Genomic DNA, 210,640 nt, shown 5'->3' on the forward strand with positions numbered 1-210,640 from the left:
TTTAGTGCCAAATAGACCTTATTCACAGCAGCGCCATCTTTGATTTTTGATGGAAGTCACAACGAGGCAGTGAGGGATAGACCTGCAGTCTCATCGGTGGGTTGGATGGTTATTTAAAGTGTTTTTGGATCGTTCCACTGACTGAAACACTGAAAAATATATTATCAATAGACCAAAAATTCCAGATAATTTGAGTTGTGGAATATTAGATGTGTTCTATGAGGTTTTTGCTACAGTGCTTGTCATTGAAAAGATGGTAAGCCTGTTTCACCAAGGTTCACCTACTGAGAGATTTTGGTCGTGTCTAGAAAGGATCCCCCCTCGTTAACTTCTCGCGCATGCGCATTCTGTTAACTTTTCTCGTGCTTTTTTGCTCACATCTCAGCGTATTAATGATGGAAAGCATTAGAATCGTCAATAATGTCAATTATATGCCATTATTATTATTATTATTATTATTATTATTATCATAATCATAGAGTGACTATGTGCAGTAGGTGAAAATACATGCCACATAATGCGCACTGAAATGGTCTGGTGGAAACAAACAAATTACAGACAAACTTCCCCTTGAGTGTCTCTGCAACAGCTTAGTGTGATAAAACGGTGTGAATGTGTTTTTCCATTTGGATGACCCGGGTTCTAATCCTCCTTCTGGCCCTGTTTTCTGTCGCCAATCTAAATATTTTTCTTTAATACTACTTATATTAAATCAAATGAATGTAAAGGCTGATTTCCTCACAGTTGTCATGATTCCCTTGTTGTCTGCCCTGGGTTTCACTTGTCTCTGTCCAAAACTACACTTCCCATGATCCCCGGCCCTCATCACTGCCAGCCCTGTGTCATTGTGCTCACCTGATTGTAGTTTGTCATCATCATGTCTCCAGTGTATATAAACCCTGTTTGTTCTCCATTCCCTTGTCTATCGTTGATGTTTGTGGATGCCTGTTTCCATGGTCTTTGTATGTTTATCCGTCTTGTTAAACTCCTCGTATGTTTTCCGTGTTTTTGGTTTATTTCCCCATTGCGGGTATTTCCTTTGTTTTGGTTTTGTCTGTTTAAGTTTTCTCCGTGTTAATAAAGTTACACTGCGTTTAGATCCTGTCTCCATGTCTGCCTTCATCTGTAAGCGTAACAACAGTGATAGGTTGTGTAGAGTGTCTGTGGGACTCTAAATAAACACACTGTAGTGATGCCCTGTTAGTATTTAATTAGGGGTGCAAATAGTATCTGTCTCGCACTATTTACACATAGTGCACATGCAAATCTTTGTGGAATCATGCCAACGAATGTGTCCCCACTCCAGATATACGTCCACTGAAGTGCGGATGCAATCTTTGTTTATTAATATATAAAGTAAACAATGTCTTAAACAATGGGCAAATATGTAACCACTAGACCACCCAGTCAATTTATTAACAACTGAGCTGATTGATGTACTTCTCCAGTGACCATCAAGTGTAAGTGATTTTTTTTTTGTGAAGAATCACAAAAAATCTGATAAGGTGCACGCAGGTGAAGGACTTTTTCTTATTCTGTTGTGCATGGCCATAGCTTTCGGTTGGCTGACTGTTTCAATGGCCCGCGTGCATACTTTCTCAAGAAAAATGCCCAAAGTTTCTAAGAGACATTTCAGTGATCCTTGCACTCAACTTTGGCTGTTTGCTTGAGTGCAAAGCCAATCCACTTTTAACCATGGACTGGAGATAGTAGACCAATGCCACATATCAGCCACAGAAGTGGCTTTGCACATTCATGACCTGAGAAAAGTCTTGCAGGCCAGGCTGGAGGAATCCTTCATACCCTCTGACATTCAAAAGCAGTTGGATGCCCTGGTTGAAGATGGTGACATGCAAAACTTTTATTCAGCATCGGTGGATTACCTCCAAAATTGGAGCCGTTGTTGGAGAACACAGAAAAACTTGAGTTGGCCCTACTGAGAGACATCCCTGAGTGGAAAGACATTCAGAGCAGCCTCAAACACTTCTATTTCAGAATCCCCGCACTCAGTTTGATTGACGAAACCACACTCTTTGATGAGTGGGCTTGCGTAAAAACATTGTCTCTCATTGCATCACTGAGTGGAACATGAACAAGATGGCCGTGTCTGAGATATGGACAGATGTTTTTGTGAACTGGAGAGCAAGACCATCAACTTCGGTGTCTTAGCCAAGGTTATGGAGTTTGTTTTATGCCTGTCTGTGACATGTTCTTATTAATGAACGCAGCATGGACACTGGATAAATCTCAAATGTCATGAAGGCAATGCTTTTCGTACGTCTTTATTTTGGACTGGACTGCTCTCTACATTTTATGATAAACTCTTGATAGACAAGCGCACACTGAGAAAATTGCTGCCAGCAGTTAGACGTACGCGGTGCAAGTTCTGACACACGTTAGAGTCGGTTTATCTGAAAATTGTACAGCTGCAATCGTATACGACACGACTTCACGACCTGGTGAATTCCAGAGCAATCGCATGAATTTTTGTGCAATTTATCATTATAAGACAAAGCCAGTGAAGGAGAAATAAAATGGCCAGGGACTGCATTAGCGGATTTAAAAAATAATAATAATAATAATATGGATAATTATTAGAAATGCTGTCCAACAATTGATGGATTCATATTTCAAAGGGAGGCTGTATGATGACTGCAGACATCATAACATCAGTGTGTTGCTTCTGCCTGTTACTGCATGATAATAAAGTTCACAAAAAGTACAAGATTAAAAAGTTTCTGACGGTTATACTTGGATTTTATTTAAGCGCAAACATAACATTTTGTACTTGCTTATATTGATTATTGGGGGTTACCTCCCTCCCATCCACCTGGGTAGAGCTGTCACGAACAACAGTTTTGTAAACCCCATTCTTTTTCTCCCAAAGTATAGACAGAGAATCAATCAAAAATAAATATATTTTTGCAGTTCGTGTTTACGACGAATTTCCAATCAGAAATAACTACAAGTGCAAAGCACGACTGAAGCCAATCTGGACGAGCAGATGTCTATTAGTTGACCTGCAGCGGCCACTTGTGGATGTCCGTAGAACTACATGCAAACTTACAAACTTAAAGGAATTTTGCCTCAAATGCTTTCGATTGAGCTTGTATCAAACTCGTAACATTAAAGATTATTTTTATAATAAATCACAGGAGACAGAACTCAGATGGTTTAAGATTTAATATAAAATGACACTGAAGAATCCATAGTACCAAAGCAGTTGACAGAAAAACATTTCTCCGATCAAATTTTTAAGCTTTTAAAATGTTCCACTTCTAACATCTGTTAAATTTAATGAAGTACTTGTAGTCCTTGTAATTTTCCCATTTGTGTTGCATCATAGCTTAACCAGTGGATGCCAACCTCCCCATGGTACCATCTGTACAAAAGATCACAGCATCAAATATCCTCACACAAACACGACAAACATCCACAATTAGAAAAGAAATTCACAATAAGCCAACATCCAAACAATAGTTTTCAGATATACTTTGAAAATTAGAAAGTTGCTGATTATTGGGAAACGTTTCTGAATGGTCCAGTTTGTCACATGCATCGTAAATCCATATAAAAAGGATTTTTATGCCACATTACAATGGACCAAATTATCTAAATCTTTGTGCAGATTTTTAAACCTAAATTTGATAACAAAAAAAAAAAAATAAAAAAAAAAAATAAAAAAAAAAATGGTAAAGCAATTTGGCAGAACTTTTGTCAATATGGACTGTGCCAAAAACCATTAACAATAATTCCTCACAATATCCTTTCATTCCTACCAATCCATCTGCAAGTTTAGACATGCAACATTCCCGCTCACACCGATATTCTGAACACTTCACAAAATCACGGTCAATCTAACCACTGCATTCATACATAATGGTCTCTTAAACCTCAGTATGTTTAATATACAGTGAAATAAAATAGACTTGACAGGTATCAAAACACCATCCCTTCAACAACTCCAAAACCAATCCCATCGTTGTTACATACACAAACCTTCTGAACCAAGTCCCCTGAGATACCCAGAACCCTTCAAATAAAACTTAAAAATGGTATTTATAAAGAAACATGGCTACTTCTCTCATTAAATGGAAATAATGGTTATGAAAACCATTGGGATGTATTTTTATACACACATTCTTGATTCACAGGTCAAATTACAGTGAAATGATCGGTCAGTTGTAAAGCATCAAAAGGCAACATCAGACTTCAGATGAATTATATTTGTCCTGTTGTTCACAAAATGGGCCTTGTACTGCTTTTAAACAACCGTTTCAATATCACATTTGAGTGGGACACAGTTAGTTACTACAATTCACATGCTCTTAACAGAGTTAAGACAAATATCTATCTGTAAACAAACACAAGGACAATTTATTGTATTCTTAGCTATACATTTCTGCAATTAAATGTACAGCCGTTACACTTTATGATGTTAGCTGCCTGTCCCATTGCCTTATGTCTGATTATAGCATAAATTGAGTGATTAATGCAAGTGAATATACACCCAGATATAACACCTTTATATATTTACACATATACACACACTGACCCATATTAACAATTGTTAATTAACTTTGCAGTTTAAAATGCCCAGTGTAACTGACTAGTGGTTTGCCCATACACACCTGCTGTAACAGTTTTAACCAATTTCTACTAGGTTAAAATATAGAATAATAATAATAAATAAAATAAAAACTCTTAAATGGCTCCAGTTGTCTAGATTGAAGTCTTCTATGTAGGCAGATGATGACAAAGCGCCCTGGAAAATAAGGAAAGAAGACTTTAACCATTTTTCTCCACATTTTCCCAAGAAAATGACTTGCAAAACTTGGCCACTATGCTACATTGTTGTGGGTGGCTGCCACGTCATTGCTTTGCAGTTGAAGGTTACTAGGGAATTCTGAGTGGTTGATAGTTGCTGGGTTTATCATCCATTAGCTGACAATACAAAGTCTGATTACTTGTGATCGAGACCATGTACGTGGCACAAACGGCATTAAGTCTTAGGTTTAGGAGCTTGTTCGAATCCCTAACGGTATGAGCAATAGCAAGCACCATAATAAAGGATAAACCTCAAATGTTATTTGACTTTTAATCAGATAAGCAACTGTAGGAATACACTAAACAGAAAAAATACATTCACAAACTCACACTTAAATCACATCAAATTTCCCACCTGAACACAGTCCTGATCACTTCAACTGGGGGCAGGGCTTCAGCTCAATGGCTCACAGTTGACGTTCTCCTTCCCTGGACCTGCAGTAACAGTCTGTGGAGACATGTGTCGACCTCTCCTGTCTGCAGTGGGCTGGTTCCCCAAAACCTTCCTCTGTGTTTGAAAACAGCCACATTGAGAATATATCTGATTCATGCACTTATAATGCAGCAGTTCTAAACCAAAGATGATTTTGATGGTTTAACCTTGCTCAAGTCAACAGATTTTATTTTTCATCTTATTTTTCACCCTTTAAGTGCACCAATAATGCTAGGCAAGATTTAGTAATTTAGATAATTTTCCCATTCACTCTTTCCAGATTTATTTATTTTTGCTCTTTTTGTAAACGCTGTCTTCAGATCTCAAATTATAAACAGCACTTGCACAGGAGTATTAAATTGCAACAGTCTGGGTTGCAGAATTCTCATAAATGTTTTCCTTAGGGGAATCCTTTTCCATGATAACTTGTAATACTTTAAATACCGTCATACTGTGGCATCAATGGTATATGCTTCTGTTGAAGCTGTTAGTCTGTGTAAACACGCATTTAAAGTGGAATTCCTGATACTGAAGAGGAACGATCCACCAATCAGAAAATCGCTGCCAACTAAGCACACCAAAAGAGCTGACGCACTGTAAATGATGCAATCGATATGGCAATCAATATGTCTCCTAGGGCCTTTTCCCACGTGGTCCGTTTCAGGGGTCTGAGAGCGGTTCATGGGATTTTTGGCCCATATGTGAACAAGCCCAGCCTCATTTTCTTTAATGGAGTGCTCTGAAATCAAACAGAAATGTAGAGGAAGCTACAGGCAGCCACAATCACAGTGTCAATTGAAATTTTAAATTGCAAACAATTTGCGGAAGAATAGATTACGTCTGTCGTGTTTCGACACTACTGCTCTGGCAGATGAATCTCATGATTTGAGGTTACCTGAACATCGCCTGTGTGTGATCATGACTGGAAGATATTCTGAGGCAGAGCTATAATGTGTCATTTTCATGTTGATATACGATTAAACGTTTATTTACATATTTTGAATGAATAAATTGTACACTTTTCTAACAATACACTCAAAGCGCTTCTACATAGAGCAGGAGACTCCTGAATCACCTCCAGTTACAACTATATTTTAATATTATTATTCTTCAAGTGTTTTTTAGACTATTAATGTTTGTATTGTATCAATTTAAGAGGCGAAACTCGTGATACTAATGATTCGAGTTCAATTTAAGACTTCATTATTTTTACATCATTAATCTAGTCAATTAAATCAATGAAAACGTTTGTTGACGAAAGGTTTTTGATTTTGTCAATGATAACAAAGACGAGATGAAAAATGCATCATGAAGATTATTTAATTTAAGCATACTGTTGATGAAAATGACTACATATTATTCTGAAAGATATAAACAGAAGAAACTTCTTGATAATCTGTAAATAGAAGATATTAGATATGGATTCATGTTCACGCCAACGCGTCAAAATGGGGTAAATACCTCATTCAAATGCATCCCATTTATACACAAGATTCATCAATATATCCACAACATTTATGGAACAATTTATATCTGCACAACGAAAAAACACGTGAAATTGAATTAAATGATGGGCTAGTCAGAATTTGCGTTGTGTAACTTGTATTGTGAATACACCGTTTCCATAAGAAACATGCTACATGCAATGTAATATCCATTCACGGAAAATAAATAAGTCTCTAAAGCATGAAGAATTCAGAGTACAGTAGGCTAACACTTCAGTCTATACATTATTCTTTCAGGAGCTCAGCTTTTTCAGGACAGTATGTACATTTATACTGCATGTTTGATACAGTACATGTTTACATTAGAACATTTTTAGAATTTGTTTTCAAAATATTTGATTAAAGGTTTGGTCTGTTACAGTTTGACACTGTCCATATTGCACATGATTATAAAGTAAAATATATTATTTTCAGAGACTAAAATGGTGTCATTTTTGTAAAAATGACTAAAAATTGTCTGTAATATTCATACATTTTAAAGAAAATTTGTCAAAAGGCTGCAACTAAAGTGAAAAACTGAAAAGCATAACATGGCAGTTGATAAAGCAAGTGAAACTGTAGGCCTAATAACACTGTAAACTACTGCTGCCTTCATGTGATGTCGGAATGATCCTACTTCCCAGTTGGTGAAGTGGTAATTACGAGTATGTCGCGTTCAAGTGCTTTGTTGTCAGAAAACAACATTCATTCATTCATATGAAATTTGTCAAATACAAGCCATTTATATGGTGTAAAAATGTAAAACATGCAAGTTGCTGATATACATATAGACACACAACAGTAATTTGCTGGTGTTTGAAAAGATGTCAAAATCTCATTTATTCACTAATGTCTACTCTACAGAATAAGATACAGGGTGAAGAGTCTCCCAGATTTTAGTTTAATGAAAGAGATAGAGCACCAACCTTGATAAGACCACCAAAGGAGCGAGAGCGAGCATGTTTTTTAGTAGGAGTCGTATTCTCATTGACAGGGGTCCCTGGGGTAGACTGCTTGCCAAGCTGAAATTAATAGTGACAAACTAGTTATAGCAATAAAGTACAACAGACATAAATCTTGTGTTTTGCAAAGTTTGCTGCTTCAGTATTTGTAGATTATTTTATTCACATGTTTCTATGGTATACTGGAAAACAATGATAACCATTTCATGAGTTTTAAAGGCTTTTATTGGCAAAAACATTCAATATATGCAAAGAGTCAATATTTACAGTGTTGACCCTTGTGCTTCATAACTTCTGCAATTCGCTCTGGCATGTTGGATATCAGCTTCTGGGCCAAATCCTGACTGATGGCGATCCATTCTTGCCTTATTAGTGCTCTGAGTTAATCACAATTTGTGGGCTTCTGTTTGTCCACTCACCTTTTGAGGATTGACCACATGTTCTCTATGGGATTAAGATCCGGGGAGTTGCCTGGCCATGGATCCAAAATTTCAATGTAATGATCTCCGAAGCCACTTCATTATCACTCTTGCCTTGTGACATGGTGCTCCATGCTGGAAAATCCACAGATCATCACCAAATTGCTCCTGGATCGTTGGGAGAAGTTGTCTTGCAGGAAGTTTTGATACCATTCTTTATTTACTGTAGTGTTTTTGGCAGAATTGTGAGATGCCCATTCCCTTGGATGAAAAGCAACCCCACACATGGATGATCTCAGGATGCATCACTTTTGGCACGACACAGGACTCATGATAGCGTTCACCTTTTCTTCTCCGGACTATCGATTTTCCAGATGTCCCAAACAGTCGGAAGGGGGCTTCAGAGAAAATATCTTTGCACCAGTCTTCTGCTGTCCAATCCTTGTACTTCCTGCAGAATTTCAGTCTGTCCTTGATGTTTTTCTTGGAAAGAAGTGGCTTTTCTGCCCTTCTTGACACCAGGCCATTGTCCAAAAGTCTTCGCCTCACTGTGTGTGCAGATGCACTCACACCAAACTGCTGCCAATATTGAGCAAGCTCTGCACTGGTGGTGACACGATTCCGTAACAGACTCCTCAGGAGGGGACGGTCCTGGCGCTTGCTGGACACTCTGGGACGTCCTGAAGCCTTCTTCAGTGCAGTTGAACCTCTCTTCTTGAAGTTCTTGATGATCCGGTAAATGGTTCTTTCAGGTGTAATATTCTTTGCATCAAAATGGCCTCACATGCAAGGAAATTGCTGCATGTCTTTCTTTAGATGTAACATTGCGAACAAGAACACAATGATTGGAAGCACTTCTTCCCTCCATGCATTCAGTCTGCTCTTATAATCCAATCAGAGTGATTTCACCTGACTAGTACTCATTTCACAATTTCTCAGGTGCTGCAGATATGATTAGTGAAATGTTAGCCGGTCATTTTGTGCCAGGGCCAAGTTAAATTTAGGTGTTTATGATAGTTTTATTTTTTTTGGCCAATTAAGCTTTTTGCAATGAATCTGATCACTCTGCACAATAATCTAGAAACAATGTGATGCAACACCACAACAACTGAAGCAGAAAACTTTGCTGAATAAATAAAATCAAACCAACTAAAAACCAAGGCTCAATATGCAAATACCTTTCTGATGAGTTTTTTCTTCTTGGCGGAGTTTGGCATGCCATCACTGACATGTCGATACAGCTCTTTGAGGGCATCTTCTGTGTGATTATCAGAGTCTAAACCCAATCGTGCTCCAGTCCTCTTACAGGCTGGCATAAAACGAGAACTGCTGACAGCCAAGAGCTCAAGATCATCCTTTAAAGAGTGAGAAAAGCACAGAAAAGACAGAATGTTATGTTTCCATCAAAGCAAAGCTTCCATCAGGGTTTGAGCACAATATATGACAAAAATAATCATGAATGGAATAGACCTTGGAGTGAATGATTTTGGTGTTTGTGAACTGAAGTCTTGCATGCTCCCTCAGATAGGCCGGTGCCTTCAAGTTAAGGACAGACAGAGATTTCATCAGACAACCAATGAGAAAACAACTATAAATCTTTCAGATGCTTGTGCCGGTTTTATGACATTGTTTGCTATTCAACAAACAGATCTTGAGTTTACTCTTAAGCCTTTTAACAAAATAAAAATGTATATAGGCTTTTTGGTGAATCGCAACTTAAATACAGGTCTGTTCCTCTCTCAAAGCAATCATATGGCTTCAGAATATTTGGAATAAAGTGCACCAGTCATATGGACTACTTTCATAATCCTTATTTTATAAGGAGCATTTTTTAAGTTTGACTTGACCTTGACCTGGTCTATGGAAAACAGTGGCTTGAATTTTCATCTAAAATTTCTGCTTTTGTGTTTCACAGACAGATATATAGGTTTGTAACAACTGAGTAACTGATGACCATTTTTATTTTTGTTTGAACCATCTCTTCAAAATTCACTATGGGCTTGTATCAATGAAGTAACTTGCATTTGGAACAAATCCAAGATAACAAGCAAGGAAGGTGGTAATGTATGGAATAGAGGGACTTAACTGTTTACAAAACAAAAACAGTCAAGAGTACCCGAAAGATCTTCTGTGAATGTTTGATGAGAAATGCCATTCCACTGTTCAGCTTCTTCAGGTTTTCTTGAAGGTCACTGGCATTCATCTGAAAGCAGGAAATAAATGGGAAAATTTGACCAACTAAGCTTGACCTTCCTATATTATCATTTTAATTCATTCATGTAAATATGCACTCAGTCTTTTTTCCTCATTAAAGAGTTTTAGCCATCAAGAACAGAATACTACTTTTGAAAAATATTTTTAAAGTCATGTACAAACATGACATGAAGACTCTTAATCAGTAACAGTCATTAAGAAATAATGATGCACCAATACCACTTTTTCTCTCCTGATACCAATTCCAAACAGGGTTGTTTTTTCTTAAAGGGATAGTACACCCAAAAAAATTTAATTCTCTCATCATTTACTCACTCTCATGCCATCCCAGATGTGCATGACTTACTTTCTTCCGCTGAACACAAATGAAGATTTTTAGAAGAATATTTCAGCTCTGCGGGTCCATACAATGAAAGTGAATGGTGGCAAAAACTTTATAGACCCAAAAAACACAAAGGCAGCACAAAAGTAATCTGCAAGACTCAAGTGGTTTAATTCATGTCTTCAGAATGGATCCAATCTGTTTTGGGAGCGAACAGACCAAAATATACCATATACAAATTTTTCACTGTGCGTCTTGCCATTGCAGTCTTTAGGTCACAATTATGATTACGTTTGATTACACTTCCTAGGGCTTGATGCATGCGCAGAGCGCTAGATGGTGCAAAGAAGTGTAATCAAGCTTGAAATCATGATTGCCAAGCAGACTTCCAATATCAAGATTTATAGTGAAAATGTTTTGGTCTGTTCGCACCCAAAACCAATTGGACTACTACAAAAGACAAGGATTAAACTACTGGAGTCTTACATTCTGCTTTTATGTGCTTTTTGAAGCTTCAAAGTTTTGGACCCCATTCACTTGCTTAACTTATAGACCTGCTGAAGAGATATTCTAAGAATCTTCATTTGTGTTCAGCTGAAGAGAGAATTTTCATTTCTGGGTGAACTATCCCTTTAATGGTGGTGATATGGTTTTTTTACAACATTTTCAGTGCTTGAAAGTTACAACCAAGACTAACACACCATATAGGATATGGATCAGTCTTGTCAGGCCAATGCCCGATCAGTCTAAAAATGTCAGTATGGGAGCAGTGCATCCTTACTAATAAAAGCAGTTTTTTTTTTTAACATACCGGTAGTATGGAACACATGACCAGCCAGACATTACTCACTTTATCTTGGTAATGCGCCTTCAGTGTTCCCACTAGGCAGGTCACAAAATATTGATACATTGATTAGCACGTTATTTTACCAATTTATTAACATTAGCCGACATTTAAATTAGAAGCCTTATTTGAATGCTTTCCAATTAACTCATTAGGCTTCAGTTGAATATCTAGCGAAATGGCATTGGGAGACCACAAGGTTATTTATAAATAAGCACATTTATTGAAGCAGGTCGCAAGGCACAGATATCACAACATAAGATGGGTATTTTAGAGCTCCTTGCACAGGATGCATACACACAAAAGTTACAAAAGTTTTTGTACTTCAAGAATGAAAGTGACATCGAGTTTGCAGGTTAGTGTATGAAACTGCACAAACTGAGCGCTAACAAATTATGCAATTTCTCTGTTTTTAGCTTTAAAGAGGTTTCATTCAAGCCATCAAACCACAAAAAAATAACAATACTTGTAACTGAAAATACATTGTGTAGGCTATGTGAATGATGCATAAACACAATACATCATCCACTGATGGCTACAGCCAATAATCTTTGTCCTTTGATAATGATTTGGGTTAATTTTTAAAGGAAAACTATGAGAGTTGCGTTGCAGATTTTTAAGCAGCCACGAGAGATGAGGAGCCTGCGCAGTGTATGTACCTTCATAGAGAAAAAAATATTTCTTATTTTATAACGTGCCATTTCAAGATATACTGCATTTCGATAATCATGGAGAAAATCTTCCATTTACCGATGCGTGAAAAAGGCGTCGATCACAACCCTAGCTCCCACCCTTTTTGGCCGATGCATTTCCATGACTTTTCCAGGAGTTTGCGATTACTCAATGCCAATTTTTTTTTTTTAAATCATTTTGATTCATATCAATTCACTAATGAATCACTCAATAATTATTTGAGCCGTTTTGACCCATCAATGACACAAAAGAATCATTCTCTCATAAAAAGGTCATTACTATGGCTTGCAAACAAGTTTTAGGGGCTTAAGTTTTAGTGAATACACAAAAGCAATATCAAGCTGATGAGATATTTTTTAAACTAGACAAAATGTACATTGATTACAGAAATGTCTTTTTAAATGATCTTTCCAGGCATAGAAATCACAACTTCAAAATTCCCTGATATGTCCAGATTTTCCATGACAGTGGGAACCCAGCCAATTTATTCTATTCAGTAATATTTTTATATATGCTGCGCTGGCACCTAGCAGTGTACATGTAGCATTACACAAAAAAGGGTTAGGGTGAAGTTCTCTGTTACCAATGTCATTGAAAAATGCGCTAGTCGCAGTACGCCATGATTAATACATTCCACAAGTGAAAGTGTCCAATTACATAGGATTATTGAGAATGAGAGTAATATTCAGCTGGTCATGTGATCTCAACGTGGCAGTGCTCATCAATGTGCGCCCAGCACCACACGAAGAATAAAGAAGCTTTTTCTCTAATACTGATATGACCAGATTTATGAGTGTAAATCATTTAATTTTTTTTTATAAAAACACCATTTTATTTCTGGTTAATAGATCAAAAATTTACAAAGTTGGTGAGAACATTCAATTATTAAAAATAAAATTAAAAGTGCATACGTTCTTGGGCCAGATGACGTGTGGTGCGAACATGAGTGCGAGGTTGTGTGCAGTCATCTTGTTCTTGTCCTGTTGTTTGGCGGTGTGGTAGAGCAGATCCAGCAGAAGTTTGAGCAGTGTGCGGTTCGCAGTGGGCAGCAACATCAGAATCAACTGTAACGCCTCGATTTGATGCTCTTTATCGGGCAAACTAGTCTTATTACCTTGGTCGTCAAACATGGTCAGTTCTGCCAAGATAAGAGGAAAAGTTGCAGTGACGTCAAGGAACTTAGTTGACAGAAGTGAATGCCGGAGGTTATCTCTATTTAGCAAAGAATCTCTTAGAAAGAAATCAACACATCACTTTAGTAGTGTAGACTCATCTGTAGCATCATGGCAAAATAAATGATAGTTCACCAGAGAATGTATCTGTGGTGATGTTTAGATAGTCAGATAAAACCAAAGCCCACTGTTGTTATAAACTAAATCGAATTGGGTTCAAAGATGAACCATACCAATTCACACAATTTCAGGATTGAACATATACCTGTAATTTTCAGGTGCGCGTGTAAGTGGCGGTGCGTCAGAAGGGGCTCAGGAAGCTCTCCCAGGAAGCTTTTAAGGAGGGTGGCAACATCATTGGGATGGAAGTCACCAGAGCTAAAGTCAATATCAGCTCCAGTGTTGAGCTGCTCTTTCAGTGTCTGCTGTCTCAGACTGTTCCCAGGAACCCGAAAAAGACCCTCCACATGCAGATCTACAAGGGAACAATCAGTCACACTATTGCAAAAATAAAAAGTAATTTCCCAACAAAAACATAAATTAAAAATATATGATTAACAGACATTAAAAAGGTGTTGTGTGCAATTTCTCCATCATTTACAAATGACTTACTCAAAACTAGTTGAGGTTTTGTTGTGTCGGGATCCTGTCACCTGTCTTTCTGCGTTTGTGCATCTAGTGTCAGGATCCTGACACTTTGGTTGGTCTTGTTTATAGATTTTGTGGCTGGATCCTGACACTAGTGTTGAGTGCACTTGGCTTTGCATTTTCTCATATGCCATGTGCACTCGTGTGCCGTCTTAAGTGAAACCCTGCCCCCTTATTTGCCTTTTAGTTTCACCTGCCCAGTCTCATTACCCTCCTTATTTTCTCTCCCATTTATTCTCACTTTGTTCTCTGTCTCTTGCCAGTTTGTTGTGGGATGTTTCTTGCGTTTATGTACCCTGTTAGGTGTTTGTTTGTCAGGTTCCCGGTTACATTTGGATTCTTGTCAGTTCCCTGCTCCAGCCCAGCATCTGGTTTATCGTCCTGGACTGTGTTTTTTCCATTTTGGATATTTTTTTGCTTATTTTTTGTATTAAATAAAGCCCATTGTTACACTCTGCGCTTGAGTCCTGCCCTTCCTTCTACTGCCTTGCCCACAGCATTGTTTTCATTTGAAACCACTTCTCTCCGTTTTGGCCTTCAGTCCACAATGATATGGCGTTTTTGTCCGTGAAATCGTAGCTTTTTGAAAATGCACTCCAGAGTGGATAAATTTGAAAACGCCATTTTCACATAGTGTGGACTGTGAAAACAGATACATATAAAAATTATGATTTATTTGTTGTCATGTGATGCAGTGATGTGATCTATCAAACTAAAACAAATCAAGATGGCGGCCTGTGTTATAACGGCACTGTTGTACTTGACTCACTTTGATAGAATTATTAAAAAACAAAATGTTATTTTGTACAACCATCACATTGAGTTACTTCAAAAGGCAAAGGGAAGTTTACTCTGAATTGGTGTCAGGCGACGGAACACGAGGACAATTGCATTTCATGCAACAGGGATTTTCCGCATGCGCAGTAACATGATTTAAGTGTGGACGAGCAACTGAAATAACTGACAGACGCTGAAATAATTCAGCATGAGCAAGTTTGAAACGTAGACCATGATATTAAACCGTGTAGATTGAAAATTTTACAATGGATAAAAAAATAATCTATTTGGAGTTCCATTTAGTGTTTATTAGGGATGTGCCACGATGCTCGACTAGCTGTCCAACAACTGAACGCATCATTGTGCGTTCAGTATGCGCATAAGTGGTTTTATGCCGCTATGTATTGTGCCGCTATGTATTGGAGCCTTTCTTATTTCTCTTACTTTGATAGTTATGTGCAAGATGTTAATTATTTTGCCTATATTTTTTTTTAATATCCATCAGTTACCATGTTGAAATGCTGTGCTTAGCGTCCATATTTCCCTCTGACACGTCTGATCAGGGTCACTTGAACATAACGGAGCCCAATTACACATTATTATACTTAACACTGACTAGTTGTTGAAAACCAAACGACTAGTCAATTATGAAAATTGGTCGTACTGCACAGTGTATATAATTTGTTCATTGCATTTGTGTATTTAGTTCACTCGTTCTACTTACCTTTTTGCTCTGCCGTTTCACAATTTGCACATTATAAAGTTTTCTCTGTTTGCATTGTGCACTAATAAAGATATCTTTTAACGTTAAATACTTTAGCATTTGTTGTCTGTACATACTATCTTTCCTACTCTACGCAGCATTGATTTACCATTAAAATGCTGGTTAAAATCTGTGTTAGAAAACTTTAAACACAATAGTTTTAAGTAATGTTTATTGGAATCACAAGTATAATCCTGCAAATTTATGAAAAAGTAGCAAACAAAATGTAATTAAAAAGAGAAAGCCAATTTAAGACAAAAAAAATAAATAATTAAAAATACACTGTGTCCATTAGAAAAATAACAAAATAAACATTGCTAAAAATCAAATGGATAAAAATCACTCACTTTTGCTGAGGTAAACGATGAGTTGATATATCTGGGCTATTCCTTCCTCTGTTAGGGGCATACCAAACACAATACCTTTATCTGGTAAATAAAGAAAAGATCATCAGAATCAAAGTCGAGTATTGGTCAATGGAAATTAATGAGCATCAACATGAACTCGCTTTGCTAAATACGTTCAACAGTGGTACGTATTGTGAAGGTATGAGGCAAGTAGATAAGTCAAACATTGATGTTGGTTTGACAAAGCCTTGTCTTAAAGTTTGAACTAGTTTTATATGATTGATGGTTATGCAGATATCGGAGTAAGACAAATAGCTAGCTAGTTAGACAATCAGATAAACTGTCAGACAGACAGAGAGAGAGAGAGAGAGAGAGAGAGAGAGAACATCTTAAGAGCAGATCAAAGACCTTTTGTGGGTTTGTTCACATTAAACAATTTTAACTATTTGAGTTAACAAGGTTTCCATTTGAACATTCCATCAATTTAAATCCTTGGGATTTTTCACATTCTTGATCTTCCACTGTGTGAAAACTCCACCTAAAGCAAGCGTATCCTGTAGCTACGAATTAGCCCTACACATTCAGAAGCAATTCTGGAACATTCTTCCTTACAGAACTGCTTCAGCTCAACCATATTCTCAGGTAATCTGGTGTGAACGGCTCTCGAGGTCCTTCCAAAGCATATATTTTGGGTCTGTGCGCTGACTGGGCCACTACAAAAGGTGGATTTTATTTTGAAACCATTCTGTAGTGGATTTACTTCTATGTTTAGGGTTATTGTCCTGCTGCATCACCCATCTTCTACTGAGCTTCAGGTGGCACACAGCCACCCTGACATAATCCTGTAGGATATCTTGATAAACTTACATTTATTTTTCCCCTCGATGATTCCATTATGCACAAGCTTTCCAGGCCCGAAGCAGCCCCAAAACACGATTCTCTCTCCAACATACTTCACTATTGGGATGATGTTTTCATGTTGGTATGCGGTGCCCTTTTAACACCATACATAGTCCTGCATGTTCTTCCCAAACAAAAATGTTTTTCCAGTAGAGTTGCAGTGTGACAAGATGGTCTTTGCAGATAATTCCAAAGGGTTTTCTTGAGACTGTACGTGCAGTATTAACAATGCCTTGGTGCTAGCCAGTTAACAGCAGAGAGAAATTACCCAAATAATCCTGTTAGGAAGTTTACATACACTTCATACTAAATATCATGTTGAATGAATGAACTTAACATATATACAGCAATTTTCTGACACTCAAAGCGCTTCACACAGTGAAAAGGGGAATCCTCAACCACCACATTACGCAGCATCAACCTGCAGTAACCACCATATTGCACCAGTATGCTCACCACACATCAGCAATTGGTGTAGAGGAGAGAGGAGAGTTATAGAAACAATTAATGGAGGGGGATTTTTAGAAGGCCAGGATTAAGAATCGGGGGAATTTGGCAAGGACACCAGGGTTACACCCCTACTCTTTATAAGAAGTGTCCTGGGATTTTTTTAATGATCACAGAGAGTCATATGTTTAACATCTCATCCAAAAGGACGGTGCCTTTTTACAGTATAGTGTCCCTGTCACTATACTGGGGCATTAGGACCCACACAGACCACAGGGTGAGCACTCCCTGCTGGCCTTCCGAATACCTCTTCCAGCAGCGACCTTAGTTTTCCCCAGCCACGTACTGCCCAGGCTCAACCCTGCTTCGCTTCAGTGGGCAACAAATCTTAAACTACAGGGTGATATGGCTACTGCCTATGAGCAACAATGACTGTTTGCAGCATTTTGTAATAGTTTTGTATGAATCTTCCTTATTATTTGGTCGTGTGGAATATATAAGCTTCATCTGAGCAGTACTAAATAAAAAAGCAACTTTTATGATTCTGATTTTTAAATATGATAAACCTATTGATTCTGCAAGTTTCTGTAAATGTATCTGCATAAATCAGCATAAGCAAAGGAAAAGGAATTCAGTCAATAAAAATAGGTAACAACCCCAAAAACCTTCTGACCTTTGCGTTTAAGGAAGTTGAAGGAACGAAAAAATCCTCCTGCCGCAGTGCCATTGGGAGTCTTGGGTTCCTCGTCCCCCAATAAAAGTGAGAATTCAGCACCAGGGAGGTCGATGAGTCGTGTGATGTTACTGAGCACCAGCTCAGTGAAGGCTTCAGGACGCTCATGACGCAGTTTCTCCACAAAGAAGTCTGGATTGAAGATAATGGGCAGCCGGCCATCACCACTGCTGCCTGACTCGGTGTCCTGACTGATTACAACATTGCACACGGTGCCCCTGTGAATATGCATATACAAGATATACACTGGTGGCCAAAATTTTGGAATAATGTTGGAATAATTTAGCTGTCTCCGAAGGAAATTGGTACTCCACCAAAGTGTCATTCAACTGAACACAAAGTATAGTCAGGACATAAGCCGCTTTCAGCTTGCTCACTGGGGTTATTAATACAATTACTATTTAATTATTTTTAAACACGATAAACAATCGTATTTCATCTAATTGTACAATGATGATTCATCGACATTATATACATTAGTTTTATCGTCTGTTAATGCTTAATCTTCTGTAAAGCTGCTTTGAAACGATGAGTGTTGTGAAAGGTGCTATACAAATAAAAATGTACTTGACATTACTGATGTAAAAAAAACAGCACCAGCACTATCAGTCAATCACTGAGGAATGAAGGCTATACAATGCTTGAAATTGCCATTTGCCAAGATTTCATACAAAAGGTGTACACTACAGTCAAAGAAAAAGGACAACTGGCTCTAACAAGGACAGAAAGAGATGTGGAAGGTCAGATGTACAACTAAACAAGAGGATAAGTACATCAGAGTCTCTAGTTTGAGAAATAGACACCTCACATGTCCTCAGCTGACAGCTTCATTGAATTCTACCCGCTCAACACCAGTTTCATGTACAACAGAAAAGAGAAGACTCAGAGGTGCAGGCCTTATGGGAATAATTGCAAAGAAAAAGACACTTTTGAAACAGAAAAACAAAAAGAAAAGGTTAGACTAGGCAAAGAAATACAGACTATGGACAACAGATAATTGGAAAAGAGTGTTATGGATCTTAACCCCATTGAGCTTTTGTGGGATCAGCTAGACTGTAAGGTGCCCGACAGCAACACAAGACCGTACAAGACAGTCACATCTATCGCAAGTGCTACAGGAAGTGTGGGGTGAAATGTCACCTGAATATCTGGACAAACTGACAGCTAGAATGCCAAGGATCTGCAAAGTTGTCATTGCTGCACGTGAAGGAGAATTACTTTTTCAAATTGTAATAGTAAATGTTCATGATATTTATGTCCTGACTATACATTGTGATCAGTTGAATGCCACTTTGGTGAATAAATGTACCAATTTCTTTCCAGAAGAGCAAAATCTGAATAAAATTCTCAAATTGTTTGCTAAATGTGATTTGTAACAAAAAGAAATTGTATTAGGCAAGATAAAAATGGAATATAGAAGTATTTTCATTTGCTGTCTAGAATATTTCTACAGATGTGATATCAAAGACTTAATATCTATAATCAGTTGAAATGTCCCTCTATAATTTATTTTGTTCTTTAGCTTTTGGAGTCTAACTAGATAAACTTTCCAGGTCACTTTTCTTTTCATGACAGTGGTAAAAAAAAATATATATATATATATATATATATATATATATATATATATATATATATATATTATAATAATAAAGCACCATGGCACAGTTGATACAATACCGTGGTACTTTAATATGTATATTTACTATGGCTTTGAAAAATTACCACATTCACGTACCATTGTATTTGCATGGCATTCTGAGGTACAGCAAAGCCATGGTGCTACCATGTTACATGTCCAACTACTTTTTGTTAGTTTAATAACTGTAGAAACTATGTTTTTGCGGTAACTACGGTTACCTTGATATGTGCATGAAGGCTAATCAACTTATTTGTTATTTGCACAACACATTCATGAATACGTAGAAACAGTTAACACACAACTGCAGCTCTCTCGGCAAGAATTTCACCCTGTGTAATTAACCAACAATTTCCTTCCAATTTTTCAAAATTGCAATGGCTGACACACTTTTTTCAGGCTATATATGTCGCGTAAATATCGTTGTTAATAAGTTTGTGTTACCTTCTGTCTCGTTTATTTTCATCGGTGTCTTTCTCCGCGGCCATCTTTCATCTTCCGTTTAAATCCGCCGCTGATGAGGCGTTAACCACTGCTTAATCATGATTGGCCAACGATTGAGAAGAGGGCGGAGCTAGAGGGCAAGACTTGTTTTTTGAGCGCTGATTGGTATATTTAAATGTTTCAGAGAGCTGTCTGCACCACTTGTGGAAACTCATTACAGTCTAAAAATTCGACTTAAGAAAATACGAATTGTTGCGTGTTTCTATCAACAATGCACAAATGATCATCAGGGGGCAGCTGAATGACCTCCCTGCTTTGGGGACAGTTTTTACAAGTTTGTAGCAAGTATCTCATTTTATTAAATGCATCCACGAGATACCGCAGAATAAGTGTAATATCTGATGTGTGTTGAGATAGCTGTGATGTCCACACACCGCCAGTCTCCGCATACCTGGGAGCGCACGCTCTCCAAACTGTTCTGGCCGATTGTGATGACTCACTTTGTGGGACAGCTGTGGGGTTGAACACTTAAGAATGACAGCACTATGTTAAATGAATTGTGTGCCAATGTCAGACTTTTAGGTGGGCTAGTCACATCAAAATATCCCACATTCATAACACATAATTGTTTTACAAATAACTGTTTCCAGCACCATTATGCGCATTTTAATTTTTAGTCGCATATAAGGGTTTCCATTCAGGATTTCTTATGTGCACTTTCAAAATGTGCATAAAATTAATTGGATGGAAACCCATCATATTTATCCATTTTAAATCCTCAGTAGGTGGGTTTTCATCCAACAATTTGTATGCACATTTTGAAATTGCACCCACATTTGATCAAACTCCAATCGACCCAGTACATTAAAGGTTAGTAATGAGACACCATTCTTTCATCAATATTTGTTGGTTTTTCAAGATTTATGGCTGGGCTCTGCATGCATCCCATGACTTGGTACCTACATGAGAATTACTTAACATACTTCATAAAGTACTTCTCAACACGCCGCAAGATTTGAGCTATTATTCATTTCCATGACGTTTCATACTTTTTTGTTCAAATCCCTAGCCTAGCCCTATCCTAAACCTAAATATGAGCAAAGATAATAGTGATGCAAATAGCACTAATTAAACACTGGAATTTAAAGAAACTGGCCAACACGGTGTGTGTTGTTCAAAATAAGATTTAATTAGGAAATACTCATAAGAATACTAAAGCAAAGGAAGCCAGATACTCATCTAGAACTAAAGCCAGCAAGAGTTTACTAAGAATGTCTTTGAACCATTTTTGTTTATTCAGTTATTCTCCATGTGCTGGTTTAAACTGACTAATTAGTAGATCTGGTTTGGATTTTGTAATGCTCAAATTACAAACCCGAACAAAAATTTAAACCAGCATAGACAGTGGGATCTCTTACAAATGAGGCTTCATTTTGTGTCAAATAAATTTTAGTTTGCACTTAATATACAGTCTACTTTGTCCACTACAACCCTGTACAATGCTTTCATGTTAATGTACTGAAACTTCTGGCAATACTGGGAAATACTGAGAGGAAAAGAAAATATCAAGAGACATCAGTTTTTAACATTAGTGCATTCACAAAGGTTAATCTCACAAAAGCTGTTAATAAATCTTCAGGTCATGTTTCTCTACAAAATAAATAGGAATAAATAAGATATTCTATTGTGCATAAAGAAACAAAGTAACATCATGGTAGTATTTGTAGTACTCAATTTAATATATGCTGATATTCATTTTCAAAAATGGTGTCTGGACATCTGGAAAGGACGATTACTATCATTACTATATACCAATGATGATATATATATATATATATATATATATATATATATATAATAATCTTTTTGCTTTGCCGTATGAAAATCATGCCAAAATTCTAAAAATCTTTATGGTTCTGAAATAGGATTCATTTTCTTTATGCAAAACATATTTACTTATTTCTTCCTATTGATTTTGTGTTAAATAGGGTAGACATTTCTTTGTGAATTTGTGATAAACTTTCATGTGCATATTGGGTCTCATCAGCTTGATACTAAGGCAGTGAGAACATGGCATACAGTATAAATCAACAGAAAAAGCACCAGGCCATCAAGAAAAGGAAAAAGACAGGAAAAAGAAATACTGGGTAGTCAAAATCAAAATTCTTTACACAATCATTTTGCAAAGTTTGGCTGATTGCTTTGTTGAGAGAATACAAGTCTGTTCTGAAATCACACACATACTTGCTCTATAATACAGCCTGTGGATCAAATCCAGTATAGTCCACTGTGAAGTCTGTTTAACATTGAAAAGTCTCAGATGTGTGGGGCATTATGCAGATGTGTCAGTATGGAAGAGTTCTATACACAGATGAGAGTTCCTGTTCTTTCAGGATATAGAGGAGAATTCCTTCAGCAGGACGTCCTGACTCACAGTATTTAGAGACACGTTCTTTCTCACATTCAGACTGATGGAGCGCACCTGGAAAAGATTAAACAAAAACATTTATCTAAACATCGGGCATTGCTGCATCTCAAAAATATGTTAATTTCCCCACTATTGCCACCATGAAAATAGAAGCGTGTGAAGCAGGTGTGTGTGCAGACGTAAACTCGCTTCTCATTCAAATTTAACACAGCTTTGAGTTATATAAGGGCAGAGTGAATTCAGTTGAAGAACATAGCTCACAGTTAAGCAAGTATGAAAGGAAAGATGGATGGAAACTATGCTCTATGGCAGCACAATTAATTGAATAAATTGTTTAAATAAATTGATTAACTAAAAGTCTTGATAAAAGCATTCCATTAATCATTGCCCTTTACCAGCTCCTTGAAGAAGGCGGCCTCTTTGGGCTGCTCAGAGTAACGCTCAAATTGATCTAGACCATCTTGCAACTTTAAAGTTAGCGTGTCGTAGTTTGACCGTACCACTTCCAGCACCTACGAGGAATGACAAAAACAACATATGTAAACTATGTGGACCCGAGCATGTATAATAAGTTTACACTTATTACTTTTACAAGAAATGTAAAAGAATCATGAAGTGATATATGATGTCTGTGAGACAAGAAAGACAAACGTCTCATGTGCACTTTGCTAGTTTTGCTTTTTGTGTCATAAACGAGTGAGATTCAATACACCCTGATCCATAACTGAATTCAAAATGGAAAAATTCAAAACTCTGGAGACGTTAAAAGATACTTATATAGCGGGGTCATAGCTCTTCTGATAATATTAGGCATTTCATCAATATCATGTGGTCAGTGGCTAATGATCAGACTCCGGTCGCTGCCATTTCACTTAATGCGAAAAAGCATTTGATATGGTAGAATGGGATTATCTTTTTAAGATTTTGGAAATGTACTGGTTCGGGAATACTTTTATTGGTTGCATTAAGTTACTTTATAGATACCCCGTAGTGATAAGTTGTTTGAGGACTATTTGTGAACAGTAATCTTTAAAATGGATTGATTTCTAGAAGTTTGTTTTCTCTGGTGAAGTGTATGAAATATCTGCTACAATCCGCCTTTGATTTACCACTCAACACGATGAGTCGTCATTTCCCTAAAGTTTCTTGCAGAAACCCATTTAAGGTTGCTGATATGACACTTTAATTCTCTTTTTAAGAATGTGTTACTTCTCGACAACAATATTTCATTGAAGGCAAACACATTCAGTTACCTGATCTTCTGAAAGCTGGGATATATGGTTCACAGCAGCATAGGACTCAATCTTAGGGTTGAAGTGATTAATAATTGCTCTGAAAGAACAAAAATAAAGAAAAAAATTAAATATATTTCAAACACAACTGTGTGTAACGCTGTTACAGGCCAGTACTGAAGACAGATAGGAAATTTGATAGTTACTGTGTTATCATACGTAGATTTTTTCAAAAAGAGCAGAAAAAGTTTATATTACAAAAAGGTTAACTAACGTGCTGTTCTTCTAAATACTCAGTATTCTGCTGTAATCCTTTGAATTATGTATGCTTTACATAATGCACTCAACTTCTTTTGTGTAGCACAAACACATGGTGAGATCTCTGAAAGCCTGGAGAACGCTTCTGCATTACCTTACAATTTATCCACTGTCCACCTTCAACGGCTTTGCACACAAGACTTAATATCTATAATCGGTATGTAGGGTTGGGAATCGAAAACCAGTTCTTGTTCAGAACCGGCACCATTTTGTTTTTTTAAATAAAAAAGCATTAGATTTTTGGTTCTGATTTCTTGCACATGCAAGTTTTTGCTGTTGCAAATGGAACACTGTTAGTGCAGTTAGTGAATTAATCTGTTACCAATGCATAAATTACGAATGTCCAACTTTAAATGAAATAAGAACTGTCTCACGAGCATGAATTACAACATGAGACTTCATAGCACAGTCTCTGAAATGGTTACTGTGTTTATTTAATGTTGTACTTGTGAGACTTCAATCAGGCAGTACAGTTACTCACTTCTTGTTCATATGACAATGTGCAGTTAAAGATACAAGTGAGTTTCGTTGTAATTATTGGAATTTTTATGTAAAATATAGTTTATAATACAAATGTTATCACATTTTTTTGGTTTGTTTAGAATTTGTATTTCATATATGTTTAGGATTAATTATTGGTTTGCACGTATGACTCTAACAAAGATTGCAAACCTGCCTTTTCCAATAATTGTATTCAATTAGAAATAGTCTCATCATTTGGCAACAGGCTGCTGATGGCAGTAAATGCAATAAGAATTGCATTTCTTATTTCCAAATATTTCTTCCACAAAAGTACCAAAAGAATCGTTCAGTGGAATCAGAACCAGAATCATTAAATTCCTTTAAGATTCCCACCCCTACTGGTATGCACATATTAGAAGAATATATTAAAGATTTACTTTATGTATTTATCTGTATCTCAGGTTTATTAGTATTCATATTTCTTTCAGTAGCCTAAATAATCAGGTTTATAATTATTAATAATTCATATTTACAACTATACAGGACTATATTCAGGATTAATAACCATATATATTCCACTCAACAATTATATTTTAAATTATTATATGCAGATTACAATTATATATTCATGTTATATATTAAATATTTAGATTCAAACTAAATATTTAGATTTAAAATAATATATTCAGATTTATAATTAGAAATTCAGATTTTATATAACAATTTCCTGTTATTAATATATATTTTCGTATTTCTACACTAGGCCTATACAATCAGGTTCATAATTATTCATTCAGATTTAAAATTATATATATTTTAGGATTAATACATATTTTCAATTTATCAATTATAAAATCTGATTTCTAACTAAATATTCATGTTTATACATTAAATATTAATTTAAGTACTTACTATTAACTATTTATTCCATTTCTAATTATATATTCAAATTCTAACTTAATATTCAGATTTACAATTATACAATCAGATTTCTAACTATATATTCAGATAATATATTAAATATTAATTTAAATATATACTATTATCTATTTATTCAGATTTCTTATTATATATTAATATTTCTAACTATATATTGAGATAATTAAATATTAATTTAAGGATTTACCATTTAATATTTATTCAGATTTACAATTATACATTCTGATATATATTTATATATTCAGGTTTTATAGAATAATTTACTCTTATTGGTATACATTTACATTTTTCCACGATATAACCAGATTTTAAATTATTATTTATTCAGATTTACAAAAATGCTGCATGTTTAGGATTAGTAAATCTATATTCAACTTAATTATATTTTCAGATTTCTAAAAATATATTCAGATTATATTCATATATTCATGTTATATATTAAATATTTAATTATGGACCTGTAACTACACATCGAAATGTTCAACTTTATAGTTTGATTTATAATTACACTATATTCAGAATGTATACAGAAATTATTAGTATATATTCATATTTTTCTATACAGTCAGATTTATAAATATATATTTAGCATTATAACTATATATTCAGATTTATAACCATTTATTCAGGCTCATTCTATATATTCAGGTTATCTATTAAATATTTAATTCAGGACGTGCAACTACACACTGCAATGTTCAACTATATATTCCTATTTATAATTATATATTCCAATTCATACTTAATATTTAGATTTACAATTATACATTCCAATTTATAACGATATATTCAGAGTTTATATAATAACTTCTTGTTGGTCCCCTCATTTATATGGCAAGATATGTTACATATAAATGTTATGAATACAGATGAGAGTTCTTTTTACCTAACATTGATGAGAGCATGAGTAACTTTATTTGCAGGCTCCTTCCACTGGCCTGTGTTGGTTGAGACCCTCAGCACTGTGATATCATCAAGATCAGGTTAATGCTTGAGTAATTAAGTTAACACATATGTAAATATATTCACAGCAGGACTGAAGTAGTATAGTCAGGTAACTCACCCATGCAGTAGAGGTTATCAAACACCTGATGCATGCGAATAATCTCATAATAAAGCTCATCATAACTACTGGGGGTGGGCAGAAATGTGTCTCCAAATGTGATGAACATGTTAAAGAGGTTCACAACCTACGAATAAATGAGAATATGTTAGGAAAATAAGAGAAGGCCAAGTAACATGAGGAAGTGGACTAACAGGAATGTAAATGTGCCCCAAGTACCTAAAACACTAGACAAAAACTGCCTCTCACAGTGTGTGTTTGGGGTTTTACCTGAAGTGCCAGCTGGAAGATATTGTGTTTTGCCAGAAGGCTGGTCTCATTAGACAGCAAGAACTTTAGAAGGTTAATGAGCGCTAGAGAAAAACAATCAACAAAGCCATCTGATGAAGCAGATTTCTTCACACAACAAAAATCACTCTTTTGACCTGTGACTCCATGCTGAGATTTATATGGTGATTATGAGATCCATTTTGGGGGTTGCAGAAAACAAAGAACTGCATTAACATTATAAAACAGAATAGACCAGAATAGAATGAAATTGACTAGAACAGAAATTAATTAAACTAAATATAATACAATCGAACAGAAGGGAACAAAACAGACCAGAATAAAATCAAACTAAAAAATTATACAATGGAATAGAATAGGACAGAACAGAACAGCATATAGTAGAACAGAATAGCATATAGTAGAACAGAATAAAACCGAACAAACATAATGAAAAAACGAAATAGAACAGAACAAAATACAATAGAACAGAATGGAACATTACAGAACGGCATATAACATAGGATAGAAACTATTGAACAGAAATAGAATAAAATAAAAAAGTGCAAAATAGAATAGAAAAACACATAAGAACAGAAAGGAGCACAAAACTAAAACAGAATGGAACGGAATAGAACAGAATAGATTTTAAGATGACTTTCAAGTAAGTGTCATACCTGCCCAGAGTTCTGTCCAGGTATAATGCAGTCTAACTCTGCACTTCTTCTGGTAGCAGATCAGTTTGTGAATAATCTGAACACAGCGCCTACAAGTAAATGAATCAATATATTTATCCTAATAGTGTCCCTAATTAATCTAAGCATTACAACAGTGCTTCAAACTGAATATTAGATGGAAGCTCACATGTAGAGATCTATGGGAAATTCCTTCATCATATGAGTGATGATGAACTCTACCATCAGATCTGCAAAGACAAATACAGGTTAAGCATTTTATGTGAATACAGGGTTTCCCATTAATTACCTAGACTGTGGTGGGCCATCTCATTCGTCCTGCCACAAACTGAAAATATTTTCACACTTTTCATAATAACATAAAAGATCTCTTCGGCAAAGCATTAATCCCAGTAAGTCAGCCCCTCCCCACTCCCCCTGCTGTACGCGCACATGCTCACACACACATCGTAACTATTTTCAGCATCTGAGGAGCCAGTTCAACAAAGGTAACCACTTTTGCTTCATTTCTTTGATTGCTCACAGGGCTTGACATTAACGCTTGTCCTCGACAAGTGGATTTTTGAAAGGGCAAGTGAAAAATTATTTGACTTGCCCAACCGGTCAAGCAGACGGATTAAAACGTCAATAACGAAAAAATAACCAGCTATATTTGTGATAGCCTATGCCTGTGTCACTTATTAGAAAGTTAATATTTTTATTCTGCTGTTGAAAGTAATCCAAGGTGCATCATTTTACAATTCCCTAGCGATCTAGTAACATCTGCACCGGTTTGATTGACAAGTGGTATATGTGTGTATGCTGAAAATGCACGTGCTAATGCACCTGAACGGTCAAATACATTTCAAAATTCCACCAGTCTTGGTGAGGCACTCATGTAAACACAGAGAGTTATGTCTAAAGTGAACGTAAACACTGGAGAACAAAGCAGATTTGTTTTAAAATGTCTGACTTGTAAGTATAAATGTAAGCTAATAGACATGCTGCTGTCTACTGTGTCATAGGGATCATGGGCGATACCACTTATTTTCTTTTCGCTACGATCCCAAGCACTTTTATGCCTGTATCACCGATATCAATAAAAAGATCCCTCTAATAATTGTTTTTTTTTTTACAAATTCTTTAGATAAAATTTGTAACTTAAATTATTACTTAATTTTTTATATATATTTATGGGCCTAAACTGGGAAAATATTAGGCTGCTTTGTTTACCTTTTAAAAATTAGTAAGTATAAGCAACATATAAAACCACAAAATTAACCATAGATATTATTATATGGTTACCATTACTAAAACCAAATTACAATATGGATACTACAGTAATGCTGTAGCAAAAACATGGTTACTGCCAAAAAAATAAAAACAAAAATAAAAAACATGGTTACTACAGTTGTGGTTAATACAATATTACTACAGTAAATCCATGGGTAGTTTTCATAAGGGTATCATTATTTATTAACGAGAATTAAAGATCATTATCAATGTTTTAACAAATCTGAATTTAAATAAACCTGTAAAAATGGTCACAAAATTCCATTATAATACATGTCATGTCTAGATTTGTCATTACTTAATGTGAATGACTCCAGATGCTGTTTTTCGGTCATTATCTCAGGAAAACACTGCTCCCTCTTTGAACGAGCGCTATGACTGAAAGAGCGCTGTCTGTCTGCTGGTGTATTTTAGCATTTCTGCACGTCAAGATGAGCGGAAGAAAAATAGTTCAGGTGTCATGCAACAATTCGCTAATATAATTATTATTTTCCACTTTGAAGCTTATGAGATGCAGTAATATTCATGTTATCTTAATAATGAGATAACTAGTTAAAAAAAATTCCCATTAATAATCAATATTCATGATACCACATCAGCATCGGACGTATCGATACTTTAGTATCCATCTGACTATGACAATAGTCTCCTCCTCTAGGCAGTGCAGTTTACATTTCTGTCGCAGAGAATTGAGCTGATTGCATAGATACACTATTAGGTTGGGCATCTGTCAAAATTTTAGAAACATATACAACATAAACTTTGACATGTTACTTGAGCATGTAACTTATATGTCATTTTTTGTCTCCGGAAAAGTGACTTTTTACTCTGACAAGTGAATGACTAATTCTGGATTAGCACATGACAATGCTTAATGTTGAGCCCTTCCTCAAATGCACGCTCAAGTCGATTTTTTGTTTTGACCATTCATGAACTGAGTTAAACTGTCTCGTTCACCATGCTTTGTGGATGTCACTTTTTCCCCCGTGTCATCACTATTTATGATTAAATTACTACTAGAGCACAAAATTGTTTACAAGAGCACAACATTCTTCGTAAATCTAGCCTCTTAATTTTGCTCTCAAAGTGCACCAGACTGTTGCATTTAACTTTAAAATGAACAACATTTTCTTAAAGGGGAGCATGCCCCTAGACCCCCCTTAGAGAGAGGTCCACCCACCACATTCTCACAAAATCCTGTGGGAAACACTGGACTATCCATAAAAAATACATCCATTTATCGACAATCTTACATTCACAAGGATGATTAAGTTGTAATGAAATTTTTAACTTACCCAGCACTGCACACACTAAAGGTCGAGAGGGGATGCTCTTATCTGCAGCTTTCTTGCGATGTCGCATGGGCTGAAAAACATGTGACGTCAATAAGACACCAGTGAAACCATGCAAACTGATCTTTCTTTTTCTTTTCTAAGCAATTGCTCAATTATTTAATATAAAACATTATTATTTGTGTTATATTACCATGGCATTAACTCAAAATGAAAAATAGAACGAGTCAAACACTGTCGCAATGCGGCAGAGAGAGTGACAGTAAATTTGGCATCTTTCTCTCTTCTGACTGCCATAATGCATCCGTTTCTTTTCTTCTCTATTTTGGAATTCGTGGAAATGCAATAGTGGATTTTGTATTTTTCGGTTACAGCATATGCACAGGCATGTAGTTCCCTACCACGTTCACGTCTGAGCATAGATTCTTACCATTCTGTGCAAGTTGACTCTGAAGTTCATGTTATCATCGTGAAGAAAGGCATCGGCATATTGATCCTGTTTAACAGCGAGAGGACAAACGTCAAAGGAGGGAACTAACGGAACAATTAGAAAAAGCAGTAAAAATGCATTACCTCGGCTATGCAGGTCAGAATGATGAGGCACAGTCGGGCACTGTTGAGTCTGTGCTCATCTGAAAACATTGAAGAAAAATATATGCTAAGATTAAAAGTGGTCAATGTAGTAAAAAAAAAAAAAAAAAAGAGAGTAGAAATCACTGATCTGTTCCAAAACATAGTGAGCTGCCAACGTGGCAGCATTTTAACCCTTTAAGTGAAGGTGTTTTTAAAGTTTTCCTGTTTCAGTGGCATAACCAAAATTCAAGGCTCTGAAAAACTGCTTCTGTTTTGTTCCCATTCATGTCAGCTGTAGATGAGAAATGTTGTGTCAATACAACAAAGCAATCAAAAGTTATAGCATTACAAAAATAGTGTATCCTAGTGTCCAGAAACGCCTCCTTGTTTTCAAAAGACTCTCCAAATAAATAAAACATAATAATTGTACATAAAAAACTACACATGCAAACACAACAATAACTAAAGGTTTGCATAGCATGCAGACATGATATTAGTCATGAGATTTCACAGAATGAGTTTCATTCTGTGCCATTTGAGTCATCATTGAGTCTGTGTTATTTACTTGTCGCCATCTCTTGGTGGCCATATTCAACATTGTGCTTTATGTGGATTATTTAAGGATCTTTGCATCCGATTACCTTGTGTGTGGGTTCGTTTGAAAGATAATCCCCTCCTCTAAATAATGGTATGTGTTATTTTAAATTCCGTTTATATTTTGTGAAGTTATAAGAGAAAAAGCGGCATATAAGCAACACCAACATAATTGTAAAAGACATATACTTAGCTATTACTCACTATATTTTTGCCTGCGAGTAAAACAAATAGTTTGTATTTTACTCTTTGAGAGATTTCTACCAACATATGTCACATGGATATTTGAGGAGTTTGATATTTTTACGGATTGCTATAATATGTAATTCTTTTATAAAACTAGAACACTTCGATTTGTCTGAATATTTCAAAGCACTTGTTCAGTTTTGGTCATAATATTTGCATGCATAGGAAAGTACAGCATCTAAGCTTTCAAACAAAATCTATTTCATGTTGGTCAATGCTGTAGTTATTAACATTTTGATAATTATATTTTAAGCTCCCATCTGAGCTTAAAGGGTTAACCTCCTGAGATTCCACGTCCACATTACGTTTTGGCTTTGCTATAGGCTAAGCATGATTTAATTTAAAACAACTGATCTCAGATCAGGAGAGTGTAGGCCGCCATTAAAGGGTAAAACTTTTGACACACTGAGTCATGTGACAAAACAACATGGCGCTGATCTCAGCTGAACAAAACTACATCTGGAAAAAAGCTCATTATGTTTTTACATTAAAACCTGTTTAAGTGAAAAGAGTACAGTCTGTAGTTTCATTCGATCTGCCATTTTAAGAATTTAATTGATTTATTGCGAAATGGTATGTTGTTAAACATAATGACCACGTATGTGGACAATAGGGTGATTTATTACACTGAGAATCAATGGATGAATCCAAAATTGGTAAATGTTGCTTTCAGAGGATTTTATTAAATTAGAATTAAAATAAAGTGCATTTCAAGCTGTTCTGAGATTAGTGCAGGCAGATTAAAATGATTTTGAACTCAGAAATTGAAAACATGTTTATTACAGCAGAGATGTATAAAAGTAATTGTTTTGCGTGAATAGCATTTTTTATGTATTTTGAATGTATCACAGAGCCGAACAAAAAAATAAACACGTCATTGACCCAAATATATTTAATCTAATTAAAAAGTTATTATTGTAACAGATATGTGTGCGCAATGCATTTGATTTTATGCTTATTAGATTATAGTTAGCTTAGCATCATGCTAACGGCAAACTTCATTTAAATAATTTGCAAGTCGAATCTCCCTTCAGCTTCGCATTAGGAGTGCTATTTGTATGATGCAAGGATTTGCCGTCAATCTAAAGTGTTCCAAATCAGTCATGTTTTGAAGTTCCATTTCAGTTAGGTTGCCACTTGAGAATATAGTTGCCTATGTAGGGAAGTAGAGAGAGAGAAGGTGGTTATGGAACAGAGCCACAGTAAGTAGATAAACAGAGATGTCTTGCCTTTGGTGTCCTGCATGATGATGGAGGAATATTTGAGGAAGGTTATAAGAAGATTACTCGTCTGCAAGTTCGGGTCCAGAGGAAGCTCAGGATTATTCATCACTGTGGAGAGAACCAATGAGTGTTGAATAGTTTCTGAGAATGAATCTGTATCAGGCTGTATCTCAGAAATGCTTTTTCCTATTGAAACAAAACTTGGTATCATGGCTGGGTCTGTGCCCCCTAGATTTGCCTTGAGCCATCCCAGAAACTTTTGATGGCCCCGCCCTGACTGACAGTGAAGTGATCAACGTTGCCCCCCCAATCAGACAAGTGCTCCACCAAAGATTGCATCCTAGTTCTGGCCCTGCTTTGTATGCATCATTACAACCATGATCTCAGCATACATGCTAAGTTTGGTGACCACCTACTGGTTAAGATTACATTTATATTTTTGCTCATAACTTTGAATAATTTGTCCAGAAATCATGATTCTTTGGGTCATAAGGATCATAATGACACTTTGTTTCATGATGACACTACCGCCCACATTTGCGATTTTTCATCAGAAAATCAGAATTTACCGTGCTATATGAACTCATAATGAAACTCACCAAGCATGTCATCAAAAGAAAGAAAGGAACTTGACGCCCGCTTTAATGTCCTTTACAGTAATACAAAAAATAAACGAATTAATTACTGTAATGCGATGAAAAAAACAACAATACTGTTTATTATATCAATTAAATAAATATTTATTAGAGCTGTCAAAATTAACGCATTAACATGTGATTAAGTAAAAAGTTTAACGCGTACATTTTTTGTAAATCGCAATTAACGCATCATAGATGTTTTTGTCTGCAAGCGCTTTTCATGTGGAGTTCAAAGCAACCTGACGTGAATCATGAACACGGCTTCACAGTTGCTAACAGAGTGGATAGCCACAGTCTGCCGCCATATTAATATTGTGGAGGATGAGAGTTTAAGAGATTTAATGCCTATTGAAATGAATATGAAACCAATGTGGGGAAACTAGTTCTTTCAATGAGTCAAACTCCCACTTAGACTTTGAGAAACGTTTAATATTACTTGAATTGGTGATATTTTAGTGCATTTCTATCTTTATACTGTGGAAGGCTTTGTTTGGAAAATGTTAATTAAGCATTATATTGTTATATATTGTTTGTTTTCTTAACTAAGTCTGAAATAAATGCATTTTGACAGGGAAAAAATATATATTGTGTCAGATTTCAGCATTTTAAAAATCTGCCATCAACTGCGATTAACTACAAAAATTATGCGATTAAAAAATGTCATCAACTGACAGCACTGCTATTTATACATTATGGCAGTATTTGTTATAATGTCATATATATGCTGATTGAAAAAAATTTCAGTATTTATTTACATTACATTTTACATAACAATTTTTTTACGTACTTTTTTTACATTAATGTCAATCTAATGAGAATCACCATTAAATACCAATGATAAAGACAACTACAAAAATACTTCCAAGTAAAACATTCAGATGCATGACGGTAATGAGATTTTGGGGGGAAAATGCGCATTGTTGTCATGACAATAATATAATCACTTTAATATAAATGTAATAATATCATAAATGCCACAATATTTTTAAAACAAAAAAGGCATTTTCTTTTCATTTTTCAAAAAATATAGAAACATAAAAAAGTCTAATTTTCTTTTCTTTTGATTTTGGTGTGTAATGTGATCTGGAAATGTTTTTGTGAGATTCATCCAAAAGTATATACACTTAACAGGTGTAAAATACATACTATTATATATGTAGGAAGACAAAACACTACAGTTATAAAATCTTCAGTTGAAAAGTTAGTATGAAAATAAAAGTCATTCTTCTGTTGGGCAAGGAGTTATTAGCAATATTCAGTCTAAAAAGCATGCATGGATGCACACTTTGAAAATCCCCCTTTAATAGTAAACTATACCATCAAATTACGCACACTAGTTAGTATTTATAACATGATTTAAGACCGTAATCTACACTTACAAGTTAGACTTGCAATCTTTACACCATAGATGATGACATACACATAGATGATGACGTCACGTTTGTAGAGCACTATTGGCACATTCATGCATGAGAGCACTCCACATCCAGCATGGGAATGGGTTTAATATTTCATACAGCTACTGGATTTCAAGTTTTAGGTAGGGAACGATGCAGAAAGAATTATAAAATGACTTATTTAAATACAAATGTAAGAGTGGAGTGAATGTATGAAAGAGAGGTGCTGGCTCAAGTGTATAACACTAATTGCTGAACAACAGCTGTCTAAAAAGCTCATTTATTTATTCCAAAAATGCCTAAAATACCTCCCTACTGCCATTTAATACTTTTAGTGCAGTTTTTTTTTTATTTAACTAAGTAAGGATGAAAAAATCCAAGCTAAAGTGAAATTTACATGCTACAGAAAAATACAAAAAAGCACCATAAAAAGTAGTCAACATGAGTTGTGTGCTATATTCTTTAAGCAGTTAAAGAATCTAATGTTTACTGAAGATCTAAAACAACCCACTGTCCAGAGAGGGTGGTGTAGTGCCTAGTGGAGTTGTAGGAGAGGCTGGGACAGGCATAACGGGTGTTGCTGTCATGTCAATATCTGGATGGCTCTGTGTTAAAGAAGAAAAGTTAACATTAGAAACATAAGAAAAGTAACATAATGTACATAATGTATGTTTGGGATCACGCAATCATACAATAATGGGAACAGAAAATATTTTGCAGGGCTGACCTGTGCAAGAACAGTGATGAAGTTTCTGTTGAGGTGTACGGCCTCATACAGAGCGAGCAGGATGGCTTCATTAGTCCTAAAGGACACTCAAGTCATCAGACACATTTGCCAAATACATGGATTGATTTCAACAAAACTCCATTATTAACCCACTGCTAAAATGTAGTGGTAAAGCAATATATCAGTCAGGCTGATGATATTTGGCCAGATCATCTGCATCAGTTTGACAAATTAACAGAAGTGTCACTTCCCAATTGTGTCATTTACAAAATCTAAATCTTCACACAGTCTTGTTAATAGCAAAACAATTAGTCGATTTATATAACATTTCAAATTGTCATTTATATATACAGGCAATTTCATGTCCCAGGAGTTTATTTTGATAAAAATGAACATGTTTCTACATTTGACTTACTGCACTGAGAGTTTTTCGTCTGCATCAGCAATAAACATGCTGCCCACCTGTGGACGAAAGCAGAATTATAATACAGACATTTACATTTCAAAATGCTATATTAAAGCAGACAAGTTCATACCATGCTGGTAAAAGTGGAGAAAAACCCTCCCTGGTTTTCCTCCTCTTTGTCTTTATACTGCCTGTGAAAATAAAAAGAAAGACATTAAAAGGACTGGTTCGCCCAAAAATACAAATATTATCACAACTATTTCTTTAAATCTGTTCTTTAAAATGTGTTTCTTAAAAACAATACGACACAAATCACACTTTACCTATTGTACTTTGTAAGTGCATGGTGGATGACCATTCCCATGCCCTATAAAAAGATGAAACATTAAACCTCCACATGAAAGTGTCTCAAAACATGAAAATTAATTAACTATTTAAATTAATTTAAATTAAATTCGAATTTAAAGACTTCTGCCTATTCACTTACATCTAGAGTGGGCTCGTCATCCACTATTGACAGTTTCACAATGTAAGGATTCACAGACTGCAGATAACAGATATAATACGTTTTACAGAAATATTACAATCAATGCTTCAGATATTTAATATTCAAGAGTGATATTAAAATATATAGAAAATAAAGTCTCTACCAGTGTTGGGTGTATGTTGTTTTCAAGGTAATTAGCTACTGTTATCTAATTACTTTAGTTAAAAAAGTAGTGTAACATATTACATTTTACATATTTGTAATCAGATTACAGTTACTTAGAAAGAAAACAGAAAAAAGAAAGGAAAGAAAAGAAAGAGAATAGATAATGATGGATGATTAAAAAGAAAGAAAAAGAGAAAGAGACTAATGGATGGATGATGGATGGATAGAAGGAAGGATAAAAAGCTAGATCGATAAAATAATTGATGGATGATAAAAAGAAAGAAAAGAAAGAGACTAATAGATAGATAGATAGATAGATAGATAGATAGATAGATGAATTGAAAAAAATGGATGGATAGGGAAGGAAGGGAGGATAAAAAGAAAGAAAAGAAAGAAAGAAAAAGAGACTAATGGAATGGATAGAGGGAAGGATAAAAAGAGATGATAGATTGATAGAAAGAGATAGATAGACAGATAGATAAAAAGAAAGAAAAAGAGAAAGAGACTAATATATAGAGAGAAGGATAAAAAGATAGATAGATAAAAGGATGGGTGGATGCATAAAAATAAAGGAATAGAGAAGGAGACTAATAGATAGATAGATAGATAGATGAATTGATAAAAATGGATGGATGGATGGATAGATAGGGAAGGAAGGGAGGATAAAAAGAAAGAAAGAAAAAGAGAAAGAGACTAATGGTTGGATGGATGGATAGAAGGAAGGATAAAAAGAGATGATAGACAGATAGATAGATAGACACAGACAGACAGACAGACAGACAGATAGATAGATAAAAGGATGGATGGACGGATAAAAAGAAAGAAAAAGAGACTAATGGATGGATAGATGAATTAATTTGGGATACACTGATTGGGTTGCACATATTTCTAAAATAATATTTAAATGCACCTGTTTGCGTTATAGAAAAATATTATTTTGAATTCATTCATTGGAAAAAAAAAACAATTATGTGAAAAGTACAAGAAACAAACTTAAAAGTAAAGTAATCAGTAAGGTGATTACTATTTGATTAAGTAATTAGATTACAATTTTAGAGAAGTCCTTAGTAGTTTGTAGCAGATAATTTTTTTAGTAACTTACCCGACACTTTCTACTAACACACCGGCACTCTCTTACCTCATACTTCCTGTAGTTGACCAGGAGGGCTAAAAGGACCACAGAATCATAACCATGCTGCGCTCGACTGGACACATCAGACATTATCTACACAAAAAAAGTTATAATATACATGACATTATAATACAGTAAAATTGAGCCCAAAGTAATTCACACGATGACAATCTGACCTGTAGAATGGCCTCAAATATACTGTTGATCATCACATACTCCAGTATGGTATTCTGACTGATATTATCTGTCACCTAAAAAACAAAGACACAATTTAACCACATCAGAAAACGTTCCTGAGTTTTTAAACACAAATAAAATGGTGTTTACACTAAAATTGAAGTCTATGGGGCAAGGCATTCCAAGGTTTAAAAGCAACAATGTACAAGTGCTTCTGTAATTCCCCCATATATCAATGTCTGTAATTTGAGGTGTAAAGCGGTCTAAATCGTAATTTTAGAGGTAGGACTACTTGCAAAGTCTTGCCCCATAGACTTCCATTGTGGAAATTTGCATCACATCCGAAATGCCAGAATGTTGTTCATGTAAAAAAAAAGTGCTCAGATGTTCATGCAAAAGAAGTATGACATGATGCAGAAATGAACGTGTTGATCTTACAGTGACCAGACACAGCAGCAGCTTCAAACATAAACTCTTCAGACTCTCCGATCCATCACCACACAACAGACTATCCAGACTCTCCATCAGCTCCTAAACACAGAACAATTTCAATGGAACTTAAACTTCTATACAATAGAACCATCATGATCGTGTGTGCCGACACATGACTGACCTTCATTCTGAGTTCAGCTTTGTCGAAGCCCATCAGCATGTTGATGATGTCAAAACCTGTGGCGGATTTGTTTTTTTGGTGAACTCCTCGAAACAGTGCACACAGAGTCTAAAGAAACAGAGCACAAGTCTTGGTTCAGTTTGTTGCATTGTGACATTATTTTCAATCAAGTCAGTCTCCCTACAGGCACAAACTACTTATATGTATTTGTATATGACCAAATATTTTGCAATAAACTTAATCAAATATATAGTTTCTATACTTCTAATCAACTTTAAATGAATAGTTTGTTACGTTTCTGTTGTTTTGAATTTGATTGTGTCATTCGCAATTAGGGATGTCCCGATACAATTTTTGAGAACAAGTACCAATACTTACTTTTCAGTAGTCGGCGAAACCTGATTTTTTTGTTTTATTTTTTTCTGAATTCCATATCAACAGTTCATTTCGATTTTATCATCAAAATGGTGTTTATGTAAATCAATTCATAAAAGCTTTAGTCAAATGAAAATAGAACAATACATTTTCAACATACAGTGGCAAGAATAAGTATGTGAACCCTTTAGAATTAGCTGGTTTTCTGCAATAATTGGTCATAAAATGTGATCACATCTTGAATGAATGTTGCATTTATGTAACACGCTACACTAAAAGTGCTTTCCACAGTGAATTTTGGACTCTCCTCAACCTCTACCAGTGTGCAGCATCTACCTGGATGATGCGATGGCAGTCATAGTGCGCCAGTACGCTCACTACACACTAGCTATTGGTGATGAGGAGAGAGTAGAGTTATAGAGCCAATATATGGATCTCATTTGAGTCATAAGTATACTGTAGACAAAGCACAATGTGCTTAAGCTAACAACACACAATAAAGACATAGAATATTATAACTGTTTGAACATATCCCATTAAGCACTTATAGTGCTGTGGAAAAAGTTAGTGAACCCCTCGGCTAATAACGCTAAAACATTTGTCAGGAGTTGGCAAACCTGGCATCCAATTAATGAAACAAGATTGGAGGCAAGGCTGGACGACAGATCGAATATTAGCGATGTTATATTAGCTGGTTGAATCATTCTCCTGTGGTGTGCCATATGCAAAAATAATAGTAAGAAGAGGGAAGAAATTACATTGGCGGTTACGTTTCACAAAGCCAAAGATATGATACCGGTCAGTACTGTGGAAAAAATCTAGTTCAAGCGGCTGCTAAAGACAATCGGCCCCCAAAATAATGCTGTGTCGTAGATACTCTGCTCAGGAAGCGCTCCAGAAACTGTATTTTAAAGTTCATGAAACAGCTGTCCCAAAGTTATCTTGGATAACACAATTCGCAACCACTTCCAACCTGTGGACGAGCCGAACATGCAAACCCTCAGTCCAACTATATATTTCATTGATTTCTGGGAGTTTAACCTCTTCCCAATCCTGTAAAATTAGCCTAAAACGCCTAATCAAGGCATACCCAAAGTAAATTTAAAGCTGTTCTTGAACCGTTTGGAGTACATGCATGGTTTTGGTCACATTTGAAAGGGGACACTCTGAAGTTTTTTCTCCAGCAGTCAGAATTACTGTAAGTGCTACTGATTTTGAGTAATAGAAGTTTGAACACAATGAAATAGAATTTTCTTTTTCCGCCTGAAATTTTTTTTTGCATACAGATGCCTGCAGATGACTGTAACTTGTAGCTATTAGCTTGAGAACACAATGGGATCACAGCATGAATCCTTACCTAGTCCAGGTTCAAATGTTATAACAATATCATAAAAAAATGAATATTTTACACATGTTTTTCTAAGGGTACACCCAGGTGTTTTACAAAAGTGCCTTTTGGATACTCCAAAAGGTCACTTTGGAAACCTAGGACAAAAAGGCTGCAACTTTTGAACGCTTCAACGTACAGTCATAATTGTGGTCTCTAATGAAAGATGACACTTAGAGCTATCATATTCCATATCCAGATCCACTATTAGTTTTGCTGACACAGAGTAACTGATGCATAAACACATTAGAGTGCCTTTTCCTTCTTGAAACTAAATGTTGTGCATATAAAAGAGTCAAAACTAGTGCTATGGTGGACAATTTGTTTATATAAAAAATACACAACAAACTATTTACATTAATTTTTACATAAAGTATTTACAAACCATTATAAAATTGTACATGTTTCTAGCAACATGCCAGTCATTGTAGCAGTCACATTTGTGTACAAAGCACATAGGCACAACACAGGAGAGTACTTCACTGGTGTCTTTGCATGACACTGCCTGCACTTCAGACGACCAGCGGTGCAAGATTTGGTGATGTGCAACAGCCTGTGATGTGCTCTTCGTGGAGCAGGAGATACGGGTCTGGCTGTGGATTGAGACCCCAACTCTGCCATGCTCCTCAGCAAGTGTCTCTCTGAAAGCCCTCCTCTCTTGATGAGGTGCTGTCCTGCTGCTCCACTTTATGTGGCCGCTTGCTGAGTGGGGGATAATAAATAAATGTAATTTACAAAGCTAGACACAACTTCTCCATCTTTTCTGTATTCTATATATATATATATATATATATATATATTAGTTTTTCTTTTCGAGTGTGTAAAAATGTATTATTGTATGTATATTTACTGTAAATACTGTATACTTTGCCAATGTACTATGGAACAAAGAGATGGGCCTACACCTCCCCCATGAATTCAGCACTGTAACAAATAGATGGCCCTACACCTCCCCACCTCCCCGCATTGTAACAAATAGACTCTCAAACACAACATATATTCTTATTTTCAACTTATATTTATTGATTTATTTACTATATATATATATATATATATATATATATATATATATATATATATTTACAGTAAATATACAAAACATCTATATAGCATGTCAATAGATCTGAAACAAACAATGAACTAAAAACACGCACAAACGGTTCAAACACTCACTGAGGAAACACAGGACAAAGGGTAATTACAAAATGTGTATTCATTATTCAAACTAAAGCTTATTTATGCGAATATACAGTAATATATGTTATAAACACAAGAAAACACTTACTTGTCCAGAGCCGTGTCTCATCTCTCCATCTGCCTCTGAATCATCTGTATTGTTTTCAGAAATTTCATCTCCAAACTCAGAATTTTGACAATGAATGCCTTCTTATATCACATCCTGGGGTGAAAATCCTGTTTTTCACGTCCGTTTCACCATATTTAAATCGCCAAATGTGTAAACAGTTCCAAAGCAGCTCTGCATGCATTTACGCACGGAGGCGCACAGCAGGGGTAAACTCGAGGAAACTTTGCGCACAGGAATAACAGAGCCGCCATCTAATAGTTCCACTAAAGCCGCGATATCACTGTTTTCAGAATTTCATTGGCTATACGATGCGTCAGTCATTTCCACTCTTCAATGTAACTGGTTTGATCAGTAAACAAAGGAAAGTGGGTATGCCCTTACACTCGACACAGATGGTGGTTGGGTATTGAAGGCTGTGGACAGGACATGGAAGCTCCTATTGGGTCAAATGAGGTGTCAATCGAAAGGCCAGAGTGCGTGCTTCCATTTTGATACCGGATATAGGAAATGTTTACATCTGAACTGAAGTTATTACCGGTAATATGTGAAAGATTAGGCACAGCTGCCAGGTGCTTTGAAATGATGCAACAAGAGTCTGTGGATATTTATTGATGTAATACTGTGATTTGGACTAAACATTTTACTTGATTTGATCATTTGGACATTTGACAATGAAACAACACCGCTTTTGTCGGGAAGTTATGGCTCAGTGTACAACTATGAGGCATCATAGGTGAGTTGCCTAAATTTTGTTATTGGTTGTTTATATGTTGGTGGTCTGACAAAGATATAGATTGTACCTGCTGTTGTGATTGTATCTTAAAATGGTTTATATCAATAGAAAATCAAGAAATGTAGCTTTCCAAAGATATGTGGCATGTGTACCAATGTAACACACAGCTGTTTTGTTTATCGCATACTTTTATTTTGTACATTTAAGGGCCCGTCCGCGGGCCTAGATTTCCATGGTGTTAAATCCGCTTGTCTGCAAACCATTTACTTTCCCGATGAACACACAGGAGAAGTCATCACAGATGGATTACGAGATGCACTTGCGAGCAGCAAGCATGCATCACAACTGACAATGGGAGCAATATTGTCAAAGAAGTTAAGCTGAACAAGTGGACAAGGCTGCAATGTTTCGGACATCGCTTCATCTTGCTGTTGGTAAGTGTTTCAAAATGAGTCATTTTGTTTCTTCTTGAGGGTTTCCCGCATTGAACGCAGTCTGCAAGAAAATTGTGGCCAGTTTCTCACACAGTTGGAAAAGGAGAAGAGAACTTGCCAATGTCCAGAAGGACCTCAGTCTAAGTCACCAGCTAATTACAGAGTCACCTACCAGGTGGGGGTCCAGGGAACAAATGAGTGCTCGAGTCCTGGAGCAAGAACCAGCCATAAGCAAAGTCCTTGCCTCTGATTAAAAGGCAAGACATTTGGTTCCTACCTGGTATGAGCTTGAGGTGCTGGAGTCGGTTCAGAAAGCTTTATGGTCACTTCTATATTTGACAAATGACAAATACTCTGATCCTGAGACCAACAGACTGTTGAACCTTTGCTCCCTCACTGATCCAAGGTTTAAAACACTTATATCGATGACCACAAAATAAAGGAGGTGAAATCCCAAGCTGCTGATGAGTTAGAGTCCTTACTTGCTAACACTTATTTTGAGCCTGACACTGTAGTGTCCACTACAACAGCAAGTGCAGAAGCTCCATCTGAGCCACCAGCCCATAAAAAGAAGTCAATGGAAAGCTTCTTTAAAGAGGCAGTATCGTCATCTTCTTGTAGGGCTATGTCCCAGAGAGAGTCCATTGAGAAGTAACTGGAAAGCTACTGCAAATGTTACGTCAGTGGTGGAGAATCCAAGAGGAAAAATTTCCCAAAATTTGCAAAACTAGCCAAGTGCTTATGTGTTCCAACAACATGTTCCCCATATGAGATATTTTTTTGTGCCAGTGGAAGCATAGTGTCATGTCACAGCGCATCTCTTAAACCAGAAACGTTAAAAACTTAGTACTTGAAGCACTATGCACTAAAAGAAACTGATAAATTGCACTTTTCATATTGTTATTTTGGTTCATTTGAATATGATTGAATATCAATCTTTGTGTTAATTTACATCAGTGTAAAATGTAGTACTGGTATTTAAAGTACTTTGCTCTAAAGAAGCAGGCAGACTGCACTTTGTTTTGTGACTGATTTGTGCCTTTTTCTTCATATTGTTCTCTTGGTACATTTAAACATGACTGAATATTATTCCTTGTGTTCTTTTATGTCAGTGTAAAATATAGTAAAAAAAAAAAGCAAAAGCAAAAGAGAGATCCCAGAAGCCCTACGATCAATATTTGCTTCGCATAAATCTATAAAGGGTTACAAAGTTATCTTGAACAGCTTAAATATTAATCTGTCCACAGTTAGATAAATTGTCTATAAATGGAGATGATTTAGTACTGTGGGTACTCTCTCTAGAAGTGGCCGTCCAGCCAAGATGACTCAAAGGGGACACCACAGAATGCTCAATGAGGTAAAAAGAACCCTAGAGTGACAGTTAGAGACTTAAAGGTATCATTGGAACTGGTTAACATCTCCATTCATGTTCAAGTTCTGTTTTAATATACGGAAAACATTAAACAGGCATTATGTCCATGGCAGGACACCATGAAGGAAGCTGCTGCTTTTCATCAAAAATATATTAATCTCATTAAATCACAGCCATAGCAGTTTAATAATCTCACTAGGACATAAAGTGGTTTTAATTTTTAAGCTGAATGTTACGGAATAGAGGTCGACCAATAGTGGCTTTTGCCGATATCAAGAACTAAGGTGACGGAAAGGGCCGATAACGATTACAGGGTTGCTGCAGAGTTTTTAAAATCAATTGAAAGACTTAAGACCTTTTTCAAGACATGAACAAATAAAATGAATACCGTATATACCTATACCAAAACAAACCCAAACAATCTAAAAAACAAATAATTTATCACAGACTCAGGCAGGGGCACACATTCAACATGGCCTTAACATTGCTTATCAGTAAAACAACATTAAAACCACCTACCTAATATTGGTATATAATTAGCCAACTGCACTACTGCCACGCGATTAGCTAATTATATATATATATATATATATATATATATATATATTAGAACAGGTTGTCGCTGTTTTCTTTTTCCAATAGCTCATTCAAACAGATAAGGAAAATAAAATGAGCACTCTTACAATAATCTGCAATGTATTACAATATTAAAAATTAAGAGTAAACATTGTCATATTTCATCAACACTATATCATCATCATCAACTGTTGATCATTAGTGATCGCTTGTCATACATTTCCGATATGGCCTAATGATTGCGAACTCCTTTGCAACAGCTGGAAACACTGTAAAGCCCCAGCGTGCTTGGACAAAATACAAAAGTGCCATGTTTTCACTCTGAAGAATTTTGAAGTTTAGGTAATATCACAATTCCTGTCTTTCCGCTCCCAAATGTAAGACCTCTTTAAATAAAAATGAAGAATTTTGTTGTATCTTTTAAAGTATTTAAGAATTTTTATGAGCTTAAATTTCAGAAAACTGAATTTAAGAAATATTTTATTTTTTTTATCCCCTTTTCTCCCAATTTGGAATGCCCAATTCCCACTACTTTAGTAGGTCTTTGTACTCACCTCAATCCGGGTGGCGGAGGACTAGTCTCAGTTGCCTCCGTTTCCGAGACCATCAATCCGCGGCTCACTGTGCACTGTGCACTGTTCCGAGACCATCTTATCACGTGGCTCACTGTGCATGACACCGCGGAGACTCACAGCATGTGGAGGCTCATGCTACTCTCCGCGATCCATGCACAACTCACCACATGCCCCACTGAGAGCGAGAGCCACTAATCGTAACCACGAGGAGGTTACCCCATGTGAATCTACCCTCCCTAGCAACCGGGCCAATTTGGTTTCTTAAGAGACCTGGCTGGAGTTACTCAGCACACCCTGGATTCAAACACGTGACTCCAGTAGTGGTAGTCAGCGTCAATATCATCCCTTTTTGCAGTGCTTCGTGGATTGTAGTTCATTCCCTCATTAAAAACGTTAAGTACACATTCTTATACCTTTGTTTTTTGGTCCAATTTTCACATTATTTTTGCTTCAAATCAATGTTCCGGAACAATGACGGCTGAAAAAACATGCAGAACATCCCTAACATCATGGAAATAATAGAGAAGCTAACTGTAGGTGGTTATGAGCTTTGCACATTATTTTACCTGAAGTGCATTGACTACTTTGATCTGGTGCTCTTCACCCAGGGCTTGAACACAGTGATGGAATAAACTGTTGATATTTTCTTTGATTTTCACCACTTCATCTCCGTCCAGAGACTCCAATTTTCCTTCCAGATACTCAAGATTCACCTGGTCAATAAATCACATAAAAAGACCAGCAATATTATCCACATATTTATAAAAACAACATCAGGTTGCTGGAGGTTTTTCCCCCTATTTCTTATGAGAGAGATACAGTTAACTTATTACAGAAGTGGTAATTTGAGGATGTAATACAGTATGTGCTCTGACCTTCATCAAAAATAGCTCATCCCAGAAGCGAGGATTACTCTTAGTAGGGTCTTCTTTCTGAGAGGAGAGAGAATGATAGCAAATCGTTAACCAAAATAATCCAATTTAATCCTATATCACACAAATATGGGCTGTGACTACGTACGCCTGGCACCCAATCAGGCTAATCAGCTGAGGAGAGGAATACGTGCAGAAAATGTGGCAGTTCAGGACAGAGAGAGCTACATGCAGCTGCCATGTGTGTGTCTTTTTGTTTTCATTAAACATGATTTTGACGGTTCAGCCGGTTCCCGCCTCCACCTTTCCCAACCTTAACCTTGTTAAATTGGTGCCGAAACCTGGTAAGGAGGAGGGATGCACTGTCGTGGAGTCCTCGCCATTACCAGCCAACCTAAAGGAGCAGCCACGGTCATCAGCCGGGGGACGGAGGAGTTGCTGCCGACCGCTTGGACGCGGAGGAATGGCCGCCGCCTGCGAGGGGAGGAGGGGCCGCCTGGAGCTGTGGAGCCACTGCCAGGGGTTTAGGAGTTCCCTACTGGCCGGCAAAACACGGAAGGGTGTTCCATCCGCCAAGAGTCGGAGTACTTGCTCCGGTCTGCCCGGGGAGGAGCGGCTGTCGTCCACCAGAGGTTGGGGAGTGGCTGAGGGCCGGGCGAAAACGTATCTGGGCACCGGCAAACCAGGTTATTCCTCTCTCTCTCACTGTCTCTTTGACCTTTCCCTCTCCTATTTTTTCCCCTCCCCAGCCCTAGAGGGGCGGGGGAAAGCCTGCCGGCAGCCAGGGCCTCAAGGAGTCCACAGCCTGAGGCAAAGGAAGGAGGAGTGTGACGAGGAGGAGGGCTAATCAGCCAAGAAGAGGGATAAGTGCAGCGAGAGAGAGGAGAGAGCAGTTTGGGAGAGAGAGCCACATGCAGCGGCCATATGTGTGACTTTTTTGTTTGCATTAAATATTATTTTGACAGTTCAGCCGGTTCCCACCTCCTCCTTTCCCAACCTTTACCTTGATACAACACTCTATTAGGCATATCCATGACTTACCGCAAATATCTCATCATACATGAGCACCACCTTCTCCTTCAGTGGTTTCTTAGAGGACGTTCTCCTGAGCAGACCTGCTTTCTTCTCAGTCTGAGCCATGGCTTACAAAAGCACATCTAAAAACCCAGAATCATACACAGCAATATGTCAATAACGTTAACAAATATCATAACTAGCTACATGTTATTTCAGTATATTATGATTGTGTAAATTTTGACAACACAACAGTTTTCATGCTGTCTACGTAGGTTTTTTGACTATAATAGCCAAAAATACTGTCTTGGAAGGGAGGTTTTGAGACTATAATTGTGTAAGGTGGGGTCCCAAGGTGGTTTGCATTCAAAGGACAGAACTCCCCAGAAAGGCAAAGAGCAAATGTATGATCTCTGAGAAAATCAGCAAAGAAACTTTCTCACAAAGATACCATCTCACACCCAACTGAGCAAGAATTGCCTCATTGTTTACCTCTCACATCTGTTTCCCAAAAAGGCAATCTAGGTAGGCAGCTCACTATGTTTTGATACTATGATGCCCAAAAATGCAATCTGGGTAGGCAGCATGCTAGGTTTTGATACTATGTTGCTCAAAAATGCAATCAAGTTAGGCAGCTCACTAAGTTTTTATACTATGATGCCCACAAATGCAATCTATGTAGGCAGCTCACTTGGTATTGAAACGATGATGCTTAAAAATGCAATCAAGTTAGGCAGCTTGCTAGATTTTGATACTATGATGCCCAAAAATGCAACCTAGGTAGGCAGCTCACTAGGTTTTGATACTATGATGCCCAAAAATGCAATCTAGGTAGGCAGCTCGATTTGGTATTGAAACTATGATGCCTAAAAATGCAATGTAGGTAGGCAGCTCACTTGGTTTTGAGACTATGTTGCTCAAGCATGCTGTCTATATAGGTACCTACCTAGCAACCAAAAATGCTGACTAGCTAACCAGCCCCAGTGGTTTGGAAACGCAGCCCATGTTTACATTTTCATGCATATCTTTTGACGACTTAGCTTAGCGTGTAGCTTCCTAGAACTATATTACAGTACCCAGACATTCAAGAGCACACTTGTCAGCTCAGTCTGTATTAGACATATATTAATAGACACAGATTTGATCAAAATTAATATTATTAAATGATTATTTAATGTAGACTTTATATATGCTGGTAAAAATGAACAACACTAATCTGATGGCTCCATAAAATATATATGTCTATCTAAATCTATATAGATAGATAGATAGATAGATAGATAGATAGATAGATAGATAGATAGATAGATAGATAGATAGATAGATAGATAGATAAACTCTTCTAATGTTTACTTTTAATATTGAATTCAGGATTTTAATTTTCAATGTTTCAAACAGTTTTTATTGGTTTAAATAAATACATTAAAAAGTATTGTCATACCAAGGTAAATGAATCACTGGATTTGTTCCATTACTCCTCAAGAAACACCAGACTGAATCCGTTCAAATAACATCCGGTGTGGGCAGAAACCCCGCCCATCTATTTACGTCATTTCCGCCTTTGATCGCTGATCAACAAAAAAGGAGATTATATTCATAAATATTTTTTAATTAGATAATAATCGTATATCATATTTATATAATAATGATAATAATCTTACAACAAAATCAAAACTCCGTTGAAGTGGTCACACAATTGAATAAAAAAACAACATTTGTGGAATAATATTGCTTACCACAAAAATGTATTTCAACTTGCCCTTCCTTTTATTAAAAAAAGCAAAAATCGAGGTTCCATTGAGGCACTTACAATAGAAGTGAATGGGGCCGATTTTTAACATTAAAATACTCACTGTTTCAAAATAATAGCCACACAACGTAAACAATATGTTGACATGATTTTACAGCGATAACATCGCTTACTAACCTTTTCGTTGTGAAGTTATAGCCCGTTTTACAACTTTGTTGCCATGTCAATGTAATGTCAACAAACCTTAAAATACCTGTAAAATGAAGATTTTAACAACTTTGCAGCATAAATTAGTTTTAACAGAAGCAATAGTTAAAGTGCTTTTATAAAATTATAAGCATTTATCATTAAGAATCACATTTCTGCTTAAACTCTCAAAAAATTGACACCAATTCCCCACCAAATTGTTGCAATAAAAAAATACAATAAAAATGTTTTCAAAAAATACATTAAATAAAGCTTTCAAATGGGGAAAACGTGATGAGGATAATCATTATTTTATTAAATGAATGTAATCAACAATTATTTCATAAAGTAAACATTTAAATTATACATATATTTAAGTTATACTGATGCATATGATACAGACAAATCCTTTAGTTAAACAAAATCATTTTAAAATGCAATTTTCTTATTCTCAAAGACTTTCACATTATGCACTATTTCCATTATTAGACAGGCATTGTCTATTATTGGAGATGTAAATCTGTATCAGTAGATGGAGCCACATTCACTGTAATTATATTCCAACAAGAATGTTGCAGTAAGAAAAAAAACATAATTTGAAAAGGCATGTGAGAAAAATCTGCCTCCTATAAGAACATGATCGCTGGGGTCGCTTGTGTGAGAAACTCCAGTGTTCCTAAAGTTACAGTGGAATATATCACACAGGGTAAGCATCTTCACTCACTGAATACACATGTATAACTGCTGGGAAGATTGGGGGGAAATTCTATTTGTATATGTATATTGTTTGCTTATAGTATAATAAATCTGTGCTCTGTCAATGATCTTTACATATACTTCATTGATACCTGTAGTAACAAATTCTATATATGCAGAATAATTCTAAAACCACATTTAACTGAAAGTGAATCCCCATTTAAGGCAACTTTACAATGTTCATTGTCACGTTATATGCAAATATGAATCCCTTTTGAATAAGAATGGACATTGTACTTAAGATGTCTTCATAGAAGTGTGCATGATTACATGAATTTTGTTGAACAAAAACAACAATTTCAGCTGGAAGTTGCTAGAGGGCTTTGCCAGATAAATATGGTGTCTATTACAAGTATACTAGTTGGTACATGCCTTTGGTTCCACTACTTTTGAAATAGCTGTAATGAGCTTGTACTGTAGATTTACTGTTACACATGTTTTATTTGAAACGTTTTATTTGAACTGTTTCCTTCTCACAGTCTTTGAATGTTGAGAATGAGATTCTAGAATAGGGATGCACATCCTCGGAGAAACTTTGGAAAAATAATCAATTCAATATTACAGTAGTAATGTCTCCCACTGTTGAAATAAGATCCACAGTACACCATTGATCTCAGATGTGCTGGATGTGGTAATTTGCACAAGGACATTGTGATCCACTTAAAAAAGTAATTACCTAAATAAGCTGGGTGAACGGGCACAGTTTGGACACTGTTGTTTTGTGCTGCAATGTGGAGGACTCTGCCAATTTGTTGCAGAACTGAGCCAGGGTCAACAGCCGTTTTATTCAAACTAAACAATGTGATATTTGCAACATTGCAAGCAAGCGTTGCAAGCAAGTGAAATTTAGATAGAAATAGCGAATGCATTTAGGACTGATGGAGAAAAACTATCATGAGAAATGATTAACTCTCTATGGACCGCATTATGTAATACATTGCGAGAAAAAATCAACTGATGTGGTTGTAGTTCAAATGCATTCCCAAATCTATGTAAACTTTGACCTTTGACCTAGGAAAATGTTATTAACTTGTGGTATCATGCATACCATATTAACCTTCAACAATGAGCTTCAACAGCTAACGTTGCTTGTGTTTTTTGCCTTGGTAACCAGTTACAATTCATAACAAAAAACTATGATTGAATAAAAACAGAGCCCATGTGACTTTATTCAAATAAATAGCATTGTTTTTTTGTTTAAACATGGTTTTTGTTGTGCTTTTTATAAATGACGTTGGACCATTGAGGGGTTTCAATAATGATTCAGTGTGCTCATCTTTTTTCTCTGTGTTGTAGTTTACAATGCTCTGCATCTGCTTGTGTTTGAGTGTTATTGTCCACCTAGCAGTGCCTCAGGATGGAGAGGAGCCAATCACATACACGGTAAGTAATGCAAAACTGGCATGCATTCAGTTACCAGTCTGTAAATGAATGGTCACAGGTGCATCACTAATCTGACTGCAATCAGGGTACATGCATAAGATTTGTTAGTGTTACAATATTGAATATTTAATTATTAATGATCCGTTTCCTCCTTTTACATTTTACAGTGCACTGAAGGTTATGAATTTGACATTGAGAAACAAAGCTGCAAAGGTAATTCCCATTCACATAAGCATGGACCCGAGCCATAGGGATCCGAATATAGTGACCTGGGACAGATAGCAACCACTCATAAAACCTTAGCAACCACCCCAACCACCCTATCAAACCACACAGCAATATGCTAAAAACCAGATCATCTTAGCAAATAAATAGCAACGTGCTGGTGGTTGTGCCCTAGCAACAACACAGAGTACCCTAACAACCACTCGACCACCCCACCAACCACCTAACAATGCTCTAAAAACATTTAGAACATCTTAGCAACCATATCAAAATGCCCTAGAAACCACACAGAGCACCCTAACAACCACCCAGAACACCTTAGATACCACATAAAAACATCCTAGAAACCAACCAGAACATCCGATAGCAGCCACCAAATGAAGCACTAAAACACTTAGGACACCTAAGTAAGCAACAGCACAGAAATTCCCAGGCAACCACACACAACACACTAGCAATCACCTAACAATGCACATAAAACATTCAGACTACCTTAGCAACCGCATAGAATCGTCCTAGCAACCACACAGTGCACCCTAACAACCACCTTGAACATACTATCAACCACTTAACAATGCACTAAAAACCCTCAAAACACCTAAACAACCACACAGAACACCACTATAACCACCCTGAACACACTAGCATTCACCTATCAGTGCACTAAAAACCCTTAGAACACCTTGGGAACCACACAGAAATGCCCTTAAAAAAGAGACCACCCTAGCAACCACCTAACAAGTAATTAAAAACAATCAGATCACCTTAGCAACTGGATAGAAATGCCCTAGCAACCACCAGAACATCATATCAAACACCCTGAACACACTAGCAACCACCTAGAAATGCACAATAAACTATTAGAGCACCTTAGAAATCACATAGAAATGCCTTAGAAACCAATAAGAACACCATAGCAACCACCAAACAAAGCAATAAAAACACTCTAAACACCTAAGCAACTGCATAGAAATTCCCAGCAACCACCCAGAACACACTGACTAATTGAATAACCCATTTTGGTCACTAATGATGATATTACATAATTTGGATTTATTTAAATTATTATGCTGGATATTCATGTAGTTACAGTTCCCCTTCTGTCACTCTCTCCACGTTGTGTCAGAGAAGCGTCACTAGTGGTCTCTCTTGAGCGCAGATATTCACCTCTGATCTATGAAAAAAGGCCAGTGAGAGTTGGCAGCCAGTATTTGCATGTCCTGCCCCCGGACATACGGGTATTTAAGCAGCGCAAATACGGGAGTTCATTCAGAAAATTTCTTCGGAGCCGATGGTCGTGTCTGCAATTGCTGCGTGTTACACACCGAGTTCCTGTCATTCCTCTGCTGCATGCTGTTGGACTCTACGGCACACAACAGCGGCTTTCTCCTGTTTGCATGGCTGTGCATTTCCTGCCCCAGTGTAGATTATAAAGAACTCTCACGAGTCCTTTCCTTTCATAAAAGAGTGATTTTATTTAAAAGAGTAATTTCCTCTAAAAGAGCAAAACACAGCGGCGTTGAATGTCATTTAAAGGACGCGTCTTTTTAAAGATGCCTTTCCGCCCCTGTGTTGTTCCTGGATGCAGTAGAGTACTCTCCGCTTCCGACGGCCACAGGCGTTGTCTTGTGTGTCTGGGTAGCGATCACACCGAGGCTGCGTTTGTGGATGGTTCATGTTCTCACTGCGAGAACATGACCATGACAACGTTGCGGTCGCGGCTTGCTTACAACCGTAAGCAAGCCACTCCAGCCGCCCCCCGCGTCGCTCCTTCTTCCCACGGGATTGAGGACGATGCGGCTGGCGATGGAGGCGATTCGGGGATGGTAGCGGGTGCAGCTCTGCCGGGTACGCCCCCTCGGACCACCCGCGCCCTGACACGCTCGTTGACTCCCGTCCCCGCTTGAGGTAGCGGCGACTCGCCTTACAGCCAGTCTGCCTACCCTCTTGCGATGGAAGCAGACGAGTTCGCCACGGCATCGGAGGGCGTGGTCTGTGATGCTGGGACTCCTCTGGGCTGCTGCCTTCAGGGCTGCATGCCCAGGAAGAGGCCGATGCACAGATGTCCGATATGCTTTCCCGGGCAGCCAACAGCATGGGCTTGGACTGGAACCCTCCATCCTCCCCACAACCATCACGGCTGGACGACTGGTTCCTGGGTGCCGGGCGCCGCTCACAGCCTGCTCTCAGCCCCGGCGTCTAGCGAACCACGGGAAGCATACGCCCCCTGGCTCACGGACCCCATCGAGGACCCGGAAGGCTCCCAGGCGCTCCTGAGACAAAGGACCCAGAGTTCAAGAAGTTAGCTCCGGAGGTGGTAAGACCGCTCCGTCCCCCGGTGGAGGGCCGGGAGGAGAATCTTTTGTTTTTTCATTTGCCGCACCCCTCAACATGGGCTGCGGTACCCAAATTCTCAATAAAAGAGCTATTTCCTTTACCTCTGGGTCATGTGGAACGCAAATGCCGTTCTCACGGCACTCTGCTTTCAGGCCTCAACAGTCCCGGCTCCCTGGATGCGGTGCCCCCGCCCTCAGCCTCACGACTGTTCCCCGGCCGGCCGGTTCAGACGAGTCCAGAGGACGCCAGCGTTGGACCTCCTCCTCAGTCACGAACCCGCCCCCCGCCGGGTGCGCGGAGCAAGGTAAGTGCTTTGAGTTTGCTCTCAGCACCAGAGCCTCGGGACGCTACGTTGCTTCCCGACGCCGCGTTACCTGTTCCGCACCGCTGCGAAGCCCCGCCGGGTACGTCCAAAATACTCGTCCCCTTGGTGCCCCTAGCACGGAGCTTAGAGGCGTGGCTTTCACTGCCCAACCCGTCACGATGGCTGCACCGGACCATTCGACTCGGTTACGCAATTCAGTTTGCCAGGTCTCCGCCCCCCTTCGTGGGCGTTAATATTTCCGCAGTGCACGACAAACACGCTCAGTCCCTGCGCGAAGAAATCGCCTCCCTTTTAATCAATGACGCGATAGAGCCTGTCCCTCCAACAGAAACAAAGAAGGGTTTCTACAGCACTTACTTCGTTGTACCCAAGAAAGGCGGCGGCTTATGACAAATCTTGGACCTGCGAGTTTTCAATCGGACCTTGTCCAAACTCACATTCAAAATGCTAACCCAGAAACAAATTCTATGTGCCGTCCTGCATCTAGATTGGTTCGCAGCGATGGACCTGAAGGACGCGTACTTCCAAGTCTCGATTCTCCCTCGACATCGACCCTTTCTGCGGTTCGCGTTCGACGGCCAGGCGTATCAGTACAAAGTCCTCCCCTTCGGCCTGTCTCTGTCCCCTCGCGTCTTCACGAAAGTCGCAGAGGCGGCTCTTGCCCCGCTCCGAGGAGCTGGCATACGCATACTCAATTACCTCGACGACTGGCTCATTCTGGCCTCCTCGCAAGAGTTACTATGCGCGCACAGAGACCAGGTGCTCAAGCACCTCGGCCGTTTGGGGTTTCAGGTCAACTGGGAGAAGAGCAAGCTCACCCCGGTCATCTCTTTTCTCAGTTTGGAGTTAGACTCAGTCTCAATCACAGCACGTCTCTCCAACGAGCGTGCTCAGTCAGTGCTGAAATGCCTCGCTTCCTTCAAGCCAGGTGCTGTGGTCCCTCTAAAACGTTTCCAACAGCTCCTGGGGCATATGGCATCCTCCGTGGTGGCTGCGCCGCTGGGGTTGATGCATATGAGACCACTTCAGCACTGGCTCCAGACTTGAGTTCCGAGACGAGCATGGCGCCGCAGCACGCACAACGTGAAAGTTACCACTGCCTGCCGCCAAGCCTTCAAACCCTGGACAGACCTCTGCTTTCTAAGGGCAGGAGTACCCTTGCAGCAGGTGTCCCGACGTGTTCCGGTTACGACCGAAGCCTCCAAACTGGGTTGGGACGCTGTGTGCAACGGGCGCGCAGCCGCAGGCCGGTGGAACCGAGTCCCGCTGCGCTGGCACATCAACTGCCTAGAGCTGCTGGCTGTTTTTCTTGCCCTCAAGAGGTTTCTCCCGTTAATTCGGGGCAAGCACGTCCTAGTCAGGACAGACAGCACCACGGTGGTAGCCTACATAAACTGCCAAGGCGGAGTACGCTCCCTCCACATGTCACAGCTCGCCCGGCGTCTCCTCCTTTGGAGCCAGCAGCGACTCAAGTCACTGCGCGCCACTCACATCCCCGGCAACCTCAATGCGGTAGCGGACGCGCTGTCAAGACAGAGCTTACCCGGCAGAGAGTGGAGGCTCCACCCCCAGTCGGTTCAGCTGATTTGGGACAGGTTCGGCAAGGGCCAGGTAGACCTGTTTGCCTCCCAGGAAACCTCCCACTGCCCGCTCTGGTATGCCCTGACAGAGGCTCCCCTCGGGGCAGATGCTCTGGCGCACAGCTGGCCCGCGGGGCTGCGCAAGTACGCTTTTCCCCCAGTGAGCCTTCTTGCACAGGTGCTATGCAAGGTCAGGGATGACGAGGAGCAAGTCACTCTGGTGGCCCCCTACTGGCCCACCCGGACTTGGTTCTCGGATCTCACGCTCCTCATGACAGCCCCTCCCTGGCGAATTCCCCTGAGGAAGGATCTTCTTTCTCAGGGACGGGGCATGCTCTGGCACCCGCACCCAGACCTCTGGAACCTCCACGTCTGGCCCCTGGACGGGACGTGGCAGATCTAGCCGGCCTACCACCGACCGTCATAGATACTATCAACCAAGCCAGAGCCCCTTCGACCAGGCATCTTTACGCCCTAAAGTGGCGTCTGTTCGCAGACTGGTGTTCTTCCCACAGAAGTGTGCAGTTAGGTCAGTGCTCGTGTTTCTACAGGAGAGGCTGGAGAGGAGGCTGTCCCCCTCCACCCTCAAGGTGTATGTCGCCGCCATCGCGGCTCACCACGACACAGTAGACGGCAAGTCTCTTGGTAAGCACGACTTAATTGTCAGGTTCCTAAAAGGTGCCCGGAGGCTGACTCCCTCCCGGCCTAACCTGTTCCCCTCCTGGGATCTCTCGGTCGTCCTCACGGGCCTCCAGAGACCCCCCTTCGAGCCGCTAGATTCAGCTGGACTCAGGGCCCTCTCTCTCTCAAGACCGCCCTGCTGATCGCGCTTGCCTCCATCAAGAGGGTCGGGGACCTGCAAGCGTTCTCTTTTAGCGACACTTGCCTGGAGTTCGGTCCGGCAGACACTTTCGTGATCCTAAGACCGCGACCGGGCTATGTGCCCAAGGTTCCTACCACACCCTTCAGGGATCAGGTAGTGAACCTGCAAGCGCTGCCCCGGGAGGAGGCAGACCCAGCCCTTCCATTGCTGTGTCCAGTACGTGCTTTACGTATATATCTGTACCGCACACAGAGCACTAGACGCTCTGAGCAGCTCTTTGTCTGCTTCAGGGGACAGCGGAAAGGGAACGCTGTCTCCAAACAGAGACTCGCCCACTGGGTTGTCGACGCCATTTCATTGGCTTATCACACCCAGGCCGTGCCCCCCCTTGCGGGTTCGAGCTTACTCCACCAGGAGTGTTGCGTCCTCGTGGGCACTGGCCAGGGGCACCTCCCTAGCAGACATCTGTAGAGCAGCAGGCTGGGCAACACCTAACACTTTTGCGAGATTCTATAATCTCCGAGTTGAGTCAGTATCGTCCTGTATTTTCTCAGGTCCGAGCCCGTCGAACTTGGTAGCACGCTGACGATCTGACCGGGTGAATCGCTTGCGCCTAGCGCCCTTTCCCTCGACCGAGGGAAAACAGTGCGCCTCCGTTCCTAGGAGATCCCATCTTTTGGGTCGCTGGTTAACTCCCCCCTAGCCCTCGTGGGTCCGCAGTTCAGCGGAGGATCTCGCCGACCCAAGCCACTGCGGGTACCTCAAGCTACCCTGTACTGGTATAGGTGCTCCACAGGTAAGGCCTCCTGTTCGGACTCCCCCTTTGTGTAATGCCACGGTACTGTCCCCTCACGAGCGGACCCCCGTGTCTCCCTTAGGCAGTTACAGCTGCCTCGGTCACCGTGCTGTTCGCTATCCCCCCCTACCAGGTTGGGTCTACCACCGCACCAACTTTTCAATCCTGAAACCAATCATTCAATCCTGAATGAACTCCCGTATTTGCGCCGCTTAAATACCTGTATGTCCGGGGGCGGGACATGCAAATACTGGCTGCCAACTCTCTTTGACATTTTCATAGATCAGAGGTGAATATCTGCGCTCAAGAGAGACCCCTAGTGTCGCTTCTCTGACACAACGTCTCGTTCCCTCCATCAGAGAACGGAGGTTACATACGTAACCTAGACTTTTTTACAATCGCTATGACAAGTTTTTTCAGTACTTTTAACAAAATTCCTAAACTCTTAACGCACCAACACACCTACAACACACAATTGGCAAAACATTTAATTTCATGCTCAAAATCACACATTGTACACTAAACTCCAACACTAATTTTCAAAATACAATAATACACTAGCAACAATACACTATGTCTACCAAAACACTGCAAACATGTCTCAAAATCATATTATTTTTCAAAACACTAACATATGTTCTCGTCCAACAGGAAGATTTAGTCAATCATAGCACAATGTCATAAAAACACTAACATCAGATGGAATTATAGAAACTGCATTATTTTATGTGTCAGGTCTTATACAACAGACAGTATATTGTATTGATCAGAGATTGTGTTTTGCACTGCAGTTTCTTTTGAAGCCTCGCTACATTTTTGTTTTGTTGGGTTTAGGTCTTTTGCTGCAAAAATTCAATAAAAAAAGATGTATTGGTGACAGAGTTCTTTGATGCACTCACCATTCCTTTCAAAAGGAACTTTGTATAATTGTTTCATTTGGACTCTGTGTTTAGCTAGAGTCTGAGAAATGCCCTTGCCCTTGCCCTTGTCCCACTCCTCTCCCTTGTCCTTGTCCCACTCCTCTCCCTTGCCCTTGTCCCACTCCTCTCCCTTGCCCTTGTTCCACTCCTCTCTCTTGCCCTCGTCCCACTCCTCTCCCTTGTCCTTGTCCCACGCCTCTCCCTTGCCCCACTCCTCTCCCTTGCCCTTGCCCTTGCCCTTGCCCTTGTCCCACACCTCTCCCTTGCCCTTGTCCTTTTCCCACTCATCTCCCTTGCCCTTGCCCTTGTCCCACTCCTCTCCCATGTCCTTTTCCCACTCCTCTCCCTTGCCCTTGTCCCACTCCTCTCCCTTGCCCTTGTCCCACTCCTCTCCCATGTCCTTGTCCCACTCCTCTCCCTTGCCCTTGTCCCACTCCTCTCCCTTGCCCTTGTCCCACTCCTCTCCCTTGCCTTTGCCCTTGTCCCACTCCTCTCCCTTGTCCTTTTCCCACTCCTCACACTTGTCCCACTCCTCTCCCTTGCCCTTGCCCTTATCCCACTCCTCTCCCTTGCCCTTGTCCCACTCCTCTCCCTTGTCCTTGTCCCACTCCTCTCCCTTGTCCTTGTCCCACTCCTCTCCCTTGCCCTTGTCCCACTCCTCTCCCTTGCCCTTGTCCCACTCCTCTCCCTTGCCCTTGCCCCACTCCTCTCCCTTGTCCTGGTATACATCTTCCTCTACCTAGTGCAGACATTTTTCTTTCTTTCTTTTGTTGCTCTATATTGTTCCCTTTCCACAAAAGATCAGCCCAAGAGGTCCTCTTTTACATTATACCATATGGTCATGTGATTGAAAGAACCTCAACACCTGAGTGTGTTTCCTAGATGGGAATCAGCTGTGATGTATATATTTGCATAATTCAATCATCTGTTTCTCAGTAACAATAGAATAAAATACAGGGGATATATTTGTGTTTCAATTTACAATATAAACAGCTGTTTACCTTGACTTTAGCCTGTAAGGTTAGGTTTAGAACATGGCGTTATCTGTTCTGACATACAGTGTTAAAGCATTGGTAAATTTGGCAGTAAAAATCCATTGTTATGGTCTTGTTTGAGCTTGTGTGTAAAAGAAGTTCAAGCATTTTAAATTTGTGTTAATTGTATGCATTTTGTGTTAAAGCAACAAGAAATGTGTTAATAGTATAGCTTACACAGACGGATGTAGTGCTAACTGTGTTAAGAGTTTTGGAAAATTGTTAAAAGTATTGAAAAATCTGTCATAGCAATTGTAAAAAAACTGTAAAGAAAGTTAACTCTTTGATGTTATGATAGAAATCTGTTTATTGCAAGAATACTAATGATTTTGTAATTTCTTTGTCTAATCAATCTGTGTCTCTATACTTCACACAGACATAGATGAGTGCAAGACAGTTCCAGGAGCCTGCAAAGGGGGCATGAAATGCATCAACCATTTTGGTGGATACCTCTGCCTACCCCACAATGCTAAGATAATCGTCAGTAATGGCGAGGATGAGCCCACTACTGCCCCACCAGTGGAACCAGGCACAGGAGGAGTTGCTGGAGAGGGCCCTCCTATAACCGCCATCTCTAGTGGCAATTACCCAATCTATCAAAGGGCATCACATACAGTCCAGTGTGGTGTTGGCTTTATGCCGGACTCTCCGAACTACTGCAGAGGTGAGCGCTAGCTGGCTGATTCTCTCTGAATTCTTCCACTTTGATATTATGTGTGATTGTGTACTGAAGTTGATAGGTTTATTGAGTTTAAAGGTGAAGTTTATAATTTCAGCATCACTAGTGGCACCAAATATCAATATAGCCTTGATTGACAATTACTAGGGTCCAAGCAGATTGGAAAAGTAGAGAAGATGACTACCATTGCCAACTTTTGTATTTTCATTAAATCTTACAATAACAAAGAAAAGCAAAATATATATTTACAATCAACTTTTAAACCCCACAACCCCCCTCCCCCTCCCCAACCCCCAACTCCACCTCCCCAAAACAACCCTGTGGTCACACATAAGTAAATATATATATGGAAAAAAAAAACTTACACACGTAAAAAAAATTACATTATCATTTATCCAAAAAATAAACCTCCAACCCATCAAAATAACCTGCCCGGCAATCATCAAACCCAGTCAAAACCCAGTTCTCTATATTACTATCCCCCACATCGATGACTGCCCCATCGCCCAGAACACAAAATCTGGGGCAAAACGAAACCCGTGGTTTCACGAATCACGTCACACAAAATTCTGAACCTTCAACCAGAATTTCTGGATCTCAACACACCACAATAAACATGGGCCACGTCTCCATCCTCCAATTGGCATCGCCAGCAGGTGGGTGTGTCTTTAAGACCATGCCTATACAATCTAGAAGGGGTCCAATAAAATCTCAGCAAAATTTTGAATTGCATAAGATGCACCCTTGCATCTCTAGATACAGACAACGTTTTTAAGAAAGCTGAAACCTTTCTCCCATACTCTCTTGAGAGACGGTATAGCTCCAAAAACAGTACAAAGCAGGTGGCACAGTTGTAACTACCTATAAAACTTAGATCTGGGATCCCAAAATGTTGAACCAAATTTTCAAACTATCTCAACACTCCACTCTCATATAGGTCACCGAGTGTAGCAACCCACCTCACAATCCACTCTGACCAGCAGAAAGGGGACTTACCAATACACAATCGTGGGTTCTGCCATATGCTCGAGGCAACATTTAAATAAACGTCCAATTTAAACATTCTGGACACATTTGTCCATACCGAGTGTAAATGCGAAAAAACAGGATGTAACTTGATAGAGAGGCTTTTCAATGGCAAAATAGGGGCAAGGACTTCCTGTTCAATAACAAACCAGGTAGGGGTTCTCTCAGGTGGAAGTGAGCCATGATGTCTGAGACTGAACGCATAGTAATAAAAGACATTTTTGGGTAGGCCTAGCCCACCTTTGTCAATTGGCCTATGTAATTTATTGAAATGCAATCTGGGAAGCTTACCATTCCAAATGAAGGACTTCTGCTATCAAATTCCTTGGAATAAATGAGGGGGACACCTACAGGGAGAGATTGTAGCAGGTACTTTTGGAATACAATTAATTTTAATAACATTAACCTTCCCAATCATCGATAAATGGAATGAAGCCCACCTGCCCACATCGCTCGAAAATCTTTTTATTAAATGGTCAAAATTAATACTAACTAAATCAGACAAATTTGCTGGGAATAAAATACCAAAATACTTAATGCCCTGTTAGGGCCACTGGAAGGCATCCGGATGGAAAGCTGTTACTGGACAGTACGCTGTCAGAGCCAAAGCTTTGGATTTAGACCAATTGACTTTGTATCCAGAGAACTTGGAAAAGGAATTAATAAGTCTGTGGAGGCAAGGCATAGATCTTGTAGGTTCAGACAAATAATAAAATATAATCTGCGTAAAGCAAAAGCTTATGCGCCACACCTCCCACAATCACCCCTGGAAAATCATCCTCCTTTCTAATCGCATCTGCTTATGGTTCCAGGGTAAGACAGAACAATCATGTGGAAAAAGAGCAACTCTGCTGAGTGCCCCTATTCAGACTAAAATAATCTGAAATTAATCCATTTGTTTGTTCTGCTGCTACAGGGTGTCTAAAGTAACTTAATCCAACCAACAAATGTACTCCCGAACCCATACATTTCCAAAATCTTAAAAATATAATCCCATTCTACCATATCAAATGCCTTTTCGGCACCAAGTGAGATGGCAGCGACCGGAGTCTGATCATTAGCCACTGACCACATGATATTGATGAAACGCCTAATGTTATCAGAAGATCTATATACCCCACCTGATCTATATGTATAAGAGATGTCATAACTATACTTAATCGGTTAGCCAAAAGTTTTACATCTAGTTGGATCAGGGAAATTGGACGGTAACTGGGCGTGCGTCGCTCCAGCCCGGCCCCACCCTCCTCTGCTCCACATATCTGTATTTCAGTCAGGTCAATTCTCTGAGGCGATCAGATGACATTTGGTGCTTCAGCTCTCCCTTCCAACTCCACGAGTTCTTGTGCCTTGGATCTCTTGATGAATGAGGCATACTGTATGATCTGACCACTAAGAACCACCTTAAATGCCTTCTAAGCCACGCCCACAGAAGATACTGAAGACCAGTTGGTCTCCATATAAAAATGTATTTCAGTCTTTAACATTTGTTGGAAACTTGAAGATTTTGCAAAAGGGATACATTAAAGCACCAACTACAGTATATGATTTATTTTTCTCCGTATGTGGCAACACTTCTAAACTCACCAGGGCATGATCTGAGACTAAGATGTTTCCAGGCAACAGATTAAATGAGAGATGTAGCTATAAAAACAAATCTAATCTTGAATAAATCTTATGGACTGATGAAAAAAACGTATAGTCCCTACCAGATGTGTTCAAAAGTCACCAAATATCTGCAAGACCAAGATTTTTACACATCATGTGAACCATCAGTGTTGCTCTAGGGGGCTTGCTCATTTTTGCTTCACTATGATCAAGGACCATCAAAAGATTAAAGTTTCCTCCCAATATTATATCTTAAGGGGTGCCAGCGGCTTGCAACATACCTTTGAGATCAATAAAAAAAAACCATGTTAGGTGCGTAAATATTAGCCAAAACCAACCTTTCCCCCTGAATTTCTGCTAAAACAATAATGATTTTCCCTAATTCATCTTTAATCTTTTTGAGACATTTGAATTGTAGATGTTTATCAATATAATGACTTCCCTGCTCTTACTTGAGCCAGCACTAAAGAAAACATGTCCACCCCATATCTTTCCAAATTTTCCAGCTTCCTGTGGGGAAATATGTGTTTCTTGAAGAAACACTTTATCACATTTCTTACGCTTAAGAAAAGAAATAACCTTCCTTCGTTTTATGGGGTGCCCCAACCCATTCACATTCCACATGGAGAAAGATAACCCACTCATATTAACATTTGACATTTTGATATAATAAAAATAATAAATTGTGTGTCAAAAATCTGATTATACAGACCACATTTCAACATTAGTGCAACAATAAATCCCCGATCTCCCCCCGAACCAAACAAACAGAAGAAATAAATACGTGTTCATTAACCCAGCACACGACAGTGCTAACCGGCGTCAATCCCTCTAAACTCAAAAGGTCCGTGTTCGCTTACAAGAGCCCCCGTGACAACTTTGCAATCGGATTGCTCGAGTCCAGTGCTTCTGAACAAATCTTGTAAGGCAAAATTAAATAACAGTTAATACTTTGTAAAACAAACCCCAGCCAATAGGCAGAGTAAACACAAAAAACATGTAGATTCATTCACAGAACTGTCTCGAAGGTGTGATCCTCCACAAAACAAATTCCAGCTGATATAAAGCCGTTCAGTTTCTGAACAAGTGTTCAGTGAGCCAGCAGATGACATAATCATTCCAATGTCCCGCAAAAGGGGGCATAAGCACAATTAATGAACAGATTCATCCACAACTGTCCCAGTCTGCAGTGCCATTCCAGAAATCAAACTCCACCGCTAGGCGTAACCAGCACAAAAAAAAATAATCAGGTGTCCTCGATCCTCGGATGGCTAAGAGTCAAATTCACTCAGAGGCCACAATAAAAAAAATAATACATCATTACTTACTCAGTCCATCAACTTTATAAAAGACATCCTTTGTGTGTATATGTAGATATTTTGTGGCCATCTCCAGCATCCACTCTTAATCTGGCCGTAAACCCAAGTGCAAAAGCGATCCTCCGTCAATGCAAAAGTTTCTTGAAGGCGAAGTGTTATTCCATAAAACAAACTTCAGCCGCTAGGCGGAACCAACACAAACAGAAACAAAAATGGCTGCCAGCTTCCTCAGACAGTCGAGTGTATGTTCAGGGAGTCAATCCACTCACATAAGAAACACCAAATGGCTTACTTCAATGTATTTATGAAGGAAAGTGCTTGTTTGGGACATGTAAGTACCATCCTTTGCATCAATTCTCAGTTTGGCTGGAAACATCTGTGCAAAAGCAATCTTCTGTTAATGTAAGAGTTTCTTACACTCCTTGAATTGATCACGTTTTACAAAATCCAGGAAAAAGAAAATTCTTCCAAAAAGATTCTTCCAAGAAAGCTTTCCTTTGTTCCTCGCCTCGCATAATACACGATCTTTATAGGATGATCTCAAAAATTTGGCCAGAATTGATCAGGGTTTCCCTCAGCCGATCTGCAAGCTGGGACTCCGTGAGCTTGCTCGATTTCTAGCTTATGGCCTGTTATGTCAGATCAGACTCGGGAAGAACTAGTCTAGGAATTTCACCATATCTCTGCCTTCCTTATTCCTGCGGCTCCTATTCTCAAGAACTTCAAGTTTTGCAAGAACATGTTCCAAATCAACTGTGGTTGCCAGCGGATCATCAGACAATTCCCTCTCTGATGACTCCAGATAATCTATCTGCTTCTCAACATCTGCCGCTCTTGTAACCAACTCAGAGATTTTTGTTTCCATTGCCATAATCAATCGACGTATCAGCGAGATCTTCCAAGTCAGTAACAACCTTCGTCAGCATCACAAACATGTTGGACAGTTGACGCTGTATTTCTACTCGCACTGCTCAATCCAAATCGAGTCCCCAGTCAGCAGGCCCGACAGAGGGTTCATCTTGAGCACGTAAGTGTCTTTTAATGTCTCCAGAGCTCGAGGATTTTGACTTCTTTGCCATGTTTACCTCGAACAAATATGTAACTGGGTGTATCTGTCATGTTCATTGTTGTCCTTTGTTCTTTTGTGTACTTTTATTTTGAAAATTCCTGTTCAGTTCCTAGTTTTGTCACATCCTGTTTTCCCTCCATGTTTTGTATCTGGGTTTTATTGGTTCATTGGTTGATTACCTTGATTCAGTTCTTGTTTGTCATTGGTTTTAGTTAATTATCTCGTTATCCTGTTTCAGAGTTCTGTTTGTTGATTGGCCTTGTTACCCTTGTCCTTGTGTATTTAAACCCTGTTTTGGCTTGAGTGGCGGAGCCCTGGAAGGCTCGAGGGGCTTGAGAGGCGGAGCCCTGGAAGGCTCGAGGGGCTTGAGAGGTGGAGCCCCAGGAGGCTCGAGAGGAGGAGCTCTGGAAAGCTCGGGAGACTTGAGAGACGGAGCCCTGGAAGACTCGAGAGACTTGAGAGGCGGAGCCCTAGGAGGCTCGGGAGGAGGAGCCCTGGAAGGCTTGAGAGGCGGAGCCCTGGAAGGCTCGAGAGGCTCAAGAGGCTTGAGAGGTGGAGCACTGGAAGGCTCGAGAGGCTCGAGAGACTTGAGAGGCGGAGCCCTGGGAGGCTCGGGAGGAGGAGCCCTGGAAGACTCGAGAGACTTGAGAGGCAGAGCCCTAGGAGGCTCGGGAGGAGGAGCCCTGGAAGGCTTGAGAGGCGGAGGAGGGTGAGAAGACGGGCTTCTGCCTCCAGGTTCGCACCTGCCCCGGTCTGCGAGCCAGAGCCCACGCATGTCACCGTGAGCGAGCCAGAGCCCACGCATGTCACCGTGAGCGAGCCAGAGCCCACGCATGTCACCGTGAGCGAGCCAGAGCCCATGCATGTCACGGTGAGCGAGCCAGAGCCCATGCATGTCACGGTGAGCGATCCAGAGCCCACGCATGTCACAGTGAGCTCAGAAGGCTTGAGAGGCGGAGCCCTGGAAGGCTTGAGAGCCAGTGCCTGTAGCCTCAGATATCCCTGAGCCAGCGCCTGTAGCCTCGACCGTCCCTGAGCCAGCGCCTTGGAAGGCTTGGGAGGAGGAGTCCTGGAAGACTCGAGAGACTTGGGAGGAGGAGCCCTGGAAGGCTCGGGAGGCGCTGGCTCTTGGACGGTCATGGCTGCTGGCACTGGCTCTGGGACGGTCGAGGCTACAGGCGCTGGCTCTGGGACGGTCGAGGCTACAGGCGCTGGCTCAGGGACGGTCGAGGCTACAGGCGTTGGCTCAGGGACGGTCGAGGCTACAGGCGCTGGCTCTGGGACGGTCGAGGCTACAGGTGCTGGCTCAGGGACGGTCGAGGCTACAGGCGCTGGCTCAGGGACGGTCGAGGCTACAGGCGCTGGCTCAGGGATATCTGAGGCTACAGGCACTGGCTCATTGACGTTTGAGGCTATCGGCACTGGCTCACTGACTTCTGAGGCGACAGGTACTGGCTGGGTGACCGAGGCATGCGCTGGCTTGGGTTCGCTGACCGTGGCTGACGAGGACTCAGGATCACTCACAGTGACATGCGTGGGCTTTGGCTCGCTCACTGTGACATGCGTGGGCTCTGGCTCGCTCACCGTGACATGCATGAGCTCTGGCTCGCTCACCATGACATGCGTGGGCTGTGGCTCGCTCACGGTGACATGTGTGGGCTCTGGCTCGCTCACGGTGACATGCGTGGGCTCTGGCTCGCTCACGGTGACATGCGTGGGCTCTAGCTCGCAGACCAGGGCAGGCGCGAACCGGGAGGCAGAAGCCCGTCTTCTCACCCTCCTCCGGGCAGACGAAGTGGACCGTTCAGGCTCGATGACGGCAACAGGCGTGGGGGTTTGCACACTGACCGTAGGGGCTGGCGTGACAGGGAGAGCTAGGGACGACTGGAGAGTCACCACCGTGGGAGGGGAGGCAGGATCCTCATCCACAACATCCACAGTAAGTGGCGAGCCGCATACCAGCAGCGCCTCCGCCACAAAATCACAGAGCATCCAGCCGCGTGTCGCCGGTGGCAACCGCTCCTTCAGTGAGGGGTTCAGGTTACCCCAGAAGAAAACCACCAAGGCCGAGTCCGGGAAGTCGGAGATGTTTGCCAGCTCAAGGAAGTCACGGATGTGGTCCTCCATCGGTCGGTCCTCTTGCTTTAGGCAAAGCAGCTGGTAGTTCGCTTGCTGAACCGCTGGATCCATAGTGTGTTTCGGTCGTTCTGTAACGAATGCAGGAGTGAAGGCAGACGAGGAGGTGCGGATCCAAAAGCAGGTTCTTTATTATAAATCAAAGTGAGGGCAAACAAACAGGAACAAAGAAATATCCACGAGGGGAAAACAACATGAACATGAAAAACTTCCACAGGCAGGAGAAACAACCATAACATTCACGTACAACAACACGTACTCAAGCTTCTCGAGCCTACCAGGGCACCGCCCCTCAAGCCTCTCGAGCCTTCCAGGGCTCCGCCTCCTATGGCTCAGCCTCCTACTGCTCTGCCTCCCGAGCCTCCCACGGCTCTGCCACCCGAGCCTCCTACGGCTCCGCCTCCTATGGCTCAGCCTCCTACGGCTCCACCTCCCGAGCCTCCTACGGCTCCGCCTCCTGCGGCTCCGCCCCCCGAGCCTCCTACGGCTCCGCCTCCCACGGCTCTGCCTCTCCAGTCTCCTACGGCTCAACCTTCCTCGGCTCCACCTCCGAAGCCTTCCAGCTCACCGCCTGAAGAACCTCCTACGGCGCCACCTCCCTCGGCTCCACCTCCTAAGCCCCCCACGGTCCTGCCTACGCCTCCGACGCAGCCTCCCAAGTCTTCTACGGCTCCGCCTCCGAAGTCCTCCTTGGCTCCGCCTCACGCGGCTCCACCGGTCCCTATCTGGCGGCCACCATCCAGGTCCCCCAAACCTACCCACATCCCGTGGTCAACCCCCAGGCCTCCTGAACCTATCCTTGCCCTGTGGCCCGCTCCCAGGCCCCCTGAGCCCGTCCTTGCTCTGAGGCCAGCTCCCAGACCTCCTGAACCGGTCCTTGCCCCATGGCCATCTCCTAGGCCACCTAGATCGGCCTCTATCCTGTGGCCTCCTCCTAGGCCCCCTGAGCCGGCCCTTGCTTTATGGCCAGCCCCCGGGCCATCTAAACCTGTCCCTGTCCTGAGGCTGCCTCCCAGGCCTCCTAGACCTGTTCCCGTCCTGTGGCCTCCTCCCAGGCCTCCTGACCCTGTTCCCATCCTGTGGCCGCCTCCCAGGCCTCCTGAACCGGTCCCAGTACTGTGGCCTCCTCCCAGGCCTCCTGACCCGGCCCCTATCCTGTGGCCTCCTCCCAGGCCCCCTGACCCAGTTCCCGTCCTGTGGCCTCCTCCCAGGCCTCCTGACCCGGCCCCTGTCCTGTGGCCTCCTCCCGGGCCCCCTGACCCAGTCCCTGTCCAGTGGCCTCCTCCCAGGCCTCCTGAACCTGCCCCTGTCCGGTGGCCTCCTCCCAGGGCCCCTGACCCTGTTCCTGACCTGTGGCCTCTTCCCAGGCCCCCTGACCCTGTTCCTGTCCAGTGGCCTCCTCCCTGGTCCCCCAGACCTATCCTTGCCCGGTCGATACCTCCCTGGCCCCCTAACCCTGTCCCTTTATGCCCCCCGGGGCTGCCTAATGGGCCCCGTGGACTGTCTCATCTCCATTTGTGCCCCCATGGACTGTCTCATTTCACCCTTGGACTTCCTGCCTGCCCTCTGTGCCCCCTTGGACTTCCTGTCTGCCCCTTGCACCTCCGTGACCTGCCTGTCTTGCCCTCTGCGCCCCCCTGGACTTCCAGCCTGCCCATTGTGCCCCCCTGGTCTGTCTGTCTGCCCATGTGCCCAGTTGGACTGTCTGTTTGCCCCTGGTGCCCTTATGATGTTTTTGTGGGTTTTTGTCTTTTGTCTTTTGTTTCAGGATCGTCTGGAATCCGATCCTTTTGAGGGGGGATTCTGTCATGTTCATTGTTGTCCTTTGTTCTTTTGTGTACTTTTATTTTGAAAATTCCTGTTCAGTTCCTAGTTTTGTCACATCCTGTTTTCCCTCCATGTTTTGTATCTGGGTTTTATTGGTTCATTGGTTGATTACCTTGATTCAGTTCTTGTTTGTCATTGGTTTTAGTTAATTATCTCGTTATCCTGTTTCAGAGTTCTGTTTGTTGATTGGCCTTGTTATCCTTGTCCTTGTGTATTTAAACCCTGTTTGTTCCTTCATTCCCTTGTCGGTCGTTGAATGTTGTTGTACGTGAATGTTATGGTTGTTTCTCCTGCCTGTGGATGTTTTTCATGTTCATGTTGTTTTCCCCTCGTGGATATTTCTTTGTTCCTGTTTGTTTGCCCTCACTTTGATTTATAATAAAGAACCTGCTTTTGGATCCGCACCTCCTCGTCTGCCTTCACTCCTGCATTCGTTACAGTATCGAATCTAACCGGATTATAACATGAAAATAATTAAAAAAAATTAGCAAAGTGCGTAGAGCTGTGGCTCACACGTCTGCTCCTTGCATGGTGTCACGTGACCCCCCACCATTGCCAACTTTGAAAGAGTTGATCCAGTGCATTTTGTTGGATCAAAGTTGCACAATTTGAACAGTGCATACGGATGACAAGCTTATATGAGTGTGAAAAAGTAGGTTTCCATGAAAATCTAGCAGAAAACATGTATGGAAATGTAAAATCACAGGCACATCTAAGGATTCATAGGAAAGATGAATTGTGATTCTAGTCTAAACGGTTCAATTAATCCATTATAGAACCACCATGTTGGTGGATATTGACAAACTTTGGCATGTGTCCTCAGCATGTTCTGGAGTCTGTGTGCACTGTTTTGTTAGGTTTGGACACTGCGTGACTTTGAACACGGAACACATAATGACACGCCAGAATTAAATTCAACAATCCATAAGAACAATATTAAACTGTTGCAGGGCCACAGTATTTACTCTCTTCAGGAAGTCAACCTACCAATTGCTTACTTATAGTAACTTTAAACTGGGATACAAGAAAGTATTTTGTTGTTGAAAAAAATTGCACACTTCACCTTAAGTAAATATCCTTTTGCAAACTCAATGTTGTTGTGTCAGTAAAGAGAATGTGGTGCCAGAGATCCATTTCCTCTGGGTCTTTATTTTTCTATCTGGTGCATAATACATTTTATGTGTGTGGTAATAGAGTTCTTTTGACAACTAGATAGAGGTTCCAGTCGTGTTACAGCACGCAGAATCCCTTTGGTAGAAGCAAACAATTTAGGTTGCATTAAACATTTGAAAGACATGAAGTGCAAAGACAAGCCAACCAACATCGCATCCAACAAGAATGTAACATTTTTCCCATCCTTGAATCATTTTAGATACTACAAACCATCATGTGCTAAGTACCGCCCAAAATCATTCTAGCAGTGATCATTAAAACATAGTCAGTTAATTTGTGAAATTCTAATTTATCTACATCGGGTTTTTGCCTAGTCAATTTACCAAGTATGCATGACACAATGCGTAATTGAATATTTGAGGAACGACGTCAACTGAGGAAGTGCCGGTAATACACACTGTTTGTCACCTCTGTCTTTCGGACCATGAGGCCAATTGTGGTCTGATTAATGAGTATACATGCTGGACAAAGCCTAGCTATAATCACATTATATAGGCCTGTTAGTTCAACTGTTCAAAACTTTGACAATTTCAGTCAGACTAAAGCATTTACATTCACTTTTTAAAAAGGTGAGTATATATTTTAGTCCACCTGAATCTGAACTTTAAAAGTGCATGTAAACATACTGACTGATTCCATTTGCTATTTTACTTGATAACCAATTCCAACCCTCCTGAAAAGCCCCGCTTTTACAACAGGATGAATTTCAATGCTGGCCAATGTTGTTTAGAACTGACTTAGTTCTGGTCTTTCTGGTGGACCGGCATGGCTATACTGTTTATACTGCCAAATTTAGCTGGTAATGAATAATGAAGAAGTAGGTTGTCTATATAAGCGCATACTCTGAGACCACCGTTTGTCAGTGCAGACTGAACTGCTTCTATGAGGCATGAGAGAGAATGAAGCTGAACCTGCATGATTCACTCTTCTCTCACACACGTTGCCGATAACCATTCCCAGTGAATATGTTTTCGCTGTATCTCTCTCAAACGTTTTCTGTGGTTTCCCCCCATTCACCGCATTTGGGAAAACATGTAAAAAATTTGGCAAGCCTTTTCATATTGGGAGATGGTTGGCGATACTGAGCCCAAGTGGATATCAATGTTTCACTGGATCTCTTTCACGCATTTGCAGCAATTTTGTGATTTAATTATGTAATTGTGATACATCATGATATGTATAGTATATAGGGTTGTCAACTATCCCATCACCAACTGTTCCAATGTCACAGGACATCCAGTATTTTGGCTGAAATGAAGACATCATGTATGGGACAAATGTCTTGTGTTTATGCAGCAAGGCGCTATAGGGGGGGGCAAAACATTTCTGATTGAATGAATTGTGTCCTGTATTGGAACAGCAAAATGCTCAAGTGTACCATATGATATCAAGTTTAAGCACCTTTAACAAACCTCTGAATATCTTTATGTCTCTGAATATATATATATATATATATATATATATATATATATATATATATATATATATATATATATATATATATATTTATGTCACTAGACTTGCAAACTAGTGGGAAAATTCAGTGATTTTTTCCCCTCAAAAGCACTAATTGTATCAACTGGATACCAGACAATCAGATTGGAACTGGCAATCAGATGGTCATTGAATGGAATGTGGGCATGCCGTATGATGCTGACTGAGACTGATTGGTCTCAGGTAATCAGCCCTTTAGCAACTCCGCCTTCTGTGATCAAGCAGCTAACAGGAGAAATGTGGTTGCGTTTGACGAAGTATCGGTCAGGACATGCAATCTCTCAGCCCATTAAAATGAGTCAACAATTATCTCGGGCCTCTTCCCACAAAGAGAGGTCAGTCCTCCTGCAATGTTTACATACTTTAGGCCAGTCTCTTTCAAAAGTTCCTCGGCAGTGATTCCTTTGGAATCTGACACCAGTTTGTTGGAATCAAATCACCATCATGTGGGCGATCATCACAGACTCCAGGTGTGTTTAGAACAGTCTCTCTCATTTCAGAGAGGTGGGTAAGAAAGCGCTGAGTTTTTTCGTGTGAACTCTTGCCTGCAAAGTCTCTTGCCTCATTTTTTCCATTGTGCGTCGGCCAGTTTGGCTATCAACTGTGCTGAACCTCCTCAAAAGGCCCATTTGAGCATTGTCCAGCCAAACACTGCTGTCCAAAGCTTTGGAAACTCTCAGCAGAGGCCCTCTGGGGGTCTTTGGATCTCTGCTTTGACATTATTCTCACATTAATGCTTCAAATGTGTCACTTAGGAGCCACAGAAGAATCTGCCTGAATATCCTTTCATTTGGATGAGGAGGTTTTGCTCTCACATGTGTTGCACATCCAATAGTCTGTATATGAATCAGAGAGAAGTGGGCTATTCTTAGGCTTTTGTATATAGTAACTTAACCAAACCTGTCAGATAAGCTCAGACCACCCACAACGGCCCCCAAAATGCAAAAGGCCACTTTCTGTGCTCCAGGACTAAGCTGGAAATCTTGACAGACACACCAAATAATTATTAGCAATCCATAAAGAATGGAAATTCAGACTGATCTATCAGTGAAATCAGAAACAATAAATTGACTTTTCTTTAGCTAAAATTGGTCTGTGCTTACCGAAAAAGCATCCTCTGAATCATGATCAAAACTGATTATGCAAACACAATTTCTTCCTGGTTTTAATGTAGGATCCAAACCCAGATCTCCAATGCTGCTCATGCAACGTGCTTTTGATCGCACCACAAGGGAAGACCTACATGCTTGAGCCGATGCAAAAATTCCTGATGGGAGATGACGCTTGTCACTGTGTAGGCATAATGTGGCCGATTCTATGGTACTGGAACTCTTGGAAACAACATGCAGACTTCCTGTCTGAGCATGTTGGTGTAGTTTGGATTATGCTACCTCTTGGTTTAAATAAGTGGTGTTATTGGAGTTTGAGGAACTGAATTGCATGGATAAATTAATTGCATTAAAGCTAAAGTGTGTAACTTCCGTGACTCTAGTGTCACCAAATGGAGTTGTTAAAATAATGGCAAACACTCTCCCATGTCTAACATTGGTTGTCCAAACAGCTAGCCTCACCCCCAAACTCACACAAATGCCATGTGTTGGGCTGGTTGGGATGGTCAAACTAACAGAGCACCCTCTATTGGAGGATTTTGAGAAAATGTGGTATGTGCCCTCACAATGTTCCAGTGTTTATGCACACCAAGTTTTGATATGGCGCAACTTTTGGCTAACTGTAATTGATGTTCAGTTGTGTTCCTCCTAAAGATCTTAATTTTTTTTTTTCCACAGATGTGAATGAATGCGCCACCACAAATCCCTGCCAGCATCAGTGCTACAATCTGATGGGCTCTTTCATCTGTCAGTGTAAAGTTGGATTTGAATTGGCTTCAGATAATGTCTCCTGTCAAGGTTAATGTTCCCTTTAAGCAATAACAATAAGATAAATGAGTTGTGACACATTCTAACCTATCTTATCTCACCTAAAATACAACTTTTGAAAAACTTAATGTAAATATACTTAATGTCTTTTGATTACTTCTGTTGTATGCTGTTGATAACAAATGCAACTATCACACTGTTTTGAAAGTATAACCATAACACTTCAACGTTACATGTCTTAACATGAGACTGGTGTGATAAAATTGCTTACCAACCCTGTACAGTGTGTGCAAAGTTTTAGCCAAAGTCATGACCAGTTAAAAAGTAAACCTGGTTTTTAACCTTAGCGGTTCAAATGCTTTACACTGCATCTCATTCACCCATTCACACTCATGTACCAATGACAGCAGAGCTGCTATGTAAGGTGCTAGCCTGCCATTGGGAGCAACATGGGGTTCAGTGTCTTGCCCAAGGACACTTCGGCATGTGGAGTCATTTGGGCCGGGAATCAAATCACCAACCCTGTGATTAGTGGCTAACCCGCTCTACCACCTACGTTTTGTTAAAAACAAATCGAGATTTCATGGCAAATTTGCCGCAAACTTGCCACATCTCATTCTCACATCCAAATGAGCTTTGTGGCAAACTTACGGCAAATTGTCCATTGTTGCCCAAGGTTTGCTGCAGGTTCACCACTACCAGTGAAGAGCTGCAAACTTTTGGCAAACATTTGCAGCAAATCACAATCTCATTTGCATGTGAAAATAATTAATGGCATATTTGAGGACATTTTGTGGCACGTGTGCAGCTAGTTTGCCAGAACTCTAATTTTTTTGTTAGGGTAGTGTACTGACACAATAATGTATCAATAGTCTATACCATGATTCTTTTTCTCACAATATTGCACCAATACTCTTGATCCTTGAATCGCTATTTTTCAAATTGATGTGTGCATTCATATCATTTTCTTAGTGCACTTCACGTACTGTGCACAGTATAAATGCTGTAGAATAGTATGTCTTATGCTATTACAAACGTAACCAAAACTTTTGTTGTACCAAATCCTACCCATCTTGTATGCCCTAGGGGTAGTTTGAAGTAAAAATAACACATTTAATTCCTTGGACAATTAAATGTATACAATTCGAAGATTTTTAGAAAATGGGGTATTACCTTGTGTAGTGTCAGGCTTCCTTAGCTGGATTATTTGTTAGCTTGTAATCCTTAACTGAAAACACTGACGATATATTTTTCATTTTAACATTTGTAGACTTCAAATTTCTACTTTTAAACTTGCTATTCTTTTATTAAATGTGTATTACTCTAAATGCATTTACCATTCATACTCACTAGAGAAAAAGTATAAATAATTATCTGTGGTAACTGATGCCACCCTCTGCAAAACATCATTAAGGCCCACTTAATCAGTATTTATGTCTGGTTTTCCAGTAACAATATAATGTGCTTAAAACAAGATAAATTTACATGAGAAACAGAACTGTGCAAAATATGAAGACTATTGTTTTTCTAAGAGAATTCATCTTGAATTAAATACATTTTTCTTACCCATCAGCAAATTGTGATTAAGAAAATATTTTTAGCAGTTCAGATGTGGTCCATAAACTTCATGTTGAAAATAACAAAGAATATAATTTAACATTTCCCTGCAGTTCCACCGTTTCATTCTTAACTGTGTTTTCCAGATATTGACGAGTGTGAATTCTCTAACTACATGTGCCAGTTCCAGTGTGTGAATCAGCCTGGTGGATACCTCTGTGTGTGCCCTGAGGGATACCAGCTCCAAGGGACGCGGATGTGCCAAGGTACATTCCAGACACATTCCATAATGCTCCTGAAGGCCCCTTCCTTCTGAACTTTGTCATTGAAATGTTCTGCCTCTCATAGATATTAACGAGTGTGAAACGACACACAACTGCAGAGATGATGAAATGTGTTGGAATTACTATGGAGGATTCCGTTGCTATCCCAGAAACCCCTGCCTTGAGCCATACGTGAAAACAGGCGAAGGGTGAGTCTAATCTTCCTGATAAATGTGGCACTCACGCAACGTAGGCAAAGATGTACATCCGAGTCCATGAGACAGAAATTTGAACAGGAATGCAGCCTGTGATGTCACACAACGCAGGCAACCACACTTCTGGGTTCTTTTGAGCAGCAGATTTTAATGGTGGATATGGGCAGCGATGAAGTTTTACTAATCTTTTAAGCATTATATAATGTAATAATGGTTTTTAATGTTAATTCAAAGTTATCATAAAGGTATATCTATAGCATACAGTTAAGAAATATGTGTTGATACTTTCTGAACTATCGGCAAAACAAGTTTTAACTTGGTTCAATATGCCTGTATGATTATGTCGGACATGTAACAGACATTTAGCACAATTCTAAAAAAGAAATTTTATAAAAAGAAAACTACCATCAGTCATGCAATATGCATCTTTACTACTTAAATTATTGGTCTACATACATTAAATAATATTTTACTTTAATCTCATCATATTGAATACATAATAATAGCCGGTTTTGATTTAACAGTTACTAACAGCAATCAAAATAAAGGAAAATACATAATTTTAGAAGTATTACATATTCACAGATGCTTTCACAAACAGTATCCCCATGCACTGCGGAGACAATCAATCTGAGTTTGTGGGAGTCGTTCTCGAAAAGTTCAAATCTACTATCAGCAGCTCCAGGGTGATCTGTAAAATATCATAAATTATGTAAAACCCTGACCTATCTTGATCCACCGATCCTGATGGAAATTTAAAGAAGCCCAAATCTCCAATAATCTGTAGGAAATGTGGGATGTTTTAATCCCATAAACAACACTTTTTGGTACATAGACAAAGCACCCTAGACAGCAGCTTAATCTATAGGAACTACATCAACACAGGGTAGAAAACTGCGCTTTTCAAGCAATTTCATGGGGTCTTAAAGTATTTTACCTAAGCTTTCTGCACTAAATACCATTAAGTTAATCAAGTCATTTTGATTTGTTTTATTTGAACAACTTGGAAAATTCCTAATAATTGCTGTGGTTGGCCTACATTTTCATCTTTTTAATCCTGAATAATAATAAGAAACTTAATGTATATACCTTCTCTGTACCTGCAGTCGCTGTAGGTGCCAGTCGCCTAATGTTTGCCGAGGACTGCCACCTGTCATTGTCTACAAGTACATGAGTATCTTTTCTGATCGCTCAGTGCCTGCGGATATCTTCCAGATTCAAGCTACTAGTGTCTATCCTAACATGGTAAACACTTTCACGATCAAATCTGGCAACGAGGGAGGAGAATTCTACCTGAGGGTAAGGCATGGTGATGGATTGAGTAAATCCTGGGCAATTCATATTGTTTAATGGGTAATTCTCAGGAAAGTGTGCCATTTGTGATTTTATCATTTCATTACTTTTTAAGAAATCATATTTACCCACCTCAGGCCCAAAGTACCAGAGCCATTAACTGCCAAAAATATTGGGGGACCTCTATATCCCCACCAACCCCCCAGAATATTGAGATTAGTGGTAAAAAATATATATGGGTTTTTCAATGAGATATTCTTAAACTATTACAAATAACGTTAAATATGTGGTCACAACCCTTTATCATTATTAGTCCGAAGCCTAACCCTAAAGCGCTGCATTAATTCAACCTCATTAAATTTTTTTATATGTGTCAATATAGCCCATGACTATATCTGTCAGACTTTCAAAGACTATCAAAACATGTTTTGTGTCAACCCTGTTACATTTAAAAATGGGGTTGAAGATCAGTACAAAAATGTCTAATAACAGCTTTCGCTAGCAAATATCACGGCATTGAACCACATTATTTACAGTATCTTTGTGCTTTGTAGCAAGAACAATATTTTCTGTAAATAATTTATATTTCTTCATGTTTTTCTAATAACAGAGTTGTGCTAAATGAATGAATTTTACACGTATATAGCCCTTTTCTATCACTCAAAGCACTTTACATAGAGAACAAAGGATTCTCCTCAACCACCACAAGTGTGCAGCATCCACCTGAATGATGCGGTGCCAGCCATAGTGCGCCAGTACTCTTAACACACACACTATCTATTGGTGACAAGGCCAATATAAGTGTAAATATAATGAAATGCAGATAAAGACTGTAAGAGAACGCATTTTGTGTCAACCCTGTTACATTCAAAATGTTTAAGAACAACCTTAGCTAGAAAATATCATTGAATCACACCTCATTATATATGATTAAGAACAAAAAAAAAATGTTGCTATGATTTTTCCCATAACAGAGTGAACTTTTAAGCTTGATGAGGCCAATATAAATGTAAACATTATAAAATGCTCAAAAAGACTGTAAGAGAACTTACCTTTGTTTAAACCCATGACATTTTCCTTTCAAAACACGTCAACGTGTCAACCCTTTATTGTACATTCAAAATGATTCAAAGTTGAAGATCATTGAAAAATAACAGCCTTAGCAAGCAAAGTCATTGCACCACATTATTTAGTCATTTTTCTTGTGCTTTTTGCCAAGAAAAATATATTTTTGTTTTCTGAAAAGAAATTTGATCACTATGATTTTTCCCATAACAAAGTTGAACTCTTGAGCTTGACAAGGCCAATGCAACTGTAAACATAATGAAATACTTATAAAGACTGGAATAATTTACCTCTGTTTGAACCGATTACATTTCTCTTTTATGTTGTGTCAATCCCATTACAATCAATATGTTTAGGACTTACTAATTACAGGGTAGAAGATCATTGTAAAAATGACCAAAAACGACCTTAGCTAGTGAGTATAATTTCAACACCCTAATTATTTATAATCAAGAACACATTTTGTACTAGAAAATATTAATTACTTAGATTTTTCCTATAACATAGGTAAACTATTAAGCTTGATGAGCCATAATGAATTGCTGATAAAGACTGTAAGAGAGCTTAAAAATGACAAAGTTTTTAAAATATGTGCAAAAATAACAGTGTAATAAAGTTTGTTGTATAACAGATAAGAAGGAAGCGGAAACTGGTCTCACAGGCCACGTGAGTCAACATTTAATACTTGTTCAATCGCTTTTCCATTTTACAACAACAGAGTGGCTTTTCAGCACACACACACATCAGTATTGGCTTTTCCACAAACAAAACTCTCTCTAGAACACACACAAAGTCTCTGGTCTGTATTTCTCTTCCTGTGGACTTGGCCATCTTTTATCTCCCCCGACTCTTACTGTGAACATTGAAATGGTCTTAGCACTTTCTCTCTCCCCAGATGGGCGTTTGACCACGCCCTCACCTCCACATACCCCCACCGCCTGACTCAGGCCAGGGGAACCGTCCGGACTACCCACTTAATCCCCCACTACCATACCTTTTCTGGAGAGGAAGTCTGCGATAGTCATCGGTGACTCCGATCTGTGGACTACCTCGAACTTAAATGGCTGGAGTGCCAGATACCAACGGGTGAGCCAGCTCATTGGCATCCTTCATGCGGTGGAGCCATTGGAGCGGGGCGTGGTCCAAACAGAGGGTGAATGCTCGTACCAACAAATAGTAGCGAAGAGTGAGGACCACCCATTTGATGGCCAAACACTCCTTCTCTATGGTGCTATACTTCGTCTCTTTCATAGAGAGCTTTCGACAGCACCGGGTGCTCCTCCCCCTCTACCACTTGGGACAGAACAGCATCCAGCCCCTTGTCCGATTCGTCCGCCTGCAAAACAAAAAGGAGAGAGAAATCAGGGGAATGCAGAAGCGGCCCACCACAAAATGCAGCTTTTCCCTGTGTGAAAGCCCATTGGCACGGCTACGTCCACTGGACCGTGTCTGGAGCTCCCTTTTTAGTGAGATCAGTCAGCGGGTTTGTTTAGTCTGAATAATTAGGCACAAACTTTTGATAATAGCCAGCAATCCTCAAAAACTGTCTCACCTCCTTTTTGGTTTTAGGTCTCAGACAGGTCGCAATCACTGTGGTTTTATCAATTTAGGGTCGAACCTGGCCATGCCCCAAGTGGAACCGCAGACACCATACCTCCTCCGACCCAATTGCTCACTTTGGGTTTGCTGTGAGCCCTGCTTGTCGCAGCGACCTTAGAATGGCCCCCAGATGCTACATGTCCCACTGCCAGTCATTACTGTAAATTATGAAATCATCCAAATAAGTAGCGGCATATGCAGCGTGTGGTCTGAGGACTCTGTCCATCAGACGCTGAAACGTAGTCGGGGCCCCAAACAAACTGAACAGAAGGGTCACAAATTGGTGTAGTGCAAATGGTGTGGAGAAGGCCATTTTCTCACGGGACTTCGACATTAAGGGGATCTGCCAATAACCCTTTGTTAAGTCCGGTGTGGAGTAAAAGCGAGCCAAGAACAACCGATTGAGCAGTTCGTCAATACGAGGCATTGGATACATGTCACATTTCGACACCACATTGACTTTCTATTATCCACATAGAATCAGACACAGCCATTACTCTTATGTACCAGAACCACCGGGCTGGCTCAATCACTGTGGGATTCTTCTATTACCCCCATATTGAGCATGGCCTTTAATTCTTCCCGTACTACCTGTTTCTTGTGTTTAGTACCCCAGGGGTTGTCTCGATGTGGTGTTCTATGAGATTAGTGCAGCCGGGGAGAGGCGAGAACATGTCAGAGAAACTTTTTTGTAATTTGGCAACCTTCATACAATGTGACAGCAAGAGGTGGTCTCCACAAGGGACCGGAGTGAACTGATTAGCTTTTAGACTCACCTCCGGACCAAGCTCCTCCCTCTCCAGAACTACCGTCACCAAGGATATGGGGACCGCCTCTCGCCATGGTTTTAGTAGGTAATAAATTTGACGAGCCCCACCCCTATCTGTACGCACTCCCTCATAGTTGACTCCACAACTCGCTGTGTGACCTCAAAGGGCCCTTGCCACTTTGCAAGTAATTTAGAGCTTAATTTGGGTAGTTATACAAGTACTTTATCACCCTGTGCAAACTCCCATAGCCAAGCTCCCCTGTTTTACAGCCAGGACTAACATTCTTAAGGCTGTAGCAAATTCTCCTGTGATAGATGTCACAGTGTTTGTAGTTTTGCTCTCAGGTCAAGAACATATTGAATTTCATTTTTGCTTTGTGATGTCTAACACGCCATGGGACTTACGCCCATATAATAATTCAAATGGGGGAAACCCTGTGGAGGATTTCGGGACCTCCCTCACTGCAAATAACAAGGGTTTGACCCACTTATCCCAATTCTGAGCATCTTCGTGCACGAATTTACGAATCATATTTTATAAGGTCTTATTAAATCGTTCGACCAAACCTTCTGTTTGTGGATGGTACACGCTTGTCCGAATTATTTTAATGCCTAATAATTCATACAGCTTATATAGAATTTCTTTCAAGAATTCCCCACTCGGGAGATTATTCTAAAGAGTGCCTCAACAACACTACGGGCTGAGATGTTGCGAAGAGGCACTGCTTACGGGTATCACGTTGCGTAGTCCACCAGAACCAACACAATGCTTTGCCCGCATGCTGACCATTCTAATGGCCCGACTAGGTCCATGCCAACTCTGTCAAAGGAACTACAATCAATGGAAGAGGGTGCAGTGGTACTTTTGGAGTGGCCGGGTGGATTCACCAGCAAAGATCCCTGTGAATGCACGGCCAATAGAAACAGGCCATGAGATGGTTTAGTGTTTTACCCTGTCCCAATTAACCCACCATCGGACTATGATGAGCTGCCTAGAACAACATTTCCCTACGGCTCCTTGGTAATAACAACTGGGTTGTATCTTCTTTTGTCTGAGCATCCTGCATCACTCGATACAACCAATCATTTATAATTGAGAAATACGGATATGTGAGTGCAAAACACGGCTGAAGGCATTGACAAGAGTCTCTTCTCGCATCTGCTTCAGAGGAAAATCCCCATCGGGAATTCCCCTAAGGGCTGGGGAAGCAGAGGCTTCCCCCTACCTTACATCATCCTGATGCGGAGATGACATAGACGGCCCTGGCTCCGCCTCCCCATCAGTGCATTGCACACCCCACACCATCCCGCTGTATTAAAGGACCCATCCACACACAACCTTTTTAACAATTCAGGAAAAGCCAGCCAATTAGTACCCAAAATTAGTGGATGGGTGTGTCACAATGATGAGTCACGAGTCCAAGTGCAAGTGAACAGTTTATTAGAGACGGATAGCACAGGGAGAAACTCAAAACGCCACGTTACAGGCAGGCGACCTAGAAGTAACAATCTAGAAAAGAGGAAAACAGGACTGGAATATAGCGCGAACACAAGTCAGCGTCAGGATCCAATCTCCCAGACGATCCCACAGAAGACTGGAGGTGAGGAGTAAAACGGGTGGCGCCCACAAGGAACAAGGACACAGGAACTGGGTAACAGAATACAAACATGAATAACGAACCGACAGCATGCATGACAATTACAGCTAGATAAAGGCAGCTAACAAGCAGTAGTGATTAGTAGCAGCTGACGGCAGTGGAGTAATCAGCTGGTGCTAAGCAACAAACGAGCACTACACACACACACACACACCCACACACCTATAAACACACCAACAGATGACGGAATGAACACATGGATCGATGAACCGTGACAGTACCCCCTCCCCTAAGAGTGCCTCCTGGCACTCCCAGGAGAGCCTACCTGACGATTGTAATCCTCGATAAGGGAGTGATCCAGTATGTCCCTAGCAGGAACCCAACTCCTCTCTTCCGGACCGTAACCCTCCCAGTCCACCAAGTAATGGAATCCGCGTCCCCTCCGTCTAGAGCCCAGAATACGATTAACCGAATATGTAGGCTCCCGCCTACGAAGTCGCGGCGGTGGGGAACCGCATCGGCGGATTAAGGTTAGACCGAAAAATCGGTTTCAATTTGGAGACATGAAAGGCGGGGTGAATTCTCCTGTACGCTGGAGGAAGTTTGAGACAGACTGTCACCGGACTAATGATCTTGGTGACAGTGAACGGGCCGATAAATTTAGGAGCAAGTTTATTAGACACGGAACGGAGCGGAATATTCTTAGTAGAAAGCCACACCTTTTGACCCACAACGTACACGGGAGGCTTTGACCGGTGGCGATCGGCCTTGGCCTTAGTGCGCACCCTCACCTGGAGCAGAGTCTCGCGGGCTCTGGTCCATGTGCGGTGGCACCTCTGGACGAAGGCGTGAGCAGAGGGGACCGCTACTTCGGATTCCAGACTGGGAAAAATAGGTGGCTGGTACCCTACGCTACCCTCAAATGGAGATAGGCCCGTGGATGACACTGGTAACGAGTTATGTGCGTACTCCACCCATGAGAGCTTCTGGCTCCAGGAGGAAGGATTTTGAGAAACCAAACATCGCAACACTCTCTCTAAGTCTTGGTTGGCACGCTCGGTCTGCCCGTTGCTCTGAGGGTGAAACCCAGAAGAAAGACTGACACTCGCCCCCAATAAACGACAAAACTCTCTCCAAAATTTGGAAATAAATTGTGGACCCCTGTCAGAGACCACGTCCATCGGGAGGCCATGTAATCGAAAGACGTGATCTACAACAGCAACCGCTGTCTCCTTGGCAGACGGTAATTTAGGCAAGGGAATGAAATGGGCCGCCTTCGAGAATCGGTCCACTACGGTCAAAACGACAGAATTGCCCTGGGAGGGCGGGAGGGCAGTGACAAAATCTAGCGCGATGTGGGACCAGGGTCTAGAAGGGACAGACAGCGGTTGGAGTAACCCATCCGGTGGGCGATTGGAAGTCTTACCACTTTGCACAGACCGAACATGCCAACACAAAACTCTGAATGTCGCGAGCCATAGAGGGCCATCAGAATCATTGCCTGACCAAAAAACTGGTGCGATTAGCTCCTGGGTGACATGCTATAGTGGAACAATGACCCCACCGGATTACGTCGGACCTTGACCCCTCCGGTACAAATAAGCATCTCGGTGGACAATCGGGCGGAGGCGTTACCCCTTCTAAGGCCGCACGGACCTTCGACTCGACCTCCCAAACGAGTGTGGAGACAATGAGTCTCTCAGGAAAAATGCACTCGGGAGTAGACGGGCGAACGGAACGATCAAAAATACGAGACAAATCATCAGGCTTGATGTTTTTGGAGCCCGGACGATACGACAAGGAAAACTCGAAACGACCGAAAAAAAAGTGCCCACCGAGCCTGCCTGGAGTTGATCTGATATACTCAAGGTTCTTATGATCAGTCCAGACAATAAAGGGTACCCCTGAACCCTCTAACCAATGACGCCATTTCTCCAACGCTAACTTGACTGCCAGCAACTCTGTTACCAATGTCATAATTACATTCCGCAGGAGACAAACGATGAGGAAAAAAACGCGCAAGGATGCATTTTGTCGTCCGCGGGCAGCGCTGGGAAAGAACTGCTCCTACCCCCAACTCTGACGCGTCGACCTCCACCACAAACTGACGTGAAGGATCAGGGGCTATAAGAATGGGAGCTGAAACGAAGCGGCTCTTGAGGTTGGTAAATGCAGCTTCAGCTACACCAGACCACCTGAACGTCGTCTTGGAAGAGGTCAAGGCAGTCAGAGGAGCGGCTAGTTGGCTGAAATTGCGAATGAAACGGCGGTAAAAATTAGTGAACCCCAGAAACCTCTGTAGGGCCTTACGGGAATCTGGAGTTGGCCAATCCACCACAGCCTTAACCTTGTCGGGATCCATGCGCACCCCCTCGGAGGAGATGATATAACCCAGAAATGGAACCGACTGAGCATGGAAGAACATTTCTCCACCTTGACAAAAAGCCCATTCTCTAACAGTCTCTGGAGCACTCGCCTGACGTGCTGAACGTGCTCCTGGAGAGAAGAAGAAAATATCAGTATGTCATCCAGGTAGACATATATGAACTGATCTACCATATCTCTCAGCACGTCATTCACGAGTGCCTGGAAAACTGCAGGGGAGTTAGACAGGCCGAACGGCATGACCTAATATTCAAAGTGTCCCCTGGGGGTGTTAAAAGCAGTTTTCCATTCATCCCCCTTCCTTATGCGGACCAAATGATAAGCATTGCATAAATCCAATTTTGTGAAGATGGATGCTCCCTGCAACCTCTCGAAGGCCGAAGACATCAACGGCAAAGGATAAGTATTCCTTACCGTGATGTTGTTCAACCCTCGGTAGTCAATACAAGGTCGCAGAGAGCCATCCTTCTTGCCCACAAAAAAGAACCCTGCCCCCGCTGGAGAAGAGGAGGGCGGATGAACCCAGAGGCTAGAGAATCAGAAATATATTTCTCCATGGCCTCCCTTTCCGGAGCGGAAAGTGAGTATAACTTGCCTTTCGGCGGAGACATACCTGTCAGTAAATCAATGGCACAGTCATAGGGACGATGCGGAGGGAGAGAAGCAGCCCGAGACTTACTGAACACTTCCTTCAGGTCAAGATACTCACGTGGCACGTTAGATAGATCCGCGTGTTCATCCTGAAACACAACACAAGACACTGGAGAACACGCAGACATTAAACAAGAAGCGTGACAATATTCACTCCAAGACAAAACAGAATTCCTGCACCAATTAATATGCGGGTTATGGAGTGCCAGCCAGGGATGGCCAAGTACCACAGGAGCAGAAGGGGAGTGGATTAAAAGGAACTCGATCTCCTCAGAATGGTTACCAGAGGTAACGAGTCTCACTAAGGCCGTGGAGTGAGTAACAGAGGGTAACAGTTGGCCGTTAAGTGCTACTACAGAAATGGGTTGAGGGAGTGTCACCACAGGTATCATGAGTCTCTGAGCAAAGTTAAAGTCTAAAAAATATCCCTCTGCCCCCGAGTCTATCAAAGCCTCACAGTCAACGCTCTGAGCAGAAAGTTTTAAACTGACAGTGAGATGAGTGGCAGAAAAAGAGGATTTAGTCAAAATAGATCCACTGTCAGTAACCTCTTACCTACTGGCAGGTGCTGGCTTTTACCGGACATTGGAGAGCAATGTGGCCAACGGCTCCACAATATAAGCACAATCCTTTCTCTCTCCTTCTCTGCTTCTCCCTTTGCGATAGACGAGATCTGCCCATCTGCATAGGCTCAGGACCTGAAAAAGACTCTGCAGTTTCCACAGCAGGAAAAGATACGTTAGCCTGTGCAGCGACCGGCCAACCTCGCTGTGTTCGCGGTCCCCGTCATCGTAGTCGCGAGTCCACAAGAATGGCTAGGTCGATGAGTTTATCCAACCCCCGTGGGTAACTCCATGGCATAGATTTCATCCTTGATGTGCTCAGAGAGTCCGTGTACTCCACACTCCGCAGCCAAGGTGCGGAACTCAATCGAATAGTCCGTGACTGGACGATCTCCTTGGCGCAACTCCGCGAGAATGCGTGCTGCGTCTCTATCGGAGGCTGCGCGATCAAAGACCTTTCTGAGCTCGTGTGAAAAGCTATCAAAAGAGTCACAACAAGGAAGTCGCTGTTCCCACACCGTAGTTCCCCAAGTCGCGGCTCTCCCCGATAAAAGTGTGATGACAAAAGCCACTTTAGATTCCTCAGTGGGGAATGATGAAGGTTGAAGAGAGATTTGCAGTGAACACTTCGCCAGAAATGAACGACATAATTGAGGCTCACCGGAATAAAACGCTGGAGGTGGAAGACGTGGTTCAGTAGCTCGAATGGTCTGCGCGACCGAAACAGGTGGGCTTGTAGTCGCTTGACCTCGCACTGAAGCCGTCTCGGTTCTTAGCTGTTGCAACTGAGTGGTTAATTCGGAGACCTGGGTTACCAACGCCTGTATAGCACGACCCGTGGCCACCGCCTGTTCCTCCTGTTGTTGCATACGAGCCTCACTCCTAGATAGAATCTCCGTCAATTTGGTCACACTTGCTGGATTCATCTTGGGTCGGTTCATCTTGGGTGAATGAACACATGGATCGATGAACCGTGACAGGGTGAGGCAGGAAATAACCACAGCCTCAATGTTATGCTTTTGACCCTAAAATAGAATAGTGACAGTGACTGCAGGATAATCGTAAATATCCCTGTTCATAGACCTCATTTTCACGCAATTATTTTTATTCATTGCCCCATTTTGAACCAAGTATTGATGAATGGAGGTTTGGTTACAACTCGAATCCACCAAGGCTTTGTATGTACCCCATAATACTCACAGGTATTTGGTACATCCCGGCCCGATCGGGGGCGGCCTGAGGAGTGTCGTGGAACCCTGATCAACGTCCCCATCTTCATCACCGGGCACTGTTCACAGACATGACCCGGCTCCCTGCAACTCCAACAGACCGGCTAGAACCTCACACCCACACTAGTGGCAGCAGCTTCCCCCACCTGAAAGGAAGAATGGGTAAAGCCGGGGGAGAGAGAAACAGGAGGGTTAACACACAGTTTCCGGGGGAACGGGATATGTCGGAAGGAAGGAGGGGGCAGGGGAAGAATCACAGAGAGAGAGAGAGAGAGAGAGAGAGGGGCATACCAGCCCCCAGGTACACCTTTAAATGGACCTCCACCAACGGTACTGCTTTATCCAATGATGCCAGGAAGTAGCACTGGACCCACTCTACGGATCCTTTCGGTAGTCGGGAGATTAATTGCTCCATCACCACGGGATCGATGACATGCCCGACATCTCTGGGCTCCTCAGTCCACACCCACTGCTAGCATCTGTCACGAAGCTGTTGAGCGAAGGCAAATGGGTGGCCGACTTCGCGCAGTGTCAGGATCGGAACTGCTGGCGGTGCTCCTCTGGACTGTGGCCGACCCACTGCAGGAAGGCTTTCTTCAGCTCGGGGTACCACAGGAGGTTGTTGACCGGGAACGGTTGGCCCATGAGTTGGGCCTCCCCAGTCAGCAGCGGTAAGAGGTGGACTGCCCATTGCGCCTGCGGCCATTCCAGAACTTGGGTTGTGTGCTTTAAGGGCTCCAGGAAGGCCTACGGATCATCTTCCACCCAACACACCACCCTCCGTTTACCCCATTTGAAGTGAATAATAACAGTATGTCACACGCACGCACAACTCCCCACGAACACCTATTTAAATCCAAACCAAGAATTGACAGAATAATTCGACATATTGGCATTATTTGTCATTTTTATATTTGTATGTGTTGTAAGACAAGTGTATGATATTAGGCTTGATAATAGACTATACTTTTTTAGAATTTATGCAAACATTTGGGGAAAAACAATAGTTTTATAGCTATTTTAGTTTTGATGAAACTCCAGGTGACCCCCCAAGTTCAATTATTTTGTCTTATACTGGGACCCTTAACTCTTATGGGAGGTCCAGGACCCCCCATAGTTCTAGTTCTAGTCTCTAGAACACACACACAAAGTCTCTGGTCTGTATCTCTCTATCTCTTCCTGTGGACTGGGCCGTCTTTTATCTCCCCCGACTCTCACTGTGAACATAGAAAGTGTAATTATTCACAATTCATCTCAGGTGGATGTCCTTACCTCTTTCCCTCTCCCCAGAGGAGTGCTTGACCACACCCTCACCTCCACAAACAGCCTTAACAAGCAAATATCATCGCACAAATTAATTAATTGTGCTTACATTTTTATCTGTAAAAAATGGATCACTATGATTTTTCCCATTTCTGAGTTAAACTATTGACATTGATGGTGCTATAATGAAACATAAATGAAATTATGTTTAAATTCATATGAACATATGAAATTCAAAACATGTTTTTTGGCAACCCTGTTACACCGTTAATTAAAAAAAAAGAATTTTATGGTGGAATGTTTCAGTGTTGAATGTCTAAAAATGGACTTAGCAAATATCAAGTAGTAAGTGCATAACACACAAATGGCACAGTTTTCTGAGAATGATAGAATTACCATAGAATAGAATAGAATTACCATTAGATTGTGATTAAGACAAGATATCCAGTTTTGGCTTTATCTGTCTCTTTCAGCGTTCCAGTAATGTAAGTGCCATGCTGGTAATGACCAAGCCTTTGACTGGACCAAGAGAACATATTGTGGATTTGGAGATGGTCACCCAGAGCAATGGTTTGAATTACCGTTCAAGTTCACTGCTGAGACTCACTATTATTGTGGGTCCATATCCTTTCTAAACCATCTAAATTAGCTAAATCAGCTCCATGGTTTTATCTTTGTACTACAGCTTACTATATTTAAAGTGTTCAGCACAGCATGGTCACCTGATTGTGATCTAGATTAGTGGTTCTCAACTGGTGGGTTGCAACCCAAGAATTGGTTGCAGGTCTCTGGAGGAGAAAACGCTTCCCATATACTTTGTTGCTGACGATTTAAGGCTGTGTGTGTCTCACTTGGTTGAAGCTAGCCAAATTAGGTAGATGACAACATGGACAGGTTGTGTGATATGCCCTCATCCTCAAAAACCATGAACAAAACTATGCAAAATTAAAGACGATACGACCCAGTCTACATTAAATATGGGTTCATTTGCAAGTTGCCAATAGGTGAAACTTGATCCGCATCGACCAAAGTGATGTTTGTGTAGCTGCAGAGAATATGAAACCATCAAATTTCAATGGACATTTAGAAACCTCATTAAAAACGTATTTGTACTAATAATTTGTACAGTTAATTTTGTAGAACATTTTGGGACTGGGTTAGATTGCCACTGGGTGTCCTTTGCTAAATCTGGGTCCAGAAGCAATACTGGTTGAGAACCACTGGTCTAGATAGTCTAGAAAGTTGCATATTCATTCCGTTTCTAAAAGGATGTTTACCAAACATAAAAAGTGGGTTGTCTGGATCCACTGAAGTTTTCCAATAATTTGTACTATTGAAAATGGAAGACAAGGATTCTTTGTCTTAGTAGTCAGAGGTTTGCAAGATTCTGCTGCAAGGTTTTTTTTAAAGGGATAGTTCACCCGAAAATGAGTTCTGTCATTATTTACTTACCTTCATGTTGTTTGAAACCATGTGACTTTCTTTCTTCCATAGAACACAAATGAAGAAGTTTAGCAGAATAGTCACGCTTCTCTTTTCATATAATTAAAGTGAAAGGACAGGAGCTATATAGTGCTATGCAATAAACTAAAATCAGAATGCATAATTTTTTTAAACATAATAATAATAAAGTTGTTCAGAAATGGTAATAATGATGCGACCTTATTTCAATTGCGATTACTTGTGCAGCCCTAGTACTGTCCAATTCCAAAAATGACAAAAACCACCATAAAAGTATAATAAAGGTATTCCATACGAGTAGTTAGATTTGAGAGCTGCGGTTGAGGGGAAGATTTTCAGTGAATAACACCTTAAATGTTGGTCTGTTCCTCACACAAAGTTATTTTGGAAGGCATCAGAAGACATTTGTGACACTTTTATGGTGCTATTTTGTCATTTCTGAGCTTGTAAGCGGCATTCACTCTCAACGTACAGTGTCAACATTCTGCTCCTTTTGTTTTCAACTGAAGAAAGAAAGTCATACAGGCTCGGAACTACATGAAGCTAAGTAAATGATAACGGAATGTTGGTATTTGTTGAACTAACCCTTTAAATCTGTTGATCCATCAAAACGTAACATATCTCATTCATGGAACCATCTAAATAACAGAATGTAGCTATCAAAAAAGCATTCATAGATTCATTACTAGGACTCCCTTTACTTCTGAGCAGGGGGAAAATTGTTTTATAGGTAGAACATGTGGATAAAGCAAACAGAGCTCTGCAGAGTCTTTGGTGGAACAGTTTGTGACGTAATCAAATGGCATCTTCAGCTAATGGAAATATCTGAATGCATCCTCCGCTTTGCAAAAAATGACCTTTCCTATGAGAATAAGGCAATAAAGTTTTGGAAACAGAAGCGATGTTTTCAGGAAATCACTGGCAAGGGTTTTGTGTCGCATAAGCAATGGAACTGTTGCCTAACATGGCTGTATGGTTGCCAGAGCGCCGTTTGATCTTGTGCAGTGTTTCTCGCCAATGATCTGTGACAAACACTGTTACTTAAACCATTGCATCATGCCCTGTACCCCAAGAGATATGCTCTTGGGAGAGGCCCAAATGGTTTGAGCATCACCACATTGTGTGGAATTATTTTGGCAAATGATCTTCAATGCAATATGGGTGATTAAAACACAATGTTGTCATTTTATATTTTCTTATGATTGATTCACTGAATTTGATTCACACATGGTGAATCCTCAATCTTTTTTTCTCTTATTGAGATTATATTTGCTTATACTGTTTGTTTTTTTTTTGCTCAGCGAGGTCAAGATATGAATGAGACATGTCAGTTGATCATATTTTTACCTTCGAATAGAAATATTCTGTATTTTCAGTCTGCTCTTAATTTGCACTTTTTTACGCGTGCCATTTATTCTGCTGTAAAATATTTGGAAATAAAAGGATTTCAATAACAATTGTGTCATTTCATAGTGCTCATTTGTTTGTTTTTTTTACCCAGTGACACACACACTGAGTATTTTTGTCTTATTTTCTGGTAAAAAATATCTAAACATCCTTAAAAAAAATACAAAAATACTTGAGAAGTAGACTAACATATGTAAATACAATTAAATAAAAATACAAAAAAATACAAAAAATATATATATATTTATCTTTTAAAAGAAACAAACATTTGCCAATGTTGCCAGAAAAATTACTTTTTTAATCAAGTTTGTATTCTTTCTTTCCCCAGTTTCCTAAAATAAGCATAAAAACTTTTCTACATTTTGTTAGATTTCTCTTAAAACAAAAAAATATATATTTTGTCATTTTACTTCTCAAGTACACTTTTCTTCTTTAGATCATTTTACTAGAAAACAAGACAAAAATACCTGGGAAGTCATGTAAATAAATATCTTGATATATTATATTTCTATCTTTTAAATAAATAAATCAGTCAAAATATCTAAACGTTCTTAAAACAAGATACATTTTAGATATTAAGATATTAAAGATATACTTGTTTTCAGAGAATATGTCTTGATTTAAATTTTCTTAAATCAAGCATAAATCAAACGTAAAAAAATTAATAAAAAAATTAAATATTTGCCAATAAGTTCAGAAAGAAAAAAAGAGATTCAAGATACATTTTCTGAAAACAAGTTGCTTCTCAATTGATCAGTTTTTAAGGATGTTTAGACACTTCAACTGGTAAACAAGATAGAAATACTGATTAAGAAAATGGTTTTATTTGCGGGGAACAGAACTGTAGCACCAGAGAGGAAACATCTCATCTTTCGCTTGTATTGTGTAACATGCATGGGTCAGTTTGGTACTATATTTCTGGAATGGTTTTAGAGGACCACCAAGATTCATCTGCAGTTATTACCTCCCGCGGTTGCAGATGGGAATACACAACTGGGATGTCAATAGTTCAGCAGTTCCTGCAAGACTATTTACACGTTGACAGCCAAGTCATTTACAGTAATATGAGTTATATTGTTACAGTCATACATGATCTGCATGTGTTTTCCCAACATTTAAACATTTAAGACCACCCTGCAATGGGTCTTTCATGTCCCATGGGGTTGATTTTTAATAACCCTTTAATGCATACCTCGGGCCTTTAGTGACTTTAGTGATTTTTTTTGGGAGTTATGCCCAGGGTGACTGTGCATCAACTGAAGCTCATCAGAAGTTGGGTGATACAGCAGGACAATGACCCTAAACATGGAATAAAATCACTACAGAATGGCTTAAAAAAAAAAGAAAATCCACGTTTTGGAGTGACCCTGTCAGAGTCCAGATCTTAACCCAATAGAGATGCTGTGGAATGACCTCAAGAGAGCCGTTCACACCAGACATTGTAAGAATATGGCTGAGCTGAAGCGGTTCTGTAAAGTAGAACGGTCAAAAATTCCTTCTGAACATTGTGCAGGCCTAAACTTCAGCTACCGGAAATGCTTCTTTGAGGTTTTTCTGAAAAAGTGGATCGACCGGTTATTAAATCCAACAGTTCACTCACTTTTTCCACAGCACTGTGAATGAAGGTATGTGTTCAATAAAGACATGAAAGATTATAATTGTTTGTGTGTTGTTAGCTTAAGCACATTGTATTTGTTTATACTTGTGACTTTGAAGAAGATGAGATCACATTTTATGACCAATTAATGCATAAAACCAGCTAATTCCAAAGAGTTCACATACTTTTTCTTGCCGCTGTATATCTATATAAGTTTACTATCACAGGATATATATTCATTTGTTTATTACAAGACAAATGAGTACTATATTCAAACAAATGGCTACTATATCACATTGACTTTCTCGGTGACAATGCTAAATTATCAGTATTCCATATGCGTGTACGTGTAATGTTTATATTATATGTTATTTCTTACTCAAGGTGGCGCTGATCGCTATTTGACGAAGAAGCAATGAGGAAGTAAACTATAGCAAGTTTAACACATGAACGGTTTGATTAGGCTCTGGTAATTTGGGTTTTCTACTGAAATTATGTAAGTTGTGTCTCCATTTAGACTCAAAAAGTGCCTGAAAAACACACATGTGTAGCTAATGTGTAGCGTATGTGTTATGTGTAGCTCAATGTGTGTTTGACAGCCAGTTGCATCTCATAACATTTCAGTGTGGAAATAATTAATCCTGTTCTAAATTTGTTGCATCATCTCTTTGATATGTGAAAGATAAAACATCAAATGTATATCAGAAAATATTATATTCTGTTATTTTCTAATTGTCTTGAAAAACAAATTGAGAATTTGACTCTATCTAGGCATTTTGGAGATCCATTTGTGATAGATATACCTGCCGGGACTATAAAGATCTTCAGTCTAACATAGAAGCAAGAACACTGATGTAATTGTCAGTGCAAATTAGATGTTTAAGGATGGTCATGACAAATTGTTTCTTTTCTTGAGTTGTTTTCAGTAGACGAGGTCGATGAGACGCATGACAGACCAAAATTGAAACGTACATGAGGTGCAACAGTGACATCTGCTGGTTATACGGTGTATCAACCCGTTCACAGTTGTCAGAGCTGACGTTAATGCCTGTTTACAACGTAATTAAACTCAGCAGTCAGTCTTACATCACAGTGTTGGTAATTTAAAAACTATATAATTTAATATGATTAACGAGATGGCGGATTTCTCGTTAGAAATTGTATATTTGTTAATGCTTCTAGAAGTGTCTTAAAATCCAAGCCCCACTGTCAGTGTGCTGCGCATGACGTAAGACATTTTCTGTCGGCGAAATGAGAGTTTAACCAATCGCAAAGTCATAGGGTTTTGCGTAACCAATCGCAACACAGCACCGCGAATCACCATGTAAGGACAGCCATCGCCATATATGGCAACATCGACTCGCTTTATATGGAGGAAAGTAGATCTTTAGACTAACGCCCTCTTGAGGTGAATTCCCCAAATACGCTTTTATCAGTAACGAAATTATCATAACAAATATCTAAATTCATATACAACCATAAAAGCGTTGACTTCTTTTATAAAATGCCTCGTATAATAAGATATTAACGTTAATGACGGATCTAGTTATTTTGTCGGATGTGCATGTGCGGTCGCGATTCGTCGCTATCCAATGTGGCATGCGCAGCGCAAGTTCATTTGAGGGTTGACTGATGGACTGTAGGCGGAAACTACATGGTGTAAACTTTGTACGCTGCTCGTAAAAAGGCTAGTTTTAGAGATTTTATTTAGCGGTTTACAAGCTGACTAAAATCTGGCCTTAAATAAACTCAATTTCCCCAGGCGGAAGACACGGGTTTAGTCCGAGTCGTCAGTTGAGTTGCGTTAATGTTTCTATGTGTGGTAAGTTTAGGCATAGGTGAAGCGATCTGATCTGGGATCTGCTTTAATTAATCCAAATCTGCTGCACACTGTTGTAGTGCTGGTAGCAGGTCAGGGATGTTAGGTGGAAACGGGGCTGCCAGGGCCGCTGGACGCTTGACCACTCTACAGGTGAACAGCACATCTGGGGCTTTAGGGGCAGTAAACTCTGCCATAAACCTGCCCGACGGGGCCCGATATGAAGACAGGCCGTCCGATCATCAGGCTGTGCTGCTGAGCGCCTCTGACGGAGACTCGGACTCTGGGGATGAGGAGGAGAGCTCAGTGGCGGACAGGAGAGGAGTGAAGAGGGAGAGGAGTGAGATGGAGGTCGGGGGATCGTCTGCTGGTGGAGATCTGTCCGCTGGGTACGAAGGAGTGTCCGGCGGGGCGGCTGGAGCAAAACCAGGCAAGAAAACGCGAGGACGGGTGAAAATTAAGATGGAGTTTATTGACAACAAGCTTAGGAGATACACGACCTTCAGCAAGAGGAAGACTGGCATCATGAAGAAGGTACATTCACCCTGTTATTGTTAGTCTAGAACCACAGTACTGATACTAGTACCAAAACAATAGTGCTCCAACACTGTGCTAATATTAGTACACCACTTTACTGATACTAGTATTATACCAACACTAGTACTGCTCTACTGGTAGTGCTATATCAACGCTTATAACAATACCACAACAATGCTTGTGCTAAACCACAGTACTGATGCTAGTACAAATACTAGTGCTTTACCAGTTTACTGATCCCAGTGCTGTACTAATACTACCTCAGTATATACCCATAAACTAATTTTCATTTTCACCAAAACTAGGGTTATTTAACATCTAATGTATATCTATATTGATATTAGTACTGCACTAATACAGACACTAGTTCCACAATATTAATAGTACTATACAAACACTAGTGCTATACCACTGGAATGAAACAGACCTTTTCTGTTAAGAGATAAACGGCGGCAGCAGTGTTACATCGTATTCTGCTATACAAGTTCAGGGGGAACTTTCAGCGGTGGAAAACAAGACTTTTACAATATTACATTTTGTAAATGCAACGACTGGAATTGTTCGGTTGAAGGGGTTACCAAACTGCAAATCCTGAACAAAACAGTTTGGTGAATACATGTTTACACATTAGCTTCCATTCAGCTGACAAGCAATGAATGTAGCTATGTCGTTAGCTAGTTAGCTATAAGCTTGTTGTCATACTATACCAATATATCGGTCGGGCACTAGTTAACATAAGTGCAATACCTCTTCTACTAATAACACCAAATATTACTACTTTACTATTACCACATTTATACTAGTGCTATGGCATTATACTAATGATGGTGCTATACTACAATACAGTTTGTAGTTCTGTCCAACTACACCAATACTGGTATTTATTGCTAAATAAATGCAATTTCTATACCGTTATACCAATATTAGTGTTGGAGCTGGATTCATGAAAAATATAATTATTAACTATTCTCTTATTTTCTAACTTAAGAAAAAAGTTACGAATATTTTACTGTTTTTTTTTTCTTACTACTTGTGACTTATCCCAAGAACTTTCTTATTTTCATAATTGCCAACCCTGATGTTTAGGTGGTTATTTAATAAAGTGAACTCTGGTAGCTTTCTCCTGCACCAGATTAGAGAGACTGATCATTTTCTCTGGGCAGAGCGTTGAAAAGGTAACACTGTCATTTACACTAACCAGAAACCTTACACCTTTCTTATTTTCTGTTGAGCATCGATCTGTTCTATTAGAACCCTGTCTGGAATTAGTTACTGTAAGTTAAAAGTTTGACGCTTCCATCAGTGTTTTAGTTGCCCACTGAAGGTGGTTTTCACATCTGTTGTGACTCATCTGTCATTGGTCACTCCGTTGTCATTCATTCCTCTCTCAGCAGAAATAGCCCATCATGCCTGATCAGGTTACCACTGTATTAGACTTATTGTTATTACATTTTCATATCTCGAAAACGAATGTATTTGAAGAGGTTGGGTATACAGTTTAAGTCAGAAGTTTACCTACAAATACATTTAAACTCTGTTATTCACAATTCCTGCCATTATTCATAGAAAACATTCCATGTCTTAGATCAGTTAGGATCACTATTTTAAGAATGTGAAATGTCAGAATAATAGTAGAGAGAATAATTTTTTCTTTCATCATATTCCCAATGTGTCAGAAGTTTAAATACACTTTATTAGTATTTTGCAGCATTGCCTTTACATTTTTTAACTTGGGTTAAACGTTTTGGGTAACCTTCCACAAGCTTCTCACAATAAGTTGCTGGAAATTTGGCCCATTCCTCCAGACAGAACTGGTGTAACTGAGTCAGGTTTGTAGGCCTCCTTGCTTGCACACATTTTTCAGTTTTGCCCTCAAATTCGGGTTGAGGTCAAGGCTTTGAGATAGCCACTACAGTACCTTGGCTTTGTTGTCCTTGAGCCATTTTGCCACAACTTTGGAGGTATGTTTGGGGCCATTGTCCATTTGGAAGGAGCTTTTTGCGACAAGTTTTAACTTCCTGGCTGATGTCTTTAGATGTTGCTTTAATATATCCACATAATTTTCCTTCCTCATGATGCCATCTATTTTGTGAAGCACCCCTACATCATGATGCTGCAAGCCCATGCTTCACGGTTGGGATGGTGTTCTTCGGCTTGCAAGCCTCTCCCTTTTTCCTCCAAACATAATGACGGTCATTATAGCCAGTAAACATTTAAAATAAGTTAATCAGACCAAAGTAAGATCTTTGTCCCCATGTGCACTTGCAAACTGTAGTCTGACTTTTTATGGTATTTTTGGAGCAGTGACTTCTTCCTTGCTGAGCAGCCTTTCAGGTTATGTCAATATAGGACTTGTTTTACTGTGGATATAGATACTTGTCTACATGTTTCCTCCAGCATCTTCACAAGGTCCTTTGCTGTTGTTCTGGGATTGATTTTCACTTTTCATACCAAACTATGTTCATCTCTAGGAGACCGAATGCATCTCCTTACTGAGCAGTGTGATGGCTGTGTGGCCCCATGGGGTTTTTACTTGTGTACTATTGTTTGTACAGATGAACATGGTACCTTTGTGTGTTTGGAAATTGCTCCCAAGGATGAACCAGACTTGTGGAGATCCACAAACTTTTCTGAGGCTGATTCTAGAGCCAGTTGTCCTTGGTCTTTGAAGACTGTAGTGTACACATTTGTATAAAATCTTCACTTTTTTGGCAATTTCAAGCATTGTATAGCCTTCATTTCTCAAAACATTGATTGACGAGTTTCTAGAGAAAGCTGTTTCTTTTTTGCCATTTTTGACCTAATATCCTTAGAGGCTGTTGCCCAGTCTGACCCCTATTCAGTGGCCAACCCAGTCCGGTCTGACCCCTGTCCAGTGGCTGCCCAATTCGGTCTGCCCATGTCCAGTCAGGCCCATGTCCAGTCAGACCCCTGTCCAGCGGCCGCAATTTACCTGAATCCACATCCTTGGCTGCCAGACCTTGTCTCTTTCCTGAGGCCTCCTTCTAGGCCTCCAGACAGTCTGTCGGTTCCCTTCCTGAAGCCACCACCCAAACGACCGGACCTTCCTCATCATCCTCGAGCCATAACCTGCCCCCCAGATTCCCATAATCCCCTGTGGTTCCAGTTCTTTTCATTTAGTTTTATTATACTTATTCCTTTTGGGCTTCAGGAGCCACGCTTTTAGAGGGGGGTTTATGTCACATTATTTATTAGTTTTTTCAGTGGATTCTTATTTTTAAACTTAAAACTTTGTGTCTGGTTTTCTGGTTCCCTTCCTCGTTGTTTTCTGCTGTGTTTTGTTTAGCGTATCAGTCCTGGTGTATATTTAGCTTTCATGTTTCTCTTGTGCCTGGTCAGTTCTTGTTTGCATGTGGATCTTTTTAAGCCAGCATACTGCTGTGGAGTTTATACTTGCCTTCTTCGTTGAGTTGGATCTTCTTCTGTTTGTTTATCATTAAAAGAGCTGCATCTGGATCCTCTCTCTCGCCGCATCGCTACACAAACCCTGACACTTATGATACATCGTCAACCCCTTGTGCAGAGGGTTGGTAAATATTTTTGCTTTAGTAATTTTGCTTTAAAAATGTATTTAATTTATTGAAAATAACGAAGTGGGCAAAAAAAAAGCTTGTATAACCACCTCCCAAAATCAAAATATTTACCATCTCCAACAGCCTATATGCCATCATGCAAGTAGGTTATCTGCCTACAACAGAAGTTGGAATTACTAATAGAAATTAAGAACTAAAGACAATAATAAATGTAAAGATGATTATGATAATAATAATACAAATATAAATAACCCATTACCTCTAGAAAGTTCAACACACATTTCTACTTTCATAAAACGGATAAAACAGTTTGTTACCTCACTTAGTCTGTACTTAAATGAATAGAAAACAACTGTTTTTATATTGTGTGTAAGCCTAATACATTCCATTATGTTACCAAAATAATTCTGCCAAATTTGTGTTCTTATCAAATTAGTTTTTGAAATGCATTTGATTAATAAACTTAATACTGCCTAAAGTAAAGAAAAAAAAACCAGAAATATTTTTTTTTTTTTTTTTCTCATTTGTCTTTATTTAATACAAAGATATATATTAGCAAACCTGCAGAGTTGCGTTCACAATGCGTAAGCGTGAACTGCTCTGTGGAAATAAAGAGAACTAATCTCGCAGCACCTCCTGAGATGGTCTGAGATCATTTACAGCATTCTCATAAACTATTTTCAGACATATGAAACGGAGAAAAAAAAAAAAGAGTGATTTCTCTTACATGCATGTGTTCCACAAGATGCTCCCACTGCACGCCTCCTAACAAACAGTGAATCAGACACGGGCATTGACTGCTTTTCTTTTGTCTGTTCTTAATGATATAATAAAGTGTGCTTCTTTAAGCATATGTCTTTTGTGTCTAACAGCATTTATTGTCATGTTTCACTCCGAGATGTCTTACAGATCGCCTGCCACTGTTGCGCGTAGATGAGCAAAATTACCCCTGCATAAAGTACCCGTATTTGAATGAGGAGCTTGCCAGCTGGATTCAGTCTAGTAACATTTGGTGGGTGGCAGGTGCTACTTTCACACCCTGGGCTACATATGGTGACTTCCCTGATCCATAGTTTTGCCATTACCCGATATTGTTGATAATTGTCTGTCAATGAGAGTGTCACAGTCTGCATCGGGATATTAGTAAGATATCATCGATGTCCGATAACATTGTCCTATCGCCCAGCCCTAATGTAAATGCATTCTCTTTTTAAGCTTTGCACCTTTTCAAACGGATCTCCCAAAAAGCATCTTAATATTATGAAAAATAAATTCTCAAATTTGTGCAGTTTATTTGTGATAAAATGTCAACAAACATTAAATAATTGTTTGTGCCTGTTTTATTGTGCTGATTTGGACATAAAAGATAAAAAAGTATTGGACAGTGGGTAGGGAGATGTGGTTGATTTAATTTTTTTTGTCTCCTGCTTCATAAAACCTTGCTCTTCTTTTGTGCTCTCTCTATTTGTAATTGGCTGTTGCTCATTGTTAACCTGTTGCTCTCTCACTTGACGGGACAGTGCACACACCTACTGACTCTACGGCCAGACTTCAAGCAGGTTTGAAATCCATCATAGCATCTGTGACCTGCAAGTTGCAGGAGTGCATACGCTAAGCGTTGGGCGTGCTTTTGAGACTTTTAGTTGCAGACCAGTCATGACTCAAAAAAACATCAAATGAATCGAGCTTGAGCCATGTAGTGTGCACTAGGCTTTACTCTAAGATAATTATTTTCTTTCAGGTAAACTCCTATCATGCCAGAGCAACAGTTTGAAAAGAAATATGCAGACCAAGTTAGTTAAACTATCTACATTATTATATTTAGCTATCATCCCCTAAAGAATGCACAATGGGACCATACCCTTTTAGCGCGTTGGCCAAGCATTTGTTTCTGTGTTTGCGATCTTGCATAGAGTATGATCCTGGCCTCAATTTCATATGCTCTCCCATCAGCTTTCTCTTCTGTTTTTATCTCCCTCTCTTGTGTCTCTTCCTTCATTTTCTTCCTCATTACCTTTTGAGGGATTAAGTTAATGACATGTGGTTTACAACCAAGAATCACAAATGTAAAGATGCTTGCTGCATCGTGTTACACAAGCCCAGTGGAATTTTCTTGGAGTGGAATTGGAATTTTTAGTTGTGACAAGACACAGGATTGTCCTATTTGTTTTCTGGTCAGAATCAATGTTAGGCCAGATACATACTCTGCACAAGTGTGCAAACGGTTGGCTAATAAATTGCACAAGTATAGTTAATATTTTTCAGGAAGCTAGCTATAAACATATTGACTTAACTGAACTGTTGCTCTGCCATTGCTCTGCTCTGAAATTAGTTGACCTGAAAGAGAAAACTAACCATAGAAGACCCTTCCATTTTGAATTGTGGCCTGACACATTTCTGAATGCAACTATGTGTGTAATCAATTAGTAATCTCCTCGTTGTTCAATGCTGTCTAAGTAAATATCAGTACAGAAAGTCTTATTGTCCTTTTCTCTTTTCTCATAATCTTTTCCAGGCATATGAACTGTCTACCTTAACGGGAACACAAGTTTTGCTTTTGGTTGCCAGCGAGACGGGCCACGTCTATACGTTTGCCACACGGAAGCTTCAGCCCATGATTACCAGCGAGACGGGCAAGGCCCTCATCCAGACCTGCCTAAACTCTCCTGATTCGCCACCCCGCACTGACCCATCAATAGACCAGCGGATGAGTGCCACAGGATTTGAGGAGACAGACCTCACCTACCAAGTGTCTGAGACGGATTGTCTCCCAGAACCAAAGGTAAGAACAAATACTTTTTTTGGATAAAATCAGCTTATATAAAAAATCTGACAATGCAAGAACCACGTTTACATGAGATTTGAAATCATTAGATAAACTAGTTGAGTAGCCAACCCAGTTGACTGGCCAACCTGTCCTTATTTATTATCATTTCTAAGTTATAAAGTCTATTATTTGAGTTGTACTTTGTGTGGAAATTTGACTCATTTCAGGTTTTTGTTGACCTTTTGTTTTGGTTCTTGGTTTTCCAGACTACAATAGTGTGTTGTAATAACATGGAAAGCTATTTTACATTTGAATTTTGCATCTTCAATTAAATGAGATGCATGGAGCGTTAACATGAAACCACTCTTGGACAATCAACACACATACTGAGAATGCCAAATGTTGAGGTAATTTACAACACCGTGAGCAATTCTTTGCATGGCAGCATGAATTATTCACTATGTCCAGCTCTCATTAATAAAAATTAGTTGTTAGCAGTCTGTATGTCCTTATATAGTATGGTTTTACCAGTACACTTTCTTGGCTCATGGCTGATAACATTCCATATAAGCTGCAGCTGTTTTTGGATTTGGTCTACATATCTCCCCCATTTTCCCTACTGATTTAGGGTGAGTAGTGAGCATGCAAAATTAGAAACCAGAATCTCTGTTGTAGAAAATGGTTTCAACAGAAGCAGATCTTCAGCTAGTTGTGCTGGCAGTCCTAGTTTAAAAGTCATAATGAGAATGGGATCCCTGTTCCCACATAAAAACTCAATGTTTATTCCTGATATTATATGAATTGTTACTCAAGAACATGGAGTCAGATTAGATCTTGGGTGGTCTCCTTTCCTTGAAAAATGGCAATCACTATATTATCCCAGTTTGAATGGGGTTTATGGGTGATGATGTTTATAGCACTGGGTGATATATTGAATATATTTGTGATACATTTATGATTGATCAATTTAAATTAAGCAACAGCATAAAATCTCTACATTGCTATGAATGTCTTTATAAAATAAAAGTTCATTTTTTTTGGCCAGTTAAAGATGCAATGTGTAGTTTCTGCACCACTAGTGACTAAACAAAATGGCTAAAATAATAATTTTGTCCAACAATTCTGCCTCTTCTGCCCCCACCACATCTACCATTGGCTGGGAAACCGGTAGTAATGCCACACACCGTTGATTGACAATAATTTGTAGACATGCAGAGAGTCTGTGTCATCAGTGCGTGCACTTACTGTTGACTGCTAAGAGTATCACAAAGCAGTCGTAGTGCAACTGCGTCGATTGCATCCATATGAGCTCAGGGTGAAAAGAGGATGCTTTGAAATGCTGAGCGCTTGACCATGCGCGAGATGGAACTGGATACAACAAAAAAAGTATAACCTAGCCCAGGGGTGTCAAAATTTTTTTTATTAGGGGTCAAATGTAGAAAAAATTAAATAAAAGGTGTTGCAGGTCACATTGCTGTAATAGTAATAAAAAAAAAGGGCTTGATACTTCTCTATTGCCACTATGCATCTATATATTGTATACTTTGTTATGCAAGTTTTAATTACACTTTATGCTCTGTTATATGCTTGTGTTTGGCCCTACATGTATGCTGAACAATGATAGATCTACTCATTTGAAAAATGCGTGGTTTCGGAACATTTTGACGCAAACAAGTACACGTGCACAGCAGGGCTCAACATAAATGCTTGTTCACATGTCTGGGATAAGTGAAATTTTGAAGGTGCAAATTAAAAAGAAATTTACTTGCCCAACCAGACAAGTAGCCTGATTAAAACCTCAATAACGAAAATTAGATCACTATTGCGGGATTGAGCACAATTTTAATAATTCCCTCATGTTTTAAGTTCATAATGCGGGGAATTCCCTCTATCGCGTTGCTCTCTTCCTCTCTATTGAAGCGTTCAGCAGCTTGTGAGTGCACGCAGTGGGGAAGCGCTCATTTACTGAACTTTATATGTTACATATATGAACTTGTATAAACCTGTTAAATGGACATGCAAATTGTGCTGTACCACGTCTCCGTAAGTGAGCGAAGTGAGAACTATCTCTTCTGCTGCTTCTTATAATCAACAAGGATGTCTTCATCGCAGGAGCGCAACATTGGAGCGATAATTTTGTCTCGTTACATTGTGGCGCTTACACATAATACAGCAAGAATGGCAGAAATTGCAAAAATGCTTTGTGTATTGCTACCACAAAGTACCACAAAACGTAATCTGTAGAGTGAAGAGAAACTTGAAATAGATGTATACATCTGTAGTAACGCCTCTAAACACACCAGTGCGTGATCAGAGACTAAAATGTTCCAATTGAGCAATCAACGACAGATGAAATGAGGGACTTGGATATAAAAAAATATTCTAGAGTAAATCTTATGGACTGATGGAAATAAATGTATAGTCCCTACCGGATGGGTTCAAAAGTCTCCAAATATCTGTAAGACTAAGATTTTTACACATCCTGTGAGGCGTCAGTGTTGCTCTAGGGGGCTTGCACACTTTTGCTTCACTATGATCAAGGACCATAGTGTCCATCAAAAGATTAAAGTCTCCTCCCAATATTATATCATGAGGGGTGCCAGCGGCTTACAACATCCCTTCAAGACCTATAGAAAAAAGCCATGATCATCAGTGTTAGGTGCATAAATATTAGCCAAAATAAGACTTTGTCCCTGAATTTCAACTAAAACAATAATGACTCTTCCTAATTTATCTTTACTCTGTTTAAGACATTTGAATTGTAGATGTTTACTTATCAGCGTAATGACTCACCTTCTCTTACTCAAGCCAGCACTATAAAAAAAAAATGCCCACGCCATATCTTTACAAATTTTCCCACAACATGATGCTGCCACCCTCATGCTTCACGGTTGGGCTGGTGTTCTTCGGCGTGCAAGCCTCACCCTTTTGCCTCCAAACATAACGATGGTCATTATGACCAAAAAGTTCAATTTTTGTTTGACCAGAGGACATTTCTCCAAAAAAGTACGATCGTTGGCCCCATGTGCACTTGCAAACTGTAGTCAGGCTTTTTTATGGTGGTTTTGGAGCAATGCCTTCTTACTTTCAAGTTATGCTGATATAGGACTCGTTTTACTGTGGATATAGATACTTGTCTACCTGTTTCCTCCAGCATCTTCACAAGGTCCTTTGCTGTGGTTCTGGGATTGATTTGCACTTTTTGCACCAAACTATGTTCATCTCTAGGAGACCGAATGCATCTCCTTCCAGAGCGGTAATGGCTGCATGGTCCCATGGTGTTTAAACTTGCATACTATTGTTTGTACAGATGAACGTGGCACTTTCAGACATGTGGAAATTACACCCAAGGATGAACCAGACTTGTGAAGTTCCACAATTGTTTTTTCTGAGGTCTTAGGTGATTTCTTTTGATTTTCCCATGTTGTCAAGCAAAGAGGCACTGAGTTTGAAGGTAGGCCTTAAAAAACATCCACAGGTACACCTCATTCAGTACACCTCCTATCAGAAGCTAATTGTCTAAAGGATTGACATAATTTTCTGGAATTTACCAAGCTGTTTAAAGGCACAGTTAACTTGGTTTATGTAAACTTCTGACCCACTGGAATTGTGATACAGTCAATTAAAAGTGAAATAATCTATCTGTAAACAATTGTTGGAAAAAGTATTTGTGTTATGCACAAAGTAGATGTCCTAAACGACTTGCCAAAACTATAGTTTGCTAATATAAAATCTGTGGAGTGGTTAAACATTTGTATTAATGACTTCAACCATAGTGCATCTTTGCTCTGATACCATTCCAGTGTTGGGTGTAATCCAATTACAAAGTAATCAGTGACTGTATAATAATTACTTGGTCAACAATGTAGAATAAATACTTTTGATATTATTGTTATCAGATTACAGTTACTGACTTTAATTTAACAGTACATTATAGGGTTATGCTTATTTCTAATATATTATTTATAACAATGAAAAAGAAAGAAATATAAAATACATTATTTTATATTTGTAGAGAGGAAAAGTGTTTTAGAAAGTAACTTAAAAGTAATGTAATTAGTGAAGTGATTTAAAATTTTAGAGAAATAATTTTCAGTTATTGTGGGTTATTTTTTTTTAAGTAACTTAAGTTTGGACACGCCTGCCCAAGCCTTTTCTCAACCCTCCCCTTGTCTCTGTATTTTAATTGGGTCTTTGATTAAAGCCCCATTTAGAAAAATAGCAAATAGATTTGGGAAATCATGTTTTGTTTTTTTAACTGCCCATTAAATTTTTTTTTCAAAAAGAATATGTAATAATGTCATATATTGTGGTGATAATTTTGTAGCTGCATTGCCCAGACCTAGTTGTTTATAATTATTTTTGTAAATGGCATGTTGATAAGATGAGCAGCAACATCCCCAAGGTCTGGGTCAGTTTAGATATGTTCATCTTGGGAGCTTTTGGCTGGAAGTTAGACATGAGGCCCCAGAGAGAATGTTTGCTCTTTGTCCAGCTTAAGTTTTTAATGGAAATGTCTGTTTGGAAATGTGGTTAAAAAGTGCACTTTGCAGTTTGTTTGTTTTTTGTGGCCATTTTACAAGCTGAAAAAACTGGTCTTGCAATTTATACTGAAACTTAAAGGCATTTATTCAACATCACAAGCATTTTAATTAAAAGCTTTTGGGTAGTGATGCCATTGTAGGAATACCAAGAAATTATAAATATGGAATGGGCAACTTATTTTATACTGTGAAGCTACCAGAGATTTGGAATTTTTTACACTTTTTGTGTCGGCTTAGCCAAATCCAATAAAGTTTTTTTCAAAACAGCCTATTAATAAGTTAAGAGCAAGGCTATGGTGTATATAATTTTTCTCAGTCTAACACAAACATGCACACTCACACTAAACAAATATAATATGACCCCTGAGGTTCATATATCAGCCTATGCAGACACATGCATGCCAACATGTATAATGCACCTGTTTAAAACATTCTCTCTTCAAATTGGACCAGGAAAAATGCATGCCCAATCTTTTCGTCTCCGTACCTAAGTCAAAGGCCACAGACCTTGTTGATCTTTGTTTTATAATTTGTATTACATGTGGTGGCTGTTTGGCAGCTCATGTAAATGCTGTAACTCTGAACCCTACATCAGATCAGATTCAGTCCAATCTCCATACCAAGCTCTCAAAGGTCTTGGTGGCTATATATTGACCCATTGCAGTTTTGACCTATTTCTGCCTTCCTTCTTGAGAACAGAAAAGTCAGTGGACAGAATGCCTGGTCTCTCATCCCTGTTTTGTAGATTTCGTACGGAGCTGCCTGATATAGCTGTGCTTTCTTGCTGTGAGGACACCTGTTTTCCTGTGAAGGCAGCTGTCATTCTTGGGATCAACATGACACAATTGCCTTTATCATTGCACGCAGTTGTTTGCGACAGTCTCTGCCTCGATCAATCAATCCTTCATGCATTGTGAAAACTTGGTGACTTTAATAAATGTTATGATGAATAGGGAAATCGAAAGATTTTGTGTAGGGATTTTTATCTTTAAAATTTCTGAAAATGTTAATCTTAAAACTTTCAAAACACTTGCACAAACTGCAGTTTATGACCACAACAGTTTGAGCACCTTATTTTAATGAACAAAACAAAGCTTGTGCAAACATCTGCCTTCAAAAACATAGTCTTAATTTTCTCATTTTAAAGAATGGAAGATAAATTAGTTAATTTAATATTTAGTTAGTTAGTTAACTTTATTGTCTACAAAAGTACCGGTTCTACTCCAGTGCCACAACAATATATTACAAACTAAAAACAGTTATATGTAAAAATTAAAGCTGTCAGAATTAACATGTTTAAGCATTATTTTTTGTTAAGTGCAATTAATGCATTTGCTGTTAATACAGCGTAAACCAAAAAAAAAAACTCTTGTCTGGAGGGCAGAAACGTTATGTGTCCACCTGGAGTCATTACATTGACACAAACAGACAACAGCACTTCCATGTCAGTGATAAAATTATGGAGAATGGAATTCTTAATGCAATATATTTGATGTACAAAACAAGCCCAGTCTTGTGATAGAAATCAAGTATTTTCAGCCTATGTAAGGAGCATTTTAATTACCACAGAAGCATGTCAAGTCTAAACTATCACCAAAACTTAGAATTAGACATTTTTAGCAAGTGCTTTTCATGTGGAGCTTGACGCTCTAATGCTAATCATGAATGCAGCTTCACAATTGCTGTAACAAAGTGGATAGCCACAGTCTACTGGCAGATTAATATTGTGGAGGATGAGAGTTTGAGATTTAATGCCCATTACAATGAAAATGCAACCTATGTGGGGACTACTTCTTTCAATTTGTCAAACTCCCACTTAGACTTTGGGAATCATTTAATGTTACTTAAATTGGTGTTACTTTAGTAACAATAAATAAAATATAAAAAATGTTATTGATATAAATGTAAACTCATAATTTAACAATTTCTAATCTATTATTCCTCTCTTGACCTGTGCTGAATGTCACATTATATATCATAATAAAAGAGTAAAACAAATATTAGCAAAGGTTTTTCTTTTTTTTAACCTTCCTGTAGTTTTATGGTTTCAGTGAAAAATCTGAATGTGGTTGTCCATAGAGATTAAAGACAATTGTGCATAGTTGAAATATTAGAAATAACTTTTTTCTAGATGTTTTTTCTATATATTTGATGTATTATTAGATTTTTTATTTACAATTTCTATATATCTAAAAAGCATCACAAAAAATGTGTTTAAATATTATTGCATTTTTAAAGGGACAGTCCACCCAAATATTAAAATTTTGTCCATCACCCTTTACTTTGATTGTTTTAAAAAAAAGATGCATTGAATTTTCTTTTTGTGTTCCATGGAAGAAAAAAAAATCGTAACGAGGTTGAGTAAATGACAGGATTTTCATTTTTGGGTCAATTATGACTTTAAAATAAATATTTAAAAATGTAAAATAAAAATTGTAGAAAAAATTTATCCATACCAATTATGCATTTCAAGTTGCATTTGTAGTTAATGCCAGTATAATTCTTTTCATGGAAAATACGTGACTACATTTATGTCTTAACTTTTATTGGAATAGATGATTTTGAACATCTTTCTTACCAATGAATTGACCCTACATTTAGAATAATTTGATAAACTCTTAAAAACTATTGATCTATTTATTTATTTATTTTTTATCTCACTAAAAACCTTTTAATTTCCTTTTTTGTGGTCATAGGAAATGATGAAACCTACATATACTGCTGCCAGTTTACCTGGAGGCACCAGCAGCACAACAACACCGTCATCGGCCTCTTCCTCTCCCTCCTCATCCTCAGTTGCCATGCAGACTCAGAGCAGTGCCACCTGCTGGCCTGTGACTGCAGGGATGAATGCTCAGAGCCTCTCCAGTGCAAACGGCACAGTGCTCAAAGCCACGGCCAGTTCTCCCGCTGGAGTCATGCAGTTGCCTGGATTCACGCTCATGCCTGGTGAGGGCTTCTGTTAATTCATGCATTTGTTGCATGATGTTTGTAGTCTTCCCTTTACAATTTATTCCACACTGTCTCTTTTTGGCTATCCAGAGGGGTCAAGTGGTGTGTTGCATTAGCTTGCATGACATCTTTGTTTTTAATAATGTGCAATAACTAATCTGCTTGATTGCATGTCTGCATACTCTGAATTCTGCTTCTGACTGATTCGTCAGCATAAGTCACACCATAAGTTATGCAATAAACTAGTGGAATACCTGAAGAAATTCCATAATGGATTTTTAGTATCAAATATATTCACGTGGGTGTAACGCAGATTTTCATTACTTTCTGGGAGAAGTTTGCAGACCTAAATGAAACCCACTCTGTTCATTTTCTTATTTTAATGAAAAAGTTATCTGCTATGTTGCATTATAGCTCTCATAAAAGAATAAAATAAATATTAACATGGATAAAAATAAAGTTGATCTGAATTAGTGGCTAATTTAAATGTGCATTTTTCATTGAGTTGAAAATAAATAAATAATCTATACATAAAAATGGCAACTGTCCCACAGTTGTGGTGTATGGATGCCCTGAACCATACTGTGAAGAAAAAAAAAGAAAAAATTCACAAGTTGAGAAAAAATATCTCTGAATCTTTTTTTCTCTCTCTCTTTGAATTAATTCAATTTTTTCTAAAAAAAAAATATTCTTTCTAATTTTTTTCCTCAATAGCCAACACATGAGATGTATGACATGCTAATTGTTAGCTTGCAAGAAAAAAATTGCCTTGAGGAGAAAAAAAAAACATATTCAAAGAAAAAAAAAAAAGTATTCCAGAGGAGAAAGACATTCAGAGGAACATTTTTTTTTTCCACAGTTAGTTTCAAGGCTTCCATAATGGTGTAATTTACACTGAACAATTTTCACCCTAATTAAGTTTGTGAAAAACGTTTGTGTACTTGTTAAACCTAAGTGGATCCCAAGTGCACAAAAGAGTCAGTGAAGAGCATGCTTGAGATAAAATATTAGAGACAAGTGATGTTAGAAGAAAACAATGAAAATTGTTTAATTGAAAGTAAATATTACTTGTGAGCAGAATAATTTTATTTGCCGTCATTTAGAAATTTTTCGAAATTTTTTAAAATTATGCAAAAAGTGTGGAACTGTAATTTAATTTTGTGTACTAAGAAGACATAAAATGAAATGAGCAATAACAAGACAAAGTAGTTGGCCATTTAAAAAAAATATTTTTTTAAATGTCATTTCCATCAGCATCATTTCAGGACAGAATTCTGTTAAACAATACATGATGTGCTGGAAATGACAATGTGGTGGAATAAATCTTCTGCGGTGCATGTACATACTCTGTCGGACATTGATAGTAGGACAATTTAAATTGGTGAGAGTGTAAAAAAAGGTTTTAACCAGACTTTAAGCTTAAAAATTGACACTCTGTGTGACTACGCCTTGACCATGTAAATATGTGTTTGGTGGGTCTACATACCGCTATGCTCCACTCGCTGAGGGTGTCGCTGTTTGTCCCGCAGGCGCTTCGCTTCTGCCTGGCTCACACACTTTCCCCCTCAGTCAGCTGCAGACACACTCTCTGGCCATACAGTGTCCACAGACGCAAAACACCTACACCATGGCTAGCACCACTGCCGCCGTTGCAGTCTCCACACACACACAACCTGCCACACAGACCACACTCTTCCGCCTGCCGGCCGCTGTCTCTCTTACAGGTCAGTGTGTTTTATACTCAGTCTTTTGCTTCAGTTCATGTGAGTGACTTATTTCTGGCTGTCTAGAGGGAAGCTTGTTGATCACTAAAGATTTGCATGCTGCAACTTTCCAAAGTATGTTTGCAGAACCGCTTTGTTGTTAACTCAAGCTGATTAAAAAAGATCCTCTTAACCAACTGCTTTTTAAACATCCACTGCAACATCTTTTAATTCTAAAATTTTAACTTTTTTAATTTTAGCATTCAAAGACACAAGTGCTACGTCTGCAAAATACATTTCAAGCACACTAAAGGGGTTTTCTGTTGTGCATGTACACCAGGTAGTGCAATGCCTCAACAATTACAAGCCTTCCAGGTTCATCCCAGTCCTCAAAGTGGTGACAGCAGCCCAGAGATCAGCCAGAACTCCACCACATCCACTGGTACTTAAACAACAACCTCTTCACTTTAATACAGATATTGTTCTTTTCCCATTAGTCATCGCAATCATTGATTCATTGAAAGACTTTATAGGAGCCACAAGAGGACTTATCATAGAAAACATGATTTTCTTTGCTCTTGTGAAATAAATTTGATTGATGTAATATCTATCAGGCCAACCAGAACAAAATGGCTCATTTAAATATCTTTCATAGTTAAGATGTCATGACCACAAGCTCATTAACATACGATGGACCACAGACTAGCAATGTTGGGTGTAATCTGATTAAAAAGTAATTAGTTACTGTAATCTAATTGTAGTTTTAAAAAAAGTAGTGTAATGCACATCACTTGGGTAACACATTTCTAAAACAACATTATTTACATAAACCATTTAAAACATTCATATGTAGGCCTACCTCTGTGTTTCTGTGACAGCTGATGGGACAACAATTGTGAACAAGGAAATATAGACATTACACTGCCTAGCCAAAAACAATTTTGCCTTTTATAAGCCGATACTTAAGAGCTTATGATTGGATCATTATTGCAGTGATTATTATGTTGGCAACAATTCTTTAAACTCTAACTGATGCAGTGTGTAGCTTCTCATTTCTTAAACGACCATGTCGGAAGACTTAATGGATTTTTAATTGAAACAAATGACTTCAATTTGCTAGGGAGCATAAAGATTGGACTGTTGAGCAATGGAAAAAAGTTATGTGGGCTGATGAGTCCAGATTTACCCTATTCCAAAGCAATGGGTGCTAGTGTTGTCAAAAGTACTGGTACTTCGGTACCAAGTCGATACTAAAATAAAAAAGATGTTACGGTACCAGTGTTTCTGCAGTACTGGTAGTACCGTGCACCGAATCTATCCGGTACCAGCGCACAGTATGACTGACACACGACAACTTTAAAATGCTCACAGGCTTATTTTGAATTTGTGCTCTGTTATTTCTTGTACACCTGAAAAGGACAATTAATCAAATTAAAATCATGACATGCCCTAATATTATTTATTAAACCAATAAAGGCTGCAATCTTACTGTGGAAGAGATGTGTACCTTAAATCCAACCTCTCATCCACTGGAAACTCCACAAACATTGAGAATCATTCACGTTGTATGAGATGACAAAGCAGATCACTTATCCATTGTGAATCATGTAAAATATATATTTATATAATTAAAATCACAGCATCTGCACTCTAATCTCAGCTCAGCTTTATTTATATCTCATTTAAAACAACAGTTAACCAAAGTGCGTCACAGTAATACAATTTAAAACATAACAACGTTTCAAAATGACCACATACACAAACACCAGTAATCTAAAATACAAACACTCCGAAACTGTGTCCTACATTTCATTCGTCAGACTTAAAGGCCAGTATAAAAAAATGAGATTTCAGACATGACTTCAATGTCACTGCGCAGTGTCGCAAACTGGTTATCCAGAAAAGTGAAGCATACGCACTGATCTATATAGATCAAACACGTCATAATAAAAGCATGATTCAAAATAAAATCTAAATGCCTGAAATTGAAGAAATTGAATAAAAATATATTACAACTTTATAGTAAAACTTTACATTCTCTGTTGTAAAAATAATAAAGTATCAAGCAAAAAAATTCAATGACATGTTAAAAAGTTTTATGTTCCCTTGTTAAACGTTTTAAGAATTTATTGATTAGACACCATTTTGATGATAAAATTAAATTAAACTTTAAAAAATTTTTCTCATATTGGCATATTTTTGCTGTGGTATTGAAATTAGTATCGAGAACCATGAAATTTAACTGGTATCGGTACCGACTACTGAAATGTTGGTACCGTGACAACACTAATGGGTGCATCAGGGTAAGAAAGGAAGAGCATGAAGTGATGCACCTGTCATGCATGGTGCCCACTGTTCAAGCCTCTGGAGGCAGTGTTATGATCTGGGGTTGCTTCAATTGGGCTCAGAAACATTATGCGTCAATACAATGGAGTCAGCTGACTACCAGAATGCACTGAATGACCAGGTTATCCCATCAAGGGTTTTTTTCCCTGATGTCTAAGGAGTATTCCAGGTCGACAATGCCAAGATTCATCGGACTCCAATTGTGAAAGAGTGGTTCAGGGAGCATGAGGAATCATTTTCACACATGAATTGGCCACCACAGTTTCCTGACCTTAACCCCATTGAATGTATTTGTGATGTGCGGGAGAAGACTTTACAGAATGTTAGACTCTCCAGTCTTCAAAAAAAGATCTTGGCCCAAAATTAATGCAGCTTTTGACAGAAATAAATGTTGTGACATTACATAAAGTTGTTGAAACAATGCCACGATGAATGCATGTTGTAATCAAAGCTAAACCCGGTCCAGCGAAATATCAGAGTATGCTACTTTTTTTTGGCCAGGCAGTGTATTTTGAAAAACTTCTATGAAAATTGTTTTATAAAGTAATTTACAAGCCATGTAATTTGCAATGTGATTACTTTTCCCTTGAAGTAATCAGTTAAATAATAATTTTACAATTTTAGATAATGAATTAGTAATTTTTAGTGGATTGCTATTTTTGAGTAGTTACCTAACACTTGTCTCGAGACACGGTTTTAGCAGTTGAAGTTCTTTAACTTGACACAGCATGGCACTCCTGCACAAGACACTGAAGAAGTGGTGAGATGTGGCGCAACAGTCAAATTCGTCTGTCTAGTGCGTGTTTACGTAGAAAATCTATTGCAAAAACATGTTCATGTGAACGGCCCCTTAAAAGTATAGTAGCAAAAACAGGTGGTTTTATTTCTAAGGGTCATAAAGAGGGTGGAAATGTAAATGTAAAACTAAATTGTTACTTTGTTTGGTTTAAGAAATTAGGAATGTGTAATACATTGGTACCATATTGGTTATTAGTCAACATATGTGTTTTTTAATGTATCAGTATTGTGCAATATTGGATATTTAGTGTGCCCAGTGCTGAATATTTAATTGTCACTTTCATTTCCACTGATACTATTACTTAATATAAGTTCCTTTGACCTCATGATTCTCATTTGCTCTGACATGCACTGTGAGCTGTAAGGTCTTATATAGACAGGTGTGTGGCTTTCCTAATCAAGTCCAATCAGTATAATCAAACACAGCTGGACTCAATTGAAGGTGTAGAACCATCTCAAGGATGATCAGAAGAAATGGACAGCACCTGAGTTAAATATATGAGTGTCACAGCAAAGGGTCTGAATACTTGGGACCATGTGATATTTCAGTTTTTCTTTTTTAATAAATGTGCAAAAATGTCAACAATTCTGTGTTTTTCTGTCAATATGGGGTGCTGTGTGTACAATAATGAGGGAAAAAAATGAACTTAAATGATTTTAGCAAATGGTTGCAATATAACAAAGAGTGAAAAATTTAAGGGGTCTGAATACTTTCCGTACCCACTGTATATATATATATATATATATATATATATATATATATATATATATATATATATATAAGGACCATGGTCACTGTGTCCCAAGAAGTTTTGGTTAAAATAGGCCTGTCATGATTTTTAAATAATTGTCTGGTCTTATTTGAGATAATCATGATTATAGTGCACTTTAAATTCCATTGACACTTTACTGTCCAAATAAGGGAATGAATGGCACGTTTGAGTGTCTCATTCAATTGAACACCGACTGGCTCACTGATCTGGACCAGGAACCGCACTGAGTGAGAGCAGCTCAAAAAGAGCTTGTGAAGAACCACTTCTGAACCGGACCTAAAGTGCTTTGATGCACACGCCATCAGCGGAGGTTTGCGCCTAAACTCCCACAAAAATATAAACAAGGATTTTTGTGAATGCAAAGCACTCCGGTTTCACTTCCAATTTATCGATTGTGTAATAGCAAATGTTAGTTGTCGTCGTGGTTTCATACATGCAGTGTTAATGACACAGAGGTGCCCTGTGTCATGCCCGAGAAGATAGAATAAAAAAAATACAGAATCTCAAAGGTCTTCATGTGAAAAAAAGGCTAGTGTGTTAATCAGAGAGCTTTAATGTAATGAGTAAAAATGTGAAGAATTTTGGATAGAATTATTTTTCTATTGCATACTTTTAATATAATATTATGAATGAATGACACTACACTCAAAGCGCTTTACACAGTGAACAGGGGACTCAGGGGATTAATTGTTTTGACAATTAATCGTCATATTTGTGAAAGCCTTAAAATGGACAGTTAATAATCATAATGTTGAGATCCCTAAAACAGACAATCGTAATAATCGCAGTTGTTTGTTTGACAGTTAATCATCAGCCAAATTTTATATTAGTGGCAGCCCTAGTTTAAAGCAACATTCTCCTATTGCATGATGGCTGTAAATATTTTATCAGTTTACTGTCCTGAATTTAAATCTTAATGCAGACCATTTAATAACATGAAATGCATTGAAACATCTAATGATAAATTAACTTTCAAGTTACAGTGATCTTTTTTTTTTTTTTTTTTTTTCTCTCTTTTCTCACAGCAAGTCACACCGCTACTATAGTCACTTCCTCAGTGCCTTCTTCAGTGGCAGGTCACATGATGTACCCCGGAGCACATGCAGCTGTCATGTATGCTGCATCCACCCCTGGACTCACTGACGGGAGTCTAACTGTGCTGAATAACTTCACACATGCACCCACTACGATGCATGTGTCCCACACGTCGGGCCAAGACTCAGGTCAGCCGGTCACCATTGTATAGTGGAAATGGACAACATGCATAACGTAGTGATGTTAAAGGTCAACTGAAGTTAAATCATAAAAATAGATCCAGTGGGTCTCTGTGTCTTAATGGTGAGTTCATGTCTTGACATTAGAAACCGAGAAAGTGCACCAGGTAATATTGGCTATTATAAAGTGACATAAATGGTAGCTCCCTCACAAAATTTTACTCTTGGTATACAGAGTAAAATTGTTTTTTAAGCTGGAGCTTTCATAAAGATCTGAGTTTTCAACAAATTATTTTGTAGTTACGAGTTTGACAAATAAGCCAATGGTTTTTACTACTCGCAAACTCTTAATAATATAAATTCTGACATTGAATATTGATTCTGACGGTTTACAAATGGCAAGTTTCTGGTTTTAATGTGTTCTTTTGATTTGCATCTAGGTGCAGTTCCTCAGATGTTTCTCACAGGACCTCCTGGAACTGTACAGATCCCAGTTTCAGCTGTTCCACTACATTCGGTAATATAGCTACAACTGAAACCGTTTCAGTGTAGAAATACTTTCTTTTGCTTCTACTCAAAAAGCCTTTTTGCTGTATATATAACAGCATTTTCCCCTGTAGAGTTCTTGTGTGTACTGGGCATGTTGTTGAAATTAGCTGAAGATTTTTGCCAGCTTAAGGGAACCTTCTGTGTTTAATACAAGTCAAAGGTTAAGTGTGTAATTCCTGTGCCATTAGTGACACCAAATTAAACTGCATTCTGTTTATTTGAGTGGCCCGACTGGGCTGGACAACATTGTCTCAACCAATGACATTAGGGTGGTGACATTATCTGCTTGCCCAAACACTGCTACAAGGAAGGAGTGTTTAAAACTTATTTTTCAACCTGGTCTCATAGAATCACAAGAATCATGTCAACATTATTTTTATGTGGCTTGCTATATGTATCGCAGCAGTTTCCTGGGGAAATGAACACTAGAGGCGGTACAACAACATTTTATTCACTTTCACAAATCACAAATAAAACAGCAGATTGTCAGTTGATGAAAATGTTTCACCCTATTCCTCACACAGTGCTATCATATGACATCCTTATGACATTTTTACTATAGTGCATGACTTGTAAGTCATTAGATTTGAATGTTTGCATTTCGAGTAATTTTGCAGTCGAGTACTCTAACACAGAAAATGAGTAATTTGATTACTTGAAATTTAGAATTTAAGTTCAACATTCAACCTTTCAACCAGTTTTTAATATTTAAAAATCACTATGCATAAACAACATCTAGATTAAAAAATGACAAAGTTTTGTTAATAAATTCAGCAGTTTTACGTGTCATGAATGTGAGACCAAACCTTGCGTTTTTTAAATTCAAGCAGATACAGGGCTATATGCAAAGACAGAAACTAATAATAAAAGGGATATTGTTAATATATTTCATAAATAAGTGAAAAGACCAATAATATTGTATATTTTGTCCCACTGAAATGCTCATTCTACATTACAGCACTGATTTAGAGTTGGATGCAGATGTAAATTTACTCAACAACAGCAAGGTTATCTAAACATCTATAAAAAGTAAACCAGTTAGTTTTTCTTGCACTCAAACTAAAATATTTTAGCCTATTTTTTGAGATTTACACCTTTTTTATTTAATCTAAGAAAAAGTGTATTTTGCATTTGCCCTTTTGACAAATTTAATTTAATTCATATCTTTTAATAACTTTAACAATGGTATTTATAACAAGACCATAGTAAACAAGCACATGGAAGCATGGATCTTGTTCACTACCATGGTTAGATGTAACATAATTTCTATAAAACAGACTGTGGCATTTTAAAAAAAAAACAGTAGACCTACTCTGAACACGTGTGAAAAAAATATTATATTCACTCACTCAAATTTAATAGAGCTGAAGTAGTGATATGATAATATATTCAGTCTATTTCTCCCTAAAGTACAGTTAGTGTTACTAGAGTAAATTCAAGGATGGTGTTATTAAAATGGTTTCCGCTTCTCATGCCATGCTTCTCACGGATTCTCGCAGAGCTATGCGTTTAAGGGCTCGAGGCAGGTCTGTGAGTAAAAACACACCTTCTTTGCCTCACGCTGCTCTGTTCATGGAGTGTGTATCCACCTACAGAGCTGAGGATGTGCCTCCGTCTGTATTTGACGCTGCTAAACCAGATAATTCAGATGAGTCACTAGACTTCAAAATCAAATGAACTAAGGCACAAATGCATACCAACCCGTATAATTTAGAGCTAACTAATATACTCCAAGTCAAGATAGACGTTTTAATGCAAAGAGGAACATGATGGTATATTTGATTATTATGAGTGATAAACGCCCCCCAATTGTAACCTATCGCCTCCCTCTCGTATTATTTGCAGCTCTCAGTGCCCCATGGCATCCTTTGAACATCACAAGTTTGTTCATGTGCTGTCAAATTACACCGTAGCTCAACTGAACAAGTCCTGAAGAGCACGCGAGTGCTCTTTTCATCTCACATTTGCTGTTATGACCCTATCGTTTAGGTTTAGGGTAGGGAGGCTGGTTTTCTTGATTTAAAAACCTCTTCTGTATCTAAATGAGTAAAGATGACTATCACCCCTGGAGTTCACAAATTCGAATCCCAGGGTGTGCTGAGTGACTCCAAGCCAGGTCCCCTAAGCAACCAAATTGGCCCGGTTGCTAGGGAAGGTAGAGTCACATGGGGTAACCTCCTCGTGGTCGCTATAATGTGTTTTGCTCTCGGTGGGGCGCGTGGTGAGTTGTGCGTTGATGCCGCAGTGGATGGCGTGAAGCCTCCACATGGACTATGTCTCTGCGGTAACATTCTCAACAAGCCATGTGTTAAGATGCATGGTTTGACAGTCTCAGACATGGAGGCAACTGAGATTCGTCCTCCGCCACCCGCACTGAGGCGAGTCACTACGCCACCACGAGGACTTAGAGCACACTGGGAATTTGGCATTCCATATTGGGGAGGAAAAAACGTTTAACTCGTTTAAGCTTCACACAGTGTATATTTCACCACAGAACTGCCACAATTTGTGCAATGAACCATGTAATATAATTGTTGCATTTGTTTGGTGATACTAGTGGTGCAGAAATTACACGTGGAAGCCACTTTGGAATAACATTCTTTTTTGGTGATGTAGTTAAGTGTATGATTGATTCTTTTTAATATTCAAATTATATACTTTCCAATTCCTGAACACATTCTTTTTCATGTATGCTTATCAAGATGGATACGAGTGCATAATCCACTTCATCTAACAGTTATGTTTCTGTCCTCTCAGATGTTAATAAACCAGCAACCCCCTGGTAGTAGTGGTGCCACCCTTACAGAGCTTCGGGTGGTTAATTTGGACAATCCAAAAGGAGACTGACCCATAAACATGCGGCCAGTGTGAGCACTTCCTCACACTGATTTTCCAGGGATCACCCATGCCATACAATCAAACTGCCATTATATTTATTACTGCCTTCTCGCTGTGTTGTTTCATAAACCCATACCATGCATCAATTATGAGAGGTGTGATGGGACATGTGAGAGATGATTGTCTCCTTGTGGACTTGTTTTGGTGTGTAGTGTGATAATGGATCATATTTTTGTATGCGTATATAAACACACAAACGCGCTCATCTATACTTCAGGATGATCTAGAGAGGTCTGCACTATTCCTTTTGCCCAAAGACTCGCATATTAAAGGGTGGACAGGGGTATTTGATTGTTCAATTCAGTGAAAATGAATTTCTTCAAACCTGTTCACCAAACCTGTCATTTTTTTTTTATGACCTGTATCTTCACTTCCACACATTGTGGGATTATTTTTAAGATCAGTGAATCTTAAGATGTTTTGAAGCTAGCTGGCCGTGACTCTCTTGAATTTTTGTGGCAGTTAAGTGTAACTTTAAGGAATAGTTTCCCAAAAATTGAAATTCTGTCATCATTTACTTGTCATTTCATTGACTTTTCATATGAAAACCAAATGACTTTCTATCTTTAGAACACAAAAGGAGATGCTTGTATAGCTCATTTATATAAAATGCAAATGAAATGGGGCTGGGGCTGTCTAACTCAAAAATAGCAAATAAGCACCATGTCCTTTTGCACTACCATCAATACTCACTTGGGGCTACAGTTTGAAAACCGCTATAGTCTGCATTTCATTTGAATGTTAAAAAAGTTATTTTGCCCTCATTGTTTATGATATTTGTTACGCAATTATTTTTTAGAAAATACCTAAATATGATCAGATCATTTACATGTGCTGCTATAATTTAATCAGATTAGGTTTAGAAGGCTTCCATATTGTAAAACTAGAGAGAAACAAGACCACTTGTCATTCCATGTCTATGCTGTGCCAAACTATACTGTATGTTCATTGGGAGACTGAATGTACTTTTTTCTGCTCAAAGGTGTCAGACAACACATGCTTTAGCCACTTTCTCAACGCTGTAACAGAAAAACACTGACTTGCATTTGCACTGCATGACAATGTACCTGAAGTTAAAAAACAACTGGTACTGCGCAATCGGGTGATTCTCACAAAACCTGTAAAAAAAAATTCCTGCTCCTATTTTACTCCAAAATCATAAGAAACGAATAAGAAATTATCTTTTGTTTATAGACAAAGAGGTATAGTTTTACGGCCATTATGATTTCTTTGCATTTTAACTTTATTTTCATGACCGTTATGCACACTTTACTCCCAATTCTCTTTATAAGAATATCTCATCATGATTTTGTCATTACCGCATCGTGAAACAATATGGTACTTATGATATTCTCATTACCGCAATGCAAAAAAGACATGATATAATTATAACATCAACACGAAAACGATGGACATTGATATTATCCTTACCCTAATGCAAAAAAAATATCATTATAATTTAATTTCTACAATGCAAGAAAAGATGGTAATTATGATTTTCTCATTTCTGCAATGCAAAAAAGATAGTAATTATGACATTCTCATTAACAGCAATGCAAAAAAAAGTAATTATGATATACTCATTACCGCAATGTGAAAAAGATGGTCATTATAATATTCTCATTGCCGCAGTACAAAAAAGAGGTTCATTATAATATTCTCATTACCGCAATGCAGAAAAGATGGTCATTATAATATTCTCATTACCTTAGTGCAAAAAAAAGATGGTCATTATAATATTCTCATTACCGCAGTGCAAAAAAGAGGTTCATTATAATATTCTCATTACCGCAATGCAAAAAAGAGGTTCATTATAATATTCTCATTACCGCAATGCAAAAAAGATGGCCATTATAATTTTCTCATTACCGCAATGCAAAAAAGATGGCCATTATAATTTTCTCAGTACCGCAATGCAGAAAAGATGGTCATTATAATATTCTCATTACCGCAATGCAAAAAAGAGGTTCATTATAATATTCTCATTACCGCAATGCAAAAAAGATGGCCATTATAATTTTCTCAGTACCGCAATGTGGAAAAGATGGTAATTCTAATATTCTCATTACCACAACTTTAAAAAAAAAAGATATATAAATGATTTACATTATTAAAATAATGTAATAATCTACTGGTAGTGTCGTCTTTTTTTTAAATCATTGTACAACGGGATCTTTTTACTGTAATACTATAAAGAAAATGATGGGTTAAAGTAACGAGAATCAGTTTTAAAAATGATCTATGGTCCAAAATGTTGACCATTTGCTTTATGCAAAATATAATTCCTTATTTGTTTCTTTTGATTTGGGGTTAAATATGAGCAGGACATTTTTTGACAGGTTTCGTGAGAATCATCCTGTCACTGGTCAGTAAATGGATGCTGATTTTTAGGTTAGCTCTTAAGTCAAGCTGATATGTTCTGTGGTTCTTCATGTCATATTTAGTTTACTGAAATATTAACAAAAATGGTCTGTATCTGGTACTGAATGGATTGAGAATTGCATGTCATTTTTACTTCTTGTATAACTCAATGTTAAAAAATAAATAAAAAACAGTTAATTTTTTTCTGTAAATGCCAACATGTTTAACGTACACCCACATATTTTTGTAACAGTTGGTTAGTCTTGTCATTTTTAAAATTTCTATCATCTTACCCTTAATTATGTAAACTAGTGTTTGATTTTCAAAGACATATTTAATTTGGATTTCCCAAGAGACATCCAGAGGGCTGTATATTTCACCAGTGTCTGCTTGTATATATGTTGATTTGATTTTTCTTCACAGATGTTTGTGCAGAGGTACAAACCAACAGAACTATGAAGAAAACTCTTTGAGATCTTTGCGTCCATGGGTCTTTTCTTCCATGGCATATACCACTTCATTCACATAGCAAGTTTTTGACAAAATAGACAATTAAGCCTTGTTTTTTCATACTGTTAAATGTATTGAAATGGACCACTGCGATAGTGTGTCAAGAATACTATTTTTTTATTAGTTTATGGACCTGAAAAACATATTGTTGATTTCAGTGGTTTGAGAAAAAAACAAAAAAAAAAAACATAGTTGTGATATCAGATTGTGTGGGATTTATGAAGCAGCCAGAACAAAAGGATGTTATTGTTTTATTCAGTATTAATAATGTTAAATTCAGGGGAAGAATTTTTTTTCTTCATCTTTTTATTATGTTGTATTTCACAAAACTGGTCAAGAACATATCTGGGTCATATTTCAACCGAAATTTGAAAAAAAAATATTTAGCTTAAAGAAAATTGAGTGCATTTAAGGACCATTAAGATTTTGAAATTGACACATTTTTTGATAAGCCAGGGTGCCAAATTTCATTACCGTACTGGGGGGGGGAACAAGGATATACTGTATTGTTGAAAATGTCAAGTATGTATGTGACCTGGTTTTGTGAGATTCACCTTTTTATGTCTAAGTTGAAAGTATTTTTAAGAGCTGTAATTGTGTAAACACTAGAAAGTGTTGAATGTACCATATACAGCCCTTATTGTTCATAATCTGATTTTCTTTTACAATTTGCAAGCAGCTTTTTGTGTAACCATAGTTTTGAATGAAATGTTCACTTCATTATGTTAATTATATGCTCTGGTGCCATTTTACCAAGAATTTAGTTTTTGTTTGTTTGCTTTTGTATTTTATGCTAGGTAAGCCTTGTTCATTTGATTAAAATGTAGTTGACATTACAAAAATGAAATGAAACTATTTTTATCCAATAATTCACACTTGTGATATAAGAAATACTGTATTTAAGTATCACGCTTTCTTTATAATAAAAAAAACATGAATTATTTCATGAATGCACAGTATGAATCATGCAAAGTAATAGTGAAAGTAAGAAACAGTGAAGGTAATGAAGCACTTTGATCATAAATGATGACATTAATTATTTTTTACAAATTGCTTGATACCTGATTTATAAGTTATAACCTTTCGCACCTTTTAAACTTTACACAAAATTGTTTGATAACAGCCTGCGTATATTATTAATATTAGAAACTGAATATCCAGTTGCAGTAAAATGTTAGGGGCACTTGTCTTGCCTATCCATAATCTTTTTTGACTGACTTTCATCATGACAACAGATTACACTTCTTCTTTTTTTAAATAGAAAGATTCTTAGATTATTACAATTATAATTGTTCCCATTGAAGTTCCCGTTTTTTATGTTCCAATCTATTTATATATCTATCTATATATATTGTATTTATTTTTTTACATGATATCACTACTCTCAAGTCGGAGCTTTTATAGAATTTAGAGTTTACAAACCGAATTACAAGTTCTATGAAGACGTAAACGCCTTTTATAAATTGAAAACTCGACGTAACGTGAATGCGCCAACATTGTCACATTGTACCTCTTTCTTTTCTCCGCGCTGTTTCAGATGGGTAACGGAAAAGGGGCCGTTTAGAACGAACACGTTCTTGGGCTAAAAAAAAGCTAGGATTTTGAGACAAGCTTTTTTTAAAAAAAAATTGTAAGGTCTTTTTACCTGACACAGTGAATAAAAAATGTACTGCTTCTGCCCATGGAGCTGTAAAAACAGCTGAATGTGGCGCAACGGTCAAAGACGTCCGTCTAGTGCATGTTTACACGAACTACCCTACTACTCTTAATAATACTGCCATTTAAAGATAAGGGGGAAATATGCAAGTAGAGTTGTATGCTATTCAAAAACACGTTTGTTGACCTTAAGAATTTGACTTAATGTGTAAATGTCTCCTTTAAGGCAAAACACCTACTGCGATTTGATAGAGCTATCCAGCCATGACGTCAATTTGTAGGCGAACCCTACTAATTCTAACTAACCATGGGTAGGCCTACCCTCGGGATTTTCCAATGGGTTTTAAATAATGGGGATTTTAACTTATGTGTAAAATAAGGTCTGTGGTAAACATTACTTGACGATATGTGGACGTTTTGTTCTAAATTACACAGTCATACCTCAAACGTAAATTTTGAAGCAGCTGTGTACTTTTTTTTTTTTTTTTTTTAAGTAATTTAAAACGGCTTCAAAATTAACATCTGAGGATGAAAGTGAGTAATTTATGTAGAAAAAAAAGGCTCAAGTATCGACAAGTAATGTTTACTACAGACCTTATTTTATACATAAGTTCAAACCCCGTTATTAAAACCCATTGGAAAATCCCACCATGGCGAATACTCTTCCTGGTTTTTGGACATTTTCTAAATCTAAGCCATCAAACGCCCCCTTGTGGAAGAACTCTGTGTGTGTCATAGGAACAGTTTTTAGTTACTTGCCATTGTTGGTTTGTCATGATGAGTTCATTGTGCAGTTGTGCGCTAGAGGGCGCTGTATGTATGTATGTACGTAGGTGTGTGTGTCTCACACGCTGTTGACATTCTGGCCTTACGAACGATATGAGATCGAAGCGAGTTGTTTTATGCCTATACTTTCACATGAATGTCATGTCATTGGGGTTTAATTATATTCCCGGACTAAAGAAAGCGATCTAATGTAACGGTAAGGCGCTGATTTATCCTTGACGCTACATTTACAAAAAAAAAAAAAATTATTGTAGGAACAGCCTCGTCGTTTGGATGACAGTTTACCCTCGATCTTTCATAATTTTCGGTCCCATTTTGTGCCAGTGTGGATAGTTGTATGTCGCCGTGTATTTTAATGTCACTTTTGTTTTGTAGACTTGTGTTGTAATGAAACAGATTGTTAAGATAAAGCTTATCTTCTCTGTGTTCACTGTTAGCCAGGATGCTAATGCAATCCAACCAATGTGATCTGATCAATACAGAGGAAAACCAATGCAGACTTTAAACGAAATGCAGATTATTATGTGTGCTTTATGTGGTGGATAATTCGTTTTTAAACCAGTTGTCTGCTGTAAAATATTAAAACAAAGGAAGTTTGAGGTTTTTCTTTCTTCCTTCAAATCAGTAAACATACACACTTGTGAAATATAAAAGTGGGACACATTTAGATAACTTATAAAAGGGGTTAAGAATTTATTAAGTACATTTGTTCTCTCTTTGATTCAGTTCCAATGGGTAACATAACAAACGGTTTAGTGAGATAAATATGCAAACACTAAAAATCTACAACAGTATTCCGGAGTAACAACAAAACGAGTCTTTGCTCCTCTTTCAAGCGGACTTCCTGAGGTAAAATGGGATGGGCGCAGCATTTTCGAAGTCATTGGCAAATATGGTTGTCAGAGGTGATAAAAATTAAAAAATATTTTCAGAAACCTATTTTAAAATACATTGTCAAGTTCGTAGAAATGCTGTCTTTGTGTCCATGTTTCGTTCATAATTTTTTGAAAAATATTTATAGCATTTTCTACAAAAAAGAAAAAGAAATAAAAGGATCTACTGTGGTGTAACCATCAAATAAAGTGTATTAAAATGCTTTCCCTGCACTTAAAACTTGACTGTTTGAGTGTACACAGCTTCATTAATTTAAAAAAGTTTCCATATTTTTTAAGGTATGCATTTCTGAATCAAGAATATCAAGAATTTTTCTCAGGGTTACACCACACAACCTGAATTTGTTTTTGCTTTTTTATATATAAAATTGTCAATGTTACAATTAATGATATAGCAAAATAATAACTTTTACAGTCTTGAGGGTCTAAATGGGTCTTTTATGCTTCTTTTATTTTCACATGACAAAAAAATGGCTACCCACATGTTGGTTACACCACAAGACCCATGACAAAAAATTATTTCAGCTCTTAATGACACTTTTTATTAATTTTTTTTTAAATCTATTTTTTTACTGTCTCTGGATGGTTTCACCACATTTTTCTTTTTTTACTATAAGCCTCAGAAAATATCAAAATGACTTTGAACTCAGTAACTGAAAGCATGTTCATCATAGATAAGTCATTGTTTTGTGTGTATTGCACTTGTAATGTATTTTTGAATAATGGATCTGGACAAAAAATGCATCACATCATTGACCCAAATATGACAGAAAATGCCAAAATAGTGCTTTGAGTCTTCAGTGATATTCATGCATTTTATATCTGTTTTTGACATCTGAAGGTTTTTAATTCAAGGCTGTTTTTGAGCCTTACTTCAAGCCTATAAATATCACACTTCCTCATCATACCAGAATAATTTGCAAAGGGTTGAATATGCCCTTCATGGTTTTGAATGAGAAGTTTGGGAGTATTCCTGCAGATGTGTAATGTATCAGTTCTCTTTGCATTTGCAGGTGAAGTGAAAGCAGATCTTAAGATGCTGCTCTCTTTGGGGATGCTGATGCTCTCTGCCACACAGATTTACACCATCTTTACTGTTCAGATATTTGCCTTCCTAAATCTTCTGCCTGTGGAGGCCGATATATCAGGAGTAAGATTTGACACTGGTACTGCAGCAGTTAATATGCACACACTCACACACATGCAATTTAAATTGTGGTTGCATTTGTCTTTCAGTATTCATTCGACAATAAAACAGAGAACTTTGATGACCTACCAGCTCGATTTGGCTACAGGCTGCCCAGTGAAGGACTAAAGGTGAGTTTATGATATCGAATCTATGTCATGCAACTGTGCTGCCCTCGATATTGCGGAGCGCAGACATCAAAACTGATGTGACCAATTTCAATTCTAGCGAGACTTTTCTAGTTTAAAGTGTTACGGAGATTGTCAAGTCGAACCTCTCAAACAGTAGCAGCCCTGACATGCAAAACAGCACTGAGGAAAAGAGCAACACTGTGCTATGCGCCAAAAAAATACATAAATAAAACATTACACACCATCACCTTTACAAATTTGTTTCAGGATTTTACATGAGTAAAAGTAACTTATATTTTGACAGAATGTTATAGTTTCATATGAAATGATCTAAAGGTAGAATCTATTAGACCTCATTTATATCAACATTGGCAGTTATAGTTAAAGTTTCAAGATGTTTCAGCTAGAATTAATTTTTCATAAATACATAAATTTATTATTATTATTATTATTATTTAAGACTAGCACACTGACCAAACCATGGTAATGAGGATCCTTTCCTTCTGTGTAATATGTGTTTAAATATGTAATATTAGGTAATAAACGGGATAATAATGGGCTCATATAAGTAAATATGCTCTTACATTTTTAAAAGGGGGAGAGACAACTTTCTGTAGATTTTGTTGTTGACATCATCAACAAAAATAATGTCACATGCTGCATGTCCTTTGTCACAAATGCTTTCGAAAGCACCTCCACGATCGGCCACCGGAGATCTGATTCACCTGAGTACTAATCACCCATGCACCCACATACCGGGCTTGATTTAATTCACAGCTGATTCCTATCCCAGCTCCCTCTATTTAAGCTTCACGCAGTGACACACTCACTGCGAAGTCTTGTTTTTTCCGGCTACACTACTGAGCGTTCTACTACCATTCCTGTTTGATTATCTGTCTACCAACCTTGCTTTCCCTGTTGACTACGATTGATTACTGCCTGCCTACCTGAACCTTGCCTGTCTCTTCGTGATTGCCAATTGCTGCCTGCCCTGACATCCTGCTTCCCTCACAACGCTCCTGCTCTGCCTACGTTTGCCCTAATTCCCCATTGCCTGACCATTGCCTGCATATATCTGTGAGTTTCAATAAAACACTGCTTATGGATCCCAGCCTACCTGAGTCTTTGTTACAGAAGACTTCGCCAAACATCGATCCAGCGGTGATATCACGCATGGGTGAAGAGCTCACCACCCAAGCGAATCAGCTATCCGCACAACACCATCAGCTCGGCCGTCTGACGACCGCCGTGGATGAAATTATGCGGGCTGTACAAGCCCTCAGCCAGCCAGCACCGGCGCTCACCGCGCCTCCAGCCAGCCCAGCAGCCGACGCCGTTCCTCATTACCCATCGATCACCGGTCCCCGCCTCGCACATCCCGAGAAGTTTGACGGTATGCCCTCGAAATGCAAGGGATTCCTCATGCAGTGCTCGGTCTTCCTCTCCCAACAACCGGCACTTTACCCCACCAATGAGAGTAAGATCCTCTTTGTATGTTCCGTGCTCACGGGCCGAGCTCTTGATTGGGCTACCGCGATCTGGACCAACCAGGGTTTCGCCCAGTCAACCTACGAATCCTTCATGGGCAGCCTGACCACAGTCTTTGATCACCCCGAGAGTGGCAAGAGCCCAGGCAAACAGCTGATAGCCCTGCGTCAAGGTAATCGCATGGCAGCGGACTACGCACTTTCCTTCCGCACTCTCGCTACGCAGACCGGCTGGCCGAAAAGCCCCCTCAAGCTCCACTTTCGACAAGGGCTGAGTGCCGAGCTTCAGTCTGAACTGGCCTGCCGCGACGAAGGTATGTCCCTTGATCAATTCATCACTCTCGCCATACGCCTAGATAACCTCATCCGCTCCAGGCGATCCACCCGGTGGTCCGCGCCGGCGACTCCGACTCGCTCATTCCACGAGGAACTCGAACCCATGCAGGTCGGTCGGACCCACCTCTCTCACGAGGAGAAGGAACGCCGCCTCTCGCACAACCTCTGCCTCTACTGCGGCCAAGTGGGGCATCTACGCGCCAACTGCCCGCGACGCCCCCCACAGGCCGAGGTGAGTCAATTCACCACTTCCCCTCTCACCACTTCCTGTCTTATAGTCCCCATTAAACTCACCCACCTCACTGCTAACCTCACCACCCATGCTATGATTGATTCGGGAGCGGCGGGGAACTTTATTGATGAGTCACTGTGCAAACGTGCGAATATTCCCCTGATGTCTTGTACGGGCGCCCTCTGGGGACCGGTCGCGTGTACTACACCACCTCCGACGTGATCCTGCAGGTGGGGGCTCTGCACACCGAAACCACACGCTTTTTCATCATCCACTCACCCCACAATCCAGTTATTCTCGGCCACCCCTGGTTACGCCAACACAACCCACAAATCTCCTGGCGGGAGCAACAAATCACTCAATGGGGCGACGACTGCTTCAGGAAATGCCTGAAATCCTCCACGCCCATCATGGCCGGGTCCGCTAGAATCTCGGCAGTGCCCCACGCCTCCTCCCTGGTACCCACTGAATACGCTGATTTAAGCGTAGCCTTCAGCAAGGTCAAGGCAGCACAGCTCCCGCCTCGTCACGCGCACGACTGCGCCATTGAGCTCATTCCTGGTTTGTCACCGCCCAAGGGACGCATCTTCCCCCTCTCAGAACACGAATCCCAAGCTATGAGAACCTACATCGAGGAAGAACTCGCCAAGGGGTTCATCCGGCCATCCACTTCTCCAGCCGCAGCCGGCTTCTTCTTCGTGGGTAAGAAAGATGGGTCATTGCGCCCCTGCATCGATTACCGCGGGCTCAACGATGTCACCGTAAAGTTCCGCTACCCGCTCCCTTTAATTCCCGTGGCCCTCGAGCAACTCCGATCTGCCAAGATCTACACCAAGCTGGACCTGCGCTGTGCCTACAGCCTCATCCGCATCCGCGAGGGGGACGAGTAGAAGACCGCTTTCTCCACTACCAACGGCCACTATGAATACTTGGTGATGCCTTTCGGCATGTCCAATAGCCCCTCCGTGTTTCAGTCGTACATCAACGACATTTTCCGCAAATTGCTCAACCGGTGTGTAATCGTCTACATCGATGACATATTAATCTACTCCAACTCCCTGGAAGAACACATCACGCAGGTCAGGACCGTGCTGAAACGTCTGACAGAGCATCAACTTTACGCCAAGGCCGAGAAGTGCGAGTTCCATCTAACCACTGTGACATTTCTCGGGTACGTCATTAGCCCGGAGGGAGTGGCCATGGACGAGAGCAAGGTACAGGCGGTCCTCAACTGGCCACAACCCAACACTGTAAAGGAACTGCAGAGGTTCCTAGGTTTCTCCAACTTTTACCGCCGCTTTATTAGGAACTTCAGCACTGTCGCCGCGCCTCACCAAGCTTCACTGGTCCAGCGACGCATTCCGGGCATTCAACCAGCTCAAGGAACGGTTTACCTCGGCTCCCATTCTGCATCACCCCGACCCAGATCTCCCCTTCGTAGTGGAAGTGGACGCATCCAGCTCAGGCATTGGGGCCATTCTCTGCATAGCGCCAGGGCAATCCTCTCAAGCTGTTCCCCTGCGCGTTTTACTCCCGCAAGCTCTCGCCAGCGGGCTAAATTCTGATGTCGGCAACCGCAAACTCTTGCCGATGAAGGCCGCCTTGGAGGAATGGCGGCACTGGTTGGAGGGAGCTCGACATCCCTTCCAAGTCCTAACAGACCACCGTAACCTGGAGTATTTGCGCTCTGCCAAGAGGCTCAACCCCCGGCAGGATCGTTGGGCGCTGTTCTTCACCCGCTTCCGCTTCTCCATCACCTACCTACCAGGCTCAAAGAACGTCAAGGCCGACTCACTTTCCCGGCAACACGATGCCATGCCCCCGAGCTCCAGTGTTGAGCCCATCCTTCCGCCCACCTTGATTCTGGCCCCGATCCAATGGGACATGGATGTCATGGCTGACATCGTTCAGGCTCAAGCGACCGATCCGCCTCCACCCGACTGCCCGCCCAACCGGACATTCGTGCCACACAGCCTCCGAGAGAGAGTGTTATCCGCTGGGTTCATGACGCCACGAGCTCCGGGCACCCCGGGATTGCTACCACTATACGCCTGCTGCAGAACCGTTTCTGGTGGGGAACCCTACAAGGAGATGCCACCGACTTCGTGCGGGGGTGTTCTGCCTGCAACGCGACGAAGACTCCGAAGCAACCACCCGCAGGGCTTCTCCAACCACTCCCCATACCTCACCGTCCCTGGTCCCACATCGCGGTGTATTTCATCACCGACCTGCCGGTCTCCCGGGGACACACCACGATACTGACAGTCATTGACCGCTTCTCCAAAGCATGCCGCTTAATCCCAGTCCCCAAGCTCCCCACAGCGCTAGAAACCGCAGAACTCCTCCTCCACTGGGTGTTCCGTTACTACGGCTTACCCGAGGACATCGTTTCGGATCGCGGACCCCAGTTTACCTCCAGGGTATGGCGAGCCTTCTTCCGTCTGCTTGACATCAATGTCAGCCTCACCTCAGGGTACCACCCCCAGTCCAACGGCCAGACGAGCGCCTGAACCAAGAGATCACCAGGTTTCTCCGCACCTACTGCCATCACAACCAGGCCGATTGGAGCCGCTTCCTCCCGTGGGCCGAGTACGCCCAGAATTCACTCCTGAAACCCGCAACAAACCTCACCCCGTTCCAATGCATCTTGGGGTACCAACCCCCTCTGTTCCCCTGGTCCGGCGAGCCATCAGAGGTTCCGGCAGTCAACGACTGGCTCCAGCGCAGCGAGGCAGTGTGGGACCAAGCTCACGTCCACCTCCAACGGGCCGTGAACTGAACCAAGGAACAGGCGGATCGGCGCCGCCGTCCCGGTCCCGTCTACTCCCCGGGTCAGTGGGTTTGGCTCTCCACCAGAGATCTACATCTTCGCCTTCCCTGCAGAAAGCTCAGTCCCAGGTATGTGGGTCCCTTCAAAATCCTCAAATGAATCAATGCTGTATCATTCCGTCTGCAACTGCCCGCTAATTACCGCATCTCTCCCACCTTCCATGTCTCCCTACTCAAACCTGCTGGTGGCCCGAGATCGTCGGAGGAGACGAACCCCGCCCCCCCCCAATCATCGTGGGCGGCGAGGAAGCTATTCTGGTGCGAACACTACTGGACTCCAGACATTTACGGGGTCGAGTCCAATACCTAGTGGACTGGGAGGGGTACGGTCCGGAGGAGAGGTCCTGGGTCGAAGCCGATGACATCCTCGATCCCAACCTCATCACCGAATTCCACCGAGTCCATCCAGAAAGACCGGCCCTCCGCCCTCGAGGTCGACCCCGGCGCCGACCAGGTCCTCGCTTCAGGAGCCGCTCACAGGAGGGGGGCTCTGTCACAAACGCTTTCGAAAGCACCTCCACGATCGGCCACCGGAGATCTGATTCACCTGAGTACTAATCACCCATGCACCCACATACCGGGCTTGATTTAATTCACAGCTGATTCCTATCCCAGCTCCCTCTATTTAAGCTTCATGCAGTGACACACTCACTGCGAAGTCTTGTTTGTTCCGGCTACACTACTGAGCGTTCTACTACCATTCCTGTTTGATTATCTGCCTACCGACCTTGCTTTCCCTGTTGACTACGATTGATTACTGCCTGCCTACCTGAACCTTGCCTGTCTCTTCGTGATTGCCCATTGCTGCCTGCCCTGACATCCTGCTTCCCTCACAACGCTCCTGCTCTGCCTACGTTTGCCCTGATTCCCCATTGCCTGACCATTGCCTGCATATATCTGTGAGTTTCAATAAAACACTGCTTATGGATCCCAGCCTACCTGAGTCTTTGTTACATCCTTGTACTGGAAAACCATGAACAAATCTATGCAACATAAAAGGAAATGCAACCCAGGATACATTAAATACAGGTTGTGTTTAATCTATGGCAGGTCGACACATGATGTCCAATGTAAAATCTGTCCTGAAGCAAAACCAGTTGAGAAGCACTGAGATAAAGGTACAGACAGGAGCAGTCTGGCCTCGCTGTCGTGCATCTACAGTATATGTTAACTGTTAATAATCATAGTACGTTACTTCAAAAACTCACACAGCTGATGTTATTTTTCATTTAGTAGTTCATTTAACATGTAAACTAACATGCTTTAGTTATTTAACATGTTATAGTTACATGCTATTTTTTTTATATAAACAGAATTATATTTTGTTTATAATTCTGTTAGCTTTCTTATTTTTCTATTTATTTTATTTTCAAAAGGGAGATTTTACACATACTTATAAAATAAATGATTTCAAGTTTCAATTATAATAAAGTGTTTGCTCAAAAATAAATAGATAAATAAAATAAGCCTTCTGTTTTCACTGATAATAGTAATTGTGAAATACCGTGAAACTACCGTGATATTTTCTGAGACGGTTATCATACTGTGAAAATCTCATACCATTGCAACCCTATACGCCACACAGTTACGCCATTTTCCTCCACTGAAAACGGAGACTTTCGAACAAAATTGGCAGTAACACATACTTTGGAAAATGATGATGTAGGGCTGCACAATTAATCGAAAAAGTAACCATGATTAAAATTAACTGTTCATGAAAACTGCCGAATTTATTAAATTGTTGCGCAGCTCACTTGTAATGTAGTCAGTAAATACACTGCAAAACTAGAACACTCCCATTACATCAACAAGCCATGGACACGGTGAAAAGAACTTTGAAATTATTTGTGTAGTGTAGACAGCTTCGTTTATAATGAGAGCATTCACAAGATAAGTATTTAATATAACTTTTATTCATCTGCATTAATAATAGCGATTAAAATATCAAGGGAAAAATCAACAATTATGATATTTTGTCATAATTGTGAAGCCCTACGGTGACGTTAGGAAACTGAATCTGGAGTTTTCAATCAAAAGCATATTAGTAGGACATAGCTTAGGGTTGCGCAAGGTCCATTTTTAGGGTGTGGATTGAGACAGGTCAGTTTAAAAAACAAGTGGAAGTACAGCAAATTGGATTTTTGATAGCAAAACTGAACCCACCACTGGAAATTCTCATTGGTCAACGGATGTCAGAGTTTTGCAGCAAAAGTAAACAAATGCACAACTTTTGATTGCATGACTTCAAAGCATCAGACCGTTTTTTCTCTTCGCCCTTGCAAATCCTTATTTAAATCAAGGGATTCACAGTGTTAACTTTTGTGTAAGGCAGCACACTAAACCCCTCTCCAAGATCTTCTGTTTCTAAATGTATAATTAAAGCATCATCACTGTGAAAACTATAAAAAAAAATCTATAAACTCACTCAACTGATAAGGTAACTTATTGATGACTAGTTGAGCATCCTGACCTATCCCTTATCATGTGAAATAAAAAAATAAAAAATATTGATCAGTGTCAGAATGAAAGCTGCTAAAATATACTGGTTTTCTGTTCCATGTACAAGGCATTTAAACCACACCAAACACATCACTTTCTTGTTATAGTGATGTCAAAATCATTTTACTTCACAGCTGTTTGAGTCAGTTCTCTTTTAGACAAGACTGCTGTTATCTTTTCTTGTGATTTCACAGTGATCTTTATCAGCTCAAACCACATGGATATTTTAAAAGGTCATCAAATTCTACTTCAGCCAGCACAAAATGTTCATATTTGTATCCAAGCAACAGCGTTCACCTTTGTACTGTTCAGCTAGATGCAACTTTATATGCTTATCATAATCCACTTTTACCAAATATTGTATTAGTAATTAGTATAACCATTGACCTTGTGTACAAGTGCAAAATACCTCTGAATGGAAAATAAGTGCTATACGACATACATTGGAACAGGATGTCCATCAACTGAACGTGTTCACCAGTGCGTAACGCTCTCAGATTGGGCTCTGGAACCCTGTCAGTGGAAAAATGGTTTGTGGGAATTCTGAAAGCCAATCTAACATTGCAATTTTACAAATAATAAATTTTTCAGTCATGCATTATATAGTTTGATTATTATTCAGGATTGTCATAGCGTGCATTAGTTGCACACTTGGATGATCTCTTCTATGGTTTGATCTTATTTGGATTGGATTGTGACCTACTTTGGCTCATCTTCAGTCATGCGCTGTTCTCATGCCTGCTGTTTTTATTACCCAATTACCCTTCAATAACAGGAAGTGTCCCTCTTGGTTTAGTTGCACTCTTCCTGAGAGGTGCATTTCCTCATTTCTATAACATTTACTTCTTGACAATTATGAATAACGAGAACCTTTGAAGAACCGAATGACTTAATCGTATAGACTTTACTATGTTTAGAGACAAAGATAAGAGTTGATTTTAATTCACATAACTGATATTTTAGTTTTGGTCATGAATAGTTCTTGAATAGCTTTGGACTTTTCCCCAAACTTCTATTATTTTCCAAAGTTGTGTATAGTTATCAGCAGAGGGAGCTGTTGGGATTGTTTTTCAAGATGTAAGTGGACATTGAGTAGTGTGCTGAGGAAGAAATGTCACTAACTTTCAAGTTTCAACGTCAAATATCTATAGAGTCTTTTGCGCATTTATAAAGTTATCTTTTCCTTAGAACATTTTATTAAGTATAATTTTTTTGTGCAGTTGGTGTTTTAGAAACCATGCACCAATGCTTGGATAGTCTGATAATTTCTGAATTTTACATGTATTTTTTTAACAGTACTAATAAAGGAAAATATTGAGATTTTCCCTCTTGTAAAAAGGAATGACCAAATCTACCCTTTTCAAGGGTTAACCTTTGGATTTTACTCATCAAATTTACAGTCTCAACAGATTTGTACAGAAACTGTTTGGAGTTATGAGCTGGTTATTTGCTAATTGTTTATTTCCTGTTCTAACAGTCATTGGTTGAATTTGTCCTCAGGGCTTTCTGGTTGGGGCTCGTCCTGAGAATGCCTGCGAGCCGATTGCTCCTCCGCCTCTGAGGGACAATGTAACCAACACCTTCATTGTGTTAATCAAACGCTTCGACTGTAATTTTGATGTCAAGGTAGGGTTCACCTCGTTCTGGCAGCTGCTGAACACAGTATATCGTATCGAAGATAGGAATGGGAATCGTAAGGAATTGATTGAATGATTCCAGTTTCTTAATGGTTCCATTAACAATTTTTTTTAGTACTTTTGATAGAGAAATATTTTGAAATAAGAAATGCAATTCTTATTGGATTTACTGCCCTCGGCAGGCTGTTACCAAATGTTAAGTTCATTCAATATCGTCAAGGAACAGATTCTTGCAGAAGGTGTTTACACAGATTTTGGAATAAGTTTGTGTTTTGAATTGGTTGTCAAAGTGTCAAAGCTGAATGAGTTCTCAGTCCTGAAGGGATCTTGTTATCATGACAGAGAGCAGTAGTGCAGTTAGGGAGCAGTGACCAAAATTTTATATTTATTTGCTGAAAATTCCCCCCTCCACATATATGCATTTTACATTTATGCATTTGGCAGACGCTTTTTTCCAAAGTGATTAACAGTGCAGTTGTTACATGGACATTACCCCCAGAACAACCTGGAGTTAAGTACTTTGTTCAAGGGCACAATGTTGATGGCTATGGGGATTGAACCGGCAACCTTCTGCTTACAAGTTCTATGCTTTATCTGACTACACCACCACCACAACACCTCCACAGTTGCTCAAATCACATTCACATGCAGCACGTTTTTGCATGTACATTTCTGTTCAAATGCCTGACAGAATACCTACATTACAAATGTGTGTAACCTGAAAGACTGTCAAAGTATGCAAATGCACTATTAAATGCAAAAGCAGCCCCCACTTTCGAAGATGTGCTTCATTACGCTTTCCATGCTGTTGGCAAATAATATGCAAAGATGTGAAGAGGTCTGGCAAGTTTCTATTCACCTGCAGGACTTTGGATGACTTGCAGAGCTAAGCCAGTTGCATTTTGTTCTACATATATTCCCTACATGACAATAAAAAAGTTGATCATTAATGTTTGGTTGTTTTTATACACTGATAAGCCAAAACATTATGACAACTTGCAGGTGAAGCAAATAACCTTGATCATCTCCTAACAAGGCCACATTTCAAGGTCTGGGTAGATTAGATGGTAAGCAAACAATCAGTTCTCGTAGTCAATGTGTTGAATGCAGGAGAAATGTGCAGGAGTAAAGACCTGATCCACTTTGGCAAGGGCCAAATTGTTATGGCCAGATGACTGAGTCAGAGCATCTCTAAAACGAAAAGGCTTGTGGGGTGCTCCCAGTCAGCAGTGGTGAGTACTTACTGACAGTGGTCTGAGGAGGGAAAAACCACAAACTGGCGACAGGTTGTTGGGCCCCCAAGGCTCATCGATGCACGAGGGCAATGAAGGCTCTCCCATCTGGTCCAAATTGACAGAAGGTCTACTGAGGCACAAGTCATAGAAAATATAATGATGGTTATGGGAGGAATGTGTTAAAACACAAATCGCACCCTGCTGCGCATAGGGCTGCGTAGCAGCGGACCGGTCAGAGTACCCATGATGACACCTGTCCTCAGTCAAAAGCGCCTACAATGGGACCTGGACCTTGAAACAGTGGAAGAATGTCACCTGGTCTGATGAGTCCCATTTTCTTTTGCATCACTTGGACGGCCGTGTATGTGTGTGCCGTTTACCTGGGGAAATGATGTCACCAGGACACACTGTGAGAAGACGACAAGCCGTTGGAGGGAGTGTGATGATCTGTGCAATGTTCTGCTGGGAAATCCTGGGTCCGGCCTTTCATGTGGATGTCAATTTGACACATGCCACCTACCTAAACATCGTTGCAGACCAGGTACACCCCTTCATTGCAATGGTATTCCAAGTCAAGTCAAGTGGTTTTTATTGTCGTTTCAACCATATACAGTTAGTACAGTACACAGCAAAACGAGACAACGTTCCTCCAGGACCATGGTGCTACATAAAAACAACAAAGGACCAACACAGGACCACATGAGACAACACAACGAAATAAAATACCTATATATATATATATATATATAAAAAAAAAAATAAAAAATAAAAAAAAAAACCTACATATACCTATATAAAGTGCACGTGCAAACATGTGCAAAAAGCACAGGACAGTACAACAAATTACTGACAATGAACAGGACAATAGACAGTGCAGCGCCGACCAGTACTCAGTAGTGCAAAAAGATGACAGTTTCTAAAAATGTAAACATAACATACTATGAGATAATGTTCTATGCACATAGCAGTTATTGAGGTAGCAGACAGTTGTAAAGTGACAGTAATTAAAGTGCAACTCAGGACACGTGTGTGTCAATACAGTCTCTGAGTATTGAGGAGTCTGATGGCTTGGGGGAAGAAGCTGTTACACAGTCTGGCCGTGAGGGCCCGAATGCTTCGGTACCTCTTGCCAGACGGGAGGAGGGTAAAGAGTTTGTGTGAGGGGTGTGTGGGGTCGTCCACAATGCTGGTTGCTTTATGGATACAGTGTTTTTTGTAAATGTCTTTGATGGAGGGAAGAGAGACCCCAATGATCTTCTCAGCTGTCCTCACTATCCTCTGCAGTGCTTTGCGGTCCGAAACGGTGCAAGTCCCAAACCAGGCAGTGATGCAGCTGCTCAGGATGCTCTCAATAGTCCCTCTATAGAATGTAGTGAGGATGGGGGTTGAGAGATGTGCTTTCCTCAGCCTTCGAAGAAAGTAGAGACGCTGCTGGGCTTTCTTGGTGATAGAGCTGGTGTTGAGGGACCAGGTGAGGTTCTCCGCCAAGTGAACACCAAGGAATTTGGTGCTTTTGACAATCTCCACAGAGGAGCCGTCGATGTTCAGCGGAGTGTGTTCACCTTGTGCTCTCCTAAAGTCAACAACCATCTCTTTTGTTTTGTCGACATTCAGGGACAGGTTGTTGGCTCTACACCAGTTCGTCAGCCGCTGCACCTCCTCTCTGTATGCTGACTCGTTGTTCTTGCTGATGAGACCCACCACGGTCGTGTCATCGGCGAACTTGATGATGTGATTCGAGCTGTGCATTGCTGCACAGTCGTGAGTCAGCAGAGTGAACAGAAGTGGACTGAGCACACAGCCCTGGGGGCCCCAGTGCTCAGTGTGGTGGTGGTGGAGATGCTGTTCCCGATCCGGACTGACTGAGGTCTCCCAGTCAGGAAGTCCAGGATCCAGTTGCAGAGGGAGGTGTCCAGGCCCAGCAGGTTCAGCTTTCCAGTCAGGTGCTGGGGAATGATTGTGTTGAATGCTGAGCTGAAATCTATGAACAGCATTCGAACGTATGAGTCCTTATTGTCTAGGTGGGTGAGGGCCAGATGGAGGGTTGTGGTGATGGCATCGTCCGTTGAACGGTTTGAACGATACGCAAACTGCAGTGGGTCTAGTGAGGGGGGCAGCTGGGTCTTAATCTGCCTCATGACGAGCCTCTCGAAGCACTTCATGATGATGGGTGTAAGTGCGACGGGACGGTAGTCGTTGAGGCAGGACACTGAAGACTTCTTTGGCATGGGGATGATGGTGGTGGCCTTGAAGCACATTGGAACGACGGCGCTGCTCAGAGAGATGTTGAAGATGTCGGTAAGAACATCTGCTAGCTGGTCTGCACATCCTCTGAGCACTCTGCCAGGAATGTTGTCTGGTCCAGCAGCCTTCCGTGGGTTGACATCTGGCGTGGTAAGACAGAGCACCTGGTCGTTGGGAGGAGGGGTGGACTTCCTCGCCATCACGTCGTTCTGCACTTCAAACCGAGCGTAGAAGTCGTTCAGCGCATCTGGAAGGGAGGCATCTTTGTCACAGGCAACTGATGTTGTCCTGTAGTTGGTGATGGCCTGGATGCCCTGCCACATGCGCCGCGTGTCACCGCTGTCCTGGAAGTGACTGTGGATTCTCTGGGCGTGTGCGCGCTTTGCCTCTCTGATTGCCCGTGACAGTTTGGCCCTAGCTGTTCTTAGGGCTGCCTTATCGCCTGCTCTGAAGGCGGAGTCTCGGGACCTCAGCAGCGTGCGCACCTCCGCAGTCATCCACAGCTTCTGGTTGGAGCGTGTGGTGATGGTCTTGGAGAAAGTGACATCATCAATGCACTTGCTGATGTAGCTGGTCACTGATGCTGTGTATTCCTCCAAGTTGGTAGAATCGCCATATGTTGCAGCCTCCCTGAACATGTGCCAGTCAGTACACTCAAAACAGTCCTGAAGAGCAGAGATGGCTCCTGCTGGCCAGGTTTTCACCTGCTTCTGAAGCGGTTTTGTGCGTCTGACGAGCGGTCTGTATGCTGGAATTAACATAACAGAGATGTGGTCTGAGTAGCCGAGGTGGGGCGGGGCTCCGCCCGTGCAGCGCCTGGGATGTTTGTGTAAACAAGATCAAGCGCGTTCGTCCCTCTCGTTGCAAAGTCCACATACTGATGGAATTTAGGGAGCACTGTCTTGAGATTTGCATGGTTGAAATCTCCGGCGACAATAAACAGTCCGTCGGGGTGAGCGTTCTGCAGTTCAGCTCATAGCCCCATACAGTTCACAGAGCGCTTCCTTAGCGTTAGCGCTGGGGAATGTAAACTCGGTTATGCAAACAGTGGTGAATTCCTGTGGTAGATAAAAAGGTCTGCATCTAACAGTCACAAGCTCCAACAGCGATGAACAGTAACTAGAGACTAGCATAGAGTTCTTGCACCATTCCGTGTTGATGTAAACACACAAGCCACCACCGCGAGTCTTACCGCAGAGAGCTGTATTTCTGTCGGCACGAAACGAGGCGAGCCCGTCTAGCTGAATGGCGGCATCCGGAACTCTGTCGCTGAGCCACGTCTCCGTGAAAACAAAGACGCAGCAGTCTCTAAACTCACGCTGCGTAGCCTGCTGGAGTCGGATATAGTCTAGTTTATTGTCCAGGGAGCAAACATTTGAGAGCAGGATAGACAGGAGAGCCGGCCGGCTAGGGTTTGTTTTTAGCCTAGCATGGACCCCCGCCCTCTTTCCGCGCTTCCGCTTTCTCGCACACCGCTTACGACGTCCTCTCCCCCGGCCACCGGCATCAGGTGACGCCGAGGGCTGGAGGCCTGGTCTCCGCAGCAAGCCGAGTACGCGTAGCGCCTCCTGCAGGTCATCATGCAGCTTGGTTTTTGCATGAGTCTTATATTTCAGTAGTGTCTGGCGATGGTAGACACGAACACCGGTTGCTCCGATGTCCATGTGTTGCAAAAGTCGGGCTTTTTTAACAAAAATAGCACCATTGTGGATCCCTGATGGAAGTGGCCTCATTCAGGAGAATAATGCGCCCTTCCACACTACACACATTATTTTGGAAATTTCCGACATCTCAATCCGATTGAGCATCTGTGCGATGTGCTGGACCAACAAGTCCGATCCACAGCGCCTCCACCTCGAAACATACAGGACGTGAAGGATCTTCTACTAATGTCTTGGTGCCAGATTCCACAGGCCAACTTCAGAGGTCTTGTAGAGACAACGCTTCGGCGGGATGGCGCTGTTTTGGCGGCACACAGAGGACATGCAGGTGGTCATAATATTTTGGCTCATCAGTGTATATTTCTTGCTAAAACAAATAACAAAACAAACAAATCAGTGGTCTAAACTGTGTTCAGACATATTTTTTTTTAAAGATTAAGAACCTATTTTCATCGATGGGCCCATTGGCTGAGTTGTTGTCCGAGTTGACAAAAATGAGAAATCTTTTCAAAATCTGTTTTAAAACGCATATTGTATACATGTATCGTGTTCATAGAAATTTGTATGTTGGTTTAATAAATTTTGAGAAAAGAATTTATAGCATTTTTTTTTTTTAATTATTTAATGGCTTTAAAATGCCAAGTGGTTTAACCATCAATACAATACTTTCCTTGCACTTTGAATAAATGAGTGTATACAACTTAATCGTTAAAATCAAAAAAGTTTCAAATAAATGTATAGGTAAAAAATATTTTTTACAAACATCATGCATTTTTAAGTCACTAATATTGTTGTCACTATACCAACATTTCAGTAGTTGGTACCCAATACCAGTAAACAATTCTCGAATGTTAAATAACATTTAATAATAATAATAGTGTGCTCTGACATCTACTACAGTAAACACATGTGCTCATAAAATGTGGTGTTTTCAGCATAAGAGAGGCTACACAAATTCACTTTGCAGTGCACAGCACATGCAGACTGTATATTTATTTAATTAAATCCATTTGTGGTATGATAATCACATTAGGACATTTTTATTTTTTGATAAATTGTCCATTATTTTTGACATCACTAGTCACTAATATCTTGAAGATTTCTTAGGGTTACTCCACACAAAATGTACCTTATTTATTTATACTTTGACATTGTACCTAATAACAATGTCAAAAGATTTTAAAAATGTTTCTGGACACATGATGACAAAATGGCTACCTGCATGTTGTTTGCACCACCTGACATTGATTTGGCGGGAAAAAGTTTTGACAAATATTTAAAACATTTTATAATAAGCTTGTTTGTCTGTTAAGTTTTTAATAAATTATAATAGATTATTCTGAAATACTTATGCCAATATTTATTTTTTCGAGAATTTCTATACTGTTTTTTTTTTTTTACCCTGATACTTTGATGAAAACAAACAAAATTTTGACTTGTGGACACTATTTGATCCACTTACAAAAAAAAGTCACTTTTTTCTTTACATTTAGTTGGTTACTCCCAAACACCCATTTCTTTACTCTTTTTCAGATCCAGTCTCTTTTGCTTGCTTTCATATTCACTCATGCTCTACCTCGATCAATAACTCAGTTTAGTGTCTGTGACCTCTCTGTCCGTGGAATGTCTTGAATGCTCTTATCTCTGCCTGTGCAAACATTCACTAATCCAGCCACTGCAAGAATCTGTCGAGCTAGACCACAATATGAAGAGTAGATTTCTCACTTTCATGTGTATCTAAAGGATTAATACAATAATGCAGCACACATAAACATATTTGAATATTAATAGTATCAGGGATTGGATCTTGGTTGTTGCATTTTAAAAATGAGAATCTTGCCTCTGTAATTCTCTACTCTGCCATAAGTGGCCGCTGTTTAGCTGTGAACTGGGCTACTCCATCTAGACCTGAATATGGAAATGCTGGGTGTTAAATGACTGCCCCCCTAAAATGTATTCTTTTTTTATTTATTTATTTGACAAGGACAGCGCTCATTAATAAACAGAAAATGAATGTAAACGAGCCAGCGTTAGCCTTATAGACAAATGTTAATCTGTTGTCGTTGGCCAGTTATAAAAAAAGCAACCTACAATTGTAATAAAGAACTTAATAAGGACATTCAACTAATTGTCCTTTTTACAGTTTTGGTGTTGCAAATACAATCCTTTAAATCCTAAGCCAAACAATAGCCACACATGTGTCATACAAGTAATGTATGTGGGGGTGGGGGGGTTGGAGGAGTGCATGCATGATGCCAGTGTCTTTCTGAACACAATGTTATTGTCTCTGTACTTGTCCTTCCTCAGGTCCTTCATGCGCAGAAGGCCGGCTACAAGGCAGCAATTGTCCACAATGTGGATTCTGATGACTTAATCAGCATGGGATCCAATGATAGTAAGTTCCTGTACACGAATGCATAAAACATGCAGTGGAGACAACCACTCATGTGTTCTGCTATGAGACAATACTTCAGTTCACAAACCTCAGCTCCAGTGTTTGGTATTAACCACTGCTGTATTTATGATTTCTGTCGTGATGTCGTATAACTGTAGGACTGTAGTCGTTGGAATGTAGTGGCCATGATGGACATATTGCTGGTCATTCAACGTTTTCAATCTTAAATTGGGGGAACAACCTTAAGTGTTCTTAAACATAATGAATGACCCAAACTCCAATGGAACACTAAAACCCTAAAAACTGAATCAGGTTTCCCATTGATCAGGTTTTATATTTAAAAATTTTAAAACTCAACACCTTTTCTAGTTCACAAACCAAAAAGAAAGAAACTTTGACATAAAATGAAAAATAAATTCTAAATTATTTCTAGCTCACAAATCAAAGAAACCGATGTAACATTAAAATTCCACACTTTCTAGTTCACATAGTAGAAAAATAAAAGAACTAGGGCATAAAATGAAATATTTTATAATTCTACACCATTTCTAGCTCACAAATCATAAAGAAAGAAACTGACGTAAAATAAAATGAAAATATTTAAAGTTCTACACTATTTCTAGTTCATAAAACAAAAACTAAGAAACTGGCGTAAAATATATTTTTTAAATTCTACACTTTCTAGTTCACAAATTAAAAACAAATGAACTGTTATGTACATTTTAAAATAAATATTACAAATTCTATATTTTTTAAGCTGTGAACACAAAAACAGAGAATGATTTTAAATGAAATAGAAATATGTAAAATGAAACACTATTTCTAGTTCACAAACCAAAAACAAGAAAACTTTGATACAAAATGAAAAATAAATATTTTAAATTCTGCATTATTTCTAGATTACAAAACTAAAACAAAGAAACTGATCTAAAAAAAACTATTTAAAATGCAACACGTTCTAGTTTACAATTTTTTTAAAAAAAACTAGGACATAAAATGGTAAAACATTTAAATTTCTACATTTCTAGTTCACAAACCAAAAACAAGAAAACTTAAATTTTACATTATTTCTAGATAACAAAAAACTGATTTAAAATAAAAAATAAATATATAAAATTAAGCACTTTCTAGTAATATAAATAAATACTATGACATAAAATAAAAATAAAACTCCACTATTTGTAGTTCGCAAATCCATAACAAAGAAACTATAAAGTAAAATGGAAAAAAATATTTTAAATTCTAATCTATTTCTATTTCATAACTCAAAAACAGTCTTTGACTTGAATTCTAAATATTTATTTTTCATTTCTAAACTAGTACTAGTTCACAAATCCCATAAGCAAAATTGTATCATTTATCCTTGTTAACTCATTCGTACAGACGGTCCGATCACACAAGATGCTTTTGGAACATTCTCCAATCATGCAAGTCTCAAGTTTTGAGATCAGTTTGTTTTCAGCCATGTATGGAATTCTGGATGGCTTTAAAATGTTTCTCATCATCCTTAATACCTTAATTCCTGTTGACCAGTAAATCATTGTTCTGTAATGTGCATTTTAATGAGCTTTTCTCTTGCATTTACATATACAATATGTGTCTAATTTCGCTACAGTGGACATTCTAAAGCAGATAGACATTCCATCAGTTTTCATTGGTGAAGAAGCATCCAACTCTCTCAAAGAGGATTACATCTACGAGAAAGGGTGAGAGCTTGGATTTCACTTCTGGATACTTAATGGAACCGAGTAATCTAATCATAATTCAGCTGTGCTGGCATGTATTTCAGTCATATGATTTCGGGTCAAAATGAGCTGTTCACACCAAGCAACTAACCGACACAAAACCTTTCAATACTTAAATAAAGTGTTTGGCAGAATTTGAACAACTAAGCAGTAAAGATAGCCTCAACTCAGTGCAGTTGGAATGGTGTTTGAATATGTGAATGACAAAGATATGATTCTAAATCTAGAGAATGTATTGGCTTTTAAAGAACTGCAAGAAGACAGATGAATTATTATTGTTATTATATGTATCATGTGGACGTGAGCAGTCCATGAAGTTTGTGCTTTCTGTCTTTCTGTAGTGGTCATGTAATTCTCATGCCAGACTTCAGTTTGCCTCTGGAATATTACCTGATCCCATTCCTCATCATCGTTGGTATCTGCCTCATTCTCATCGTAGTTTTCATGGTGAGTAATGATGATAGTCTATAATAAAGATAATGAGCATTTCTAAGGTAAATGTGCTGACTAATTTGTTTCCTTTTTTTTAATTATCTTAGATTACAAAGTTTGTTCAGGACAGACACAGAGCCAGAAGAAGTCGCTTACGCAAAGACCAGTTAAAGAAACTTCCAATTCACAAGTACAAGAAAGGTAAGAAACAAATACGATAGTGTACAGTAAAACTATGTAGTTAAAAATAATCCATTGTTTTTCCATATCTAAGTTTTCATACCTGTGATCGATATGCTGATGGTTTTAATATGGTCAATAATTGTCGATACATCAGTGCATCCCTATATAAAACTGTTATCTTTCTTCGCATCTTTAAAACACCTGGGCACTTTTATGTTGACGTTGCGAAGCTGTCATGTTGTTAGGATATCAGCATTCTGCATTATCTGTGTCGGACGAACAGCCTGGCATTGTGTACATGTCAGGAATGTGAGTGAAATGTGGAATTCCCCTCCCACACTGCAGCTCTCTGCATTTTCCACCTCCTCATAGTGCATCAAGCATTTTACAACCAAATCAAAACACAGTGTCCATTGATCAGTCACTGTGTGCCTGTGTGAATGAATACATAGAGCATCTATTGACTATGACTATGTTTACATGGACACCAGAAAGCGCCTAATTGCGAGAAAGTGGTATTCCTGTTTACATGCACTGTATAAGCTTGTACTCTTAACTCCCGTATACATGCGGAATGGTCAGTAAGAAGCTTTCTCCACCGCAACGCTTGTACATGGCATCCGAGTCGGACTTCACTGTTTTATTCTCCGTTGCTTTGATTTATTCCCAGAGGTTCCAGAGTTGCTGCAGTATTTGTTTCCTTAACTATCCATCATGGTCTGCAGCAGAATTGTATTTTAGTAGTGGGGTTTCCCTCTTACTTAAAACTCTGGGATCCCCCCTGTGTACTTTAGTGCATATACATGGATGTGAGGGACGGTCTATAATTTACACTGGTGTGTATAAATGGGTAGAGTTTAAGTGTATGTGCTTTTCCTACTGTACTGTAGAAATGTTGAATCCTTTCCACTGTGTTGATGTGTTGTTTTGGCTCCATCCTGTGATGTTTTTCATTCTGATCTGTTCACATGCACACTCCTTAAAAACCTGTAAGAATGGCGCTTATGTTGTTACATGACCACATAAGCGGCGTTCTTCTGGAGAAACCCACGTGTGTTAAACCGCTTTCTCTTAATTCCTTAAGTAGCATAAGGAAAACGACTTTCTCATTTACATGACGTTTCAGAACGCTTCTTTCTGCAAAAAACCCTGGAATAAACCGTTTTCCCAAATGCATGTAAATGTGGTCTATATCTCCTGTAGTGCTGGTATCTTTGTAAGGAGCATTATGGATGTGTTCTCATATGAAAGCACAGACTAAAGGGCATTCCTCCTAAAGAAGGAAGGTGAGAGGTACACCATCATCACTTTCACTTGGTGTTAATTATAAGGAAAGTGCTGGCGCTCAAGTTACAGTCACCTGTGTTCATCTCCTCTTTCAAATGCTCGACAGATCAAATGTGTGCGAGATACATAGTCTCAAGACAGCTAGAAATGATTTGTCTGAGATTGCGAAACGTTAGATTTCATGCAACTTGGCTCGTACAATAGGTACTACTTCAGACCAACCAATCAGAAAACAGAATTTCAAATCGATACAATACAGGCATCATATTTTAGCTTGTCTCCTATCCAACGTTTTAATTTAAGAAAAGAAACATCTTTGAACCAATTTGGTTTCTTGTATACATATTTTGGGGTTTGGGCAAAGGGTTAGACTTTATGGTTAGGTTTAGGTTAGGAGTTGAACTTAGGACAAATCATAATGACATTGTTCGGTGGTTCGTATATTTTTCTCAATGGAAGTTAAAGTTGTATGTTTGTTAATGGGACAACTGGTACAATTTCACCATCTTGTACTAATTATTACAACTCCTATAAGAATAAGACCAGGTTGGAGATTTCGTAAAGCTTCAGAGATTTATGCCTTCACTTGCAGAATGTGTCAGATTAGCCTTCTCTCTTCCAAGAGCTTTCTCTAGGAGTTTTAACTCATCCTAGAGCTTTCAAGATGTTCACAAAATATGGCACATACCTTCAGACTGTTCTGACTTAGTAGGCAGTATATTTTCTGATTGATCAGACTTGTGGTTTTCTGGTAGCGAACAATAAAATGTGCCACAAATCTCATACAGTAGAGGTATTTTACGTTTACAAACAAACAGGACTTCCAGGTTTTTCTGGCACCTATTGTCAATGGGTGCTTCATTTAAATTGAGCTGAAAAAAAGCTGATTGTGGCTTTAAAACCTCCCGTTTCCAAAATATCATTTGAGATTTGGGCTTCTTTAAATTACCGTCAGGATCGTTGGATCAGGACAAACTCAGGATTTTACATAAATTATGATCTTTCACAAATCACCGTAACTGGTATCGCTTCTACTCTATTAAGACCCATTTGCCCTGCAGCTGCTGTTGGTAGATTTGAACTTTTCATGAAGGAAATGCCCAAACTCCGATTGCAAACAGCTCTTTTTAATTTCCAAATTGCAACCACTGTGATGTCTAGGAGGCCAAATATGATCTAATGATGACTATTCCACCATGGAAGATTTAACGGTATAAACCAGACCCAGTCTTCACCACCGCAGTGGGTACTGGCCATTTGTGAAAGGAAATGCGAATAGAAATGTAATACTTATTAGATATAATTACTTTTCATTCATGTTTAATGTAGCTATTAACTTGTTTAATCTAAATTGACTGAATATTAAGTGCTAAATATTATTAGTTATTTACTATATATGGACCAATCATTTAAGCGGTGGCGTACAACCAACAAAGTTTTGTGAGTGACAACCACAATTAATTGAGGTTTTGGATAGGTGTTAACGTTCCAAAAACACAGTTTTGGATAAACATGGACCAAATGTCACATCGGGAACTACAAGCACACGAGGGAAGAGTCTCTCATTAGTGGATGTGTAACAGTGTGAATTCGTCACCTCTTAGTTTTCTGTTGAATTCTCTCTTTGTTGCCTCAGACTCCATTAGTTGAACAAATGTAAAACATTTCATCAGTACGTTGGTGTGTTTGATCGACAACACTGTTCTCCTTTCTTCTGTTCATCTCTGCTGACTTAGGTGGTTTGTTCTATGGCTCTGTGCTGACTCATGTGTTCTGCTGTGTGCTGCTGTCTGTCTCACTGACCGGGTGAGCGGACGGTTAGGTGGGTTGTTTCTGTCGCTTGACAGTGCAGCTGAGCAGCACACTCAAAACAATCAGCTGCTGTCATGGCCGTGAAAACTCTCATAATCACCTGCTTATTGCCTCACTGCAGTCTGGTGCAATAAGTGCAGATATCGTTACCCTAACGTCCCAAAGATTGCAGACTTTGAGGCTTAAGCTGTTATCAGTAGCTGCGACTTCAGATTCCTAACCAAGTTACAGAGGGCAAAGATTTCAGTGTATTGCATTTGATCAAATTAAATACAATTTTGCATGAAGAAAATGAAGCCTACAGGTTTTCTCAACCACTGTGTCATGACTCAAAAGTGGGTTGCGAGATCTTTACTGTCATGAGTACAAATTACCAATTAAGGATAGAACTGTACATTTGTAATCTTTGGGGCAACAGTAAACGAACTAAGAGGCTGCATTTCTCTGACAATTATTAGCTGTCCAATCACAACAATCCATCAGTGCTACGAATCGTTATTTTTGGACACTGTCTCTTTATGTAGCGTTGCATGCGCTAGCACGATTTGTACCGTATTTAAGCTGGTCTGATCGCGTCACTGCTAAATCATTCAAGATCATTAATTTTACCTTGATATTCATTGAAAATTGTGCCTACGCTGGGTAAGGGACTGTCTGAAAAGTCCTCACATTGTGCCAAAAATTGTGGAGTGTGTGGTAAGGGACCGTCTGAAAACTTTAGCCAGCTGCACCAAAGATACAAATATTGGGCTATAGATATTAGGCTGCTATATTATGAGCATATAAATATAACTAGATTATTGAAGTACCTATTAATTTATTCCGCCTAGTAAATTGTAAGCTGCATAGTTTTTGGCGGAAACCATAGTTTTACTATATTAATATTGTAGTAACTGTAAAAACCATGGTTTTAATACAGTGTACTCATCCATGGTAATCTTGTGGTTACTATGGTTCTACATATATATATATTTTTTAGGACCATAGTTTTTGTTTTCCTGTATTACTACTATGGTTTTACAATGAATATCTAGGTTAAAATATGGTTACTGTAGTAAAACCTTGGTAAATTTATTACAAGAGCAACAAAAAAACGTAACTTGTGGGAACGCAAATTATTGCAAGTGAACGCAACATTTTTTGCGGCCTAATCCTCTTAAGGTGCTGTACGATGGAAAACATTTAATGGAAATTGCTATCAAAGACATGCCCCTAAAATCCCTTCCTAAATCTACACCTTTGGCCCAGCCCTTGCCCATACTACAGGTCAACTCTTAAGAAATTACTTCAGAACATTTTAGGTTTTCTTTAAAGCCACAAACTCTACAGTACATTGTCAGTTCTGAACAGTTGAAGAAGTTCATCTAGAATGTTATGCGCTTCACAAAGTGTCTGTGTCAGTTTTAACCATTCCCACAGACTGGTCTAAGAAACCTCTCTCGACCATACATGAAACATTGGCATTTGCTCACGTTGAGCACAAATTGTTGGTGACGCTCTGCAGTTGCTGTTATAACTTATCCATATACGGTCACATGTAGCCATGGAAGTTTGTGAGACAGCAAGAAAATACTCTTTTACTGCTTATATAAACACTGACCATCAACAGAGCTGCTCCTTCATTGGTGGAGAGAAATGTGAAAAATGCAGAGGAATTTAGAGGGAGAGCAGAATGAATTTCTGGACTTATTGAGACTGGAACGGTTTTCTAGATCCAGGACACTCAGAAAACGTAATCTTTATTAATGCTTATAAATCAAATTATGTGTTGAATGTAAAAATTAAGACACCAATTTGTGAAGACCTACAGATATGTATTGATTGTTGTAACAGGATGATAAACATGATATTTGATTCATTCCTGTTATGCAGTACCTTTAAATTCTAGAAGAAATGTATATAATTAAATATTTAAAGACTTCTGAAATCTGCACTTTCGGTCAAGCTTCGACACTTAAAATATGAATATATTTATACAATAGGATGCCAGACACAAATGGAAATGAAGAGCTACATCTACCATAGCTCAATGAGGGATTGAGAGTTAGCTTACATGAGTCTCAAATTATATCTAGTTCTGTCAGTTGATACAAATTTTTGATCACGATTAATCATTAATCGCATGAAATAGGACACTATATTCACCTTTTCCTGTCAAAATGCATTTATTTCCTTCTTAGGAAAGAAAACAAAACAATATGTTACAATATAAGGCTTTATTAACATTTTCCAAACAAAACCTTCCACAGTATAAAGATAGAAATGCAGTAAAATATGAACAATTCAAGTTACATTAAACATTTTCCAAAGACTTAGTGGGAGTTTTAACTCCACATGAAAAGCGCTTGCAGAGAGAAACATCTCTTTCTGTGTTTTGGTGATAGTTAAGACTGTGGTAATTAAAATGCACCTTACGTAGGCTGAAAAATATTTGATTTCTGTCACAATTTCCATCTTGGCTGGTTTTGTTCATCAAGAGCTCCTTTGCCAATCACACAATCTCTGACACTGAATTACTGTTGTGAGTTTGCGTCAGTGTAATGACACCAGGCGTGCACATTAAATTAAAGGTTCTGTCCTTATAACTAGTGTTTATACTGGTTTATTCTGTACTGATGTTAAATGCGTTAATCACAAGTAAGAAAAATGTACGCGTTAAACATTTAAAATGAATCGCATACTTTTCGTTGGTCCTCCGCATGCCACAAAACAGCACCGACCCTTCAAGGCATGGACTCTACAAGACCTCTGAAGATGCCCTGTGTTATCTGGCACCAAGACATTAGCAGCAAATCCTTCAAGTCATGTAAGTTGCGAGGCGGAGCCGCCATGACTTCCTGGTCCAGCACATCTGAGTGATACTCAATTGGATTGAGATCTGGGGAATTTGAAAGCCAGGGCAAAACCTTAAACTCAATGTTCCTCACACCATTCCAAAACCATGTGTGCAGTGTTCCTGCTGAAAGAGGCCACTGCCATCAGGGAATACTCTTGCCATAAAAGGGGTGTACCGTAGGCGGCACGTGTCAAAAAAAAGTTTCTAGCAGAACATTGCCCAGAGCATCACACTCCCTCCACCTGCTTGTCGTCTTCCAACAGTGCATCCTGGTGCTATCAGTTCCCCGGGTAAATTGTGCAAACGTACACGGCCATCCACGTGAAGTTAAAGAAAACTGGACTCAACAGACCAGACGACCTTCTTCATTTCCGACAGTCCAGGTCCAATGCTTGCGTGTCCAATGTAGGCACTTTCAACAGGGGTCATGAAGACAAATGCTGATTGAAACAGACATCAACGAACGGCAACAGGGCGAACGAACAACTGATGAACGTTAGTGTTTGTATGCGTCTGTTTGGGCAGTGTGAACTAGCTTTTATAGTGAAACCATTTCCACAAAACATCACAGAAATCATCAAATTGCTAATACTTACTGATGTTTGTACGGTTTTCCAAAATTATTTAAATTCCTGGAGGATGATGTCTTTAAGGAGAAAGTGATATTGAGATCATAGGAATAAAATTACCAATCATCATTTTTTTCCAAGAAAACGTGATATGTTTAAAGATTTTCAATAAGAGAAAGGGAAAAATGAAACACCTTGTATATTTCTTTCTTAATCTAAAGTGTGGGAACTTTGAATTAAGGAAATTCTATGACCATTCAGGATTGTTGGATATGGAATTAAACCAATCCGTTAATGAATTTGAATTTTATGAAGAAAAATGTGCTCAAAAATCAGAAATTACTGGCTTGTGCGCAAGTTGTACTTTACAGAAGAGCAAAATCTGGCTGAGGAGATATTTTTAAACAGAGGGAAACATTTATTCACTATAGAACTTTTAGGACTTTTCCAAGCCTAGAAATCACAATTTAAAAATGTCCTGATATTTCCAGGTTTTCAATGACAGTGGGGAACCCTGTAAACGGACAGTTTTTAATTTTTGAAGCACCCAAAGACATGAAAACAAATATCAGTATTCGCTCAAAGTAGTGAAATTATTTCAAATTCACCCTTTTATTCACTTAAATATGATGAAACTAATATATTTCCATCTTTAAATATTGTGACTTTTAATTTTATCCAATGACATGTCAGCTTCCTTAAAGTGACGTGACTGAAATGCATTGTGGTTTGCTATTTCTTAATTTCTCGCAGGTGATTCCTATGACGTGTGTGCGATTTGTTTGGATGAGTATGAAGAAGGTGACAAACTTCGGGTCTTGCCCTGCTCGCATGGTGAGTCTTTGTCTTTACATTTGTTATACTCGTGAAAAATAGTAACCAACCAAATAACAGTCATATATATATATATATATATATATATATATATATATATATATATATATATATATATATATATATATATATATAAAAGGTTAATATGTCACAAAAAGAACAAAATGTTCCCTATCCACACAGGACAGGAATTGATTGTATTAAGAAAAGTGGGTTCTAAATGTCAAGTGGTTGAGTTGGAGGAGAGGCATTGAAAAAGTAAGGGATTCGTGACAAGGAAAAGGAACGTTGTTTCAGAGGCAGAGCTAATTTTACTTGGAAGAACATGCATAAACCAGTCATGCACAATAAGACCAGGAGTGTATATTAAGAAAGTAAAAATGATCCCCCTAAAAATATTTGAAACTAGATTCTCATTGAATTGATTGCATTTGTCTGGAACTCTTGCGCTAATTCTCTTTGTACCAATCCTCAGCCTATCACTGCAAGTGTGTCGACCCATGGCTGACCAAAACCAAGAAGACCTGTCCAGTGTGCAAGCAGAAGGTTGTGTCATCTGAGGGCGACTCAGACTCCGAGTCCGACTCCGGTGAGAGTGGCGGCGAGGAGAACGAAGTATCGGAAAACACGCCCCTTCTGCGATCTCTGGCCTCTACCAGCGCCCATTCATTCGGAACCATGTCTGGCTCGCTGCCCCAGCATGAACCAGAGTCATCGGACTATGACGAGCACAGTGACACCACTGACAGCGAGGAAGAGGTCACCGTGGAAACGGTGGTCATACAGCTGCAACAGGAACGCCCTGAAAACATGGAGGCGAATGCCTGAGACGTTAGCCAAGGTTAACACAGACTCGTGAAGGGTATTCCTAAGTATTTGGAGCAACATTTCACAGTCACTTGTTATTTAACATTAGAAACCCATTTAAGGGATGGTTCACCCAAAAATGAAAATTCATGTTATTCCAAACTTGACTTTCTTTTGTGAAACAATTATCACTTTTGGGTGAACTATACCGTAGATAAATGTGCACAATGTGTTGTATAGAGAGCTTTGCGCAGCTCAAACCATGCAGCAGTATTTTATAATCTGTGATTCCCGGCATTCTGCGCAGCATCTTCTGCCTCTGAGAATGTCATTTGTGCTTCAATCACATGCCAAACTCATCTCGAACGTGTATCGAATCTAAAAAAATAAATAAAAAAAAAACTGCACATTGTATGTGACAAGGACGATAACATTTGTTGTACCAATACGGACACCACTATTTTAGTTTGAGCAATAACAACAGAACCTATATAGGGGTCACAAAAGTGATCTTAAAAATTATAATTAACACATTTCAAATACTGTAAGTAGGAAATGGTTTTGTGAGTAGAAGTTGAAGGGTTATTGATAACATGAACCGTTACTGATGTCTGGTTACATTTTAATGTTGCTTTATTGTAAATGTAATGTTCTGCTCACCCTTTTTCATAGTAGTCTACATTAATTTCCCTTCATGAATAAAATACTACACCATTGCTGGCTTTGTATTAATATCTCATCCATCCATTTTTAAACTGTTGGAAAACATTAAAGGAAAAAGTGTAGCAAATCATTTTATTTATTCAGTTAGATCTACAGGATCTCCAACATTGAACAATTCATTTCCAGTTATAATATCTATAAGGATTTTTTAAATCATTTCATGGAGATTGCACTCAGAAGCTGTTTACTATTTCTTTAGTATGAAACAATTGACACGGACAAGTTATTTGGTTTGAAATACATTGATTTAATCTGTCTGTAAACAAAGGTGGTGAAATTAATGATGGCATTTCTTGTTTTACGCATACTAAATCAGACATATGAAAAAGTAAAGGGAAAGAAAAAACTCAAGTCAGAGGTTTTGAATCTGTACAAATATCCCACAGGGCTAGAACATTTGCATCGATACTAAAACACCTTGAACAAAGAGCTGATAGAATCTGGGAAGCTGTTTAAACTAATCCTTACAATAGCAACAGGTTCTCTAGATTTTGGCACAGGAAATACAATTTCTTTTATGATTTTAGTGTCACACCTACATTAACATTTGGACTTGACTATGCAGCATGTTGTGACAGACAGTTGTAGCATTGAGGACTTTAACAAGGCAATTTATTCCACAGTTATGACAGCATGGGTATGCAAATTCAAGTGTTAAAAGAAAGACCCCACAAAATGAGATCAAGACTTTTTTGTGAGCTTTGGATCAGGCAATAGTCTTTTGTTTGTCAGTGTTTACATTTGGCAGAAGAGCAATCGAGTAAATAACCCAAGCAATGGTCCGATGAATGGAATTCACTCTATATACTCTCCAAAAAGCTATGTTGGGATATCCACTGTCAGAAATTAATGATCGTCAAGATGAAATGCCATCTTGAAAAAGAAATGCATTACATAAGCTAGCAAAATAAAGTTACTAATTAAATGGAATGTCTGTGTCAATGAGCTCCTAATGAAATACTACTTGTTTTTAAGATCCTTACCAATATCATTGCACTCAACGGACAGCCAAACTACATAAGAGTACAACCTCCCAATGCTGCCCAACCTGAACCATGGTAGAGATTATAAAAGACTATTAAGAAGTATTAATTGGTAATGGCGTAAGTGTAGACATCCACAAGTAGTGTTTAAGTGTCTTTGACAACAAATAAAGGGTGGCGTTGGTTTGAATTTTGGTAAGGTATAGAAATGGACCTTAGCCATGTGTAGACGGTATAGCCTATTTGATGATAATGAAAATGAGGCTGCAAGGGATGGATGTACAGTACATTTGATAGGTCAAATGTCCATCGGAAATTGTTTGGAAAGGCATTATTAAATGTTTCATTCCCTGAACTACCGGCACCAAGGTATACAAAAGTATGACATATTGAATGAACTTAATGATCTTAATCCCTCACAGACATTTTCATTGGCGTCACATGGTGTCTACATGGAATAAGGTCTAAGTAGGCTCGATACAGTCTAGAAAGGGGGAATTGAGTTTTTAGCTCAAGCCCTTGGTATTAAACTAAACTGAAAATCGCCATTTCCTTTTCAACAATGGGCAGAAATGACACATTAATTCCTTCCTCTAAGATTTAGTGTTGAATGTGTCATAATCAGTAATGTAATAGCAATACCACAATGGGACTCAACAAATGCAAAAAAAATAAAAAGGAATGATGTCATAAAGAAACGGATGGGGTCAAGGTAATGAACAAAAAATGGAGTAAGGGTTGGTAGAACAACAGGAAATAGGGCTGATTTGGGGTAGAACAGAAAATGGAGTATGTCTTGGGGTAAAAATAAAACAGGACATTCAGTAGGGGTTGGGGTGGAACAACAAGAAATGGAGTAGGGGTAAAAAAAAAAAAGAAATTGAGTAGAGGTTGGGATAGAACAACAAGAAATAGCAGAGGAAAATCAAAGCAAATCTCATCTAGAGCAGTAGGCGTTGGTGAGAATCAGCTGCTAGGTGGGGAGGTGTCTTAATATCCAGATTTCCGCAGGTATTCAGCCATGTGATAAGCTTTCTTGTTGAGCAGCCCTCCATGAGTACCTTCCTTGCCCATGACTATAACCAACGCTGAAGTACATAAGGAAAAAAACAAGAACAAAAATCAACAAACTTGGGTGCCTTTTTCCCTTTCTCCCTACATTTCACTACTTGGCCAAGAAAAAAAAAAACTAAAACCCTGAATCTTGCAAGTATTTTGCCATTGAATATGCCTTCTTATTCAAGCTGCCTCCATGGACCCCTTCTTTGCCCATTACAAGAACCAAGACTGAAAGAAAAAGATAGAAAAAAGGAAGTTAAGAGGACAGGAAAACCTCAGCTTCTGAAAAAGCCAAACTAAGAGGACAGAATAAAAGAAGAAAAAGTTCAACCCAGCCAAGACATGCAAGCAGAAAGATAGATTGCAGATTTAAGGCTAAAGTATAGTTCTGTTTTCCACATGCCATTATGTCTTGTACACAGTGCCTTAGATACATTTTGTCACAATCCGCATGCAACACAGTTTCATACTCTTGCAAAAATTACTTTTACAATTATTTTTAATAATATTTACTATTGATCGACTAAAAATTGGATTTGCCTAAGTTTGCAAAGTGGCTTAAAAACATTTATTTAAAGCTATGTTGGATGCACTTAGCAGAAAATCAGGAGCAGATTTGGAGACAAGTCCTGTCATTTTGGATTTCACACTTAACTGCCTCTTAACGCTAAGAAAATGGCCTGTGGTTGGTTGTTTTACAAGTAACTCAAGATAGTGTAAGCAGAAGAAGATATAATATGGACTAGACTTTATTTTGACTGTCAAAGTCTGGCTGTGTGAGACCAAATCGTATAATGGTTCTTATATTCACTGAAACAATGAATCATAGTGTTACCATTTAAAACAATATTTTAATTTCATATTCCAACAGTGACCAAACATGAACTCATTCATTTTAAGATTTAAATTTGTGTTCCATATCTAGAGAACTTGAGGTATTGGTACAGAAATAGCTTTTAGAGTGCGATAAGATTAGAGTGTATCAGGCAATCTCAAATCAAATTAAATCAAATCAAATCTGAAACCACATTCAAATGGGACAATCAGGTTTTGGCCCTTTATACATGCAACAGAGATTACTCAGATTACGGTTTTCTTTATTTCATTTGAGGATTATTAAAGAGGATACTTAATGCTCATTTAAGGAGCGATAGATCCAAGATTTGTGTGAGAGTAGCAGAAACATGCATGCAAATCAGTGGGTATGTACGTCCAGAAATAACTTTCCTTAGAACCCGAGCTTAAGTTTTATTATTAAAATATAACGTTTAACAAATAGCCATTTAATACAAATACTAGTGGTCGACCAATGCCGATAGGCCGATACATAACACAGTTTAGTATAGTAAATAAAACATAAAATTGCTAAAAAAAAAATAATAAACTCTTATTTAGAGTGGCATGTCCACGCTAGCAATCGCATTTACACCAAAAATACCGAATCACATACATAGTGAATAGGTTTAATTACTCAGGATACGTGAAGTGCTTTTACCTTGAAGTTTAAATTAAGATTAAAATGAATGAGAAGAATTTGAACGCTCAACTGCAGCCAATGGTAAACTGATGTAGATAGGAAGTCCCGCATTACAGGTAAAACAGCCAATCACCTATTTTTTATTTTTTGGGGCATTACCTGAGGTAAATCACCACCATTTGTAACTCCTGTGTTGAAAGATTTTACTGCTGATTTGAAACATGTTCTTTGATCGTAATCTTGACCTACCGTTTTGGAGATTTTGGTCTTTCTCCATTCAAGTAGATAGAAGCTGCACTTTCATAGACTGGAAATAGTCTACCGAGAACGTTCCAAACATAGCCGACAGTGGACTGACTTGCTAAAAATACTTTGGTTTCACTCACTTGCTCGTGTGTATTCAGTGCGAGCCTCTATCTCCTGACAAACGGCCTGGATCACCTGCCTGGATTGTCGTCATGAGGAACTTTTATCCAGATCCTAAAGTTTTTGATTCTGGCTGATAGAATACATGCTTCAGGAGGAAGATATTACACGAGCGCACAATGGGAAGAAAATACTGGATTTTCATGACGTTTGTAAATCTGCATATATTTGCAGATGGTATATAATAGAAGTTTTATTTATATTAGCCTTTTATCATTAGAAAAGTTACAGGAAACTGTTGAGGAGAGACATTTAGAGGAAGATCCAGCATCCCGCTCCACAGGATGCTGGATCTGCTGAAGTTGTGCGAGGTTGTGTTATTACATCTGTTTAAAAAAGATATGTGCATATTTGCAGATGGTACATAATATTAGTTTGATTAATATTTGCCTTTTTATCATTAGACAAGACAGTTAGAAGTTACAGGGAACTGCTGAGGAGAGAGGGAAAACAGGCCGCAGCTCTGATATGGGGACTGTTTAAATGACACTGTGTTGCACACCGGTCTATTATTATAGTAAAATGAAATGAACTGTGGCTCCTCATTTACATGTCTCAGTCACTTCACATGAAAGCAGCTGATGCTAGGCACCCTTAAGAAACTAATCAGCCAAAGGGGAAAATGTATTGGCTGATGCGATTCTTATTCAGAATATCGGCGATATACCAGTCGACCACTAACAAATACTACACTGGTATTTAAACATGGACTTGCTGCGATTTTTCTGCATATTAGGTCACTATCTAACTACAAACAAAAACTCTATTTCAACTTATTAATCTACTCCATATAAGAGATGTGGAATGCTACTACACTTACTGATCTACTACACTAATTTAAAAACATTATATGCAAGTTTTACTTGAATATGTCCATTCATAAAAAGTAACTACATGATAATACAGGAAACGGACTACTACCTTTGGCTGCTTTGCCGACAGCAATATTGTATGTTGCCTCTCCTCCTTGACTCTTCGTCCTGATATCCATTGTCCAATCACTGTCGATTTGGAGGCTGTCTCGGATAACGGAGCATTTCTTTGAACCTAAGGTCAGACCGTTGGTGAAGAAACTTTCTCTGTCTTTTCCTACTAGAATGTCGATTTCTGTGGGCTGATATGACAGAAATTAGCATATGTTAAAAGGCAGAACTGTAGCTTAATCTTTAACATTTTGGATATTCATTAATCCATATTCAAACACTTTTAAATCACATGTTCTAGCTTTATCAAAGTTGCTACCCTTTGTCAAGTTCACTGTTCATTCTATCAACCAGCTTCCTGGGATGCTGGAGACTTGTTGGTTGTTTTTTACTTCATAGGTTGCTTTTAATTTTTTTAAATAAATTTATACAAAATGCATGTCTACAAAACAAAAATTAAAGCATTTAAGCATAAGCCTTAAGATCAAAAGTCCTTCAAATCATTATTAAAAACGAATTCATCAAGTGTGTCCCAACTATTGACTGGTAATGTAGGTAGGCAGGTACATACAGTTGAAGACATAAGTTTACATACATATTAGCCAAATACATTTAAACTCAGTTTTTCACAGTTCCTGACATTTAATAGTAGAAAACATTCCCTGTCTTAAAATTAAGTAGTGATCCTAACTTACGCAAGTATGTGAAATGTCAGAATAATTGTAGAGAGAGAATGATTTATTTCAGCTTTTATTTCTTTAACCGCATTCCACTGGGTCAGACATTTACATACACTTTGTTAGTATTTGGTAGAATTGCCTTTACATTTTTTAACTTGGGTCAAACATTTTGGGTAGCCTTCCACAAGCTTCTCACAATAAGTTGCTGGAAATTTTGGCCCATTCCTTCAGACAGAACTGGTGTAACGGAGTCAGGGTTGAAGGCCTCCTTGCTCACAGACGCTTTTTCAGTTCTGCCCAAAAATGTCCCATCGGATTGAGGTCAGGGATTTGTGATGGCCACTCCAATACCTTGACTTTGTTGTCCTTGAGCCATTTTGCCACAAATTTGGAGGTATGATTGTGGTCATTGTCCATTTGGAAGAACCATTTGTGACCGAGCTTTAACTTCCTGGCTGATCTCTTGAGATGTTGCTTCAATAGATCCAAATAATTTTCCTTCCTCATGATGCCATCTATTTTGTTAAGTGAATCTATTATCCCTCCTGCAGCAAAGCACCCCCAAAACATTATGCAGCCACCCCCATGCTTCATGGTTGGGATGGTGTTTTTCGGCTTGCAAGCCTCACCCTTTTTCCTCAAAATATTGGTCATTATGGCCAAACATTTACATTTGTTGTTTCATCAGACCAGAGGACATTTCTCCAAAAAGTACGATCTTTTTCCCCACGTGCACTTGCAAACTATAGTCTGGCTTTTTTATGGCGGTTTTCTTTCTTGCCGAGCAGCCTTTCAGGTTATGTTGATATAGGACTCGTTTTACTGTGGATATAGATACTTGTCTACTTGTTTCCACCAGCATCTTCACAAGGTCCTTTGCTGTTGTTCTGGGATTGATTTGCACACCAAACTATGTTCATCTCTAGGAGACATATTGCGTCTCCTTCCTGAGCGGTATGATGACTGCGTGGTCACATGGTGTTTATTTACTTGCACACTATTGCTTGTATAAATAAATGTGGTACCTTCAGGTGTTTGGAAATTTCTTTTCTGAGTTCTTCGCTGATTTCTTTTGATTTTCCCATGATGTCAAGCAAAGAGACACCGAGTTTGAAGGTAGGCCTTAAAATACATCCACAGATACACCTCCAACTGATTCCTAGAAGTCTATCAGAAGCTAATTACCTAAAGGTTTGACATAATTTTCTGGAATTTTCCAAGCTGCTTAAGGCACAAGTAACTTAGAGTATGTAAACTTCTGACCAAATAGAACTGTGATATAGTCAATTAAAAGTAAAACAGGGGGATATTGACTACCACACCTGGAGTCGCAAGTTTGAATACAGTGCGTGCTGGGTGACTCCAGCAGGCTTCCTAAGCAACCAATTGGCCCGGTTGTAGGGTGGGTAGAGTCACGTTAGGTTAACCTCCTCACGATCGCTATAATGTGTTGTTTTCACTCTCGGTGGGCCACGTGGTGAGTTGTGCATGGATACCGCGGAGAATAGAGTGAAGCCTCCACACGTGCTAGGCCTCCACAGTAACACGCTCAACATACCACTTGATAAGATGCGTAGATTGACGGCCTCAGACGTGGAGGCAACTGAGATTCATCCTCCGCCACCCGGATTGAGGAGAGTCACTACGCCACCACGAGGACCTAGAGCGCATTGGGAATTGGGCATTTCAAATTGGGGAGAAAATACAACAAAAAATTACTTGTGTCATGCACAAAGTAGATGTCCTAAACAATTTGCCTAAACAATAGTTTGCTTATATGAAATCTGTGGAGTGGTTAAAAAATTTGTATTAATGACTTCAACCTAAAAGTCATGTAAACATCTGACTTCAACTGTATCTTTGCTCTGATACCGTTCCAGTGTTGGGTGTTATCAAATTACAAAGTAATTAGTGACTGTATACAAATTAAGTTTAATACTAAGTTTTAATTACTTCAACCTAAGTGTATGTACATTTCTGACTTCTTTTCCCCATTTTTTTTTTTTTTTTTACAAAATTCTTTATAAAACTTCTTAGCCATGAACCAAACATCTCCAAGGTCAATCACACCATTACAAACTGTGATTTGAAAGAAAAAGTATTTGAAAATCGGACGAAAAGATTTCAATAATAGAGTTAATGATAAGTATTGAAACAATATTTTTTTAATTTATTGCAAAATATGTAGACATTTGCAAAGATAAAAGAATTTACAGTGTCATGGAAGTGTGCAGTAGCTGCAGAGCTTTTTTTGTGCGCTTTGTCATCAGTGATTCTTTGACTGGTGTATCGTTTCCCTTCAGGATCATGAGTAACATTCTTCACCAGAAATTGTGCTGTTAAACACGATTATTTAAAAAAAAACAAAAAAAAAACAAATAGGTTTCAACAGAACCACATACCAACAACCTCGGAGCTCAAAGTAGGTATTTTTTTAAAGGTTTATTTCATTTATAAATGTATCTTATAAGACAATACATGTAACTTTACTGCATGATTAACAAGAGAATACATGTCATTTTTAACTGTAAAATATTGTTAAAATTATTACCAGAAGTACCTGCGTGACCCATCACACTTCCATTTTATTGGAAAAGTTATGTTTCTTATTTTTAATATCTGTTAAGTGCATTGGGGTGTTCTGTGTTATATTTGATGCAGTTTAGTTAATGTTTATTGCATTATTATAATAATATAAACGGTAGTGAACTGTAAATTTACAAGCTTCAAAATGATATCCCGTAATGCCTGAAACATGGTCACCGTAATTTTTTCAGTGTACTACCAATTTTTGAAAGCATGCCTATCCACTTATTGATTTACTGATGACGTTTTATCAAATGCGGTCCTCCAACAACAATGAATAGCCTATAACACTGATCAGTATTGCATCATGCCATACAACCTACATGTGATTGGAAAAGATCTGTTTTGAACACACAACAAAAGACTTACTATTTTTATTTTTAGAATATTTTTGAACCCATTTCTGAAATGCAAAGATTGGTTTCGGCATATCCTTGGAAGGAACTTCTACTTGACATATCTGGGAAACCAAACAGTAATGCTCCATTAGTAAAATCGCATCAATCACTGGTATTACATGAAATGTGAAAAGACATACTGTACATGCAGTTTTCCTGTTTGTTTCATCTGCAGTCAGATTTTCTTTTATTTCTTCAGCATAATATCCAGCAGCTTTGTTTACACTGGCTCCTTACAAATCTGCTGAGCCATTTCCCCCGAGGCCAAACCACATAAAACTAAAAGCAGCCATTGACTAAAGTGAGAATCAGCTAGAGGATGCTATTTCAAGTCAGGTTAACATGAGCTTGTATGGAGCACAGTCTGAGATTTATAGCATTAACTAAATTCATGTAGACAATATTCACTTGATTAGAGCAAGGTTTATTCTTCAAAACAAAAATATTCTCATCTCTAGGTATCATGGATTAACTGGCCATTGGGAGAACCGGAAATCTTTCGTTTGTGTTGGTTAGCATTCAGTCTGACTTTCAAATTATTGAAACTCATGCACAATTTAAAACCCAGTGAGCTGCCTACCTAAACAGCATTTTTAGGTTTCATAGTTTTGAAACCAAGGGAGCTTCCTAACTAAACAGCATATTTGAACACCACAGAAAAAAGTGAGCTGCCTACCTAGACTGCATTTTATGGGCACCATGGTCTCAAACCTAGAAACTACCTACCTAGGCAGCATATTTGGGCATCAGGGTCTTCAAACCTTAATGGAGCTGCCCAACTAGACAGCATATTTCGGCACCACAGTCTCAAAACCCATGGAGCTATAAAATACCTGGAGAGAGCTATCCGTTAGCAACCCCATGCATCTCTATGACTGTGCACAGCTAGCACAGGGTTCCCAGAAAGCTAGTGAAATGGAGGCTGCCATCTTTGCTCATGGGCGCTTAGTTCCGGGATCGAGTGTCAGGTGACTGATCACATGTCAATGGCAATAGATAGGGAAAAATATAAATAAATGTTACGCTTTTAAGAGCCCTTCAAAAACAATCCATCACAGGATGACGATGTGCTACAATGTAATGAAATAATTGAAATTGAAATGGTTCTTGAAAAAAAAAAAAAAAAGTTTTGTCATAATACACACCTATTTTTAATGGCTGTCTATGGAGAACATGCTTTATGCCATCGGGTGGTGCAGTTCTAACATCTACCAGTAGGTGCTAACAGGGACCTGCTAACCCGCCAATTCAAGTACTCCTCCCTGCAGACTGTAGCACAATGACATCATAGTGGATCTAATCCCATGCATATTAGATTTTAGCGATGTAGTGAATGTTTAAATGCACACAAGTTTTATTACTGTAGCATACTTAATGGTCATTAATACAGTATATATGCAGAACACACACACACACATTTATATATTAGGGATACACAATTAATAAAAAATAAAATCATGGTATGACATTGTGCGATTATTTAACCACAAAGGGCTACCACTATTTAATTAATTTAATAGATTAATCAAACTGTTTGCTTCAAAGACTATGCATGCTGCTCTGTCCGGTCTGTATTGTGTATAAGCATTATAACAGTGTATTCAGAGCAGTTCTGTGATCCACAACTGATCTCGTGCTCATAGTAACAGATGTGGTCCATTCGGTTCAGTGTGCTGAGCTCGTCATTTTAAAAGCGCTTTAGATTCACTTTAATTTAACTTTTGCATACTTCCATGTTGATCACTACATGTTAATATACAAATAGGAATAATTCACCCCATGGCATTAAATGTACAGCGGAGATGTTAAAATGAGGAGCACATTACAATGAGGAGTATATTGCTTAATTTACATATTTGTTTTCTGTGGGCGAAGAGGAAAAACAAGGAAATTTGACTAAATACATGGTTATGACCATTTTTAAAAACTAAGCTATATTAGAGTAATACTTTATAGTATGTAATAATGTACTCAGTGTAATGTATAAAAACCAAAACATCCACTATGTCACCAAAATCTACACAGAGGATTGCATTCACTATGTCATTGCACTACAGACTGCAGCTAAGGTGCAAACCTACACAGCATGTTTGGGCAACATGTTCTCAAACCCTAGCAAGCTGCCTACCTAGACAGCATATTTGGGCACCACAGACTAAAAACCAGTGAACTGCCTACCTAGACAGCATATTTGGGCACCACAGTTTCAAAACCTAGTGAGATGCCTAACTACAAAGAATATTTGGGCAATATAGTCTCGAAACCCAGAGAGCTGTTTACATAGACAGCATTTTTGGGCACCATAGTCTCAAAATCTAAGGATCTGTTATATAGGTAGAATATTTGGGCACCATATCTGAAATCCCAGTGAGCTGCCTACTTTGATACCATATTTGGGCACCATGGCCTTGAAACCCAGTGAGTTGAGTTGCCTACCTAGAGTGCCTATTTGGGGTCCACAGTCTCAAAACCTAAGTAAGGAGCTTTTGGGCACCATGGTCTCAAAACATAGTGAGCTGCCTACAAAGACAGCATTTTTGGGCACCATAGTCTCAAAACCTAGTGAGTTGAGTTGCCTACCAAGAGAGCATATTTGGGCTCCACAGTCTCAAAATCTAGTTAGCTGCCAACCAAGAAAGCATTTTTTGGGCACCATAGTCTCAAAACTTAAGGAGCTGTTTACATAGGTAGCATATTTGGGCACCATCTCTGAAATCCCAGTGAGCTGCCTACCTTGACTGTATATTTGAGCACCATAGTCTCAAAACCCAGTGAGCCGTCTACCTAGACAGCATATTTGGCACCATGGTCTCGAAACCAAGTGAGCTGCCTACATAGAAAGCATATTTAGGCACTATAGTCTGACAATCCAGCGAGCTGCCTACCAAGACTGCATTTCAGGGCATCACAATCTCAAGATCTACCGAAAGGTGTAGATAGACTGCTCTGCTGGGCAGGACAAAAAAGACGCGTGCCAAAAAAGCGGCATTTTGGCGCCATCCAGGTCAGCAGCATTTTGTGGCATCATAGCTCACGAACTAAACTGACTCGGAACGCGCCTATATAGCCATCCATACTGTCTTTGTAGGTAGCTCACTAGGTTTAGAGTCAAAGACACAGTTTTCAGTCCATCACTAAAGACGGCAGAAAGAGCGATGGTAATGACGCGTATTTACCGTGATGTTTGTAAATGTTCCCCCCTCGTGCGCTGCCCACACATATTTAGAGTCTGAGTTGTACCCAACAATGGCGGAGTCCTGGCAGCTGCCATCCGACATCAGGTTATCCACGTAGCTCTGCCACGACGACATGTTTGCCTTCTTATTTCAAGCGCGCGCTCTATCTGAAAAATGACCCGAGTGACAGTGTTTCGCGGTAGCCGTATATTTTGATGTCCCACACGCCCCCTACTCTAATGAGAGTTTGCGCAGCACAGAGTCCCAGCTGTGCAGTCAGTGCAGACACTCTGGGTGTAGTCCCTCAAATATCCCTCCGCGCAGGCGTACTTAGGCTGCAGGCATTAGCGAAAAAGTCATAGGCGCGGATGAATACAGATTCTGAGTAGACATTATAAAGCATGCGTGTTTAGATGGCTCTTAATGTATGATAAAGTTGGTCTTTGTCTGTAACATTTTACATACTCAGCTGGAAATAACATAGAAGCTCGATGAATCAATGAATAAATCAATTGTTATACAGTTAATTCTAGGATCATTGTTTACTATTTGTAATTTTAAAGGAATAGTTCACCCAAAATTTTTTTAATTCTGTATTAATTTACACACCCTCATGTCGTTATAAACATAATTTTTTTTAAGTAGTAATTTACACACCCTCATGTCGTTATAAACATAATTTTCTTTAAGCATTTTTGAAGAATACACAAACACACACACACACACACACATACTATGTATGTATGTATGCAGCAAAAATTGAGCGCAAATATGTGGAACGTTAGGAAAAAGGTGCTTTTAGGAATAAAGGTCTGATTTGGTGAGTAATAGATAGACATATCGAAAACATGGACAAATTAAAAAATTGTTTAGTGAAAACATATTTTTAAACCCTTGATGAGGTTATTATAATTATGCTAAACAAAACAGAATTGCTCTGAATTGTCGCGCGTCCTAGCATGCTGCATAGTCTCTTAGGACCTCTTGTGGGAAAATCCTGTCACAACATAGTTTGTATGGAGGACGAAACATGTAAAAATAATAAATACATAAATGCACAAATAAATATATAAATAAATAATTACAGGTCCTTCTCAAAAAATTAGCATAGTGTGATAAAGTTCATTATTTTCCATAATGTAATGATAAAACTTAAACTTTCATATATTTTAGATTCATTGCACACCAACTGAAATATTTCAGATCTTTTATTGTTTTAATACTGATGATTTTGGCATACAGCTCATGAAAACCCAAAATTCCTATCTCAAAAAATTAGCATATTTCATCCGACCAATAAAAGAAGTGTTTTTAATACAAAAAAAGTCAACCTTCAAATAATTATGTTCAGTTATGCACTCAATACTTGGTCGGGAATCCTTTTGCAGAAATGACTGCTTCAGTGCGGCGTGGCATGGAGGCAATCAGCCTGTGGCACTGCTGAGGTGTTATGGAGGCCCAGGATGCTTCGATAGCGGCCTTAAGCTCATCCAGAGTGTTGGGTCTTGCGTCTCTTAACTTTCTCTTCACAATATCCCACAGATTCTCTATGGGGTTCAGGTCAGGAGAGTTGGCAGGCCAATTGAGCACAGTAATACCATGGTCAGTAAACCATTTACCAGTGGTTTTGGCACTGTGAGCAGGTGCCAGGTCGTGCTGAAAAATGAAATCTTCATCTCCATAAAGCTTTTCAGCAGATGGAAGCATGAAGTGCTCCAAAATCTCCTGATAGCTAGCTGCATTGACCCTGCCCTTGATAAAACACAGTGGACCAGCAGCTGACATGGCACCCCAGACCATCATTCCTTCTCCCCAGTCTTCCTCCAGACTCTGGCACCTTGATTTCCGAATGACATGCAAAATTTGCTTTCATCCGAAAAAAGTACTTTGGACCACTGAGCAACAGTCCAGTGCTGCTTCTCTGTAGCCCAGGTCAGGCGCTTCTGCCGCTGTTTCTGGTTCAAAAGTGGCTTGACCTGGGGAATGCGGCACCTGTAGCCCATTTCCTGCACACGCCTGTGCACGGTGGCTCTGGATGTTTCTACTCCAGACTCAGTCCACTGCTTCGGCAGGTCCCCCAAGGTCTGGAATCGGTCCTTCTCCACAATCTTCCTCAGGGTCCGGTCACCTCTTCTCGTTGTGCAGCGTTTTTGCCACACTTTTTCCTTCCCACAGACTTCCCACTGAGGTGCCTTGATACAGCACTCTGGGAACAGCCTATTTGTTCAGAAATGTCTTTCTGTGTCTTACCCTCTTGCTTGAGGGTGTCAATGATGGCCTTCTGGACAGCAGTCAGGTCGGCAGTCTTACCCATGATTGCGGTTTTGAGTAATGAAACAGGCTGGGAGTTTTTAAAAGCCTCAGGAATCTTTTGCAGGTGTTTAGAGTTAATTAGTTGATTCAGATGATTAGGTTAATAGCTCGTTTAGAGACCCTTTTCATGATATGCTAATTTTTTGAGATAGGAATTTTGGGTTTTCATGAGCTGTATGCCAAAATCATCAGTATTAAAACAATAAAAGACCTGAAATATTTCAGTTGGTGTGCAATGAATCTAAAATATATGAAAGTTTAATTTTTATCATTACATTATGGAAAATAATGAACTTTATCACAATATGCTAATTTTTTGAGGAGGACCTGTATATGTGCGAGGTGATTTGCAAATAAATAAGCAAATCAATGCAAAATTATGCTATATAAAAATAAAAATGGTTGAGGGAATCTATCTATCTATCTATCTATCTATCTATCAATCTAATAAAAATGGAGATGACATCATATTTGTTGTGGTCTGCAGCTGACGTGGACAATTTTATTGGCACACAAGTACAGTATATATTCTGTATATACTTTCAAAATGCAAGCATGTGTTCATTTAAGGAAATATCTCAAATAAATCAAACAGATGTAGCACACAAAATAAGACTAATTCTCAGTAACATAATTTGTGTACGCACGTGTGTCATTTACGGTGTGTCAGTTTCTCATAAAAACACTCCTTTCTATCAAACTTTTCTCAAAATGATGACAGTCTAGTCCAAATCGTTTATACTCAAACATCGTGCCTTTAGATTAGGCCTACAACAAACCACAATCATTGACCAAAGCATTGAGAGAAACATACATTTTTACACCTGTCAGTTTAAAAACAGTAAAACCAAAAGCACATTTATAATTATAAATATAGTAGTCAACAGAGAATATATGCACTGGAGGAGTTTGACTCCATGGTTAAACTAATATTTCTGAAAAACAACAAAATCCATCTAAATCTCAGTTTTGATATCCATATGATATCCTAAAATCCATCCATCCATCCATCCATCCACGTGCTCGTGATCCGAATATTCTATGAAGATGGCTAGATGACTTCTGTGTGAACCACATCATTCCATAAAATGCTTTTCTTCAAAGATATCCTGAAATATTCTCGAAAACTTACTCCTGATTGGTCACCTCAGGTCTCAGTTCAATGGATCTCTGTTTTCATTTCCTCTCTGGCATCAGTGTATCTCTAAAAATAGACACTGGTTATGACTTTTAGCAAGCTGTTCTGTTATTCGGTTTTATTTTATAATAAAGGTTAAGTTTACTACTGGCCCCATTTCCTGTACATGCCAGCCTACGGTCCCAGCACATGTACAAGATGTGCCCTTTCCCCTTTACAGCCACAGAACACTGTCTGAAAACTAACAAAACAATCTTGTAATCTTTAATTAAGATGTATAAATCCCTAACAAGTCTAGGCAAATGTCCTGACACTGATACTATAACCACTTTCCAGATTAAACTGCTTTGGCTAGGTAAACTACTCTGAGTCGGATTGAGCCTGACTCACAAGTTCTTGAAAAAGGTCTTATAAAAATTCTCAGAGTAACTTCCCGTTTAGTCTTTATATTTAAAGGAAAAACCTGGAATGAACTGGCTTAACACAGCTAGTGTCCATATTTGTCCAGCCCATGAAAACAAAGAATGACTCTATGTCCAAACATGATAAATAACACCTGTCTAGGACGACTGATTCAAAGCCCTTGTATTGTAGGCTACAATGCAAACTGATGTTAGAACATACACACATGAATACAGCCAGCTAAAATAACAACTATGTTCCATTCACCACAGGACCAAGGCAAATATAATAAACAGTTTAATGTGTTGTGCAACTTCTGAGTTATACTTTGGATTCCAAACTTTTGTTAATATTTAGAAAAATGTTGAACAGCTGTGTAAAAAATAAATAAATAAATAAATATTAATAGTTTTAACAGGTAAAGTCCAGATCTTGTTTAATTCAAATAGGCAAAGCCAGCTGAGTATGTAGTAGAACAGTTTTCACTGCTGTTTGCAATGGGCAGCAGAGAGGATGGGCAAACTCAAAAGCAAAACAAACACAGACTCCCCTGCTTATTGGAATAGATTCATGCCTAAAATAATGACCCTAGACTAATAAACAAACTCCAGCAAAGATGTTTGTGTCTACTCTAGCTGCATTCCTGCTTGTCGCCTTCACAACACTTTTTTGAAGGACTAAACAAAGAAGATATTGTGTGTTTCAACATAATTTGTTCAGAAATGCTTGAATGACAGAGTTATAATAATCTGAATCTGGTCAGACCTTGTATATTTATGGGTTTGTTGATGGTCCATTTTCCTCCGCAACATATCTGAATTGTGTATCATTTGCCTGTTGCTTGACTGTGGGAATAAAGCGGATTAAAAAAGAATTCTAATTCATGCACTCTTTACTTTCCAAATTTCCATAACATTGGTCCCCTTGGTTATAAATCAGAATTCAGCGATATTTCATCAGCACTTCTCTCAGAGAAGTGAAATAATTTGAATATTGAATATTTGAATAGAAAGAAAGAAATAATGATAGATAAACAGACAGACAGACAGACGGATGGACGGATAGACAGACATTTAGATAGACAGACAGACAGAAGGACGGACGGATAATGGATGGACGGATAGACAGACATTTAGATAGATAGACAGACGGACAGACAGACGGACGGACGGATGGACAATGGATGGACAGATAGACAGACATTTAGATAGATAGACAGACGGATGGACGGATAGACAGATAGACAGATAGATAGATAGATAGACAGACAGACAGACAGACAGACAGACAGACGGACGGACAGGTAGACAATGGATGGACGGATAGACAGACATTTAGATAGACAGATGGACGGACAATGGATGGACGGATAGACAGACATTTAGATAGATAGACAGACGGATGGACGATGGATGGACGGATAGACAGATAGATAGATAGATTAAAAAACTATTTGATTTTGATGTCTGTCATGAAAAAGGCAGATGGATAGATGATAGATGGACAGACAGACAGACAGATAGATAGACAGACAGACAGATGGACGGACGGATAGACAGATAGATCAAAAAACTATTTGATTTTGATGTCTGTCACGAAAAAAAAGCTATTTTATTTTATTAATCTCATATTACAGTTTTAAAACATTATGTTAAGATCTCTGAACAATTAACTTCTTGTTCACACCAGATTTGAATTTATTATGCATTTAAGCAAATTGCACGTGTTTTGGCACATGTGTGGAAAGAAGCACAATTGTCTACAATTTGCACAATAACTAAATGCACACGGCTTGCTGATCAAAACTGATGAGTTGATTCTCAGTGAAATTGTCATACTCTTCACAAGATTGGTGTGCGCACATGTTAAGTTTGTACATTTGTACAGAGATGATTTCACCTCTAAAGAACTACATTTTGCCAAAAAATGACAACAACAAAAAAAGTGACTAAAACAGCAATTGTGTTGTGGGGTGACCAATGGGGTCCACGGTGGCCACGGCAACCCCTGGCCACCTCCGCCACTGGAAAAACTGTAATTATCCATTACAATTTTAATTACTTAAAAAAAAACATCAATAAAACCATAAAATACTCTCCGAGCAAAAACAACAACAAAACTCTTTATTTTTATGCAGTTTAAATTGGTTTTCCCGTTGGCATTAATTTTTCGTACTCAAATCATCCTGAGATAAGAAAACATGCGTAGTGATCCGTATTCCCGACTGATTTACGTACGCTGGTGCGCAGTCCTCCCATAGTGCAGGGCGTGCTGTACGTAGCCATCTTGTGTAAGGCAAAGGAAGAGCAGCCGTTAGCCTGAGATATCTACTAACAGGAAAACAGTGACAAAGCTCGCTATATCAGTAACATAGTCTCTTAAAGTGAGAAACAGTTTCTGAACATGTATTGTTATGCCTCAAGAAGTCTGGCATGCTTGTTTCAGGGAGGATTTGTGCTTTTGGAGGCGGGAGAGTGTTGAAAACTGAAGGCGCCCCAGACTCGAGTGACTCTCGCGACTGAAGAGTTTCATCTGCGAGAACGGCCTGAGGGAAACTCTCACACCGGCAAATGGCCTTCATTTAGGACACGGGCTCGGAAATATTAAACACATCTGGATTAAAGCTGTCATTGTGTTTGGAATTTCTGAATGTTGAATGTTAAGGATTTAAAAGACTAAAAATGCAGCGATGAGGACTCGCGCGCTGACGGAGCTCTGAGGGAGTCTTGAGTGAGCGTGACGCTAACGGAAATATATATATGATATATTTTTTATATAAACAGTGTTACTGCGCTAAGTTTGAAGCGGTACGCTTCAACCTGACGTGTCAAAGTCAGTAACATACTTTTAAGTGGTCAAAATGTCGAAAATGTCGAAAAAGAAGAGCTGTTTTCAGATCACGAGCGTAACGCAGGCTCAGGTGGGGGCCAGCAGCATCACGGACGATACCGAGAGTTTGGACGACCCGGACGAATCCAGAACCGAAGATATGTCCTCATCAGAGATATATGACATGTCCAAAGTTGGCGATTTTGAGCAGGGGGCGTGTAACGTCAGTTTATCGGAAGAACCGCTAAATAACGACTTGGAAACATCTCGCGCCAGCTTGTCAATGACGATACCTGGCTCTTGTAGTACAGGTGGTGTTGACACAAACCTAAATGTTCGCGGAGTCATTGCTGCAAGCCAAATGACCCCTGCCTCTGTAAATTCCCAGCCTTCATCTTCAATTGCTGTTGCGTCTAATGCACCATCCAGTTTGTCACAAACATCCACATCATTTTGCACTTCTGCTACAGTAAGTAGTTGCAGTTCCCGTTTTAGAGTCATCAAACTAGATCACAGTACAGGTGAGCCCTTCAAAAGAGGTAGGTGGACTTGCACTGAGTTCTATGAGCGAGATACGGATGTTTCCTCATCCGGTCGGACTGTGGATAATGTTAAACAGGCTGGCACCTTGGACCATAATGTGGACAGGGATGGACTAGCAGTTCCTGTTGCAGCAGAACCACATACTGATAGTGGTTACGTGTCTGTACCATCTAATCCTCCTGTGGAGCTTCAACAGCAAAGTGTTGGCATTTCACAGCAGGGATTAGGGAACATTTTCCCAGTGGGGACCGGTGATGCCCACATTCAACATGTCAAATCTCCTAGCATGCCTTCTACAATGCAGCCACAGGCTTTCCACCCAGGCAAACCGGCACAAAAACCTGGTCATATCCTTTCCGCTGGTATTCCATCGAATCCCTCTGAATATAGGTCACAGTATCAGCCTCCCTTGCAAACTCCTATCTCCTCAGCCCAAACGCTAACAGTGACCTCAATTCCGCTTGGCGCCCCTTTGAACCGGGGCTCATCACCTGTCATGACCCCTGCTGTGGGAAGCACTCATGTGCTTGGAGTTCCACCTCAGACTGTGGATACTATAGGGCACGGCAGAGGGCCACTTCCCGTCAGCCATGCGGAGCATATTCAGGGGCTCATACAGCAGTCAGGCATTGGTGCAGCTCTAGGGACAGCCGCAGCTTGTGTTTCACAGGCACCAGTGCCGCTCATTCAGCCAGCAGTAACTGCGTCTGTCACCCCCCATGCTTTGGTCTCTGGTGTACAAAATGTGCCTGTTATGTCCAGTGCCTCTAATACCCCGCAGAGCATGCCAAACCAGACTCCTGTACCTGTTGTACAGCCCCAACAGAACCAGCCTCAGGGAGTCCACAGCAGTTCCATGGTAGGACTGAGCATGCAGACTTCCCCTTCCAACTTTAGCCAACTTCCCATCAGCTTCACTCAGGCCAGTGAGAACCGGAGGAAGTCTGATGCGCTACCTCAGAGCTTTGTCATCATAGGAAAAGATGCCACCAATGCCCTGAATCCAGAGTGCTTGAAGCTTCCCACACCTGCTGTCAACAGCCTGTTTGGAATAACTATTCCCATTGATGGGGATGATGACGGGTAAACCTTCATTCTTCATGTTGCTGACCAGGCTGTTTTGATTATGATATGAAAAATAATACGTTGGTTTGCGACCTGTCCCCCATGTTTGCAGTATGGCATTACAGTATAAGTGAATCGGGCCAGTCCATAAACATTTAAATATAGATCTTTTCAAAAGGATAGACACAAGATGTAAACATTTTGACATGATTTTAGTGTGATAAAATAGGGGATTTTTAGGTGTTAAAGTGGATTTACCAGATTACAGGTTTACCGGCATTACATGGTCATGACACTGAAGTTGTATATTGGATGTAACTTAGACAAAGATAAGGTTAGTTAGTGATTTTATGACATGAAAATCATGTTAACATGTATAATGTTTATGTCTTATGAGCTTTAATTTTGAAATGGTGTGTATTTTTTATTTTTTTATCTGGCCCTATTCACATCAATTATGAGTGCCTTACTGTAACCACCGTTTTTACCTTTTTTTAATGAACATGGGACAAGTTGAAATTAGTTTTTGCAGTAATCAACGTTATTCCACAAATGCCGTCATTGAGCTTGTGTTGAACCTGGAAAATTCCTTAAACAAATATTTGTACTATCTATTACAAGTAAACTGCTTATTACAGCAGCTCTATCTGTTGTGGAAAAAAATGTTCACTCGAAAAAAGCTTGCCCTAGCTTAACCTTGCAAGCTAGAAGTTGGAAGGTAAGTTTTGCCCTGGGGTAGTGGTGCCTAAAAGGTTTCATTGTGTGTTGTGTTTTTAAATTTGAGTAAAGGTTTTACATTCTTTTGTGCAGCATAATGAATTATGAGCAAAATTGTGTCCTGCCTGCCCTCAATTTCAGCTGCTGAATAGAGAGAATTGTAGTGTTCTCAGTTTACACCAATTTTTTAAATAAATTTCTGTGAGAAGGATAGAATGAATTTGATGCTCTAAAGCCACAATTAAAATGCATGAATTTGATGCACTGGATTTGATAAGAAAATATCAATGCAGTTGGCAATTGTTTTAATGAACGATAGGACCCTTTTCAAGCCAAAAAAAGTTGTTTGCCATTTGTTAGGTTTTAAATGATAAAATAAAAGATATTCTGTCCAAAATGAACACACAAAAAAAACATTTGGACACTTAAAGTCATGAAAATCTAAATTTACCCTATTGATTTTATTAATGCACAACACTGGTCTTATTTTGAACAGTTCATCCATGAATATTTGCTTTATTAAGGTGATATTTTTGGTTGTTTCCCTTTCAAAATCAAGTTCCCTACCCCAAACTACCTTAGTTGCAGGGCCGCTGGCTTAAATAAACATTTAGAAGTAGTAGTAATAACAGTGAATTCACGCTTTCTTTCGAGATATTTTACACCTGAATGCTTCCAGAGGTGATCACTACTGAATACAATGCAAGTCTAATGGTTTTGGAGTTTATTCTTATTTTTAAATGCAGGTACCTTGGGATGCACACTAAAAATATTGTGATTCAAAATGTTGAACTATTGTGATCTACTTGCTTGATTCTCACTCATCTGCACTGGGCTCCAGCCTCGTCATAAGCAAAGTCTGTGATGTGCTGTGTGCGTTTGTTTGCTGGTTATGGTTAATATTGTCAGTTAGATCATCGTTCGGTTCTCAAGTCAGTGGGCCACAATGGAAAGGGTGTGGGTCTGTATCTAATTTATGAAAAAAAAAAAAAAACCCATAATATCACAACAACGATGTAAACGTGAATCCATGTTTCCATCCCATGTGTTCAAAAGAACAAAATCGTCACTTGCAGAGAAACTAGCCACTGTGACGTTTATTATTAATTAAATGCTTTTGGTTTAGAGCACACAGGCAAAACACTGTCTTATGTCTGGGAACACTATATGTGTGCGTTCCTCCTTCCTTTTGTCTTTGCCATGCGGATTTGAAATATATTTTTCAAAGGTGTCAATAAACCTGTGTTTCAGCACAGTATTTGACTTATTTGCTATGCAAACTCATGCAGACTTTGGATTTTGCAGACAGTTATTTCAGGATGACCAGAGCAACATTTCAGATGTGATGATTGGTCCATTGGTTAGTCCAGTTATGAACAAGTTATTCAGTCATCTTGTATTCCTAATAATTTCAATAGGAGTATATTAGGTAGATGCTTCCATGTGTCAACTGCAAACTTGCTTTCATGTTTACCTCCATTCCGGTATGCAACAGCCACTTTTCACAATCCAGTCAACAACCAATGAAAGAAATAAGTTCCCCCCCACCCTAAATTTTTTCCAGTTCAATAAGCCGTTTCACACAGAAATACGTCACAAAATGGAAGAAAAGTTGCAAGATCCATTTCATGCCGACATTAACACTTGTCAATCTTTACGGAATATGTTCATAGTTAATTTGATGAACTGCACCTGTGGTTACTCTGCTAGGAAACTTGTGTGAACTTTAGGGGAAAATCCATAAAAAAGTTTGTTAAAAGTAATTGCAAAAATGGCTCAGAAAAGTGAAGCTAGTTCTGAGAAAAGCTCTAGCAAAATTTTGTTTTCAGATGCTAATTGGCTTTATGTAATGCTTTTAAATTCATTCATAATTACGTGTCCAAAGACGTTTTGAGGCTATTGTAGATGTGTTTTCCCTTAACAGAAAATACATTTTCTGACTTATGGATTTGTCTTTAAGAGAAACTTAGTTGTTTGAGACTGTTAGCTCCTTGTGCAGAAATGTGCAAAAACTGGAAAGATGTATGGGAAGTAGCTAGGTAGTGTCTGATTCAAGTGACCTCTCGTGTAATTTGTCATTTTCAAGTTTGTTGAACAAATCTTGTTAAGTCAGTGATTTCAAATGCATCCATATACATTGTCCAGTTCTTAGAGATTTGTTTTGATGGCACAGTTTTCCTGTCACACACTTGTCACCAGAAGCTGAGCTGTTTTTTTTATGCTGATTGGAGCTCTTAGCACAGTGCTTAATATCTTGTGATGAGCAGAAGACTGTCCACAGACTGATAAACCATTCAGTCATGTGTAACATCTGCATGATGTTATACTTCATCGGGAGGCTGTTATTTTTCTGTCAGGAGTTGGTTAGAATCTAAGAAAAATCTGTACATTCTGTGCCGCATACATGCTGTCAACATAGAAGTGTTGAGAATGAGACAACCAACCTATAGATTAACTATATATAATGTATTCATTACTGTACAGGCTGTTCCTCAGTGTAGGTTATTGGTAATATTTGAAGACACATGATTATCTACTTTTTTGGGGGTGTAACTTACTTAAACTGCATAGAGGTAAGGAGATATCTTTATGGGTCTAAACTCCTGAAGAGAAAAAGTAACTCATAGCAATCATAGCACGCATGCACCAACTGCCTGTGTATGCGTGCACAGTCAAATGAAGTATACTTTGAAAGCAGTGGCGATTTCTCAGGGCCAGCAAAGCCTTCTCTGCTGGCGTAACATGCCTAATAAATAAATATTTTTTTCATACTTTCATTCTCATTGACCTTTTCGCCTATGTATTTTCAACTCTTTCCACTCAAAATTAATCTAAAAACGAATAGTAAAAAAACAAAAATGTATCCAATCCAAATTTATTCCTCGATGCTTTCAAGCAAAGTGTGACAACTGTTTCACAAATCCCATGGCTGAAGCTGAGCTTGTTAGCTGAAGCAGTGCATGAGTTTGAGCTCCACCCCGTCAGGCCTACAGAATTTCTGTAGAATCCCTCAATAGTGCAAATGAATGGAAGTCCGATTCATCAGCCAATCAGATTTATTTGTTCTTGGTGTGTGTAGTCTTTAGGATATGTCCCAGGCCTTCTAGCTGGCCTTGAGTGAGGCAGTCACACTTTAAGTGATGTAATTTGAAAGAGAAGAGCATGAGATCTTGCTGACGAGTCGGCTGTAATCACTGCCTCATCATCATTGAGAAAGAGATCCTTATGGATTTAAAAACCTGAGATGTTCTGAATGATTGTGCGATTGATTAATTATACAGGAAAGGAGGACTGTTTTTCACTTCAAGTGCTTTTTGCATTGTTATAGCATCCTCAGGAGTTTTCTAAGTGTAAGTGATGCTGTTTGAGCATTTAGTTTCAGATCAAGTTTTGAAAAGTAATCGTGTACCCTGACGAAACAAAATTTATTGCAAGTCAATTTTAAATCGCAAATATTATTAGAGAGATTTATTTTTAGTATTAGACCTCATTTGTTCTGGCTTTGGTGCGTGGATGTGTTTTTAAAATGTCAATTGGTATTATTAGTTGTGTATGATACGGTGTCTTATTCATTGTGAAACTGTGTATTCTTAATGGCATTGCACTGAAGGCCTAGACTTAAAATGCACGGGCCATGGTTATTTAAATGGCATTCAACTGTATGCAGATGCTAAGCATTGTCAAAACTGAAGTATAATTTGTAAAAGTTTTGAAGATAGGAGTCCATTGTTGCATTAACTGAGGTTGGAGCAGAGATATCACACTTCTCTAGCACAGTGTTTCCCAGCCACGGCACGCTTTTTAACGACTAAAATATTATGCGGCACACCACTATCCCACATAGGCTAACCATCGTCAATATTTTTCCTTTTCAAGAACTTGTCCATGTTTTCTGTCCATCTTAGTTGCGTGTTTACTTGTAATGTTTGAAATTCAGCTATGCCAAAAAAACAAGTCACATAGAGTGGCTACGCTGTGTGAGGTCACATGTGGCAAGAGCACTAAATGGGTAATGAAAAAACAACAAATTTGCTTCTTTTCTAATTTGCAGATTTGTTCTTGCAATGCCACAGCAAATTACAGGGATGCAAACTCATGAGGGGTGAAAAAGGTATGACAATCACTGGTCCATGAACATTATTCCTGGGGATATTTTTTTTTAAAGAATAAGCTAAAAGCACTAACTCCAGCTATTTTAGTGATTCAAGATTATTCAACTTTACAATTGTGCAGAATTAGCTGCAAAATAAAGAGTATTTTGGTGAGGCTTGCTTCTGTTTCACAAATTTGTTCAATTTTATTAACTGATTAGTTCAGTGACCCCTTCTAGAAATGTCACTAGGTGGTGACAAATGAGCATCTTATGTGCCATGAGTGAGTCAGTGAATCATTTTGAGTCCTTCATGACCGAAATCTACCAAGAGACTTTATAGTGTTTAAGCATTACAAGAACAAAGCAGATCTATAGTCTTCTTTCCATCTGAGCATTATTTTTCATGCAAAAAGACAACAATAATAGTGAGTTTCAATAACGTCCTTACCTTCTCCTTTATTAAAACTTGTCTCTGATATTCGTAAACGATAAGGTAATATTTCATTAAAATACATTTTGAGACATTCAATGTCTCCACAAATTTGGACAGTTTTTAAATATTTCTTGTTGTTTAGTACTCTCAAAGACATTATTGGTGAAGCAATATTTTCACGTGTGTGTGAAGTCACTTAATAGACTTCAATGTATTCTGCAGCGCTGGCGCGAGTCATGTGAAAGACCCTTAACGCTTATAAATATCAGTCACTTTTGCACATTAATCATTGCTCTGAACAATCAAAAGTGACCAATTATGGTTTCAAAATGGCAAATTTCTCAAAAAGGTGAGGAGTTTGGATTTTTCATACATTTATTTATTTTGTGGAATTTGATAATTTTCCACAGCACACCTGACAATCTAATTCTATGTGCTCTAGCACATCCTTCTCAGCTTGAAATACCCAGGAAATGGCCCTTGATAATGTTAACTTTTATTCATCACTTTCTGTTCCTCTGAATGACAGGAGAAAGAGAAGTGACCTTTTAACTGATATGAATTAAGATATACAAACATTCACTGATTGAAATGGCATGACAGGTGAGGCAATGGTGAACGCCTCAAGATTTGTAGAGAATGCAATGTAACATTTGTGTTATTTTGAACAGACACATAATTCTTTCTCTCTCTCACGCATTCAACAAACCTATGCACTGAATATAAAGTTTATTCATTTAATAATTTATTGTTGATGCTTCATTTTCCAAGGGTTGTGCAACACTTACCTGAATATATTCATCTCTTTGTTCTATTTTAAATGTGATTGAAAAGAATGAAGTACTTGTAAAGAACAAGTTTAATTTAGGCTGACATTTTTCCTTGAGTAGCATTTTGTTCAAAGATGTAATACAATGAAGTGAAAACCCACAGGGAATCAGTGCTTGCAAATTCTGTAGAAACATCCATCATTAGCATCCCCCGTTCCTTGTATGCTAATTTGTAGGGATGCACAAATAAAACAAATTCTGATACAGTTCCGATATCCGAACTCTCTGTATCCCCCAATATCAACCCCGATCTTAAACCAGTGTTGTTGTTTTTTCTTTATCGGTTTAGAATATCTATACCTCACTGTGTGGAACTGATTGGGATTACTATTTTATGTGTAAAGTAACACATCTTTAACTACACATTATTTGATTATAAAATAGAGAGAAAAAGAAAACAGTTGGATAAAAACGTGTAGCTTATTAAGAAAAACTTAAATGCTGACTAGCAGTGTTGCCATGTCCACTTACTATAAGTGACTTTGGGCTTGTTTTTTCATGAAGGTTGTATTTTTTGGCATGTTTTGAGGATACAGTTGTGCTTTTGGGCTTAATGAAGCTTGGGCACCCAGAGCACAATAATCTGTGAACCAACACTAATAGTAGTTGGCAAAAAGCCCCATCTACTGTTCGTGCCACGCTCTACATCAGTGACGAATACACGTATACGCTTTTCATCTAGTGAATGCTTTGAGTAGAAAAGAAGACGTTCTATTTACACATTGTTTTTATAAAAAAATTTCCAACTTGTTTCTGTACTTGTATGGATTCAGATTTTTTTTAGTTAAATTTGCAATTGTAATAAGATTATCAGTCCACTTAATTATAAATGGCTGGTGCCAATAATTAAAAAATATCAAATATCATCTGATTTATCGCCTCGGCTATAGGCTATATCGGTCGACCAGTAGTGACTGTAAAAATATGTTTTGTATTTAAAGCTGGAATGTCTTGTTTTTGGCTGGTAGAATGCTGACAAAACTAGAACTGTAAAACTATGTTTAGGGGTTGGGTTAGGGAATCTAACATATCAAAATGATATGTTAATTATAAGTGTAATTTTAATAAACAAACATATTTTGAAGTATAATTATTGTGTGGTTAAACACACATGGTAGTATCTGTAGATTGCAGAGGCTATCCTCCGAACTGACAATGATGCCTCCTCCATTAAGAGACCTGGCTTTCAGCTACAAAAGAGAGTGTAGAAATCTCGGCTCCGTTTAATACATTTTCCAAGTTTAAATTGCATTCTGTAGATTTTCCCCCAACATCAGTAGAGAAAATGTGGTGATTGTTGATCAGCAGTCAAACAGTGAGGAAGAAGAATGCAAGCCTTTCAGAATATGAAAGTAAATTCCTTTACCCTAAATGTAAAAAACAATAATTATTTAGCTAAAAACCACACCTAAACACCACAACTCCAGTATATCATTTCCGTGGTATTGTTTCTTGATTTCAAAGGTAGAAAGGTAATTAACCCAGTCTCATGACAAGTCATATTAAAAGTACAAGATGGTTAAATTGAGTTGGCTCTTTCAAATACTTTTTATTTTTAAATAAAGGAACTAATGAAAGATGTAATTATTATTTTTCCTAATTTTGAACCCCTTAAACAACCCTAAATCCAACCATCAAGTGTAACCCCTTACTCAAACTATTTTAAACTAACAATGATTTTGTGTACCACAGAAGAAAGCGAAACATCGGGGCTAAGAACAAAAATTCTATCGGTTTTTCCAAGTTTAACCCCTAACTCACACAAAACCTAAACCAAACCATGATTTTGAATAGTAAAATAACTTTTGTATACCAAGAAAGAAAAAACATCAGGGTTTTGAAAGAGATGAGTATATTACAGGTTATTGACATCCATCAGTCATTTGTATTGCATAAATCAATATGGAATGAGTAGCAACATTTCTAGCTAAAATTTGTATTATATCGATGTCAAATTCTGTTGATTAGTTGCACTTAAATTCGTACCTTTTTGTACAAGCCAAGTCCTACAATATCTTGTGATTTCATCTTGTACGAATTATTAAGAGTAGTCATGAGGCTGTGTTGGTAATTACAAGGAAGGATACATTATTTGTAACTGTTCTAGAACCCTCCTCAAACATAAAAGTTCTCCATGTATGACTTTAAATGTAGTTTTGTAGGAACAGATCACCCAAAAATTATGGATGAGTTAATGGAGAAAAAGCAAAGATTTTGATCTGGTGTAATATTTTTTTATATGCACTCACTGAGCTCTTTATTAGGAACACCTGTACACTTACTTATGCAATTATCTAATCAGCCAATCATATGGCAGCAGTGCCGTGCATAAAATCATGCAGATATGGGTCAGGAGCTTCAGATAATGTTCACGACGGGGCAGTTCAACACAACTGACTCTAGAAGCATGTGGCAGGGAATTAATACCATCACGGACTACAAACGGAATAAAGACTCCGCTGTGAACACCGCTGCATCTCTCCCGGACGAACTTGATACATTTTATGCTCGTTTTGAGGACAGTAACACCGCACTCGCTGCTGACGCTACAGAGGTTGATTCACTCTCCATCTCTGTTGTGGATGTAACCCGATCCTTCCGACGGGTGAACATCCGTAAAGCCGCGGGTCCAGACGGCATTCCGGGCCGCGTCATCAGAGCGTGCGCGAATCAACTGGCTGGTGTTTTTACGGACATTTTCAATCTGTCCCTCTCCCTGTCTGTAGTCCCCAGATGCTTCAAAACATCAACCATTGTGCCTGTACCGAAGCAAGCCACAATCACTTGCTTAAATGACTGGCGTCCTGTTGCTCTGACCCCCATCATCAGCAAATGCTTTGAAAGGTTAATCAGAGATTACATCTGCTCTGTTCTGCCCCCCTCTTTGGACCCATTGCAGTTTGCCTACCGCAACAACCGCTCCACTGATGATGCCATTGCATCTACACTACACACTGCTCTCTCCCATATGGAAAAAAGGAACACATATGTGAGAATGCTGTTTGTAGACTACACCATAGTGCATTCAACACCATAGTGCCCTACAAGCTTGATGAGAAACTCCAGGCTCTGGGCTTAAACGGCTCGCTGTGCAGCTGGATCCTGGATTTCCTGTCAGGCAGACGTCAGGTGGTTAGAATGGGCAGCAACATCTCCTCATCACTGACCCTCAACACTGGAGCCCCGCAGGGCTGTGTTCTCAGCCCCCTACTGTATTCCCTATACACGCATGACTGTGTCGCAACACATAGCTCCAATGCCATCATTAAGTTTGCTGACGATACGACGACGGTGGTAGGTCTGATCACTGACAATGATGAAAGAGCCTACAGAGAGGAGGTGCACACTCTGACACGCTGGTGTCAGGAGCACAACCTCTCCCTCAACGTCAGTAAAACCATGGAGCTTGTGGTGGATTTTAGGAAGAAAGACAGAGAACACAGCCCCATCACCATCAATGGAGCACAGGTAGAGAGAGTCAGCAGTTTCAAGTTCCTCGGTGTCCACATCACTGAAGAACTCACATGGTCCGTCCACACTGAGGCCTTTGTGAAGAAGGCTCACCAGCGCCTCTTCTTCCAGAGACGGCTGAGGAAGTTTGGAATGAACCACCACATCCTCACACGGTTCTACACCAGTACTGTAGAGAGCATCCTGACTGGCTGCATCACTGCCTGGTACGGCAATAGCACCGCCCACAACCGCAAAGCCCTGCAAAGGGTGGTGCGAACTGCCAGAAACATCATCGGAGGTGAGCTTCCTCCCTCCAGGACATATACACTAGGCGGTGTGTGAAAAAGCTCGGAGGATCATCAGAGACTCCAGCCACCCGAGTCATGGGTTGCTCTCACTGCTACCATCAGGCAGGCGGTATCGCAGCATCAGGACCCGCACCAGCCGACTACATGACAGCTTCTTTCCCCAAGCAGTCAGACTGTTGAACACTTGATCTATCACGATCAATAATTAGCACTGCACTTTATTCATCTTATATCTCACACTGGACTGTCAACATATTCTCCTCAATATACTACTTCATATATATATATATATATATACACTCACCTAAAGGATTATTAGGAACACCTGTTCAATTTCTCATTAATGCAATTATCTAATCAACCAATCACATGGCAGTTGCTTCAATGCATTTAGGGGTGTGGTCCTGGTCAAGACAATCTCCTGAACTCCAAACTGAATGTCAGAATGGGAAAGAAAGGTGATTTAAGCCATTTTGAGCATGGCATGGTTGTTGGTGCCAGACGGGCCGGTCTGAGTATTTCACAATCTGCTCAGTTACTGGGATTTTCACGCACAACCATTTCTAGGGTTTACAAAGAATGGTGTGAAAAGGAAAAACATCCAGTATGCGGCAGTCCTGTGGGCTAAAAATGCCTTGTTGATGCTAGAGGTCAGAGGAGAATGGGCCGACTGATTCAAGCTGATAGAAGAGCAACTTTGCCTGAAATAACCACTGGTTACAACCGAGGTATGCAGCAAAGCATTTGTGAAGCCACAACACGCACAACCTTGAGGCGGATGGGCTACAACAGCAGAAGACCCCACCGGGTACCACTCATCTCCACTACAAATAGGAAAAAGAGGCTACAGTTTGCAAGAGCTCACCAAAATTGGACAGTTGAAGACTGGAAAAATGTTGCCTGGTCTGATGAGTCTCGATTTCTGTTGAGACATTCAGATGGTAGAGTCAGAATTTAGCGTAAACAGAATGAGAACATGGATCCATCATGCCTTGTTACCACTGTGCAGGCTGGTGGTGGTGGTGTAATGGTGTGGGGGATGTTTTCTTGGCACACTTTAGGCCCCTTAGTGCCAATTGGGCATCGTTTAAATGCCACAGCCTACCTGAGCATTGTTTCTGACTATGTCCATCCCTTTATGGCCACCATGTACCCATCCTCTGATGGCTACTTCCAGCAGGATAATGCACCATGTCACAAAGCTCGAATCATTTCAAATTGGTTTCTTGAACATGACAATGAGTTCACTGAACTAAAATGGCCCCCACAGTCACCAGATCTCAACCCAGTAGAGCATCTTTGGGATGTGGTGGAACGGAGCTTCGTGCCCTGGATGTGCATCCCACAAATCTCCATCAACTGCAAGATGCTATCCTATCAATATGGGCCAACATTTCTAAAGAATGCTTTCAGCACCTTGTTGAATCAATGCCACGTAGAATTAAGGCAGTTCTGAAGGCTGAAAGGGGTCAAACACAGTATTAGTATGGTGTTCCTAATAATCCTTTAGGTGAGTGTATATAATATATATATATATATATATATTTCATATACTCCTTATTGTATTGTATATTGTGTGTATTGTATATAATTATTGTGTTGTGTAATTATGTGTACATTTGATATGTAAATTGTGTTGTGTAAGTATTTTGTTTATTGTAATTGGTATATGTCTCATCACTGTCATGACTGCTATGTTGCTCGGAACTGCACACAAGAATTTCACCTACTGTTGCACTTGTGTACATGGTAGTGTGACAATAAAGTGATTTGATTTGATTTGATTTGATTTGACGTCAACCATCAGAATGTGATCTCAGTGATTTCGATGTGGCATGATTGTTGGTGCCAGACTGGCTGATTTGAGTATTTCTGTAACTGCTGATATCCTGGGAATTTCATGTGCAACAGTCTCTAGAATTTACTCATAATGGTTTCAAAAACAAAAAACATCTAGTGAGCGGCAGTTTTAAGGATGGAAACGCCTTGTTGATGATAGAGGTCAACAGGCAATGGCCAGATTGTTTCGAGCTAACAGAAAGGCTGCTGTAAATCGGGTAACCACTCTGTTCAATAGTGAGCAGAATAGCATCTCATAATGCACAACACGTCGTACCTTGAGGTGGATGGGCTACAACAGTTGAATAAAGTCAGACACTTTATTAGGACCAGTGTTCCTAAGAGTTGTTACGCCTCTGACTATATACAAAAACCTGTTCCTCTGTAATCCTCTGCCAGCTTCACTTCCCCAGGGTAATTCTATCTATATGTTGTCATCATCTTTTGATGGAAAGATGAAAGACAACTTCTGTAAGAGAGAATTTCACAAATTTTCCTTTAGGGTTTTACAGTTTCCTTATCTTTATCTCTAGTTGTATCCATTTGTCTTAAACAATTACAATGAGGTCTCACTATTTGCATATGAATTTGTTAATTTGATAATGCCTCCAGCTATCAATAAGAGCATTGTTCTCTCATTTCCATTTAAAACATTTTACCATTTTGTATCCATTCACAGATTTACCCCTTAAAATCAGCACAGAAAATGAGCCTAACAATGACTCTTTTAATTATGTAGGAGGTATGATCTGATTCACCCTTATTTTATAATACAGTGAAGTTATAAACTGTGCAAAGCAAAATAATCTTTGTGTTTATGCCAAAAACAAAACTGCTGTTTCAATGAACATTATTCACAGCAGCGCTATCTTTAATTTTTGATGGTAGTGACAACAAGGCTGTGAGGGATAGACTCGATAGACTTACAGTCTCTTCAATGGGTTGTACGGTTGTTTAAAGTGTTTAAGGTCATTCCGCTGAAGAAACATTGAAAAAACATCTTTACAAGAAATGTCAGTTGACAAAAACCTCTAGAAAAGTTGGGGAAAATTAGATGTGATCTCCAAGCTTTATACAGTGTATGCTATCGAAGAGACTGTAAGTCTGTCCATTACAGCCTCATTTTGGCACTACTGTGAATAAGGTTTATAGGGACTTCTGTGTTTTTGACAGCTGTTTTGAAATGTTGGGTAATTCTTATCAAAATTTTGCTTTTAGGGCCAAAAGTTTGGAGCCAGTCCAAATTTAAGCATTAAGAATAATTTCATTTTATTTGCATGCTTTAGGTTTGCAATTTACCAAAAAGCACAACATTTCTAAGACTATGGATCTTTGCATGGTAGATTTTATTACCGAAACTAGACGTCAAGGCATTGGCAGTTAAGCTTGCTAAAAATGAACTTTGTGTCATTGCTGGTCACAGGACCGTGGTCATTTTGTGCTGATCGACCAAAGGAAATCAGATTTATCTCCTTTTAGTTAAGCTGGACAAACCTTGGCTGTAAATCAAAGTGATCATTTGTTTAGGGGATCCATCTCTCACGCTGAATGGCTGTTCTGACTTTTCCTGTTTGACATGTCCATTTTGAGCTCTGAAACATTCAGGAGTCTTGCTGGGGGCACTAACACCACACATCACTGTTAACCATTTCTCCTTCTGTCCTATTTCACTTTTTAGATATGAATGCCCATTTATTGCAGCATTTTCTTGAAAGCCAGTATTGATGTGCATCTTGTTTTTCAAATTATAAGGGTAAAATAGTATTAAATTGTCATGAGTTGCTATTTTCTCTACCACAAAACTGTAATGCTTTATTGTACAAGAGGGTTTGAAGGTCTGATTCCACATTGAAAATCTGCTAAATCTATTTTTATTCTCAAAGTTTTAGGATTTTGAGAAATTTTAATTAAAGAAACATTATGCCAGCTTGAGTGCATGCTGTCATTAGGGATGGCTTAACACACACACATTCCGATACTGATGTTGTGGCAAGAGGATCGATAATCAGATAAAAATATAGATGCAAATTTTTTTGTTTTACCAAACTAGTGATTTTATTATTTACCATGAACACTGTGGTGTTTCATAAGATTTAAAGTGAAAAAAGTATAAAAGTATATAAGCAAAGTTAACTGGGTGCATATGATTGGATCAATTTCTCCTTCTGATCAATAGATATCTGATAGTTTGCAGTTTAGGCCTATATAAAAAAGGCTATTAAATATAATGATAAATGACCAATTTTGTCTTCAGAAATAGCAACAACAACAAACATTTGCACTTGGTATTAGATTATGGTTATTAAAGCAAAGAGCAGACATGAAATACCAAGAATTTTAAATTAATGTTAATATTTTTTTTTTTATTAAACATTTCACTCAAATATACTGATAATGTTGTTGAAACTTGAGGTCGACCGATATATCAGTTTTGGCAATTAATCGGCACCGTTAACGATTTCTGGAACTATCAGTTATCGACAAAAATCCACACCGATAATTTTCCCCCGTTGTGTCCGGTGCTGGAGTGGCTGGGAAGTCGCGCTGTTGTTATATAGTGTGAGAGCGGCCTCTAGAGGTGAAAGAAAAACTAACACTGATGCCTGTGGTGGTTGTTTTGACACGTGAGACTGCACGTTGAATGCAGTGGAACACTACATGGAGCTGAACGATTCAGATTTTAAACACCAACAACTAAACGGTATGCATACAGTCAGGGCTGGACTGGTAATCTGGCATACCCCCGTTCAACAACTTTTGTGCCAGTTTCCATGTAAAATCCCAGGCCGATTTATCTTCCCAGTCCAGGCCTCATACAGTACATGCTGTCATATCATTATAAAGTCATTCATTTCTTGAATAGATGCAGCATTAATAGAGAACAGCAGTATGTTTGCCGACAAGGCTGTGAGGACGCTAACATTAAAGCTAACTTCAGGCGGTTAGAACAATGTGACAAAAAACACGCAAGTCCTACCCGAATGTTTAAATAAAATGTATTCCCATCTATTTGCATTAGTTTATATCCAGTCACGTTTATGCTTTAGCCAGCTAAGTTGTATATTTGAGAAAAATATCTTCACGCAGTCAAGAGAAACCTATAAACAAATCAGAAACGCATCTGATTTTAATACATTTTTTATCCTCAAAGTAATACGTATTTTTGTAATTTGTATTAGATAATCATCAAGTGATGGTTGTGTTAGAGACAAGTTTCTTTGAGATTTTAAATGCACGTAACATTGCAAAATACAAACAAAAATATCACTGAAGTGTTAACAAAAAGCACAAGACATTGCAATTCACTAGTTTGCCCTAGTTTCACATTAAAGACCCTCTAAAGTAAATGTATAGTATGCGCAGCGCCAGTGCGTTATTGAATGGTGCTGCTCTGTTCACACACACACTCGCGGCTATTTTTAGCTTTCACAGCGGTGCGCAATATTTGAGCGCTACTCACGAACAACATCTCAGAAGTAGATGCTCAATAGTTCGGTTCACTTATAATATGTATTTAGATCGGAACCTGAGGTGTATTTGACCAGAATTTGATACTGTGAACTTGCCTACAAACAGACACACTTACAGGACTTCCTGGAGAGTTGGAATGTCAAAATAAAAGCATGAGGGTTTAAAAAGTGCACAACTTAAATATATTACTATTGTATTTAAAATTAAAAGTCAATAATAATAATATTAATAACTATTTCATTATTAGTATTTGTTTACAATTTATAACAATATTTAAATTGAATGGGTAAGACTTATGTCTTACAACTAAATTGAACAAAAAGAGATCTGAATCCTTGAAAGTCCAGATGTAAGTTGAAACATTTTTGGATAAAGGAAAAAAAAAAAAAAACACTGGTTTCTTTTCTACTGAAGACTTGAAGACTGGAATTACTGTTAATTTTGCTGCTACATTATCCAGTATACTAGTTAATAATAAAGTGTTTCTTAATAAGTGATACATTTATATTGAAATAATGTGTAGTTAGAGGTTTGTGTTTCTTTACATATTAAAGAGTACACCCAATTAGTTCCACACAATAATGTAAAGATATTCTAAACCGATTATGTGAAAAAACAACACTAGTTATCGGTATCGGCAAAATCCTATATCAGTCGACCTCTAGTTGGAATATTTGATTATATTAGAATAATGCAAAATAGAAGAATTTTTTTGAACCCCACATTATGTTGGGGAAAATTTTTAAATTGCTCCAAGTGCTGTTAGTGATTCTTGTAAATGTAAATTGTACAATCGTAATGAGAGCTAATTTCATGATCTTTCCCTTAAAAACTATGGTATTTGATTTAATTACCTTATTCTTTCTTATTTTTTTTTATCTTGTTTCGTTGGTCTCAAAGGAACCCCTCTACTGCTTTCTATCAAGCCTTCCCAAACTGCAGGGCAAAGGTCATCAGTGATGGGTATGATCACTGTGTGTGTGTATGTGTGTTATTTTGCTCTTTTGGCAGTCGTGAGTGTGCATGGCTCTGAGAGTGTTAGAAATGCATGAAATGTGTTTTAAAGTTGTACTGAGCTGGGGTTGGGGTAAGTTATATCATGTAATAATACATCAAATTAGCTTTTGGAAAGTACAATCGTAACCTCTTTCTGAAATTCTCAGTGGTCAACAGATAACTTAATTTTCATAGTTGTTGCTCTGATCTGGCCGAGATGTCGTTCACAAATGACAAATGTTGTTACACCGTATCATTTGAAGTATACATAAATGATCTAACTGTGATTTCGGCAACAGTAGGCCCAAAGTTCTGCTGCTGAAATTGGTCTGAGCTCGCCAAAATTCTAGTCACTGCCCCATTGGCCGAAGCTGGAAGTATTGTTGAACGTATTGGCACACGTGAGCTCCAGTTTTCGGGTTAATTGTCCACAGAGTGGTGCCAAAAGCAAGTTTTAGTATTTTATGTGGTAAGTGACGTAATAGTTAACAGGAATGCATATTTTATTAACTCTACTCCCTAACCAAAACCTTAAACTTGGGCCCAGTGATTTCCGCATTGCGGAAAACATGGACTGAATCGTGGAATCCAGTCATAAAAATGGAATTAAATATAGATTGTGGAATGTCATAGAAATTGACACATTTGGGATACTATTCATGTATAAATGCATAATTAATCTAATTAATATCGTTATATGTCCTAGTGGGATGATTAATCCACAAAAGGCTGAGATTTAATTATATATATATATATACACACACACACACACACACACACACACAGTCTTGCTGAGCTGCGCTTTATCAGTCTGTGAATGTGAGAAGCCACTGCTTGCACACTAACCGCATCATTAATTATATAATAATATTATGTGCGTGCTGTGTGTATCAATGACAAAGAGCAGGGCACTTTATATACTGTAAAAGCACATGACTAAATGCACACTATATATTGATATAATTAAATCATCTTAGCCTTTTCGGTTTAATAAGCACATTAGCCCATATAGTGGACTGCTTTTCCGGAGGTGAGAAGTCATCAATAACATTTGCCAAAATGTCAAAATAAAAGCTCCATTTAACTAGATGCCTGAAATTGAAAAAATGCGAAAGCAATATAATACTCCTGTTTAGTAAAATGTAATATTCAACGTAGTAGTAATACTAATTATAATAATATTAAAATTCAATAATCATTACTTCATATTTCAGCAATATTTCAAGCAAGAGTAAAATTTCTGCTTTCATTAATAATGTGATGTTCTAAGGTGCAGCACTTAATTGAACAAAAAATAAACAAACACAAAAATGTTTGGTTTCGGATTGTATGAGGGTCAGTATAGAAGCTCTTCATTTGATAAAAATAATGCAATGGAATGTTGAAAAGTAATTGTTCTGTTTTTTTTGTTGTTGTTTTTTTTTTATTTAAAATGTATTTGATTAGAATGTTTTTTTTTATTTTTTTAAAACTCAGAATTCAGAAAAAATTAAATGGAAAACACAGAATTTGGGAAAACATAAAACTCAATATGAAAAAAATAAATAAAACGGATTTCATACGGGCCTACTAAACCAAACCGTCAGTGGAGTAAAAATGTAATTTTAGAGTGAATATGCAAACTCCAAATCACACTCAACATTGTTTATGTTAACGCGATTACTTCCTGGTTCCCGTTAGACCAGAACCCGTGTCCTTGAGTTTGCTCATACAACAAGCTAGTAGTAGCAGCACTAAAGGGAAAGGTGACTGGTTGAATTGATGCAAATATTTCTGATGGGGGAAGGTGCTAGTCAGTAATTAAGCTTAATGTATTACATTTCAATGTACATGAACTTTTGGAAGCAACATGTGATAATGGTGTGATAACCAAAGTATTTTTGGTTTTACGTATTGTGCAGGCTGATCCACCAGATTTAAAATAATTCAGTTGATTTGTAGTAGAGCCTGACCGATATGGGATTTTTGAGATTGGTTAGGGTTAGAGGGGGAAAATTAGCAGATTACCGGATTGTGCACAGATTTTGCACCGATATGACTATGCAAAGGTACTCAGAATGCTGCTTTCTTAAACATTTTTTATCAAAGAATAAAAAGAAAATAAATAATAAATAAAAATACAATAAATAGCTAAAGAAACATGTAGTGTATATTCAGTATAAGTCAGTTGCTGATCATTTAAATAAAGAATAAATAAAAAATTATAGCTAAATAAAAATCAGTACTGTATGTTTAGTATCAGTCTGACCATTTAAATAAAGAATACATAGAAATAAAATAAATAGCTAAATAAACATCAGTAGTACAATATATTATCAGTCAAATGCTGACTATTTTAATACTGCCAGTCAATTAGGAGCAGGTTGTAAAACAAGAAGCATTTACACCTGCTGAATCAAGAGATAAACAGCGTCAGCATTGTTACATCGTATTCTGCTATACAAGTTCAGGGGGAACTTTCAGTGGTGGAAAACAAGACTTTTACAATATCACATTTTGTAAATGCAACGACTGGAATTGTTCGGTTGAAGGGGGTACCAAACTGCAAATCCTGAACAAAACAGTTTGGTGAATACATGTTTACACATTAGATTCTATCTAATGTGTAAACATGTGTAAACAAGGTATGAACATAGCTACGTGGTTAGCTATAAACTTGTCACAGAGAGTAAAAGACAGACATTGTTTAATTACTTTCAGCATTGCGTTTCACCAACTTGGTAACTAAGTAGCATGAAATAAGCACTCAACAGACTCAATCCACCACTGCATCGTTGTTTGCAGAGCTGCAAAAAGATGCTCTAATGTTTACCTTTCAATCTGCTACATTACTGACTACACTGACAAACATGACAACATAAACATGAGTGACATGGTTGTCAGGGACAGGGTTAAAGTTACATTATATTGGAAAGGGAAAATTATGGGTCATTGTTTATTAACTTTCCAGTATGTATTTCACAAACTATTTAGTAAATTACCATGAAGACACCACTTAACTCTGCACTGTCTGCAGAACCACCGTCAGCTCAGCTCAGCTCTGTAAACATTGGAGTCGGAGCATGTTCTGCTGTACAAACTACTTTATGAGACCAAATCTAAATAACCCCAAGCATTGTTTTCTGCATTATATGTTCTGAAAAGTTTTTTTCATATCTGCACATATCGGAAAACATATACGCCAAAACTGATATATCTGCAATAATTTCGCAGCACTAATTTGCAGAAGGAATAACAATTTTAATTGGTGTAATATAATTAATGAAGTAAAATCAATTGTAATGAACACTGAATAAATGCAAAATATTGACATACATTTTTAATATTGAGTAAATAGGTTACTCAATATTACTCCTAAACTAAGTCTATAGTATGTTGTCTCATCTAATGAACTAAGTAAATAAAGATTAAGACTAAGACTGAGGCCTCAGAGATGATGTCTGCAGAGAGTGAAGAGAGAAGAGCTGAAAAGATATTTGTCCGAACGAGGGCTGAAGCGATTAGTCGATGTTATCTTCAGCGTCAACAATAAAAAATTGTTGACAAATTTTCGTTTTCGAATAGTAATTTGATCTCATTTAATGTAACATGAGATCACATTAAATTGTAATGATGCCATGCGAGAGCAGCACTGCAGTTCACAACTGACTGAGGAGAGGAAGAATTACACAAATCACAGTTCAGATGCACACTAAACTTTCCAAACAGCTTCAGGTGATGTAGATTGCAAAGTACAAGGGAACTATACAAAAATACAAAATAAGTAAATACAGAAGCACTCTTGTTGTGGAATAAGTGGAGCTGGAGCTCTTTAAAGGAAACACCCATGCATTACATCTTAAAGGCAGTTATATTTAATGCGTTATAGCTTTATTAAAGTTCAAATAATATGGAAGATCATTTAAATAACTACAAACTCCGAAACTGGAATTTCTCTGTGCGGTCAGCGCCTCTTCTATGAGTTGCATGAAGTGTCCCGATCTAAGGGGGAGAGATTGAAACTGCACCTGGCTGATGCACACTCTGTCGTGGTGACACTCATCCCTTGAGTGCGTGTGCTTGCTGCAGCTAGATTATAACGTGATGGCTCATGACTTATTGAATAATATATATGTGTCACTGTGCATTTCTTATCATGAAGAAAATTGGCAATTTAAAGCTTTATTAATATTTTTGTGAGTTAAAGATGGATTGAAATGAACAGAAAGGTGAGAGAGGGAAGTCTTTGCCCCATTATACACTCCAACAAAATACATTTTTGATTTGTTTTTGTTTTGGCTTGTTTTCCCATATAAATATCTAAAACTCCATTAAAACAACAAACATTTTCTTTAGCAGCTATACTGCGGAAGTAAAAATTGTTATCTGAGAATGTTGAATATAATATTAAAAATATCTAAAAATCCTTTTTTAAAAAGATGCATTCACCTGGGAAGCAGCATATATGATCGTTATATTTGCTTTAGAGAAATTATCTTGAATACACTGTAAGTATATTTTGTCTTTACTGCACTCACAGAAGTACAACCAAGTGAAAAAAGTCTAAATATCTTATATGTTGCTTCTCAAATAAATGTATCTTGTTTTAAGGATTTTTAGACCATTTTAAATGGAAATTTTAGAAAAATTTTAAAAGATGATTTTGTCCTCTTTATTGTTAGTAAGCACGTTTAATACAACCTATTGAGTTGGGACACAAGCTGAATAATCGGTTAAGAGCTAATGATTAATCGTTGTAATTATTGTTCGATTAATCGATTATCAAAATAATCTTTAGTTGCAGCCCTAGTCCGAAGCTATATAATACAAATCTGCATGCAAGCTTGGTTTATCACAATATTTTTGTTCGGACAGAGAAAACGACACATTCAGCCTGGGTCTTCATTCAAGGCCTAAAACTGCGTAAGCAGTATTATTTAAGACATAACAGTTTATGTTTATTAGTTTATTTTTCTACAGCATATCCGAGAAGGACAAATACAAAATCACACACAATATCAGGCAGTGTTGGGCAAGCTTCTCAAAATATGTAGCTAGCTAAGCTACCAACTACTCAACAGAAAAGTAGCAAGTTACACTACAAACTACACGCCAAAAGTAGCTTGCTACATTTAAGTTACTTTTTTCATCCGCAGCTCACAGAGCATACTGTCATAGAGAAAGCATCTAAAAACATATTCACATGACATTTATCAAAGTTATGTTATAGCATAATATAGTATAGTGCAATACAATATACAAGTATATAGTATGGTGCAATACGTATGTGCACGTAAAAAAACAAATGTAAATTCATATTTAGACATGTTACCTACAAATCCATATGTTCAACATGTAAAATCACTATTTTTACTTTTGTTTTCATATTTATACTACTACCTCTACATACCCATTTAAACGGTTTCATTTGAGCATTCCTGTATAAAAACTCAATCCATATACTATTCATCTTATCCTGTTATCCTGTGTTTAGCTGTTTTTTCTGTATGTACTGGAATCTTCTGATCAGAGACCAAATTCCTTGTGTGTGTGAGCACATGGGCAATAAAAATGTGATATCTGATGGTATCAGATTGAAATACAGCTACCATATTTATGTACCATTCTGTATTTGTATGGTGCTTCGAAGTACTTAAAAGAATACCATGTTACTACCATGGTAATTTCATATATGATCACCATATTAATATATTAACATATTAACTATTGTATTTACATGGTACTTCAAGGTAAATAAAAAAATACCATGGTACCTTGCTAAATGATAACCATAGTATTAACATTATGCTGTCACGTAACGGTACATGTCCAAAAAACATGGTAATACCATGGTACTTTTTTTACGTGATTTTTGTGTAGGCTAAAACGTGTTTTGATACTCTTTTGGTTGGAAAATGTCTTTAAATGCAGAAGTCATTTACAAGCTGCGCAAGTGTTGAACTTTATTAAGACCTTCTTCACTGGCAACCGATTGGATCCATTTGCAGGTTTGGTTTCCATTGATTGGAACACTGCAACCAGCGTTATCTTTACTTTCCATATATTCTGTAAGCGTGTTGGCAAGTGAGAGTGTGCACAATTGATTCAGCAGCGCGCACTCAACCGATTCAGACTGCTTTCCTAGCACGTGTGACCAATAAGTTATAAAAAAGACTCAAGTAATCGATTCATTTGTGATTAGACATCTTAAGTTCTGATTCAAAACTGGTGATAGTAAATGCCGGTGTGATGTATGATGTAGCTTTTGTCAATGCTACGCCACTACCTAGTCAAAAATATAGTAGTGAAGCTAGCACATCACTACTCAGAAATGTAGTTAAGCCAATAGCGTCGCTAATTGTATTACTGTTAGTTTCACTGTTCACTGGGTAAAGTTACTCCATATAGTGCAACCTAATTCAGTTACAGAAATTGTATACTGCAAAATTGTTTGCATGGCGCCCCCATTTTTATTTCAATAAACTTCATTTTGATTTGCTGCCAAAATGGGCTGTTGCAATATGTGACGGGGAATCAGAGAGAAATGTGAGAGGCAGTCGGTCAAACCTCTTCCATTATTGATTGGTGAGTGTGACAGACCTCTCATAGAAGAAGGTGAGATTTCAGCTAAATTGAAGTCAGTACTCTAGGTGTGACATTCCCTACAAAAATCAAGTTGTTTTGAGTAGGCTACTGGGACACCACCTTTAAAATGCCCAATCAATAATCATACACAGAGAATTTACAATTTTATAATTGCAGTTAGAACTATTCACAACAAATGCATAGAATGTGTCATTTGTATAACTTCTGTATTATCAAAGTGATCGTTAGAGGCCTTAGATTTGCTTTATTTCGGCTCTGCAAAAGGCCTATGCAAAGATGTACTAGTACTAATGTACTAGTTTATATAATCCTCAAAGAAACATTGACATTTGATTATGTTTGATCTTTCAGTAGCTCTTGAACAATAGGAGTGTTTCAGCATTGATAGTGAGCCAAAAATGATTTAGCATTTCTGTCTGACTCATAGTCATGACTCTGGTGGGAAGGATAGTATTCATTTCAATGGTATGAAGATGTTCGAGCAGATTTCTGATATTTGCTACATGTTTAATCCTGTCCCAATAGAAGCACAATGTTCAAAAGTTGACACCCTCCAAAGCCTTGCCCTGAAATAAACCAGTACTTAGAATTCAGAGAAAAGTCTGTATACAAGTCTAAATCAAATTTTCTTTTAATTTAACTCACTTGTGCAGCATAACAACATCGGATGCCTGCTGATGTTGAGAGTTGAAATACGATGAACTGTAGTTTCCTTTAAGTTAAAATGTACCTATTAAAACCTTGCAAAATCTTATCAGCTTGGTTAAGAGTGGTTGCTGCGCTTTAGCCGTAGAGAAAGCATGATAATAATTGGATTGGAGAATTAGGAAAGTTCTTTGTGCATGTTTATATGCTTGTTAATTGTCTGATGTTTAGTTTTGATTATACTCTGGCATTTTTTTATGGGACAGATGTCTCTACAGACTTGCCATTTATCTTATTTGACTAAATAACCCCACTCTTGGATCTCTTTCCAAATGCCTCTGGGCTTTTAGTTACTGGCAGATACTAAAGAAAATATTTAGGACTCAAAACTGGCTGTGTTTGACATTATTTTATATAATGTATCTTTATTTTATTCGTAGAACTTGGATTAATGAAAAAGATTCTATCAGTTAAAATGTAGCATCTTGTCGGTTTCATAATTCCGCTATATCAAAAATCGAAGCTGTAAATGGGTAAAACCGATAGTTTGTAAAATAGGTAGTTAAATTTGGTCTATTCCTCAAATAAAAAATATAGCATGGTTTCTGAAGACTTGAAATATAGTGCAAGAATCGTATATGGACTACCATTTATGGTGCATTTCGCTGTTGGAGCTTGACATCCACTGGTCACTCTCTACTTACACTCATTGTTCACTTTATTAGGAACCCCTGTACACTTATTCATGCAATTATCTAATAAGCCAATCATGTGGCTGCAGTGCAATGCATAAAATCATGCAGATACAGGTCAGGAGCTTAAGTTAAAGTCAGTATGAAATGGAATTTGTGTGTATTTCTAGGTGAAACAGCTTATAGAACAAGAGAAAATTGTAGGGCGGGATTTGAGTTTATCCATTGGTTGTTGATTAGATTGTGAAAATCTGGACGTTGCATAGCAGAAGGGAGGCAGATCTGAATTCAAGTTGGCAGTGGACTCACACCACTACCACTGTGGTGCTCGATTCAGAGCTGGTTATCGGTGAAATTGTGCTGCAATCTCAACACATTTATTATCAAACTGACAACATAAACGCAGGAGCACACCGCGGTCTTTGCTTATGAAGAGGCTATAGCCTTTGAAAAACGAGTGAGTTAAAATAACCATATTTTAACGTTTTGAATCACAATATACTAAATAGAAAGGAAAAAAGACACTTACTTGTGCTGTGCATCCCAAGATAACTGCATTCAAAATATAAATAACTCCAGGGGCATTGTATTCATTAGTAATCACCTAAGCAATTCAGAAATGAAATGTCTCGAACACAACCACAAATTCGTCGTTATTCCTCCTCATTCGAAATGTAAATTCCAGCCAGCTGACCTATAATAAAATAAGTTTGGGTTAAGGAATGATTGTTTTGAAGGAAAATAGACGAAAATACACCATGCCAACTTCACCAACATCCGATTGATGCTTCGTTCAACTCTATGCAAGGTTGTGCTATTTATAAGAAAGGGTTTACGCAGACTAAATGATTGTAGAAGCCCTGCATACGTCACCAGAGAGCAGTCTGCCATTTCACCGAAAGATCAAGTCATTACAATTTGATTTAACATTACGAAATAAAAAAAACATATGCCTGGATGAATCATTCACAATAAGATCAATAACATGCATTTAGAAAATAGATAGGGTGAATTATCATTTAATGATGACTTTAATGATGACTTTAATATTCACATCAATCATCAGAATGGGGAAGAAATGTGATCTCAGTAATTTTGACCATGGCACGATTGTTGGTGCCAGACGGGCTGGTTTGAGTATTCTGTAACTGCTGATCTCCAGGGACTTTCACACAAAACAATCTCTAGAGTGTACTCAGAATGGTGCCAAAAACAAAACATCCAATGAGCGGCAGTTCTGCAGATGGAAAGACCTTGATAATGAGAGAGGTCAATAGAGAATGGCCAGACTGGTTCGAGCTGACAGAAAGGCTACAATAACTCTGATAACCACTCTGTAGAGTCTGTACAATTGTAGTGAGCAGAATAGCATCTCAGAATGAACAACAATTTGAACTTTGAGGCGGATGGGCTACAACAGCAAAAGACTACGTCAGACAATTTATTAGGACCAGTGAGTGTATATTTGAGGAAAATCATACGGGTTTGGAATAACATAATGGTGAGTGGATGATGACAGTTATACAGTATAGAGATACTATGACCTGAACTATTCCATTAAGTGACGCGCATGTTTCCCACCCACCTAATCATCCTATCTCTGTGTAAAGATTTCCTTGGCAATTTAGATTATGAAATCAGTTGGCTTTAACAGCTTAAATGAATTTAGTCGATGTTTTTTCCATATATGTTCTAGGAAACCTCAGTGACTAATTAAATGAAGCACATTGTTGTCTGCTTTCCAGACCCTGATTTAGAAAGACGTTCTAGTTCAAAAAAGGGAATGTGTAATTATGTGTAAATAAATGTGACATGTACGTGTTTGCTAAATAAGCCTTACATCCTTTGGATTTGGTTCGAAATTGATCCGCAAACTTGATGATTTCAAATCTCAGATTTTCTGAATAAACTCAATTTTGGTAGTTATCAGTGATCGGTATGTGTAAACACACTCATTGTAAGTGCTGTTTATAATTGCGGCAACCTTTTCTGTCCCATGCTGCTATAAATGTTCATGAAGCTACATTTTTGTTTATTGCTCTTTTATAACCAACTAGACATAGAAATGAATTTTGCACAAAGCAGTCTTTGTGATCTTTGTTTGTCTTGGTGGTGGCAGCTTATTTTTCCAACATTCAAAATATTTAACAGCTTTAGTTTATTACTTCTAAACTAACAAGATTTTGCTATTTAAAATGCCTAAAGTATTCTTGGTTTTATGACATTAAATTAAATGCTCACTGTATTTCTGTCCTCATTTTCATTAAAACGATTGTTTGCAGCTTTACATAATCTTTAATAGGTAAGCTAGAATATGCACCCTGCCTAACATCAGGAGGTGCCTGTTGGAGTGCGCATAGATGGAGGCAATCACGGGATGATCCATATGAATGGCATGATTTTAGGCCATCTGTTGTATGGCCAGCTGTGTGCTGACCAAAAACATTATGCAACAGCCTGGTGAATGAATTAGAGGCATCTCTTAAGACTCTGGACTTGTTTACAGCCAATGGGTGTTGGGGAGGAATCACTCATGACTCTGATTTGAAGGTAAAGTAATAACATTAACTTGTTCTTACAGGGCGTCTTGGGGAATATAGCCACAAGTGCGCAAATTCCACCCAAAACTTACAGTTCATGATGCTGATTTTGGTTTCTAATGTTAGCTGAGTTTAGTTTCCACTTTCATTATTCATATTTGTGTGCATCCATTGGAGCAAAGTATATCAAAGTATATTTGAACAGATTTTATTAAGTGGCTCAAACAAATTGATTTACAAAGCATTGGTAGATCACCCAATGCTGAGGAAATATGAACGATTGTCTAAAATTAATCAGACTTCCCAACACTACTGTCATCAGTATTTTAGAAAATACATTCTAAAATGAACAGAATCGTGACCGAATTTCAGATTTCATTAATTAATTTTACGGATGCACAGATAGAAAATTTGTGTGTCGATATCCGATTATTTAGAACAACATCTGCCAACACCGATAGTTGGGTGGTTTAACATTTTTATGCTATCTTGTTACATTGTACCTTGCACAGCTTTGATATGTTTTATAAAAACTTTATTATCTATGTCTCTGACATCTCGGTTATAAACAAAATACTGAAACAAAAGTGCATTATTAACTCACATAATCTGAATTCTGAATAGCCTCTTGTTAGGCCCACAGTAAATTGCAAGATCTCTTAATTAATTGTTTTGAATGTTTTGAATTTCGCGTACTCCGTTTTCCCATTGCACCCCCAAAGCTTTGTTTCTGACTACACCACTGTAAGATACCCTCAGAAAAGCTAAAAATGATTCACCTCAGATTGGAATGCAAGTGGGTTTTTTAACTCAGGATGAAGCATGTACTATTTGATGGCATACACATGCAGTAAAGTGGGTAAAACTGGTTGCTGAGAATTGTGTAATAAGGTGTTGACATGTCAACCACTGTCAACAAACCTTCGACGGTTTACATGCTACCAAGGCAGTTTTCCGCTGCTTTCGTTCCTCACGTTATACTGTAATTCCATGGTGCAGACAAAACAACATAAAGCAACACCTGCTCATCTATACTAACCCCCCTCCAACATTTTACTAATGCATACTGCCTGAGTTCAGCACCACCGATAGGCGTCATGGTGTTTATGGGGAAGAGGACAAATCTCCAGCTTTCTGTCAGCATATCTCTATACTGCCTGTATCATTCCAGTCTTCCAGCTTGCAAAACACATTTGTTGAAGAAAGTTGCTTGGCAACATACGGTGTAAGCAACACACACTTATATCAAGGATTTTCTAGTGAATTGGTGTATATATCTAATACAAATGTATCATTACAGAACTTCCCATGTTTCCATTCTGATGGCTCTGATCACAATTCATTTAATGTAGCATTCTTGCAGTTAAGACAACGTGGGTCCTTCACCTTGACAGAACATTGAGGATTAAGTTTTAGATTATGTACATTACATAAAGGACTGTCTTGGCTTTAATTAACCAGATTGTGAAAGGTAGTTAAAGCTGGACAAGTGACAGCTGTTTGTTCAGTTGCAGTTCAGGATAGCAGCGACAGGATATTAGTCTGCGGATGGATGTTTAACCGTTAACTGTTTGGCAAAGTTGTTTACCTGCTATAATGTTTGACATGCTTTCTGGTAGGGTTGTTGAAGCTTATATTGGTTTTACCGCGATGTGTGCAATAGGCAAAAGTTTTCGGTAAAGTTACTGTAACATGTTTACTAACATTCATGACTCCTGCAGCCTCAGCTTTATGTTCTTGGCTGACAGAAGTGTAAACCGACGTGGTCTTCTGCTGTTGTAGCCCATCCACCTCAAGGTTCAAAATGTTGTGCATTTTGAGATGCTATTCTGCTCACTACAATTGTACAGAGTGGTCATCTGAGTTACCCTAGACTTTCTGTCAGCTCAAACCAGTCTGGCCATTCTTCATTGACCTCTCTCATCAGCAAGGCGCTTCCGTCCGCAGAACTGCTGCTCACACCATTTTTCACACCATTCTGAGTAAATTCTAGAGACTGTTGTGTGTGAAAATCCCAGGAGCTCAGCAGTTACAGAAATACTCAAATCAGCCCATCTGGCACTCATTCCTCGGTCGAAATAACCGAGATCACATTTTTCCCCATTCTGATGGTTGATGTGAAAATTAACTGAAGCTCCTGATCCATATCTGCTGCCACACGATTGGCTGATTAGATAATCACATGAATAATTAGGTGTAGAGGTGTACCTAATAAAGTGGCCGGTAAGTGTATATGTTATGTTCTTTGTTTGTTTTTCATAGAAAGGTATGCAAAAAATGTCCTACTCCCTGAAAAATATTAATGAAATAAGTGTACTGAGATATTTTACCAGTCTCTATGACGGCTCTAGAGAAAAAAATGCTTGATCGACTGGAGTCGCATGGATTACTTTTATGCTGCCTAAATGTGATTTTTGGACCGTCAAAGTACTGGCACCTGTGTACTTCCATTATAAATACCTGACAGAGCTCTAGCTTCTTCTAAATATCCTAATATGTGTTCCTCTGAAGAAAGACAGTCATACATTTCTAGGATGGCATCAGGGTAAGTGAATAATGAGAGAATTTTCATTTTTGGGTGAACTGATCCGTTAAGGAAATGATTTATTATTATAATGCACATTTTTGCATATTATTTTCATATTTAATAAAGTATTTAATTCCCATCATTATTGAATCCTCTTTGTGTGCCTGTAGTTTACAGGTTTATTGTGTGCAGTGCATAGACCTACTATTGTAGTAGTATGGTTTACTTGCTTTGTCCAGGCTGAGGCTGAGGCCACTTGAAGCCATATTACGAGTTTCATCTATTAAATTTGGGAGATATGTAGTGCAATGTAAACATTAATGTGTGGTGGATTAAAAACTAAAAAGTGTGTTGTTTAACTTCCTCAAAGCAAGTTATAGCTTGGTTATAAATGTGTCGACCACAGGTGTCGATAGAGTGCCCAAAGTTCCAAAGTCCAGCTTTAAAGGCAATGCGGTGTCTTAGAAGACACATTTTACATTGTGCTGCAGTATACATCAGTTTGTATGTACATGTTTGTTTGACATGTCTGCGGTCCAAGCACCTGATCCCTGGCAGGGAGGGAAAGCTGTTGTTTGAGATAACACACAGCAAGACCTACTTGTATAAAAAAAAACACATATCTCAGAGAAGAAAATGTACAGCATGATGGTTGTTTTTGTGACCACTGAATGTTCAAAGTAAAGTTGAAAGCTGATGACTGCGCTGGATATCCTGAGTTCACTACGCCGCACTCGGGGCAGACAAACAAATCCGAAAATGGCCAAGATTAATAGTTGCAGCATTATTGATAATGCACACAGTGTTTATTTTGTATTTGGATTTTTTTAATTCTAATTCAAAAGGTTCAAGATTAGGATAGTTCTTTGTTCACTTTTAAACAAGCTGAAATAGTTTTCAGTTTCATAGTTCACCCAAAAATTCAAATTCTCTCATCGTTTACTCACCCTCATGCCATCCCAGATGTGATGACTGACTTCCTTCTTTTTTTGAATACTTCAGCTCTGTAGGTCAATACAATGCAAGTGAATGGTGACCAAAATGTTGAAAAAAGCATTTAAAAGCAGCATAGATGTCATTCATAAGACTCCAGTGATTTAATCCATGTCTTCTGAAGTGATCTGATCGGTTTTGTATGAGAACAGACCAAAATATAAAAAATAAAATAAAAAGAAATCTATAAATCTTGCCATCAGCAGTCTCTTTGGCGATCATGATTTTAACCTCTGACTGCTCTGTGCACGCATCAAGCACTAGGAAGTGTAATCAAGCTTGAAATCTTGATCAGTACAGCATAAAATTAGTTCTATTTTGGGCTGTTCTCATCCAAAATCGATTGGATCACTTTGAAAGACATGAATTAAGACACTGGAGTCTTATGGATTACTTGTATGTTGCATGTATATGCTTTTTGTAGCTTTATAGTTCTGGACACCATTCACTTGCATTGTATTGGCCTACACATCTGTAGCTACTAAATTAGGAAACATACAGGAAAATACGATAACACAGTCCAGCACAGAGATTCCTGTTCAGTGCTAAACTTGTGTGCTCGTGTTGTGCTTGTACTGAAAGCACAGAAGTGTTAAGATCATACAGAAGTGTGACTCCGCCCTCACAGTTGACCTCATGCTGTTGCCACACCTCCCTGCTGGAGCACAGAATACTTAAATCCTGAAGAGCGCCTCTTTCACAACTAAAACACACACACATGTGCTTCTGAGGCTCTGAGACCAACTTATCAGCATGCGTTGCAAAATGAATTCCAGCCTGCCATACTCGCCCGGATCCTCTCCGACTTATTCTGGGAAATTAATATCATACAGAAAACGATGCAGGTAAATAATGTCTTTATAGTAATGTTAAAAGGCATGATGCGTTTGCCTTTCACAAGATAAGATGAGAAACATTGCTTAGTTGCCTGACATTGCTTGGTGGCATTACCAAAACATGTGTGAAGTATACTGTATAAATGTGAGATCATATTATTATGAGATTAGATTTGTGAATGTCATGTTTGTACTGTTGCAGACTGAGGTCGGAGACCTATGAAAACTATGAATATGCTTGAAAACGCATTAAAGGTTTATGTGACAAAAGTGTAAATCTATGTTGTTAAATATTTGGATATAGTGTTGTTCAAATGCTCACTTTTGTGTGAAAGCTTTGCAAGTGAAGTTTATCAAGTATTATTAATTCATTAGTCCTGTTAATAAAGTAAAACATTGATGGTTTTAAACATGAGGGGGCGTACACACATGGTGCGTTGTTGCCTTAAACAAGACACGAAACTGAACGGAGCAACGCAATGATCTCGACTCGGTGTCTTAAAAACATGAGACTGGAAAAAAGGAGACACACGCAGTATTGTGCAAATGCTTTAGGCAATTGTGAAAAATGTTGCATAGTGAGGATGTGTTCAAAAATAATGACATAAATAGTTTTCATTTATCACTTAATGTCATACAAAGTCCAGTAAACATATAAAAGCTACATTAATATTTGGTGTGACCATCTTTGCCTTTAAAAGAGCACCAATTCTCCTAGATACATCTGGACACAGTTTTTCTTGGTTGTTGGCAGATAAGATGTTCAAAGCTTCTTGGAGAATTCACCACCGTTCTTCTATATATTTCTGATGTCTCAATTGCTTCTGTCTCTATATATAATCTCAGACTGACAGGTTGTTCTGTGGGGGCCATGCCATCTGTTGCAGGGCTCCTGTTCTTCTATTCTAATCTTTTCTATTTGCAAAAGTAATGTTTGGGAGTCTAACATGTATATACCCTATTGTCACACTAAAGCTGAAGATATAAATAATCTTGAGACAAATGTTTTTGTGAAACATCTTATGCACTGTTCTGCATATAAAGAAACAACTAAAAGTGCAGACGGAACACACGAACACGTTCTATGCGAACGGCCCCTAGCCATATTAAGATAAGAAACAAGTCTATAACATTTATTAACGCTTTTGTTATTCTCTCTGTTTTTTGTTAGTTTTTTTTGCTGTTTGAGCAACATCAGAAAGTAATCTTCAAGCATTTATACCTTTTAAAGTTATAGTTTTATGTTCTTATTATGTTCAGCACCTTTTACTGGTCAACTTTCATAATAATGTGCGAGTAAAGTAATGGATTATACAGTAAACTGGTTCATTTTCAATCTGTAACGTGCACTAAAATAGGTGAATCTTGCCTGTGTCCCAAATATGTGTTACTGTGCCTCAAATCACACTAACTCTATTTGTATTAGTGCGCAAATTGTAGATATTTCCTATTGCTCAATGTCTACATGCTGGTTTGAAAGTAGTATCTTTTATCGAGACACGGATCAGAACACCTGTATGATTTATAGGCTACGTGCTGATAAGCACAACAAGGAAATGTCATCTATATTTGGCTTTTTGAAATATTGCTGGGGAAAATATGGCAGTTAGTTGGAAGTGTGATTAATCTGATATGGTGTAATGTGCATGATGGGACTCGAATATTCCTTAGAATAGCACCTCGGTGTAGAAAATAAATGTATTTTTTATAACAATGACTTTGTTATCTTTCTGCAGTGCCTCTGGCGCCAGTGTTGTTGCCATTGATAACAAAATCGAGCAAGCTATGGTGAGTATTTGAATTTTCTTATAAGGGTCATTGATATGTAATCTACACAAATGCAACGTTTTTTATCAACTCTGACAGCCTTATTTGTCAATGACCTATAAATCTTACAGAACTTTCTCTTCACTATTCTTAACAATAAAGCCCAAAATTGCTGTCAGTGTGACATTTTTTTTGGTATTCTGCTCTTCAGGATCTCGTCAAAAGCCATCTAATGTTCGCTGTGCGCGAGGAAGTGGAAGTCTTGAAAGAGCAAATAAAGGAACTCTATGAGAGGAACTCTGTTCTGGAGAGAGAAAACGCAGTATTAAAATCTCTATCCAACACCGAGCAGTTAAATCAGCTCACCAACCCTGGAAGCACTTCACCCCAACAGACAGCAGTGAACGCAATCCTCCAGGAAGGAAGCAAACTCGTGAACTTGCCCCCACAACCCAACGTGTCCACGGCGTAATGAACCTTTTATCATGGGATACCGTAGACAAAAGCAAAAATGTTAAAATTTGCTAATGACTTTTTGTTTCCAGTCTTGTTTGCCACCAGTTTGTGGAGACCCATGCTTCAGTTGTATGTGCTGTGTGGCTTTCCCAGTATTAGACAGTCATTTTGGGAAAGCTTTTCTTTGGCTGTCGGGATGAGGTGTGCAGTCGGTCGCCCTCCGCATGTGCTGCTTGCAGGTGTAGAAGAAACGGGTGGAGATGGCACTTTGGCAGGAAGCCATTGGTGTATGTCCATTTCTTGATTTCCAAGTCTTGCAGGTGGAGACTAAAGCATTTAAAGCAATATTCCTTACAGTGGAAGTGAATGGGCCCAGTCCATAAATGATCAAATACACACCATTTCAAAAGTATAGCCGCAAGACTCATTTAACACATATATTGTTTACGTCTTGTGGCTATACTTTTAAAATTGTATGTATTTTAGCATTTATAGACTGGGCCCATTCACTTCCATTGTAAGTGCCTTGGTGTAATCGCTTTTTTGTGGCAATCGACACAAATGCTGTTGATTGAGCTTAACTTGTATCGAAGCCAGAATATTCCTTGACGTCTACCATGTAAAAGCTGGGAGATTTGTGTTTTTCCAGAGCCAATGTTCTACAGCATGAATTCAATCCTTTCGTCTGTTTAGTTTGACTGTTTGCATATATATTTATTAGAGGGCTGCTATTTTCTTAATGTAAATGAACAATGTAACAGAGGTCTATTATATAAAGAAACCTTCTTTTGGTTTCTAAAGTGTATAATAAATGTTAATGCATTTATTTTGTTAATTTGCATCAAGTTTTAGGCAATAATGTCCCCATGGCACAGTACCAACACTAAAGGTGATTCATCATTGGCATTGATGATATACAGGCCTGTATAGTTGGATTGGTGGGGGTTTAATGTACATGTGTTTAGAATGTAAAGTATTATAAGCATAGCCGGTTGTACTGGTGAGCACCAGTTATCAAGTATTTCTCTTTTTTGGATTTTTATTAAGGATAATTCAGCCTGATCTCATGAAAACGATGTAACTTTGGCAAAATGACATTACGTACTTCATTACACTTATCGCTGCAGTTTCAAGGTGAAATATCCACTAAGGGGCACTAAAAGCAAGTTTCATGTTTTCCCAGAAAGATGACATTTTAAATGAATAAAACCTACTTTCCTACCCTGAACCTTTAACGTAAGCCTAACTGATGGTGTCATAAAAGCATATGTGAGATGAAAACACAATAGCTGAAGCAGCCGCGTCATTTTGTGGCACTTCTGTGACACTACGCGTTCACATTTCAACTTGGACTTTGGTGTTCTAAATCCAATGCTCTATGAGTTTCGCCAGTTATCAAGCTAGTCTCATTTCAAGGTGAAATGTCCACTAAGGGGCGCTAAAAGCGAGTTTAATGTTTTCAGAAAGATGACGTTTTAAATGAATAAAACCTACTTACCTACTCTGAACCTTTAAACGTAAGCCTAACCGATAGTGTCATAAAAGCAAATGCGAGATAAAAAACGCAATAGCTGAACGCAATTAGCTGAAGTGCCATTTTATATGTAGTTATGTAATACAAGCGTTAAAATGCATTTTGTTTGAAGTCATGTGCTATGGTAAAAGTGTTTAGATGTAATAAGTAAAATAAGTGTTTATGAACTGTTTATCTGTTATACTCGTGATAGTGAATAAAACCCAATGCTGTTGTAGCGCCTCTAGTGGTCATTTCACTAGAAAACTGCAGCGATACGTAGAACGAGGCACGTAAAACTTATTTTGCAAATAATGTAGTCATGGTAACGTTTTTTCTTTGAGAACAGGCTGCTATAATTGCCATACTTCCCCAACATTCTTCAGTTATATTTTTATCAACCTTTTTTTTTTTCTGGGATGGGGAAAAAGCTGTGAATTTGTTCATACAAACATATTTGTAACCAAAGAAGAAAAGCAGTGTACTTTTGCTTTGTAACGCACACTTTCTTGCTCGCTTTTTTTACTTTGTTACATCAAACAATCTTTTGTTTCTGGTTAGCATGTTCTGCATGAGCTATTACACCATTTTTTTATTTTAATATTAATAATTTAAAGCAATCTGTGAACAAAGTTAGATGGTGAAGGGTAATGTCCCCATAACAAACAAACCTGATGACGGGAAAAACAATTAGCCTTCTATTTTCAGGTGCATGGTTTTGTAAAACTTGATATCCAGATGATTGTGTTACATTACATAAAATGTATCCAATGAATTACAAGTTAGGGTATATTTTAAGGCGTGGTTTACACAGATTACTAAATTTACAGCACAATAAAATAGTAATCACAAAGAAAAGAATAAAAGTGAAATCAATCCACAACAAGTGTTTGCAGTTCACGTATGATTTTGAATTCATTTATATATTGGGCATGCTTTTTTAATGTCTTTTGTGCCTCTTCTACCATGGATATTTACAGCAATATTTTTTTTTTTATATTTTTTGCCCATCTTGAGCCAAACCGTAATAATGTACAATCACTGTACATCAGTATACATCACCTAATGAACTTTTATTTTTGCTTGTTTTTTCTTTTTTGTTGAAGGAATACCGTATACAAGCAAAATGTATCGTACTTGATCACTGAGCCTTTGAAAATATCTTCAGAATACCCTTGTGATGTGCTGTTTTGAAAAGTTTAGTTTTCTTTCAAAAATAAATGACTGTTCTGTTAAGAACTGACCATTTGAAATGTTCTTGTGGCTTGCAGATAACACACATAGGAAACAACCAGCAGTGAACCTCTCACAAAGGGATCTGTTTACAAGAATGCTAGTTTTGCATGTTGCTGGCATTCTGGTTTAATAATGAGCATTCTGTCGGACGTGAATTGAAAACTTTTCTTTGCCGTGTTTCCTGACTTTTCACACATGTGCACATTTACCTATGGCCACGTCCACACTAATCGGTTCACGTTTGAAATCTCAGTTTTTAGTTTCCTAATGTCACAGTTTTCCAAAGTAAATGGTAATGGAGGGGTTTTCAGTGGAGGAAACAGTGTGGATGAGAGCTGTAAACGTAGAGGAATTTATGCATTTTTCCATTTCCTTATGTCATCATTTTACAAAATATGGGGTAATAGAGAGAGAATGTTTTCATAAGTACTATAAGAGGCATAAACATTGCACAAATACTGTTTTCAAACAAAACAATTTCTGTAAACCATTTTTGTTTAAAAACTCAATTTTCAGTTGCCTTATGTCAACAATGAGAGGATTTTCGAAGTGTGGATGAGAGGTATAAACAGTGAAATTATAGTGTTTTTCAAATTAAAAATGTTCTTAGGCATAAACGTAGCGTACTTTTCTAAAGTACTGTATGTGGTAATGGAGAG

At 39.0% G+C, this 210,640-nt stretch overlaps 7 protein-coding genes across 9 annotated transcripts; 4 read left to right on the top strand and 3 right to left on the bottom strand.

The window, feature by feature from the left end:
* Positions 1-3,676: 3,676 nt before the first annotated feature.
* LOC127641375 (rho GTPase-activating protein 19-like) lies at positions 3,677-20,128 on the bottom strand. Its single transcript, XM_052124351.1, has 11 exons — positions 20,066-20,128; positions 17,926-18,203; positions 15,906-15,986; positions 13,636-13,845; positions 13,110-13,336; positions 10,242-10,328; positions 9,596-9,661; positions 9,304-9,480; positions 7,671-7,766; positions 5,183-5,335; positions 3,677-4,765 (listed from the first exon to the last, which is right to left on the bottom strand). Exons 1-10 carry the CDS (start codon positions 20,107-20,109, stop codon positions 5,222-5,224), a joined length of 1,380 nt encoding a protein of 459 aa, XP_051980311.1. The 5' UTR covers positions 20,110-20,128; the 3' UTR covers positions 3,677-4,765; positions 5,183-5,221.
* A 1,111-nt stretch (positions 20,129-21,239) lies between these two features.
* LOC127641135 (armadillo-like helical domain-containing protein 3) lies at positions 21,240-48,585 on the bottom strand. Its single transcript, XM_052123919.1, has 26 exons — positions 48,497-48,585; positions 47,083-47,198; positions 46,045-46,101; positions 45,736-45,882; positions 38,412-38,519; positions 38,237-38,329; positions 37,798-37,872; positions 37,628-37,714; positions 36,325-36,381; positions 36,161-36,204; positions 35,968-36,028; positions 35,847-35,893; positions 35,432-35,507; positions 35,216-35,309; positions 32,676-32,777; positions 30,607-30,665; positions 30,464-30,529; positions 30,037-30,106; positions 27,639-27,699; positions 27,452-27,540; positions 26,778-26,860; positions 26,508-26,634; positions 26,331-26,406; positions 23,747-23,825; positions 22,889-23,005; positions 21,240-22,547 (listed from the first exon to the last, which is right to left on the bottom strand). Exons 2-26 carry the CDS (start codon positions 47,179-47,181, stop codon positions 22,455-22,457), a joined length of 2,067 nt encoding a protein of 688 aa, XP_051979879.1. The 5' UTR covers positions 47,182-47,198; positions 48,497-48,585; the 3' UTR covers positions 21,240-22,454.
* A 998-nt stretch (positions 48,586-49,583) lies between these two features.
* Positions 49,584-90,739, top strand: LOC127641484 (EGF-containing fibulin-like extracellular matrix protein 1). The gene is made up of 9 exons (XM_052124513.1): positions 49,584-49,697; positions 51,044-51,130; positions 51,298-51,343; positions 59,547-59,834; positions 73,289-73,408; positions 75,082-75,201; positions 75,284-75,407; positions 76,520-76,712; positions 88,302-90,739. The coding sequence occupies exons 2-9, from the start codon at positions 51,050-51,052 to the stop codon at positions 88,461-88,463; spliced, it is 1,134 nt and encodes a 377-aa protein (XP_051980473.1). The 5' UTR covers positions 49,584-49,697; positions 51,044-51,049; the 3' UTR covers positions 88,464-90,739.
* Positions 90,740-93,928: 3,189 nt separating this feature from the next.
* On the top strand, positions 93,929-122,524 carry LOC127641462 (serum response factor-like). 2 transcript variants are annotated; one of them, XM_052124488.1, is made up of 8 exons: positions 93,929-94,646; positions 100,719-100,985; positions 108,211-108,463; positions 109,996-110,190; positions 110,510-110,611; positions 115,112-115,309; positions 115,741-115,817; positions 118,607-122,524. In XM_052124488.1, the coding sequence occupies exons 1-8, from the start codon at positions 94,212-94,214 to the stop codon at positions 118,694-118,696; spliced, it is 1,617 nt and encodes a 538-aa protein (XP_051980448.1). In that variant the 5' UTR covers positions 93,929-94,211; the 3' UTR covers positions 118,697-122,524. The 2 variants fall into 2 exon arrangements, with proteins under 2 accessions (XP_051980448.1, XP_051980449.1); XM_052124489.1 differs by lacking the exon at positions 109,996-110,190.
* A 1,574-nt stretch (positions 122,525-124,098) lies between these two features.
* Positions 124,099-154,067, top strand: LOC127641084 (E3 ubiquitin-protein ligase RNF13-like). Its single transcript, XM_052123852.1, has 10 exons — positions 124,099-124,256; positions 125,967-126,103; positions 126,190-126,270; positions 135,154-135,279; positions 142,738-142,825; positions 144,441-144,531; positions 144,912-145,017; positions 145,110-145,203; positions 152,443-152,523; positions 152,999-154,067. Exons 2-10 carry the CDS (start codon positions 125,990-125,992, stop codon positions 153,349-153,351), a joined length of 1,134 nt encoding a protein of 377 aa, XP_051979812.1. The 5' UTR covers positions 124,099-124,256; positions 125,967-125,989; the 3' UTR covers positions 153,352-154,067.
* Positions 154,068-154,135: 68 nt separating this feature from the next.
* LOC127641085 (profilin-2-like) lies at positions 154,136-166,069 on the bottom strand. Of its 2 annotated transcripts, none has more exons than XM_052123853.1 (3): positions 165,762-166,069; positions 158,920-159,112; positions 154,136-156,124 (listed from the first exon to the last, which is right to left on the bottom strand). In XM_052123853.1, exons 1-3 carry the CDS (start codon positions 165,894-165,896, stop codon positions 156,027-156,029), a joined length of 426 nt encoding a protein of 141 aa, XP_051979813.1. In that variant the 5' UTR covers positions 165,897-166,069; the 3' UTR covers positions 154,136-156,026. The 2 variants fall into 2 exon arrangements, with proteins under 2 accessions (XP_051979813.1, XP_051979814.1); XM_052123854.1 differs by lacking the exon at positions 154,136-156,124 and adding an exon at positions 156,153-156,323.
* Positions 166,070-171,914: 5,845 nt separating this feature from the next.
* On the top strand, positions 171,915-209,981 carry LOC127641439 (TSC22 domain family protein 2-like). The gene is made up of 3 exons (XM_052124459.1): positions 171,915-174,069; positions 206,746-206,797; positions 206,988-209,981. Exons 1-3 carry the CDS (start codon positions 172,475-172,477, stop codon positions 207,246-207,248), a joined length of 1,908 nt encoding a protein of 635 aa, XP_051980419.1. The 5' UTR covers positions 171,915-172,474; the 3' UTR covers positions 207,249-209,981.
* The last annotated feature ends 659 nt before the right edge of the window (positions 209,982-210,640 follow it).

The sequence above is a fragment of the Xyrauchen texanus genome, chromosome 50 (genome assembly GCF_025860055.1).
Source record: "Xyrauchen texanus isolate HMW12.3.18 chromosome 50, RBS_HiC_50CHRs, whole genome shotgun sequence".
In the NCBI taxonomy this organism is placed as follows: Eukaryota; Metazoa; Chordata; class Actinopteri; order Cypriniformes; family Catostomidae; genus Xyrauchen; species Xyrauchen texanus.

Bases quoted from the DNA above. Each gene is read 5' to 3' on its own strand.
- LOC127641484 (XM_052124513.1), top strand. From the start codon at position 51,050: ATGCTCTGCATCTGCTTGTGTTTGAGTGTTATTGTCCACCTAGCAGTG. The intron at 51,131-51,297 runs GTAAGTAATGCA...TACATTTTACAG, and splicing joins AGGAGCCAATCACATACACG to TGCACTGAAGGTTATGAATT. The intron at 76,713-88,301 runs GTAAGGCATGGT...TGTCTCTTTCAG, and splicing joins GAGGAGAATTCTACCTGAGG to CGTTCCAGTAATGTAAGTGC.
- LOC127641135 (XM_052123919.1), bottom strand. From the start codon at position 47,181: ATGGCTCAGACTGAGAAGAAAGCAGGTCTGCTCAGGAGAACGTCCTCT. The intron at 37,873-38,236 runs GTAAGATCAACA...TTTGTTTTTTAG, and splicing joins TGCTGCTGTGTCTGGTCACT to GTGACAGATAATATCAGTCA. The intron at 26,407-26,507 runs GTGAGTTACCTG...ATGATATCACAG, and splicing joins TGATAACCTCTACTGCATGG to TGCTGAGGGTCTCAACCAAC.
- LOC127641462 (XM_052124488.1), top strand. From the start codon at position 94,212: ATGTTAGGTGGAAACGGGGCTGCCAGGGCCGCTGGACGCTTGACCACT. The intron at 94,647-100,718 runs GTACATTCACCC...AATCTTTTCCAG, and splicing joins AGACTGGCATCATGAAGAAG to GCATATGAACTGTCTACCTT. The intron at 108,464-109,995 runs GTGAGGGCTTCT...TTTGTCCCGCAG, and splicing joins TGGATTCACGCTCATGCCTG to GCGCTTCGCTTCTGCCTGGC.
- LOC127641084 (XM_052123852.1), top strand. From the start codon at position 125,990: ATGCTGCTCTCTTTGGGGATGCTGATGCTCTCTGCCACACAGATTTAC. The intron at 145,018-145,109 runs GTGAGTAATGAT...TAATTATCTTAG, and splicing joins TTCTCATCGTAGTTTTCATG to ATTACAAAGTTTGTTCAGGA. The intron at 152,524-152,998 runs GTGAGTCTTTGT...ACCAATCCTCAG, and splicing joins GGTCTTGCCCTGCTCGCATG to CCTATCACTGCAAGTGTGTC.
- LOC127641439 (XM_052124459.1), top strand. From the start codon at position 172,475: ATGTCGAAAATGTCGAAAAAGAAGAGCTGTTTTCAGATCACGAGCGTA. The intron at 174,070-206,745 runs GTAAACCTTCAT...ATCTTTCTGCAG, and splicing joins ATTGATGGGGATGATGACGG to TGCCTCTGGCGCCAGTGTTG. The intron at 206,798-206,987 runs GTGAGTATTTGA...TCTGCTCTTCAG, and splicing joins ACAAAATCGAGCAAGCTATG to GATCTCGTCAAAAGCCATCT.
- LOC127641085 (XM_052123853.1), bottom strand. From the start codon at position 165,896: ATGTCGTCGTGGCAGAGCTACGTGGATAACCTGATGTCGGATGGCAGC. The intron at 159,113-165,761 runs GTAAATACGCGT...CTGTCATATCAG, and splicing joins GAACATTTACAAACATCACG to CCCACAGAAATCGACATTCT. The intron at 156,125-158,919 runs GTAGTAGTCCGT...TATGTACTTCAG, and splicing joins TGTCGGCAAAGCAGCCAAAG to CGTTGGTTATAGTCATGGGC.
- LOC127641375 (XM_052124351.1), bottom strand. From the start codon at position 20,109: ATGGCCGCGGAGAAAGACACCGATGAAAATAAACGAGACAGAAG. The intron at 18,204-20,065 runs GTAACACAAACT...GCATATTCACAG, and splicing joins GAAAATAAACGAGACAGAAG to GGGCACCGTGTGCAATGTTG. The intron at 5,336-7,670 runs GTTGGTGCTCTA...TTTCAAACACAG, and splicing joins CCTTTGGTGGTCTTATCAAG to AGGAAGGTTTTGGGGAACCA.